Source organism: Neoarius graeffei, chromosome 7 (genome assembly GCF_027579695.1).
Source record: "Neoarius graeffei isolate fNeoGra1 chromosome 7, fNeoGra1.pri, whole genome shotgun sequence".
Taxonomy (NCBI): domain Eukaryota; kingdom Metazoa; phylum Chordata; class Actinopteri; order Siluriformes; family Ariidae; genus Neoarius; species Neoarius graeffei.
The window spans coordinates 76,460,688-76,712,023 of NC_083575.1; the positions used below are offsets into that span (position 1 = coordinate 76,460,688).

At 43.0% G+C, this 251,336-nt stretch overlaps 3 protein-coding genes across 5 annotated transcripts; all 3 read right to left on the minus strand.

Moving 5' to 3' along the window:
• Positions 1 to 45,543: 45,543 nt before the first annotated feature.
• LOC132889684 (serine protease HTRA3-like) lies at positions 45,544 to 82,860 on the minus strand. The gene is made up of 10 exons (XM_060926426.1): positions 82,268 to 82,860; positions 74,807 to 74,906; positions 68,821 to 69,043; positions 66,042 to 66,236; positions 65,915 to 65,947; positions 65,698 to 65,812; positions 65,450 to 65,509; positions 47,855 to 47,912; positions 46,382 to 46,477; positions 45,544 to 46,273 (listed from the first exon to the last, which is right to left on the minus strand). The coding sequence occupies exons 1-10, from the start codon at positions 82,722 to 82,724 to the stop codon at positions 46,105 to 46,107; spliced, it is 1,506 nt and encodes a 501-aa protein (XP_060782409.1). The 5' UTR covers positions 82,725 to 82,860; the 3' UTR covers positions 45,544 to 46,104.
• A 15,129-nt stretch (positions 82,861 to 97,989) lies between these two features.
• On the minus strand, positions 97,990 to 106,472 carry LOC132888773 (ras-related protein Rab-33B). Of its 2 annotated transcripts, none has more exons than XM_060924867.1 (2): positions 106,197 to 106,472; positions 97,990 to 98,839 (listed from the first exon to the last, which is right to left on the minus strand). In XM_060924867.1, the coding sequence occupies exons 1-2, from the start codon at positions 106,386 to 106,388 to the stop codon at positions 98,393 to 98,395; spliced, it is 639 nt and encodes a 212-aa protein (XP_060780850.1). In that variant the 5' UTR covers positions 106,389 to 106,472; the 3' UTR covers positions 97,990 to 98,392. The 2 variants fall into 2 exon arrangements, with proteins under 2 accessions (XP_060780850.1, XP_060780849.1); XM_060924866.1 differs by having other exon boundaries at positions 97,990 to 98,845.
• A 9,607-nt stretch (positions 106,473 to 116,079) lies between these two features.
• Positions 116,080 to 242,632, minus strand: naa15b (N-alpha-acetyltransferase 15, NatA auxiliary subunit b). 2 transcript variants are annotated; one of them, XM_060926427.1, is made up of 20 exons: positions 242,343 to 242,632; positions 181,129 to 181,213; positions 174,716 to 174,820; positions 174,180 to 174,337; positions 164,324 to 164,458; positions 154,921 to 155,074; positions 152,134 to 152,253; positions 151,949 to 152,044; positions 149,087 to 149,193; positions 145,084 to 145,156; positions 144,799 to 144,968; positions 141,133 to 141,285; positions 140,877 to 141,005; positions 137,839 to 138,052; positions 135,932 to 136,125; positions 135,638 to 135,746; positions 131,331 to 131,429; positions 131,087 to 131,230; positions 128,550 to 128,647; positions 116,080 to 118,204 (listed from the first exon to the last, which is right to left on the minus strand). In XM_060926427.1, the coding sequence occupies exons 1-20, from the start codon at positions 242,394 to 242,396 to the stop codon at positions 118,004 to 118,006; spliced, it is 2,598 nt and encodes an 865-aa protein (XP_060782410.1). In that variant the 5' UTR covers positions 242,397 to 242,632; the 3' UTR covers positions 116,080 to 118,003. The 2 variants fall into 2 exon arrangements, with proteins under 2 accessions (XP_060782410.1, XP_060782411.1); XM_060926428.1 differs by lacking the exons at positions 174,180 to 174,337; positions 174,716 to 174,820; positions 242,343 to 242,632 and having other exon boundaries at positions 181,129 to 181,214.
• Positions 242,633 to 251,336: the final 8,704 nt, after the last annotated feature.

Genomic DNA, 251,336 nt, shown 5'->3' on the forward strand with positions numbered 1-251,336 from the left:
TGTCCTGATCATCCTTCTGCCGGTCTTCATCGTCTGTCTCTTCCTCACCTTCTTTTCCTTCAGAACTTTCGCTGTCTTCATCTGTTGGTACAGCTGAGCGTGTATGTGAACCACGCTTGTCTGTGTTGTCTTCAATGTCCTGATCTTCATTCTGCCGGTCTTCATCCTCTGTCTCTTCCTCACCTTCTTTTCCTTCAGAACTTTTGCTGTCTTCATCTGCTGGTACAGCTGAGCGTGTATGTGAACCACGCTTGTCTGTGTTGTCTTCACTGTCCTGATCTTCATTCTGCCAGTCTTCATCCTCTGTCTCTTCCTCACCTTCTTTTCCTTCAGAACTTTCGCTGTCTTCATCTGCTGGTACAGCTGAGTGTGTATGTGAACCACAATAATCTGCAATACATCCTTACAGCCACGGGGTAAGTTGGCACATGCCATAGAATGTCAATGTAAATGAGTGTGCCAACTTGCCCCAAAATGACTGTGCCAACTTGCCCCGTGCACATCAGTACAGCACTCTTGACAAAAATAATGTTGGCCTGTTAACATCTGACACCACAGAATTCCAGTTTTAATATGAAATTATAGCTAGATCCTCCATCTATCAAATGCAATATTTTTTATTTCCCTATTCCTTAGTACTAGCTTTTTAGAGCTAATTTAGTGGAAGGTGTCGATTTTTAGTTTGGTCATCACAAAATCAAAAAAATTCTCTCACCTTAAGAGTTAATAACTTTGACTGCTCTGCATTAGATGGATTAACTGTACTCAAGCTAGGCATCGTTTTATTGTTGGAATTTTGATGCTGCCCCCTGTAATGGCCCAGAAAATCAGCCTGTGCCAACTTGCCCCTGTGCCAACAAGCCCCGGTCTCCCCTAGTTGATTACCGCTGCACATAAGCACATTTTAACGTTGAAAAGGAAATAAAGCCACAAACGTGAACAGAGACATTTCTTTCTCCGTCTTTCCCGCTTTTGCGCAGCGCGCAGACCTGATTTCATGGTTTAAAAAAACACGCACACGCTCGTTCTCTCTATTGATAACACAGAAGCTCTCATAACCGCTAAAGATGTTTTGTTTCTGATTTAAACGGCTTGGTCTTTGATAATTTTGGTAACTTGCAGATGGGACGGTGAGCCCAGAGTCAATAGCTCGACTAAGGTGGTTACATAGTCCGACTAACAATGGCATTATCAAGCAAGCATAGTCGATTCCCGCCGCTCGACTAAGGTGTTTGCATGGCCTTTAATACTCCGACCTTTGTCTTACTAAGGCAATAATTCGATTTTCTCGAATGCATGTAAACTACTGGACTACTGGTAGCTTACCTTCCAACGCTTCAGTGCGAACTCCCCGTCTGTCCTGCTGCCAAATCATCTTCAACCACCTTTGCTGTCTTTTGTTGTCGCTGTTAAACACAGCTAGTGTCACAGCAGACCACTGCTCTGGCAACACATCGTCACATAGTCTTTCAGAGATGAAACACTTGACAACGTTTTCTCTTCCTCCTGCCTGTTGCCAGACGTCAACATTTTTCTTTTTCTGCCCTTTCTTAAACCGCCCCATCATCCACTTTCTTTAACATGCTGCGCCATGTGCTCCTCTTCTGTGTGACAGGATGCCTACTTCTCACGAGCAGACTGCATGACTGTCGATCTCATAATCGCCCCGCCCTTCAATTATAGTTGGGATAGTGTGGAAGGTTGCGAACATTAACCAGCACGAAACACAGCGTGATTTTCGAGGCCTTATTTCTGTACCAAAAATAAGCAGCTGTATAATTGTGCCTTTTGTTCTTTATCAACTTTGAGTGTCCCTCTTTCCTCTTGCTAACCCTAACCGAAGACCCAGGCCTAACGCATGCAGCCTCTCTGCTGCCAGACTGGCATTTATTGGCGGGGATCGACCACAGAGTAGCCTACCTAGAAATCAGATCTATGATTTACAATCTCAAATACTTTGTATGTACGCAGGTTTACAACCTCAAATACTTTGCATGTCTTGTACATGTGAAGATTTGACAATTAAAGCCATTCCATTCCATGAAGTGAAGTGCTGCTCACGCTGTTTGTTGCAAACTCCTTACTAAAAGAAGAGAAACTGAACTTGACAATCTCAAGAGCAACTTGAGATTGTCAAAAAAAAATTTTTTTAAATGTCTTAAATGAGAACATGTCCAGGAAAAAGAGGGCGTCTGCTCACCCTTAATATACAGTTTATTGTTCTCAAAACATCCACTCCAAAATGTTCCAATGTTTCCTTCAAAACAATCATATGTTTTCTCTTTGTGTTCGGCAATGTACTTATATCTGGTTATTTCAGCTGGTGCTGCTTTTGCCTAAATCTGGTGCTGCGCATAGTGAAAGAAAGTGCACCTCAACAGTACAATAATGTGTTCCCTCTTTAAAGGAAAACAACACAACATTTCAAATTCATTATTTTCCAGTAGTCTACACATTTTTAAAAGTACATTCATTTGATTTTTTACATTAGTCCGCCATATAATTACCCTGTGGACACGTTTGAGCTTTCCTCTCTCATGGCTGTGACGTCAATGATCAAGATTTGAGCAGGCTATCTGTCCGCCATTGACATTGTACATTGTAGAAAAAAGAAAAACAAATACAATGTAAAATGTAAATGGCGGACAGATAACCTTCTCAAATTGTCTGTGTAGGCCTACATTGCATTTTGAGATTGTAGGCCTAATATGAAAATGTTTAATATTCTATAGGCTACTTAAAAAAAAAAACCTTTTGCAAGATTTTTGCACGCCTCGGAAGAGCTTGTTTTCGATCAGTGACTATGGTAATTGGCGGTTTCCTTCAATATGGGCGACCATTTAGACCCTGACAACATTACTGCTTACAACTTCCAGCCACGCTGGTCAGATTCCGCTGGCGCAGGGACGGAGGAGAGCGAAGAGGGGGGCACAGTGGCCAGGCCAGGGGAAGCTGCAAGTATCGCCCCGCCGGCCGATCCAAGCCTTCTAGACGCCCAGAGTGTCGCTGAGTGGGACGGCCGAGACGTTGAGACTGTGTGGTGGCAGTTTATAAAAGTAGCAGCTAGTGAGTGGATAAGCTAGAGAGCGTTTTTTTTTTTCTTTGTCATCTGACTCACAACTACACGGCATCAGTAGGCTACTACTTTGAGACTTTGCCACCGCGCTTGCAACAGTAGCACCAGCCAGCTTCCAGGAATAACACCGCGCTGAATCTCACAGGCACTCAGCATTATGTTCAACTAAACCATGCATCACGCCACAAACCAATTTTGTGTTCAATCACACCAGTCTGTGTCCGCTGCCACACAGCCTGCAAATACTCAAGCTTTTGTAGCCTGCGATCATCCTTTGGAAATCTGTGAAAACTTACACCTTTACACTTCAAACATCCATTGTAGTTTTTACAAACTACACACCCTGGCATGATGGCTGCTCACTAGAAACAGAAGCGTGCAATTTGGTGGGTTGGAAGCCTGCTCTGAGCTTCTTTATCACTTATCTTAATGGGCTCTAATCATACCAACTGGATCAATGACGTCAGAGCATTCTCAGAACCAATAATAATTTAAATATGGCGCTATGCAGCGCACAAAGTTCAAACGCGCCCACGGGGTTATTATATGGCGGACTTATGAAAAAAAATAATGAATACACTTTTTAATGTGTAGACTACTGGAAAATAATGCATTTGAAATTTTGTGGTGCTTTACTTTAAGGTTGCCGCAGGAAATGGTCATCGATCCAGGGGGCTGAAAAAAGTTTACGAACCACTGCTTTAAAGAACATATTGTAAAAACCACTTTTGGTGCAAGACATGCTAAAATGCAAGAATAAAAGCATTAAAAGGCTTTCCTTTTTTGACATGCATTGTAGTACTACTAGGCCTATAGCATAAGCGAAATTTGAGTTGTTCACCTGTACTGTGTAAGTATGTGTGATTGTGGGGCAGGGGATTGATGTGGGTGGCCTGAGCATGGGCTGTGTGTGAAGGGTAACATGGACTTTGCGTGGGGAGTCTATGGACTATGGGGGGGGCAGCCATAGAGCAGCATTAAGGTGGGGAATGCCGTCGTTGAAATTCTCTGTCCCCATTTTCAACCATGACTGACGAGTTCAGATCAGGCTCTTTATTGTTGACTGGTGTGCCTTAGTGGTCCTATTGTTACATGCTCTAGGGAGGCATGAACAATCAAAAACCAGGGTGGCGACACAAACCCAAAACGCAAGACGACGTACAGTGAAAAAGTGAAATTTATTTACAAAAGTGTTTAACAACAGGTGATAGAAAAACGGAATGCAAAAGTCCAACAGAGAGGGTGGCAGCCCCAGGAGCCAACCCTCCAACCGAGCCGACAGACGCGCAATGGCAAGGCGAGCGTGCAAAAACCCCAAAGCCGTCTCCTCTCTCTGGCAGGTGGAAGCACAGGTTTATATAGGCCTTCCTCAAGTGGAAACAGGTGAAGGAGAAGGAGCCAATACCAACCGCTACACCTGGGGAGAGAGAGAGAGAGACACACATGCAAGAGAGAGAAACATGCACACACAGACACAGGAGGCGTAACATGTAACACCCATGTAGCCGAAGCGTTCTGCAAGGTTTGGGGACCCAAAATAGGTTTCCCCATAGAAAAACAATGGTATTTTAATTTGATGAAGATATACATTGAAGAGGAACTAAATTCCAATCATTTGGGGTGTGTCCTATTGCGCCTGTATAGGTGATGCATGCTGCAAGGTTTGGGGTCCCAAGGTCACTTTATGTCAAAGCTATTGAAAAAAAAGTGTTTCCCCATTGAAAAACAATGGTATTTTAAATTGATGGAGATATATATTGAAGAGGAACTAAAATCCAATCATTTTGGGTGTGCTCTATTGCACCTGTATAGATGATGCATGCTGCAAGGTTTGGGGTCCCAAGGTCACTTTATGTCAAAGCTATTGAAAAAAAAGTGTTTCCCCATTGAAAAACAATGGTATTTTAAATTGATGGAGATATATATTGAAGAGGAACTAAAATCCAATCATTTTGGGTGTGCCCTATTGCACCTGTATAGATGATGCATGCTGCAAGGTTTGGGGTCCCAAGGTCTCAAAGCTATTGAAAAAAAATTGTTTCCCCATTGAAAAACAATGGTATTTTAAATTGATGGAGATATACATTGAAGAGGAACTAAAATCCAATCATTTTGGGTGTGCCCTATTGCACCTGTATAGATGATGCATGCTGCAAGGTTTGGGGTCCCAAGGTCACTTTATGTCAAAGCTATTGAAAAAAAAGTGTTTCCCCATTGAAAAACAATGGTATTTTAAATTGATGGAGATATACATTGAAGAGGAACTAAAATCCAATAATTTGGGGTGTGCCCTATTGCGCCTGTATAGGTGATGCATGCTGCAAAGTTTGGGGTCCCAAGGTCACTTTATGTCAAAGCTATTGAAAAAAGCTATTGAAAAAAAGTGTTTCCCCACTGAAAAACAATGGTATTTCACTGATATCTGAATATCCAACGAATATCCAACGAATATCCAACCTGAAACCAACTTCACCATGCACTCAGGCGACTGGAAGTCGATCAGTTGGAACAGGAGGCTGTGGAGAAAGAAAGACAAAGAGTTTCAACGCCAGAGAGAACAAGCGGAGCGTGAGTTCCTATTGGAAAAGCTTCGGTTAGAGTTGGCTGCAAGGCAGCCTAGCGCTCCGCTAGTTCCTCCTCCTGCTTCTCCTCCACACTCTGTTCAGTCGTCTCCTGTACGGCCTGTGCAGGTGACTTTACCTGCTGGTGGTTCTCAAGCTGCCGTTGTTTCTCCCCCTACTCTTCGACGTGATTTTGCTTTCGATGTAACCAGAAATATTCGAATGGTACCAACTTTTAGTGAAGCCGAAGTTGAAAAATATTTCGCACACTTTGAACGCGTTGCAACAACATTACAATGGCCTTCTGCTGTGTGGACATTGTTGCTGCAATGCGTGTTGACTGGAAAGGCTAAAGACGTTTATTCTGCTCTAACTGTTGATCAGAGTTCTGATTATGCGATTGTTAAAACTGCAATTTTGCGTGCCTACGAACTAGTTCCAGAGGCATATAGACAGAAATTTCGTGGCTTAAAAAAATTAGATAACTTGACGTTCGTGGAGTTTGCAAGAGAAAAGGAGAACTCGTTTAATCGCTAGTGTTCGTCCTTGCAAATCCAGACTAAAGATCAGCTTCGCGAGATGATTCTATTGGAGGAATTTAAAAACTGTGTCGGATTCAATCGCTACGTATATCAATGAAAGGAACGTTACAACTTTGGCACAGGCTGCTGTCTGTGCTGACGAATATACGTTGACACATAAGTCTGTTTTTAACTCCTCCCGTCGCGTTCAATCTCAGCCTTCTAGTCCGAAGCGAGTTTTTAGACGATCTGACAGTGGTAATGGAAATACTGCTAGTAAGATCTGGCCTACGACTGAAACGCGTGAGTGTTTCTATTGCCACGAGTCTGGCCATCTTATTGCAGTGTGTCCTGTGTTGCAAAAACGAAAACGGTCTTCACAGACGCAGAAAAAAAGCTGTGGCTTTGTGCGTGTCCAGAGTGCAGATGACGCTACCTCTTCTTTGTACGATCCGTTTATTTTAAAGGGATTGGTCTCTCTCACTGGTCGGGAGGGAGATCAGATCCCAATTAGAGTTTTGCAAGATACTGGTGCCGCCCAGTCTTTTATTTGTGACTCCGTGCTTCCTTTTTCTGACCTCACGTATTGTGGCTCCGATGTCTTGGTTCAGGGAATTGAGCTGGGAATTACGTCTGTTCCATTGCATAATGTGCATATTGTTCATGATTTAGTGTCGGGTCCTGTCAAAGTGGGCATCCGTTCCAAACTTCCTGTGAAGGATGTTGATTTTATTTTGGGGAATGATTTAGCGGGTAGGCGGCACGGTGGTGTAGTGGTTAGCGCTGTCGCCTCACAGCAAGAAGGTCCTGGGTTCGAGCCCCGGGGCCGGCGAGGGCCTTTCTGTGTGGAGTTTGCATGTTCTCCCCGTGTCCGCGTGGGTTTCCTCCGGGTGCTCCGGTTTCCCCCACAGTCCAAAGACATGCAGGTTAGGTTAACTGGTGACTCTAAATTGACCGTAGGTGTGAATGTGAGTGTGAATGGTTGTCTGTGTCTATATGTCAGCCCTGTGATGACCTGGCGACTTGTCCAGGGTGTACCCCGCCTTTCGCCCGTAGTCAGCTGGGATAGGCTCCAGCTTGCCTGCGACCCTGTAGAAGGATAAAGCGGCTAGAGATAATGAGATGAGATGATTTAGCGGGTGGGAAAGTGCTACTTCCTGAGGTGACCGCTAGTCCATCGATTCTGTCTGTGATTCTGATCAAAGCCTTGCTCAGGTGTTTCCAGCTTGTGTCGTTACTCGAGCTCAAGCTCGGAAATATGGTGAGGCTGTTGATCTGTCTGATACGTTCATGTCGGATGGTTTGCTTGAGTCTTCTTCCAGCAGCCAATCAGTTACTGTTGTGTCTGAGCCGCTCCCAACTCCTGTGGAGGGTGACTTGTCGCTCTCTGTGGATAAGGAGTTAATTAAGCTGGAGCAGACGAAAGACCCTAATTTGGCCAAGTGCCGGGATGCTGCTGTTAGCAAGAATGATTTGGATAGCATGTCTGTTGGTTTTTATTGGGAAGATGGTCTGCTAAAATGAAAGTGGAGTCCATCACATCTTGCAGACGGAGATTTTGATTCTGTCCACCAGTTAGTTGTTCCTGCAAAATATCGGTTACATGTGTTGACACTCGGACATGATCACGACTTTGCAGGCCATTTAGGTATAACAAAGACGTATAATCGTGTTTTGCGTTACTTCTTTTGGCCTGGTATGAAGGCTGATGTTGTTAAACATTGTCGCTCATGTTATAAGTGTCAGGTTGTTGGAAAACCTAATCAGTGCATTTCTCCAGCGCCACTTTGTCCAATTCCAGTTATTGGCGAACCTTTTGAACGGGTAATTTTAGATTGTGTTGGGCCCTTGCCCAAGACCAAGTCTGGGAACCGGTTTTTGTTAACCATAATGTGTGCTGCCACTCGGTATCCCGAGGCTTTCCCCTTGCGTTCGTTGAAGGCTAAGCCTATTGTAAAGGCCCTTCTGCGATTTTTCTCTGTTTGGTCTCCCAAAAGTAATTCAGACTGACCAAGGTTCTAATTTCCTCTCTCGTTTATTCAAACAGGTGCTGCATGAGCTGTTTATCAAGCACGCAGTATCTAGTGCGTATCATCCAGAGTCCCAGGGCGCGCTAGAAAGATTCCATCAAACTCTAAAGTCAATGCTGCGTACTTATTGCTTCGAATCTGAGAAAGAATGGGATGAGGGAGTTCCTTTGCTTTTGTTCGCTGTTTGTGAAACGACACAAGAATCTCTTGGTTTCAGTCCAGCAGACTTTGTGTTTGGTCATACAGTTCGCGGTCCTCTGAAACTGCTTAAAGAAAATTGGGAGTCGGGAGAGTCTAATAAGAAGTGTAACATTCTTGACTACGTGAGTTCATTTTGAGAACGACTGCACAGAGCTTGCGAGTGCGCTCGGGAGGCTTTGTCCTCGGCGCAGAGAAAAATGAAAACGCTTTGATCGCAAGGCTGTGCAGCGCTCTTTTGTAAAAGGGGATAAAGTGTTGGTTTTACTGTCCATGCTTGGTTTGTCACTGTCCGCCAAATTCTTTGGCCCTTATGAGATTGATTATGTGGTAAAAACGCCTGACAGAGGGCGGAAAACGCGTGTGTGTCACATCAATATGTTGAAACCCTATGTGACACGAGAAGGTGAGAGCAGTGATTCTCCGGTAACTGTTGCAACAGTGTCAGCAGTAGCGCCTCTTCCTCTGTCTGAAGAGGATGGCCTCAATTTCGGCGATGTGCCAGTGTTTTGCGCTCGCTTTAAAAATTCTGAGATTTTGAAAGACTTGCCTTCATTTTTGTCTTATTTGCCCGTGTCTTATGCAACTGACATGCAACGTCTTATTTTACAGTTTCCTGAGTTGTTCTCTGATGTGCCGTCCTTAACAAATGTGCTGAGCCATGACATCGATACGCAAGGCTATGCGCCGATTAAGCAACATCCGTATCGGGTAAATCCATCTAAACGTGCAATCATGAAGTCCGAAGTGGCTTATTTAGTTGAACATGGTTTAGCTCAGCCAAGTTTTAGTGCGTGGAGTTCGCCCTGTCTTTTAGTCCCAAAGCCGGATGGTACATATCGTTTTTGCATAGACTATAGGAAGGTTAATGCCATCACCAAGTCCAATTCATTTCCATTACCACGCATGGAAGACTGTGTTGATGGGGTGGGTTCGGCTTCGTTTGTTACCAAATTAGACCTTTTGAAGGGGTACTGGCAAGTACCGCTGACACCCAGAGCTGCTGAAATTTCTGCCTTTGTTACATCAGACAGTTTCCTGCAGTATTCTGTAATGGCGTTTGGTTTAAAGAATGCGCCCTCTACCTTCCAGTGTTTGATGAATAAAGTGCTTGCTGGAGTTTCTAATTGTGAAGCATATTTGGATGACGTCATCATTCATTCATCGTCATGGGTTGAACTTTTGGTGGTGGGGGTGTTGCGTATTACGCCTCGTGTTTGTATGTGTGCATGTTTCTCCTTTCTTGTGTGTCTTTCTCTCTCCTCAGGTGTAGCAGTTTGTGTTGGCTCCTCCTCCTTTCACCTGTTTCTACTTGAGGAAGGCCTATATAAACCGGTGCTTCTACCTGTTAGAGGGGAGAGAGGGTTTTGGGGTTTTTGCACGCTCGCCTTGCCACTTCGTGTCTGTTTGCTTGGTTGGAGGGTTGGCTCCTGGGGCTGCCATCCTCCTTGTTGGACTTTGCATTCTGTTTTTTTCTATTACCTTTTGTTAAGCATTCTTGTAAATAAATTTCACCTTTTTTTTTACCTCATGTTGTCTTGCGCTTTGGGTTTGTCACCACCCCTTTTTTGATTGTTCATGCCTCCCTAGAGCATGTAACAAAACTGCACACTGATTCTTGTGGTAGTTTCACAAACAAATACTGGTAAGCATCTAGCAAATTGCAAACAAAAAATACAAATGTGCAAATACAAAATGTTGACAAGATAAAAAAAATTGCAATATATAAAAATAGATGAAGTGTAAATCAAATATATAAGTATGGTGGAAAGTGTAGTTAGTGGTCAGTGTGCAAAGTAGTGAAAATATATGGGCAAAAAGATGGCTGGAGAATATGCTGTCACTGACTGTTTCAGGGGAAAGTAACTGGGAATTTTTGTGTATTTGTGCGCTCCAGATGGAAGCAACTGAAAAAGCGGGTGGCCTGGATGACTGCTGTCCTTGATGATCTTTTTTAGTCTTCTCAGGCAACATTCAAGGTAAATGTCCTGTGTAGAGAACATTCTCTGTAGGTCCATGAGGTCAACAGCAAAACATCTGCCACACCCAGCTGTAACACATCCACTGCGAATGCTCTCGATGTTGCCACAAAAAAAAGATTGTGAATGTCCAGGGACATTCCAAGGAAGTAGAGAAGTAAGCAATTCCAGGAAGTCTAAACTCTCTGCTTGGCTCTTCACCATTGTGTGGGTGTTTATGGATGCCAAGGAATTTTAAACTGAACACTTTACATTCTTGTTGTGTTGACATGAACAGTGGCGTGCTCTCCTGCAGGTTTCCATTTGTCGTCCACAATCAAGTCATTTGTTTTCTTTCCTTCCTCCTAGTTTGGATTGTGTTACTGTCTATTTGAAGTATGATTAATTTACAAAAGACGTGTGACACACCTGCTGCATCTCCCCAACACACATTGGGTGTATGGTATATCTACCCCAGCATGTGCACTGTGCATGCTGCTCTGGACCAATCAGGACTCAACAATAACACAGCAGACTGTGATCACTGAGTTTAGCAGCACAACAGTCTTAAAACACCACAGGTTACAGGAATATTTTTTTTATAGGGCACTGTGTAATAAATTATATAAGTAGGCTACATTCTGTTTAGCCTGTTAAATTTATCTAAGTAATTGTACTGTTCTACCAGTTTGGCGGTCAATACAGTTAATAGTACAACCCCAATTCCAAAAAGTTGGGATGCTATGTAAAATATAAATAAAAACAGAATGCGATGATTTGCAAACCATGGAAATCCTATATTTCATTGAAAATAGTACAAAAACAGCATATCGGATGTTGAAACTGGAAAAATTTATTGTTTGAAAAATATATGCTCACTTTGAATTTAATGCCAGCAACGTTTCAAAAAAGTTGGGACAGGGGCAACAACAGGCTGGAAAAGTTGTCTAATGTTTGAAAAACTAATTAGGTTAATTAGCATTTTTTCAGTTATCTAATTGATATCTTAGCAAGGAATACCACACCATTACTGAAGCTTAATTATCTCATCATGAAACAGAGGTTCTGGAAGAAGCGTAGAAAGCAAATGGCTGAAATAATGCAAATTAAAAATAAATATGCACTGCATGCTAGATTGAATATTCTGACATTGAGTGCCAACATTACACTCATCAGTGGATCATCAGTGTAAAAATGTTTCCTTCTTTGGAAATGAATGTTATAATCACATAGGCTTACTGATGGACCTACTTTTTTTTTTTTTGGGGGGGGGAGATATTTGACCATGTAAAGTTTCCACACTCTGTCCCCAGGTTGTAACTCGGGGTTTTTCACCCCAGTGACGATCAGTGTTTTCTTTGTGTCTTTGAGTGGCTTGGTCAATATGTTGGTGGGCAGCTTCCCGCACTTGCTTGCTTCTTTGAAACCATTCATTGACAGCCAGGAGGTTTGTAGGGGTGATGTTCCAAGGGAACAAGGTGGGCTGGAAGCCTAATACACATTTAAAGGGTGTCAGCTGGGTAGCAGAGTGTTGCAGGGAGTTCTGCGCATGGGAGGAAACATAATCTTCTTGATTATCTGAACAGAGGATATGAAGGAATGTGCTGATTTCTTGATTGGCCCACTCAACTTGGATGGGAGGATGGGAGGGGTTCACCAGTCTGTGAAAGACTGTGTGGGCAAACAGTGCACCAATTTAAAAATAACGTTCCTCAGTGTAAAATTGTGAAGAATTTGGGGATCACATCATCTATGGTACATAATATCATTAAAAGATTCAGAGAATTCTGAGAAATCTCTGTACACGAGGGACAAGGCCAAAAACTAATATTGGATGGCCGTGATCTTCGGGCCCTCAGGAAACACGGTGTTAAAAACAGACATGATTCTGTAGTGGACATCACTGTATGGGATCAGGAACACTTCTGAAAACCATTGTCTGTGAATACAGTTCATCACTGTGTCCACAAATGCAAGTTAAAACCAGATATAAACAATGTCCAAAACACTGCCGCCTTCTCTGGGCCTGAACTCATTTACAATGGATTGAGGTGAAGTGGAAAATTGTCCTGTGGTCTGATGAATCGAAATTTGAAATTATTTTTAGAAATAATGGACACCGCATCTTCCAAACTAAAGAGAAGAGGGAGCATCCCGCATGTTAGCACACAGTTCAAAAGCCAGCATCTGTGATGGTATGGGGGCATAAGTGCACATGACATGGGTAGCTAGCACATCTGGGAAGGCCCTGTTAATGCTTCATGATATACAGATTTTGGAGCAACTTGCTGCCATCCAGATGCTGTCTTTTTCAGGGAAGGCCTTGTTTATTTCAGTAAGACAATGCCAAACCACATTTTGCACATATTACAACTGCATGGCTCCATAGTAAAAGAGTCCAGGTGCTAAACTGGCCTACCTGCAATCCAGACCTGTCTCCCTTTGATAACATTTGGTGCAGCATGAAGCACAAAATACGACAAAGGAGACCCCTAGCTGCTGAGCAGCTGAAATTGTATATCAGGCAAGAATGGGACAACATTTCACTCACAAATCTAGAGCACTTAGTCTCAGTTCCCAACTGTTTACTGGATGTTGTTAAAAGTAGAGGTGATGCAGCACAGTGGTAAACATGGCCCTGTACCAACTTGTTTGAAATACATTGCTGGCATACATTTCAAAATGAACATATATTTTAAAAAATAAATAAAAATTAAAAAACAATAAAATTTCTCAGTTTCAACATTTGATATGTTGTCACTGTACTATTTTCAATGAAATATAGGAATTCCATGATTTGCAAATCATTGCATTCTGTTTTTATTTATGTTTTAATGAATGAATGAACCCTTTATCACTGTTGCCGGTGAAATTGACCATCAACCTGTCCTTACAGAGGGGGAACAGGACAGGAAGACAGGGATAAAAGAAAAGGAAACACAACATGAGGAGAGATGAGAAAAAAAGAACCCCCCCCCCACACACACACACACTATGCTCCTGTCAGGAGTACAGTGTGGGAACATTTAAAAAACTTTTGCACATAAGCACACAATAACACAAGTACACTTTAAACACGGGACTTGAGGGGGGGAAAGGAGGGGGCAATCAGGGGTGGGGGGTAAGGGGGGTGGGGTGGGGAGGAGGTAGAGGTAACCCAGCACAAGCAAGCAGCCGTCCGCTCCTGCAGCCATGAAGGCGCTGGTCATGCACCCGCTTGTTACAATGGGGGTGAAAATGGCGACCGCGGAAAGTTGGAGAAGGAATGCGAGGAATGCGAGAGCATCTCCCAGCAGTGACCTTCAGGGGGAAATGTTGCCTCAGCAACGGCCTTAACCGAGGCTGGTGCTGTCTCAGGGAGCTGAATGTCGATAAGATATAAATTGTTTGGTCTTTCCAGATGCAGTCTTTGCACGTCCACACCGCTCGTCCATATCTGTCCATTCCATCCATTCTGTTCAAATTGGTCTCCGAAAAAATTATTCCTTGCAAAGCCAAAAGCTTCTCCAAGATAACAACCATATTGTGGTTCAAGTTTTGAATATCCACAGTCTGAGTGCCGACAGCTTTGCCCACCACTTCAATCATATCGGGCAGCTTTGTGGGGCTTTGAACAGCTGTCACCGTTGTCTGATTTCCTCAATATACCAGGGCAATGCCTAATCCAATCAGCAAAAGTCCTGTAATCATGGTTCCGAATAGGTAGATATCTTCAATGTCCTCCACAGAAAGAATCGCCAGGCACACGACTCGCCACTGCTCCCACGCGTAACCAGCCGCAAACGTTCCGGCAGGACAGGCGGGTTCCCCCGAACCCAGGCAGAAAACTGTGTCAGTTTCGTTAGGAGACCAGTTTTACACCGTGTCCAAACTTTTTGGAATTGAGTTTTAGTAAGAATCTCACAGACCCATAGCTGCACAGTTTGTGAGCTTGTCTAGTTTATCACTTTTTCTCATCTCATCTCATTATCGCTAGCCGCTTTATCCTTCTACAGGGTCGCAGGCAAGCTGGAGCCTATCCCAGCTGACTACGGGCGAAAGGCGGGGTACACCCTAGACAAGTCGCCAGGTCATCATAGGGCTGACACATAGACACAGACAACCATTCACACTCACATTCACACCTACGGTCAATTTAGAGTCACCAGTTAACCTAATCTGCATGTCTTTGGACTGTGGGGGAAACCGGAGCACCCGGAGGAAACCCATGCGGACACGGGGAGAACATGCAAACTCCACACAGAAAGGCCCTCGCCGGCCACGGGGCTCGAACCCGGACCTTCTTGCTGTGAGGCGACAGCGCTAACCACTACACCATCGTGCCGCCATCACTTTTTCTTTTCTGTTCAATATGGAAAATAAACCCTGAGGGCTGTGGTTCATGAGTGTGGGTTTCTCATTTATTGATATATTTTCGACATATCATTATGATAATCATTGTAAAACAAGAACTTATCTTGATAATCCATTATGCTCATTTTTTTCAGTTATCTAATTGATATCTTAGCAAGGAATACCATACTGCATTACTGAAGCTTAATTATCTCATCATGAAACAGAGGTTCTGGAAGAAGCATAGAAAGCAAATGACTGAAATAATGCAAATTAAAAATAAATTTGCACTGCATGCTAGATTGAATATTCTGACATTGAGTGCCAACATTACACTCATCATCAGTGGATCATCAGTGTAAAAATTTTTCCTTCTTTAGAGATCAATGTTATAATCGCATAGGCTTACTGATGGACCTACTTTTTTTTTGGGGGGGGGGATATTTGACCATGTAAAGTTTCCATGTTCTGTCCCCAGGTTGTTACTCGGGGTTTTTCACCCCAATCAGTGTTTTCTTTGTGTCTTTGAGTGGCTTGGTCGATATGTTGGTGGGCAGCTTCCCGCACTTGCTTGCTTCTTTGAAACCATTCATTGACAGCCAGGAGGTCTGTAGGGGTGATGTTCCAAGGCAGGGGTCGGCAACCCGCGGCTCCGGAGCCGCATGCAGCTCTTTCATCCTTTATGCTGCGGCTCTGTGCGGCTTGGGGAAGTAAATTTTATAAGTATCCAATTAAAGTGCATTTTATTTTTGTTAGTTTGTTTTTTATTGTAGTTCTAAATTGGAACATTATTGTGATCTTGAAATATTAAAATAAAATTATATTTTTTTTGTCTCTCAATATATGCGTCACTCGCGGAAGCCGGTAGCCTGTATACCCGCCAAAATGCTGGGCATCTATCGAGACTTTCAACCCCAGGTAGGACATTTGTCAGTTCATGGACAGTAAGGGGAAAGACTGCACAGTGTTGCGGGACGAGAAATGAAACTTCCCCGGGACAAACTTGTTGGACTTACAACCGATGGAGCACCGGCAATGTGCAGTGAAAAAAGTGGGCTCATGGGAAGGATGCGAGTAAAGATGCAGGAGAACTGCACCGGTGAGTTGACAGCATATCACTGCCTCATACACCAAGAAACGCTGTGTTCTTTACAACAATGTTAGTAAACATCAGCCTCCCATCTGTTTTGAAAGGCTCTATTTTCTGAATCAACTTTTCTTTTCGCCATTGTCAAAGGCTAGCTTTACAGACAGTAACCATAGAGACAGTAACAGACGCTTGACTTGAATAACGCGGGAATGTTGGTGCGCTGCATTATGGGACATGCGGTTTGTGTGTTATCAGCGCATCATATCACCGTGCCATTAATAACGATAATGTAAAATGGTCTCGCGGGCCGGATATAATTGTTTGGCAGGCCTTAAATGGCCCGTGGGCCTTGAGTTTGACACATGGGCCTTAGAAGGACTTTGATGCAGCACATTCTATGTACTATCTACGTCCACTAGTCTACATCCAATCCAATCCATATTAAACACTTCTGTGACCCAATCAGAGATCGCGGGCATCACATGACACAGAGTGCAGTTAGTGAACGACGGCTAGTCAAGATGCCAAAGTGGGCAAAATACAAAAAAAAGTACAGAAAGGAGTGGGAAAACGACCCAGATTTAAAGTTATGGACAGTTTCATCGAATGACGGAGAGAAGGCACACTGCAAAGTTTGCAACACCGACATAAGAGCTCACCTCAAGGACTTGAAAGACCACGCTGCAACTAAAAAGCACAAGATGAGGTGCCAGCCAACGGTCAGAACTTTTACGGTGAGGTGAGCTAACACGACCGATATCTGTGATGACCAGAAACATCGTGAACTACGGATAGCAACATACGTTGCTTGCCACACCTCGATTAATGCTGTGGATGAGTTATCTGCAGGGGCGCTGCCAGAAATTTTGGGCCCCATGAAAGATTAGAATTTTGGGCCCTCCAACTTTGCCCACCCTCGTCACAATTGCACTATTGTCATTATTTGACTTTTGATAGCCCATGGACCTTGAGTTTGTGACTTTGTTATTACATTTTATGTATTAGCCAATGGTTGAAACCAATGGTTTAGAACGTGTGAACATTCGACACACGTAACCATGTCAAACACTTGACTGGTGTCCGTTATTAGTGTAACGGGTTTATTTTTTTCCACTTGCCATTGTGTGTAGTGGTGGGGAAATTCTGCACTGGCCCTTTAAGAGCGCAGGTAGTTATGGGAACGAGGCGCTGGCCTCTTTCAGTTTGGTTTGGAAATAAAGCGCCAATGCCACTGGACGTTTGCAGCCCGTCCTCAGCAGTGTATTTGTGTCTCATTTCTTCAGAATAAAAAGACTGGTGAACAACACAACGTCTGTTACATTAGCAACACTTTAATCACACAAGTAGTTCAGTTATTAAAATGGAAAAAATGTCACTGTACAAACTGTAAAAGTGTTCTCTTGATAGGCTAATCCAACCACGTTCATACTGTTCATTTACCATTCGCTAATATTTTGAACACACATGTGAGCGATAGCTACCTTTCTTTGGGAAAAACTGAGCCTGCCTCTCCGGTCCCTCTCAGCTTTCAGCTGCCTTTCTTTACGTTTTTGACAGCCACTCTTCATATTTAGCGATCATAGACTGTACGCACTCCACTGCTGGCTGGCTGGCTGCTGCACCGCGACACAGCAGCAAGTAGCGTTGCACTGATCAGCACACAGATTTAACGCATCGCGCTTCTACCAGAACTGGACCGTACCATTTCGCAAAAGGGGGAGGGTTAAATGACAATATGTTGAAGAACTCAAGAAATAGACAACCTTGTTCAATTAGCTCATTTTACCAGATGGAATATTGCATTGTTGTTATTTCAAAAGTCTTATTAAAATCATTAAAAGCATATTATCAGCCCCTTAAAGGGCCCCATGGCAGTGCTGGGCCCCTAGAATTGTTCTAACCTTTCCCCCCCTGGCGGCGCCCATGGTTATCTGACATACTGCAGGATGTCAGATAACTGTAAGACTAATATGAATGTGTGCAGTGTAGTGCAGAAACTGAACTCATAAACTAGTAAATAAGAATGACGCAATCCATTCTCCATTTTCTCTTCTCATGTTACATTCAACCATGCATCGTAGCCTAACTTTTTTTTAAATTGAAGTATATAAAACAGGTACAATCAAACAAATCCACAAAAATCAGGATAACAGATGAAGAAAATACATGGATGTAGACAAAAATAAATTAAGTAGAATAACTAGGCCTATTAAATTAATAAAACAAGCAGGATAAATAAAAATATAAATAAATAAAAGACAAATAAAAAATAAATAACCTCAGCAATGCAGATGTCAGATATGCATCGTAGCCTAACATAGCCTACATGATATTATGCGTGTGCGTCACCTACTGGTGCATGTAGGATTCAGAACACAGCAGATGATTGCAAAGTTATAATCTGATTCAACCATACGTAGCCGAGTACCAGACAGAAGATTTTTCACCTCCAGCACTGATGGTCTCATGTTGCCATTTAGAAGTTGTTTGCATTGCTGTTCGATTTACAAATAGTATACTGGTCTTTAGCTGCATATTTTTACTTTACAAGATAGGCATCAAGTACATTTTACATTTTGGGCGGTTTTAAGTGCATTTTGGCGGGTTTTGAACATATTTTGGGCTGGAAAACGTCAGCAGTATCTGGCAACACTGGCAGACACACACACACAGCTTATATTCAGATATTCAGTGATCTTTATTGGGTTTTTTCAATCATTTCCATGTGTTCACAATAAATATTGTTCGTCAGTACGTATGATTCATCATCTCATTATTATTACAGATGTATGGGTTGGGGTTGAGGGGGGCCTCCAAATTGTCCTTTGCCCAGAGCCTCAGATTTCCTAAAACCGCCCCTGCAGAGGAAAAATATAAAAAATATAAAAATAAATTAACTAATATTATGAGGATATGTAAGAAAGACTATTATAATAAATTAGTGGAGAAAAATAAAAACAATATTAAAGGTATATGGACTGTACTAAATGGTATTGTGAGAAATGGATCCAAAACTACAAATTACCCAGAGTACTACACTGAAAATGACAAGACCATAAAAAATATGGAGGATGTGGTGAATGGTTTTAACCAATTCTTTGTAAATGTGGGACCAAATTTAGCGGCAAAAATAAAGGAACCCGAGACAACACAATGTGGGGACATAGAAGATATGGGGGACAGAAATCCAAGTACAATTTTTCTAACTGCAACTGATGAGGAAGAAATTATCCAAATTGTAAGAAAATGTAAAAACAAAACCTCTACAGACTGGAATGATATAGACATGTTAACAGTAAAGGCAGTTATTGAGGGAATTGTGAAACCACTCACCTACATCTGCAATTTATCTTTTCAATCAGGTACGGTACATTTCCAGACAAAATGAAAATTGCAAAAGTGACACCATTTCACAAACTACAGGCCTGTTTCTTTACTCCCCCAATTCTCCAAAATACTCGAAAAACTTTTTTCAGATAGACTGGACAAATTCATTGAAAAACACAATCTCCTTACAGACAGTCAATATGGATTCAGAACGGACAGATCAACATCGATGGCACTAATGGAACTAATAGAGGAAATCACAAAATGTATAGATAATAAAAAAATAGCAATTGGAGTATTTGTGGACCTAAAAAAAGCATTCGATACCATTGATCATAGTATGTTATTAAGTAAACTAGAAAAGTGTGGGGTTAGGGGAGTTGGGTGGAGCTGGCTGTCGAGCTATCTAAGAAACAGGCAACAGTTTGTGCAGATAGGTGACCATAAATCTGATTTCATGAACATTACATGCGGGGTACCACAGGGGTCAATATTAGGTCCGAAATTATTCATATTATATATTAATGACATATGTAGAATTTTGCGAGTACTGAAATTTTTGTTTGCAGATGATACCAATATTTTTTGTTCCGGGGAGAATTTGCAGCGGACTTTAGAGACAATCACAACTGAAATAAATAAACTAAAACTATGGTTTGACAAAAATAAATTATCATTAAATCTAAGCAAAACAAAGATCATGTTGTTTGGGAGACACAAAATAGATTGTAATGTAGAATTGATAATAGACAATACTAAGATAGAAATGGTACAGGAAATTAAATTTCTTGGTGTGATTTTGGATCATAAAGTCTGCTGGAAACCTCACGTAGGATACGTACAAGCAAAACTGGCAAAGTGCTCGGCAGTTCTGTGGAAAACAAAACATATTCTTGATTGCAAATCTTTGTATACTCTATATTACTCATTATTTTTGCCATATCTGACTTACTGTGTTGAAGTCTGGGGAAACACCTACAAAACCACTCTGCAGCCGATATGTACAATACAGAAAAGAGCAATAAGGACAATAAACAAAACAGGATGCAGAGATCACACAAACCCACTATTCATAAAATCACACATGTTGAAATTTATGGATCTGGTCAAATTCAGAACAGCACAAATAATGTATAAAGCGAGAAATAATCTATTGCCAAAAAATATACAAGGAATGTTTAGTGAGAGAGAGGGGGGATATAATCTAAGGGGAGACCTAAATTTTAAAAAACCAAAGGTTTGAACAAATATGAAAAACGTGCGTATCGAGCTGTGGGGTGACTTTATGGAACAGACTGGAGACAGAAATAAAACAAAGTGCAAATATAAATCTGTTTAAAAAAAGGTACAAAAAATATTTTTAAACAAGTATATAGAAGAGGAAGTATGTTAATGAAAAATGATGAGGGATAAATAGAATAGGGTTGATTGTTATATTAGAACTAATTTAGTATATGGTATATATGGTATGTATTTATTTATGGAGATAGTTTATATATTCATATTTACAGGGATAGGTATGTAGTAGATATTTATTTTTGTAATTATATAGTTATGTAGATATTTATGAAGTGTATATATGTTATATAGTATATATATTTTTTGTAATTATATATTTATATAGATATTTGTGAAGTGTATATATGGAATGTAGTATGTGTTCATTTTGTAGATATTTATATAGATATTTAGGAAGTGTGTATATATATATATATATATATATATATATATATATATATATATATATATATATATATATGGTGTGAAGTATATATCTATTTTTGTAATTATATAGATATTCATGAAATGTATATATGGTATATAGGTATTTTTTTTTAGGTGTATTAATGAAGTTTGGATTTCGGGGTAGTTAAAAAGGGGTGGGAAATTTAAAAAAGTATTGTACTTCTTGCCACTCCTTTTTCGAACAATGTGCGGTGTATTGTAATGTCTGAGCTCTTTATGTATTTTATTTATTAATTTTTTTGTCACTTTCTCATGTTCTTTCTTTTGTATGTACAAATAGTTACATACATTTTTTTATACATGTTCGAAATAAATAAATTCATTCATTTATTCATTCATTGTGCAAGTTTACTACACTCGCTGAGAATGTGAAACATAGTTTCGTCCCTCTCGTTACACATTCTGCATTTTGTTGTTCCTACTTGTTTTTCTATGTTAACCTTCCTCCATCGTGTTGGTAGTGCCTGATCCTGTATCGCAGTAATGCGTCCTTCAGTTTCCTTTTTCATGTATCCGTTCTTGAGCCACTTGTAGGTCTTCTTCACATCATGTTTTTCTGTTAACTTAGGGTACTGCCCATGCAGCACTTTCTTTTTACATTCTTTTTCTCTCTTGTTCTTTTGCTTGTCCTTATATTCCTTCTTTGTGTCCTCTTTCATGAGTCTTCTCAGTAACCAGTTGTACCCTTTCTCTTCATCTTTGATGTAATCAGTGTAGGTGCAGTTGGTGTTAAGTGATCAATCTCATTAAATCAGTCTCATTAATTAATACCATTAATTTTGGTGCTTAATAATAAATTACCAAACAGCTAAATTATGGTATATTCCAAATTATTATGATCACTTACCGTATTACATAACTCATATGCACCTTGGAATTCTTTTGAGATTGGGCAACTTCCAAAAATATCGGTACAACAAATAAACACACAGTTTCAGTAATAATTGAATTTATTATAACAAAGATAAAAATGAATAATATCAGCTGAATACATTATATACAAATATGATATACTTGATGAGCGTGTGTGTGAACGTGTGTGCGTGTGTGTGTGTGAGTGTGTTGTGGCCACGTGTTTCTAAGTAAAACAAGAGAGTTAGCTTTGGTTGCTAATTAAGATGTGTTTGTGTGTGGGGGGGGGAGGGTGACGACCTCGTGGTCCCTTGAGACAATACAATTAGCCCTGGATGCTAATGAGACAAAAGAATTAGCCGTGTGTTGCTAGCTAAGCTAGCTTATAACACTACTAAATCCACTGAAATCTTGATGAGGTCAGAATATGTGTAATAATGAAATTAAAGTGTTAGAAAGGAATAAAGAGCATGCAAAAGCCTATCTGTTAACAATTGAGAAATCAAACAAAATAGAACAATCAATTCAACATCCTACTTGTTTACAGTGTACACAATTAAACCGTTCCTGAGTTTAAATTCACACTGCTTAATAAAGCTAATTCCTAAGACTAGTTTTTGCCCAAATGCCAGTCTCTTACTTCAGTATCTTGCTCCCAGTGCAAGATTATAGAGATGTTCCGAAACTTTTGGAGTCCACAGGAGCACGTGAGTCGCTTCTGTAGAAAGCAGAGAATTCTTGGTCCGACACTTCATAGTTCGTGGGAAGAAAGTCTCTAATCAAACAATGTGCACAGCACTTTAATTAGAAGGAATCCGGTCGCTTCTAACTATAAATGAACTGTTTTGGGTGGCAGTTCGTAACGTTACTATAATAGACAAACAAAACCGGTTGTAACTCGACTGAGTTAAAATTCGCGCGATTCTGGGGTCTACCGTGGCCAATGGTGAACCAAAAGAAAAGCGCTAAATTCTGTTCTTGATAGAAAGACGTCTTTATTGGGGTTGCTCTGACGAGCGGATCTCTTTGTGCCTTAGACGCTGGTCCAGACGAGAGAGAGCGAGCTGAGCATTTCCGGGTCACTTATAGAGTTGGGGTGGAAGTGACGTCATGGAGGATGTGACGTAGGTGATCCCGCCCAGCCATGACGTAGGTCAACGTGGAAGTGGTTGATGGGATTTGTAGTCCTTAGATGGGACGTGACTGTCGGCGAGAGAGTAAGAATGAAGTGTGCCTTAGTTACTCATGGCTTCATGGAGGATGTGACGTAGGTGATCCCGCCCAGGCGTGACGTAGGTCAACGCGGAAGTTGGTTGGTGGGATCTGTAGTTTTAAAAGGGACTGTGGTTGTACTTACATTCCCCCTTTTGGTCTCAGGGGTATGACAGAGTCGTAGCACTGAGAGCACAGTACTGTACAGTCCACATGTCCATAGTCCTTGAGGTGGCTTTGCTCTGTACAGTTCATGATGTCCTGTGAAAACTGTGTAAACTCATGAGTCCTAGTAAGACAGTTGGAGGCAGAGGCATTTGGGCATATAATCACTCTATAGGCATTTGGGCATATAATCACTATCTAACTAGGTCAGAATCACATCTATTAAAAAAATTGAACATTTAGCATGAAACATGTATACTTCATTTCCTACACATAAAAAACAAGAAAAGAGAAGAAATGAAGGAAAGAAAAGAAGTATTAGTGTTTGGGTTGGTAAACCTAATCTTCCGGAAAGGTGTTGGGTTGGTGAATGTAACTGGGAATGTCAGTGTACGCTTATGGGTGAGTGAGGTGTACAAGTTAGGTGGACAGGATGGACCTAACTATTGTCCCCCCCTTTGGAGTGAGGACTGTTCAAAAGGCTTGATTTGATTGTTATGGACCCATCGATATGAGGGCGTTTGATTAGGCCTGGATGTCCTAATGCAATACGCGACGGGGAACAGTTTTCCTACGATCGAAAGGTCCCTACCAATGTGGTAGGAACTTTTTTTTTTAAAAACTCCTACCGGCTTGGTAAAGTTAAAATATAGGACTTTGTCGCCTATTTGATATTCGTGATGGGAGGCTTTTTGGTCGTGGTAGGCCTTTTGTCCTTTTACGCTCGTTTCGATTTATTTGTTGAGGGGTCTGACCTCTTTTGTAACAGTTCTTTAATCTCAGCCAACTGGGCTTTCAAAGAGTCCAGCTCTGAGCGGAACTCACCAGGTTGGTCTGAGTCACTGTGTCGGTCACCTCTACCCCTACGTTTAGAGCTACGGTCGAAGCGCTCCTGCCATCTCTGGCCAGAGCGGGGATGACGGTCTTGCTGCCAACCGCCTTGTTCCCTACGACCCTTTTCACATGATGGGCGGTTGCCATAGTCACTGTGGACTTGCCTTCGGTCCCTCCTGGCCTTACCTTGCAGATTCTTCCACTCACCCTGGTGATGGCTCGGCAAGGGGCGGTTTGGACCAGGATTTCTCCAGGGGGGTCCCCCTTTTGGAGCTTCACCTCCTTCTAAGGCTAGCGGGGGCCCGTCTGCACTTTGGAGACTAAGGACTCTGGGTTCATCATTGTTTCTGTCTGTGGTTTTGACAATGGTTTCCCAGGTCATTTGGGCTAGTTGCCTAATTTCCCTCATCGAGTAAAAACCCTGTCGACACGTCAGTGTGGCTTGGGTGGAGGTTATGTAAGAAGAGGGATTTGAAGCCTCTATCTTCTTCCAAGCCTGGTGCACTACTACCCTGGAAATAGGCAGTACGTAGCCGTCTATAATATTTACGAGGCGCCTCAGACCGTTTTTGTTTGATTTGTATAGCACACAACGTTGCGGAGATTTCATCCATGTACGGCGCATATTCTTCCCTCATGTAATTGTGAAGTTTCGAATAACTATTGCGAACGTTTGGGGGTAGCGTCTCTAAAAAGGCACGAACGCTGCTACTGGAGGTCTTCCAGATCAGTTTAAGTTTCTCTCGCATTGTGGCTTTCGGTAGGTCCATCAGGCATCGGTCAAGTTCTCGTAAATAATCATTTACATTAGTTCTTTTATTGTCGGGATCGAATTGCTCGACATCTTTGGCAAGTAGGTCAATTTGCCATAAGCGAAGGGTTTGGTGCACGTCCTTGTGCAACCTCCTTGGCTCTCCTGAGTACTCACTATCTAAGCTACTCTGGTGTTGCTCCCGTTTCGCACTAGATTCATAGCCTGACTCATCCGAAGATGGATCAGGGATACTGTAGCACACTGACCTGGGTGTGCTATGGTTCTAGGCTCGGGATGAGCACAGTACGGCTCCACCCTGGCTAAACGACGACGGAGTCATGTAGCAAGTTGATGGAGTTTGGCGGGGTGTCTGGTCCTCGACCAGGTAATCTACGGTGTCCGGTTCGGACGCCTCTTCCTGCTCTGAGCTTCGGCGCATTGTTGGGGGTCTTTCACACCCCTCGTGCCCTTCTTGGGGGGTCTGCTCCTGGGCAGCCCTCTTGGCAGCCTTTTCGGCTTTCTCTAGCCTTTCGGTGCAATCATCAAGGGAGGTCTTCAAGAGCTCACACTCCCTATGTAAATCATTATTATCGGCTGCCAGCTCGGCATTGCTGGTGGTCAGCCTTTCAACCTCTCCGCGGAGGCGTCTGATTTCTGAATCAGTATTTTGGAAATATGACAGGAATAGCTTACCTAGTGTCTCTTGGACACTAATGGTTGTTCTTTTTGGATCTCTCATATGTTTGTCCAAGTTATCTATGTTGTTTTGGCATTCACTCTTACTCGTGTTCCTAATGTTTGCCTTTTCAGAAGCAGAGCAGTGAATGAGGTCTGTGATGACCTCAAGGAGAGACACGTCTTGAGCGTCGTCTTCAATTTCTGAGACACGAGGGGATGCCATTTTGCTTAGGTTGGATATTGGATAATTAATTAATCAGTGAGTTAATTAATTAATTAAGTAATTAATTAAATTAATTAATTTAATTAATTAATTAATTTTAACTACATAATTAATCAATCAACTGATAAAGTTTGTTTCATTTGAAAATGCTATCTCATCCTAAGTTATGAATAGGTTATTAGTATTTGTGATATGGTTATCACGCTACTGTTAACCGTTTAACACACCTGGGGATATACCTTGGCAACTGCTGAATTAAACTGATAGTTTATCTGTTGTTGCAACAATATTCAAGAAGTCAACACCAATCTCCTCACACGGGGCACCAATTTATGTAGGTGCAGTTGGTGTTAAGTGATCAATCTCATTAAATCAGTCTCATTGAATCAGTCTCATTAATTAATACCATTAATTTTGGTGCTTAATAATAAATTGCCAAACAGCTAAATTATGGTATATTCCAAATTATTATGATCACTTACCGTATTACATAACTCATATGCACCTTGGAATTCTTTTGAGATTGGGCGACTTCCAAAAATATTGGTACAACAAATAAACACACAGTTTCAGTAATAATTGAATTTATTATAACAAAGATAAAAATGAATAATATCAGCTGAATACATTATATACAAATATGATATACTTGATGAGCATGTGTGTGAACATGTGTGCGTGTGTCTCTGTGCGTGTGTGTGTGTGTGTGTGTGTGTGTGAGAGTGTGTTGTGGCCACATGTTTCTAAGTAAAACAAGAGAGTTAGCTTTGGTTGCTAACTGAGATGTGTTTGTGTGTGTGAGGCCTTGTGACCACGTGTTTCTAAGTAAAACAAGAGAGTTAGCTTTGGTTGCTAATTAAGATGTGTTTGTGTGGGGGGGAGGGTGACGACCTTGTGGTCCCTTGAGACAATACAATTAGCCCTGGATGCTAATGAGACAAAAGAATTAGCCGTGTGTTGCTAGCTAAGCTAGCTTATAACACTACTAAATCCACTGAAATCTTGATGAGGTCAGAATATGTGTAATAATGAAATTAAAGTGTTAGAAAGGAATAAAGAGCATGCAAAAGCCTATCTGTTAACAATTGAGAGATCAAACAAAATAGAACAATCAATTCAACACCCTATGTGTTTACAGTGTACACAATTAAACCGTTCCTAAGTTTAAATTCACACTGCTTAATAAAGCTAATTCTTAAGACTAGTTTTTGCCCAAATGCCAGTCTCTTACTTCAGTATCTTGCTCCCAGTGCAAGATTATAGAGATGTTCCGAAACTTTTGGAGTCCACAGGAGCACGTGAGTCGCTTCTGTAGAAAGCAAAGAATTCTTGGTCTGACGCTTCATAGTTCGTGGGAAGAAAGTCTCTGATCAAACAATGTGCACAGCGCTTTAATTAGAAGGAATCCGGTCGCTTCTAACTATAAATGAACTGTTTTGGGCGGCAGTTCGTAACGTTACTATAATAGACAAACAAAACCGGTTGTAACTCGACTGAGTTAAAATTCGTGCGATTCTGGGGTCTACCGTGGCCAATGGTGAACCAAAAGAAAAGCGCTAAATTCTGTTCTTGATAGAAAGACGTCTTTATTGGGGTTGCTCTGACGAGCGGATCTCTTTGTGCCTTAGATGCTGGTCCAGACGAGAGAGAGTGAGCTGAGCGTTTCCGGCTTACTTATAGAGTCAGGGTGGAAGTGACGTCATGGAGGACGTGACGTAGGTGATCCCGCCCAGCCGTGACGTAGGTCAATGCGGAAGTGGTTGATGGGATTTGTAGTCCTTAGATGGGACGTGACTGTTGGCGAGAGAGTAAGAATGAAGTGTGCCTTAGTTACTCATGGCTTCATGGAGGATGTGACGTAGGTGATCCCGCCCAGGCGTGATGTAGGTCAACGCAGAAGTTGGTTGGTGGGATCTGTAGTTTTAAAAGGGACTGTGGTTGTACTTACATCAGACCAGTGGCGGCTGGTGGGCTTTGAAATAGGGGAAGCTCAGTTTTAGGTCTACGTAATACAATTTTTCAGTTATTTGTCATGAGTCAATTTGTTATGTGGGTCTGTCTCAGAAACTGGTCTCTCATTTGGGACATTATGGTCAAAAAATAAATTTTCTAATTTTACTATTTTTTTTTTGCATTTACCTAACACTCAATGTTTCTTTTATCATGTTTAATAAGAATAAAGATAGCATCTTGCTTTATCTGGCCTCTGCTGTGGAATTTTTTTTTTATTACAATTCAAATGGGGCGGCACGGTGGTGTAGTGGTTAGCGCTGTCGCCTCACAGCAAGAAGGTCCGGGTTCGAGCCCCGGGGCCGGCGAAGGCCTTTCTGTGTGGAGTTTGCATGTTCTCCCCGTGTCCGCGTGGGTTTCCTCCGGGTGCTCCGGTTTCCCCCACAGTCCAAAGACATGCAGGTTAGGTTAACTGGTGACTCTAAATTTACCGTAGGTGTGAATGTGAGTGTGAATGGTTGTCTGTGTCTATGTGTCAGCCCTGTGATGACCTGGCGACTTGTCCAGGGTGTACCCCGCCTTTCGCCCGTAGTCAGCTGGGATAGGCTCCAGCTTGCCTGCGACCCTGTAGAACAGGATAAAGCGGCTAGAGATAATGAGATGAGATGAGACAATTCAAATGTTTTTGTAAAATTTTTTGAAAATATTGAATAAATTTCCTCTTTTTGATTGCTTGGGTTAAAAATGCCAAGTTATGATGACTGAATTGATTATTCACTTAAATATGAATAATACGATACTATTTTGGGTCTTGATATGGCAAAATAGGACACAATGGAAAAATCAAGAACGCACCGGAAAGATGAGAATAACGGCGCTGGTAAAAGAACAGCGACTGTACCAGCTGAAGGTCGCGCGGGTCTCTGCTGTGGCGCCCGAGTAACGGGACATCACTACCGCACCGGACGGAGCGCGAGGCGAGGGCGGGGCAATATGACTGGCCGTACTTTGCCATTATAGCAGATAGATACCAGCTGTTAGCAGCTAGCACTGCAGATCCCAATAAGGCTCAAGCTAGCCTACAACCACGTTGATTGAACTACAAATGAAATAAACGAGTGAATTCACAAATGATCAAACTGATAGAATGGATGAAAGTTAAAATTTATTTACAGAGTAATGTACAGAGACATCAATGAGAAGAAACGTTTATATGAAAAGAAATTCGGACAGCACTTTGGCACATGACTACACTTTCTTGACATCCGCTAGGGACTGACTGATCATGCGCTTACCGTGTTCCTCGCCGAAGTACAGCGACCACCCCCTCCTCATGTCTTTCAAACACCACCTCCAATAATCCTTTTTCAGCCCGGCTTCTTGGCCCTCCCAATGTCCCGTTTACCCCCAGAGATACCCAGCTTCCCTGGAAGTGACGATTTTGTCGATTTTAAAGGTCCCATGGCATGAAATTTTCACTTTCTGAGGTTTTTTAACATTAAAATGAGTTCCTCTGACCTTCTTAAGTCACCCCAGTGGCTAGAAATTTCATAATGTGTAAACCAAACTATGCCCAACATTTGAGAATGGCGCGTCAAAACGGCGCGTTGATAAGCTCTTCCCTTTACTACGTCAGCAAGGAAGATGATCCCCACGCCCCCCCTCTGGATTCCCACCCACTGTATGGATTGCCCACCCAGTTGTAGTGAGGATACCATAGAGGACACAACATGGCATCACCTAAGCGAGCGAAACATGGAAATTGAGCTGTACATGGATGTGACAACACAGAAAAGAGTCTGTTTTTACTGCCGACGGGAGAGCCCCTGAAGACGCAGTGGCTTAATTTTATTTACTTCAATAATACGCCGTCGAGTCTACCTAAGATGTTTGTTGGAAGCATTTTCCTGAGGAATGTTTCCACAACTTGGGACAGTACAGGGCAGGTTTTGCACATCAACTGTCACTGAAGCCTGGGTCCATACCAAGCATCCCTGCCGCATCAGCAACAAAACACCGAACAAGTAAGTGTATAACTGGTCGTTTTGCCGTGTTTTAAAATCGGTGCGTTAGCCTAGCAATGGCTACATTAGCTGTGCAGCTAACCTCTTCCTGCAGTTAGCCAGGTAATCTGTGCTACAAAACTAAAGAGCATGCAGCATGCTCTGTTAAACTGAGTTTAGTCTGGAAATTGACTGTAACTTATGAGCTTATGTTTGACTAGTCCCTAGTGCAATACAAGGTGCGCTGGGAAGCTGTGCAAAAATAGTTGAGTTTTACAAATGACTTCATGTAGATACATTTTGTATCCACCACGATAGGGATATGATGAAGTATGGTGGCTATTTATATCAGCATGTGAACATTTTGTCAAGCAAACTGGGATATAGCCTAAATCACTACCTTTGTGTAAACACAGACTTGGTTTGATCGCGAACTTTATAACGGGAAACATAACCAACTCAATAATTCCCATTTCCAGACATAACATTTCAAACTCACCATTCTGATACGTCCTGCTGAAGTCGGTGATTTACAGTTTGTTCAACTGCTTGCGCTTCTGCTTCGGGGTCGGACTCCGGGTCAAAAGCGAAAGCTTGGACTGTTGCTTGACCTGCCATTGCTACTGTTCACACACAGCTAGCATGGCCGCAGCTTGGTCAAGCCCCGCCTCCACCCTCTACCCTTCCCCGCCTCCTGCTTCTCATTAGCAAAACGACGCACTGGGAAAAGCACTGAAATGGGGCTTTCTCCCAGGAGGCTATATTTACGTGCCGAGGGTTCATTTCGAGAAAGACTGCGGATATAACATCCGGAAGCCTCCACGAGCCCGTTTAAAGCATCAACAAACCACCATGCCATGGGACCTTTAACCAATAACAACTAGCCGAAATTGGCTGTTCAGAGCCGTCTCGTAGACTGCAACAGATACCCGGCTGCCAGTCCATAGCAAACTGCAAGTTCGTCAGACATCACTCAAATAAGTTACAGGATGACATTGGGATAGTTATGAACGTAAATACAATCTTGGGCATATGTTATGCAAGTTATTGTTTTAATGAGAATTCAACGTCGTAGACGCCGCAGTTTGGGGAGAGAATTTTAGGGGAAGTTCGGCTTCCCTTGTTGTCTCTGAGAAATCACCCCTGCATCAGACAGTCCATGTTCTTCTGATCTAATTGTTTCCTCCACTGATTTCAGTCCTCTTCCATCTTCATTCCTCACTAAGTACAGCCTGGCCATGTTTGCTCTGGGGTGTAATGCTCTGTTCATTGCCATTATCTTTCCGGTTTTCCTGTCCATTACTTGTAGTTCTTCTTGGTTCCAGTCAAGAATTCCTCCAGAGTATGGTTAGTTTTTTCTTTTCTTTTTTTTTTAATCAGACATCTAGTTTTAGGTTTGTTTACCTGACATGTTTTGACGTACGTAACTGTCGTCTTCCTCAGAGTGTCACCGGATGTTGTTGGTGAAGCATCTTATCAGCTGATGTTTCCGAAGGCGTGACCTTCCTGTCTGGTTTGACTTCCTCCAGAGTATCTGAGTACAGCAACCGCCCATGTGTTTATCCCTTTGATTACATTACCATCATTAAGCTTAGATTTCAGTAGTAGTTTGACTCTTTGTATTCCTTTGTTACCAGTTCCTTCATCTCTTTCATTTTGATGTCATTAGTTTCTAGTACTCCTAGCCATTGTCTCCAAGGTCTTTCATCATCTGTCCATCAGGTAACACTATTCCATCATCCTCCACCTTTTTTCCTCTTTTCATAACTAGCGTTGCACATTTCATCAACTCAAATCACTTTCTAATGCCCTCTGTGTATATCCTAACTGTCTGCACTAGGGATTCAAGACCATCTTTACTCTTTCTGCATAGTTTCAAGTCATCCATACATAGTAAGTGGTTTATCTTACCACACTGATTTCTTATCAGATTGTATCCTTGCTTAGCTTCCCTCAGCAACACAGACAGTGGGCAGATGATGAATAGCAGGGGCGAAAGTGAGTCTCCTTGGAATATACCTCGCTGTATATCCAGAGTGGCTAATTGTTGGCTTGCAGACTCCAAAGTTGTCTTCTATTTTCCCATACTAGCTCTCAGCAGTTTCATAACCCCTTCTGCAACACCAGCCACTCTCATCGTTTCCATAATCCATGAATGTGGTACTAAGTCATATGCTTTCTGGTAGTCTATCCATCCCATGGCAAGATTAGTTTTCCGTTGTTTACAGTCTTTCAGTATCACTTTATCTAGCATCAGGTGGTCTTTGGTTCCTCTGTATCTTCTTCTACCTCCTTTCGGCTCTTCTCCTATAAGCTCACTGGTCTCCAGGTGTCTGTATATTTCATCAGATATCATTGATGTCAGTAATTTCCATACTATGGGTCTATAGTTTCCTGGCACTGCTCCCTTTGCTGGGTATTTATGGATCAATATCATCCTCCCTGATGTCATCCAGTCTGGTGTGTACGCAGTCTCCAGGCATTCATTCAGATATTGTACCAGCTTGTTGTGAACGTTGGTCAGGTGTTTGATCCAGAACCCTTGTACAGCATCAGGGCCTGGTGCTTTCCAATATGGTAGTTTCATTAGTGCATTCCTCAGTTTCTGGTTTTTGTTAATTCTTCTTGCTTCTCAGTTCTTGTCAATTTCTGCTCTACTCTCCTAATCCATGGTGTGTCCTTATCATGTTCAGATGCTTGTCCCCAAATGTCCATCCAGAATTTATTGATCTCCTCTTTGTCTGGTATCTCATTATTTCCCTTTCCGTTGTTTTGTAGATCTTCATAAAATCTTTTCTGGTTGTTTTCAAATAGTCTGTTCTGCTTGCACTGCTTCACTCTATCTTCATATCTCTTGAATTTACCTGTTGTTGCTGTCAGTCACTGTTTAAGTTCCTCAATCACCTGCTGGTATCCTTTGCATTTGATGTCTAATTTTGCTTCAATCTTCCTTCTCATTCTATCATTATAGTTTCTTTTCTTTACCTCCTCTAATCTACACTGTAAAAAATAGAATTACGCTTTGTTCAAGTAATTCCATATTCACAATTGAATGGACAAGAAAATATGAATAATTATTAACGAACAGAAAAATCCACATCAAACTGATAGGGTGCACCTCAATGATGTGTAAATATACAGTAGTGAATAATCTGAATTGAAAATACATAATTGCCACAGGTGTTTATTCAGCGCATGCTCTTAATGACCAAGACACAGGGTTTCCTCTCCCAAATGCAAGGGCTGGGCAATGTGGTTCTCTCTCCGGTTGAAGTTCATGTTGTCATGGCTCAGGTGGATAAGGTGCCATACCATAAATCCGGGGACCCGGGTTTGATTCTGTAATTTCCCTCTCTCTCCTGCTCATTTCCTGTCTCTACACTGTCCTATCCAAATAAAGGTGAAAAAAGCCCCAAAAAATATCTAAAAAAAAATTGTGATAACCTCAATTGCCTTTTTGTACTACTGTGAATGCCACTGTTCAGCAAAAAGAGAAATCTATGTTGGCAGAATGAGGAATTGAAAATTGACTTAATTAAGAATTCTTAATAAAGATAAGTGTTATCATAGTTTGGATTATCATGGGCACATCATTGGCAAAACATAAAATTCTTAATGCAGACGGTTGCCTTGAAATTTAAAGTATTCTCAACTATTCTTTTTTTACAGTGTACTCAGGTCTCTCTGGTATTCTTCCACTTTCCCCATGAATCTTATTTTCCAAGCTGGTTCTTTATATTCTTTCCTTTCTTTCACAAATTTCTGTGTGGCTAGAGCTGCACTTGAGTAGAATGTATCATTCAGTTCAGTGATGGTTCTTATTGGTATGTACTCCATTATGTCATTGATCTTCTGTACTTCTTCCAATAACTTCCACTTGTCCACATGCCTGATGTTGGGTAGCTTTTCCCTGATCTCTTGCAGCCTGTCTCTGGTTGTCTTGATTCTCTCTACAATCTCCCTTATCTTGTTTGAGAGATGATCCACATTCCTGATGTTGTAATTACTCTCAAATGTCGGTTCCAGCTCTCCAAAACAATCTCTTCTCTCAGTTGTTGGGGATCTCAAATTGGTCATAGTCACAGCAGTTTCACCTAGAGCCTCAGGTGTAACCACACTCCTGTCTTCCTCCTCTCCCATGTCTCTTGCTGTTTCTCTTTTCTTGATCTCATTAAGCTCCTCTGTTGTAAACCACTTCTTGTTGATTATTGTCCATGCTTGCATAGCTAATCTGCTTTTAGTGAGGGTGAATCCGCCTCTATCTTCCCAAATCTTAGCCATCCTCTGCATGTAACCTCTGTTTGCAGGTTTGCTGCAGTAAAAACATTCCATTATCTTGATATTATCTTGCCTCATAAACTTCATAAGTTGACTCGGTGGTCTTGTGTTCTGGCCAGTAGTAGGTTGACGACCAGTCCCTGCCTGGTTTGCCACAGGGGACCTGCCAGGCGAAGTAGATTCAGCATTGCTTCCTCTCCTATTCATGCCGTTAACTTGTATTCTTCTATTGTTTCTATTCATCATGTAGAGTGGTACATTTTCTGTCAGGATTGTCTTCCTTAGCTGCTGGCCCTGACCCAGGCCTAACCTGCGCACCTACAGGGTTCATGGTCCAGTTAAGTGTCGGGCACCAAGCCGATATTAGTGGATCCCGGTTTAGGTCATCTACTACTGGTGCTATATTATTATTATTATTATTATTATTATTATTATTATTAAATTTGTTTATTTGCTCTGAGTTGCATTCTTCTGTATGCTCACTGATCTACCCTCATTTTCAAATGTGCATTTTCAAATATCGGCAGTTTAAGAGAAAAAAAATGACATAACTTTAAAGTAAGACATGTTGAGAACAGACTCTACAGTGTCACATCTCTGAAGTAAGCAGCAACATTAGGAGCCTGATTCAAGGACTCCATCTAGTGATGAACTCCCAAAGCAAAGATTTAAAAATATATTCACATGATGGTGTACATTCAATGATTATAAACAATATAGAAACAAAATAATTTTTCTTCTCCATCTTCACTGTGCAAATCTGACAGTCATGTGTGTATTTATTTCCATTAGGCACAGTACAAAAAATGAATAGTTTAATCTTTTTTAAAAAATGGATAATTTTTATTACTTTTGCACTCATTGTATGTTGCACTGTCTAACAGCATCTGCTAAATGCCATGTAATGTAATGACTTAATAATAAAAACCCAAGCATCATAAATCAAAGACATCACTAGATTTAGAAAGGGATTTATTGGTCATATATCCCAGCCCCGGGCGGCATAGTGGTGTAGTGGTTAGCACTGTCACCTCACAGCAAGAAGGTCCGGGTTCGAGCCCCGTGGCCGGCAAGGGCCTTTCTGTGTGGAGTTTGCATGTTCTCCCCGTGTCCGCGTGGGTTTCCTCTGGGTGCTCCGGTTCCCCCACAGTCCAAAGACATGCAGGTTAGGTTAACTGGTGACTCTAAATTGACCGTAGGTGTGAATGTGAGTGTGAATGGTTGTCTGTGTCTATGTGTCAGCCCTGTGATGACCTGGCGACTTGTCCAGGGTGTACCCCGCCTTTCACCCGTAGTCAGCTGGGATAGGCTCCAGCTTGCCTGCGACCCTGTAGAACAGGATAAAGCGGCTAGAGATAATGAGATGAGATATCCCAGCCCCATAATTAATTAATTAATGAGTAGCTATCTAGCTAGTTTGATGATAATAATAATAATAATGGGGCAATCAATATGGGATTGCACTACATCCTGCAACACCTTGACTCTGCAGGGATGTATGCCAGGATCCTGTTCGTGGACTTCAGTTTGAAGTTCAACACCATCATTCCAGACATCCTCCACACCAAGCTTACCCAGCTCACTGTGCCCTCCTCCACCTGTCAGTGGATTATAAACTTCCTGACTGACAGGAAGCATCACATCCAGTACCTGGACTATCAGCACTGGTGCCCCCCAGGGGTGTGGGCTCTCCCCACTGCTATTCTCCCTTTACACCAACGACTGCACCTCAAGAGACCCGTCTGTTAAACTCTTGAAATTTGCAGACAACACAACGGTCATCGGCCTCATCCGAGACGGTGACGAGTCTGCATGCAGACGGGAGGTTGAACGGCTGGTCTGTTGGTGCGGTCAGAACAATCTGGAGCTGAACATGCTCAAAACTGTGGAGATGACAGTGGACTTTAGGAGGAGCCCCCCCCCACCCTGCTGCCCATCACCATCACCAACAACACTGTGACGGTTGTTGAAACCTTCAGGTTTCTGGGCTCCACAATCTCCCGGGACCTGAAGTGAGAGACCAACACAGTCATCATCAAAAAGGCTCAGCAGAGGTTGTTCTTTCTGTGCCAGCTCAGGAAGCTCAATCTGTCTAAGGAGCTGCTGACACAATTTTACTCTGCCATCATTCAGTCTGTTCTCTGCTCTTCCATCACTGTTTGGTTTGGATCGGTCACCAAACAGGACAAGAGCAGACTGCAATGGACAATAAGGTCTGCAGAGAAAATTATTGGTGTCAGCCTGCCCTCCACCCAAGACCTCTACCTGTCCAGAGTCAGGAAACAGGCAGGTAACATCTCTACAGACCCATCACACCCTGGTCACAAATTGTTTAAACTTCTCCCCTCTAGGAGATGCTACAGATCACTGTATGCAAAAACAACCAGACACAAGAACAGTTTTTTCCCTCAGGCTGTCTCTGTGATGAACAGCTAAAACCAGACTCAAATATCAGTAACATCAGCTGTGAAATATCTGCACACTCATACCGTCATTCTGTGCACACTATGTATTTATATTTATATTTACTAAGTCATCCTTGCACTATGCACCATTTTGCACCAAAAGATTCTACATGTACATAGCTTTTTTGTTTGTTTTTTGTCTATGCTTTTTTTTATCTGTTTGTACTAAGAGAGCTAAGTGAAACCGGAGTCAAATTCCTCGTGTGTGTTCACATACCTGGCAATAAAAGTGATTCTGATTCTGATATTCAAATATCAATCTGGGTTCAGGCCATTCCATTCTTGTGAAACAACTTTGACTGAGCTTGTTGATCACTTGCTGATGAACATGGGCAATGATATTATGAATGGACTGACACTAATTGATTATAGGAAAGCCTTTGATCTGGTTGACCATGATGTCCTACTAAAAAAGCTGGAGGTGTACGGATTCTCAGCTGCATCAGTGCATTGGTTTTAGTCATACTTAGAGGGGCGATGACAGAAAGTCTGTGTCCAAGGCAAGCTATCAAGTTCTTTGCCAGTAACATTGGCCGTACCCCAGGGGTTGATACTAAGACCATTTCTGTTCATAGTTTTCATCAACAATTGTCCGCTACATGCGATGACGACCAGTATGTACATATATGCTGATGATACCACACAGTTTGCAGCAGGTCACAGTGTTGACGAAATTAAATCATCCCTGGAAGGAGAGCTTGCTCTCATCAAGAAGTGAGCAGATAACAACAAAATGGTGTTAAACGCAGATAAGACCAAGAGTATGCTAGTTTGCAGCGGGCCAAAACACCGAAAACTGGATAGTAACAATATTTCCCTACAAGTTTCAACTGCAGGTAGTCCAATTGAAACTGTCAAAAGTACTAAGCTACTTGGCCTTCACCTCAATGATGCATTATCATGGTCCATACATGTCGAAAAGACAAGCGCTAAAGTTTCAAAGCGACTGGGCTTGCTGATGAGGACTAGAAAGTTTTTGACAAGGCAAGCATGACTAGCATACTTCAATGCAGTTATACAACCGGTAATGGACTATGGGGCAACTATTTGAGGAGATTCAGCAGCAGCAAATGGAAACATCATGTTACTCTTGCAGAAACATGCGGCTCGTGTTATAATGGATGCCAATTGGGATGTGCACTCAAAAGAGCTATTTAAGAAACTAAACATTATTCCTTTTCAGGAGAGAGTAAAACGAGCGAAAGCAAAGCTGGTGTTTAAAGCTTTAAATGGGCAGTGTCCCTCTTACATAAGAGATAAATTTAAGCTCTTTTACCAAATTCATACAAAGGAAATCCAAAATTCGGCACTCAATTTGATTCTTCCAAAGTTTAAACAAGGATTTGGTTAGCGAACTTTTGCATTTAGCTCCGCTAAAACCTGAAACAGTCTTCCCCATGACCTTAAATTATGCAAATGTTTGGTGCGTTTTGCAGAAGATTAACTAGTTTTAGTATTTCAGAAAATTAGTATTTTATAACTCTACTTATATTTATACTCTAGTTAGGTTTTTTGTACTTTCTTTTAGTTTGTTTGGTTTATTTAGATTTTGATGAGGGCTGCATGTAGATTATCTTTAGATATTAAGTGTTACCCTCAATAAATAAAGAAAAAAAAACTAGTCTGGCTGATGGCTTTCCTGACCTCCTGCAAGGTTGGAGGGAGGTCAAGTCTGTCTACCATGGGTCTCCACAGTATCCGGTTCAGGGCTTCTGTGCTGACCATGGATGGTCTGTTGAGAACAGTGCTGAAGTTTTCCCTCCACCTCTCATTGATAGCGCTTCTTTCTTTCAACAGTGTCCCATTGGCTGACAGCAGTGGAGTCATGCTAGGTTTACATGGCCCATACACTGCCTTGATGAAGTTAAAGAACATCTTGGAGTTCTTAGTATCAGCATAATGCTGGACTTCATCTGCCTTCTTGCTCCACCACTCATCCTGCATGCAGCGCGCACCTTGAGCCTAGTTCTGAAGTTGCTTGAAGCGGTCCCTTTTTGAGGTGGAGAACATGTCATTCTGCCATGCTGTAAAGGCCTTTTGTTTTTCTTTGAGAAGCTGTGAGATGGCTTCATCATTCCCATCAAACCAGTCCTAATGCACTCTCTTTTTTTGGTCCAAGCATCAGCAGGGCTGCCTCCTTCACTGCTGTTTTGAATTTATCCCACTTCTGTGTCACACTCCCAGAAAGGGGTCTGTAGGAGCTCAGTCTGTCATCCAGACTGGTTGTGAATTGTTTGCGCAGGTCCAAATGCTTCAGTTTCTCCGTGTTGAAAGATGGCCTGACAGGCTTGGACTTCTTCTGACAGTTGGGGATGATATGCAACATGATCTAACCAGACAGTGGTTGGTCCAGCACTCAGCTCCTCACATGGCTCTGGTTACTCTCCAGTCTTTGATGTCATGGCTGCAGCAAATCACATAATCAAGTAGATGCCACTGCTTGGACCTTGGGTCCATCCAAGTTGTTTTATACTTGTCTGCTTGTCTGAAGAGGATGTTGGTAATGGTTAGTTCATTTTCAGCACAGAGGCTTAGAAGCAGGAGACCATTGGCATGCATTTTCCCTGTACCATGCAGGCTGAGCACATCTTTGCAGTTTCTGTAGTCAGTGCCAACTCTAGCATTAAAGTCACCCAACAAGATGAGTTTGTCTTCAGCGGGGGTATCCTTCCCAAAGTGATCAAGATCCTCATAGAAAGCTTCCTTTGCTTCATTGCTGCTGGTCAGGGTGGGAGTGTAGGCACTGATGACTGTAACATGATGTGTGGAGTTAAGGGGGAATTGCAGTTTCATCAGGCTTTCATTGATGGAGACAGGAGGTATGGTAACTGGTTGCGAAGTGTTGTTTTAATGGCAAGTCCCACTCCATGAATTCTATCCTCATTCTGGGCCTTGCATTTCCAGAAGAAGGTGTAGCTGCCCTTGGGTTCAGCAACAGATCCTTCCCCTGCAAGCCTGGTTTTATTCAGTGTGGCAATATCTACTCTGTATCGAACCAGTTCTCTTGCTAGAAGGGCTGTTCTCCTCTCTGGTCTTGCAGAGGTTGCCTGTCCATCACTGTACAGACGTTCCATGCACAAAAGATCATAGTTTTTTTTTGTAGGTTTCCTTATTATTTGTTGATTTTGACCACTGTGTTGGTAGAACTGCCAGCCACAGCTAGCCAATTGGGGTAGGGACGAGCAATGTTTGAGACACCTTTTCTAATCTCTTCCCTCCTGTGATGGTGAGTAATGTTACCCTAAATAGGCTGGTCAGTCACCTGGGAGAAGACCAAACTCCTCTGTCATCCTGGGGTCAGAGATAAGAGAGCAGCTATTGTCACCAGGCCACCTGCAGGGTTAAGACTACAACTCCCAGTGGTCACCTCCACCTGTTGCTTCACCCCTTCCCCATCACCACAGGGCTTTGAAGATAGCAGAGCATGAGAGATGAGAGATTGCACATAGAAAACTTGTGCAGGAAGTGATTATAGTGGGAAAGTTGATGCACAGGGGCAGTCTCACTCTCTTACCCTAGGAAGTCAGGTTCTGGTGGTATGAAAGAGCTGTTATGACCAGAGACTTCTTCAGCTGCAGTAGATGACCACGACACCCGTAGTATCTTGCTGTGCCCTAAGTGCTCCACAACGCTATGCCTGGGGTGTGGCCACTGCACATGCTACAGCTTCATGGAGCCACAGGTGAGAGCTGAGTGCCAGGTAGGATCCAAAGCAGGATGAGCTACAGTACCCTTGAAAGGGTATGGCAAGCCCCTGCTGCAGAGTTACTCTCCCTCCCAGTTACCCCATACACCCCACATGGAAGAAGAATCTTCTTAACTACACAAAATTTCAGGCATATCTCATCACCCTAAGCATATGTCAATGCCCTAATAGAAGATAGGAAATAATCCTAGATTCTCATTTAATACCATAACAAAGTTAACTAGGAAATAGACCAAATCTGAAGCACAAATATAGATTGAATCTAGTAGCGGTTGATCTTGTTATGCCTCCGCCACCTTAAGGTGCAGGAGGCATTATGTTTTTGGGTTGTCCGTCTGTCCGTCCGTGCGTGCATGCATCCGTCCTGAAACCTTGTGAACACGATATCTCAAAGGCTAATGAAAGGAATTTCACCAAACTTTCACCATTTGTGCACTTTGGGACAAACATGAACTGATTAGATTTTGAGGTTAAAAGGTCTAAGGTCAAGGTCACTGTGAGGTCAAATGTCTGTCCGAAAACCTTGTGAACACAATATCTCCAAGACAAATGAAAGGAATTTCACCAAACTTTCACTATTTGTGCATTTGGGGACAAACATGAACTGATTAGATTTTGAGGTTAAAGGGTCACAGGTCAAGATTACTGTGAGCTCAAATGGCCATCCCCAAACTTTGTGAACACCATATCTCAAAGACTGATGAAAGGAATTTCACCAAACTTTCACCATTTGTGTACTTTGGGACAAAGATGAAATGATTAGATTTTGAGATCAAAAGGTCTAAGGTCAAGGTCACTGTGAGGTCAAATGTCTGTCCGAAAACCTTGTGAACACAATATCTCCAAGACAAATGAAAGGAATTTCACCAAACTTTCACTATTTGTGCATTTGGGGACAAACATGAACTGATTAGATTTTGAGGTTAAAGGGTCACAGGTCAAGATTACTGTGAGCTCAAATGGCCATCCCCAAACTTTGTGAACACCATATCTCAAAGACTGATGAAAGGAATTTCACCAAACTTTCACCATTTGTGTACTTTGGGACAAAGATGAAATGATTAGATTTTGAGATCAAAAGGTCTAAGGTCAAGGTCACTGTGAGGTCAAATGTCTGTCTGAAAACATTGTGAACACAATATCTCCAAGGCAAATGAAAGGAATTTCACCAAACTTTCACCATTTGTGCACTTTGGGACAAACATGAACTGATTAGATTTTGAGGTTAAAAGGTCACAGGTCAAGATTACTGTGAGGTCAAATGTCCATCCCCAAATCACAACTTAATAAGGCGTGTAGTCTACCAGGCGGAGGCATCCCCATTGGCGTCGAGGTCTATCTAGTTATGACAAAATTGAAAATATTAGACAGAAAATTGAGAGTATTAACTTGAGGTGAGACAAATTGTTAATTCTGTTGAGAAGAATATAATTAACACAAGTAGAGTGATCAGATCCAATCTAACAGACTAATGTCACTGATTTCCTCTCAAAATAATCAACTTGTGCACTGGAACCCTTACATACACAGTTTCTTAAACAAATGAATAGCAATCAAATCAGAAGCAATCAAATCTCTATTAATAATAATCAACACTTTTCTTAGCATGGCTATGTACTTAAAACCTTTAAACTAGCAGTTATTAAAACACTGATTACAACCTTGACTCTTGTCAGCTACACATATTCAAAAATTATACTCAAGGTTTCTGAGAAATTGCGACCCACCCCCTCAAAAACACACATCAAAATATTGCCCATTATGATTACATTACACACATTGAGCAGATGCTCTTATTCAGAGCAACATACCCAGAGCAACCTGGGGGTTATGTGCACTTCAGCCAGTCCTGCTGGTCTAGGGAATCAAGCCAGCAACCTTTTAGTCTCAAAGCTGCTTCTCTTACCATTAGGCTATGGGTTCCCCAGATTATTGTCTATCATAATTAATAAAATAAAACAATGTGAAAATAAATTTTGCAACAGTCATGATTTTTCTTCATTTAAGTTTTGTGTGAAATATTGAATAAATTAATATATATTGAATATATGAACCCAGTATCATGAAGCAAATAAAATATGGTGGAAGTTCTGTGATGTTTTGGGGCTGTTTTTCCTCCAAAGGAAACCTTGTTAGGGTACATGGCATAATGGACTCCATGAAATACCAGGACATTTTAAATTAAAATCTGACTGCCTCTGCCAGGAAACTAAAACTGGGTCATCATTGAATCTTGTGGCAGGACAATGATCTGAAGCATATGTCCAAATCAACACAAAAATGGTTCACTGACCACAGAATCAAGTTTCTGCCATGGCCATCTCAGTCCTTTGACCTGAACCCCATTGAAAACCTGTGGGCTGAGCTGAAGAGACTACACAAGAGAGGGCCAAGGACCCTGGATGATCTGGAGAGATTGTGTAAAGAGGAATGGTCTCAGATGCCCTGCTCTGTATTCTCCAAACTTATAAAATGTTATAGGAGATGACTCGGTGCTGTTTTACTTTCCACATATTTCTTGATGAGGGGTTTGTTTTTCTCTGAATAAATTTATTTCAATTAAAGGTTTGATTTTTCTCATTTTTGTCAGTGTGAGATGAAGCTACTTCACCAAAAGGTGGATATTTTTCTAACCCTTTTTACTAATCTTTACAAGGGGTGCCAATAATAATAGAGGGCACTGTACCTGCTTATTCTGTCACTTCTGGTGTCACTAAGGGGCGCCATACACCACACAGTCATGTAAAGTATTGCCTAGTGCACTCTTCATTTAACTTCAGACTTAGCCTGCAGTTCACTCTAAAAGAAAAACCTTATGATAACAAATTGCTTATGAGCATTTATAACTTTTACATTATCAAGAGTGGAAATGTATGTAAGGAGACAGTAAAAATATGTGAAATCAAGGCACTTTGGAAAGTAAGAACAATAATGCTGCTAAATAGGTCCAATATATCATCTGACTTGTGAGAAGGTTTCAGTGTAAGACTGAAAGCCAAAGAGAAAAGTGAACATTTTCACTAACAGCTACCACAAATAGCAATCTCATCTCATTATCTGTAGCCGCTTTATCCTGTTCTACAGGGTCGCAGGCAAGCTGGAGCCTATCCCAGCTGACTACGGGCGAAAGGCGGGGTACACCCTGGACAAGTCACCAGGTCATCACAGAGCTGACACATACCATAGACACAGACAACCATTCACACTCACAGTCAATTTAGAGTCACCAGTTAACCTAACCTGCATGTCTTTGGGGGAAACCGGAGCACCCGGAGGAAACCCACGCGGACACGGGGAGAACATGCGAACTCCGCACAGAAAGGCCCTCGCCGGCCACGGGGCTCGAACCCGTACCTTCTTGCTGTGAGGCAACAGCGCTAACCATTACACCACCGTGCCACCCCCAGACCATTACTGTGATTTTAAAAAAAGAATGGTGTGACAGCAACCCAACCTCAAACAAATCTTCTAATAATTCTAGCATTCGTATGAAGTTGTTGAAGTTTAGACAACTTAAATTGTAAGAAAAGTAAACACTGCTAAACATCCATGTAACAAGTCATAACTTTAGATATTTTCACTCACAGCTCCATGGTCTCCTGTCCACAGGGTTCTCCAGTCTCCTCCCACTGTCCAAAAACATACAGGGGCTGATTATTTAAGAGTAATTGCCCCTTGAATCTGAATGTGAATGGTGCTCTGAGACGGATCTCATCACCTCCCATCCCTGCTCACAGTCTCCATATTACTAATGACACTCATTTGGTTGCAATCACACTGTTCCTCTTAAATAGTCCAGACTATCAGGGTTACTTTCTGAAGTTTCACTCCAGCACTGTCTGTGGTGAGTCCAAGCTTTAGCAATCTGCCTGATTTGATTAGTGTCTTGATCATTGCCTGCTTCAGTTTTGTTTTTTTTTTATTTAGTGTTGCCTTGTTTGTGCCATTTGCCTGTCTCATGTTTCTGAGTATTGCCTAGAACTTTTGTTTGTTTATTTCAGTGGTTTTAATAAATCCAGTACTAATCCATCCATCTGTCTGCTTCATAACATAGAAACCTTCCAAATTTCGTATTTATTATGGCAAACAGACAAAATATGATGTTGTACTTATGTGAAATAAGCAATCCTCTTTAGCCCGTCTTAGTAGATCAGCTTGTTCTAGTTTGCAGCTGTTTTTACCCACACAAGCCTTTATTAAATCAGGGCATCTGCCTTTTGCAGTATGTCTAAGTATGTGGAGCAAATTGAGTATTTCTCTCAAATATTTTGACTCAGCTCCTCCCAGCATAGCTCAGCTGGTTTGAGGTTGTGTGGCGAAGCAGGCTCTTACAGACTGCTCTCCTTTCTCTCCAAGTTTTAAGATGTGTTTGTTCTCAATGAAAATCAAACATTACTCTAAAAATATCAGGGTAAAATGGGGAAGTTGTACCAAAACCTTTGACAATCAGAACTGTAGTTGATTTAGTTGCTTACTCTCATACATGTCAACCTATATGGAATGTCCGTATTTTATACGGATTTGATTCAGTATACGGGCGTACAAATAAAGTTATACGGATTCTTTAAAAAAAACTTCAATATTTACGGTATTTAGAGCTATAATCAATTCCCACGATGATAAAAGAGCGCATAACATTTACAAACGTACTGTACACCACAGAAAGCACAAACAGCCAGTAAAGAGTCTTATGAAATCGCGCGTTATCTTGTGGTAGCGAGACTTCGTTCCACTTTTGATCATGCGCAGACCGCATTGCGAGAATCCCGCCAACCTGGAAGTAACATTTTGTTTGAAAAGCGTATTTCCACCTGAGCGACTTTCAATAGCGACTGAAAAGATTCTGAATGGGCACTCCGGCAAGATCAACACAGACACTTGCTGTAACATGCAGCCTCGTGAGGTATTGGTGCGGAGTGCTAAAAAAAAGCTGTCATGGAGTACAATTCAGAACATTAGAGTGACACTGTGTTTTTGTCAAACATTGGAGCTTTGTATTCATTCTGAAGGTTTATTGTTATTAATATTGAATAAAAAGTAACTTGGATATATCATTGTTAATTATCATTCAAATTTTAGGTAAATTATTTTAATTTGCATCTTATAAGGATTTTATAAGGGAAATACGGATTTTGGAGGTTGGTTATACAGGTTTGATTGACCAAAGGTTGACATGTACTCTGTTTAGGAAGGTGATAAAAGATTAAATTAGAAGCCACATATTATCAACATCAAAATCAGATCACTTGAATCTAGGATAATATTAAAGCTGTTCACCAAATTTCATCAAAATATGTTCACTACTTTTTAAGTTACGTTGGGAACAGACAAAAGCATTCTGAATCTGCATACATATCTGGATCCTGGATCCACATACATATCTGGATTTGGATCAAAATCTAGCCAATTGTGCCTTGGCCTATGGCCCACCTTTCCTCGAAATTTCATCAAAAAAACAGAGGCAAAAACATAACCTCCTCCAACAAAGTTGGTGGAGGTAATAATACATACAATACAAAGCAATATTTATTCTAGTTTTATTTGTAGTATAAAACATGTAAAAAAAAAAAAAACACATGCTAGTGTACAGTATATAGAAAGACCTGCTTGGAATGGTGTAATAAACAGCGCATAAATATTGAACACTACAGTGCTCAATACATATATGAGCACTACAGTGCTCAAGATATGTTCTTGGCTACAGTGTATGTAGCCAAGAAGATATCTCAGCTAGTTAGTTAAAAATATGTAGTGTATTTTGTAAGTTATGTCAAATAACATTTTCAGGTAGTTTGTAGTGGATACAGTGAGGGGACTAGGATTTAAAGGTGGATATTTGGCTCCAGTGACTGTATGACTGTATGTAAAATCTGAATATAAAATAATGCAAAGTCTGAGTTTTCGGTTAAGCTCAGAGACACTTATAAAATCCTAGTCATCATTTCCATTGTACCAATGTTCTCTGGTCATTGATATATGGCATATCTTAACTGCACTTTGTAATATTGAAAACTTTACAGTGAGTGTTCAGTTGTTCATATGTAGCCTCCATCTTCCCATCTATACAAAAAACAGTCACACTTTAAATTTCATTAAACCCTAACGTCATCGAAATCCACACCAGTTTTCCAGCAAGCTTGTATTTTTACTGCATGAGGACATGTGGTTCAATGTTGAATAGTAGACTATTGTTGCCACGATTAATTTCCAAAAGAAGTGGCATGTCTCCATGAAGCGCCAACTGTATATCTTCAGTGCTCACCAACGGACGGCCATTTAGTTTCACAATGACATCACCTGCTTCAAGTCCACCCCTGAATACAGAAACCGAGGACAACTATATGAGAGTCTTCTCACAGTTTGGTTAATTCTGATTTTAAAAAGAAATCCTAATTGCTGTTTAAAACTTGTTTGGGACATACTTTTGTGCAGGGGAATCTGGAATGACCTCATGAATGAGAATCCCATTGCTGATATATGGGAAATGTGGATCATGCTGTTTCATCTCTTTAACAAGGCTAAATATAAAAAAAGAAGAAGAAAAATAAGTACACAGAGAATTTCTCAATATATAAAATAATACTTTATTATTTAAAATTACAGCATTTGGCAGATACCCTTAAGGTATAATTACTTCTGTTAGTGACTAACAGAAGTAATTATACATTTATTTACGTTTATTCATATGAATTCCAACAAAATAACCCTGTATCTATCAAAATATCCGTGCATTTTGTGCGAATTGAAATGGAGGTTGCAATTTTCACTTGGCCTTTGTAATGTAAGCATTTAAGCTGTACACATCCAGTATGCATTATATAATGAATAAAACACTCCATGTAGTGCTGTCAGAGGGAAACCATCAGGGCTTTCTAGGCCTTCAGAGAAGGCCCAAACATCAGCATTTCAAATGTTATATTTATTTCATTCTTTCATTGCTTTCATTCTTTCATAATTTCATTATAATTATTCTCTTCTAATTCAGCCTCATTTTCTATGAAATTTGCTTCAGAAATGAAAGGGGTACTGTCCTGAAAACATTAAAATTAAAACATTAAAATCCAATGAGGTTTTTTTGTTTGTTATTTTTAGGCTGAGAAGAGTTTCGAGCTGGCTCACTCACTGGTTCGGACTTCATTGATGGGACAGAAGGCCATGGCAGTGTATGTTTATGTAGGAAGTGACAGATGAATTAACCAATCAGATTGTGATTTATAGTGGGAGGGACCAAAAATGTATCACTCTATGCCTTCTCAAAGGCCAACACAAGCTTAACAGTGAGTCGGCGCCGTCAGCGCAACAGTGAAGTCACCTTCCAGCCTGTGTAGCGTTCATCAGTAGTGTTAGCGAATGCTAATAAAGCGGTCAAGCCAGTGCTATTGAGAACAAGTAGCACAGGCTAACAAGAAAATAAGATTCTGTCTCCAGACTCTTCTTCCACGCACACTCAGTACAGTATTTTTCACTCAGACTTAAGTATTAATTTCCCTATGTAATTTAGTTAGTTACTTTTAAAATCATCATCGACAGCTACACACAACGGAGCAACCTGGCAGCCTGCTGCTAATCCCTTGCAAAATATTTTGCCCTGTTGCTTTTTTTGGTGTGTCTGGCTAAGTTCTGGCTGAGCTGAAGTCCCAGCTGTAATAGTAACTGTTCACCAATGATTGCTGTTATAGGAAAATAATCAATGATGGAATAGTGAGGTGGTCCAACATGAAGTTACCATGGAGTTACCATTACTACACCAAGGTTGATTTTCCTATTTTTCCAACAATTACATTATTTGTGTTAATTAAAGAACAATTTTAATCCGTTTACAGGTCTACACCTTCTAACCAATCAGATTCAATAACTCAAGAGCAAATTCAACCATGACTAGTAGATTTACTTACTCCTTTGTGAGGGTGATCATTCTGATTCCAAGAAATCTTTTCTTTGTGCCTTTAAAATCTGAAATCAAGGTAATTAATCATCATAGTTAGTAATGTTACAAAAAAAAAAAAACCCAGCAAAACACTGGGAAGGTGCATCCTAGACAATAGAGTAAATCCAAATTGATTAAGACTGACTGTGAAAGAGATCTTGAAAAAATGTTTCCTAATGTTGAGGATTCAAAATACTTATGTGTATATATACTGTCAGTCCTGCGTGCTGTGGCACGTGCACCTGAAGGCATGCCCTGGGCTGTGTGCGTGTTGAGTGGACTCCAGCACGCACGCCATTAATGATGCGCACCTGAACTCAATTAAGGAGCTATGTGCATCTATTTAAGACTGTGCTGATGCACCATCTTTGTGAAGTATTATGATACATCAGTGCACATTACCGAGCCTTTCTACCCATGTTTCTGATTTCCTGTTTCCTGATTCCTGTGCCTGTTTCTTGTTCCCATTCTCGCTTTGCCTTTGATATCCTGTTTGTGTTTCACCCGACCCTTTGCTTGTTTCACATTTTTGATCTAGCCTGCCATTTTGGACTGTTTGCCTGTGTGTGTATTTGTGCACTGCAAATAAACATCACTGTTATTATTATAACTGCTTCTGCACTTGCGTCTGCCTACCTCGTACCTGACAAAATACTTCGCCATACAATGGATGCAGTGGAAGTAATACTGTTTGCCATACCATGAATTTACCAGGTTCCTATATCTCATCCCCTCGCCTCATATTTCCAGCAGCGTTTTGTAATGGGCCTCCCGGTGATGTACTATGGAATCTATCACCCTAGGGGATTCAGCCTGCAATGTAATCTATTCTATGAGGCCTTTGAAGAACCCAAGCCAGAACCGATCTGGGTGAGCCTCATGCTCACCTGGACAGCTGGATGAGCCTGTCGATGGGTGGAGTACCTGATCCAAGTTGAGCACCCATACCTTCGGAGTTCACAGACTTTCTTAGCCATGCTCCAGTTTATTTTTGAATCTTTGGAAAAGGAGGAATCCCATGAAATTTTTGCGGAGGGTGATCACTCCAGTGGCTGACGCAGTGGAGGAGGCTGTCACTCCAGAACTCCCACCAGTTGCTGACGCAGCGGAGGAGGACGTCGCTCCAGAGCTCCCTCCAGTGGCCGATGTAGAGACAGCAGAGGAGGCTGTTGTTCCTGAGCCCCTCCTAGAGGCTCTCTCTCCAGAACTGGTTTCTCAGCCAGAACCAGCACCTGAATCAATTTCTGAACCAGACTCTGTATCAGAACCCATGCCTGAACCAGAGCCAGCATCTGTTCCAGCACCAGCGGCAGTGTCAGCACAAGTGTTTGTTCCAGTGCCAGCATCTGTTCCAGCGCCAGCATCTGTTCCTGTTCCAGTGCCAGCATCTGTTCCAGTGCCAGCACCAGTGTCTACTCCAAAACCAGTGCCAGAATCAGAGCCAGCGCCAGTGTCTGCTCCAGAACCAGTGCCAGAGCCAGCATCAGAGCCTGTGCCAGTGTCTACTCCAGAACCTATGCCAGCAGCAGTGTTGGACTCAGCTCCAGCGCCAGAGCCAGCGTCAGAGCCTGTGTCAGTGCCGACTCCAGAGCCAGTGCCTGGGTCAGCCAGAGCATCAAAGCCTATGCCAGAGTCAGCGCCTGCGCCAGCTTCAGTACCAATGCCAGAGTCAAGGCCAGTGCCAGAACCTGAGGCTGTTCCAGAACCTATGTCGGAGGACGTCGGAGCGATCTCTGCCTCCGCTGGTTATGAAGGCGTCATCATCCCACCGCCGCCCAGTTATGAAGACGTCGTTGTCCCGCCGCCGCCCAGTTACGAAGGTGTCGTTGTCCCGCCGCCGCCCAGTGATGAAGACGTCATTGTCCTGCCGCCCAGCCAGGACCATAGCAATGCGCTGACAAAGCTTGAGCCCATGCCTGAGTCCTGTCTAGAGTTCTCACTAGAGCCAGAGCTCAAATCCAGCCCAGAGCTTGAGTCCACTTTCAGTCCTGGATCCAAACCAAGTCCAGGACCCAAGTCAAGTCCTGAGTCTGAGCATGATTCCAACCCAGAGCCCAGGTCAAGTCCTGAGCTCAAGCCCACTCCTAGTCAGGAGTCCAAGTCTTATCCTGAGCCTGAGCCCGAACCCCCACCGGAGCCAAGTATGATGGATTTTCGCTCCCAGAGGGAACTCTTTGTGTGTGTGTGTGTGTGGGGGGGGGGGGGGGGGGGGGGTCCTGTCAGTCCTGCGTGCTGCGGCACATGCACCTAAAGGCATGCCCCAGGCAGCGTGCATGTTGAGGGACTCCAGCACGCGCACCATTAACGTTGCGCACCTGAACTCAATTAAGGAGCTATGTGCACCTATTTATGGACTGTGCTGATGCATCACCTTTGCGAAGTATTACAATACGTCAGTACGCATTACCAAACCTTTCTACCCATGTTTCTGATTTCCTGTTTCCTGATTCCTGTGCCTGTTTCTAGTTCCCATTCTTGCTTTGCCTTTGATATCCTGTTTGCGCCTCGCCCGACCCTTTGCTTGTTTCACGTTTTTTATCTAGCTTTCCGTTTTGGACTGTCTGCCTGTGTGTGTATTTGTGCACTGTAAATAAACATCACTGTTATTATTATAACTGCTTCTGCACTTGCGTCTGCCTACCTCGTACCTGACATATACAGACTACCACTAATAAATTGCAAAATTGTTTTTTTCTCATCAAATCTCATTATCTCTAGCCGCTTTATCCTTCTACAGGGTCGCAGGCAAGCTGGAGCCTATCCCAGCTGACTACGGGCGAAAGGCGGGGTACACCCTGGACAAGTCGCCAGGTCATCACAGGGCTGACACATAGACACAGACAACCATTCACACTCACATTCACACCTACAGTCAATTTAGAGTCACCAGTTAACCTAACCTGCATGTCTTTGGACTGTGGGGGAAACCGGAGCACCCGGAGGAAACCCACGCGGACACGGGGAGAACATGCAAACTCCACACAGAAAGGCCCTCGCCGGCCACGGGGCTCGAACCCGGACCTTCTTGCTGTGAGGCGACAGTGCTAACCACTACACCACCGTGCCGCCAAAATTGTTTTTTTAATGGCATAAAAAAGTTTAACAATGTAATTTGAAATAAGTGTTGGTAACTCGCCAGCGCCCCCTATAACGATCCCACAATTTCCTTGCGCGCTCCACCCGGATGTGACGTGAAGTGGAACTGCTTTAACTGTATCGAGAGCGCCTCGATTCGCTCTCTCATGTTCTGACTACTGGAGTGGTCGGACGGACTGTAGGCACGCTCGCCTACAGTGTTGAGACTAACCGCTATTGTCTGAGAACAGCCTGTTCAAATTAGTTTCGGCCGAACTTTTGAACGACCCGCTAAGTTTCAGCGATATAGTGGTTTCGATTCTAAACCTTTGCAAAGTTTAACTACAGTTAAGTAGTTTTCCACGCTAAGAGGCATTTGCGGACAGCTTCGCTCCTCTCAGCCTTTTTCTCGTCGACGCATCACCGGAGGTTTCTCCTGAAGCACCGTGGGCCAGCTAGGCCTTCATCTCCCTGCTTCGTTAGCCGCGGTTGGACGCAACGCGCCGCTAACCTCCTCTCCTCGGACTGCGACCCTCAGCGCGGACATCGGAGAAAGAACTTCCATCGCATTGAGTAGGCACTTGGGCAAATTTTTAATTTGTAGCTTATTCAGATGGTTGTTAGGGTCATGTTTAAGCTTTGAGCTATTTAGCATACCCGCTCAGACACGGAAGGTGTTTGTTTGTTTTTATTGTTTGTTTGTTTGTTTTTATTGTTTGTTTTGGTTCTGTTTTTTTTCTTTGAACTTGTTAGACAGGGTATCTTGCATGATATCTTTCCTTAACTCCATTGCTAGCTTCCCTATCTGATTAGCAGCGCAGCGACAAGTTTGTTATTTTAAGCTCCGAGGCTAGACCGCTACAAGGCCTAGTTCTCTCCATCCAACACATATACACACTCTCTCACACTCTTTCTCTCTCTCTCTCTCTCGCGTTGAGTTCTTTGCCTAGATAGTCTGTTGGAAATTGTTGTTAAGTGCAGTGTTTGGATCCAGCTGTAGCGTGGTCAGATTCTCCTTAGCAACTTATTGCTAGCTGGTAGGCTTGTGTTCTCGACTAGGCCTGCAGGCGCCATTTTTCCGACGCCATTTTGATACCTTCCTCATTGAGTTACCTGTGATACGACACCTAGGCACTGACCGCCATTTTGTTTAAGCATTGCCAGAGTGGCTAGCATTAGCATCTGCCCACAGATACCTACACAAAGCACACATTAGCCACAGAGCTAATCCTTTGTTCTATTTAGCTAACATTCCTTTGTTTTAGCTAACATTCCTTTGTTTTAGCTAACGACAAGCTAGGTCACACACACACACACACACACACGCATCGGCTTGCCCTAGCCTCACACACACGCACACACAAGGGATTCTTTTCTTTTCTTTTTTTTCCTTCTCTCTTTCTCTCTCTCTTTCCCTCAAATTTATAGTCCAGGTGTAATTGTTCCATTGTTTTGTCTTGTTATTACCTTTGCTGACATTGAATGTATTTTGAGTTTATTATTATTAGTGAGTAGTAGACAAATAAAAGCTAATAAAATTGAATTGCATTTTACTTGTTCCTGTTGTTTATTCACAAGGTCAACTATTTAGAACTCCTTTTTCCTTCAGAATTTAGCTTTTGTATACAACTGGGTTTCCCATCTAATACAGAGCTACCATTAATCTTGAGTGTAACCATTCACGGTGAGTATTAAGATTAATAATTTAAGATTTTATGAGACTGATCTTTATTTATAAATTGATTAATTTAATTATCAATTATTACATAATTTATAATTTAATTAATCCCAATTCAACCTACATTAAAGTGGTGCCCCGTGTGAGGCATAGTTTAATGACCTTGTGAATTTCTCAACAATAACTTGTAAACTGCTGTATACCCAAAATCAACTGCCAAGGTATAACACAGATGACTTTAATGGTGAATCATTAACAGTGTGTTAATCACAGAACTGAAATTCAGCTGCCAACCACAGTTAGCTGATAAACTGGTTTAATTGATTAGTACATTAGAGTAATATCTAATCCAAGTACTTAATTAATATTATTAATAATAATAATCATTATTGTTAACTAATTATTAATTGAGCTAATTAATACAAGTGAAACATTAGTGAAAACAAAGTAGCTAAGAAACCACATCAATTATTTAGCAACTTGGATTGAATTAAATTCTAACCTAATCAACCCCTAGTATTAATTTCCTTTAAGTTAATTAATACATTTCGAACAAAATGTCGCGTTCCCCATCAAGGGAGTCAGAAGGGCCCCTCCTCTCTCTCTTCGACGTTGTAGGCGATTTAGGCCAAGTCCCGGAGGACAGGAGAAATTACTTCTGTGATCTGGACCAAAAGGCTCGCTTTGATGAAATACACATAGCCGTTAGGGAACTTAAGGAGCGTACTATGACTCTCCCAGAAGGGCTACCCAAATTGTTCATGATCTACTATAAGGAAATGGAACATGTGTGTATGACCCTCGAACAAGAGAAAAGAACACTAAAACGACAACTGGCCGAAGCTCAAAGGAGAGCAGAAAGCGCGGAGAGTAGCCTCGTGGGCCTGAGAGCCACACAAGATGAACTAAAGCGCGAAATAGAATACCTCAGAGAAGAAGTGACGCAAGCACGTCGCTCAGATGAGGGATCGGCCAAACCCTCCCAAGAACAGAGTTCCGCTCTGGAGGAGGAAGAACCTGAGCTTAGAACGGTAGATCAGACACCGCACTCAAGCTCAACTCGCGTGAAAGTCGCACGATCGCCACCTCGTGGCGCTGGGAGTTTTTACTTTACTCCCCACTACACCCCCTCGCGCTTCAATATCGCTGCAGCCTCTAGCCCGCAGAAAACGCCGCGCTACGTACCCTCAGACTCCTCTGACGGAGAGGCCGCCTCCAAGCCGAAACGCAGACATAGGCGATATGAGAGCAGCTCAAATAGCGAAGACAGCGAGGACCCCTACGGGTCAAAATCAAAACGCCTCGTCGCAGAACGCAAAACTAGGATCCGCCAAATCGACGTCCTTGCGAAAGACATAGAGCGTTTTGAGCCGGAAAATCATAGACACCGAAGCGTTAATGATTATTTCCGGGAAATCGAGCGTAGCCTCCTGGACCTGCCAGAGGCTACGTCGCATGAAAAGGCCAGACTAGTCTGGAAAACTTTAGGTAGCGGCGTACGAGCATTCGTTGAGACCTTACCGCAGTCAGTCCTCGACAACTACAAGAAGATACGCAAGTACTTGAAAGAGGAATACTCGTTGTACGAGGACGAGACTGCTGCGACGATGGGTGCCATTCTGATCAGACAGAAACGAAGCGAACACCCTCGCGAGTACTACCGTCGGCTCCGTGCAGCGTACTTTCAGGGCAGAAGCGAGCCTGGGCTAGAGGAAGATCGCAACTTCAAGTCCCTCTTCCTCCATAACCTTCACCCGTGCATCCGTAACCAAGTAACACTCGCGTGTCGCCAGCGCCCCCATACTATGAGAGAAATGCGTCGCACCGCACAACTAACGTGGGAGACGTTCGTCCGACCCACAGACCGCCACGAGGACGATCCCAGAGTCCTCAGCCTATATGAGCAGGAAGATCAGTCCTTAGGCCTAGAAGGGGGTGAAGCCCCAAACCGCGGGCCCCCTTGGGCGAACCCAAACCCCGGCCACCAGACGTCGAGTCAACCCAAAGGTAACTGGAAAGTTCGACAAGCTGGAGCCAAGGGGGAACAGGGCCCCAACGCCAAAGGGCAAGGTAACCGCAAACCTGGCAGTCACGGCCCTAAATCTCAGAATAGCGGACAGTCAAGGCCCCATCGCAACTCCTCTCGAAGGGAGCGGAGCCCTAAGCTAGCTACCGCTAAACAAGCCAACCAAGAGCCACTTGGGATGGCAGAACTGAGGGCTGAATTAGCACGGATTAAACAAGCCAACCAAGAGCCGCTTGGGATGGCAGAATTGAGGACCGAATTAGCACGAGTTAAACAACTGCTGAGCAATAAGAACAGGAAGGGTAAGCCGAGCAAGGACAGGGACGAACCGTCAGCATGACTAGGCCGGGACCCATCCCCACCACCACCACGTGTCTACCTCGTGGGGTGGGGAAAGGACCCCTGCCCAATAGGCAGCGATGAGTTGAAACCACCCCCTCCGTTAGTGAAGCCTGACCCGCAGGATGCACCCCTGACGCAGTTTCTTGGAGATTTGGTTAGGAAAGGCAACGCCAAGCGTATCTATACCCCAGTTGTGGTAGAAGGCAACGTTTCCCTCCAAGCTCTCTTAGATACCGGGTCAGAAATCACCCTGATGTGTTCCAAAGTCTTCGCAGAGGTTTCTGATGCGCGGCGCGCGCAAGGTAGACCCATCAGAACCGAACGTTGTGACGTCGACTTGGTTAGCTTCACCCAGAATCAAGCCCCAGTAACAACCATTGCATGGTTAGAACTCACCTTCCAGGGCATGTCCATCACTCACCCCACTTACATCTGCTCTGTTGGTGTAGAACCGTTCCTCATTGGCCAAGACCTACTAGATAGGCTAGCGCCCCTCATTGACTGTCGTCGTGGGCAACTGTGGGCCCAGGTCGCGTCCCCACAGACCCCAGATCCTCGTCGTCACGATCGAGCCTGTTGCGATGAAGTTAGGGTGGAGGCTACTCCACCGATAGCTGAGTCAGGGCAGGTCCCCGAGAACCTCGAGACCACTCCGCTCCACCCTGAGCCGAGTCAAGACGCACAAAACTCAACCGACACTCCTCTCAACCGCAACGCGCTTGATGGCCACCCGTCTTTCCTTTGCTTTCTTGGCGAATCTGCCCCAACCAGGTACTACCCCTGGATATCTGGCAACATTATTGTCAACGGCGTCACGGCACCTGGCGTCAGGTTAGCGCTTTGGTCAGAGAAGTCAGCCATCAGCCAAACGTGGTTCGACATAGTGCGTCAGAGCACTCCTTCCCCTGTCTTTGTGCAGAAGAGCCACCGGCTACTGTCAGCCGAACAACCCCAGAGCCCCATCAAAGCCACAGGCGTCTGCGCCGTGTCGCTCGCCATCGGTCAGAGAGAATTCCTTCATTTCTTGAGTGTCGTCCCCGGACTTCCTGACCCACTGGTCATTGGGGCAGACATCTTGGTCAGACTGGGAGCCCAACTGGACCTAGTCAACCGGGTCATCTGGACCCAAGCCGACGCTGCTAAGCACCCGTTCCAAGCTGACCCGGAACAAATGCGGTCAGGACAAACGATTCCCCAAGCCTGCCATGTCACTAGCGAATTTGACATTGTCATTCCCGCTAGGACTGCTGGTTCCCCTCTTAAGCTGGTCATCATGAAAGACCAACAGTTTCGTAGCCCCCAGGCGTTCTTCCAGCCTCTCAGATTCTTCATGGAGCTCGATTTAGCCGTGTGTGGGACTCCGCTGCTTGAAGTGAGTCATCGTTCCGCTTACCTCCTGGTTCAAAACTCCACGCGGGACGCCATCACGATCCCCGCCCGTCGGCCTTTAGGCCTTCTGATAGACCAGGCATTCCATGACTTTGAACTCACCATTCCAGTCATTGGTGAGCTGCCAACGCCGGACACTCATTCCGATCCAGTGGAACCTCCCTGGATCACTCTTCCTTTCCACATGATCCGCATCGAACCTCACATCATGCTTTGCGACGAGCGCATAGTCATGACCAAAACTGACACCCCGAAACACATGCTGGTGTACGCTCTTGCCACGCAATCGAGCAACGACACCCCTGCAACTGAGGTCGTCGATTCAGCTCTAGGTGAACCGTACCCAGGCTTCGAACGAGAAGTTCAACAACAGCTGGTGAAAGCTGACAGCCTGACCACGGACACCCAGAGACGACAGCTCCGTGAACTGTTCTACGACTTCAAGGCGATCTGGGCGCGAGATTCTAATGACTGCGGAGTCACGGACATCCACACCGTCCGAATCCCAACAGATCCGAACGCTCCACCGACGTTCGTGCGGCAATACAAAATCCCGTTAGCCGCATACGACTCAATACAAGAAACACTGGACACACTGCTGGAAAAGCAGATCATTCGTGAGTGTAACTCGACTTACAACTCCCCCTTATGGCCAGTGCTGAAACCGAACGGCAAGTGGCGTCTCACCATTGACTATAGGCAGCTGAACAAGCAAGTGCCCTTGTCAAGATGGCCCATGATCCATCTGGATCAAGAACTTGCCAAGGTGAAGGGTGCAAAGTTCTTCTCCACCGCCGACGTGGCGAGTGGATTCTGGACCATGCGCGTGGATCCAGCTGACCAGCACAAGCTGGCCTTTTCCTTTGGGAACCGCCAGCTAACTTTCAACCGATGTCCGTTCGGCTACGCGAACTCCCCCGCTGAATTCAACATCTTCTTGCATAAGGCAATGAGCGATGCCGCAGCTCGTGGCAACTTGATCTATGTCGATGACATCCTCATTAGGTCACAGACTTTTGATGCACACCTCGAAGAGATACGCCATGTTCTGTCCCAGCTGTCCAGAGCAGGAGCGAAGCTCTCTGTCACCAAAGGGCAGTGGTGTCGCACCAAAGTTGAATACGTTGGACTGTGCGTCGGGCCAGATGGCATTGAACCCCAGTCAGGGAGGGTGCGGGCTATCCAAGATATCAAAGCCCCATCCAACGTACCCGAACTCAGGAGCTTCTTAGGGGTCTGCAACTACTCCCGACAGTTCATCGAGGACTACGCGGAGATAGCACGACCGCTCACCGAGCTCCTCCGGAAGGATAAACCCTTCCAGTGGAGTGAGCCTCAAGAACTCGCGTTCAAGAGCATGAAGCAGAAGCTCTGCTCTGCTCCCTGCCTCGCGTATCCCGACAAAGACAAACCGTTCTTCTTGGAGGCTAGTTTCTCCACCCACTGCCTGAGCGCTGCACTGTCACAGCAGCATGACAAAGATCGCCGTGTCGTAGCATACGCCAGTCGGCCCCTCAGTGCTGTGGAGTTGAAATTTTCAGACTGCGAAAAAGCCCTGCTGGCCACGGTCTGGGCCGTTGAACACTTTCGCAGTTACATTGGTGGCCAGAAGGCGATGATAGAGACCAATCATCAACCGGTCTCGTTCTTGAACAGCCAGAGGCTGAGAGAGGGAAGAGTTTCGAACAGTCGCATCGCAGCTTGGATGATGGCACTACAGGGCTACGACGTCGAGGTGAAGTACGCCCAGAACCACAAGATGGCGCTTGGCCGAGGCCTGGCGGAATGCCAGCATTGCGACTGCGAGAATAGTCCGGATCAAACCGAACTAACAACCGTACCTGCTCTCCCCTCCGACCACCACTACTATGACGAGAACGTCTGCAAAGACCTCCCCACCGCTTACATAGATGGATGCTCATTCCATCATGAACGCAAAGTCCAAGCCGGTGTCGGTATCGTATGGGCGAACGGCCCTATACAAGGGAAATACCAACATCGACTCGGGGCTAAGACTAGCCAATATGCGGAGGTAGCAGCCGTGCTCATCGTCCTGCAACAAGCTGCCCGTGAGAACATCAAGCGGTTAGTCCTCTGCTCTGATTCAAATTATGCCAGGCATAGCTTCGTCTCACACTTTCCCTCGTGGAAGGTGCAGGACATGAAAAATGCAAGGGGCAAGGAAGTGAAACACTCCGAACTCTTCCTAGCATGCGATCGACTCGTAACCGAACAGGGAATGTGCGTCTATTGGAAGAAGGTGAAGGGACATTCTCAAGTCCCAGGACCTGACAAAGTCGGTAACGATGAGGCAGATGGCCTCGCCAAAGCGGGAGCCGTAGACGGCCCCCTTTGGGAATTCCAGCCGCCATGGCTTCCCGAGACGCCACGCCATGACGTAACCGCGATTACTCGCCGACAGGCTAGAGCAGGTCAAACTGACGCAGTACCCCAAGCAGGAACAGTGCAACTCGGCCGACTGCCCCAGGATGCCGACCTGGTGTCTATGCAGGAAAGGGATCCCGTGATCCACCAAATCCGTAAGTTCCTTGCGGACCCCGTGGCGTCCCCAATTTCCCCACAAGAGTTGCAACAGTCCCGAGACTTAAATCACCTTCACAATCTCAAAAACGGCTTAAAACTCGAGAAAGGACTCCTGGTGTACACACCACGCAACCAGGGACCTCCCCGGTGGGTCGTGCCCACAGATCATAGGGGGGTCATGTTTCAGTACGCTCACGACAGCCCGTGCGGGGGCCATAGGAACGCTCAGGCGACCTACCAGACACTCCAACAGATTGTCTATTGGCCCTTCATGATTCAGGACGTTACTGAGTATGTCAAAGGGTGCTTGATTTGCTGCCAATTCCGACCAGCCCAACCGTTGAACCGCGCCCCACTGCAAAGCAAAGGCATCTCATTCCCCTGGTCTAATCTCCAGATAGACTGGGTTGGACCAGTGCCGAAATCGGCTCGAGGTAATAAGTACCTCCTGACCGTCACTTGCGCGTTCACGAAGTGGGTGGAATGCTTGCCCGCCCCAAACGAAACCGCAGAGACCACCGCTCTCCTTCTTATGAACCATGTGTTCAGCCGTTGGGGCTTGCCCCTATCCATTGATTCCGACCGAGGTACTCATTTCACCGCAGAGGTCATGAGAGTGTTGTGGGAGATGCTCGGAGTCGAGGCAAAATTCCACATCGCGTATCATCCTCAGTCTTCCGGTCAGGTCGAACGCGCCAACCAAACCATCGTGAGCATGCTTCGCAAGTATGTGAGTCACCATGGCAAAGATTGGGACATCAAACTCCCTCTGGTGCTGATGGCCATTCGGTCCACTCCTCACCGCACCACCGGAGTCACCCCGTTCGAAATGATGACTGGCCGTGAAATGGTTCTTCCCTTACACCTCCTCTACCGACCAGAGGACCTAAGCGTTGCCACTGCGTACACCGCACACCAGTACGTCACCGACTTGCAACGCCACTTGCAGGCCACATTTGCGTGGGCCCAGGAACACCTCGAAAAGAGTGCAAAAGGACAGAAAGCTTACTACGACAGAAAGGCGACACACCGTGAGTACGAAGTAGGCGACAGAGTCCTATACTTCAATTTCACCAAACTGGTAGGAGTAGCCAGGAAATTCTTACCCCGTTGGTCCGGCCCTTTCGAAATCGTCGGTAAACTGTCCCCCGTCGCCTACCGCATCAAAACTTCGAAGCCCAGCCAGGCGCCTTCGTATAGATGGGTCCATAGCAACCAAATAAAGCTTTTTGAGCAGTCCACACTCCATAGGGGGGTGGACAAACAATAAGTTATAGCCTGCCCAACTTAGTTGCATGCCTCTCAATCCATAAGCGTGCATCTATAAGTAACCACCCTCGTTATCACTCAAATCGGAATAACAAACTCCTGTATGTTGCAGAATGGCCCCTCTCTGGATCCTCGGCATCTTCCTAGTCCTGCAGACCACATTGGCCGGTAACATAGTGGAACCAGGTCCGCCGAGTGGCATTGTTCTCCAAGATGCCCCAGGACTGCTCCTCACCAATTGCCGCGTCCATACCCAGCGCGTGTACACCCGCCTCGATCCTTGGGACGTGTACCGTAAGCATTTTAGATCGCCCACACAAACAAACCTCGAAACCGGGCCTGACTCCGAGATTGGGTCCAACATCGAACACGCCAAGCGTACCACAGTTCACATGCTCGAACAGTTACAGAAGTTCATAGTCACTGAGGAGGAACTCAGCGGCAAAACACGCCCTAAACGGTTCCTCGGAGGACTACTTACTGCTGCATCCGCCATTGGCTCTCTGTTCTCAATGGGCCTCTCTGCCGTTAACACCGTTAGCCTAACCGCGGTCAAACGAGAAATGAACATTCTTAAGGAAGAAATGCCAGAAATCCAGGGTAGACTACTAACTCAACAGGAGGAGCTGCAGGGCCTAGGCAAAACCCTGCAGGGAACCATACTAACCGTTAACATGCATTCTACATTAATCAAGAACACAGTACATGCCGTAGACAGGCTAGCGACAATCATGAGAAGCGAAGTCAAGTACGTCCGAGTAATCCGAGACCTAATGCAGGACCTGATGAGAGAAGTAAGTAGCTCTCTCAGCACCCTGAGTGGAGGTAAAATCCCACCATATTTGATACCCCTCAGCATGGTTGACAGCATACTCCGATCTACTACCACGACTAACGTTTACTCATCACAGATTCATCTGGCTTATAGTCTTGGCAGTGCTATCCCCATTTTTGTGAACCCTCAAAACCTAGAAATAGGCTTCATCCTCAATCTCCCTGTTATTGAACGGCAAAACATATACAGAATCAAATCTGTCCTTAATGTAGGTTTCTGGAACAACGACGTACACGTACGTTTGCAGACACCTTCCACCATAGCCTATCACGATGACAACCCCTCTATCTACCTCGTCCCTAATTTAGACATGTGCACCTCTACCAAAGATATCCACTGGGTCTGCCCCAGCAATCCCTTTATCCGAGACACCACAGACCGTCTCTGTGGATTGACAAAAGTCCCCGAGCAGAAGTGTGCAGGCAAATTGTCTATTAAAGATGAAGGAATAGGAACTAGAGTAGAAAGAGCTGGTAATCGGTGGCTAATCAACACTCCCCAAACTGAGATTCTGGTATCATATGATCAACATAACACTGCCACTAGAATGAAGATCCCTAACGAAACCTCTCTCCTAAGTGTCCCACTAGGAGCCACTGTTCACGTGGGTGACATCACCCTCCATCACCTTAGCGCTGACCAGTATGAGACCGAGATAGAAATGCCCGATGCCTTCCCAGGTCACGAACTTGAGATAAACTCCACCCTCCAAGCACAACTACTGCTGGAAGGGACCAAAACCGTGCAATTCGATCTTAAGCCCACTGGCATCGCTACCACTTTCTTGAATAACCGCGCAAACCCTTCGTCCGATCAAGGATCTTTAATAAGCCGAATTGCGCTGGGATTTCTAGCTAGCGGTTGGGTTATCACAGTCTTCATAGCCATCACTCTACACAGGTACATACTGACACTACACCGCAAACTGGACAAAACGATCTACGCACCTGAGAAATTAGATCGTGGCATTGTCCGATTCTCCATCAGGCCTAAGGCCTCCACTAACTTTCTTGAAGAGTAGGCTTGCTAACACGCTAACTAACCCCTCTTTTCCATTTTCCTTTATGGAGTTTTGATTATTTTTGTTTGCTGTGTGAAATATTGTATGTAGAAGGTAGTTAAGTAGCCATAGTGTAATTGTTTTCATGTCCAAGTGCCTATGCTTTCATGCCCAAGTGCCTATGCATCTTATGGACTGTATGAAATGAATTGAACTGTTGAACTGTGTCTGAAAGACTTTTCACAGAAAGGACCCTTGGAACTACCTCATTGTGGAACTACCTCATTGTGGATTACTAGGGACCGTGGGCCGCAGACTAAACACCATGTGCCCATAGGGTATCACTCCTTTCAGCGCCTATGGCCAAGGGGGGAATGTTGGTAACTCGCCAGCGCCCCCTATAACGATCCCACAATTTCCTTGCGCGCTCCACCCGGATGTGACGTGAAGTGGAACTGCTTTAACTGTATCGAGAGCGCCTCGATTCGCTCTCTCATGTTCTGACTACTGGAGTGGTCGGACGGACTGTAGGCACGCTCGCCTACAGTGTTGAGACTAACCGCTATTGTCTGAGAACAGCCTGTTCAAATTAGTTTCGGCCGAACTTTTGAACGACCCGCTAAGTTTCAGCGATATAGTGGTTTCGATTCTAAACCTTTGCAAAGTTTAACTACAGTTAAGTAGTTTTCCACGCTAAGAGGCATTTGCGGACAGCTTCGCTCCTCTCAGCCTTTTTCTCGTCGACGCATCACCGGAGGTTTCTCCTGAAGCACCGTGGGCCAGCTAGGCCTTCATCTCCCTGCTTCGTTAGCCGCGGTTGGACGCAACGCGCCGCTAACCTCCTCTCCTCGGACTGCGACCCTCAGCGCGGACATCGGAGAAAGAACTTCCATCGCATTGAGTAGGCACTTGGGCAAATTTTTAATTTGTAGCTTATTCAGATGGTTGTTAGGGTCATGTTTAAGCTTTGAGCTATTTAGCATACCCGCTCAGACACGGAAGGTGTTTGTTTGTTTTTATTGTTTGTTTGTTTGTTTTTATTGTTTGTTTTGGTTCTGTTTTTTTTCTTTGAACTTGTTAGACAGGGTATCTTGCATGATATCTTTCCTTAACTCCATTGCTAGCTTCCCTATCTGATTAGCAGCGCAGCGACAAGTTTGTTATTTTAAGCTCCGAGGCTAGACCGCTACAAGGCCTAGTTCTCTCCATCCAACACATATACACACTCTCTCACACTCTTTCTCTCTCTCTCTCTCTCGCGTTGAGTTCTTTGCCTAGATAGTCTGTTGGAAATTGTTGTTAAGTGCAGTGTTTGGATCCAGCTGTAGCGTGGTCAGATTCTCCTTAGCAACTTATTGCTAGCTGGTAGGCTTGTGTTCTCGACTAGGCCTGCAGGCGCCATTTTTCCGACGCCATTTTGATACCTTCCTCATTGAGTTACCTGTGATACGACACCTAGGCACTGACCGCCATTTTGTTTAAGCATTGCCAGAGTGGCTAGCATTAGCATCTGCCCACAGATACCTACACAAAGCACACATTAGCCACAGAGCTAATCCTTTGTTCTATTTAGCTAACATTCCTTTGTTTTAGCTAACATTCCTTTGTTTTAGCTAACGACAAGCTAGGTCACACACACACACACACACACACGCATCGGCTTGCCCTAGCCTCACACACACGCACACACAAGGGATTCTTTTCTTTTCTTTTTTTTCCTTCTCTCTTTCTCTCTCTCTTTCCCTCAAATTTATAGTCCAGGTGTAATTGTTCCATTGTTTTGTCTTGTTATTACCTTTGCTGACATTGAATGTATTTTGAGTTTATTATTATTAGTGAGTAGTAGACAAATAAAAGCTAATAAAATTGAATTGCATTTTACTTGTTCCTGTTGTTTATTCACAAGGTCAACTATTTAGAACTCCTTTTTCCTTCAGAATTTAGCTTTTGTATACAACTGGGTTTCCCATCTAATACAGAGCTACCATTAATCTTGAGTGTAACCATTCACGGTGAGTATTAAGATTAATAATTTAAGATTTTATGAGACTGATCTTTATTTATAAATTGATTAATTTAATTATCAATTATTACATAATTTATAATTTAATTAATCCCAATTCAACCTACATAAGTATGTAAAGATGTAGTGATGATCAGAAATGTTTTGGATGCAGCAAACATCTATTCATCATTAGCTACAGAATAATAATTTTGTATCTCCAGTGCAAAACTACAGAAGCAAATGTCAGATACTGAACACGTTCGTCTTTATTTGGGGTAAGTGAAAAACTGTGTAAATTTGATTCTTCAATGAACAAAGTACATAAGACATCTGGAAATTGAAATTTTTTTTTTCTTTAAGTGATGTTCCACTTTTTCAAATAATATGGTGCTAATGATCGATTGGTGTGATATCGTCTGAACTCACTTACTCACCCTGACGCCTGTAGATCAATTGGTCTGTCAGTTGCCAGTCTCCTGCAAAGCTGTCTGCGTCTACACTGAGTATCCACCGCAGACTTGCTAGGCCTGTCGCGGGTTTGCCAGACAAGCAACCATTCACACTCACATGGGCAATTTAGAGTTGCCAGTTAACCTAATCCGCAGGTCTTTGTACCGTGGGAGGAAACCCACACAGGCCTGGAGAGATCAAGCAAACTCCACACAGTAAATAAAGGCCCCTGTCGGCTTTAAGATTCAAATCCGGAACCTTCTTGTTGTGAGGCGACAGTGATAACCACTGCACCACTGTGATTATTTTTCTATAACAGTACAGTCTGAAGTGCGGTGTCCCTCTTATACCAGTGATAAGAGGAAACAGCAATGTGCCAACATTTCAATTATTAATATATTACTGAATGACCCATCATACTTTTTGATTGTTTGTAATTACATTTGTGAAACAAGATAATTCCTGTTATCACATTATCGCAACAGTCTTTCACACATTTTCTACGTTTTGTAAAAAAGGAACCTCCTGCTGAAATCCATCCATCCATTATCTGTAACCACTTATCCTGTGCAGGGTCACAGATAAGCTGGAGTCTATCCCAGCTGACTATGGGCAAGAGACAAGGTACACCCTGAACAAGTCGCCAGGTCATCGCAGGGCTGACACAGAGACACAAACAATCATTCACACTCATACCTACGGTCAATTTAGAGCCACCAATTAGCCTAACCTGCATGTCTTTGGACTGTGGGGGAAACCGGAGCACCCGGAGGAAACCCACACAGACACAGAAAGAACCTGCAAACTCCATACAGAAAGGCCCTCGTCAGCCGCTGGGCTCGAAACCAGGACCTTCTTGCTGTGAGGTGACAGTGCTAACCACTACACCACCGTGCCACCCTGCTGAAATACATTTAAAAGGAAATAAAATATATAGTATAAATTCTCACCTGAGTCAGACACCACAGGCTGAGATGGCATGTACTGCAGCCTAACTAGTTTGTGTTTATCTGAAACAGAAAACTGATAATTGATATCAAAGTCTTCATAGAAAATCTGACTGAACTGAATAATTCAGTTCAGTCAGATTTTGTAACAAAGACCAATTGACCAACAAAATTGGTTTGTAACAAAGACCAATTGCACCGCCTCGTCTCAGAGACTAATTACTTTCAGTGCAGTTTGGCAAAGCTCTTACCTTTGTACTGCTTATCATAAGCTTCACCAAGAAATTGGTTAATACGATCTGATGGAATGGCAAAGGAGATCCCAGCTGTCACCTTCAGTGTGTTTATCCCAATAACCTCACCATCCTGCAGTTAAACAAAGACTTAAATGTCATAGAACATCACTTTTGTAATGAGAGCGAACTAAACTCCTGTTGAAAGGAACATCGATACATGGCTAATACTTACAAGGTTAACGAGTGGGCCACCTGAGTTTCCATACTACTCAAAAGAGTGGTACAGGAGAAACACAATGTTAAAAATAGCAAATATTTAGCTGCTGACATTAGAGATGGCATTTGGACTGAAGTCTCACATTGATGATGGCATCAGTCTGAATGTAGTCCATGTCCGAGTCCCGGATGCCAAGCTCCTTGCCATCTCTCTGTGCTGTGCTCACAATGCCTGTAGTCACGGTGTTCTGCAGAGCAAACGGGCTGCCGATGGCCACCACAAACTCACCCGGGCGTAGATCAGCTGAGTGGCCCAGAGGAAGAACTGGAAGCTTTTTCTGATACATAAAAATAAACATACAAAAAATGAAACATGTTCTGTATATGGTTGTACATGGCTGACACAGACTGTGTCATTATATTTATAGCACTATAATTACAAATCTCATCTCATCTCATCTCATCTCATTATCTCTAGCCGCTTTATCCTTCTACAGGGTCGCAGGCAAGCTGGAGCCTATCCCAACTGACTACGGGTGAAAGGCGGGGTACACCCTGGACAAGTCGCCAGGTCATCACAGGGCTGACACATAGACAACCATTCACACTCACACCTACAGTCAATTTTAGAGTCACCAGTTAACCTAACCTGCATGTCTTTGGACTGTGGGGGAAACCGGAGCACCCGGAGGAAACCCACGCGGACACGGGGAGAACATGCAAACTCCACACAGAAAGGCCCTCGCCGGCCCCGGGGCTCGAACCCAGGACCTTCTTGCTGTGAGGTGACAGCGCTAACCACTACACCACCGTGCCGCCCATAATTACAAATATTTCTTATAATTTGCTATATTTTTCTTTGTTTTAGCAATACTAGTAAAGACATGGCTTTTTCGGCTTCCAAAGACAGTTCATGAAATTCAAATCACAATTTATTATGCATAAACACTTCAACAACTTATTCCACTTTTGCTTCTGTGTCTCTTCACATAAATTAGATCTTAAAGGATAAATAATTTTTTTTAATTCCTCTTTAGTATAATGGTCTGCACTTCTGAAAAAATGAGAAGTTAAGAAATAAAATGGATCATTCTGACCCAAACATAGTGTAAGGGTTAAAACTGAGAAATCAGAGTAAGAAAAAGAAACAAAGAAAGAGAATTTCAACTGTAAACAACAAGAAGGCTATGAGACAGAAATATGAGGCGAAATGATGATGAAAACAGAAATAAACTCTCTGTGAGGTCTGCTAACACTCTTAAGTAAGAACACTCTCTGACACCACTGCTTTTCTTATCCCGGACTTTCACACAGCCTATCTTTTCCATCTCCGATAATATAAACCAAACATTCAGTTCAGTTTCCAGTCAGACTGGTCACTTTCAAGTGTTTATTTCTAAAATTCCCATACTAGCACTGTATCAAGCCACTATTAGCATGTCTATGTAGCCTAGATGAATTGGGGAGTGAGACATAAACCAGCGCTTGAGTATGAGAGGTGAGCTCACAGAGCCAGCTGTGGTGTATATGTGAGAATTCCCATCAGTAGTGCTGATAATAGCCAAGTAATCCACAGTGTATGTGGAAAGTTAATTAACACCCATAAATGTCTCAAGGGAAAAGACTAATCTGTGCCAGGAAACCTTACAGCCTCATAAAAGCCTTTTTAGGTAATGTGCATTTCTGGTTCACCTAGGCACCCTGGATTTGCTTAGCTTAGCATTATGTAGTGTGACTGTAGTGATATTGTGATTTTCAGCTATTCTATGGTCATAATGAGTGCATTTCTTAGAGAGAGTCATATTTTGTGGTGTGAATTAGGGTCATGAAGATATCAGTATGTCTGTATAGTCCGACCATGACATACCTGGCATACTGTATATTAATGGCATGGTTTAGATCCATCCATCCATCCATCCATTATCTGTAACCACTTATCCTATGCAGGGTCCTGGGCAAACTGGAGTCTATCCCAGCTGACTATGGGCGAGAGGCCGGGTATACCCTGGACAAGTCGCCAGGTTATCGCAGGGCTGACACAGAGACAAATAACCATTCACACCTACGGTCAATTTAGAGCCACCAATTAACCTAACCCGCATGTCTCTGGACTGTGGGGGAAACCGGAGCACCCGGAGGAAACCCACACAGACACGAGAAGAACATGCAAACTACACACAGAAAGGCCCCCGTCGACCACTGGGCTCAAACCCAGAACCTTCTTGCTGTAAGGTGACAGTGCTAACCACTACACCATCGTGCCGTCTTTATGGCTCAGATGTTAATGTAAAATTATTTTTATACATGAAACAAATAGGCTAGTCTCGTTTTAAAAAACAAACTAGAAAACTAATTCTTCCTAATATTCTTTTAAAGAGGGAGGCATGGTGGTGTAGTGGTTAGTGCTGTCACCTCACAGCAAGAAGTTCCGGGTTCGAGCCCCGTGGCCGGTGAGGGCCTTTCTGTGTGGAGTTTGCATGGTGTCCACGTGGGGGTGCTCCGGTTTCCCCCACAGTCCAAAGACATGCAGGTTGCGTTAACTGGTGACTCTAAATTGACCGTAGGTGTGAATGGTTGTCTGTGTCTATGTGTCAGCCCTGTGATGACCTGGCGACTTGTCCAGGGTGTACCCTGCCTTTCACCCGTAGTCAGCTGGGATAGGCTCCAGCTTGCCTGCGACCCTGTAGAACAGGATTAAGCGGCTAGAGATAATGAGATGAGATGAGATTCTTTTAAAGAGCATTAATGCCAAATTAACGCCAGTGAAGTACAATATATGTCTATTTTCATGCCTCTCGCTAGATGCTGTTTAAAACATTTGACTTGATTGATTACAACAATGTATTTTGGCAACTAGTCAGTCAAAAGCTTTGTCCATCCATAGGTTCATTTGATCACTACTCTAAATCCAGCTTCTCTTACCCTTGGGTTGACTTTGATGGTTGCGATGTCAGACTTCTTGTCAATGTCGGTTATGGAGGCTTCGTACGTTTTGCCATCACGAAGCTGCACCCGAAGCTGCTGTCGGCCCGCTGTAGTGGCGCTGCTGCTCACCACATGAGCGTTGGTTACGATTACACCAGATTCTGTCACGATGAACCCTGAACCGCTGGATAATGGTACGTGTTGACCAAACAGTGGATGGCTAGACACAAGCATTGAAGAAGTGGCTGCATTTGTACAATGTAATTTATAACCATGTTACATTTTAGCATGAAGGTAAGGGAAGATATGCTTTTATTCTATCCACATTCACTGGATATGAGCAATCGCGCGCTGTGATTGGCTACTGTACTACTAGGCTATCAGCTCACATACCGTGAGTAGAGAAAAACAAAATGGCGGCGCGTGTTGCTGAACCAGCTGAGGATGAAATAAAAACTCTCCTTGAAAACAAAACCCCAAAAAATACAAAAAAGCAACAAAATATGGAATGAAAGTATTTGATGGTAAGAATGTATCTTTTTTATTTTTCAAGAATTATTATTATAGCATTTTTCACAAATTGTTCCTGTGATTTCACCAGGTTTGTTAACCGGAAAAGATTTTGTCAGACGTTTTGTATAAAGTTTTTATTTATCAAATTTGAAAAAAATAAAAATAAAAATGCTCTGTTTCTCAAAATACAATGAATGTGGATAGAATAAAACAGTTATTCCACTCAAACTCATCATATATGGCTCATAGCTAACTCGGTGCTATGCACCTCATCGGCTATCAACTCATGTACGACTCGATTTCATGGAATAATTGTTAATTATACTACACTATTGCTGAATTCACAAATCCGATTGTTCAGAAAGTGTTGATTAGTTTTCTATGACAGCAGTTCTGACAGCAGTGCTGGCTGTTATTCAAATCACAGGTTTATATGAATGCACTTATTCTAATACTTTATATTTTCCATAATAACAAATCATTCAAAGAGACTCGTTGGTCCACATAATCTAAGAATATTATAAGGGATTAAAAATGTGTTATTTAACAACAAAAATTACTTTTTGTTTAAGCACAAGGCAATTAAAGGATTTCGTAACCACAGAAGTCATACTGTACAGCTTGGACTTCAAAACAACCCCTGCACATACTTCTTAAATTTGTCTATCTTTCAAACTTGTATATTTTAGGTTATTCTTATTTTTTATTCTATGTAATAACTACTTTTGTCTATTTTCAAATTCTTTTACTTAAACTGTTCAAGTACCAACCACCAAAGCAAATTCCTTGTATGTGAGAACGGACTTGGCAATAAACTCAATTCTGATTCTGACTTATTTGTTGAAAGTTTTCTGCAATGAGAGTTCCAACATTTATGGGGAAAAAGTCTCCTGTTTTCGCGTTTTGTAATTGTAACTGAGGTAAGGCGGTAACTGTTAAGCTTTTTGTTATGGGAAGTCTTCAGGACTTTCCACTTAGCAGTTTCTGGTAACATGACAAGTTGCATTTTTCTTCCTCTGTCTTATTAACTTCATGAACATGTGAGAGGATGTCTGTTTTTAGCTGCTATTATGAAAGTGGTAATGTAAACTGACTTGTGGATGTTCAACAACACTAAATGTAATAAACTGATCAAAAGGTGCATCATTTTTTTAAAGAATAAAATTTTAATCATTGGCAAATTGCTGTGGTACAACCCTGATTCTAAAAAAGTTGGGACAAAGTACAAATTGTAAATAAAAACGGAATGCAATGATGTGGAAGTTTCTAAATTCCATATTTTATTCAGAATAGAACATAGATGACATATCAAATGTTTAAACTGAGAAAATGTATCATTTAAAGAGAAAAATTAGGTGATTTTAAATTTCATGACAACAACACATCTCAAATAAGTTGGGACAAGGCCATGTTTACCACTGTGAGACATCCCCTTTTCTCTTTATAACAGTCTGTAAACATCTGGGGACTGAGGAGACAAGTTGCTCAAGTTTAGGAATAGGAATGTTAACCCATTCTTGTCTAATGCAGGATTCTAGTTGCTCAACTGTCTTAGGTCTTTTTTGTTGTATCTTCCGTTTTATGATGCGCCAAATTTTTTCTATGGGTGAAAGATCTGGACTGCAGGCTGGCCAGTTCAGTACCCGGACCCTTCTTCTACGCAGCCATGATGCTGTAATTGATGCAGTATGTGGTTTGGCATTGTCATGTTGGAAAATGCAAGGTCTTCCCTGAAAGAGACGTCGTCTGGATGGGAGCATATGTTGCTCTAGAACCTGGATATACCTTTCAGCATTGATGGTGTCTTTCCAGATGTGTAAGCTGCCCATGCCACACGCACTAATGCAACCCCATACCATCAGAGATGCAGGCTTCTGAACTGAGCGCTGATAACAACTAGGGTCGTCCTTCTCCTCTTTAGTCCAAATGACACAGCGTCCCTGATTTCCATAAAGAACTTCAAATTTTGATTTGTCTGACCACAGAACAGTTTTCCACTTTGCCACAGTCCATTTTAAATGAGCCTTGACCCAGAGAAGACGTCTGCGCTTCTGGATCATGTTTAGATACGGCTTCTTCTTTGAACTATAAAGTTTTAGCTGGCAACGGCGGATGGCACGGTGAATTGTGTTCACAGATAATGTTCTCTGGAAATATTCCTGAGCTCATTTTGTGATTTCCAATACAGAAGCATGCCTGTATGTGATGCAGTGCCGTCTAAGGGCCCGAAGATCACGGGCACCCAGTATGGTTTTCCGGCCTTGACCCTTACGCACAGAGATTCTTCCAGATTCTCTGAATCTTTTGATGATATTATGCACTGTAGATGATGATATGTTCAAACTCCTTGCAATTTTACACTGTCGAACTCCTTTCTGATATTGCTCCACTATTTGTCGGCGCAGAATTAGGGGGATTGGTGATCCTCTTCCCATCTTTACTTCTGAGAGCCGCTGCCACTCCAAGACGCTCTTTTTATACCCAGTCATGTTAATGACCTATTGCCAATTGACCTAATGAGTTGCAATTTGGTCCTCCAGCTGTTCCTTTTTTGTACCTTTAACTTTTCCAGCCTCTTATTGCCCCTGTCCCAACTTTTTTGAGATGTGTTGCTGTCATGAAATTTCAAATGAGCCAATATTTGGCATGAAATTTCAAAATGTCTCACTTTCGACATTTGATATGTTGTCTATGTTCTATTGTGAATAAAATATCAGTTTTTGAGATTTGTAAATTATTGCATTCCGTTTTTATTTACAATTTGTACTTTGTCCAAACTTTTTTGGAATCAGGGTTGTATATAAGATCAATAAAACATGGCATGAGCGTACCATTAGAGGAAAAGAATCAACCAATTGTTGATTATTTTCCTGTAACAGCATGTCCAGTCATTGCTTAATAATAATAATATGTTGTTTGTGGCAAAATGGCTGTAATTATATGACAAATAAGGTATTATAAAATGAAAGTCAATATTATATTGTTCGTCAAAAAGATAGTTCAGTGAGACATCATTGTATGTATCCAAGTAGTTAACCAAACCAAGAGGGTTAGTATAAGTTGTCATTGTGAGACATAAATAATACTGACCTACTTGAAAACAATACAGGAATTTCGATGCTGTTTCAGCTTTTCATCTAAACTGTCTCAGAGCAACAATAATGTGAAATTAAACACACAACTCTAAGCTGTATCATCACAAGTCACCTTGTTCTATTTATACTTTTCATGCTTGGCTATCTTTCACATATTTCACATACCTTATTGCTATAATAGTTGTTTTGCTCAACCATCAAACCAAACTGGAACCACAACTGGAAACCAAACCACCAGCTGTTTTCAAGAGAACAACGCCTCAACAATTTTCCCAACAGGCTGGATTCATTATTTAGACAAGTAATATAAAGTAAGGCAGGGGAACAGACGGGTTCTGAACAGGTCTGGGTCTGTATGGATGCAGCAACTTATTTTATAGCTGATTGGTAAGAAGGTGTTGATTAATTTTCTACGTAACAGCAGCTCTGACATTAGTCCTGGCTTTAATTTAAATCACAGGTTTATATTATTGCACACATTCTAATATGGTATTGTTTCTATAGTAAAAACTCCTTCACAGGGACTAGTTCACATTTATTGAAGGAGTCTCCAGTGTTCGCATTTTGTAAGTTTTCCACCACAGGAAAGGCTTTAGGATAGAAGATTTCTGGTTTCTGAGTAACATACAGTGGTGCTTGAAAGTTTGTGAACCCTTTAGAATTTTCTGTATTTCTGCATAAATATGACCTAAAACATCATCAGATTTTCACACAAGTCCTAAAAGTAGATAAAGAGAACCCAGTTAAACAAATGAGACAAAAATATTATACTTGGTCATTCATTTATTGAGGAAAATGATCCAATATTACATATCTGTGAGTGGCAAAAGTATGTGAACCTCTAGGATTAGCAGTTAGTTTAAAGGTGAAATTAGAGTCAGATGTTTTCAATCAATGGGATGATGATCAAGTGTGAGTGGGCACCCTGTTTTATTTAAAGAACAGGGATCTATCAAAGTCTGATCATCACAACACATGTTTGTGGAAGTGTATCATGGCATGAACAAAGGAGATTTCTGAGGACCTCAGAAAAAGCGTTGTTGATGTTCATCAGGCTGGAAAAGGTTACAAAACCATCTCTAAAGAGTTTAGACTCCACCAATCCACAGTCAGACAGATTGTGTACAAATGGAGGAAATTCAAGACCATTGTTACCCTCCCAAGGAGTGGTCGACCAACAAAGATCACTCCAAGAGCAAGGTGTGTAATAGTCAGTGAGGTCACAAAGGACCCCAGGGTAACTTCTAAGCAACTGAAGGCTTCGCTCACGTTGGCTAATGTTAATGTTCATGAGTCCACCATCAGAAGAACACTGAACAACAATGGTGTGCATGGCAGGGTTGCTAGGAGAACGCCACTGCTCTCCAAAAAGAACATTGCTGCTCGTCTGCAGTTTGCTAAAGATCACGTGGACAAGCCAGAAGGCTATTCGAAAAATATTTTGTGGATGGATGAGACCAAAATAGAACTTTTTGGTTTAAATGAGAAGCGTTATGTTTGGAGAAAGGAAAACACTGCATTCCAGCATAAGAACCTTATCCCATCTGTGAAACATGGTGGTGGTAGTATCATGGTTCGGGCCTGTTTTGCTGCATCTGGGCCAGGACGGCTTGCCATCATTGATGGAATAATGAATTCTGAATTATACCAGCGAATTGTAAAGGAAAATGTCAGGACATCTGTCCATGAACTGAATCTCAAGAGGTGGGTCATGCAGCAAGACAACGACCCTAAGCACACAAGTTGTTCTACCAAAGAATGGTTAAAGAAGAATAAAGTTAATGTTTTGGAATGGCCAAGTCAAAGTCCCGACCTTAATCCAATCAAAATGTTGTGGAAGGACCTGAAGCAAGCAGTTCATGTGAGGAAACCCACCAACACCCCAGAGCTGAAGCTGTTCTGTACGGAGGAATGGGCTAAAATTCCTCCAAGCCGGTGTGCAGGACTGATCAACAGTTACCGGAAATATTTAGTTGCAGTCATTGCTGCACAAGGGGGTCACACCAGATACTGAAAGCAAAGGTTCACATACTTTTGCCACTCACAGATATGTAATATTGGATCATTTTCCTCAATAAATAAATGACCAAGTATAATATTTTTGTCTCATTTGTTTAACTGGGTTCTCTTTATCTACTTTTAGGACTTGTGTGAAAATCTGATGATGTTTTAGGTCATATTTATGCAGAAATATAGAAAATTCTGAAGGGTTCACAAACTTTCAAGCACCACTGTAACTTGCTTTTTTTACTTCAAAAGTGTAGTATGAACTTCAAAAGAAAGAAAAAGAGGCTGGTGAGAAAGCAACTGTTATAGCTGCTATAGCATAAGTCATAGACGAAGCATGAAGCAACATGCACAGAGGTTGTAATTACCTGAGGAAGAGCTCGATATGGACCACAGCAGGGGCGATTTTTTCCACAACATCAGCGATGAAGTTAAACTTGTACCTGGGGCTGTTGTGGTGTGTGGGACCTATACTAGCAGAAAGAATTTTGGATGTTAATGATATAAATCAGTCACTAATGATAGCAATATTAAAACTTTGTCTCTCTCTCTCTCTCTATTAATGTCATATCAAATCCCACAGATATTACAGTCATCTGTGGTTTCACAAGAACATAACTGGCCAAGCTCTCTGGTTGGGAGAGATGATATTGCTCACTTCCCTGTCAGTTAGGGTGACACTAACAAATCATGGGCATGTGTATGTGGAAGAGGGCAGTTAACACATTCCTTTAATTGTGTTCAGTTGCCCTATGATGTACAAAAACATGGGCAGCAGTATGAAAAGCTGTAGTGGCTGACTGCATGTGTCCTGGAGGAAGCATGTGCTATCCCTAACCCTCTCTGGTTAGTAGCTATCATGTGATGAGGGAAGAACTACTAGTCACAATGAGCAAATAGAGAGAGAATGAAATAAAAAATAATAATAAAAAGCTAAATATAACACCAAATGATAAGGATATTCTGAACCGATCATTTTAGTATATTTCTAAAATACGTATCAAATACATTGCTAAATCAATTTTTATTTTTATCCCATATATAAATTTATTACATAGACACACGTTTTACTGAGAAATACGCCACTTGTATTTTTCATAAGAACTACATACTTTCCAATATCCTCACTAGTGAGGATATCGATGAATTGTTTTGATTAACTTGCGTCGTTTGTTTGTGAATGTGTCTATATAATAAAAAGTAAATTACACATTGGCTTGAAGATATGAAGTTTATCTTTTTGGGCTGAAAAACTTGTATTTTTCAAATGAAATACACCGCGGACCTGAGTGACATATTTAAATAATATTGGCTGGCACTGAGTGGTATCTCAGATATATTCCATTCAGCTAGCATGATACTGAACGAGTCAAAGACGAGTAGCTGAATGAAATATATCTGATATGCCACGAAAAAAAGCCAGCCAATATTATTATTATTATTATTATGGGGTGGCACGGTGGTGTAGTGGTTAGCGATGTCGCCTCACAGCAAGAAGGTCCGGGTTCGAGCCCCGTGGCCGGCGAGGGCCTTTCTGTGCAGAGTTTGCATGTTCTCCCCGTGTCCGCGTGGGTTTCCTCCGGGTGCTCCGGTTTCCCCCACAGTCCAAAGACATGCAGGTTAGGTTAACTGGTGACTCTAAATTGACCGTAGGTGTGAATGTGAGTGTGAATGGTTGTCTGTGTCTATGTGTCAGCCCTGTGATGACCTGGCGACTTGTCCAGGGTGTACCCCGCCTTTCGCCCGTAGTCAGCTGGGATAGGCTCCAGCTTGCCTGCGACCCTGTAGAACAGGATAAAGCGGCTAGAGATAATGAGATGAGCTATTCAGAGATTATTATTATAGATACTCTCTTCATATCAGCATTCTTGAAGATCAACGCTAGCTTACCCGCAAGTTAGTGTTGTTAGCATGGCAGTGAAGTCACCTTCCAGCCGGTGTAGAGTTCATCAGCACAGCAGTGAAGTGACCTACAGCCGTTGTAGCGTTCATCAGTAGTACAAGCTAACAACTGAGAAACACACAGTTGTTTGTACACACGTTTTTGTACACACAGGCGACTTCTCGTCGCAAGCATATTGTGAATTTTGGATGCAAGTTTCCCCTCTCGGGTAGCTGCGTGTGCGCATTATCCGCAACCAGTGGGTGATTTGGGGAGGGGGATACCAGTCATGTGGAAATCATGTGACTGCTTCACAGGTGGGGATTGGCTTAGCCTTTGGAGATGATCGTGTCGATATAGTAAAGACATGCACTCTGCAACAAGTCAATGACTGGCGACTTTTTGTCGCAGAATATCAAGCATGTTTGATACCTGCAATCTGTCGCAAGAAACAAAAAAAATCGCTGTTGCAAATATCCGCACACGAAGCAATTTTTTGCTTGCCTCAAAAAGCTGCACAACCAAGCGACGGAAAATCGCCCATGTGTGCCGGGCTTAAGATTTCTATCCCAAGACAGCTACACACAACGGAGTGACCTGGCAGCCAAAATTCTCTCAAAATCTTCCACTTTTCACAAAGCAAACCTGTCGGCCATGTTTGTTTACAAACTGTCACAGTCACTCGCTAGCACGGAAGTTTTGCATCTCCGACATGTTCCTTTTCCAGTTTTTCGATGTCTGTTGGTATGTTTTTCTCTTGTTAATATGCATGAATAATATATAATGAAGTTTTGGTAGCCTTTCGGGTATTCAGCGCGTCTTCGGTTTCAGTTTTTAGTTTATTTATTTAGTGCTTTATTATAGCATAGCTAATCCTAGCAGTAACGTTGAATTAGCCTGGTCTTCTCTGTTTCCCTGCCGACAAAGAAATGATTCTGCGCATGTGCAGCAGAAAAGTTTTGTCACTGGATATTCACATGAGCTCTGACGTGTGACATCATGTTGTCTTGACAACGTGCAATACCGTAACAATACTGCACGCTCATTCTCCATTGGGGAGAGTGGTGTAATATACAGAGGATAAGTGATATGATAACAATATTGCATGCTATCAATAAACCTGATAGAAGGGAAGAGAATACATGTTTTTATTCCATGGAAAAAGTGGCCCGTATGTACAATAATTCCTGATATTTCACTCCGATGATGTCACTCCCAGTGTTTTCCTGCTGACTGGACATGCTTTGTCAAAATGTCGAAGCGGTTCAAAATTAAAATTCTTCTGATTAACCTGCGTAATTTTTTGTGAATGTGTCCATATATAATAAAAAGAATATTACAGGGTGGCATGAAATATATTTACTGTATCTGTTATACTCGGATTGTCAAATTGAGTAACCTTTTAATAGTTACGGCAACGTTTAAAATGTTTAACACATTTGTCCAATGGGTTAATCATCCATTATTTACTGGACATACATATTTTTAATCTCCAAAACAAGCTTTTCCCCAGCCAATTAATATAATATTCTATTCAACTCATCAGCAAGTACTGCTGATCAGTAAGTTTTTGTTCCAAGATCATGTAGTCTATATGAGCAGTAAAAACCTCTCATCTCACCTCATTATCTCTAGCCGCTTTATCCTGTTCTACAGGGTCGCAGGCAAGCTGGAGCCTATCCCAGCTGACTACGGGCGAAAGGCGGGGTACACCCTGGACAAGTCGCCAGGTCATCACAGGGCTGACACATAGACACAGACAACCATTCACACTCACATTCACACCTACGGTCAATTTAGAGTCACCAGTTAACCTAACCTGCATGTCTTTGGACTGTGGGGGAAACCGGAGCACCCGGAGGAAACCCACGCGGACACGGGGAGAACATGCAAACTCCACACAGAAAGGCCCTCGCCGGCCACGGGGCTCAAACCCGGACCTTCTTGCTGTGAGGCGACAGCGCTAACCGCTACACCACCGTGCCGCCCGCAGTAAAAATGTTAGAGAAAAAAAATACAGTGATGTTTTAGACACTGAAGATGATTTTCTGCGGTGCATGTTGATTCATTTGCACTGCTAAAGAATAGTGTGGTGCAGAAAGTATGAAACTATCGGCTTGTAGGTTCAGTATGCTTTCATATTTGCCAAATTTTGACAAAAAATGTTGACTTTTATGGGTGCTTTTGGAGATTTTCACTAGGTTACATGGTTAAACGTATATTATATTTCATTTGATTACAACCCCGATTCCAAAAAAGTTGGGACAAAGTACAAATTGTAAATAAAAACGGAATGCAATAATTTACAAATCTCAAAAACTGATATTGTATTCACAATAGAACATAGACAACATATCAAATGTCGAAAGTGAGACATTTTGAAATTTCATGCCAAATATTGGCTCATTTGAAATTTCATGACAGCAACACATCTCAAAAAAATTGGGACAGGGCAATAAGAGGCTGGAAAAGTTAAAGGTACAAAAAAGGAACAGCTGGAGGACCAAATTGCAACTCATTAGGTCAATTGGCAATAGGTCATTAACATGACAGGGTATAAAAAGAGCATCTTGGAGTGGCAGCGGCTCTCAGAAGTAAAGATGGGAAGAGGATCACCAATCCCCCTAATTCTGCACCGACAAATAGTGGAGCAATATCAGAAAGGAGTTTGACAGTGTAAAATTGCAAAGAGTTTGAACATATCATCATCTACAGTGCATAATATCATCAAAAGATTCAGAGAATCTGGAAGAATCTCTGTGCGCAAGGGTCAAGGCCGGAAAACCATACTGGGTGCCCGTGATCTTCGGGCCCTTAGATGGCACTGCATCACATACAGGCATGCTTCTGTATTGAAAATCACAAAATGAGCTCAGGAATATTTCCAGAGAACATTATCTGTGAACACAATTCACCGTGCCATCTGCCGTTGCCAGCTAAAACACTATAGTTCAAAGAAGAAGCCGTACCTAAACACGATCCAGAAGCGCAGACGTCTTCTTTGGGCCAAGACTCATTTAAAATGGACTGTGGCAAAGTGGAAAACTGTTCTGTGGTCAGATGAATCAAAATTTGAAGTTCTTTATGGAAATAAGGGACGCCGTGTCATTCGGACTAAAGAGGAGAAGGACGACCCAAGTTATCAGCGCTCAGGTCAGAAGCCTGCATCTCTGATGGTATGGGGTTGCATTAGTGCGTGTGGCATGGGCAGCTTACACATCTGGAAAGACACCATCAATGCTGAAAGGTATATCCAGGTTCTAGAGCAACATATGCTCCCATCCAGACGACGTCTCTTTCAGGGAAGACCTTGCATTTTCCAACATGACAATGCCAAACCACATACTGCATCAATTACAGCATCATGGCTGCATAGAAGAAGGGTCCGGGTACTGAACTGGCCAGCCTGCAGTCCAGATCTTTCACCCATAGAAAACATTTGGCGCATCATAAAACGGAAGATACGACAAAAAAGACCTAAGACAGTTGAGCAACTAGAATCCTACATTAGACAAGAATGGGTTAACATTCCTATCCCTAAACTTGAGCAACTTGTCTCCTCAGTCTCCAGATGTTTACAGACTGTTGTAAAGAGAAAAGGGGATGCCTCACAGTGGTAAATATGGCCTTGTCCCAACTTTTTTGAGATGTGTTGTTGTCATGAAATTTAAAATCACCTAATTTTTCTCTTTAAATTATAAATTTTCTCAGTTTAAACATTTGATATGTCATCTATGTTCTATTCTGAATAAAATATGGAATTTTGAAACTTCCACATCATTGCATTCCATTTTTATTTACAAGTCACAACTTTTTTGGAATCGGGGTTGTATATCCCTGTCCAGACATTTGATTAAGTGCAGTGTAAAATGCTTCTGGCTGATTTCATGACGATGTTTGAATTTTGAACCTTTGGAAGTTGGATACTGTAATTTAACTGTCAAAAAAAAAAAACCTGAAAATGCAAGATCTTTTCATGCGAATGTGACATTTTATTCTGTTCCATACTTTTTTTTTTTAAACTTTAAGATACATTTAGTGAGAAAATAATATTACAGGCATTTGGCAGATGCTCTTATCCAGAGCGGCATATAATGTACCCAGAGGAGCCTGGGGAGCAGTTAGGGGTTAGGTGCCTTGCTCAAGGGCACGTCAGCCATTCCTGCTAGTCCAGGGAATTGAACCAGGGACCTTTTGGTCCCAACCTAACTATTTGGCCTTGGCATTCCCACTTATCCCCAATGATGGATTTTCTTTGGTGACTAGCAAAGTACTATTTTCTTTGGGGCTGCGCCCCTCCAAAATCGTACTATGCCAGTCACCTCAGAGAATCCATAATTTCAACCACAGCCTCTCAGTAGGGTGCATCAGTTGCCCCCTAAAAATGAAAAGTTCCTCCAATCATGATGCATTTTTGTTTTTATATTCCTTTTGGTAAGAAAACACACTGGGTGAAATATTTTGACAAAATTCAAAAGTTTAATGGTGGCACCAGGAGCTCAAAGTTATGGAAAAAGCTGCTATTTTATGACTTTTATGACAAAATTTCCATCACTTTTCATGAAACATTATGGCACCTTATAGAGTATACCAAATATCTTAGATACACATTTTTAGCATATATTCTAAATATATTAATCAAGCACAGTTTGAGTTTTAGTTGTTCATTGAATCATTGTTCAACTACTTTTAAACAATACAAATGTATTATGAATCACATTAATGCTTCTCGATCCCTCGCAAAGGTTCTTAACATGATCTCTGGGTCACAAGAAATCAATAAATGGAGTCCAACATTGTGACTCAAACCTTACGCGAAAACATAAAATGAGCGTTTTTTGGCAAAAAATAAAAAATGAACCTCATGGTGCCACCATTAGACTTTTGAATATGGTCAAAAAATGTTACAGGATGTCTTTACTGGTGAAAAGGAACACCCAAACAAAAATGCATCAGATTTTATGAAAGTGAGGGCAACTGATGCACCCTACCTCTCAGTGCATGGTATATTTGATTACTATCTATAGCTATCTAAGTAGACATTTAGCTATCTGAAGATGTAGCTATCTAAACATACAATAAACAACATAAATGACAGGTGCAAAGTGGGAATTTTTCAGTTGTGTACAAGAGAATGCAGTTCAGTTTGAAGGGTTCAAGTTTTTCCAGGATATTACAACAAGACATTCATTCATTCATTATTGGATGGATGGATGGATGGCATGAAGAAATGAGCATTTTTTTTAACATACACTCTAAAAAATAAAGGTGCTTCAGTGGTTCCTCAAATCTCTGGATGGTTCCATGGAGAGTCAAAACTCTGTGATGAACCATTACATTATGCGAAAGGTTCTTCACATTGGAAATGGTTCTTCAGAGCCTGGCATTCTCTTACCATTTGCTGGTCAGTGCACATAGGCTATGTTTACACAAATCTGTCTTCACTGCTCAAACAAATGGTTTAAATGGTTCTTTAAAGAACTGTTGCATGAACGGTTCTTCGAAGCCCTGAAAAAGGTTCTTCTATGGCATCGCCCTGAAGAACCGGTACTAGCCCCATTATTTTTTAGAGTGTAGTTACTCTACAGTGGCCAGATTTGGTCTCCTAGTCAATGCCAAACCAGCTTCACTGGGAGACCAAATTTTAAACCAAGTTATGTCTTATCATTTAGTTCAATCAGTTGCAATTAATTAACCAAGTACCATGCAAGTATACATTTAACAAGGAAAACTTGGCACTGCATTAACTATGTTGATATTATGCTGGCTGAAACGAGGATTCGTAATGCGGCAATTTGCATCACAGAATACGCCGCAGCGGTGCAGCCGCATGGACTCTGGGGCCTGCGATTGTATTGCCCAGACCAGTTGGTCTCCTCGTGGAAAATCCTTTAAAGAATGCTCTGATTTGCACCGGGTGTAGTGCTGTTACCCTGCAGCGCCCTACCTGGAGGTGCAGATGCGCACCGATCTTTGTGCGCGCGCGTGACCGGAGCGTTCCCCCGCTGCCGCGCCCTGCGACTGGCCGCCTCCAGCCTGCACGGGTTCTCATACGTCTTCCCATCGCTGCCGCACACCGGGTGACCGCTCTTACACCGGCAAACCCCTTTAGAGGATCTCTTTCCCCCGGAGCGCACGCACTCGAACCCAGTGGCGCAGGGCAGATCGCGCTTACGCCCGCAGGTCGCACCCTCCTCCCCCGCAGCACACACCGCGCAGCAGCCGCACCGGTCCAGCACGCGCCCGTCCTGGCACGCAGCACGCGGCACCGGGCACTTGGTCATATCGCACTTAGCCGGACAGGGCGCGCGCGACACGGGCCCTGCGACGGCATGCGCGAAAAGCGCGCACACGGCGAAAAGCAGCACGCGCATCGTCCGGTTAGACCAGTGAACTGAGGGCATGCGGTGAGGAGTCCGTGGAGAAATCACATCCCCTCAGATCAGCGCGCGCACAATCACCGGTGCCAGTGGGAGTCATGACTGAAGCTGAATCATCTTCACACAGGAGTCATGATCACAGTTATGGATGGAGAAAAGAAGCTGAGTTCTTACTTCTCCTTTTCAAACGCTCACCTGTTCAATTTGTGAGAAGTCTCTCTCTCTCTCTCTCACACACACACACACACACACACACACACACACACACACACAGCTACACCACCTACTATCCGTTAGAGGAGACCGGGGATGGTTGTACCAAAGGCCCCGTTGTAACAGCATCACTTTCACCAGTCCTTGACTTGCAAGACAATTTTGTGTTTTCTACGGAGCCATAGAGGGGACATGGTGAATAAAAAAATAACAAAGCGTGGGAACGACTTATAATGCGCGAGCACGAGTTATAACCCGTGCGCACACTTTGCGTTAAGGCGTGCGCTCGGGTAGTTAAAAGTGAGGGGACGAGTTACAAATCGTTCCCTCGCTTTCATTAAGGCGTGTGCACGAGATATTAATACGTGCGCTCGAGTTATAAAGGCGTGCGCACGGGTTATTAAAAAGTGAGGGAACGTCTTAAAACGCGTTCCCTCGGTTTATATCCAAGGCATGGGAATGATACTAGACGCTATTTTATTCTATTTTAATATTGGACTCAGATACACAGAAATCCTCGATGCACTTGCTTTATTATAAGTCTGAGACACCTCAAGAGAGTTCTGAGAGAGAATGGGCTTCGCCGGGAGGTGTCTCAGACTTATAATAAAGCCATGTTGGGATGCAAGTGCATCGAGGATTTCTGTGTATCTGAGTCCAATATTAAAATAGAATAAAATAGCGTCTAGTATTTCCAGAGCTAGCATGGTGAGCTACAGCCTGTGTGTACGTGTGTGTAGGCAACGAGATCAATGAAAGCAAGGATATTGTGGGAATATTTTAATAAGTCGAGGGAATGACATAGGATATCATTCCCACGCCTTGGATATAAACCGAGGGAACGCGTTTTAAGACGTTCCCTCACTTTTTAATAACCCGTGCGCACGCCTTTATAACTTGAGCGCACGTATTAATATCTCATGCACACGCCTTAATGAAAGCGAGGGAACGATTTGTAACTCGTCCCCTCACTTTTAACTACCCGAGCGCACGCCTTAACGCAAAGCGTACGCACGGGTTATACAGTAACTCGTGCGCGCGCATTAATATCTCGTGCACACGCCTTATAAGTCGTTCCCACGCTTTATTTTTTTATTCACCATGTCCCTTCTACGGCTCGCTAGTTTTCCATGAAAAGTCACTTTTTTTATTTACCATCATAAGTTGTAAAATGAATAGAAAATATAGTCAAGACATTTTTCTGGCCATTTTGAGCATTTAATCGACCCCACAAATGTGATGCTCCAGAAACTCAATCTGCTCAAAGGAAGGTCAGTTTTATAGCTTCTCTAAAGAGCTCAACTGTTTTCAGCTGTGCTAACATGATTGTACAAGGGTTTTCTAATCATCCATTAGCCTTCTGAGGCAATGAGCAAACACATTGTACCATTAGAACACTGGAGTGAGAGTTGCTGGAAATGGGCCTCTATACACCTATGGAGATATTGCACCAAAAACCAGACATTTGCAGCTAGAATAGTCATTTACCACATTAGCAATGTATAGAGTGGATTTCTGATGAGTTTAAAGTGATCTTCATTGAAAAGAACAGTGCTTTTCTTTCAAAAATAAGGACATTTCAAAGTGACCCCAAACTTTTGAACGGTAGTGTACGAATGCGGGGTCAAGTGACATTCCATACAAAACGCAGTCACGCGTGCGCAACTCTCTTTGTTTTTCCACTGCTTTAAGCATTCTTTTAACTATGCCATATCCTTGTGCTGGGTGGCAGAGGCGATTCTAGAGTCTGTTGTGGCCCCAAGCAAAAATTTCCAGGGGGCCCTTCTGACCAGTGTCCATCACCAATATGTTATAAATAATCTGACACCAAAGAAAAATGTATGAAACCAAAGTTTTTTTAAATTCCAAATGTGAAAATACAATGGTAAAGAACAATAAAAACAATAAAAAACAAATAAATAAGCCCTCGGGCCCCGACTCTCGGGGGGCTCCTGGGCCAGGGGGGCCCAAGCAGTTGCCTGCCTTGCCTGTTCACAAGCTGCGCATCTGCTGGGCGGCACGGTGGTGTCATGGTTAGCACTGTTGCCTCACAGCAAGAAGGTCCGGGTTCAAGCCCAGTGGCCAGCAAGGGCCTTTCTGTGTGGAGTTTGCATGTTCTCCTCGTGTCTGCGTGGGTTTCCTCCGGGTGCTCCGGTTTCCCCCACAGTCCAAAGACATGCAGGTTAGGTTAATTGGTGGCTCTAAATTGACCGTAGGTGTGAATGTGAGTGTGAATGGTTGTTTGTCTCTGTGTCGGCCCTGCGATGACCTGGCGACTTGTCCAGGGTGTACCCCGCCTCTCGCCCATAGTCAGCTGGGATAGGCTCCAGCTTGCCTGTGACTTTTAGAACAGGATAAAGCGGCTAGAGATAATGAGATGAGATGGGATATCTTTGTGCTGTATATGCTTGTAGTCACAACAGTACTCGAGACTGTGGCACGTTCCAATTTTTTTAGAATTCCATCCGTGATTCGGAAAGAGGGTGAGGAAACTCTGAGGCTTAGTGCGCAGAGAAGACGAGCACGGCTGAACAACATCGGCAGGGCTGATCTAAGAGAGGCTAAAACCAAAACAGCTCGTGTTTGCAGTAATCATTTTATCTCAGGTGAGATTCAAAAGCATTCTCAGTAATATCCTGGAAGAATTTTATTTCGTGTTGCTAGAATTTGGTTATAAAATGAGCGTTCTCTTGTTGTGGTTCACTTGGTCATTGTTATAATTTGAACACGTGTATCACCATTTCACTTCGAGGGGCACCAGCAAAATTATACGATAGAAACAATTCAGACTGGGCACCCACTCAGAAAACGGGCTATGTTTTGTCCAAGGTCGGACTTGATTCTTTGGCAGCCAAACCAGATAGAACGCGATATCTGGGTACTCGATGGTCAGTAGAAGCATCTTATCTTCAGAAAAGTCTGACTTTTTTTATAATACGTGTCAAAACCACACATACCTATCTTCTCTTTGTATCGAATCTTTGCTCGACCATTCAAATCATGGTAATACTCAGAAAATGCAGCATTATTTACAGACACGCTTTCAACGGCTGGCGTCCTAGTTGCTTGTATATCCATCATCATGGCGGACGCTCAGGACGTAGCACATTTTGATCACGTGGTTGGAAGTCATCTATAGAAGGGATAACGTCAGAGTCATGTGATCAATTTCATGTATAACCACACCTTCCCTGACCTTGCATGTGAATTTGTATGGCTGTGTGAAGAAGTGTACAGATTTTACAGCCAAAACACTAATTTTCAGGTAAGAAAGTAAATTTTTGGACCAAGTCTATATTTTGGTTAGTACTGATACTGTAGGAAGTTGAATTAAGTAGCTTGTATTAGATTAAAGACTAGGTTCTTAGGTCCTTCACATAGATTAAATGTGAGGCATTTAATCTACGTGAAGGAGGTCAAGTATCTCAGGGTCTTGTTCACAAGTGATGTTAAAATGGAGCGTGAGACGGACAGGTGGATTGGGGTGGTGTCAGCAGTAATACAGCCATTGTACTGGTCCATTGTGGTGAAGAGGGAGCTAAGCTGGAAGGCAAAGCTTTCAATTTACCAGTCCCTCTACGTTCCAACCCTCAGCTATGGTCATGAGCTTTGGGTAGTGACTGAAAGGATGAGATCATGGATACAAGCGGCTGAAATGAGCTTTCTCCATAGGGTGGCTGGGCTCACCCTTAGAGATAGGGTGAGGAGCTCCGACATCCGGAGGGATCTCAGAGTCAAGCTGCTGCTCCTTCATGTCGAAAGGAGTCAGCTGAGGTGGTTCATGCATCTGATTAGGATGCCTCCTGAATGCCTTCCTTTGGAGGTTTTCTAGGCACATCCAACTGGGAGGAGACCTCAGAGTAGACCCATAACACGCTGGAGAGATTATATATCTTATCTGGCCTGGGAGCACCTTGGGATTCCCCAGGAGGAACTGGAAAGCATTGCTGGGGGGAGGGACACCTGGAATACCCCGCTGAGCCTGCTGCCACCATGACCCAACTTTGAATAAGCGGAAGAAAATGGATGGATGGATTTAATCTATGCTAATTTCAAACCACCACAGTGGTACAGCTAAATAAACAATGACTGACGGGGTGGGGATGATTGTAACACCTCATAATTAAGTGTGACAACCATTCCCGTAATTACAACTCACATAGATGCACATAGTGTGCATGGAGCCCTTTGGAAATTCTAAACCCAAAGAAAAGTGGATCAGATGTGTAAATTGCAAGTTCTGGGTCAATGAAAACTGCACCCCTGGTAGACCTACATACATCTGTCACCACTGTGACTCTGATTAGATGGATAACACACGCAGATACACACACTCAAGTTCATGTTTTATCATTTAAAAGAAAAACACAGTCTGCATGTTTGTTGGTTTATTAATAGCCAAAAGTCTTCATGGAATTTTACGTTGATTATGATGAGCTACACTGAACAAAAATATAAACGCAGCACCTAAAGATTTTATTTATTTTGTACATCCGATACTGATTTTTTTTCCTGCCCACATCAAATGATAGTATAGCATACCAGTAAACATTTTTTGAAAAAAAAAAAAAAATGTCCCTCTACTCAAGTTCTGAGCAGTGCCCAGACTTGAGATAATCCATGATCCAGTCGGGTGTGACCATTGCAGACAAAAATTTCACTGAGTAATGCATGTCATGACCATCCTTTATGTGGGGCCAATAAAAGGCCACCCTAAAATGACAAAAATGTTCAAATGTCAAGATGCCACAGATGACCAGAATCAACCGGGAACGAGCCATTGGCATGCTGCAGGCTGGAATGTCCATCAGAGCTGTAGGGCGTCAATTGGGGGTGCTATTCCATGATAGTCCGCCTCCGACGACGATTTCAGCAGCATGGCACCACAGACAACATGCCACATGCACACAGGCCACGTGTCACCACTCCAGCACAAGACCGGCATATCCGTCTGACCCACCTGCGTGATCGGTGCCGGACTGCAACACGGACCGCAGATGAGACCATGGGGAGACACAATCGCAGGGTCAGCAGTCAAACTGTGAGAAACCGACTCAGGGAAGCTGGCCTCCATGCACGTAGACCTCATCGAGGATTGGACCTGACTGCTGGGCGACAACGTTCTCATCTGGACTGGGCTCAGACACATAGAAAATAAAAATGAAAATGAATTTCTATCTGAACATTTGTATTTCATAAAATATGGACCGCTGCATTTATATTTTTGTTCAGTGTACATCTGACCCCCTGCTGAAGGTTTCCGTTCGTATGTGTTATGTGTTCCATTCATGTGTCCACAGGTATTATCAGAAGTTCTTTAAGAAAGCTCTTCTATTGCAATACACACCACTGGCGCTGTTCTTCATTTAGCCATCAGTGATGAGTTCCTTTTGTTCTTAGTGAACCACAGGAAGATGCTAAAGTGTTGGTGTGACCGGTGTGGTTTTGCATTGTGAGATGAACTCTGTTTATTGTGAGCCTGGCATCAAGAATAAAAAGGAAAAAGCACCTCCGTGTAAATAGTGCTGCCTGCTCCAGCTCCTGTCCTACAGGAGAATTATAGAAAAGGGGCAGTGCACAGCATGTGTAATAAAATATTTTACGATTCAACCATATATTCAACAAAACATACCTGACAAAATGAACAAAAAGCACAAAGCACCTCCACGTAAATAGTGCTGCCTGCTCCAGCCCCTATACAAATAATAAAATAAAAGTGTTGGCAAACCGTAAGTTAATTTTAAGCGCGCAACATTTAACACTTAAAAATAATAGCTTTAAATACAATGATGCAGACCTATGAATAACGATAGGTAGGGACAGACATAATGTTGGGACCAAAAATACATACAGTGGTGCTTGAAAGTTTGTGAACCCTTTAGAATTTTCTATATTTCTGCATAAATATGACCTAAAACATCATCAGATTTTCACACAAGTCCTAAAAGTAGATAAAGAGAACCCAGTTAAACAAATGAGACAAAAATATTATACTTGGTCATTTATTTATTGAGGAAAATGATCCAATATTACATTATCTGTGAGTGGCAAAAGTATGTGAACCTCTAGGATTAGCAGTTAATTTGAAGGTGAAATTAGAGTCAAGTGTTTTCAATCAATGGGATGACAATCAGGTGTGAGTGGGCACCCCATTTTATTTAAAGAACAGGGATCTATCAAAGTCTGATCTTCACAACACTTTTGTGGAAGTGGATCATGGCACGAACAAAGGAGATTTCTGAGGACCTGAGAAAAAGCATTGTTGATGCTCATCAGGCTGGAAAACATTATAAAACTATCTCTGAAGAGTTTGGACTACACCAATCCACAGTCAGACAGATTGTGTACAAATGGAGGAAATTCAAGACCATTGTTACCCTCCCAAGGAGTGGTCGACCAACAAAGATCACTCCAAGAGCAAGGTGTGTAATAGTCGGCGAGGTCACAAAGGACCCCAGGGTAACTTCTAAGCAACTGAAGGCCTCTCTCACATTAGCTAATGTTAATGTTCATGAGTTCACCATCAGGAGAACACTGAACAACAATGGTGTGCATGGCAGGGTTGCAAGGAGAAAGCCACTGCTCTCCAAAAAGAACATTGCTGCTCATCTGCAGTTTGCTAAAGATCATGTGGACAAGCCAGAAGGCTACTGGAAAAATGTTTTGTGGATGAAGGAGACCAAAATAGAACTTTTTGGTTTAAATGAGAAGCGTTATGTTTGGAGAAAGGAAAACACTGCATTCCAGCATAAGAACCTTATCCCATCTGTGAAACATGGTGGTGGTAGTATCATGGTTTGCACCTGCTTTGCTGCATCTGGGCCAGGATGGCTTGCCATCATTGATGGAACAATGAATTCTAAATTATACCAGCGAATTCTAAAGGAAAATGTCAGGACATCTGTCCATGAACTGAATCTCAAGAGAAGGTGAGTCATGCAGCAAGACAACGACCCTAAGCACACAAGTCATTATCCCAAAGAATGGTTAAAGAAGAATAAAGTTAATGTTTTGGAATGGCCAAGTCAAAGTCCTGACCTTAATCCAATCGCAATGTTGTGGAAGGACCTGAAGCGAGTAGTTCATGTGAGGAAACCCACCAACATCCCAGAGTTGAAGCTGTTCTGTATGGAGGAATGGGCTAAAATTCCTCCAAGCCGGTGTGCAGGACTGATCAACAGTTACCAGAAACGTTTAGTTGCAGTTATTGCTGCACAAGGGGGTCACACCAGATACTGAAAGCAAAGGTTCACATACTTTTGCCACTCACAGATATGTAATATTGGATCATTTTCCTCAATAAATAAATGACCAAGTATAATATTTTTGTCTCATTTGTTTAACTGGGTTCTCTTTATCTACTTTTAGGACTTGTGTGAAAATCTGATGATGCTTTAGGTCATATTTATGCAGAAATATAGAAAATTCTTAATGGTTCACAAACTTTCAAGCACCACTGTAAAATAAACAAGGAGAAACACTAAGATGGGTTATGATTGTTGACTGAATGAACAATGACTCACCTCTCCAACAAGAGAATTATATAAAAGGGGCAGAGATGAGGACACAGAGGGCATTTGTATGGGGGGGAAAAACACCAAAGAAGAAGAAATTAAAGAGGAGGGGCTTTGAACTATACACACACAGTCTACACATGGGATCTGGAGGCATTTTCCTGTCAGGCAGTGAGTGTAGCTAATATTTTGTGTAATTATAAACGCAGAGGTTGACCTGGTTACATTGGCACATGCACAATAAACTTATATAGTGGTGTGAAAAAAAAAAAAGTGTTGGCCTCCTTCCTGATTTCAAACAAATTTGAAATATTAGACAAAGATAACACAAGTAAAACACAAAATGCAGTTTTTAAATGAAGGTTTTTATTATTAAGGGAAAAAAATCCAAACCTACATGACCCTGTGTGAAAAAGTGATTGCCCCCTAAACCGAATAACTGGTTGGGCCACCCTTAGCAGCAATAACTGCAATCGAGCGTTTGCGATAACTGGCAAGGAGTCTTTTACAGCGCTGTGGAGGAATTTTGACCCACTCATCTTTGCAGAATTATTGTAATTCAGCAACACTGGAGGGTTTTCGAGCACGAACCGCCTTTTTAAGGTCATGCCACAGCATCTCAATCGGATTCAGGTCAAGGCCCAATCCCAATTCTAATTTCTACCCCTACCCCTCCCCCTTCCCCTTGGCCCTTCCCCTTGAAACTGAGCTACAAGGGATAGGGCTTGAAATTCAACCCCTATGTATTGGGATAGCCCTTCAACAATCGCATACGTCATCGCGTACCTCCGTCAGCGTTTACGTTAGCAAAACGCGACCAAATGCGTCATTGGCTGCGACCAGCCGCTACAGTCAGAGCCAGAACCAGAAATCTCTGCTGGCAGGGTGTGATTTGTTAACTAACACCACTGAATGGGATATCTTTGGCGCTTCGTGCACCACATCCGACAGAATGAGGTGTCAGAACACTCATGTAAACAATAAAAGCGAGAATAACAGAACAAAACGTACGCAGTCAAGCAACCGAAAACAATACTCACTCCCAAAGCTTTTTAGCAGCAGCTTGGATTTCAGAAATCGCTGCTCATTCTCAGCTCGAAAGCGAATCAAGCGGCGTGTTTCCTCTGGATAACAACTTAAAACACGTAAATAATGGAGAAAATACATTTATGACAATCTTTCGCCACGGGAACCGCCATCTTTCTGAAATCCACATGAAATCTCGCTGAAATCCGCATGGCATTGTGGGAAATCACTCAAACCCCTTCGTTCGGAGTCAGCTCCAGGAAAATCTCCGTTTGGAGGGGTACAGAAGCCCTACCCCTTCCCCTACCCCTCCGCGTTAACTGGGATTGGGATACCCCTACCCCTTCACGTGAACACGCAAAATGGAGGGGAAGGGCCAAGGGGTTGGTCCAAGGGGTGAAATGGGATTCGGCCCAATACTTTAACTAGGCCACTCCAAAGTCTACATTTTGTTTTTCTTAAGCCATTCAGGTGGACTTGCTGGTGTGTTTTGGATCATTGCCCTGCTGCAGAACCCAAGTGCGCTTCAGCTTGAGGTCACGAACAGATGGCCGGACATTCTCCTTCAGGATTTTTGGGTGGACAGCAGAATTCATGGTTCCATTTACCACAGCAAGTCTTCCAGGTCCTGAAGCAGCAAAACAGCCCCAGACCATCACACTACCATCACCATATTTTACTGTTGGTATGATGTTCCTTTTCTGAAATGCTGTATTACTTTTACGCCAGATGTAATGGGATATACACCTTCCAAAACGTTAAACTTTTGTCTTGTCAGGCCACAGAATATTTTCCCAAAAGTCTTGGGGATAATCAAGATGTTTTCTGGCAAAACTGAGACGAGCCTTTGCTCAGCAATGGTTTTCATCTTGGAACTCTGCCATTCAGGCCATTTTTGCCCAGTCTCTTTCTTATGGTGGAGTCATGAACACTGACCTTAACTGAGGCAAGTGAGGCCTGCAGTTCTTTGGATGCTGTCAGGGGGTCTTTTGTGACCTCCTGGATGAGTCGTCGCTGTGCTCTTGGGGTAATTTTGGTCGGCTGGCCACTCATGGGAAGGTTCACCACTGTTCCATGTTGTCACCATTAGTGGATAATGGCTCTCACTATGGTTCGCTGGAGTCCCAAAACTTTAGAAATGGCTTTATAACCTTTTCCAGACTGATAGATCTCAATTACTTTGTTTCTCATTTGTTCCTGAATTTCTTTGGATCGCAGCATGATGTCTAGCTTTTGAGGATCTTTTGGTCTACTTCACTTTGTCAGGCAGGTCCTATTTAAGTGATTTCTTGATTGAGAACAGGTGTGGCAGTAATCAGGCCTGGGTGTGGCTAGAGAAATTGAACTCAGCTTTCCAAAGATGTGATAAACCATAGTTAATTTATGTTTTAATGGGGGGGGCAATCACTTTTTCACACAGGGTCATGAAGGTTTGGATTTTTTTTCCCTTAACAATAAAAACCTTCATTTAAAAACTACATTTTGTGTTTACGTGTGTTATCTTTGTCTAATATTTAAATTTGCTTGATGATCTGAAACATTTAAGTGTGACAAACATGCAAAAAAAAAATTCAGGAAGGGGGCAAACACTTTCACACCACTGTAGATGCATATTTTGTGATGTAGTTTCGATTTTTAATTCTTCAATTTTACTGTTACAATTTATCCCAGGTTGTGTTACAGCATACCCTGGTAGTGGGGTAGGTTGTAACAATGGCACTCCTTGCATTTGACATCAAATGATGAATTCTGTGATATAATTGGAAAAGTTGAAAACATTTCTATTTATAGTAAACAAATGAGGGTACTTTGCGTCAAAATTTGAGCGCTCCATCACAAACATTCTCCAAGTTATAGGTGCTAAGACAAAAAGTGCTACATCCTTCCCCGGTCTCCCCTACTCATTAACTGAAGGGTTTTAAGTTACTCCTAAATGCATCAAAGTAAATAAAATAAAAAATAAATAAATAAAAATCTATATTCAGTAAAGAATTGTTTGTTGTGTTTCTAACAACAAGAAATAATTTCTTAAAATGGTGAATCTGGTTTGATCCCTAGTTCAGGTCACTGTCTGCATGGAGTTTTCCATGTTCCTATTATTACTGTGTGGGTTTTCTCTGGGTTCTCCAACTTCCTCTAAAAAAACCACGCTGGTGATTATAAATTGAGAATGGTGAACCTATGAATGTGTGCACACCAGAACCGTTCATAATCACCTGATTTTGCTCCAAAAATCTAGTGTGAATACAACTTAGTGCTTTGCTCTTTCACCATCCCGGTCTCTGGCCACAGCAGTGTGTTGAATCTAACACTAAGCTGAAATGTGTGTGTAATTTCCAGTAAACTCGTATAACCATGATCTCAGTGAACGTGAGAAGCATTCACAGGAAGTCACATCATACAACAAAATGATACACACACACACTTTTGCTGTGTTCACACACAGACACACAATGCAGCAGCTTGAACTGAAATTGCACACAGAAATAAAAGCTTATTTATTTTTTGTTTATTAAAGAAGCTATAACATGATAGGGAACTGGATTTAAAATGAAATGCCGACCATGAGGTTAAGGTCTCTAGGACGTCAGTTTTGGGCTATGACTGAGTAAGAAATATCAGAATAAATTTGTCAGAGACTGAGACAAAACAGTCTGTGTCCTAAAATAAACAGTCTGGTATATTAATAGCAAGAACGCTGTCAGAAACGGGAACAGTAGGAGTCCATTTCCGTCCACCAAGATCAAATTTACACTATTGTACCCCCTCGGGCTCATTATTGGACATCAAGGTAACCATGTGTACCTTTCTAGAGCCAAAATCCCTGGGTTTATTTATACAGATACAATACCGCGCAAACGTTTTAGGCAGACTATTACTTTTTCATACAGACTTTGTTATAGATTTCTATTTTACGGTATGACTTCTACATTATCAGGTCAGTACAAAAACATTTTAGAGCTCCAAACATTCATTCTCATCTCATCTCATCATCTCTAGCCGCTTTATCCTGTTCTACAGGGTCGCAGGCAAGCTGGAGCCTATCCCAGCTGACTACGGGCGAAAGGCGGGGTACACCCTGGACAAGTCGCCAGGTCATCACAGGGCTGACACATAGACACAGACAACCATTCACACTCACATTCACACCTACGGTCAATTTAGAGTCACCAGTTAACCTAACCTGCATGTCTTTGGACTGTGAGGGAAACCGGAGCACCCGGAGGAAACCCACGCGGACACGGGGAGAACATGCAAACTCCACACAGAAAGGCCCTCGCCGGCCACGGGGCTCGAACCCAGGACCTTCTTGCTGTGAGGCGACAGTGCTAACCACTACACCACCGTGCCGCCCACGTTCATTTTTCAGCAAATTTGTATCTGAGCAGGATATTACATAAGAGAGCATTTTCAGATTAAAAAAGAAAACATAATGAAGGCTGCTGGGTTTTGGGGCAAAATGAAGAAGCGAGTGTGACGGTCAAAGTGTCCAGAAGAACTGTGGCTGGTTCTGTAAGATGCTCAGTAAAACCTACAGCTCATTTCCGCATAAAACTGCACTCACTGTACCTGAGACTACCATTTTTTTTTAAAGCAAAGGACCGTCTCACACCAAATACAGACTTTGTGTCATTTATTATGGCTTACTGCTGTTTATAGGGTTTGGGGTTTTTTTTGTTAACGTTGAAACATTTTCATTATTTTTAAGCCATTTTTGGTCAACAGCATTTCTTTACATGTGCCTAAGACTTTTGCACAAGACTGTATATTCCCAAGCATTACATAAAGGGTACAGTAATCTACTTTATTTTCTGAGAGTGAAAATACATTGTTGAACAACAGCCTGGTACATCAATACCGTGACAATACTGAGTTTAGCAGATCAGTGATGCTACATGATGTGTCCACCACAATAGCATGATCAGTAGATATCTGGCATTTATTTATTTGATTAATGCAGATCACAACAATGATTTAGCCAAAAATAAAATCCACACAATGTTCAAATCAATCAATCAGCCAAGATATTTTTTTGACCTACATTTGTGCTGAAAAAGCCAATTCAGGGTTCCCGCTGATGCTCGTCGTTAGCAAACATAATCCATCAGTGACAAAGAGAAAATTACTAGCAGTCGCCACAGTGACAAAAGTATTTGTCATCTTTATCATCATAAATCATCTTATATAGAAATCCCTCCATTTGCCGAAATCCAACCCCAGTGAAGAGACGGCAGGAAGCCAGAGTGTAAACAATGAACACGTGCTTGTGACCAGTTAAAAAAAAAAAAATCAAAAATCGACTATACATGACCAAATGATCACCAAGCTTTTGACCAATCACAGTGCATCTTAATCAGCCTGGTGTGGTGGTGTAATTGTCTCTGCGTGAACCAAACAATGGTGTAGTCCAAGCTGACAAAGTTTTTTGGACGGGCTTCTTCAAGCACTGAAGATGATTTAAGGGCTGAAACAGGCACGGGGGAGGCACACTCAGAGCCCCGACCGTCCCCCAGCGCATCGAATAGTGTCAGTAATTACTAAACGCCAAAGTAATTTGTAAAATTACTTAGTAATTAAAACTAAAGTGTCAGTGTAAAAAAAAAAAAGCCAAAATGAAAGTGCTGTCAGCCAGCAAGAGACTGAAGGGAGCTATGTTTTGGGCGGCGTGGCATGTTGAGTTCCCGTGGTGAACATACGATGAAAACCACGGTATCATTCTGTGTTCGGTCCGTAAATCCATGGGAAAATCGAATCCCTTCCTTGTTGGTTGTTCCAAGACTCTTCTTGACTCTGTTCAATTGTAAATCAACTCCAGTGTTGAAGTAAAGGCTAAAGGGAGTCCTAATACCTCTTTTTAATAATTCCATGCTAAAATAACCTTCAGTACGCTCAAACTAAAGAGGTTTATTTTAGCCTGATGGTGCACAGGCTGCCCAAAATCAAGTCTTTCTGATTAGAGGCTGGAGTGGAACCCAAATTTTATATGTAATGGAGAGGCCTAGCTATATCTGTACAAATATCTGAACTGTGCCAGTTTGGTTGGTATAAACCTGTATTAAGTCCACTTTGATATATGTCGGTAACTGAGAAAAAAATGCAGACCAAATGAAGAAAAAATATAACGTGACGAATACTTCTTTGACTTGATTTACAAGAAAAAAAAAGTGGAGAATATTTTTCAGAACCCAGGGGGAACGCTGCCAATTCACCGAAAGAGAAATACTGACTTTATCTAGGTGAGCTTTCCTATCTACAGACACATGTACTGTCCATGCCAACATACATTCTTTTAAAAGTACAAATACGGCTAACATTTTTCAGACACGATAGCAGTGGTGCATTTTTAAACGGATACCAAAAAGTCCTTCTGAAAGCGGCTTTAAACCAGCAGCAGTTTGCACAAAACCTGAACTGACTTCAATAAATTTGACCGACCCTGTACAAGTTCGACCAATCGTGTTCATTCAACTAAAGGTGAAGGTTGGAATGAATGCAATAAAAGCATTACACAGTGCCACGTGAGCAACCAGTTCCCTCCTGTGTTAATGAACATGGCTTTTCTTTGTCCTGAGAGCTTCGCATGCACCCACCCACATGACATTATTTTGCTGGGTCCAATGGGATCCGGGTCCTGATGCACGTCTAAAACTCTAGCAAACCTCAAACCATTATAGATGTACTGGCTGATTTGGGATGAAGGAAAATCTGGGATAAATTTCATCTCTGGCCAAACTCTATGGAATCAATTTTGTGCCAAAATGTTCATACAATACTTTTGAAATAAACAAAAACAACAAATCAAAATACAAAAAAAGTCAATTTTTTTAGACTGGCAAACAAATTATTCGTGTAATTGTGGAAAATATCAGTCTATTACTCTTCAGAACCCTTTTATTTTTGTTCCACGTCTTTCTCAGTTTTGTTTGACGTAATTTATTTTGGCTGCGATTCCAGCTTTCTCGTTTGCGCTCCCTGACTTTTTGCTGGCAGTTTTGGCACAAACTTCACGTGTGGGTGGGCTGTCCAGGAATGCATTCCCATTGGCTAACTTGTGCTTGACTGACAGCTCCGCTCAGCCATTCCCTACTCGGATTCTGGCGGACTGTTTGACGAGTGACCGATCCATTGACGGTAAACAAGGATCGAGTGGACTTCAGTGGCGACTATGAGATTGAATTAATTCAACAAAGTGTAAATTCAATCTCATAGAATCCGAGTAGGGAATGGCTGAGCGTAGCTGTCAGTCAAACACAAGTTAGCCAATGGGAATGCATTCCTGGACAGCCCACCCACACGTCAAGTTTGTGCCAAAACTGCAAGCAAAAAGTCCGGGAGCGCAAACGAGAAAGCTGGAATCGCAACCAAAATAAATTACGTCAAACAAAACTGAGAAAGACGCGGAACAAAAATAAAAGGTTTCTGAAGAGTAATAGACTGATATTTTGCACGATTACACGAATAATTTGTTTGCCGGTCTAAAAAAATTGACTTTTTTTTGTCGTTTTTGTTTGATATTTCAAAAGTATTGTATGAACATTTTGGCACAAAATTGATTCCATAAAACTCCAACACCGATTAAAAGGTTTGAGCCAAGGATAAAGGTTATTTTATATTGTTAAAAGACATGATTTGTATCAGTTTGACGAAAGTCTTTTGAATGGCACGCTGAAAAGACAGAAATGCAATATACAAGAGGCTTCTGTGATGTAATATATTTGTGCAAATTGCAAAGGAAGTCAGTTCAACTACACGGCTCTTGCTGCCAAGGGCAAGCGCAATTCTCTTTCCTCTGATGAAATGCAGGTGTTCTGCACTTCAGAGTCTTGATGAGAAATCAGCAAGGATGTGTCAAAAACAGTCCTGGAGTACAGGGGAAGTCTGGAATAAAAGACTGCCAGAGGCTGCCAGTATGTCCTCGTTTCACCCGTCATCCCTCCATCAGCAGTTGCAGGTCCATTTCTTCTTTTTCTCTTCCTCGGCATTGGCTTTTGGAGCAAGTTTAAAACTCTTGACTGCCTCTGCTCGTTTCCCTCTCTGCTTGTTGATCTGCTGTACCAGTTTGCTGAAGATGGCATCCACTTGCTCTCTGCTGCCACCTTTAGCTGAATAGAGGTAGAAGGGCATTGAGTGGACCTCAGCTAAGTGCTGTGCTTGCTCAATGGTTGAGGCCACGCTCAAGGTCACCAAGTCGGCCTTGTTTGCCACGAGCACGCGGGGTACATCTGGTCCAAGCAAGTGCTGCTGACATTCCGCCATCCAGAGGGGCAGACTGCGGAACGAGGCCACATTAGTGACGTCGTAGACAAAGACGACAGCGTGTACGTTGCGGTAGTAGTGCTGTACCATGCTCTTCCGAAAACGCTCCTGACCTGCCGTGTCCCACAACTGCACCTGGACAGAGATGAAAAAGCAAAAAGACATGGAGTTTACCATCTTGTGGAACTTTATAATTTAAAAAACTTAAATGGAAAGACCAGAAATGGCCACGGATACTCATCTCATCTCATTATCTCTAGCCGCTTTATCCTGTTCTACAGGGTCGCAGGCAAGCTGGAGCCTATCCCAGCTGACTACGGGGGAAAGGCGGGGTACACCCTGGACAAGTCGCCAGGTTATCACAGGGCTGACACATAGACACAGACAACCATTCACACTCACATTCACACCTACGGTCAATTTAGAGTGGCCAAGTTTACATTAGACCGTATCTGTCTCGTTTTCTTCGCGGATGCACTGTCCGTTTACATTAAAACGCCTGGAAATGCCGGGAAACGGGAATCTGCCAGGGTCCACGTATTCAATCCAGATCGTGTCAGCTCCGGTGCTGTGTAAACATTGAGAATACGCGGATACGCTGTGCTGAGCTCTAGCTGGCGTCTCATTGGACAACGTCACTGTGACATCCACCTTCCTGATTCGCTGGCGTTGGTCATGTGACGCGACTGCTGAAAAACGGCGCAGACTTCCGCCTTGTATCACCTTTCATTAAAGAGTATAAAAGTATGAAAATACTGCAAATACTGATGCAAATACTGCCCATTGTGTAGTTATGATTGTCTTTAGGCTTGCCATCCTTCCACTTGCAAGTAGTAAGTGATATGCGCTGGGATCACACACACAGCGGCTCAGTCCCGAATTACTGCTCGTGCACTACACTCGCGTGCTCTGTGAGCTGCGCAGGGCCGGAGTGCGCACCCTCCAGAGGGCACTCGCTGTTCAGGGCGGAGTGATTTGGAGCGCAGGGTGCCTGCGGAGCAGAGCGTATCCGTGTATTGGCGTTGCTGTGTGCACGCAAATCGTGTATTGGTGTTGCTGTGTGCACACTAATCGTTTTAAAAACGTTAATCTGATGATCCGCTGATACGGTCTAATGTAAACCCCACCTTAGAGTCACCAGTTAATCTAACCTGCATGTCTTTGGACTGTGGGGGAAACCGGAGCACCCAGAGGAAACCCACGCGGACACGGAAAGAACATGCAAACTCCACACAGAAAGGCCCTCGCCGGCCACGGGGATCGAACCCGGACCTTCTTGCTGTGAGGCGACAGCGCTAACCACTACACCACCAGGCCACGGATACTAATAAGGAGAAAATGTGATGGAAAAAGTTTTGTTTTTTTAAATAAATGAGTGGGTGTGTGTCCCAGTCTCTTAATAACTGTGGTCTTTTGTTTTCATCTGACTATTTAAACTGTAAACAGACAGACCGTACTGCAGTCTTATCAACCACCAGTTCTGCTTGAACACATAAGGTCTCTGTGTGTGTGTGTGTGTGTGTGTGTGTGTGTGTGTGTGTGTGTGTGTGTGTAGCTGCGATAAACAAAAAGACACATTGTTGGATTAAGGGGAAGACTTTTTCAGCTTTTCCATTTAAGGGAAGAGTTTTCATGTATGTATGTAGCAACAGGCAGCTTCTCAAAAAGTAATTTCATTTCCTTTTTTCTGTAGGCCACAAAAGCCCCTTTATTAACATCAACAATTGTCTGTAACGACCTGTTTAAAAGTCCAGGGAAAGACACACCACGTGCTGGATTCTCCCCAAAAATCACAGCTCTACAAACATTGCCTCTTATATCATATTAGAGATATTCGGAACAAGAAATAAAATTGTTGGATCCGCAAATTTATCCATTCGTCTACAGAATATATTCTCCACTCCTTATTTGTATTTTTTGCTTAGCATTTTTTATTCCTCATATTTCACAAATTCTTTAATTGTATTATCTCATATCATCTCTAGCCGCTTTATCCTGTTCTACAGGGTCGCAGGCAAGCTGGAGCCTATCCCAGCTGACTACGGGTGAAAGGCGGGGTACACCCTGGACAAGTCGCCAGGTCATCACAGCGCTGACACATAGACACAGACAACCATTCACACTCACATTCACACCTACGGTCAATTTAGAGTCACCAGTTAACCTAACCTGCATGTCTTTGGACTGTGGGGGAAACCGGAGCACCCGGAGGAAACCCACGCGGACACGGGGAGAACATGCAAACTCCGCACAGAAAGGCCCTCGCCGGCCCCAGGGCTCGAACCCGGACCTTCTTGCTGTGAGGCGACAGCGCTAACCACTACACCACCGTGCCGCCCCTCACTGTACCTGAGACTACTATTTTTTTTAAAGCGAAAGGTCGTCTCACACCAAATATTGACTTTGTTTCATTTATTATGCCTCACTGCTGTTCATATTTTTTTAATGTTGAAACATTTCATTTCATCATTTTTAAACCATTTTCGGTCAACATGTGCCCAAGACTTTTGCACAGTACCACTATAAATATATATACACACATACATACACATTATATAGTGCTGAGCATAAATGAGTGCACCCCCTTTGAAAAGTAACATTTTAAACAATATCTCAATGAACACAAACAATTTCCAAAATGTTGACAAGACAAAGTTTAATATAACATCTGTTTAACTTATAACGGGAAAGTAAGATTAATAATATAAACTTAGATTACACATTTTTCAGTTTTACTCAAATTAGGGTGGTGCAAAAATGAGTACACCCCACAACAAAAACTGTCATCTAGTACTTTGTATGGCCTCCATGATTTTTAATGACGGCACCAAGTCTTCTAGGCATGGAATGAACAAGTTGGCGACATTTTGCAACATCAATCTTTTTCCATTCTTCAACAATGACCTCTTTTAGTGACTGGATGCTGGATGGAGAGTGATGCTCAACTTGTCTCTTCAGAATTCCCCAAAGAAAATAATTTCTTTCCACCACAAAGGTGAAGGCTACAAGAAGATCAGCAAAGCTTTACTTATCAGTCAGAATACTGTAGCAAAAATGGTACAAAAATTTAAGAAAGCTGGAACTGCAACCATCTCACAGAGACGTCCAGGTCGTCCACGGAAGTTAACACCTCGACAGGAGCGTCTTCTGACGAGAAGGGTTGAAGAAAATCGGCATGCAAGTTCACTGCAGTTATCTAAAGAAGTAGAAAGCCAAACTGGGGTGACTATTTCCCGTGACACAATACGGCGTACGCTGCAGAGGAATGGCATGCATGGATGCCGTCCACGAAAGAAGCCTCTCCTAAAGCCCAGGCACAAAAAAGCCCACCTAGAGTTTGCCAGGGCCCATGCTGACAAAGATGAAGACTACTGGGACTCTATACTCTGGAGTGATGAGACCAAGATAAATGTTTTTGGAACTGATGGCTTCAAAACTGTATGGCGTCGCAAAGGTGAGGAATGCAAAGAAAAATGCCTGGTGCCTACAGTGAAACATGGTGGTGGCAGTGTCCTTATGTGGGGCTGCGTGAGTGCTGCTGGTGTCGAGGAGCTGCATTTCATTGCTGGCATCATGAATTCACAGATGTATTGCTCTATACTGAAAGAGAAGATGCTACCATCACTCCGTGCCCTTGGTCGTCGTGCACTTTTCCAACATGACTAAACACACATCTAAGGCCACTGTCGGATTTCTGAAGAAGAACAGGGTGAAAGTGATTCAGTGGCCGAGTACGTCTCCTGATCTGAACCCAATCGAACACCTATGGGGAATTCTGAAGAGACAAGCTGAGCATCACTCTCCATCCAGCATCCAGTCACTAAAGAGATCGTTGTTGAAGAATGGAAAAAGATTGATGTTGCAAAATGTCGCCAACTTGTTCATTCCATGCCTAGAAGACTTGGTGCTGTCATTAAAAATCATGGAGGCCATACAAAGTACTAGATGACAGTTTTTGTTGTGGGGTGTACTCATTTTTGCACCACCCTAATTTGAGTAAAACTGAAAAATGTGTAATCTAAGTTAATATTATTAATCTTGCTTTCCCGTTATAAGTTAAACAGATGTTATATTAAACTTTGTCTTGTCAACATTTTGGAAATTGTTTGTGTTCATTGAGATATTGTTTAAAATGTTACTTTTCAAAGGGGGTGCACTCATTTAAGCTGAGCACTGTAGAACAGGATAAAGCGGCTAGAGATAATGAGATAATAGATATATACACACACGCATTTTATCTCATCTCATTATCTCGAGCCGCTTTATCCTGTTCTACAGGGTCGCAGGCAAGCTGGAGCCTATCCCAGCTGACTACGGGCGAAAGGCGGGGTACACCCTGGACAAGTCGCCAGGTCATCACAGGGCTGACACATAGACACAGACAACCATTCACACCCACATTCACACCTACGGTCAATTTAGAGTCACCAGTTAACCTAACCTGCATGTCTTTGGACTGTGGGGGAAACCGGAGCACCCGGAGGAAACCCACACGGACACGGGGAGAACATGCAAACTCCACACAGAAAGGCCCTCGCCGGCCACGGGGCTCGAACCCGGACCTTCTTGCTGTGAGGCGACAGCGCTAACCACTTCTCCCCTCTGGGAGACGCTACAGAACAGTTTTTTTTCTCTCAGGCTGTCTCTGTGATGAGCAGCTAAAACTGGACTCAATCAGTAACATCAGCTGTGAAATATCTGCACACTCTGTATATTTATATTTACTAAGTTATCCTTGCACTATGCACCATTTTGCACCAAAAGATTCTACATGTACATAGATTTTTTTTTTTTTATCTGTTTGTACTAAGAGAGCCAAGTGAAACCGGAGTCAAATTCCTCGTGTGTTCACATACCTGGCAATAAAAGTGATTCTGATATACATGTGTGTGATATATATCACACACACACACACACACACGGGCTGTTTTACAATCAGGGTACAAAGTTTGTGTCACAGGGATCCAAAATTCAAATTGATTCAAACTGGTTCTTGTACCAGTTTTTAAGTGAAGGACAAGTTAAAGAACAGATTTCAGGTAATTTGACATGTGTGTATGGTAGTTTTGTGTAATCTGCTATAAGATAAAGAAGATTAAGTGTAGCTTTAAGCAGGGCTGGGAGAAACAAATGAAGTGATTCTCGGAGAGGACTTTTTTTTTGGACAATTCAGAATCCACTACTTCCATAGTGCTTTTAAATATAAGGCTGTAAGCTTTGTGTTAGTTGTCTCTAATATTTATGTCCCAATATCTTGACCACATTTTAGGATGAAAATAATCATTTTAGATATGTTATTTTATATTGAAAAATTAGCTGTCTCGGAGAGGACATTTTTTTGACACAATTACATACTAATTTGATTAAAATAGTCTGAAAACTTACTGGCATTCAACATTAAAACTTAACTGTTTCTAATGATATGGAACCAAATATGTTTTATGGTATAAAGAATGATTTAAGTGCATCCCTTTTGGAGCTACCTGTGGTCAAAAAAGCACTTTTTCTAAATGACACGAGTAATTTTGCTAAATATGACACATATTGCCATACATTCACCAAAAATAACATTATCACCACATTTTTTTTTGCATGGTAAATAGAGCGATCACAGGGCTACAATAAACAACCAAGTTTATTTAGTCAAGCCTTTTGATATTGAAGATAATAAGTGTTAAATGTGATTTTTAGCTTGCGTACCCTGATTGTAAAACAACCCATATATGAGTGATTCCACGCTTATGGGTACTGAAATGGCGACATGAACTTATTTTTAAAAATTCACCTAAAACCATTTCTTTTTTTTTACCATCAGGTCACAAAACATGTAATCTTTAATGAATGATATGTTAAAAGATAACTTTAATTTTCTGAGATGTAATAAAAACATATTTATATGCCAAAGTCAAGCCTATGAGTTCCAAAATGATGTCTGTTCCATTACTTCTGTTACGATTGTCCATCTCGCGTCTGTTACAAATTAATTACAATCTAGCTCTATACCATGTTAATCTTATTGAAAGAATGTGTATGTTTATTCTACTACACATGTTTATTAATTATATTTGCTAAAACATCACCTTCCTATGTTTCAAAAAGTAATTCTACATTGTTAAAATTGAGAATATACATGTCCACAACACTTCTGTTACGTTCTGACTTTGGCATATAAATATGTTTTTATTACATCTCAGAAAATTAAAGTTATCTTTTAACATATCATTCATTAAAGATTACATGTTTTGTGACCTGATGGTAAAAAAAAAGAAATGGTTTTAGGTGAATTTTTAAAAATAAGTTCATGTCCCCATTTCAGTACCCATAAGCGTGGAATCACCTCATATATATATATATATATATATATATATATATATATATATATATATATATATATATACACACACACACACACACACGTACTACCATTCAAAAGTTTGGGGTCACTTTGAAATGTCCTTATTTTTGAAAGAAAAGCACCACCGTGCCGCCCACCGTGACACCACCGTGCCGCCCAGCAGATGCGCAGCTTGTGAACAGGCAAGGCAGGCAACTGCTTGGGCCCTCCTGGCCCAGGGGCCCCCCGAGAGTCGGGGCCCGAGGGCTTATTTATTTGTTTTTTATTGTTTTTATTGTTCTTTGCCATTGTATTTTCACATTTGGAATTTAAAAAAACTTTGGTTTCATACATTTTTCTTTGGTGTCAGATTATTTATAACATATTGGTGATGGACACTGGTCAGAAGGGCCCCCTGGAAATTTTTGCTTGGGGCCACAACAGACTCTAGAATCGCCTCTGCCGCCCAGCACAAAGATATGGCATAGTTAAAAGAATGCTTAAAGCAGTGGAAAAACAAAGAGAGTTGCGCACGCGTGACTGCGTTTTGTATGGAATGTCACTTGACCCCGCATTCGTACACTACCGTTCAAAAGTTTGGGGTCACTTTGAAATGTCCTTATTTTTGAAAGAAAAGCACTGTTCTTTTCAATGAAGATCACTTTAAACTCATCAGAAATCCACTCTATACATTGCTAATGTGGTAAATGACTATTCTAGCTGCAAATGTCTGGTTTTTGGTGCAATATCTCCATAGGTGTATAGAGGCCCATTTCCAGCAACTCTCACTCCAGTGTTCTAATGGTACAATGTGTTTGCTCATTGCCTCAGAAGGCTAATGGATGATTAGAAAACCCTTGTACAATCATGTTAGCACAGCTGAAAACAGTTGAGCTCTTTAGAGAAGCTATAAAACTGACCTTCCTTTGAGCAGATTGAGTTTCTGGAGCATCACATTTGTGGGGTCGATTAAATGCTCAAAATGGCCAGAAAAATGTCTTGACTATATTTTCTATTCATTTTACAACTTATGGTGGTAAATAAAAGCGTGACTTTTCATGGAAAAACACAAAATTGTCTGGGTGACCCCAAACTTTTGAACGGTAGTGTATACACACACACACACACACACACTCTCCTGTGCTCCTTCACCTTGATCTTCTCGCCCCCCACGTGCAGCAGTCTCTCCCGGAAGTCCACGCCGATGGTGGAGTCGGTTTTCTCGGGAAAGTGTCCGGTGCAGTACAGCTGAGTCAGACTCGTCTTTCCCACACCGGCGTCTCCGAGCACGATTATTTTACAGGTGCGGCGTACAACCGGGACCCAAAACTCGCAGGAGTCCATCTTCACTGCGGCCCCTCACTCGACTCAGCACACTTTAATAACAAACCCGGCTCCGCCCACCAGCGCGAGCCCTCACTGCTCCAGCTCTCGCGCTGTCGGTGGAACTGACCCGGGAGCGAACGAGATAACCAACTCTCGCGAGAGTTGCTCCAATGAAGTCACACAGCCTGTGATTGTAATGAGAAAGTACCTGATAATAATGTCATACATTAAGGCATCCAGTCACTAAAAGAGGTCGTTGTTGAAGAATGGAAAAAGATTGATGTTGCAAAATGTCGGCAACTTCTTCATTCCATGCCTAGAAGACTTGGTGCCGTCATTAAAAATCATGGAGGCCATACAAAGTACTAGATGGAGTAGTTTTTCATCTCATCTCATTATCTCTAGCCGCTTTATCCTGTTCTACAGGGTCGCAGGCAAGCTGGAGCCTATCCCAGCTGACTATGGGCGAAAGGCGGGGTACACCCTGGACAAGTCGCCAGGTCATCACAGGGCTGACACATAGACACAGACAACCATTCACACTCACATACGGTCAATTTAGAGTCACCAGTTAACCTAACCTGCATGTCTTTGGACTGTGGGGGAAACCGGAGCAAACCCACGCAGACAACATGCAAACTCCGCACAGAAAGGCCCTCGTTGGCCACAGGGCTCAAACACGGACCTTCTTGCTGTGAGGCGACAGCGCTAACCACTACACCACCGTGCCACCCAAGTTAAACAGATCTCATCTCATTATCTCTAGCCGCTTTATCCTGTTCTACAGGGTCGCAGGCAAGCTGGAGCCTATCCCAGCTGACTACGGGCGAAAGGCGGGGTACACCCTGAACAAGTCGCCAGGTCATCATAGACACAGACAACCATTCACACTCACATACGGTCAATTTAGAGTCACCAGTTAACCTAACCTGCATGTCTTTGGACTGTGGGGGAAACCGGAGCAAACCCACGCAGACAACATGCAAACTCCGCACAGAAAGGCCCTCGTTGGCCACAGGGCTCAAACCCGGACCTTCTTGCTGTGAGGCGACAGCGCTAACCACTACACCACCGTGCCGCCCAAGTTAAACAGATCTCATCTCATTATCTCTAGCCGCTTTATCCTGTTCTACAGGGTCGCAGGCAAGCTGGAGCCTATCCCAGCTGACTACGGGCGAAAGGCGGGGTACACCCTGGACAAGTCGCCAGGTCATCACAGGGCTGACACATAGACACAGACAACCATTCACACCTACGGTCAATTTAGAGTCACCAGTTAACCTAACCTGCATGTCTTTGGACTGTGGGGGAAACCGGAGCAAACCCACACGGACAACATGCAAACTCCACACAAAAAGGCCCTCGTCGGCCACGGGGCTCAAACCCGGACCTTCTTGCTGTGAGGCGACAGCGCTAACCACACCACCATGCCGCCCAAGTTAAACAGATGTTATATTAAACTTTGTCTTATCAACATTTTGGAAATTGTTTGTGTTCATTGAGATATTGTTTAAAATGTTACTTTTCAAAGGAGGTGTACTTATTTACCCTGAACACTGTATTAGAAAGGCTCACTCACAACCCACTGTGCGTGCTACTATGGGCGGTCTACAGTAAAAAATTTGGCAAAACTATGCTTGAGACTTGTGCGACGCTTGCACGTGTTCAGCGCCGTGGAGACGTTTGGTCCTGCACATGGAAATTCTACGGATCTTGCAAAAAAATCAAGAACGCATACACGACATACAGGACCCGTACTCCTTTTGTACGCCTGAACCAAGTCAGCAGCGCGGCTAGTAGGGGCTTTGTGATGACACTAAGACGCACAAGTGACGCACGGTCATTGTACGAGTGACGTGCCTCAGAAGTATTAGCAGGCATGAAAACGGGTCAGGGGTGAAAAAGGTGAGAAGGGTGCGCGAGTGGTGACGTGGCCTCTGGTGTTGTTTTATTTTGTTTGGGGGGTCCTCCCCCAGAATAAATATTATAGCATCCTTACTAAGTATACTGTATTGACATTTGCACAAGGACATACAGTACAAATACATGTAGTTATAGTGAAATTATGCCCTGGAAAAAAATGCGAATAATAGAACGAAGAAAGTGGAGAACACACAAGGAATAGTGATCATTTTTTCCTTTTATTTGCCTGAACCACCAGTGTCTCCATGGCCCGCTTTCGCCGAGTTGCCACATGTTTCAGCCTTGCCCGCTTCTCTCCTTCAGCAGTCTGTTTCTTGGCCTGCTGAGCACTGCAAGTTGCTTGAGAGCCATACTTGCTCTGCTGCTTTTCCTCCTTGTTCACCCTCTGCTGGTGTTTGTATGTGGCTGCTGCAGAGTTAATGTTCTTGCACAATGTTCTGTCCACTTCCCCAAACTTCACGTCCTCCCTTCTAAAGAGCTGCATAGCTGTCTTCCCCCTGGACATCAGCGTGTACTTGACCGTCTGTATTGCATTAAATGTTTCCACATTCATGTTGCCACTCCTTTGATCAGTTACATCATTCATCAGACTAAATGAGGACTCGACTCTAGGTCCATGAAAGATGGAGAGGCAACACTTAACCAGTGCACCCAGGGAGGGGTACTTGTCTGGTTTGTCGAAGACATGACCCCACCACTCCACGATGCTCTCTCCCTCCTTAAAGCTGGGGATGGTCAGGTCAACACTGAACTGCACAAGTTCCCTCTGGATATCCTGGTCTGCTGGCAAGAGGTGCCCCAGCATACCACTCAGCCTGCCGAGATATGGAAGTACCTGCAGCTTTCAGTTCTTTTTAAATCAAGGCTGAATACTTTCTTCTTTGCTGCTGTCTTTTATTAAATCAAATTTGAGACTTTTAATTTGATTTCTTTCAGCACAGACAGCACTACAAAATGGCGTCTCCACTATACAGTGCCCTATATAGTGAGTAGGGAGCAATTTCGGACACAGGGATTGTCAAAAGACGCGCGCGCCCTCTTTCGAATGCTGACGTAATCAAGCCGGAGGTTTTGTTTGTTTTGATGGCAAATCAGGAAAGTTTGAAAAAAGTAGGAAATTCAGTCCGATGACTCAATCCAGCTTCCAGCGGTCTGGTCTGCACTCTGACTGATGTGTGCACGCTCTGGCCAGCAGGAGAAGAGGCGCGAAATGATGCTGCTTGCCCTTCGCAGCGAGATGTACTCGTCGCTATGGCGTCAATATCAAAGCAAGAGGAGGCGCAAACCGGCACGAACTGCGAAGCGACCTCCTTGCCCTTTGGGTCAATATCAACCCCCCCACACACACACCAATTTTTTTTTCTCATCGGATCTACACGATTCACGTAGGTCACCCATTTTGGTTTCAAAACGGCGAATTTCGCCGAAAGGTGAGGGATTTTCATGCATGATTAGACAAGTATTCCACACTTGCTATTTGTGTGGCCCCCAAGACAGAAGTGCCTCTCACTTTCTACCCCTATGTGTGGCGTGCACGCAGCACACGCGACCCGCATGCAACACGAGGGGCAAGACTCTGGGTATATATATTAGGGAGGAACCAAGGAACCGATCATGTAACGTGTAGCATTGTAGAAGGGAAGATGATGACTGTCGCCATACCGCTGTAACGACTGAGGGAGTTGGACCCTTATAGGCAGATGATAGAAGCTGAGGAGCAGCACGAAGCAATATTGTTCTTCAGCCGAAAGACAGATGCAGAATGCTGCAGACACGCTGGTTTTATACCCACTCCTGGCCTGCATCACACGCAAGTCATGAGTGATCGTCACGTGCTAATGACATGCGTCACACATGCTTCACAAGTGCGGCCTGTACTCCTAGCGCAGGAAACTGGTAAAATGCAAGTCACACGCACTCACTGAACACATACTGACCACGTGCATCAGACATACGGTTTCCACAGGCTAATGGCGCAATTTTTCCCCACACCTCAAGGAAGTCAGGTGTGCAACCTGTATTGACAAGCACTTTGCCCGTACTCCTCCCTCAAACTTTCCCCCGGGTTCACCGCGACCCTGCAGCATGGCTGCGAGCTACCAAACCCTGCGTGTCCAAAACACTTACGGCGGGTTGTGAGTGAGGCTTTAGGTGAAGACAGAACAGTTGTAGTTCCCTAAAGCACTGTATTCTATACAAATGGCTCTTTATATATTTTTGTTCGTACTCCAGAGAAATGAAGAATCAGTTCCTTATGAATTTTTTTTCCATCCTGATGCCCTATATGAGGCTGTCTGCATCTATCGAGAGCATATGCACTTAATCTACTGCCGGCTTGCTAGGCCTGTCGCAGCTTCACAACCATTCTCACCTACCATCAATTTAGAGCCACCAATTAGCCTAACCTGCATGGTTTTGGGGGAAACCGGAGCACCCGGATGAAACCTATGCAGACACAAGGAGAACATGCAAACTCCACACGGAAAGGCCCCCGTCGGCCACTGGGCTCAAACCCAGAACCTTCTTGCTGTGAGGCAACAGTGCGAACCACTACACCACCGTGCCGCCCTCCTTATGAATAAGTTCCTTATGGTGGTGTATTTGAGGCAATCCTGGAAACACTATGTGACGCAGGAACACACCCTGAATCAAACACCAATGCCATCACACATTCACTCACAACCAATCCATCAACCTACCAGCATGTTTTATAGGAAATGGGAGGAAACTGGAGAACCCAGAGAAACCAAGACAGACACAAGGAGAGCAGATACAGAAACTCCACACAGACAGTAACCCAAGCTCCTAATCAAACTGGAAACATGAGACCGTGAGGCAGCGATGGAAAGTGATTGGTGGTGGGTTCTATCTACAGCTTTAAACGTTTTGACTCTTTTCACTGGTAGCAAATGAATAATAACCCACTGTTGGCCCATATACGCTATAGACAGTCTCCGAGCACATTTAAAATGGATTTCAGACGATCATTGGTTGCATTTGGACTGTTGCCTGAAATCGCAAATACCATTACAACTTTAAAATGTGCATGATATCCCACATTTGGTCCACAATACACTTGCCATTGTCAGAACTGGCATAAGAGCTCAAGCTTAACCAAATTTGCACTCTTAGAAATGAATATACCAAACTGTACTTCTCCTTGACACTGGAGTGGTACCAACAAGGGTACATCTTTTTTATCTTTAAATCGCTTTCATCTGAAAACAGTAACATACTGTACCTTCAAAAAGTTTAAAACAAGTTAAGGTTAAGACTGAGAGCAAGCTTCCTTTTCAGCAATTTATTTTGAATGAAAGCTAAAGAAACCAAGCTCACCTTATATGAAAAAAATATATATATATGGGGCGGCACGGTGGTGTAGTGGTTAGCGCTGTCCCCTCACAGCAAGAAGGTCCGGGTTTGAGCCCCGTGACCGGCGAGGGCCTTTCTGTGTGGAGTTTGCATGTTCTCCCCGTGTCCGCGTGGGTTTCCTCCGGGTGCTCCGGTTTCCCCCACAGTCCAAAGACATGCAGGTTAGGTTAACTGGTGACTCTAAATTGACCGTAGGTGTGAATGTGAGTGTGAATGGTTGTGTGTGTCTATGTGTCAGCCCTGTGATGACCTGGCGACTTGTCCAGGGTGTACCCCGCCTCGCCCATAGTCAGCTGGGATAGGCTCCAGCTTGCCTGCAACCCTGTAGAACAGGATAAAGCGGCTAGAGATAATGAGATATTTTCCACAAACAAATTTTCAGCCAACATTGTCAGCTGCGTCACCACCATTTTAGCTATCACTAGCTAACTTATCTACATTACATTACAGGCATTTAGCAGACACTCTTATCCAGAGCGACGTACAACATACCCAGAGCAGCCTGGGGAGCAGTTGGGGTAGGTGCCTTGCTCAATGGCACCTCAGCCATTCCTCCTGATCCAGGGAATCAAACCGATGACCTTTTGGTCCCAAAGCTGCTTCTCTAACCATTAGGCCATGGCTTCCTCCATGCAGAGTAGCAGAGTGTCACAAGGAGTTCTGCACATATTCAGCCCATGGGAGGAAACATGACATTGTCTGGGCAGGAGATATGAAGGAATGTGCCGATTTCTTGATTGGCCCGCTCAACTAGGCCACTGGCTTGGGGATGACAGCCTGATGTGAGGCTCACGGTGATGCCCAGCTTATCCATGAAGGCCTTCCAGACTTGGTAGGTGAACTGGACACCCCAGTCACTGAGTATGTCCTATGTCTAGTGTCAGATTCCCAGTCAACTTTAACCAAATCACCAACTTGTAGTTAACGGTTCAGTAATTGTCTACTGTGTAAAATCTAATCAATAAGAAGCCTGTATTTGTCTTATATACATTACAGCACAGTGAAATTCTATTCTTTGGATATCCAAGCTTGTTAGGAAGTTGGGGTCAGGGCCCAACAGTGGTAGTTTGGTGATGCTGGGGCTTGAACCCCCAAGCAATTAGTAACCAAGAGCCTTAACTGTCAAGTCACCATTGCCCCAAACAAAGTTGTTACAACACATCTTTTATGAAAGGCAAGCCTATAAAACACTAAAACTTCCTCCGTTATTATTCTATGGGCTAACTTCATTACTGCCATGTTAGCTCACACGAGAGATGGGCATTGAAACTGGGATCTGGCAGGAATCACCAAAAGGTCAGAGGAGAGAGTGCTTTTTTTCTCTCACGCGGGAAGAACCAGGCTGTCAGATAGGAAACTTACAAGACAAAGCAAAACAGCAGGTTACTTGCAAGGCATGCATTATGCATTTACTGCGTTCATTCATTCAGCTTTTCTAATTACTTTATTGTGATCAAGGTCACTGTAGTTTAAATTATTAATTTGTTTAAGGAATAGAACCAACCCAATTGATGAGAAACAAAAATAATGACTGCAGGACTGGTCAAACTTTTATTTAAAAAAAAAACAAAACAGAAAAACACAAAACTACCTCGAGCTCACACTACTGGAACTTGGGCTGTGGTGCTGCAGCTAGATGTTCCTTGATAAATGTTCTCAGTGGCATCTACACCCTATACAGTGTTAGAAATAGGGGTACAGGAGGAGTCCATTTCTGTCCCCCAAGGTACAATCTACACTAATGTACCCCCTAGGGGTCATTATTGGACCTCAGGGTAACCACGTATACCTTTTCAGGGTCAAAAAAAGTACGTTTCCAATCAGTATATACAGTTATGTTCAAAATAATAGCAGTCCCTCAACAGGAGCAAGATAAATCACTGTTTTTGTTAAAATTTCAACCTTTACACCACAAGCAAGTTTCTGGAGGGTATAGTAAAGGTATAGAAAACCAACAGACCCAACAGGCCTGCCGTGCATGCTACTGATTCTGTGAAATTGAATGATTAGCTGAAAGGGGTGTGTTCAAAAAAAAAATAGCAGTGGTGAGTTCAATTAGGGAGGGCATTGATTTTGTGAAAAAAAAAAAAAAAAGGTGTTAACAGGTGGGTCCTTATTTAAGGATCAAGGCAACTGACATTGCATATGCTGGCTGTCCTGCATTGGTCCTGAAAAACCAAGTAAAATGGGTCGTTCAAGACACTGTTCTGATGAAGAGCGGCTTTTAATCAAGAAATGGATAAAAGAGGGGAAAACCTACAAAGAAGTGCAGAAACTTATAGACTGTTCAGCTAAAATGATAGCAAACGCTTTAAAATGGCAGCCAAAACCAGAAAGACGAGGAAGAAAAAGAAAAACAACTTCTCGAATGGATCAGAGAATAACCAAACTGGCAAAGGCTCAGCCAATGATCAGCTCCAGGAGGATCAAAGATCATCTAAACTTGCCTGTGAGTACTGGTACAATCAGACGACGTCTATGTGAAGCCAATCTACCAGCAAGAAGCCCCCGCAAAGTCCCATTGTTAAAGAAAAGACGTGCTGAAGCGGCTACAATTTGCCAAAGAACACATTGACTGGCCTGAAAAGAAATGGCGTAATATTTTGTGGACAGATGAAAGAAAGATTGTTCTTTTTGGGTCTAAGGGTCACAGACAGTTTGTCAGACGTCCTGCAAACACAGAATTCAAGCCACAGTACACAGTGAAGACTTAAGCATGGTGGTGCAAGCATCATGATATGGGGATGTTTTTCATACTACGGTGTTGGTCCTATTTACCGCATACCAGGGATCATGGATCAGTTTGAGTACATCAGGATACTGGAAGAAGTCATGTTGCCATATGCTGAAGAGGAAATGCCTTTGAAGTGGGTGTTTCAACAAGACAGACAATGACCCCAAACACACCAGCAAGCGAGCGAAATCATGGTTCCAGACAAACAGCATCCAACTAATGGAGTGGCCAGCACAATCCCCGGACCTCAATCCCATAGAAAACTTGTGGGCTGACATAAAAAATGCTGTTCATGAGGCAAAAGCAAGAAATGCAGAGGACTTGTGGAACGTAGTACAATTGACCTGGGCTGCAATACCTGTTGACCGTTGCCAGAAGTTGGTCGACTCCATGCACCACAGATGCGAAGCAGTTATCAGAAACCATGGTTACGCAACAAAATATTAGTTTAGGATACTCAGCAAAGTTGAATTTTCAAGAATTTCTTAGTTTGTATGGTACATTTTTGAGTTTCCAAAGAAAGATGTCAACACTGCTATTTTTTTGAACATTACATTTCTTGACTTTCTGTGAAATATTATGAAATGTAATTACTTTTTCCAATTTTCTTGCTTTGAAATAGAATGTGCAGTATGCCCAATGCATTTGTGTTCATTAAAGTACAATTTATTTGAAGAATTTTGACATTTACTCGCCTTTTTAAAGACACTGCTATTATTTTGGGCACAACTGTACCTGGTTCCTTAGAGGATACTGCCCCAGTGACGAGCCATTGTACCTTTAGGAATACAATGATGTACTTTGTTTTCTGAGAGCATACGGTGCCCGAGGATTCTCCAACACACATATTTCAACTCCGGAAAGGCTGATAATGAGCCAATTAGATGAATCGTGTGTGGTGTTCCAGATCACACAGCAAGTTGGCTTGCGAATTAACTCCCCCCCCCCAAAAAAAAAATGTTGGTTCAGTTTGAATTTAAAATAAAACGCTTTGGTATTTGTACTGACATTTACACTGATTAAATGTTTGCTGCATTTTAATAATTTTCAGTTTAATAAGTACTAAAGCTGTGAAGATTAAACTGCGCTTAAAATCCCCCCCAAAGCACATGGGCTCAACATCATTCCCATGTGGCCACACACAGCTGTTCCCAACCCACTGGACTCTTGATGTCAAGGATTTAAAGGCACAAAGTTTAGACACCTCACAGATTTGAGACCATTTATTGTATTGCTTTTTCAGGACCCCTCCTATGACCAGGGGACAGGTGTGGACAACTGAAAAATGGACATGCTTAAGGATATGCTAAATCAAAAACAAGCAGTCTGGTGTTGGATGGGACAGTCTTGGAGAAATGTTACCAAAAAAAAAAAAAAAAAAAAATCAAGATTACAGACTTAAAACGTTAAGTTGCGATAGATCCAAAAAAGAGCTCATCTTTGCTTCATGGCCTGATGCTGAAGCATATGGTCGATTCAGTGCTCCTCCTGGATTTATTATAGCTGTAATGGTTTTAGATTCAGAGAAAGTTTTACGTAGTACGTCTCATGTCCCGAACGAACGTTCATTTCATAACGCCAATTATTCATTTTTGATGGTATCCATGTAAGAACCGCGATACTAAAAATGTATCCTCGCTCATCTGACTACACACTGAAAATACATAGACTAGTACCAAATTTATGGTTTTTCCATTCGCTGTGTCGTTTTATTACAAAAAAATTCATTATCATACAACAAACTCATCATTCCACATTGAAAATGAAGTAGGGGCAAAACAGTGTGTTAAAGGAATACTCCAGTACCGTTCGTGTGTGTGATTATCACAGACAAGAATTTCAATCAGTTTCTCTGAACCTCACTTGTAATGAAAAGACTAGGAGCAGCTGCTGAATTATATTAAACGCCTTCATGAATTCTTCAGTCAAATTAATATATACGTTAAAGCTCAAATTTTGTACAATTGTCCAAATTCTAGCTTTATTTGTAGAAATTGTAGTACACGTGGCTAGATGTTCCCACAACCCCACATAAATGGTTTTGACCACACTAATTACACAAAACCTTCAGGAAAAAAAAAAAAAAAAAAGCAAGCAAAATGACATCATATTGCTCCAATGTTGGAAATAATTTCTTGTCTGTCAAGTGTAAAAGTGCTCGTTTTGAATGAACTTTTCTCAGGTCACATAGCAAACACTGGTCAGTGGATGAGAGCGCTAATTATTTATATCCATCTATCTCTCAAATGTGTACAAAGCAACCAGAAGAAAGCAGCACGGCAAAATTCTGGTGTGTAGCTACTTAATAATAAGCAGCTCCTCCATTAATTTTAATGACCGAAGAAACTACAGTCCTGCGTACTTGGTTGTTGGCTCATGAATTCACAAGTCAAAAAGTGTAGAAAAGGGGGCACAAAGTAACTGCTGCATCCTTTCGCCCCTTCCGTGAATGGTCTTCATCAACGGGTGAATTTTATACGTTTTGTCCAAATGCTGCTTTAGTTGGAGAGGGGTATATAGTTTTTCCACGAGGAAGATCCAAGATCACAAACGCTATGGCTAAACTATAAATACTGGCACCTCTGAATTACTGATGGAATTTAACAACTGCCCATAGACTTGAGTTTAGAGTCAACAGGTTTTCCATTCTGCAGAGAAAAACGCCAAAATTCTTGTCCATGGTAATCGAAGATGCTCTACTGATGCGGTAGATGGGTTGAAAATGCTGGAATATCCCTTTAAGGAGAGTGATCAAAAGCAAGAGAAGAGAGCAGATTTACCTTTAAGATTTCACAAGGTTGCTGATTACGCTCTATCACCACTGCTGTTCTAACTGCGTTAAATGAATAAAAGGGAGCACTTGCTGAGTGAGACTCTGATTTTGAGGTCTGAGAAACCACCTTCAAATTAGCTCCCCTTAGTCAAACCTAAGTGATGGTGAAATATAAAAAGATGACACGAGTCTCCTCAGCATTAATTAAAAAAAAAAAAAATTTAAAAATTAAAAAAAAGGAAAAAAAAAAAGCAGCATACTCAGACTCCGCCCCCTTGGTTATAACCCAGCCCCTCGTCACTCTCATTCTTTATTACAACAGACTCCTCAGTGCCATTTCACACCAACACAAAACCAACTCCGCGCTCCAAAACTCGTTTTATGCCGTTTTTATTTTTCATATAAATTACTCTTTAAAACAGAGGCGAAAGATGGGTTTGAGTGAGCTCGGGTGGTTGACTATGGGATTTGCCTTTTGTTTTTGCACAGTTAATTAACCCACATTTTGTAGCTCGCTGCCTTCAGACACAGTTCACAACATGGCGTTTTTGCGTGTCGTCTAGTTTTCAGTTAGAGAGTAGTCATCAGCAAGGTTAAAAAAGTAAAATGGCCATTTTATTTCTTCCTCCTCCTTTTCTCCTCCCCCCCCTCCCCTCTTGTCCTCCTCTCTGCAGACGCCCTCGTCGCCTCTCGGTCCTGATCCCGATTTCAGGGGATGGAGAGGACGTGGGAAGTTCAGCAACAGGTCATCTTGGGTGTTTGAAAAATGGCGCCATCACCCCTCCTTCTACTACGCCCCCTCCTCCCTTAGCCCCACCCCCTTTCAGGTGTTCACATGTCATTGGCTAGCTCCTCGGTTTCCGTGGAGAGGTCCCCGTTCACGGCGATCTTCGTGTTTTCCTCGTAGCCGGGAGGCATGAAGGCCAGCGTGTACGGGTAGATCTTGTGACACTCGGCCCGGTATGACTCGGCCGTCTCCGTGGCGTCGCCGAGGTTGCCGTCGCGCAGGCTCTCCAACACCTCTGTGCAGATCTATGCAGGAAGAGAAAAGCATGCCTGGATTATTCAGGGTCTGTTATGATTCCTGAGGCCCATTATTTGACATTTGCAACAAACGCTACGTTCACACTGCAAGGCTTAATGCTCAATTCCGATTTTTTTGTGAAATCCGATTTTTTTGTGAGGTCGTTCACATTAACAAATATATGCGACTTGTATGTGATCCTCAGTATGAACGAAAAGCGACCTAAAAGTGTTCCGCATGCGCATTGCAGGATACGACGACGTCACACGCAGTGAGCATGGCCAGTGTTTACGGAAGTAAAACCGCCCGGTTGCGGTATGACCCATCCAATCTAGCTTGAATAGCTGCATCCCCCCAAATGGAAATCAGCTCCCTAACCTCTGCGTCCTTCCATTGAGAAGATTCAGAACCTTCACAGCCCGAAGCGTCCCTCGCATTGATGTCATGCGCAGGGGCGCAGATACGTTTTTTGAACTGGGGGGGGACAAAAAACTGGGGGGGGGACAAAGCTGCCAGCAAACCAACCCCAACCCCGATATGCCTGTCAAACTTGTTGTGGGTTACCATAGCAACCAAGCTCGAGCTTGCAACCTGTGCAGTCTGCGCAGCTCAACCAACCGAATATCAGTCTTTGTTTTATGCGAGTTGTTGCAACTATGTATACACTGCTGTGCACCTCAATAAACCGAATGGTAATTAGTCTTTTGATTTTTCCGTGAGGTTTGCCTTATGCAAAGAAAGACAGCATAGACGTTTTTTCCTCCCTATAAGTGGGGGGGGGACCGAACGAGATTATGCCCGTGATTATGCGCCATGTTGTAACTTTTTTTTTTTGAGAGACCCGCCGCCTACTTCAGCGCAGAATAGTGACGTTTGTGGCTTGTTGATGACGTGCAAGTCGGATGAATGCTACCTGGCGGTTCAGACTGAAGTTGCATATGAAAAGAGCGGATAGGAATCGGAATTAGGACCACATATCCAAACGGCCTGGGTCGGATTTGAAAAAAATCGGATCTGTGTCGTTCATATTGTCAATAAAAGATCGGATACAGGTCACATATGGGCGAAAAGATCGGATTTGAGTCACTTCAGCCTGCAGTGTGAACGCAGCCAAAAACTCCGTCAAACTGGAGCTCATTCCAGTCAGTTCCACTTGATAAGCAATACATGAACCTCTGACACTTAACACGTTTCAGCATTCAAATTTCAATCACAATAGTGCTGTTTGATGCACAAGTGAAAAAACTACTACTACCAACAACAACGCGAGATCATATTCAGATTCCTCCCCACACACACACACTAAATCAAAAGCCTGCCAGAGTGTTGCCAAAAAAAAAAAGCAGAATTACAAAACAAACTGACATTCTTGGTGGCTTGATAATTTGAGAAGTTCTGTGTGCATGTCTGTACATTTAGAGGAAATGTGTAACGCCTGGTTTTGGAGCAATTTTGGGATTACAAAAAGGTCACATACAACGCACTCAGTCATAAGACTGAACACAGAATCTGTTTATATGCAAGTAACTACGGGGATTTTGACTTGTGAGTCAAGTGAACCAACCCTGAACTTTCCCTGACGAGAAAACAACTGCATTCGATCACTATTCAGATGGAAATTGAATGGAAAATAAACTTCTGAATAACCAGATATACACAATACAACATTATTCAGAGAATTATTAAAATCATCCTAACATGTACCTGAAGTTGACGTGTGTGTAAAGCAAAGGTTACTGGATGGGGGAGGGGGAATAATCAGGGTTCAAGCTAAAAACAATCACATTTTGGCAAAATTAAGGTCGCAGATTATGTACTAATACGACATGATTCAGTAATGACAAAAGAACGAGGATTATCAGCCCTTTTAATAAATCCATACGCTGTATGTAAAGCCTGACTGACCAATCATTGTTGTTCCCAGTGACCGAATCACTGATCACCACCTCACAACATCTTCATTCTTCATTTTGAACCCTCACTAGGGTGGTCCCGAAACGTATGGGAAAAAAAAATTTTTTACCAAAACATTCCGACCACCCTACCATTTTTTTTTTTTTACATAGGCTAAAAGGCGGCGACAAGCAAAATTTTAGAAAAATTGGTTAATATTTAGATGCCACACAAGGTTGTAAATCAGGTTAAGCCATTAACATTAGCTGGTGCGTAGACTGTTGCAGAGATGATCTCAAACCCCCAAAAAGTCACAGTTCTAGAGGGAATATGCCACTTCTAGGAAAAAGAAGAGGCAGGAAGAGTTTATAGACTGATAGAAGGTTAACTTTCATGCACTAAGGGGTTCTTAAACAATGAGCACTGATCGTAATATGCTGATGAAGTTGTGAATGTTTTTCTTTCTATGTTTTTCAGATGGCTAGCAACAGTAATACAAGTAGCACCAGTGGTGCAAAGCACAACACCAGAAAGGACAATTATGTTTGGTTAATTGGTCCCACTTCCAAGGAACTGTCTGGGAGAAAGCTTCCTTCTGCTAGGGAAGTCCTTAGTGTGTTCTTTTATCTCCACAAGATACCAGAATACCGAAGGGTTTAGAAAATCACAGACAAGTAATAGCTATTGTTACTTTGAACACAGGAAGTTATATTACTGTATTGTTTGTATTAATATGTATTGTTATTAATTTGTATTGGGGTGGCACGGTGGTGTAGTGGTTAGCGCTGTCGCCTCACAGCAAGAAGGTCCAGGTTCGAGCCCCGTGGCCGGCGAGGGCCTTTGTGTGCGGAGTTTGCATGTTCTCCCCGTGTCCGCGTGGGTTTCCTCCGGGTGCTCCGGTTTCCCCCACAGTCCAAAGACATGCAGGTTAGGTTAACTGGTGACTCTAAATTGAGCGTAGGTGTGAATGTGAGTGTGAATGGTTGTCTGTGTCTATGTGTCAGCCCTGTGATGACCTGGCGACTTGTCCAGGGTGTACCCCGCCTTTCACCCGTAGTCAGCTGGGATAGGCTCCAGCTTGCCTGCGACCCTGTAGAACAGGATAAAGCGGCTAGAGATAATGAGATGAGATTAATTTGTATTAATAAACGTGTTAATTTTGACACATTCATTTTTTTTTCCCCTTGTTTCCGTTTCAGGTTGAGAGTACGTCGTGCGCGTTCTGGCTGCCGCTTCTCACCAGAGCTTTTTCTTTTTTTAAAATTTATTTTTCTACAGTAAGCCCTCAGTATTCGCGGGGGTTAGGGAACGAACATGGCCGCGAATAAGCCAAAATCGCGAATACGTGTAAACCCCCCCCCGTAGTGACGAGCCACTGCCGCAAAAGTCTTCCCTTCCTTTAGCATATCGAGAAGTCCTACCTTCTCCTGCAGCGTCATTACCTTCTTCTGGCGCTTAGGTTCCTTGGCAGGAGCCTGAGAAGATGCAGAGCGTTTAGGAGCCATTGTAGGGCATAAAAATTATTAAAAAATACCAAGAACGCACAACACATGAACAAGTCTGAACTACGGGAACCGCGAGACTGTACTGTACAATGCGCTCATTCGTATCAGCCAATGAGCAGCAGCCCGCCATTCAAACTTCAGCCAATAGCGAGCGAGCATTCGGCTCCTAGAATGTAGCAGTGCGTAAACGTTTGCAGTGTGTAAACGTTCGATATGTTCGCTGCAAATGACCGCGAATCGCTGAGATTTCCGTGAATGTATAGGAGATATGTTCTATATAAAATCCCGCGAATATGTGAATTCGCGAATACTGAACCACGAATAGGCGGGGGTCTACTGTATTTTTTTGTGTGTGTGTTTGTGTAGTTTGATGTTTGAGTGTTTTGTCCGCCGGTTGTGGTGTAGCTCCGGACCTAGGTTTTGGGCGTCGGTTCCCTCCAGGCCTTGGTTTGCTGTGGGTGATGCCTGTGCTCCCAGCTGTGGACTGCAGTGAGCTCGTTGCTCATTTTACATCGTGGTTGTCCAGCGCTCTGCGCTTTAACGCTTGGCGTGATGTTCCGAGCGATGTTGCTTGATGGTGTCGCGGCGGCTGTGCAGGCGGTTTGGGACATACCAGCGCTCTGCATGGCAGAGCTTCTCTGCTCGCTTTGTGGATCCATGGCATGGTGTTCGAGCGATGTTGCTAGCGGCGGCGCAGCGGCGGTGCTGGAGATGTGGGACTTGTTTTCGTGCGCCTTTTGGTGGGACTGTGGCTGCTACACCACGGGAATTACATCCTGACCTACTTGGTGGACTTTTTATTTATATTTATTTATTTTTTTTCTTTCTTTGTCTCTAATTGTAAAGTGTCCTTGGGTTTTTTGAAAGGCGCTATATAAATTTAACTTATTATTATTATAATATGAAACAGTTAATAAGCCACATTATTTTAGATTGTGTCTTGAGTGAAAACTTTAATGGCTTTGTGGCACCTCGAAACATTGTTCAATCTTAACCAAATTTCGCACAATAACTTCTTTTAGGCAATGTAAAAAAAAGGTAAGGTGGTCGTAATAAAATCCTAAAAAAAAAAAAATTTTGGGACCACCCTAACCCTCACCTTGGAGATCATGTTTGCAAATAATAAAAGTAAGTCTGTTTCCTTCACAACTACTCCCCATCGCTGCATCATTCTGTCTGCACTTTTGTAAACGTGTAAAATTTACTATGACCAAAGATGGTTTCTTTTTATAAGAAGTAAACAGGCGACACGGTGGTGTAGTGGTTAGAGCCCAGCAGCTGACGGGGACGTTCCTGTGTAGAGTTTGCATGTTCTCCCAGCGTCTGTGTGGGTTTCCTCCCCCCCGTCGCAGTTCAAAGACATGTGGTTAGGTTAACATGGGACGGCCTTAGGCTGAAGTGCCCTTGAGCAAGGCATCGAACCCACAACTGCTCCCCGGGTGCTACAGCATGGCTGCCCACTGGTCTGGGCATGTGCGTACACACTCATTGCTTCAGTTGGGTTAAATGCAGAGAGGAATTTCACAAGTGTACATGTGATGAATAAAGTTGTTGTTCTAAAATATTTAAAACTTATGTTCCAAGAGAAAATCTTCCTTCATCCCAATTTGTAATTTGATATGCCAATGATCTAATGAATAAATTGAGACAAATTAGTCCATGACATCAGCTCTTGGCTTTGAGTGTGATTTTGCTGCCATCACTTGAACAGAGTTGGCAACAGTGGTGCAATTATTACACAACAGTAACTGTGCTCAAAGCTGAGAGAAAGCAGGCAGTATGTATGTAACAACAGACTGCACGATAATAAACCACAATACAAATTTATTACCACGCAGATGGTGCAATAACGTACAATAGTAGGAATACATGTGATTTCACGTTAGGTGGACGTACCATAACACCGCTCTAATGCTGCGAAAACAAAACCGATCTAAATACAGGACAGAGCTGCTGTCCGATAAACTGTACAAACAGATTTAACAAGAAATCGGAGTGCTCTTTACAGAAGCTAAAGAAAGGAGAAAAATGGAGGTAGTGGAAATGCTTAAGAAAAGGCCCATTTGTTATGTTTTAATAAAAGGAATATTTTAATTAATAGGCTATTTTATTTTTTTCGCGGTCCAAATCCTGCGCTCTGATTGGCTGGCGAGCGGGTCCGTATCCTACGGTACGGACCCCAGTTACTGTTACAGTTACTCTGGCGACTCGCTCGTTCACAACAAAAACAAACATGGTAGCATTTTTTGTCAACATTTATCTTTTTCTTTTTTATAAGATTGTCAAAAATCTTATAAATTTTTGCCAGCATTTCTCAGGAGAACAGCATTAATTTTACAGCATAGACAGCAATAACGACAGTGTTCATAGCGAAAGCGAGTTTTACTACCCTGAGGAAGAAGAGAAATTCAGGAGAAAGCTAAAACCTGTAACTTGCTAACGCCGAGCAAAAACATGGCTGAATGACTCCTATTTCTATAACCAGGGAACTACATAGGCGGCAAAATGTAGTTTTTTTTTCTGCCATGGAAGTGCACTTGTATAACGAGGAGGAAGCAATTTGCATTACAGCCGTGAATGAGGATTCAAAATGGCGGCTCGGCTCCGTTTTCCCTTTCGGGCGCTCTCATTTTCTGTTCGAATTTGGTAAAGAAACTAGACAGAACTCGACGCCAATGGTGTCGATGAGGATGCTTCCGCCCGGTAGACTACACGCCTTATTAAGTTGTGATTTGGGGATGGACTTTTGACCTCACAGTAATCGTGACCTGGTGAAATTACTTGTATCAGCCTTGGAGATATTGTGTTCACAAGGTTTTCGGACAGACATTTGACCTCACAGTGACCTTGACCTTAGACCTTTTGATCTCAAAATCTAATCAGTTTATCTTTGTCCCCAAATCCACAAATGGTGAAAGTTTGGTGAAATTCCTTTCATTTGCCTTTGAGATATCGCGTTCACAAGGTTTCGGGACGGACGCATGGACAACCTGAAAACATAATGCCTCCTGCACCTTATGGTGGTGGAGGCATAAAAAATATATTATTTACCAGCTTAAGGTCGGTCCGTATGGTGAAATACCGTGACCTCGGCCTTGAATACTGACCTCGGCCCAGACGGCCTCGCTCAGTACTTTCAAGACCTCGGTCACAGTATTTCATGATACGGACCTCCCAGCTGGTAAACAACATATATATTTGACTCAAACATTTACAAATGTGGATAATTATTGCTGGTTAATAAAATTAAAAATATTTAAATATTCTTTTTGTTAAATAACGCTGATGAAGCATAGAAAAAATGTTGCATTGTGTTAAAAAATTAAAAAACATTTTTTTTTTCTTCATAAACTGTGTGAAAATTGAATTGCGAACCCAATTTGTGAATTGGGTGAATCATTACCTTCGTTGAATGAAGCAGATTATTTTGTATTTTAATGCAGCCTTAAACATAAAAGTATTCAAGAGACACAAAAAAAATGAATAAAAAATAAAAATAAAAAGCCCTTTCAATAGAAGGTCATCCCAAAAACCATTTCAGTATTTAAAAAAAAAAAAACCGGGCCTCTCAAACTAGACACATGTTAAAGTGGAATGCTGTTACAGCACATTAAAGTAATCTACTGCCGAGTTAGTTTTACTACCTTTTCTCTCTCTACACCCTCATCTCATTATCTCTTTTTAGTGCAAATGCGTTTGGTTTTTCGAAAAACACATTTTAACTTATACTGTAGGTATACTTATTGCTGTCAGTGTAAATTAGGGCTGTGCTCGTTTGCCATCAGTTGCTCATGATATCGTACCATATATATCGCGATATATCGAGTTAAACGATGTCTTGAATGTATTGTAAGCAGAGGGCGCGAATACGTTTGGCGCCAAAATTATTCAATCAATGAGTCTCGAGACGAGGTCATGGAGACATGGGGGACGTAATTAGCGGCTTGCAGCGTCTGTAGCAGGGGCGATTTCTCAGAGACAACAAAGGAAGCCGAACTTCCCCTAAAATTCTCTCTCCACAAACTGCGGCGTCTACGACGTTGAATTCTCATTAAAACAATAACTTGCATAACATAATATATGCCCAAGATTGTATTTACGTTCATAACTATCCCTATGTCATCCTGTAACTTATTTGAGTGATGTCTGACGAACTTGCAGTTCGCTACGAGAATCACCTTTGCTGGCAGCCGGGTATCCGTTGCAGTCTATGAGAGGGATCTGAACAGCCAATTTCGGCTAGTTGTTATTGGTTAAAATCGACAAAATCGTCACTTCCAGGGAAGCCGGGTATCTCTGGGGGTAAACGGGACATTGGGCGGGCCAAGAAGCCGGGCTGATAAAGGATTATTGGAGGTGGTGTTTGAAAGACATGAGGAGGGCGGTCGCTGTACTTCGGCGTCGGCGAGGAGCACGGTAAGCATGATCAGTCAGTCCCGAGCGGATGTCGAGAAAGTGTAGTTGTGTGCCAAAGTGCTGTCCGACTTTCTTTTCATATAAACGTTTCTTCTCATTGATGTCTCTGTACATTACTCTGTAAATAAATGTAAATATTACTTGTTGTGCTCCGTTAACTTTCATCCATTCTATCAGTTTGATCATTCGTGAATTCACTCGTTTATTTCATTTGTAGTTCAATCAACGTGGTTGTAGGCTAGCTCGAGCCTTATTGGGATCTGCAGTGCTAGCTGTGCATCATATAATGTTCATGAATCTGAAGTGTGTATATTGTTCAGTAATGTTAAGAGAATGGTGGGCTCTGTGTTATAGGTTATACCTGGGTATAATATTCAAGGTTCTGTGTGTTGCATAGCCTACCTGGTTATGAATTTCCAGACTGTGTTGCAGAAGATGTTCAAGGATGTGTTGCACAGCTGGGTGTTGTGTTAAAGACTCTGTGTTGCATATCAGGGTATGATGTTCAAGGCTCTTCGTTGAATAGCCAGTGATTTTTGGATGTTTGATATTTTTGATTAAGGATATGAGGCACTAGCCTGGCAAGCCAGACTATAGAGATCTTGCAGTCACGTGACCGGAAAGTACACAACCGCCATCTTGTCGGTCAAAAACACCGCTGAATACTGCTGCATTCGTGTACAGAATGGATCAATTTCAACCGACAGACTACACGGCTCATTTTTCTAATGAACAGATAACTAGATATATGTCTAAAATAAACGATCTACAGATTTGTGACCCTTATGGCTTTCCGGACGGAGTTTTCACGACCGGATTTTGAACTACCAGCGGAATACCTGGACGTGTATAATTACCTCATTAACTTTCCCTCGCTGTTCAGTGGTGAAGCACTGCGTGCTTATAAATCTCTGGACAGTTATCTTTACAGAAATTCAGGATTTGTCAGCGACTCAGATGTGGCATCTTGTAAACAAGAATCCTCATTGGACGGGTAAGTCACTGAAGTATTGAGTATAGCACTGACCAGCCGATTATAGAATAGAATAAGGTAATTCCAAATCATCCGTCTTGTTTACATGGATCTGGCGTTGGAGAGGTAGAGGCTTAGCAGTGGAGATTTGAGTAGCTGTTTTCTGAGCTTAGTCAACAGGCCGGCTCTGCAGCCTCGCTTTTGCTTCCGTTCCTGGCGCCGCCTCCTTCGCTTTGCTTCCGATAGCAATCCACGGAGACCCCGCTGGTCTCGCTATCTCGTCCGGAATGTTTTTTTTTTTCTCGTCCGGAATGTTGTGCATGCGATGGAAATCGCTACAAACCGTCATTTTCTGCTGGAAACCAATGTCCAGTAAGTCCATACGGTTGTAGTGGATATTGAAGTCCGGTACAGACGAACAACATGCAAAAATACACACAAAAAACATAAAAAACGTGCACAGGTAGGGAGAGCTTGTAGCCGCAGCCGTTGTAGTAGAATTGTATATAGTAGGGTTTTCCAGAAGAAAAGGTAGAAGTAAAAGCAGAAGTAGAAGGCGGAATATGGCGTTTGACCGACAAGATGGCGTCTGTCACAATCTGGATCGGCTGTGACATCACATGCAAGTGCTCCATAACATGAAATGTACAAGCAAAAATACTTTCTGCCACTAGGTGGGGTTGTCTAGTTCACTATGCTAATGGGGCACACCTTTCTATGCTTTGATATCCGGCCTACAGGTTTTACGATGAATGCGTAAAATGGGCTTCCCCTGTTTTAAAAACCAGCAGCCGCCACTGGTCTGTAGCAGAGCGCATTGAAGCAGAGCGCCTAATTTCTAGTGCGCATGCCCTGAGTAACTGGAAGCGCCATTTGTAAATAAAAACGTTTTTGGTTGGAACAGGTTGCAAGCATGAATTTCCGTCGATTTCTGGCATGAAACATGCTTTAAATCAAGTGAAAGTAGATGACTACCTACTACAGAACCGGGAGATATGCATGAAAATGTGTCTTATATGTGATTTTCGATTTTCAAGTGAGTAAACGATATCGTATCGTACCCCCGAAAATCGTGCATTGTCGAGTATCGTGAGCTGTGAGCACAGCCCTAGTGTAAATGTGTTGTTCTTACTAATGATCATGATTATTTAGTCATAATTATATGAAATATATAGTCAGGATAATCCAAAAGCAGATGTTCTAGCAGAATATTCGGGACAATCGTTTTTCAGTTCAGGTCTGACAACACACAGTTTCAGAATGGTTCTGAGACAGTTCTTTAAAAAAATTAAATAAACTAGAACTGAGTAAACTCACGATAGAAAACCCCGCTTACAAGCCTGCAACTGTGTAAAGTTCCATCAAAATCCATCAAACTGTTTAGAAGTAGTTGTGCTTACAAGACACATGGACGGACAGACAGGGTGAGTCCTATACACGCCCTTCAAACTTTATTATATCCCCTGCAAAGAAAGTTAATCTGGAGCCCTGAAATTTTCCTCAGCCATCTTATCTGTAAATTCAGCACTACGGCTGGATGGAAGCCCCGTAACTAACTGCAATTACCTGAATGTTTCTGTTATTAAGCGATTCGTCCAGGGCTGCAGCAAGCTCCACTGCCTTCTTCTGTGTCGAAGGGTCCAAGTAGAACATGCTTCTGGCAGCTTCAAGAAAAATGGGGGATGAATGAATAAATAGACCGGACATGCAGAGAAACAGAGGTCAGTACTACATATTAGCGGAGCTCCTGCACAGGCCTTGAGCGGAGCACCATACCTAAGAAAAACAGCTAATGATGGGTATCGAAGTGAATTTTGAACGTTGACCAAGGTGAAGGTCAATTCCTTGCTCCGTCCTTCCGTGTCTACCTCGATTCTGATTGGAGAGTGATTGCTCCAGTACAAAAGCCTTCATGACGGTAATGTGAAATCCGCTCTATTTTCTAAAGTTTTAAGTCTGAGCCCAGCAGGACGAGCAGTGGTGCGATCCATAGGGCTGGGATTTTCCCTAGTTGTTGGGATGCTCGCTCGCACCCCTAACTGAGGATACTATATGATACAGTGAACATACTGGTATTGATTACAAAAGCCTGAAAAATTAACTGTTAAGTGCATTAGAGAGCGACAAACGTGCTCCTATAAAAAAATTCAAATAAAATAACACCACGTCCGAGTAAAAGTAAATGCATATCTATTAACTTTAAATAACTGTATTCAAATACACTGGTGTAATATAGTTAGAATTACAATACAACCCCGATTCCAAAAAAGTTGGGACAAAGTACAAATTGTAAATAAAAACAGAATGCAAATAATTTACAAATCTCAAAAACTGATATTGTATTCACAATAGAACATAGACAACATATCAAATGTCGAAAGTGAGACATTTTTAAATTTCATGCCAAATATTGGCTCATTTGAAATTTCATGACAGCAATACATCTCAAAAAAGTTGGGACAGGGGCAATAAGAGGCTGGAAAAGTTAAAGGTACAAAAAAGGAACAGCTGGAGGACCAAATTGCAACTCATTAGGTCAACTGGCAATAGGTCATTAACATGACTGGGTATAAAAAGAGCATCTTGGAGTGGCAGTGGCTCTCAGAAGTAAAGATGGAAAGAGGATCACCAATCCCCCTAATTCTGCGCCGACAAATAGTGGAGCAATATCAGAAAGGAGTTCGACAGTGTAAAATTACAAAGAGTTTGAACATATCATCTACAGTGCATAATATCATCAAAAGATTCAGAGAATCTGGAAGAATCTCTGTGCGTAAGGGTCAAGGCCGGAAATCCATACTGGGTGCCCGTGATCTTCGGGCCCTTAGACGGCACTGCATCACATACAGGCATGCTTCTGTATTGGAAATCACAAAATGGGCTCAGGAATATTTCCAGAGAACATTATCTGTGAACACAATTCACCGTGCCATCCGCCGTTGGCAGCTAAAACTCTATAGTTCAAAGAAGAAGCCGTATCTAAACATGATCCAGAAGCGCAGACGTCTTCTCTGGGCCAAGGCTCATTTAAAATGGAGTGTGGCAAAGTGGAAAACTGTTCTGTGGTCAGACGAATCAAAATTTGGAGTTCTTTATGGAAATCAGGGACGCCGTGTCATTCAGAGTAAAGACGAAAAGGACGACCCAAGTTATCAGCACTCAGTTCAGAAGCATCTCTGATGGTATGGGGTTGCATTAGTGTGTGGGGCATGGGCAGCTTGCACATCTGGAAAGACACCATCAATGCTGAAAGGTATATCCAGGTTCTAGAGCAACATATGCTCCCATCCAGACGGCGTCTCTTTCAGGGAAGGCCTTGCATTTTCCAACATGACAATGCCAAACCACATACTGCATCAATTACAGCATCATGGCTGTGTAGAAGAAGGGTCCGGGTACTGAAGTGGCCAGCCTGCAGTCCAGATCTTTCACCCATAGAAAACATTTGGCGCATCATAAAACGGAAGATACGACAAAAAAAGACCTAAGATAGTTGAGCAACTAGAATCCTACATTAGACAAGAATGGGTTAACATTCCTATCCCTAAACTTGAGCAACTTGTCTCCTCAGTCCCCAGACGTTTACAGACTGTTGTAAAGAGAAAAGGGGATATCTCACAGTGGTAAACATGGCCTTGTCCCAACTTTGAGATGTGCTGTTGTCATGAAATTTAAAAATCACCTAATTTTTCTCTTTAAATGATACATTTTCTCAGTTTAAACATTCGATATGTCATCTATGTTCTATTCTGAATAAAATATGGAATTTTGAAACTTCCACATCATTGCATTCCGTTTTTATTTACAATTTGTACTTTGTCCCAACTTTTTGGGAATCGGGGTTGTATCTGTAGTCAATATAATTAATTGATAACATGTTTTAATTTTTATCCAACAAGTTTCTCTTGTATTTTTCTGTTCCTTACTTACTGTGACATCACATCGAAGCTAGTAATCAAATTCACGGCCGCACACTGAGGTGTGATGAATGAGGGCTAAAAATTGGGAGCTCCGCTTTTAGACAGTGCCTAAATCTATATATTACACATTATGTTCAGCGTGTGTATGTAAATTTGAACCGGAGTTTGCGAACATTTATGCACCTGCTAATCGGTGAGGGATTGAGTTCGAGTGCTTGCTGAGGAAGGCCTGGTTGAAGCTCTTGGCATTGCTGTCACCGAACAACCGAGAGATTTCCTGCTTGACGACTGTGCGGACTGGATCTGCCACGTCTTTAGCCTCCGATACTGTCAATAAAAGAGACGATAACATGACAACGAGAACTAGATGAAAGCAAAGGGAGACCAAAACGAGTGCGTTATAACGTGCCAGCATTAATGGTTTTACCTCTTTTGAAGAAGCGCACTAGACACTGGTGGAGCCAGGGGTGATCTGGGTCTATAGCATAAGCCCTCTTCACTGACTGCAGCATTAACAAGAACTTGTCTGAAAAACAAACAAACAGCAGATGCAAACATCAAAATCATCTCCGGTGATGCAATAAACATGGAAGGAAAGGAAATGCGTCTTCATCTAAAAATTTGTTTTAAAGCCGACTACAGTCTGGGCAGCCCGGTTTTATCTGTTCCACGTTTATCAGAGCATTTTTTAAGGATTTTCCACTAGGAGACCAACTGGTCTGGGCAATACAATCGCAGGCCCCAGAGTCCATGCGGCTGCACCGCTGCAGCATATTCTGTGATGCAAATTGCCGCATTACGAATCCTCGTTTCAGCCAGCATAATATCAACATAGTTAATGCAGTGCCAAGTTTTCCTTGTTAAATGTATACTTACATGGTACTTGGTTAATTAATTGCAACTGATTGAACCAAATGATAAGACATAACTTGGTTTAAAATTTGGTCTCCCAGTGAAGCTGGTTTGGCATTGACTAGGAGACCAAATCTGGCCACTGGGAGACCATTTGGTTTCCCAGTAACTATGTTAAAAAATGCTCTGATGTCACACACATCACATCACATTATCTCTAGCCGCTTTATCCTTCTACAGGGTCGCAGGCAAGCTGGAGCCTATCCCAGCTGACTACGGGCGAAAGGCAGGGTACACCCTGGACAAGTCGCCAGGTCATCACAGGGCTGACACATAGACACAGACAACCATTCACACTCACATTCACACCTACGGTCAATTTAGAGTCACCAGTTAACCTAACCTGCATGTCTTTGGACTGTGGGGGAAACCGGAGGAAACCCACGCGGACACGGGGAGAACATGCAAACTCCGCACAGAAAGGCCCTCGCCGGCCCCGGGGCTCGAACCCAGGACCTTCTTGCTGTGAGGCGACAGCGCTAACCACTACACCACCGTGCCGCCATGCTCTGATGTTTACAAGTCAAATCAAGAGATCAACCATAAATGATCGGGTGGTGCGAGAGGCTAAAGGCGTAATCTTCTGATCTAAATTCAGACTGATCCAAGAGACAAAATGATTTATTATTGGTTTCTTTTACACCAGTCATCCTGTACATATATTGACAAAATGAATGAATGGATAAGTGTGTAAGTGAACGACGGAAAGAATGAGGGATAGAATTGCACAAGTGATGCCCCTTTTCCACCAAAGCAGTTCCAGGGCTGGTTCGGGGCCAGTGCTTAGTTTGGAACCAGGTTTTCTGTTTCCACTGACAAAGAACTGGCTCTGGGGCCAGAAAAACCGGTTCCAGGCTAGCACCAACTCTCTGCTGGGCCAGAGGAAAGAACCGCTTACGTCAGCGGGGGGGCGGAGTTGTTAAGACCAACAACAATAACAAGACCGCGAAAGATCGCCATTTTTAAGCGACGAGAAGCAGCAGCTGTACAAACGCAAAGTCAGCCATTATTATTGTTGTTGTTGTTGCCGCTGCTGCTTCTTCCGTGTTGTTTTTGCTTTGACATTCGTGCCAAGGTTTATGTAAACGTAGCACCGTAACTGACGTATACAGCGACGTAATGACGTGGCTCCGCTTAGCACCGCGAGCTATGGAAAAGCAAACTGGTTCTCAGCTGGCTCGCAAGTTGAACGAGTTGTGAACCAGCACCAGCCCCGAACCAGCCCTGGAACTGATTTGGTGGAAAAGGGGTATATGTCAGGTGCATGAAGCAGAGATGCCTACCCCAAATTTTGAATTTCAGTATTCTTGAAAACATTTTTCAGTATTTTGGAATGACTTTCAGTAACATTAATTTATGCGCATTTCCATTATAAAGAGGTATATATACCAATATATTTAACATTTAAATTATTAAAAAGAACTGTTTTGTGTGAATTGAATAAACAAAACGCGAGCAGCCATCTCAACTGAATTTCCACTCAACAAATTTCTAGAGCATACAATATCTCACATTTTTCTAAATACAATAGTGTTCCCTGTTTGCAGACATTACGGTTGACTACCAATCATTGGTATTGAATGTAACTCCTCAAAAGTATTATATTATATTGCCTGGCAAAATGTTCTACCTGTTAACGGATTCTAATAAAATAAATTCTTATTTCATGCCAAAGAGAGTCCGACATTGTTATCTTAATGTCCCAATATATAAATACTTCAGCATAATGCTTCAGAAGAGACACTGAATAAAATGACATTTATAATTGTATTTAAAACAGTGGAATGATCAATTTTTTGCCACAATCCCAACAGCACTAATCATAAAATTCTGTTTTTGATCACACTACATGTACCTTTGCACTTGCAACACTGAAAAGACTCTGAATTAAAGAAGTACAGCCAGTGTTTGATATTTCAGTGAATAAAATTCATACATGTAAAAAGAAACTGAATTCGTTTAACTCACATTTCATGGCACTAATTGGCAAGTTCAACTCCAAGCATAGGTCAACCATCACCGCTTCAGCACGTGTCACGTTCCGTGTCTTTTCATCCACAGATTTCGTAAAAAACGGCTGGATACCCTCAGGTTTACTTTCCGCCTGACTCGCCATTTCAGCATACTCCATATGTTTTTTTGTAGTTGACATGCCGCCTGCAGTCATCGCGACCACCATGAGTGATGTTAATGTCAGTTCTACACAGTTTGCAGTGCGCGTATCCATTCCCCTTTTGACTGGGTGTAATGCACTAGCCTGGGCCCGCCCATCCTAAGCGTGACGCAACACGAGGGCCTGTTGCGAGCTTAGTCTGGCCAGGCAAGCTATCTACAGCTCTTCCAAGCTCCCGAAAAATCGGGAACCAATCAACTCTGAGCATCTCCAACGGCTCTGGGTAGAGGCGTGTTCAAGGTACTGATGTAGTAGAACTGCGACCGGAAGCCATAGATTGTTTACAGAATCTATGCCGGAAGCGCTTCATTCACACTTCCGCATCTATTACGCATAGATGCTGTATTGAAAGCATTCAACGGGAAGTTCTCATTGAAAACGGAGCAAAGAGCAGCCCTGGAGGTATTTATTGAAAGGAAGGACGTTTTCACCTTGCTCCCGACCGGCTTCGGTAAGAGTTTAATCTGCCAGTTAGCCCCGTCGCGTCGCATACGTCAGATGAAAGAGTGATGTGATTGGTTTAAGCTTCGTCACAGCCTTTTCTGGCTTCGACCAGTAGCAAACTGAGGCATTTCAGGGAGGCGGGTCAACCACGGGCTCTGGGAAACGGTTGGGCTTAATATCTTGGCCAGACCAATAGCTCGGAGAGCTTTGAAGTCGCGTTAGCCAGGCTAGTAATGCACGGCCATTCTACCGTATCGAAAATAGCGCGAACAAATGTGCGGAATCTGCGCATGTCACACACAGCATGTGTGGTTGTCGTAAAAATAAATAGCCTAGCCATGAATCGCGCATGGACTGAAAAAGTCACTTGGACATTTAAAAACAACTCACTGGAATTTTTAAAGACTTTATAATAATTCCGTACAGAATAACACTCATCTCATTATCTGTAGCCGCTTTATCCTGTTCTACAGGGTCGCAGGCAAGCTGGAGCCTATCCCAGCTGACTACGGGCGAAAGGCGGGGTACACCCTGGACAAGTCGCCAGGTCATCACAGGGCTGACACATAGACACAGACAACCATTCACACTCACATTCACACCTACGGTCAATTTAGAGTCACCAGTTAACCTAACCTGCATGTCTTTGGGCTGTGGGGGAAACCGGAGCACCCGGAGGAAACCCACGCGGACACGGGGAGAACATGCAAACTCCATACAGAAAGGCCCTCGCCGGCCACGGGGCTCGAACCCGGACCTTCTTGCTGTGAGGCGACAGCGCTAACCACTACACCACCGTGCCGCCCCTCAGAATAACACTGTTTGCCGTAACATCGTATTTACGTAACTTTTCCGTACAAAATACAGCCAATCCGTACTAGTAGGCATCTCTGATCAAGGACTAATATAAACCATACAAGTTCCAATCTAATGTAATGCAAGTTGTGTTTTATCAATTTATGTAGGGAAGCCATGGCTTAATAGTTAGAGAAGTAGCTTTGAGACCAAAAGGTCACTGGTTTGATTCCCTGGACCAGCAGGAATGGCTGAAGTGCCTTTGAGCAAGGCACCTAACCCCCAACTGCTCCCCAGGCTGCTCTGGGTACGTTGTATGTCGCTCTGGATAAGAGTGTCTGCTAAATGCCATTAATGTAACGTAATATAATCTACAGTCTGTTGAGCGTTGTAACATTGTTTCACTCTACCTTTTCTGAAGTAGATCTCAAAGGCCAGGAGGTGAGTCTCAATTTTGTTCTTTACCAGGTTTTTTAAAGGAATCAGGAACTTCACAGCCTCATCTAATGGGTTTTCCACCTGGACAGAGAAAGCAAGAGCAGATGCATGTTCAGTTCACATTAAAAAAAAAAAAATTCCAAGTTCCTCTTTGGCTCATTTTTAAATAAAAAAAAAAAAAAAAACCTCTTGCACATACAGGCACTCGAGATTTTCAGGTCCACATCCTATTCTCTCTTTAAACTGCAACACACACACACGCCCACCTTAGCCAGCTTTTCTGGTATAAGTTCCTCTTTGGGGCCGCCGATCTCTTCGTCATCATCCTCTTTCTTCTTCTTCTGGTTCTTGAGCTGCTTCTCTTTTTCAGCATTCTTCTTCTCTTCCTCCAGCTGAGCTTTCTTCTGTGCTCGTCGCTGCTTGTTCCGCAGCTTCTTCAGCTCTTTGTCCGAAAGGTTCCCTATGAGAACACACAGAAAGCAAGCTCTGTATTAACTCGTTACAATGTGTGTTGCAATTACATGCAAGCCCTCGGGATAATGTCTGTCTGTGTTGTTTCCAAAAGCAGCCTAAACCTGCTTATCATCATTTCAGCCTCCACTGTCACAAGCTGAAGTGTTCTAGGTATGTATTATCATCGCTCCTGTGGAGGACGGCCCCATGTGGACAGTTGAAAGTCACACCTGGAGGACGCTCTGGACTCTTACAGTAATGCTTTTATGGCTGAGGACTACAGTTGACTTGCTAACTTTAGGACTGCAGTTATCATGAACAGTTTTGCACTCAAGTTTCCATCAATGAAGAGTTTATAACATCAACGAAACTGACTTCATGTTAAAACTGTTAATATTATAGTCAGGCTGTCTGTTGTTGCCCAAATGAGGATGGGTTCCCTTTTGAGTCTGGTTCCTCTCGAGGTTTCTTCCTCATGTCGTCTGAGGGAGTTTTTCCTCGCCACCGTCGCCACAGGCTTTGCATTGGGGATAGATTAGGGATAAAATTAGCTCATGTTTTAAGTCGTTCAAATTCTGTAAAGCTGCTTTGCGACAATGCTTATTGTTAAAAGCGCTATAGACCCCTTTCACTGACGTCACCCGAAACCGGAAGTAAACAGACCCTGCGCCATTTTGGAAGACCAACAAACTCGTGATTGGGGGAAATAACGGCAGCGGTATGTGAACCCACGAGAATAAAGTGGAGTGGCAAACGACTTAAACAAATCTGAGCTGTTTTATTTATGATTTATTGGCCCAACAGTAGACTTGAAAGAAACCTGTGTGAGACTTGGCAAAAAACTGTGGATGTAATGGATAAGTCTGTGCATGATCTGCGGACACTTTGATGTAAGCAAACGCAAGAAATTCAGATTTAAAACAGGCTAAAGTGGCCCAAGTTGATAACTGTATGAGGAGCAAGCCTCCCAGACTCCTACAATTTAATAATAATAATAATTTAGGATGGTTTGGGGCTTGCTCGCTGCTGCCAGGTTGGTTGTTGAGTAGCCTGACTGTTTTTTTTTTTTTTTCTTGCGTGTGGTATCATTGTTGACGCGAGGTTGTTTTTTGAACATGCCAATGCGGACACGATTTCCCCTGATGAGTGATGACTAGACGTGATGCGTGTGTGGAGTCCACGTGATATGTGCGTAAAATAGGCTTCTCATGTGTTTGGAGAGCCGCGCTCCGAGACAAGCGCAAGCACACACACCCCCAAGGGAAAAAAGGGACCCCCCGAAAATATCGGCATAGTTCGAACACTGAGTGTAGGCACTGGGTGTAAACAACAAATAGTTTACAATGTCTGGGTAGCAAACAGATGGCAGAATTGGTGTCCGGTCCTCCTTATGTTTCCATTCTCCCTTGCCCCGAGTCTTATCATATGGGTCAAACCCATCAATCACAGCCAGTTTCTCCACATACCGTGCCCTTTCTGCAGCTGGTAATGTACTCACATAACCAGAATTATCAGCCATCGTGTCACTTTACTCTCGCTCGTACTTTGTTTTATATTGTGAGTGCATGTACTTGGTCTTCCAATATGGCGCCTAACAAAATCTCGCGGCGCGGTGACGTCATGTGAAAGGGGTCTATACAAATAAACTTGACTGGACTATTATCAGCATTAGCCTGCCTGTGTTTTCTGTGCCCAAAAACGTTCGAGTGTGTCTTGTTACCGGTATCAGCCTGGAGCTCCTTGTTGTCGTCGGTGAGAGGGTTATCATGCAGGTTGAGGTAGATTTGGATGGCGGTGCTTGCAGCTTTGTAGTAGAAGGGGTGCATGCGCAGAACGTCCTCCAGCTTTAATAGGTCTACATATGAGCGCAGCGTCATCTTCCGCATGCAGTACGTATGGAAGTCAAACTGATCGTCCGTTATTTCCACAAAGTGCTACAGCAGCAAAGATGGGCAAACATTATCATCATCATCATCATCAGGTGCAGATATCATCATAAATAATGAACCTAACAGCATTAATGAGCTAGAACGTGTCTAAACTTGCAGTTGTGTCAATGTGCTTTGTGTACCTGCACTGACTTACCCCACGTTTACATAATCAAGGAAATGACAAGCCACCGCTTTTCATTTCAAATTCACAACACGGCCGCCATGCCAACATTTGCTTAAATTTTATGCAAATCCATCACATCAGTAAAATCCAAATTGGCAGCACAAAATTACACAGTAGACAGAACTTCAAGGTGCAGGTCGTAATGTTTAAAAGCATTCCCATGGAACGCATCTCACTTTTTTCTTCAATTCAGGTTTGTGATCACTTTTTTTTTCTTTCCTGCCCAGAAATTAGTTTCAGCTCCGCCTCTTCATTAAAAGGCAACTCATGAGGCATAATTCTAATAAAAGGACTGGGATCAGTTGGAAGAGAAGAGAAAGGTTCGTCAAGCTATTTTTCATGACGGCGCACACTGACAATTCACAATAGTAGTGGTCACTACATATACAACCGTTCAAAAGTTTGGGGTCACCCAGACCATTTTGTGTTTTCCATGAAAAGTCACACTTTTATTTACCACCATAAGTTGTGAAATGAATAGAAAATATAGTCAAGACATTTTTCTGGCCATTTTGAGCATTTAATCGACCCCACAAATGTGATGCTCCAGAAACTCAGACCCCGTCCACACGTAGCCGGGTATCTGCTAAATCCAAGATATTTTTCTACGTTTTGGCCTGTCATCCACATGAAAACACATCAAAACCGAATATTTAAAAAAACTCCGGGCAAAGTGAAGATTTTTGAAAACTCCGTGTATGCCTTTTCGTGTAGACAGAGATAACCGGAGTTTTGCGTTTTAGAACGTCACAATCTGCGCCAAAAAAATGACAACAAATCTGCCCTGACGTCAAACGTGTGCGACCTTTGTTTACTGCAGAAGCCAGATTGAGCATGGACAAAGAGTAATGGATCGGAGTAGTGCCTTGAAAGCGTTAATTATTGTGCAGGTGCTATTCTGATGTGATTAGGGGGTAGGATTTGGGGAAATTATGCCATCTACAGGTTTGGAATGCTTATGAATGTGATTTGAAAACGCAGATGTTTGGTTATGTGTGGAAGGGATTTTTTTCGAAGACGAGGTGGTGTGGATAAAATTTTTATAAACGGAGAGGGGGGAAATGTTCGGTTTTAAAAATACCCGGCTACGTGTGTACATGACCTCAATCTGCTCAAAGGAAGGTCAGTTTTATAGCTTCTCTAAAGAGCTAAACTGTTTTCAGCTGCGCTAACATGATTGTACAAGGGTTTTCTAATCATCCATTAGCCTTCTGAGGCAATGAGCAAACACATTGTACCATTAGAACACTGGAGTGAGAGTTGCTGGAAATGGGCCTCTATACACCTATGGAGATATTGCACCAAAAACCAGACATTTGCAGCTAGAATAGTCATTTACCACATTAGCAATGTATAGAGATCTTGCAGTCACGTGACCGGAAAGTACACAACCGCCATCGTGTCGGTCAAAAACACCGCTGAATACTGCTGCACTCGTGTACAGAATGGATCAATTTCAACCGACGGACTACACGGCTCATTTTTCTAATGAACAGATAACTAGATATATGTCTAAAATAAACGATCTACAGATTTGTGACCCTTATGGCTTTCCGGACGGAGTTTTCACGACCGGATTTTGAACTGCCAGCGGAATACCCGGACGTGTATGATTACCTCATCAACTTTCCCTCGCTGTTCAGTGGTGAAGCACTGCGTGCCTATAACTCGCTGGACAGTTATCTTTACAGAAATTCAGGATTTGTCAGCGACTCAGATGTGGCATCTTGTAAGCAAGAAAATGATCCTCACTGGATGGGTAAGTCACTTAAGTATTGAGTATAGCACTGACCAGCCGATTATAGAATAAGGTAATTCCAAATCATCTGTGTTGTTTACATGGATCTGGCGTTGGAGAGGTAGAGGCTTGAGTAGCTGTTTTCTGAGCTTAGTCAACAGGCCGGCTCTGCCTGTAGCCTCGCTTTTGCTTCGGCTCCCGGCGCTGCCTCCTTCGCTTTGCTTCCGATAACAATCCACGGAGACCCCGCTGGTCTCGCAATCTGGTCTCGTCTGGAATGTTTTTTTTTTTCTCGTCCGGAATGTTGTGCATGCGATGGAAATCGCTACAAACTGTCATTTTCTGCTGGAAACCAATGTCCAGTAAGTCCATACGGTTGTAGTGGATATTGAAGTCCGGTACAGACGAACAACACGCAAAAATACACACAAAAAACATAAAAACCGTGCACAGGTAGGGAGAGCTTGTAGCCGCAGCCGTTGTAGTAGAATTGTATATAGTCGGGTTTTCCAGAAGAAAAGGTAGAAGTAAAAGCAGAAGTAGAACCAGAAGTAGAAGTAGAAGGCGGAATATGGCGTTTGACCGACACGATGGCGTCCGTCACAATCTGGATCGGCTGTGACGTCACATGCAAGATCTCTATAGAGTGGATTTCTGATTAGTTTAAAGTGATCTTCATTGAAAAGAACAGTGCTTTTCTTTCAGAAATAAGGACATTTCAAAGTGACCCCAAACTTTTGAACGGTAGTGTAGCTGCAAGAAATCCACGACATTTCACTTGCTAGTGTGAGGGAGTACAAGTGAAACAGCTAAAGTATGAAAACGGTTGGCTAATTAAAAACAGACTGTTAATAAAAAACGCATGGTTCCTAAAGGAGCATGAAGAAACACAGGAACTCACTCACCCTCTCGATCTCGTGGCATTTTTTGAGTGCATCTCCATACTTCTTCATAGATTTATATGCCAGTGCACACTCTGTCTGAAACCACATACACTGCATCTCGTTCAGATTCTCTACCGCCGACGCTCCTTCCTGCAAAAGAAAGAGGGAATGAGAGAGGGGACCGATAAATGCTACGTATATTTTCAAATCACGCACAATACATATTAAAATTATTATCATTAAAAAAACATTTCAGACGGAGCCGTTTTTTTCTTACCCGTGTGAACTTTGAGCACATCTCCTCTGCTTCTTTGACCAGGCCTGCTTTCAGCAAGTACTTGGCACATTTGGAATTAATGAAGCGGTCAGCAGTGTCCAGAGCCTGAGCCTCATCCATCCAGCGGGCTGCTTCCCGGATGTTCCCAGCATGCTATGGGTGGAAGTGACCCAAAACGTGAGAGGTCTTGGAATAAGATGATGCTTTGACACTTTAGGCTCATATATGAGGAATCAAGCATGCAAATGGATAACGAGCTGCAATGTAATCTGGTTTATTCACAAGTATGAGTAGCACGCTGTGTGAGCACAATCGCTATCAGGAGCGTTAAAATGTAAATAACTTTTCTAGAATTTCACCAAAACTCATTGAATTTTCAGCATTGTAAGAGAACTCCCTAAAGTATTATTCAGCAAAACCCCAGAATGATGGCACAAATCTAGAATTTTTAACAGAATTTTAGTTCTTAAAATTTAACGCAATTATGGACGTCACGCGTAACATTTACACCCGTGAAGAATCACTTTGAATGCTGTTTTGAAAGTTTTGATCAAATATTCTCTATAATAAAAAAAATGCTTAAATATTAAACACACAGTCTTTTAATGTATCAAAAAGTAATTTTGATAAAGCAAGGAAATTCAGAAGAAAATTTGTTTTTTCTTTTGCTTGTTGTGCGCGTCACGCTACCAAAATCTAACTAACCCCTTTACGAACAATTCCAACTTTCATGGACTTGTAGCGTGAATAAACCTTTCAAAAAATATATAATACTTCTCACCCAGTAAATTAGAATCCTGGTGATTTATATCCTCGTAGCTTCAGTAGATCTAGAGATTTAGTAAATCCCAAACGCTGTGAAACACGCCAGCCATCTATGATGAGAAGTGCTGCTGTAGTTGAGAAACTCTCATTTCTCCCACTTCCAGCCAACTCCGTGACCCATACCAAAATAACCATGTCACGCTCATCACTTAAGGATGATTTATGCCAAGTTTCACGGAAAAATACAGCGAAATAAACTTGCTAGAAGCATTTTTCAAAATCCCAAACATTATGAAACATTTCTTGTAGGGTTTCAGGTTACAAATTTCGAGAATAGAGAAATTGCGGCGCAAAAGTTTGCCACTAAACTCGCGAAAATACTCCATCCTAGCGAGTTTCACAACCGAACTAGGCTACGTGACAGTCCGTGACCACCCAGGAATGTTCTAGAAGGTACGCTTCTAGGCACGTGCGATCGAGAAAGACGCCACGTGAGTAGTAAAGGTAGTATTTCCACTGTCTTATGACGTTTTTGCTTGTTTTAGCACGATAAACAATGCATTATGGGTAATCATTAGAATGCTGATTTCAAGGTTAAAATGGGTAAAAACAACTAATTTATATTAGATATTGTAAAAATTGTGCCTAATAGTCATTTCAGTACATAAAATCAAAACCTGAATTTTTTATTTTTTCCCCTATGTTACACCATTGCGCATCTATAGCATGCTACTCATCACGCTATAATGTTTACATTACTAAATCATGTCATATTCCATAAATCCTCCTCCTTTCCCCCCCTCAGATTAAACTACGACAAATGTATTTACAGTTTTTACGCAACATCAACTTAAAAGGAGATACGCAGAACCGTGGCCTCACCTTTTTGTTCGTACATGCCTTGAGACCTCGAGAATAGCCTAGGAATAGTTTTAAGTGTTAACAATAAATCTAATATAGTAATGTTTACAATTAAAATGATTCATATAGGTAGCGGCCTGAACGAATGACCTTGACATCTGTGACATCACCACAGGAAGTCTATCGATCTCATCGCCATTTCCGCTATATTTAAAAAAAAAAAAAAAAAAAAAAAAAGAGCTGACTGCAACTCCGAGCTTCCATTTTGAGCTAATCTATCACCATGCCATGTAGATGTGTTGCTGGCCGGTGCAGCAACATGACAGAAGGTGGATTTACATTACATTCATGGCCCAAGAATGCTCAAACTGCAAAGATCTGGACGCGTTTTGCGAGAAGTTCACGGGCACATTGGGTGCCTACGAAGTGGTCTCTTCTCTGCTCTGCACATTTTATTGAGGACTCGTACGAGACCTCTGATCTGTTGAGGAGCGTTGGCTATAAGCCCGTATAGGCCATTTGCAGGAATTGGTCATGTGTCAATTTTCCTCATAGCAACAAGCCCATGAATTTCTTTCGGCGGCGACCAACTTGAGTCCAAAAAACTCTTTCACGGCCAATGATTCGCTTTAACTTACGACAGAAGTTAAAACCACAAACTTTTCCCAAGTACACACGAAAATTCGGGTCAAAAAAAAAAAAACAGTAGAAAAGGTAAAAACAGCTATAATAGAAATGGATTGCTTCGCATCGCAACTCTTATGGTTGTCAAGGAATATCAAGTTAGCTTGCCCACGACGGGCTTGTTGCTATGGGGAAAATTGGCATGTGACCAATTCCTGCAAATGGCCTATTGAAAGAGGGTGCAGTACCAACAATTAAAGGACAAGAAAAGGAAAGCACGTTCAGTCGCACCAGTTCTCCTGGAGCGCGAGCCGAGGGTTGTTGGTAAAACCCAGGACGGAACGGGACATGTTATCGCTCAGGCAGTGACCTCCCCGCGGTTGTTGCTAAAACCGGTGATGTCCTGTCCCGGGTTTTAGTAGTTGCCTGAGCCAAACAGTAATGACAGAGTACTCAGTATGGAGAAAGGCTGATAGGCCAAAAACAAAATGGCGCAGAACTGTAGAGAAGAAGAGGGAGGAAGCAGGCTGGAGGTCGTGGGAGGTGGTCAGGGTCCTTGCAAAGGACAAGGTTAACTGGAGGAAGAGTGTGGAGGCCTTATGTGCAACTTAGCATGAAGAGGCGAGGTAACTCAGTATGGAGAAAATGGAGAACGAGTGGACCAGCCGTCTGATTTCTCCACTGGATATGCTTGCCTCAGCAGCAATATCTCGCCCTGACGTGGAAGAAGCGAATGAACGGAGAACTGAATGAACAATTGCAAGTCAGATCGTTTCAAAACAAATCAGCCTTCAAGAAGAGAGAACACGGACGGGTAAGCTCCGACTCTCATTTGGATTAAAAAAAAAAACTTGTTTACCTGCATTTAAATTAATACATATAACTTGTGTGTTTAAGTTAGCGGTATAAGATTATTTAATTTGCTTCAGAATGTGATTGTCTCAGTTCATCTGATTATTTAATGAGCCTTTTATGTTTTATCAGTGAAAATGCATGCATGTACATGTATGTTGCATAAGTTATAACACCCATCCTGTTTTAATGAGAGTCAACCCACAATCAGTGAAGTCAAATCAGTCTTAGTTGAGCAAGTCGGTAACGCTATTTCTTACTTTCACCATAAATTTTTATTTATATGACTTTGGTCTGTAGCTGTAAAAGGCCTCGGCCTTAAAACCAGTTCCCGCTGTGACGTCACGCACTCAAGGCTGGCTGGCTCAGCTCGGCAGCTCGAACGCCAACTTTGTGGTCGATTTTAACTCTCAAAAATATATTTTTAATTCACATTTATGCAGCATACAAGAGTCAAGGATGGAGATACTACCCACTCAGATTTATTTAAAAATAAAGGTTCTGCGTATCTCCTTTAAGAATTGTTCACATCAATACGAGTACAGAAAGCGTGCATGGGTGAACCTTATATATCTTGGCTTTGACTAGGAAGAGCTCGATGAGCGTTGGCGTGCTCTCTATTGCGGCGTTGATGTACTCTAGTGCAAGCGTCTGCTGCCCAATCTGATCGTAGTGCTGTGCCAGGAAGTACTGCACCCAGAGTAACGTGGTGGGCGGCTCCTCCTTTCCATCATCTGAATGATGACAAAAATCACCCGATCAGACACCAGGAAACGTGCACAGTAGCCAATCAGGAAACTGATTCAGTATGTTGTAATGATGTTGTGTTTTAGGTTTTGTTAAACTTACCATTTTGATTGAACATTCGGCAGCTGTTTAAAGACGTTTCAAAACCTACTACTAATTCTTCAATTATTGCCACCTGTAAATAAAGGGAATAAAATACATTTCAGACTAAAAAAAAAAAAAAAATCATTTAAACTGCTTCCCTTTTACCACCATGATCTTTGCTACAGTCTAAACATGACTGGACAGATGAAATAAATGAACTGTGATCATCAGGCTGCATAATTTCTTAGATGCAATTGTGTTGTTTAAACAGCAGAGAGCGCAATAACACAGAATAACAGGAATGCATGCAACTTCACCCTAGGGAGATGCAACAACTTATGGGCCTTTTCCACTACCCTTTTTCAGCTCACTTCAGCCCAACACGGCTCGTGTTTCGACTACCTCAGAGCAGCACGACTGAGCTCACTTCAGCCTTACTCAGCACCCAAAACTCGCACGGTTTTGGAGTGGGGCTGAAGTGAGCTCAACCAAGCCGAGTGAGGCTGGGGGCGTGAGGAGACACTCCCCTGTGCACTGATTGGTGAGGAGGAGTGTCCTCACATGCCCACACACGCCCCGCGAGCACGCTGGGATCTGTAAACACCGTAAACCCGGAAGAAGAAGAATTACGACAAAGAAGAAGATGGAAGACTAACCCGACTCCGTGTCCTCCATGTTTATTGTTTACTATCCGGGTCGTGAGACTACCGCTTAAAAAGGTCACTGATGTCACTGTTTGCGCCACCTAACGACATCATGTGACGTCCACCCACTTTCGCTAACTCCACCCAATGTGTCCACCCACTTCCAGCCAGCACAGTTCAGCGCGGTTGTAGTCGAAATGCAACCCCAACAGCCCCACTCAGCACCGCACGGCTCAGCCCAACTCAGCCGTGTTGGTAGTGGAAAAGCCCCATAATTCCACAAAACACACACACCTAAAATGAGAAAGAGCAGCTCTGTCATCGACTGTACAAAGATTTAACAAGAAGCTAATCGGCGCTCCTTTTACAGACTGCTGAAAGCTAAAGAAAAGAGAAGCAAACGAAGGTGGTTCAAATGTTCATAAAAGTTTGAGAAAGGGCCTAATAACTTTTTTCATTTTTAATAAAAGGAATATTTTTAGTGAATAGGTTATTATATTTTACTCCAACCTTTTAGCCTAGTAAACTAGACCCACCAAACTAGCGGCCAAAAATATTTTTGCCTAGCGAGTGGGTCTAGCCTTGCACCATATAAACAAAAACACCCCGGGCATCAAATCGTGCCCGCCAATCACAACGCAAGGTTTTTGTTTGGATTCTTTGGGCGAGCTTTTGCAGGAGTGACGACAAGGCTGCGCGACGCTGGAGAAAGCACAGCAGGAAAGATGGCTACGGCTAGTGAACAGCGCGCGTTTGACTCCGCTTTGGAATCAGTTTTAGAAGAATTAGACTTGCAGTTTTCGTTGAAACATGAGCAGGAAGAGGCTCTCCGCTCATTCCTTTTCAAGAAGGACGTTTTCGCTGTTTTGCCGACCAGCTATGGCAAAGGTCTGATCTACCAGCTGGCTCCGCTCGTAGCCAAAAGGATGGGCTAGTTTGTGCAGTACGAAGAATTAATAAACAGCTTTGAAACATTACTTTTTGATTGCTTCTTATTTTCCCGTTATTTTAAATTTAAGGGAAATTATTTCACCAAACACCACTAAATAAAAACTCTCAAAAACAGTTTAAGCAAACCCTTGAAAAACACTTGGGGGAAAAAAAAAATGAGTATGTTAAGTATGTGGTACAGACTCCAAACTTGTGGTCATTATCTCCAAACTTCTTAATATCTAGAACCTGTTTATTAATTAATACACATTTTGAAAAATTATTTATTTCAAGGCCTCCCCCACTGCTTTCTGTCGCTCTGACTACGTCACAGTCACTGTTGCGCTGATTGGTCAGAGCGTTGGCCTATACGCACAGAGACAGTTTGAAAGACAGCGGTTTGTTCCTCCCACCCCCGTCGGAAATGTCTACGGATCGAGGCCAGACTAAATATTCACATTTAGTCTGGCTTGCCAGGCTAGCAACCTTTACAAATATGGGTAACTTGCTGTTGGTTAAGAAAATTAAACTGTTAACAAAAAGAATATACAAAGTTGATAAAGAATCAGAAAAATGGTGCTTTTTTTTTTTTTTAAAAAAGAGTGTCATTCAATTTTCTTTTCAAAAACATCATGGGACAACTGAATCATGAACCCGATATTGTGAACTGGGTGAAAATGTTACATGCCTCGTGACTTGTTAACATTATGTGAGCCATCGATCACAACGCCAGTCTTTATTTGATTAGCATATTAACCTTTTCAATCCATCTGCAAAAGTACAGAAATTACAGCAATAAAATTACACAAAAGTTAACAAAATCAGTAGCACAAGTGCCTAGGACAAGCAGATTTCCTGTCTAGGCGGAAATGTTTTTTTTAAATTTGTAGTTGCTTGGCAGACAAGTAGATTTAACCGGCGGGGGGACGACACCCCTCTTCGACTTTTACATTTTCATTTCGTATGCATGATTAAGTTTTGCAGCAGAGTGTTCCAAATCCTGCCACCTGCTGCACTTGTTCAATTAATTAGCATGCATGATATAAACTGTTCTTTACAAAAATCAGGAACGTGCCAGTATGTAGAAATGTAGTAAATCCGGGCAAAATAAAGTTGAACCCAAAGCATTCGTCTAACTCTTCTCAGTGGGCAACATGCAGTCACCTCATAATTAACCAGAGCGTCAGCAACGCAGTTCCTCACACAGCCGTATCATGAGAAACCAGACTCGTTCATAAAGAACAACTTGGCTAATTATAAGAATAATTAGAACAACTCGACCTTCAAAACAACATGGATGCAAACGGCGCGGCTTTTGGCGGATGCCGCCCTTTTTCACGGCTGTCTGGGGGACTTGTGTGAATCGTGCAGATCCGATGAGGTTTTTTTTTTTTTGGTGGGGAGGCCGTTGGAGTGTGATTATAATTTCATCAAAGTAAATTCTGTATTAAAATTACTAAATAAGCAAATGCCGTTACAGTCCATGAAACATAGGAAGTATGAGAAGAAAACAGTAAATCAGAAAGCTGCGCACGTAAAGCCAATTGGCTGCGCACCATTATCTGCTGCTGGCTGCACTTCACTGCACGCGCAAGGATTTCCGTCAGTCCAACGTAAGTTATGCAAGTTACGTAATTGGCTTTACGTGCGCAGTTTTCTGATTTACTGTTTTCTTCTCATACTTATACTTCCTATGTTTCATGGACTGTAACAGCATTTGCTTTAGTAATTTTAATACAGAATTTACTTTGATGAAATTATAATCAGACACTCCAACGCCCCCCCCCCCAAAAAAAAAAACAAACTAATCGGATCTGCACGATTCACACAAGTCCCCCAGACAGCCGTGAAAAAGGTGGCGTCCGCCAAAAGGCGCGCCGTTTGCATCCATGAAACAATAAATCAAAAACCACTGAAAACCGAGGGAGGATTAGCAATTTTCCTGAAAGTTCATTAAATCGGTCTAATTAGCAACTTAATGAGAAATCATAAAACCAGGGAGTGACTTTTGTGCAGATTGATTAGATCTTCCAAACAAAATCCATTGAAAACTCAGGGAGGAGTAGCAATTTTTGTGAATTGTGAACGGACGCTGCATGATGGCAATAGCTCATCGCCCTACAGTCAGTGAGCAAAACAGTGATCGAAAATAAAGCCAATATCCAGACTCAAACATGTGTGCATTTTATTTCATTTATTTATACATTAATGTACTTAACTCGCAACCTTGCCATGCGTTGTTGCATTACGTTCTAAAACCTCATGGTATACAAAGCATGATGTGGTTGAATGAAATTTGAGTTCGGAATCTTTTCCATGCCTCCTCCTCACAGACTTTCAGCACCTTCAGCTGTCTGCACTTCTCTCAAGTTTCCCAGGATCCAGGCATCCTGTCAAACGGCTGAAGAAAACTACAAGCACTTTGAATGTGTGGAACATTTTCTCACCTTGTCTTTGTCTTGGTACAGGGGTTTGAGTGTTGTGAAGACTGGAGGACAGCCTTTGCTAAAGTTCATTCTTAAATACTTATCCAGACACTCCCGAAACTTCTCACCTAAATTAAAAAAAAAAAAAAATTTTTTACAGTGGGGCAATAAAGTATTTCGTCACCAATGGAGCACTTGCATGTGACATCACAGCCGATCCAGATTGTGACAGACGCCATCTTGTCGGTCAAACGCCATATTCCGCCTTCTACTTCTGCTTTTACTTCTACCTTTTCTTCTGGAAAACCCTACTATATACAATTCTACTACAACGGCTGCGGCTACAAGCTCTCCCTACCTGTGCACGGTTATGTTTTTTGTGTGTATTTTTGCGTGTTGTTCGTCTGTACCGGACTTCAATATCCACTACAACCGTATGGACTTACTGGACATTGGTTTCCAGCAGAAAATGACGGTTTGTAGCGATTTCCATCGCATGCACAACATTCCGGATGAGAAAAAAAAAAAAAAAACATTCCGGACGAGATAGCGAGACCAGCGGGGTCTCCGTGGATTGTTATCGGAAGCAAAGCGAAGGAGGCGGCGCCGGGAGCGGAAGCAAAAGCGAGGCTGCAGAGCGGCCTGTTGACTAAGCTCAGAAAACAGCCACTCAAATCTCCACTGCCAAGCCTCTACCTCTCCAACGCCAGATTCATGTAAACAACACGGACGATTTGGAATTACCTTATTCTATTCTATAATCGGCTGGTCAGTGCTATACTCAATACTTAAGTGACTTACCCATCCAATGAGGATTCTTGTTTACAAGATGCCACATCTGAGTCGCTGACGAATCCTGAATTTCTGTAGAGATAACTGTCCAGAGATTTATAAGCACGCAGTGCTTCACCACTGAACAGCGAGGGAAAGTTAATGAGGTAATCATACACGTCCGGGTATTCCGCTGGCAGTTCAATATCCGGTCGTGAAAACTCCGTCCGGAAAGCCGTAAGGGTCACAAATCTGTAGATTGTTTATTTTAGACATATATCTAGTTATCTGTTCATTAGAAAAATGAGCCGTGTAGTCCGTCGGTTGAAATTGATCCATCCTGTACACGAGTGCAGCAGTATTCAGCGGTGTTTTTGACCGACAAGATAGCGGTTGTGTACTTTCCGGTCACGTGACTGCAAGATCTCTATTGTGCAAGTTCTCCCACTTAAAAAGATGAGAGAGGCCTGTAATTTTCATCATAGGTACACTTCAACTAAGAGACAGAATGAGAAAAAAAAATCCAGAAAATCACATTGTCTGAATTTTAAAGAATTTATTTGCAAATTATGGTGGAAAATAAATATTTGGTCGATAACAAAAGTTAATCTCAATACTTTGTTATATACCCTTTGTTGGCAATGACAGAGGTCAAACGTTTTCTGTAAGTCTTCACAAGGTTTTCACACACTGTTGCTGGTATTTTGGCCCATTCCTCCATGCAGATCTCCTCTAGAGCAGTGATGTTTTGGGGCTGTGGGCAACACGGACTTTCAACTCCCTCCAAAGATTTTCTATGGGGTTGAGATCTGGAGACTGGCTAGGCCACTCCAGGACCTTGAAATGCTTCTTACGAAGCCACTCCTTCGTTGCCCGGGTGGTGTGTTTGGGATCATTGTCATGCTGAAAGACCCAGCCACGTTTCATCTTCAATACCCTTGCTGATGGAAGGAGGTTTTTACTCAAAATCTCAATACATCGCCCCATTCATTCTTTCCTTTACACGGATCAGTCGTCCTGGTCCCTTTGCAGAAAAACAGCCCCAAAGCATGATGTTTCCACCCCCATGCTTCACAGTAGGTATGGTGTTCTTTGGATGCAACTCAGCATTCTTTCTCCTCCAAACACGACAAGTTGAGTTTTTACCAAAAAGTTCTATTTTGGTTTCATCTGACCATATGACATTCTCTCAATCCTCTTCTGGATCATCCAAATGCTCTCTAGCAAACTTCAGACAGGCCTGGACATGTACTGGCTTAAGCAGGGGGACACGTCTGGCACTGCAGGATTTGAGTCCCTGGCGGCGTAGTGTGTTACTGATGGTAGCCTTTGTTACTTTGCTCCCAGCTCTCTGTAGGTCATTCACTAGGTCCCCCCGTGTGGTTCTGGGATTTTTGCTCACCGTTCTTGTGATCATTTTGACCCCACGGGGTGAGATCTTGCATGGAGCCCCAGATCGAGGGAGATTATCAGTGGTCTTGTACGTCTTCCATTTTCTAGTAATTGCTCCCACAGTTGATTTCTTCACACCAAGCTGCTTACCTATTGCAGATTCAGTCTTCCCAGCCTGCTGCAGGTCTACAATTTTGTTTCTGGTGTCCTTTGACAGCTCTTTGGTCTTGGCCATAGTGGAGTTTGGAGTGTGACTGTTTGAGGTTGTGGACAGGTGTCTTTTATACTGATAACGAGTTCAAACAGGTGCCATTAATACAGGTAACGAGTGGAGGACAGAGGAGCCTCTTAGAGAAGTTGTTACAGGTCTGTGAGAGCCAGAAATCTTGCTTGTTTGTAGGTGACCAAATACTTATTTTACCGAGGAATTTACCAATTAATTCATTAAAAATCCTACAATGTGATTTCCTGGATTCTTTCCCCCCATTCTGTCTCTCATAGTTGAAGTGTACCTATGATGAAAATTACAGGCCTCTCTCATCTTTCTAAGTGGGAGAACTTGTACAATTGGTGGCTGACTAAATACTTTTTTGCCCCACTGTATTTCCCCCATGTTCTCAGCAGCAAATGGAATCCTGGGTGATTTTTTTCAGACAACTTGAGGCGAAAAATAAAATGCACACAACAGCAGCAGAATGTTTTACAGCTGGCGTTATTTACCAGACAGGAAGTTGAGCGGTAGCCTGCGAGGCACCAAGCCTTTCGGGAACTTCACCCAGGCCTCCTCATAGATTTTCAGCTTCTCCTCTGTCGTGGCTATAACACACACACACAGAGTTGAGACACAGGCTGTATGCTCAGTTTTCAGCATGCTTCTTATTTATCACTGTATGAAATGTAAGTACCAGGTTTGAGGGCTTTTTCCAGGCCATGGTAATAAGACCAGTTCTCGGGGTTTCTCTCTTGTAGTCTTTTGTAGACGTCTCCTGCCTCCTCGAAGCGGCCCAGGCTCAGCAGCAGCTCCCCTACACACACACACAATTACAGAGTGCTAATACATGTTCTTGCTTTTCCTCTAATTGCATCATTTTACAGATCCAGTAAGCAAACAGAGACAGTCAAGGTGGATCAAGGGACAAAACGGTCATCTGAATACCCACACCACTGCTCATACACAGGAGCAATAAAAGTGAATCAACTCATTGGGATCGAAATGCAATAAAACAAATTTATTTTCTCTCAGAACAGAGAAGCAGGATTACTCTTTCTCTGCATTTCAACCAGTCTGTAATCAATGTTAACACCCTGCCCCCAACTCAAACTGTTGCTCTCAGCATTTACTGACGAGGGGCAAACCACTGCTTCACACAATCATCAGCAACCAGAGGAGCCTGTTCAGTCAGTGCGTTTACATGCACATAGAGAAAATCGAATTTCTGCCGTAGCTCGTCTGAAATCGAAGCTCTAAATGGCACGTAAACACCTTAGCTAGGCTGAAATTGAATCGAACTTGATTTCTCGCAATCGAGCTACACGACCTAGATTATGCGATTTTTGCCGAGCTACTTAGTGCATGTAAACCCTATCGAGCCACGCAGTCCAGCTACTTACTTCAGCACTGCCCCTTCCGGAAGTGAAAAGTGACGAGACCACAAGCGGGAAACACAACAGCCTCGGTCGAAAAAAAAAAAACACAGCCTCGGTCGGCATGACACTTCACTTTAGCCGCCCACTTTATTAGGAACACTTCTGTTCGTACATACAAACTACAAACACTCTTCTTAGAGTTTAGAGTTTATTTTATTTTTAAAAGGGACAGTGCACAAATTAAACATTATCCTTGTGGTAAGGACAGATGTCTGTCCCAGGTTATAGCAGTACATGCTAATTTCTGCCCGTAGTCACTTCGTTTATACTCTTGAATAGCTCTTCTTCATGACAACCGGAAGTGTACCAACACGATGGGGCGTGTAGCGCCACCTGTGGCTCGGGTGCACAATGCACCTCATAACAATAGCTCGATTTAAACACTGTGCATGTAGGATTGGATTTCTCTGGCACCCCTGCTGGGACCCTTTGCTCGATTACTGACAGTAGCTCGATTTGGATGTGCATGTAAACGTAGTGACTGACAGAATGCTCCTTCCCAAGTGCAGGACTAACAGACTTAAAAACTCCTTTGCTCCTCACGCCATCAGACTGTACAACTCCTCTCTGGGGGGAGGAGGGGTAACAGGAGGACAGAGGACGGGAAGGAGCAGTAGCCTAGGCCTGACAAAAAGCAATACTGGACAACGTGCAATATAAAACGTGCAATACTTCTTCCGTTGGTCCTCCCCATATCTTATTCTTTTTTATATTTGTACACTACCGTTCAAAAGTTTGGGGTCACCCAGACAATTTTGTGTTTTCCATGAACAGTCACACTTTTATTTACCACCCTAAGTTGTAAAATGAGTAGAAAATATAGTCGAGACATTTTTCTGGCCATTTTGAGCATTTAATCGACCCCACAAATGTGATGCTCCAAAAACTCAATCTGCTCAAAGGAAGGTCAGTTTTATAGCTTCTCTAAAGAGCTCAACTGTTTTCAGCTGTGCTAACATGATTGTACAAGGGTTTTCTAATCATCCATTAGCCTTCTGAGGCAATGAGCAAACACATTGTACCATTAGAACACTGGAGTGAGAGTTGCTGGAAATGGGCCTCTATACACCTATGGAGATATTGCACCAAAAACCACACATTTATGCTGTGTTCACACTTATACCGGTACGAAAGTGGTATAACTGTATCGATACAAAGTATACCGGTACAGTTTAGTGCGTCTGTCCACACTAGCGAGAAATGTTTGCGGTTTTCTTTCACGGTAGTTGAAATGCGTGTGCGCGAAATGTTTCCGTGGTTACCGAGTAACTTCCTTCCGAGAATATATGGCGGATGAAACAACGTGTGTGTGCTTTTTGTTGTCAATGTACAGTCTGTATTTCTGGTGGTCATTTATTCAGTCGAATCGTATAAAACGCGCGCGGCAGTTGAGAAAGAAACAAACGAATCTCCGTTCTTCACTATTTTATTCAGCGAAGACATCGATTGAGGTGTGTGACTTTGCGCATGCGCATTATATTTGTATCGATACAGAGCCGCTTCATCTGTCCACACTACAGCGAAGCGCTACAGTACCGATACTGTACCGGTACGAAACCCATACATTTGTGGGTTTCGTACCGATACAGTTATACCGCTACAGTACCGGTATAGTTACTTGTGTGGACAGGTGTTGCGGTACGAAAGTAGTTTCATATCGGTACAAAATCCCTAGTGTGGACAGGGTATTAGTAGAATTTAGCTAGAATAGTCATTTACCACATTAGCAATGTATAGAGTGGATTTCTGATTAGTTTAAAGTGATCTTCATTGAAAAGAACAGTGCTTTTCTTTCAAAAATAAGGACATTTCAAAGTGACCCCAAACTTTTGAACGGTAGTGTACATGCAAATACCTAATTTAATTTATCGACAAGTTTTTTTTCTCCATTTCTATTCTCTGTTTATCCTGTAATGATGCTACTGGAATTTTAATTTCCCTGAGGGAACCCGCCCAAAGGGATCAATCAAGTTCTATCTAATCTAATAGCAGGGAAAACAGTGAGGATGAAGATGGAGACTGAATCTGAAAATGCGTGTATGAACCTCTCGTCTCTTCCACAGCCAGCTTGTCACAGATCTGTTTCTCATAGGTAGTGAGGTGCTCCAGAGCCTCTTTGAGGAGTCCAGCCTCTCTCAGCACCTGATTCTGATACAGGAGCAGCTCACTGTACTCATAATCCACTTTATCTGGAGAAGTCTGCATGCGCACACACAGAGAGAAGAAAACAGTGTTTCAAAAAAATTTGATATCATTTCACAATCTAATAACTTGGCCAATTCTCGTTCAACTGACCTCAAATTTTAACAGCATGTGTAGAAACAGGTCAAAATTTTGTTTAATGTTTTTATCTTTTTAGGTATAGAAATGCCATTCACTGGAAAAGAAAAGGCATTTTCTGGTATAGAGTGCCGTGTGGGGCGGCACGGTGGTGTAGTGGTTAGCGCTGTCGCCTCACAGCAAGAAGGTCCGGGTTCGAGCCCCGTGGCCGGCGAGGGCCTTTCTGTGCGGAGTTTGCATGTTCTCCCCGTGTCCGTTTGGGTTTCCTCCGGGTGCTCCGGTTTCCCCCGAAGACATGCAGGTTAGGTTAACTGGTGACTCTAAATTGAGCGTAGGTGTGAATGTGAGTGTGAATGGTTGTCTGTGTCTATGTGTCAGCCCTGTGATGACCTGGCGACTTGTCCAGGGTGTACCCCACCTTTCGCCCGTAGTCAGCTGGGATAGGCTCCAGCTTGCCTGCGACCCTGTAGAACAGGATAAAGCGGCTAGAGATAATGAGATGAGATGTGCCGTGTCTCAGGCGCCACGCGTATTGAAAATTTGTGAAATCGTTCATGGAATCTACATACCTTTGAATTTCTCATTCAAATTTTGAGGAATAAATCGTCCATTGCTCAACATTAAAGGTCATAAGCAAGGGTCGGAGGTGAAACATAGAATATCAACTTTACTATCTAGAAGAACAACCCAAAAAGCGAATTCAATCTTCCTGGTGTCTAATTTGCACCCTAAAATTGAATAAAAACGGTTAAAATATAGACCCCTTCGCAGGAAACGTTATTCATACGTAAGAGGAAATTGCGCGGGCAGCCTGGACCCAAAAAAGTCTCAGGGACGGTAGAGACAAGAAGAAATATTTGGAAGAAATGCCTAGTTGTTGTGTTGTCGGGTGTCAGAATCGTAGCAGTGATGGGGTTAAAATGTACAGAATTCCAGCAGGATCTCACCCATTCCAAAAAAATCGCCGACGTCTATGGCTACAAGCCATCAAACGTGCAGACTGGGATGAAAGCACTATGCACGGGTTTGCAGCGCCCACTTCATCACAGGTAAGATCAGGCTATTTATTAAATCTTTTTTATTCTTTCTCGTCTTCGTTTATTGATGTAGCAAAATACTTTGGTAACGTTTGTCTGATTAGCTGCATCATAGTTACACAATGTAATGAATATTGTTAGGCCCTGGTCACACCGCCCGAACTTTGCTGGAGCGTTCCTTGAACGGTAGGGAGGGGGGGCCGAATTTCGACAACGCTCGTCACCACGCACAAAATGGGAAAAAAATCGAAAACACGGGTGTTGGCTTAGCGGTGCACCGCTGAAGCCGGCGTTGCTTTAGCGTTGGTTTAGCGGTGACGCGAGCGTTGGTATAGCAGCGTTCTGCGCATGCGTGCTTTGGCTCGGTGGGGGTATAAAGTTGGTTTAGCACCAATCATAGCAAGTCTCTCAGCATCCATGGTGATACAGTTTTACTGTAACTTTGAGCAAATTCGATATAGATGAGGTCTGAACTCAACGGCAGCTCGATTCCAAATGAGCTCCTGGTCCATTTCTCCCCGTATTTATAGCCAAATTCTGGTCCCGCTCTGACACCTCTATACCAACGCCAAACCAAAGTTCATCGCCGCCATGGATAGCTGCTTCAACGCCCGACACCGTTCCAGCAACCCCGTGTCCGCTCGTAAAACGCTTACAACCGCTCCACCGAAGTTTGTGCAACGTTTAATCGCCGCCCGGGCAACGCTGGCGAAGCAGCGGTGGTCCAGCGTTCAAGATTTCTGCGTTGGCCTAGCGGACCCAAGCGTCCACGAACTTGCGTCTAGTGGTGCCAAACTTTGACTGGGCGCTGGTGGAGCGGGGGTGAACTTCGCCGGGGCGGAAAATTGCCCCCTCCTCACCGCTCGCAATATTTTGTGCAGCTCAAAACTTTCGGAGCGGTAGGAGGGCCCCTCGAGAAACATCAGCAGTGGCCGAGCGTATACGGCGTTGCTTTAACGGGGGTCAACTTTTGTTAAACGGTGGTGAACGGTTACGAGCGGTGATGAATTTTTTTCACCGCTCCAGGAATGCTTCAGCAAAGTTTGGGCGGTGTGACCGGGGCCTTAGCATGTTAACTTAGCTTTGCATGCAATTTTGTTTGTAGGAGAGGTCTCGCCTGACTCAAGCAGTCCAGATTTTGTGCCATCATAACAATCATATGCGTCTAAAGACTTGTAGGCACGAAGTTTTTCGTGGGTGTACACTGAAGTCTTGTCAATAAGGTACGAGTATATATCTGGCCGTTGTATACCAGGGAACTTACTAACATCGTCCGTCCACTCTTTAATTAAATACGGATCCGGTAGGCGATGTCCACTTGTTAGAGTTAACTTATTTATGTAGCATTCTCGATCTTGTAACGACAATTGTTTGGCATAATCTGACAGCTCATAATGCCGGTCTACGGGCAGCGCCATTGTTTCTGGGTCCAGGCTGCGCGCGCATCCTAGCAACGGTCGGTTTGTTTACAAACATGCGAAGGGGTCTATACTGGTTTGCCCAATTTCCAAAGGTTTGTTTACATCTCACTTAAGCTAGCCACACACTACGCCGATTTTCAGCGTACCGAGCCAACTGAAGTCGCGAGTCAGGCGTAAAGACTAGTTTTCGATGGTACCGACTCATCTCACAGCCGATTCGAAAAACTAATCGGGAGCCAGACTGATCGGCGAGAGTCGCTAGCATTAGCCAATCATATCTTTTGCATATAACACGTGACATCATTAAACACAATTTCTAGCGCGAGAAATACGTGTTGGTAGCACCTAATGCAGGTATATACTGTAATTCCATAGACTGAAGCTTTATCCATAGACACAGTGGGCTGGAAAGCCACTCTGCTCAAGTTGTGTGGCTGAATTCCAAATCGCTTTAACTCCCCTATACAAGTGCACTATTTAAGGCTGGAAATAATAGCTCATGCAGCCTAGATAGTGCGCTACATATTCCATGTTGTGTCATTTGTAATTCAGCCTGTAGCATCTTCAAGTGTTGGATTTAACAGTAACTATATCCAATAGCCAATCACAAAGCTATTAAGTTGTCACGTGATATTTAGCGGAATGTTTATGATGCTTAGTTCGCATAATCTCGTTTGGTGTCGCTTCAATCGCGACTGCACTCGTCAACAGTCGTGAGTTAGTCGGGGATATGTGCGTGCCCTGTCGGGAGTCGGCTCTGAAATGGGTCGGTTCGGTACCGCGTGGATCGGCGTAGTGTGCGGCTAGCTTTATGCGCACTTTCACCGCCAGGGGACCGTCGTCGTGACCGCATTTAAGCCAAACGGACCGGGAGCAGCTCTGTGTTTACTTGTGAACCGAGCACACGTGTACGGACCTTGGTTCTGAGAGGTTGTGTAAAATGTCTGATAGCGATTTTGAAGTAGGAACTCTCCAAATTAAATATTGAGAGGTGAAACCATACATGTATGAACCTATGGCCGTTGCGAAGCAGTTGGTGAACGTGGCTCACTGGTTTGACCGTGCGGCCTCGGAATCGGACAGCGACTCGGCCGACTCTGATCGCGGTGACCCCGGACCTCAACAAGACTCACGCCCAAACGATTTATCCTGGTAGTTACAGTGGTGGGCAAAAGTTTACATACCCCAACAGAATGTTTTGTTTCTTGGCTATTTCTAAAAGAAACTGAATGATAATACACAAAAACCTTTATTTCACTTGTGGTTAATGGTTGGCTGAAGCCATTTATTGTCAAGAAAATGTTAACTCTTTTTAAACCATTATGACAACAAAAAAAACTACACAAATGACCCTGATCAAAAGTTTACATACCCCAATTCTTAATACAGTGTATTTCCCCCTTTAACATCAATAACAGCTTGAAGTCTTTTGTGATGGTTGTCAATGAGTCTCTTTATCTTTTCAGATGGTAAAGCTGCCCATTCTTCTTGGCAAAAAGCCTCCAGTTCCTGTAAAGTCTGGGGCTGTCTTGCATGGACTGCACGTTTGAGGTCTCCCCAGAGTGGCTCAATAATGTTGAGGTCAGGAGACTGAGATGGCCACTCTAAGACCTTCACTTTATGCTGTTGTAGCCACTGACAAGTTGATTTGGCCTTGTGTTTTGGATCATTGTCGTGCTGGAATGTCCAAGTTCGTCCTACAGTATGTGCAGCTTCTGGGCTGAGGCGCGTAGATTTTCCTCCAGTATTTTTTGATAAGTGACTGCATTCATCCTGCCATCAACTCTTACCAAATTTCCAGTGCCTTTGTAGTTCACACATCCCCAAAACATCAGAGATCCACCACCATGTTTCACTGTGGGAATGGTGTACTTTTCATCATAGGCCTTGTTGATTCGTCGCCAGATGTAGCATTTAGTGTTGTGCCCAAAAAGTTCAATTTTGGTCTCATCACTCCACACAACTTTTTGCCAGAAGGTTTGGGGTGTGTCTCTGTGCAGTCTGGCATATCGTAGACGGGCTTCTTTGTGGCATTTGCGTAGAAGGGGCTTTCTTCTGGCAACTCTCCCATGCAGCCCATTTCTTCTCAAGAGTCTCCTAATTGTACTCTTTGAAACATCCACATCAACTTGTTTCAGAGAATCTCGAAGTTCACCAGATGTTATTTGGGGCTTCTTTACATCACACACAATTCTTCTAGCAGTGGTGGGTGAAATTTTTCTTGGTCTACCTGAACGGGCTTTGGTGTCTACAGAGCCCCTGACTTTCCACTTCTTGATTATTGTTTGAACAGTGCTGACTGACATTTTTAATTGCTTTGATATTTTCTTATATCCCTTCCCTGATTTATAAAGTTCAACTACCTTTTCACGCAGGTCCTTTGACAATTCCTTTGATTTTCCCATGGCTCAATCTCAAAGATGACGCGCAGCACTGGATGAGGGATAAAAGGTTCTCTCAAAAGTCCAGCAATTTACTGACTTATTTTCACCCACTAATTAGAAGAAAACAGATCACAGGTGAAGGTAGTCGCCTTTAATTGCCATTCAGTCCTGTTTATGTCAAATTGTGTACAGGTTTTCAGGCCAATTCACAGGGGTATGTAAACTTTTGATCAGGGTCATTTAGGTAGTTTTTGTTGTTTTCATGGTTTTCAAAGAGTAAACGCAGTAATGAATGCAATAAATAGCTTCAGCCAACCATTAACCACAAGTGAAATAAAGGTTTTTGTGTATTATCATTCAATTTCTCTTAGAAATGGGCAAGAAACGAAACATTCTGTTGGGGTATGTAAACTTTTGCCCAACACTGTATGATAAATTCCTACTTTCGTCGTAATACTAAATAAGAGCCCTTTTGAAGAATTAAACCGCCCTCCCTAGTGGATATAGGGAACTATTACTGGACAGTGCGCCGGTAGGCCACATTAGCCTGCCATCCGCGGCATTACACTATTTATAGCCGACTCTAAGCGAGGAAATATCCCTTTGTCTCATTTCCACAATGATTGTACAGGATCCCTCAGGATTCTTGTGGGATTGTGGCTTCACGCGCACAATCCACTCTCTCCGCCTCATCTCTTTCAGAAAAAGCCAACCCACTCGCTCCGCCTCTTCTGGAAAAAGCCAACCCACTCGCTCCACCTCTTCTCCTCTCTCAGAAAAAGGTTTAAACTTCTTCCTGAACCCGTCCCGTAGTTACAGTTCACTACACAACAAGGCATGGTTTTTCTTTGGAAATTCCCGAACGCACGTCTGCACTCAAGCTGAACGGCAATGCAAGTAAACGGAAGTGGACTCAACTCGAGCAGTTTGTCTTGAATGACGTCGCGCGCCGAGTGGTCACGAAAATCGAACAGAAATTCGCCGCGATCCACACAAACTTATTTTAATTATTACTTATTAACAATACTTCTTGGGACTAGAAGAAAAATCACAGAGGGTTTAACATATAAAGTTTCAAAATGTGCATAAACTGAAAACCGTTGCCTAGGACCTTTAAAGGAATACTCCGGAGTGAAATGCTTTTTAGGTCTATTTTCGCATTATTGGGAGTGCATACGTTGAGTTGCTACCACAATCACGTCAATCGGATGCGTCTCGTCTCGTCTTCTTCCGCTTATCCGGGGCCGGGTCGCGGAGGCAGCAGTCTAAGCATGGAAGCCCAAACTTCCCTTTCCCCAGACACCTCGGCCAGCTCCTCGGGAAGAACACCGAGGCGTTCCCAGGCCAGCCGAGAGACATAGTCCCTCCAGCGTGTCCTGGGTCTTCCCCGGGGCCTCCTCCCGGGGGGACATGCCTGGAACACCTCCCCAGGGAGGCGTCCAGGAGGCATCCGAAAAAGATGCCCGAGCCACCTCAGCTGGTTCCTCTCCATGTGGAGGAGCAGCGGCTCTACTCCGAGCTCCTCCCGAGTGACTGTGCTTCTCACCCTATCTCTAAGGGAGCGCCCAGCCACCCTGCGAAGGAAACTCATTTCAGCCGCTTGTATCCGCGATCTTGTTCTTTCTGTCATTACCCAAAGCTCATTCACCAAAAACCCCCTATGGAGAAAAAATCCAGGACCGTGACGTCGCCCGGTAGGACGCAGCCGGGGCCCCACCCTGGAGCCAGGCCCGGGGTTGGGGCTCGTATGCGAGCGCTTGGTGGCCGGGCCTTTGCCCATGGGGCCCGGCCGGGCTCAGCCCGAAGAGGTGACGTGGGCCCGACCTCCTGTGGGTTCACCACCCACAGAGGTAGCAGTAGGGGTTTGGTGCAATGTGGATTGGGTGGCAGTCGAAGGCAGGGGCCTCGACGACCTGATCCCCGGACACAGCGGCTGGCTGTTGGGACATGGAATGTCAATCGGATGCGTTTTGAGAAAATTCGTTTTTTGTGATTTCAACCGGAAAGCGCTAGCACGGCAGTGCGCGGGGCATGTCTTTTTGCAGATACAAAACGCTAGTTTTAAAACCATTGCAAAGCTCAAAACAACATGACAGTTCTGTGGAAGTGAGTAGAGGGTTCCTACAAACAAAACGAAGTGTCCCGAGCTCTGTAAGTGCATGGACAGTGTGTGTAGAAGAGTAAATATAAAGCCAGTGACCCTTACCTGCAGTTGGGCTTCCTCAGACGCCATCTTCATGGGACAGTCCGTAAAAGTCGAGTGCCGAGCCCATCCCGCTAGTGCATTTCCATCCCGCTGCACTTGGCACCCGACTTTTACAGACTGTCCCCTGAACATGGCATCTGAGGAAGCCCAACTGCAGGTAAGGGTCACTGGCTTTATATTTACTCTTCTACACACACTGTCCGTGCACTTACAGAGCCAGCGACACTTCGTTTTGTTTGTAGGAACCCTCTACTCACTTCCACAGAACTGTCATGTTGTTTTGAGCTTTGCAATGGTTTTAAAACTAGCGTTTTGTATCGGCAAAAAGACATGCCCCGCGCACTGCCGTGCTAGCGCTTTCCGGTTGAAATCACAAGAAACGAATTTTCTCAAAACGCATCCGATTGACGTGATTGTGGTAGCAACTCAACGTATGCACTCCCAATAATGTGAAAATACACCTAAAAAGCATTTCATTCCGAAGTATTCCTTTAAGCCTGTTCAGTTTCATTTGCCTAGACGATGTAGTTTCTGGGATATTTACATCTCAAATATCTTTTTAAATACTCTGCATCAAGGCTTTGAACCGGTTCAAGGAACGAAAACGAAAACCGGGAACTTTTTCTATTTCACATGGAACAGAAACGAAACCAGAAACTTTATTATGTTCCGGAACAGAAACGCTTATTAAAAATAATGGTAACCGGTTAATACCGGTTTTTATTTCGTTCCTCAAAGTTTCCGTAGCCTACAAATAAAAAGTCATTCTTCTCCTGCGCAAGTTTCTATGACCCGCTGGGGTTCACTTCCTGTGTGACGTTCGCTGACTGAATGGAGAGAGCGGGAAGGTGGACTACTATCACGTCTCCCCATCTTAAATAAGAGGTAAATATTGCAGTCTATCGTCATTCAAAAACGTCAATTTCAAACACGATATCAATATATTTGTCCACGTTAATGAGAGGCTCGCGAACATTAAATGACGTTAACCTCTGTTAGCCTATCAATGCATAGGGCCTGACTTGCCTTTGGTAACACACTAAACGAATTATCTTTCATTTTTGGCACTTTTTCTGTTTGTGTAGATGGGAAGACATACTGAGAATCCAAATCGCCAACATTTGAAATAATAATTGTTTTGAATTATTTCTTGTCTTATTTAATGAAGGTTGTAATAGAATTAGCCTACATTTGGCTTAAGCTGGACGAGACAGAGACATAATTTTATAGCCATTTGTTAAACAGCTGACAGGGAACGTAATTAACCATTCCGGGAACGAAATTTTTTTGTTCTAACCGGTTCGGGAACGTCTATTTAATGGTGGAACCCAAAACCGGAAACGTTTAAAATTCCGTTTCTGTTCGGAATGAACCAATAGGAAAAAAATTCTGGTTCAAAGCCCTGCTCTGCATGTTAATACATGTTGAATGCAATTTATTTTTTATATACACTAAGACTACTACATGGCTGTAGTACAAAGGCTACTATCTTTGTGGTTAGATAAAGGAGGGGAAAAATGCAAGCCAATTTGGCAAGAAATTCTTTGAGTCATGATGGATAATACATTCATAAGCCAAATTGAATGCATAAGGGGAAGAAAAAAAAAAAAAAAAAACTTGACAAAACACTTCTAATTCAAAAGTCTTTTTTTTTTATATATATAAACCTGCATCTTTTTTTTTTAAGAAAAACAGAAGTTGAATGGTTTTCTTTTAAAAAAAAAAAGTGAGAGCATATACACACACACACACACACACACACCACATTTATTTTTTGAATGCTACTTCAGCTCAGTACGTTGCTACAGACCAGCACACAGCTTCCTGTGAAAACCGAGATGTATGCTGGGACAAAGTCAGGAAATGGGAGCGCCTGAGAGCAAGCGCTGTGCTGCCAGGCAACTCGCCACAGTGGCGTACACGTTATAGAGCAGACGCCATTGTATTCGACCACATTCCTGATGTTTATCAGTAATATTCCTCTGTTCAGGCCTCTATTCAAACCACCCAATCGAATCACTGATCAGTATCATTTAACAATCTGATAAATCACCACCACAAACTCGAAAGCTCCCCTGCTGCATCTACTGAAATCTTGCTGTTTGTTTTGTACCATTTACCTGCTGTGTTTTCCGAAACTCTTCAATAATCTTGGCAGCCATCTCGTAGTCCTCCAGTAGGTGGTATGCAATGGCATAACCAATCCAGGATGCCCGCTGGGCAGGTCGTAACTGCAGCAGCTGGTACCGGGTCTCCTACACACACACACCCAAAAAAAATTAAAAATAAATAAATTATTTAAAAAAGCTCTTCGGTTTCCAGTGGTGACTATTCATACAAGAGTGGTGAAGGTGCAAAAGTCTTGTAATGTGGATGATGTAGACAGCAACAATGACTTGGGAGCTCTTCCGACATGGGCTGCATTCGCACAAAGTCGAGGTCATAATTTCATTTGACATTAACCCTTTCAGTGTAGGAATCAACAAAAGTGGACATAAGGGGCTGCAGGCAGACATCAGCAAAAGTCCAACTTCTAGAGGTAAAGTGCTTCGAGCAACAGTGGTCGTCCACAAATGCCACAAAATATTGTGAATCTTGATACAATCACTAGAGGACGCATGCAGCAATGACCCACCTGAATTCTGGTGTACTGCATGGCATGTGGTGATTGTTGGCAGCGTGGTAAACATAAAATATAATTAGCATGGTGCCATCGAGTAATGATTTGGGGGGGGGGGGGGGGGGGGGGGGGTATTCTGCTGCGGACATGTTGCGCTTTATTGTCTGTGCTGAATCTGGTCCATCAGACACTAACATGAAAGGGATGATGTGAAAAGTGAAAAAACTGGTGAAGCAGTGTAGAAATTATTGAAATTTGGGGGGGGGGGGACCACCTTCATGCATGTTGTATTACTAGGTGGTTGTGAATGCAAAATAAAAGGTTTCAGTTTTAAAAATTTTTTTATTTTTGGCCAAAAATATTCAGCACTGGGTCCAAAAGTTGAAACTCAATTTAGCATAGAAAGAGTTAAACTGGAAGCAAGTTACAGCTGTTCTCGGCAGGAAATTAAAGAGTGGTGGGTTTGTTTGTTTTTTAAAAACAACCTTGGCTGCTAATGGGTGCCAAAAGTTTTGAGAACCCAGCCCCTGCCTAACATCACAAATCCTAAAATAAATGACTGACGATTTCTGTGACCAAGTTACATGTTATGGGAGAACAAGAATACACTTAAATCTGAGCCAACCCAAAACAATAAATAGATTTCGTACAGGAGAATTTTAAACAAACAAACATCGCTGGTCTTTTTCCAATCTTTCACCGTCCTGGTTGAGCCATCCTGTGCTCACTGTGGCCTCAGAGTCCTGTCCAAGGCTGATCGGCGTGAAACCCACTGCGGTTTTAGCCTGTTCGGATGAAGCCTACCTGGCTCAAAATTTGGCAAATTGTGCGTTTTTAGATGTTTTTCTGCCCACCAGGGCTGTAAAAAGTGATCATTTGTATTACAATCAGGGTTTCTGCAGGCTTGAACAAGTTCAATTTAAGACTTTTAAAGACCTTTTTAAGACCATAACAGGTTAAATTTAAGACTTAAGCCGCACAAAAAAAAAAAAAAAAAGAAAATTGGGAGAGCCTGAATTACTTTCAAAATAACAAAATTTATCATCATTCACCAATGAACTCATTACATCCCAAGGGTGCGCGCTTGCATTAATGAGGAACTAAGTTGCAGTGGAGCCAAAGACATCCCGCAAATCACTTGAGGATGAGGCATTCGATTCCGTACGGTTTGTGTGTTCTAACGCTACTGTTTGCACAGAGTTCGCTGATACACTGTCTGGAGATGTGCTTGGACCTGACAACGGTGAACAAAATTGAGTGATGGCATGCGATTGTTGCAGACTTTTATGGGCAGCCTGGTGCTTCTCCGCTTTCGTGTGCGATGACGGTGCCTTTACACCCAGGGTGCTGAGTTTGAGTAGCCTGGCTAACACGACTTCAAAGCTCTCCGAGCATTTGGTCTGGCCAAGATATTAAGCCCAACCGTTTCCCAAAGCACGTGGTTGACCCGCCTCCCTGAAATGCCTCAGTTTGCTACTGGTCGAAGCCAGAAAAGGCTGTGACGAAGCTTAAACCAATCACATCACTCTTTCATCTGACGTATGCGACGCGACGGGGCTAACTGGCAGATTAAACTCTTACCGAAGCCGGTCGGGAGCAAGGCGAAAACGTCCTTCCTTTCAATAAATACCTCCAGGGCTGCTCTTTGCTCCGTTTTCAATGAGAACTTCCCGTTGAATGCTTTCAATACAGCATCTATGCGTAATAGATGCGGAAGCGTGAATGAAGCGCTTCCGGGATAGGTTCTGTAAACAATCTATGGCTTCCGGTCGCAGTTCTACTACGTCAATGCCTTGAACACGCCTCTACCCAGGGCCGTTGGAGATGCTCAAAGTTGATTGGTTCCCGATTTTTCGGGAGCTTGGAAGAGCTGTAGATAGCTTGCCTGGCCTCTGCATGCTCTTGCGACAAGGCTTTCGCAGACAGCTTTTCGCAGACAGTTGTAATTTATCGTTGAGCGGGGAGTAATAGGCGTGCGCGATGTTATTCACCGCTACAACACAAGGGGGCGCGAAGTCGCGAAATCGCTAGGAGTAGTTGGTGGGTGTGGTTAGTCGAGTGTTTATCCTCCGGTTACTTATAATGACTAGAACTGGAGTCGTATAGATGTACGCGCTTCCTCACTTCCTCGATCAACCGCTCTTCGTGCTGCTCCATCTTCGCTCGTGTTTTTAAAAATGGCGGTCGTGAAAACAAACCAAACCGGGAAAGTAGGGAAGCGGAAGTGCGTGTACAGCGGATGTAGAGTGGACCAATCAGAGCCCTCTTGTCTGCGACGCTGTCTGCGAGGCTTCTGCGGTGGTCACAATTTTGGGGAGGTGCGCGCAGAGCATCTGTGAAGGTGGGGGGGGCTACGCAGATGGTATCTGCGGCGCCGTCTGCGAGGACTGCGTTGTCAGCATAAATTGGCCTTAAGCTCGCAACAGGCCCTCGTGTTGCGTCACGCTTAGGATGGGCGGGCCCAGGCTAGAGTTTGAGTGTTCTTTTGCACAATGTGCAGTACGCCTCAAACGGATTGTTTGGTACACGTTTTAACCAGTCTACGAAATCATTGCGTTCAAGCCAGCAGTCGTTAAACTTGCATTTGCCCATTTTGCTACAAACCGTGACAATCCCCCTCGCTTCTTTTAGGCTCTACTGTCTAAGGTGGGGTTTACATTAGACCATATCAGCGGATCATCAGATTAACGTTTTTAAAACGATTAGTGTGCACACAGCAACACCAATACACGATTTGCGTGCACACAGCAACACCAATACACGGATACGCTCGGCTCCGCAGGCATCCTGCGCTCCAAATCACTCCGCCCTGAACAGCGAGTGCCCTCTGGAGGGTGCGCACTCTGGCCCTGTGCAGCTCACACAGCGCGCGAGTGAAGCACACGAGCAGTGATTCGGGACTGAGCCGCTGTGTGTGTGATCCCAGCGCATATCACTTACCACTTGCAAGTGGAAGGATGGCAAGCCTAAAGACAATCATAACTACACAATGGGCAGTATTTGCATCAGTATTTGCAGTATTTTCATACTTTTATACTCTTTAATGAAAGGTGATACAAGGCGGAAGTCCGCGCCGTTTTTCAGCAGTCGCGTCACATGACCAACGCCAGCGAATCAGGAAGGTGGATGTCACAGTGACGTTGTCCAATGAGACGCCAGCTAGAGCTCAGCACAGCGTATCCGCGTATTCTCAATGTTTACACAGCACCGGATCAGACACGATCTGGATTGAATACGTGGACCCTGGCGGATTCCCGTTTCCCGGCGTTTCCAGGCGGTTTAATGTAAACGGACAGTGCATCCGCGAAGAAAACAAAACAGATACGGTCTAATGTAAACTTGGCCTAAATGTGCACGTGCCATGCCCTGTGCATCACCATGCCAACCGGGCTAGATGCCGGATTCCACTGTGTCTCATTTGTAGTTTGCAGCGTAGCCTATATGACTAATTATGAATATCACCAACGCATTTAACAAAAAAATGGACATAAGGATTTAAGAATTCACAAAATTACAATTAAGACCTACCGTACAATGCAAAATATGCTCGTATTTTAGACTTTTTAAGGCCTTAAATTAGGATTATCAAATTTTAGACTTTTTAAGACTTAAGACTCCGCGGAAACCCTGTACAATAGCCTTCCGATCAGTCTGGCTTTTCTTTTTTGACCTTTCTCTTTAACAAGGGATGTCTGCTCCTGTAGAACTGATACTCACTGGATGTTTTGGGTTGTTGGGTTTTTTTTTTTGCACCTTTTCAAAAACTCAAGTTCTTGACTTGTATTTGCATGATTTTAATAATTTTAATTAAATGAGCAGGGGTACAGGTGGTACATATTTAAATAGCTGGTGTGTGTGTGTGTGTGTGTGTGTGTGTGTGTGTGTGTGTGTATATATATATATATAGACTTACACTGAAAGCAAGTTTCAGTATTAAGGGAACAGGGCTGGGGAAAATTATTTTCTTTTCTTGGATTAGGTTTAAGGTTTATTACTTTGCAATTTCATTTTATGACTGAAAGTCTGAAGGCAGGTGGTGTATGACTTGTTCTCTGACAACACCGACATGTAACAAGAGTGCTCCGAGAGCACAATATCCCCCGCTGGCAACTACGCCATAACTCTGGTAAAATGCAACTGAATTGAACGAAATTGCAATATCCGACATATAACAAAGAATCCTGTCGAGTTTTGCAACATTCCTCCAAAAATTCAGAGGAGCTGATTTCAGAAGGTGAGTACCCTTCCTGGGACAGACGGACGGACATCGCCAGGACATAATCCCCCTTCAAGCCCTTCGGCCAGCGGGGGATAAAAATTATGAGGGGAGTTGATTTCAGAAAGCAAGCACACCTTGATGAAATTGCCAAAGTACAAGTTTGTTAATAATCAAGAGCATAACTCTGGTAAAATCTGCCCAAATTATATGAAATTTCAATATGCGTTTAACTGTCATATAACAAAACCTTCTGCCAAGTTTGATGAAATTCCTCCACAAACTGTGCAAGGAGTTGATTCCAGAAGGCAAGCACACTTTCATGAAATTGCAAAAGTACCAGTGATTTAATCAAGGGTCAAAACTGGTCAAATTTTCACAAACGAAATTAAATCGCAATACGCGTATTCAGGGCTGTGAAAATAGAAATGACAAAATCCGAGGAAACAATTTCAGCAGGGGGTCTGGGGGGAGCAGCCCCCCAGGAGCTGAACAGATTTTGTGTATATTGATAGATTTGAAGCATCTCCTGAAAGCAAATATTTTCTCAACCATGCCATTTAATTTGAACTGTTTTTTATTATTATTATTATTATAAATTGAATATATAAATGTGAACAAGATGGTCTACCTGGTAATCTATAGTTCGACAGCTTCAATTTCACCAATTCCGCATGTTTTTTTTCCTTCAACATGGTCAACCAAACGCGTTCTTCCACCAGAACCGTACTTCACATCCTGATGGCACAAGATGCAGTAAGCTTTCCCCGGTTCTTTTATCTTCCGTATGTGCTCATTCATTACCGACTTTAAACTCCAGCCATCGCCAATTCCATGGATTTTTGATGCCGTTTTCCTTGTCAAATGTTTTTGACATGGTCGGTCTCACCGTCCTCCCTCTGAACGATGTCCCTCCGTGACACGGACATACCGCGAAATTCTCCTTTTCAAAACCGTTGATATCGAAAGCGTGTTTAAAGAGCACAAGATTCGTGCCGTGGTTTGTAAGCATGGCGCAAATGCCGTAAACCGGTCTGTCATTGTCGCAAAAAAAAAAAAAAAAAAAACCTACCCCCCATTTTTATTGCAAAATTAGATCTCATCTCATCTCTAGCCTCTTTATCCTGTTCTACAGGGTCGCAGGCAAGCTGGAGCCTATCCCAGCTGACTACGGGCGAAAGGTGGGGTACACCCTGGACAAGTCGCCAGGTCATCACAGGGCTGACACATCGACACAGACAACCATTCACACTCACATTCACACCTACGCTCAATTTAGAGTCACCAGTTAACCTAACCTGCATGTCTTTGGACTGTGGGGGAAACCGGAGCACCCGGAGGAAACCCACGCGGACACGGGGAGAACATGCAAACTCCGCACAGAAAGGCCCTCGCCGGCCACGGGGCTCGAACCCGGACCTTCTTGCTGTGAGGCGACAGCGCTAACCACTACACCACCGTGCTGCCTGCAAAATTAGATGATTTACTAAAATTATATTTTTGGCGGCTAAATTCGCGGAATTCCGCGTATTTTTCACAGCCCTGCGTATTACCGTCACATAACAATGCCTTTTGCCAAGCTTTGAGAAATTCGTCCAAAAAATCGTGCGAGGAGTTGATGTCCGAAGGCGAGCACACCTTCATGAAACTGTCAAAGTACAAGGTTGTTAATCAACGGCCACAACTCTGGTAAAATGCGACCGAATTGAACAAAACGCGTACTATTGACATACAACAAGGCCTTTTCCAAGTTTCGTGAAATTCCTCCAAAATTTGTGAGAGGAGTTGATTTCAGAAGGAAAACTCATGAAATTGTCAAATTATAAATTTTGTTAATCAAGGGCTGTAACTCTGGTAAAATGTGATCAAATTTAACAAAATTACAATATGCGTATTACTGACATACAAGAAAGAATCTTGCCAGGTTTCGTGAAATTTCTCCAAAAATTGAGAGAGGAATTGATTTCAGAAGGTGAGCACCCTTCCCGGGACAGACAGCCATCGCCACGACATAATCCCCCTTCGGGCCTTTCAGCCAGCAGGGGATAAAAACTAAGCACTAGTTGTGCTATTTCAATGGGTGCTTGACCCTCTACAGTATGTAGATTAAACCTAGTGCATTTAGCGCTTTACGCTTCATATATTCTGTGTAAACAGGTTCTGCTTTATAGCTTAAAGCTCTGTAATGATGCTCCGCACCTGTATCTCTCTCTCTCTCTCTCGCATCTATAAAGGTTTTTAGTAGGGGTGGGACATTAACGCGTTAATTAATTTCAAACAAATTAATTCGTTAAAAATATTAACGCATTTTATCGCAGTTTGCATGCCAAACAACCTGGAACCGTCGTTAGTGCACCGTGTTATGGTGCGACAAATATACTGACGCACACAGTTCCAGTTACAGCAATGGAGCTTGAAAGCGCGCCGGGTCTGATGGACGGTAAATTTATATTCAAAAAACGACCCGATGGAACTGTTGATAAAACCACAGTTTATTGCGAACTGTGCAGAAAGGAGTTTGCTTATCACAGAAGCTCGTCAACTTTACGGTACCATTTAAATGTCACCGCGATTACTGAAACAGCTGCAGTTCAAGGTAGCAATTCTGGTCAGCAGTGCAAACTCGAAGAAACGGCTGGATTCCAGAAGAAAATGAGCAGGGCAACGTCGGAAAATTTAACGAACACGCTGGCCAAGTGGATCGCCCTGGACTGCAGACCGCTATCGGTGGTAGAAGACAAGCGTCTACGAGATGTATTGCAGACTGTGGTGTGTGATAGCCGAGTAAACTAGACCCACCCGCCTAGCGGCCAAAAATATATTTGCCTACGAGTGGGTCTAGCCTCGGACCATATCAACAACACACCCCGGGCATCAAATCGTGCCCGCCAATCACAACGCAAGGTTTTTGTTTGGATTCTTTGGGCGGGCTTTTGCAGGAGTGACGACAAAGCTGCGCGACGCTGGAGAAAGCACAGCAGGAAAGATGGCTACGGCTAGTGAACAGCGCGCGTTTGACTCCGCTTTGGAATCAGTTTTAGAAGAATTAGACTTGGAGTTTTGTTGAAACATGAGCAGGAAGAGGCTCTCCGCTCATTCCTTTTCAAGAAGGACGTTTTCGCTGTCACATTTAGTCTGGCTTGCCAGGCTACTCCCCCACTGCTTTCTGTCGCTCTGACTACGTGACAGTCACTGTTGCGCTGATTGGTCAGAGCGTCGGCCTATACGCACAGACAGTTTAAAAGACAACAGGTTGTTCCTCCCACACCCTTCGGAAATGTCTACGAACGAGACCAGACTAAATATTCACATTTAGTCTGGCTTGCCAGGCTAGGCGTGTGATCCAGAAGGTAACAACTAAAATGGTTAGTAAAATGGCACTGAAACTTTAGTCTCTTCAATTTTGGACAGGGACCATGCCTTTGTTTACTATTTTGAAATGAAATACAATTTGTTTTTTCCAAGACACTTTTTAAAGCCACTTAAACCTTAAGGCCAATTTATGCTGAGAACGCAGTCCTCGCAGACGGCGCCGCAGATAGCGTCTGCGTAGCCCCCCCCCACCTTCGCAGACGCTCTGCGCGCACCTCCCAAAAATTGTGACCACCGCAGAAGCCTCGCAGACAGCGTCACAGACAAGAGGGCTCTGATTGGTCCACTCTACATCCGCTGTACACGCACTTCCGCTTCCCTACTTTCCCGGTTTGGTTTGTTTTCACGACCGCCATTTTTAAAAACACGAGCGAAGATGGAGCAGCACGAAGAGCGGTTGTTCGAGGAAGTGAGTACATCTATACGACTCCAGTTCTAGTCATTATAAGTAACCGGAGGATAAACACTCCACTAACCACACCCACCAACTACTCCTAGCGATTTCGCGACTTCGCGCCCCCTTGCGTTGTGCCGGTGAATAACATCACGCACGCCTATTACTCCCCGTTCAACAATAAATTACAACTGTCTGCGAAAAGCTGTCTGCGAAAGCCTTGTCGCAAGAGCATGCAGAGGCCTTTAGTCTCTTCAATTTTGGACAGGGACCATACCTTTGTTTACTATTTTGAAATGAAATGCAATTTGTTTTTTCCAAGACACTTTTTAAAGCCACTTAAACCTTAAGGCCAATTTATGCTGACAACGCAGTCCTCGCAGATGGTGTCGCAGACAGTGTCTGCGTAGCCCCCCCCACCTTCGCAGACGCTCTGCACGCACCTCGCAAAAATTGTGACCACCGCAGAAGCCTCGCAGACAGCGTCACAGACAAGAGGGCTCTGATTGGTCCACTCTACATCCGCTGTACACGCACTTCCGCTTCCCTACTTTCCCGGTTTGTTTTGTTTTCACGACCGCCATTTTTAAAAACACGAGCGAAGATGGAGCAGCACGAAGAGCGGTTGTTCGAGGAAGTGAGGAAGCGCGTACATCTATACGACTCCAGTTCTAGTCATAAGTAACCGGAGGATAAACACTCCACTAACCACACCCACCAACTACTCCTAGCGATTTCGCGACTTCGCGCCCCCTTGCGTTGTAGCGGTGAATAACATCGCGCACGCCTATTACTCCCTGCTCAACGATAAATTACAACTGTCTGCGAAAAGCTATCTGCGAAAGCCTTGTCGCAAGAGCATGCAGAGGCCTTTAGTCTCTTCAATTTTGGACAGGGACCTTACCGTTGTTTACTATTGCAAAATGAAATGCAATTTATTGTTTACAGCCATTAAATGAGCTTGAATCTAAAAATCATGTCTGTGTATTATTTGAACTCTTCACATATTATTTAGTTACATAAAATAAATGTTGAGTTTGGGGCAAATACGGTAGTGCGGTTAATTGAGATTAATCAATCTTAATTAATTACAAAGCCTGTAATTAATTAGATTTTTTTTTAAAATCTAGTCCCATCCCTAGTTTTTAGTCTTCCAGGTGATTTTAAATTGCCTAGTATGAGGATGAGGCACCTAGACTTACCTGGGTTACCTGAAATCCCTTTTGCCAAACCATCTTCCGAGAAAAGATTTAGAACATTTCATTTTTACGCATACTTTAAAACACATAAAATAAATTCTGGTTCATGCCATCTTCAACGACCTGACGTACCATTATAAAACTCTCACTCACTCACTCACACACACTCCCCTACCCTGTAGCCCTCTAGGTCCCTCATTTGGATCTGCAGCAGAGAAAGATCTCTCAGGATCTGCAGGTTGTCTTTGTCCCATTTCAGAGCGTTCCTATAGCACTTAATGGCCTCGTCGTACTTTTTATCCGAGCGCTGAAGCAAACCGTACACGTGCCAGCCTGGAGAAGTGTTAAGGCAAACGTAAATATGACTGAGAAGCCTCTTTATTCATCAACCTGCCTCTTAATGAGGCTCGACTTACACTCATCTATCAACTAACCCCTGAAAATAAACCACACAGGCCTGTATTTAACCGCACTAAAATTAGAAACACTTAGTGCTGACTCCTCAGCCTGTACACAGGGGACAAATATAATAGCGTGTGTGTGCGCGCACTAGCGGAGTCAGTACAGGCTGCGATCAGGCTCAGGGCAGAAATTTTGGCCCATGTCCATCCTTCTCAGCAGCATCCGTATCAGGCTTCTTTCTCACCATCACCCGTCAATTTTATCATCTGTGCACGATGGAAAATGTGCCTCTGCTTGTATTAAGGATACAGACATGGCTCTTGAGGTCGTTTCTTAACCCTCGACGGACAAGTTCGTATGCCTCTTCTTTCTTCCCCAAGCAGTTGAGTGTCAGCCCCTTCATCGCCAACGTCTCTGCAAAAAGAGTCACACATGAGAATTTCTCTTCTTTTCAAGCAAATCTCTCACACTTCAGAATATATGGTGAACAGACAGTTAAACAAGGCCCCGAGTTAAAATCCTGGAGCTGTCAGAGAGCCACTGATCCCTCAGCTGAACAGCTCTGGATTCTGCCTCAGGCCAAAGTCACTTTGAATAAAAGTAACTGCCAAATCCATGAATGATTAAATCTCCCGGTGGCACAACTGTAACACTATATTCACACTAGCAAGCAAGAAAACGACAGAAAACACTCATTTTATACGGATGTGTGCAACAGAGCTACAATTTCAACGAGCATGATAGAATTCAATGCAAATTAGGTATGGCATGCAGAGACTCATTGTTGGCGCGCCCGCGTCTAAGACGCACCATTTCGAATAATGAACGCGTTGTCGAGAGGGGCAGGGGCCAATATGGACGCGAGCATTTTATACCCTATTTGGAACGTTTCGTGGCGTATTACTTGACTTCATGGTTTCAATATCGAAAATCTTGCACAAATATGCAAGTTCCAACATAATTATCTGGATATTCAACAGATTTCAGCATCGGATGAATTTGTTTTGACCGCCGCCATATTGAATATACGTCGGACCCGTTTGTGTATTTACGCCATCCCGTTTGTAGCGTCCCAAGCGAGTAAAACCTGATCCAAGTCTTTCGCTAGGTGGCGTCTTATGGTCTATGTACGAATATTCGAAAGAGACAAGAAAACATGGATAAGAAAAAAAAAAAGAACAAATGCATCCATTTTGTCATTCTTCGGCAGAAAGAGAGTACATTCACCTGAAAAAACTGATACCCCTGATACCCAAGCTAATTAGTCATACTAGATTTACAACAACTACTACTACAACAGCAACCACTACTATTACCACTACCACTGGTGACTACTACTACTATAGACCTACAGCAAACTGAAAACAAGTTAATAAAATAAATTAATGAAATTAGAAGTAGAGATGGTTAGAGACGAGCAGAATTAGACCGTCACAGCATGCAAAAAACAAACCCATTCTTGTGCTATAATTTACAAGGAGGAGATTATATAGATGTCATATATAGTGGCCTGTGGTTGAATTCCAAAATATTGCCACTGATTAAACAATATCTCGATATATTTGGCTGAAGCATTGATTTTTGTCATCTACATTGCTTCATATGGCTTCTAATCAGGGCTTTGAACCAGAATTTTTTTCCTATTGGTTCGTTCCGAACAGAAACAGAATTTTAACGTTTCCGGTTTTGGGTTCCACCATTAAATAGACGTTCCCGAACCGGTTAGAACAAAAAAATTTCGTTCCCGGAACGGTTAATTACGTTCCCTGTCAGCTGTTTAACAAATGGCTATAAAATTATGTCTCTGTCTCATCCAGCTTAAGCCAAATGTAGGCTAATTCTATTACAACCTTCATTAAATAAGACAAGAAATAATTCAAAACAATTATTATTTCAAATGTTGGCGATTTGGATTCTCAGTACGTCTTCCCATCTACACAAACAGAAAAAGTGCCAAAAATGAAAGAGAATTCGTTTAGTGTGTTACCAAAGGCGAGTCAGGCCCTATGCATTGATAGACTAACAGAGGTTAACGTCATTTAATGTTCGCGAGCCTCTCATTAACGTGGACAAATATATTGATATCGTGTTTGAAATTGACATTTTTGAATGACGATAGACTGCAATATTTACCTCTTATTTAAGATGTGGAGACGTGATAGTAGTCCACCTTCCCGCTCTCTCCATTCAGTAAGCGAACGTCACACAGGAAGTGAACCCCAGCGGGTTATAGAAACTTGCGCAGGAGAAGAATGACTATTTGTAGGCTACGGAAACTTTGAGGAACGAAATAAAAACCGGTATTAACCGGTTACCATTATTTTTAATAAGCGTTTCTGTTCCGGAACATAAAAAATAAAGTTTCTGGTTTCGTTTCTGTTCCATGTGAAATAGAAAAAGTTCCCGGTTTTCGTTTTTGTTCCTTGAACCGGTTCAAAGCCCTGCTTCTAATACCAAAAAAAAAAACAGAACTGAGAAGAGAAAAAAAAAAAACAGCCCCTGGGCCGCCCCAGCTGTTCACTGGGCTTGCTTCGCTCACTAGGTTCGCTTCAACTGAAGGATAATCACTGGGCCCCCCATTGTAGAAATGGGCCCCTGTTTTTTCCCCAAGAGGGGCCCTGTGGGCCCCTTGACCTGCAAAACAATGAGTCTCTGGGCATGACACATGACAATTGAATGGACCAATCCTGTGGCACGACATCTCTTCAGCTGCTCGTTCACAACTATTTCCTACCCATGTTAGTTCCTATTTACCATTTAACATGCACAAAGAGGAAAAAAAAAAGAATTACAACCATGGTTTCACTGTACCCCGTCTTATATGACTCATGAATTGTCTACAGAGGCATTAAGAAGAAAGCTTTGAAGGAAGTCTCAGATCATTTGTGCACACTCTGGTGAACATGCGTAGCAAGTAGCTCATTTTGCTAATCTACTAATCCACAGTCAGACCCTCCAGGATTTCGCCATGTTGCGATTTGCAACTTCAACGCAAATTCAACCAATCCCTGCGAATTCAGGGCGGTGTTGCAATTATATCCAATCACTGCAACTTTCCCGCAAATTTGACCAATCGTTGGCGTCGTCTTGAGGTGACGTCGACAAACTACCTTCCGCCTTACTTCCGTGTATACGTTCAAGAGAAGCAGCATGTGCGAGTCAGTGTTTCTGTAGGCTTAAATTCTGTTACTGAAAGTGTTATGTTTACAGTGAAGCACTGTGTGCACTTTACATTATTTTTTTTACTTAATACAAGAAATTAATGGATGCCAACATTTTTGCCAAAATGGTATTTTATTTTCCATTGTTTAGGCAGCTTCAGCATCATACTGTGAGATTCTGCTCAAATTGTTTTTTTTCTTCTATGAAGCCTGAGCCATTTATTTTATTAGTTTATAATTATTGTTTAATTTAGTCTTCAGGAGAGACTGCCTGCACACAGTACTAGTATCAATAGTTTTTTTTTCTTACATGAAAGCTGAGGCATTTATATTATATTTGAAGGTAACTTCATGTTGTGCTGTGAGGTTCTATGCACTTTAACTTTTGAACCAACAGGAGCATTTGGATAAGTAAAGCCTATTTTTCTGCATTTCTGTAGTCCTGGTAATCTTTTATATTGGTAAAGTTGTTTATAGGACCATTTTTCAGTGTCTGTTTTTTTAATCAATAGTTTTTCAGTAATAACTTAATATTTAACATATCATTCAATTTTCATCACAAAAAGAGAAAATCGCAACAATTTCTCGCAACTTTCACTTCCTCCCGCAATGTAATCGCAACAGAAACCTAAAAAACACTGCAACTTTCATCGCAATTTTTTGGAAAAAACCCCGCAACATCAGACATTTTGGGTCCCATCTGCATCTCATCATTGGTGAGGAGTGTGCTCCCATCACCCAATCAAGCATCCAGCCAGAGCAGGTCATGATATTTTTTTAACCATATTAACATGCCATTGTTGTGTGTTATGCCTTATGTCGAGACTCTCGTCTCTGCGAGCCTACCACACAGATTTAATACTTGTCATTTTTAGGGCATACCTAACATGTTTTCTTTCTCTCTCTCTTCTCCCCCCAAATCTGTCCCTCTGAGTTACATGTTGGTCCTGGGATTGAGATGCTGGCCTCTTCTGCCCCTCGGACCTGCTTGATCCATCCTGGTGCCCTGTGTCTGGTCGGAGTTTTATCGCATCGCTCCTGTGGAGGACGGCCCCATGTGGACAGTTGAAAGTCACACCTGGAGGACGCTCTGGACTCTTACAGTAATGCTTTTATGGCTGAGGACTACAGTTGACTTGCTAACTTTAGGACTGCAGTTATCATGAACAGTTTTGCACTCAAGTTTCCATCAATGAAGAGTTTATAACATCAACGAAACTGTCTTCATGTTAAAACTGTTAATGTTATAGTCAGGCTGTCTGTTGTTGCCCAAATGAGGATGGGTTCCCTTTTGAGTCGGGTTCCTCTCGAGGTTTCTTCCTCATGTCGTCTGAGGGAGTTTTTCCTTGCCACCGTCGCCACAGGCGCCACAGGCTTGCTCATTGGGGATAGATTAGGGACAAAATTAGCTCAAGTTTTAAGTCGTTCAAATTCTGTAAAGCTGCTTTGCGACAATGTTTATTGTTAAAAGCGCTATACAAATAAACTTGACTTGACATTTTAGCCCGCAACAATCACAAAAAAAACCCGCGAAATCCTGGGGGGACTGCATAGTACATGACTACGGTAGCGGACAACATTCGGACAAGGAAAACTACAAGCCGCGTGAATGACTTGCCGTTTGCTAGTTATTAACAGGTAGGAAAAAAGGTACCTGATACACAACTATAATATTCGTTGTGTAATACTAATACTAGCTTTAACGCCACTGAAACTGAACACAAGTTCTCTTTCTTTAGATAACCAAGATGAGCCGTGAGCACACGACTGCACTGATGAACAAGGATCAGAACAATAATGGACATATAATGAACAGTGAAGCCGCCATTACTGTCTCCAGTGCTCAGTGTTGGTAACTTGCCAGCGCCCCCTATAACGATCCCACAATTCCTTGCGCGCTCCACCCGGATGTGACGTAAAGTGGAACTGCTTTAACTGTATCGAGAGCACCTCGATTCATCCTCTCGTGTTCTGGCTACTGGAGTGGTCGGACGGACTGTTGGCACACTCGCCTACAGTGTTGAGACTAACCGCTATTGTCTGAGAACAGCCTGTTCAAATTAGTTTCGGCCGAACTTTTGAACGACCCGCTAGGTTTCAGCGATATAGTGGTTTTGATTCTAAACCTTTGCAAAGTTTAACTACAGTTAAGTAGTTTTCCACGCTAAGAGGCATTTGCGGACAGCTTCGCTCCTCTCAGCCTTTTTCTCGTCGATGCATCACCGGAGGTTTCTCCCGAAGCACCGTGGGCCAACTAGGCCTCCATCTCCCTGCTTCGTTAGCCACGGTTGGACGCAACTCGCCGCTAACCTCCTCTCCTCGGACCGCGACCCTCAGAGTAGACATCGGAGAACGAACTTCCATCGCATTGAGTAGGCACTTGGGCAAATTTTAATTTGTAGCTCATTCAGATGGTCGTTAGGGTCATGTTTAAGCTTTGAGCTGTTTAGCATACCCGCTCAGACACGGAAGGTGTTTGTTTTTTTATTGTTTGTTTTGGTTCTGTTTTTTTCTTTGAACTTGTTAGACAGGGTATCTTGCATGATATCTTTCCTTAACTCCATTGCTAGCTTCCCTATCTGATTAGCAGCGCAGCGACAAGTTTGTTATTTTAAGCTCCGAGGCTGGACCGCTACAAGGCCTAGCTCTCTCCATCCAACACCTATTACACACACACACTCTCTCTCTCTTTCTCTCTCTCTCGCGTTGAGTTCTTTGCCTAGATAGTCTGTTGGAAATTGTTAAGTACAGTGTTTGGATCCAGCTGTAACGTGGTCAGATTCTCCTTAGCAACTTATTGCTAGCTACCTCAGGGTGATACGCTAGCTGGTAGGCTTGTGTTCTCGACTAGGCCTGCAGGCGCCATATTTCCCGACGCCATTTTGGTACCTCCCTCAATGAGTTACCTGTGATACGACACCTAGGCACTGACCGCCATTTTGTTTAAGCATTGCCAGAGTGGCTAGTCGTTAGCATCTGCCCACAGATACATACACACCTACACACGCACGCATCGGCTTGCCCTAGTCTCTCTCTCTCACACACACACGCACACACAAGGGATTCTCTTTTCCTATCTCTCTCTCTCTCTCTCTCTTTCCCCCAAATTTATGGTCCAGGTGTAATTGTTCCATTGTCGTCTTGTTATTACCTTTGCCCGACATTGAATGTATTTTGTGAGATTATTATTAGTGAGCAGTAGACAAATAAAAGCTAATCAAACTGAATTACATTTTACTTGTTCCTGTTGTTTATTCACAAGGTCAACTATTTAGAACTCCTTTTTCCTTCAAAATTTAGCTTTTGTATACAACTGGGTTTCCCATCTAATGCAGAGCTACCATTAATCTTGAATGGAACCATTCACGGCGAGTATTAAAATTAACAATTTAAGATTTTATGAGACTGATCTTTATTTATAAATTGATTAATTCAATTATCAATTATTACATAATTTATAATTTAATTAATCCCAATTCCACCTACATCAGTGTAGTCACAATGCACGCAAATTCACTCCTGATGTAAACGACATGGTGTGTGTACGCACATGTGTCTTACCTCCATGCTCAGAAAACTTGGGGTTGGACAAAATCTGCTTGCAGAACTTCAGCCCATTTCTGTACTGCTTGTGCTCATAGCATCTCTACAAAGAAAGAAATAGAGTGGTTACGTTGGGGGGAGAAAAAGGAAAAAAAATATTTTAAAAAATCTTGAGACGTCCAGGGAACATGACGCAGCCGAAACCTGAATGTCACGTCAAAAATAGAAACATTTAGACAAAACAAGAGGTTATAAAACATGAGCTGAATGAAATGCCACCTGAATTTGCTGATCCGTCTCCTTTTGTTTGCTCGGTTGTCATGGCTTGTAATCTGCCAGCGTACATTACGCACAATCTTTATGCACAAGCAGCAATCTGTAAGGGTCAAAACACCCTTTGCAAATACAGCACCAGTCAAAAGTTTGGACACACCCAATTATTTTTATTAATTAAAAGGCGCTTCATGTTTGAAAGTAATGATGGATGTTGTTTCTCTTTACAGGGCTCTACATTAACTTTTGAAACCACTTGTCCGAATGTGAAGTTGACTTGTCCGAAGAAATATTTGAGAAAAAAAACAACTATTTGTAACCAAACAATCTTTATTGCATTTGTTTCCGAATTCACAACATGTGCAGAATATCCATGAATCAAAAGTAATCAATACTTGATATACTGAGGCAAAAGTTCAAAAATATAGTAAAACAGACTGATTGATACCATAATTCACCAATTATTACGCTCAAGTTCAGAAGCAATATATCCCAATAGAATAGAAATTATGAACATAAAATTTTAAGAACAAAATAACTATACTATTAGGGTGTTCACACGGCACATATTTGCATCGATGCTGCACCGATGTATTTTGTTGCGATATATCTTACACCGGTGTAAATTTCGCGCAGCGTTCACACTTCACAACCCTGCTTACTAGACAGAAGCGTGTTAGCACCGGTGCAGCCTCACTTGCGGTCACGCGGCAGTTTCTGCGACCGTGCAATAGTAGCAAAAACTTTATTACTATCATTTCCTTTGATAGTAATAAAGTTTTGATATTTCCTTTTATTACTATCATTTCCGATAGTAATAATGCGGAAATGAAATATGTGCATGCGTGAAAATGTACTTCCTTTTCCCGGTTGTCATGGCATCACCAAGTGCCGGGAAAACAACGTGGATGAAGACACCAGTGTTGCCAGATATTGCTGACGTTTTCCATCCCAAAATATGTTCAAATCCGCCAAAATGCACTTAAAACTGCCAAATCTGGCAACACTGGAAGACACGCAGTTCTGTTGTTGTTGATATTCGCCATTTTGGAAGCGCAAAATACCAGGATGCAAATTATGCAATACCCTTATGTAATCAACTCTCCTGACGCGTAGCGAGTCTACCCCTGTAGCGTTCAGACGTCCCATTTTATATCGGTGCTGCCCCGCAAACTAGTATTTACTCCGGAGTAAATTTCTTAAACCACCTCCCGAGCAGGGTTAGATTTGCACCGGTTTAAGCAGCTTTCAGGAGCTACGCCGGTATAACTTTGTACCGTGTGAACGCTCTACCGGGGCAGCCCCGGTGCTACACCGGAGTAAAAGTTGCCGTGTGAACACCCCTTATGAGATCCAGAAACACTAACCATTATATATACACAGATCAGTACTCTGCAGTTCAGTAACAAATATCACAAAAACTAACATTACCATAAAATTTATGACTTGATGAGATATCACTAGTTTGGACAAGAGAAACAAATAACAACAACGCTACAAATAAACTAACACAAAAAAAAAAAATCTATTCACTGCAGAAAAAAATTGGACTCCAATCAATCAATTTATTTATGAGAAATTGAAAAACAGAAAATTAAATTATATACATTTTCATTTTTAAATTATTAACTTTGAATATATATATCCTGTACTGATTAATAATTGCTGTCCAATTATTCAGTGTGGCTCCTGTATGGTATTTAATGGTCAAAAAAAAAGATAATTTCAAATAATACATAATTATATCTAAATTATAGAGCCCTATGTTTCAAATCCCTAAACTCCCATTACTAATTAGTTAATTAATACAGCCGGTAACCTAATTAGCAGCCATTTGACAGCTTGGTATTTCATAGATAACTTTCCCCAGTCCTACCTCACTCCCTGTCAATCCACACGCACGCAGGCGCACATTCCAAGCCCAGCGCACCCCGCCACACACGCTCGGCTATATAATGAACACCATCAACAACAATTCAAAGATTTGGAAATTACCACATAACGCAAATATACAGTTGAATAATGATCCCGCCAACAGAAACGTCAACAAATCCACGTGTATGACACGATTAAAACCAATCATAAACAGGCTTTCATCTAAACTGGGGAACAGGGGTGCTGCGCCCTCTTACTCTCGGCATGCGCCCCCTTACTGAAATGCCGATTGAACCCCAAGTCACACTTAGGCCATGCACTTATATGCTACTGCACAACATGCAATCTTTCTCAAAATGATCTTTTCTCTGTGAAAACATCCCAGCAACACCACGTGACAATGTGTCTGATCATCAAATACATTATAATCACTCCAAAAATATTCCAATCAGAGTAGATACACCGTCAGACGGTGCAAAAACGATCCGAACTGGCGTTTTCCAGACTGAGGCGCCATGTTGTTTACTTGTCGCGGCTGCTCGTGCGAGATTTGACATGGGTTACATACAAGGTCAGCTGACTTGTAGAGCGAGATTTTGAGATTGAATGACCTTTCACCCACCGGCGCGGGAGCTTTTGACAGAAGTAATTCGCGAGTTGTTTTTGTTGACACTTGGGCATTTAAAGATGTCATCCCGCGGCACGAAACGGAAGAAAGCCAAAGACTGTCTGGGGCAGAAGATGATTACGTCTTTCTTTTTCAATGTTGACAGACAATTTGTTACAATTTCCCTCTCAGACAGTCTCAGAATGTCCCATTGTAGCCTCAATTTTTCAAAGGCTTCGTGCGGGCGGGGGGGGGGGGGGGCAACCGGCACCATCCCCCCACCGTCGCTTCGCTCCCTCGCCATGGTGAGCGCCCTCATACTAAATTTTTCTAGAAAAAACCCTGATAAACGACCGTTTACTTTTCAGTTCAAACACACGAAGCGGTATTGGCCGGTTTCGCAAGTGGAATATTGTGCATGCGCACATCGCTCTCTCCAAATAGAAACATCCGGCGATTCATCAAAACAATATGTTGAGTGAGATGCTTCGGAAATCATGTGAATAAACTGATAAATTTGATATGTAACCCGAACATCGGCGTATTTTGGCACTTGTCCGATCGGACAAGTAACTGAGATGATGAACTTGTCCGACAAAGTATCACTTGTCCCGGACAAGCGTTAATGCCGAGCCCTGCTTTACTTAGTTGAGCGGTTTTTGATGACATAAGGATTAGTACAGTTGTGGAATAGGCCCATTTACTGCATGATCTCAAACACATTAAGAAATTGCACAAATTAACTTTTGACAAGACACACCTGTTAATTGAAAAACGTTCCAGGTGACTACTTCATGAAGCTGGTTAAGATAACGCCAATAGCGTGCAAAGTGTCGAGATAAATGGTGGGTACTTTCAAGAGTCTAAAATATGAAGCATTTTGTTTTTACGACATAATTCCATCTCATCTCATTATCTCTAGCCGCTTTATCCTGTTCTACAGGGTCGCAGGCAAGCTGGAGCCTATCCCAGCTGACTACGGGCGAAAGGCGGGGTACACCCTGGACAAGTCGCCAGGTCATCACAGGGCTGACACATAGACACAGACAACCATTCACACTCACATTCACACCTACGGTCAATTTAGAGTCACCAGTTAACCTAACCTGCATGTCTTTGGACTGTGGGGGAAACCGGAGCACCCGGAGGAAACCCACGCGGACACGGGGAGAACATGCAAACTCCACACAGAAAGGCCCTCGCCGGCCACGGGGCTCGAACCCGGACCTTCTTGCTGTGAGACGACAGCACTAACCACTACACCACCGTGCCACCCACATAATTCCATATACATGTTATTTCATAGTTGTGATGTCTTCAGTATTGGTCTACAATGTAGAACAGTCAAATGACAGAAAAACCTATGAATGACTGGGTGTACAAACTTTTGTCTGGTCCTGTAGAACCACTAGTGGTTGGTTCTTTTTCAGTGGGGCAAAGAACTTGGACACACCTGGAAGGTCAGGGCTGGGATCGAGCATATTCATTGACTGCTCCATTCCCCTTCTCATCCCTGGGTCGCTCATGTTGATGAGCTTTGGGAGAAGAAGAATGATCAAAAGGGAAACCGCCATCATGAGAACCACAGGGTTCATGAAGAAATCGGACCAACCCCGTGTGTCTCGTTTTGTAAAGTACGAATACTGTCCTGTACATCTCATCTGAACAGGGTAAGGCAACTGCATTACCTCAGATGTCTGGATGTAACGGACTCTTCTGGCACGCATTTTGCCTGTTGCAGTAATGTCAACTCTGACAGGCTCGAACCTGGACACAATGTGCAGCGCATAAGATCCGGACGGCACATTCCCCCCCAATCTGTCCCTCAGTCCTGGGATCGAGATGCTGACCTCTTCTGCTCCTCAAACCTGCCTGATCCATCCTGGTGCCCCGTGTCTGGTTGGAGTCTCATCTAGGGCTGCGTACCGGTACTGTATCGTGAAAATCGATTCGGTACAGGTCCAAAATACCGGATCATGAAGTACCGGTACTGTACCGATATAAATTTACACCAAGTATATGCTCATTTTGTGACTGAAAATGCGTAAATCCTACCACAAAGACGAAAATTTAGCACTGGAAAAGACGTAAAATGCCGCGCTGGAACTTGAAATCAGAGCGTTCTTTGATTTGAGATCCTCTCGCCACAGTCTCACGAGACATTGCGAGAGCTTGGCTGATCCAGCGTTCTGATTGGTCAAAAAGACTCAAAAGCAGGTCAGCCATTTTTCCTTTGCTGGCATTGGCGGTCTTTGTTGCTTTGTGTAATTTTGCCGCGTACTCCAAGTTAAAGGCCGCGGACTGCGTGTAGTCTGTAGTACTCTAGTGTAGTCACTTCTCGCTGTGAGACAACTTAGGACTTTTTGTCCCAAGTTAACTAAGTGTGAGAGTGAGAGGGTGACTGAGAAGTGAGGTAGGAAACCTAGTTATGTTCGGTTTTCTTTGAATAAAGATACTGACAAGTTGTCAACAGTTTATTAAATGTTTCTGTCGTTATTGAAGAAGTTGAGAAGAATTTGTCAAATTGTTCAGGTACAGGTCCGGACCTGTACCTAAACCTCTGTACCGGGACCTGTACCTGATGTTACGTTTAGGTACGCAGCCCTAGTCTCATCTCATCGCATCGCTCCTGTGGAGGACGGCCCCATGTGGACAGTTGGGGGTCGCGCCCGGAAGACGCTCTGGACTCTTGCAGTGGTGTTTTTGTGGCTGGGGACTGCAGTTGACTTGCTGACTTTAGGACTGCGGTTGTCATGAACGGTTTTGCGCTCGGGTTTCCGTCGGTGGGAGGTTTATAGCATCAACGAAACGGTCTTCATGTTAAAACTGTTAATATTATAGTCAGGCTGTCTGTTGTTGCCCAAATGAGGATGGGTTCCCTTTTGAGTCGGGTTCCTCTCGAGGTTTCTTCCTCATGTCGTCTGAGGGAGTTTTTCCTCGCCACCGTCGCCACAGGCTTGCTCATTGGGGATAGATTAGGGATAAAATTAGCTCATGTTTTAAGTCGTTCAAATTCTGTAAAGCTGCTTTGCGACAATGTTTATTGTTAAAAGCGCTATACAAATAAACTTGACTTGGTTGTCCATCTAATGCAAGGCCGCACTGACTAAGCAATTTTTGGCCTGATTTTACAGTCACAGAAACAGGAGAGGGAAAAAGAAAAAAGAAAAAAAAAAAAAAACCTGTTCTTGAACTAAAATCTGTTCTTCGAAGGCATTACGCAACACGCTTACTGTCAGCCAACAAAACAACTCTGGCAAGAGCCAATTTTTTTTTTTTTTATTAAAATCTTAGAAAGTGCTCCCTGCTATGAGACTCAAGGCCAATTTATGCTGACAACCCAGTCCTCGCAGATAGCGTCGCAGACAGTGTCTGCGTAGCCCCCCCCACCTTCGCAAACGCTCTGCGCGCACCTCCCAAAAATTGTGACCACCGCAGAAGCCTCGCAGACAGCGTCGCAGACAAGAGGGCTCTGATTGGTCCACTCTACATCCGCTGTACACGCACTTCCGCTTCCCTACTTTCCCAGTTTGGTTTGTTTTCACGACCGCCATTTTTAAAAACACGAGCGAAGATGGAGCAGCACGAAGAGCGGTTGATCGAGGAAGTGAGGAAGTGCGTACATCTATACGACTCCAGTTCTAGTCATTATAAGTAACCGGAGGATAAACACTCCACTAACCACACCCACCAACTACTCCTAGCGATTTCGCGACTTCGCGCCCCCTTGCGTTGTAGCGGTGAATAACATCGCGCACGCCTATTACTCCCCGCTCAACGATAAATTACAACTGTCTGCGAAAAGCTGTCTGCGAAAGCCTTGTCGCAAGAGCATGCAGAGGCCTTAAGGCCCACTTTACACGGGGACGGTCTGAAACAAAAACGCAAAAGTCCGTTTTCGTTCTCACTACACGACCGTTTTCAAGGAGGAAATCTGCGTCTATACGGTGACGCATAAATGTGTGGCATTCAATTGGATGTGCATGCCAGGTGGCTAGGTGGCGCTGTGAAATACCTCCACTACGTCTGCACGCATGCGCAACGTCTTCCGTCTTGTCTGATCTGCACATCTGCGCCGCGAAAACTTTGACTACTCTGGCTATGGTAAGTAAGGAAGTAAGTAAAAAAGTAAGAGCATGCTATACCCGCCTCTGTTCATTAACGGTATATGTGCAGATTCGGTATAGATGTTCGAAGGACTCCTGGACGTTTATTAAAGCTGCCAGAGCAGCTTGAAGGTCCGTTGGATCGATGTAATCAGACATGCTCTTACTTTTTTACTTCCCGGGCTGGCATGTACAGTATATGACACATGCATGACGTAAACGCGTACCCGACGTGAGCAGATCCGAGCAGAGTTTCGCGTATTGGGTAGTTTAGACGGATATGCAACGGGGGCTGTTTTTAACTTATCCACTCTGGAAGGCGTTTTCAATTTTTCCCGTTTTTCAGCCTCGGAAACGCCGTCCCCGTGTAGACGAAAGGCACTTCCGATAAAATATTTAGTCGTTTTTACCCGACAGCGTCCTCGTGTAAACGGGCCCTAAACTCAAGATAAATATAACAGTCTGCATGTTTACTGATTTAAAGCAAATACTAATTTCTACAGTATAATGCACATTTACAAGTGAAAAGGTGCTGCTTTGTTTATTGCTGATCCTGTGAGCAGCTACGTTAAATGAAACCTTCCCGACTTTCCCAGTTTTTCGTTTGGGTTTCCTCGTTTCGTCTTCAACCGAACATAGCAAATGCTCCAACTTGGTGAGTGAAATAAAGTCGCGAGATTCAGATAAGAATCATGGAAAGGGCTTGATATTTTTATGATGGCACTGTCAAAGTAGTAAAATATGAGAAATACTAGCATGACTTCAGAATTATTTAGCCTGGTTGGTTCAGATGAATATGGTAACGTAGGTTACTGATTCAATTCAGTGTAGAAGAAGAAATGGAGAGTAACACTACGTTCAGACTGCGACCTGAAACGACCCATATCCGATTTGTTGTGAAATCCGATTTTTTTGTTAGGCCGTTCACATTACCAATTATATGAGACTTGTATGCGATCTCCAATATGAACGGAAAACGACCCAAAAGTGTCCCGCATGCGCAAATTGACACGTAATAAGCACATCTACGTAATACGTAAACAAAAAAAAAAAAAGCACACTCATGTTTAATGATTTCTTTTTTGTTTGTTTAATTATCTGGTTAGTGTTAAAGTGTGAGGTCTCGTGTGTGTTTTTGTTTCTGAACTGAAATGAAAACGTGTAGCCTGGTAACGAGGGTTGACTCCTAAATGTCTCTCTAATTTCTATACAAGTGTTACATGTACTATACATGTTACTAGGAAGTAATGGATTTTTCAACTCTATTGGCCCTTTTCCACTACCCTTTTTCAGCTCACTTCAGCCCGACACGGCTCGCGTTTCGACTACCAAAAACCAGCACGACTCAGCTCGCTTCAGCCCTGCTTAGCCCCTAAAACTCGCACCGTTTTGGAGTGGGGCTGAAGCGAGCCAAGCCGTGCCGAGTGAGGCTGGGGGCGTGAGCAGACACTCCCCTGTGCACTGATTGGTGAGGAGGAGTGTCCTCACATGCCCACACACGCCCCGCGAGCGCGCTGGGATCTGTAAACACCGCAAACCCGGAAGGAGAAGAATTACGAATTACGAGAATTTCTGAAGCCTTATGCGCCTCGCCTCATCTATACGCTCTTGCCAGTATCTGTCCGCGTTGTCGGTGACAACAAGCCACAGCACCAAGACCAGCAACACTAACGACTCCATGTCCTCCATGTTTATTGTTTACTATTCGGGTCGTGAGACTACCGCTTAAAAGCTCACTGATGTCACTGTTTGCGCTGCTTAACGACATCACCTGACGTCCACCCACTTTCGCTAACTCCACCCAATGTGTCCACCCACTTCCAGCCAGCACGGTTCAGCGCGGTTGTAGTCGAAATCCAACTCCAACAGCCCCGCTCAGCTCGACTCAGCACGGCACGGCTCAGCCCGACTCAGCACGGCACGGCTCAGCCCGACTCAGCCGCGTTTGTAGTGGAAAAGCGGCATATATAGACCCCTTTCACTGACGTCACCTGAAACCAGAAGTAAACAGACCCTGCGCCATTTTGGAAGACCAACAAACTCGTGATAAGGGGATAATAACGGCAGCGGTATGTGAACCCACGAGAATAAAGTGGAGTAGCAAACGACTTAAACAAATCTGAGCTGTTTTATTTAGGATTTATTGGCCCAACAGTAGACTTGAAAGAAACCTGTGTGAGACTTGGCAAAAAACTGTGGATATAACGGATAAGTCTGTGCATGATCTGCGGACACTTTGAGGTAAGCAAACGCAAGAAATTCAGATTTAAAACATGCTAAAGTGGCCCAAGTTGATAACTGTATGAGGAGCAAGCCTCCCAGACTCCTACAATTTAATAATAATAATAATAATAATAATAATAATAATAATAATTTAGGATGGTTTGGGGCTTGCTCGCTGCTGCCAGGTTGGTTGTTGAGTAGCCTGACTGTTTTTTTTTTTCTTGCGTGTGGTATCATTGTTGACGCGAGGTTGGTTTTTGAACATGCCAATGCAGACACGATTTCCCCTGATGAGTGATGACTTCAGAAGCGATGCGTGTGTGGAGTCCGCGTGATGTGTGCGTAAGATAGGCTTCTCATGTGTTTGGAGATCCGCGCTCCGAGACAAGCGCAAGCACACACACCCCCAAGGGAAAAAAGGGACCCCCTGAAAATATCGGCATATTTCGAACACTGAGTGTAGGCACTGGGTGTAAACAACAAATAGTTTACAATGTCTGGGTAGCAAACAGATGGCAGAATTGGTGTCCGGTCCTCCTTATGTTTCCATTCTCCCTTGCCCCGAGTCTTATCATATGGGTCAAACCCATCAATCACAGCCAGTTTCTCCACATACCGTGCCCTTTCTGCAGCTGGTAATGTACTCACATAACCCGAATTATCAGCCATCGTGTCACTTTACTCTCGCTCGTACTTTGTTTTATATTGTGAGTGCATGTACTTGGTCTTCCAATATGGCGCCTAACAAAATCTCGCGGCGCGGTGACGTCATGTGAAAGGGGTCTATAGTGCACTCGAGCTTCAGTAGGCAGTCATTTGGGATACGGCCGCTGTATTACCAAACTTAATTCAGGCTTAATAATTTGCAAATATTTATTTCATCATATTAATAAACTTCTTCTGCATTTTTATAAATATTTATTTAGAGATTGTTTATAGCCAGCTGAATTCTGCAACTTCTCTCAGCGCTGGCTCAAGGTGCAGAAACACCAGTGCAGTTTGCTATGGAGATGAGGAGAGACCTGGCGATGTGGTTTTTGTGGCGGCGGCGGAACTCACACAATAATCTGATTAATGTGGGCAGCAGACTAATGAGACCGAAGGTGTCAAATTACTGGAAATTTCCAGAACAATCTTATAATCTTGTAATACAGGATGGTTTAAGTTATAAATCAGTTATAGAAACTGTTTTATTTAATCAGGCTAACAGATCAACATCCAGGTCCCTACCAAATCCACTATTAGCTTGATCAATTCTATATAAAAGTCTATTTAAATTCTGAAAACTGTATAAATGTTGTTGTTTTCCACCAAAGAGGCGGGATTAGCCAACACAGAATAGTGACGTTTGTCTCTTGTTGATGACGTGTAGGTCGCATGAATGTGACCTGTCCGGTCAGACTGCAGTCGCATGTGAAAATATCGGATATGCATCGGATTTAGGACCACATATCCAAGCGGCCTGGGTCGCATGTGAAAAAAATCGGATCTGTGTCGTTCAGATTGTCAATAACAAATCGGATACAGGTCGCATATGGGCAAAAAAATCGGATATGGGTCGTTTCAGGGTGCAGTCTGAACGTAGTCTTAGAAATCCATATAATACAGACAAATCTTACAATTTCAGTGTTACTTAAAAGCGCCATTCTTCTTCATTGACTGTTGAGGACTCGTGACTTGACTTGAGCACTGATGACTTGGACTAATGCATGAAAGGGGAACTGAAGTGATTTTTAAACTTGCTTTATTTCTTAATTAACGTTATTCAATTACGTTTTCGGTTTTAGTAACCTTAAATCGTGACTCATTAGCAACTAACTGCAATTAAATATTATACTTATTGGCCTATTCGGTTTTTAGCCGTGTTGAACTTAGTTTGTTTGGTCCACGGCAGGCGTCGCTTATCCACGCGATCTTCACGAGACTTGTGCGAGACTTCGAAGCGTGAAGTGTCAGCGCCGCCATTTTGAAACCTGTTTTCCCAAATGAAACATTGCACAAAAAAAAAAAAGAGTTTAAATGACAATTACTGCCTACTTTTTTCAAACTTTCCTGATTGCTGTCAAAACAAACAGAACTTCCGGCTTGATTACGTCAGCATTCGAAAGAGGGCGCGCGCGTCTTTTGACAACATTCAAAACTCCTTTAACTGCATTCTGACTCGTAAATTGGAGACGAGGACTCTGCTTTTTTCTTTATTTTTTTGGTAACATACCATAATAATTTGGCACAAGATATTTATATATGAGTGATTCCATGCTTATGGGTACTGAAATGGGGACATGAACTTATTCACCTAAAACCATTTCTTTTTTTACCATCAGGTCACAAAACATGTAATCTTTAATGAATGATATGTTAAAAGATAACTTTAATTTTCTGAGATGTAATAAAAACATATTTATATGCCAAAGTCAAGCCTATGAGTTCCAAAATGATGTCTGTTACATTACTTCTGTTACGATTGTCCATCTCGCGTCTGTTACAAATTAATTACAATCTAGCTCTATACCATGTTAATCTTATTGAAAGAATGTGTATGTTTATTCTACTACACATGTTTATTAATTATATTTGCTAAAACATCACCTTCCTATGTTTCAAAAAGTAATTCTACATTGTTAAAATTGAGAATATATATGTCCACAACACTTCTGCTACATTCTGACTTTGGCATATAAATATGTTTTTATTACATCTCAGAAAATTAAAGTTATCTTTTAACATATCATTCATTAAAGATTACATGTTTTGTGACCTGATGGTAAAAAAAGAAATGGTTTTAGGTGAATTTTTAAAAATAAGTTCATGTCCCCATTTCAGTACCCATAAGCGTGGAATCACTCATATACATTAATTTTGTATTAATTTCATGCAAGAGCGTCACGCGTGCATCAGATAGACTCCTGGACGCATTCTGGACAGCGCGCGTGCCGAGCGGACTCTCGCGCACACCGTAAACGACTCACACCTGCACAGGATTAAGACGCAATCAGCACACCAATATAATAACAATGAAACTTACTTTGCGAAGTATTGAGCTGTGTTGCTGGCACGTTACGGAGACTTATTTCCTTGTTTGGTTTCCTGAGCCCCGATTTCCTGTTTCTCGTCTTTGATTCTGCAAAGTCCACAATGGCCTGTTTGTGCCTCGCTCGACCTATTGCCTGTTTCACCGTTTTACGATTACACCCCTTTTATCTTGCCAAATGACACAGCTCGTTACCCTGAGATGGATTTTTTTTTTTAAAGCACAATCAGCAATTTGAGGAAAACCTGGACGTTATCATCACAGGTAAGCATGGTGGAAAGATCATGGACATGTTTTTACTGATCAAATTCACCGATACTTCATGATCTCCTTGTCGAAACCTACTTTGTTTCTTACTTTTTCATTTGACAGTCGCCATTTTGTATCTAAACGCACGTTTGAGAAGTCACGCGAGGTGTTGATAATAGTGATCACTTTCACCGGTGTCCACCATTATCGACACCCTGTGGAATTAAGTGACATTTACAACTGTTATGGATCCATCTTTGTGTAACATTGTTGAAGTAGATAAAGTACTTTAAAAAAAAAAAAAAAATTACAAGTGCTGCAATTTATAACTTTTTTTTTTTTCTGATCCATAACAATATGGAATGTTTATAGATTTGGAATCCTACTACAATAAATAGAATTAGACAAGAATTAAATTCCTAGCATATAAAAAAAAAAAATTTTTTACATGCTTGAAATATTGATTTTTCGATTCCATTCGGCAAATTTGTTTGCAGTTTGTTATAAATATTTTCATGTGGTTATAATGTCAATTTCCTGTTGACGTTTATTAGTAAACTACAAAACTAGAAATTAATACAACCCCGATTCCAAAAAAGTTGGGACAAAGTACAAATTATAAATAAAAACAAAATGCAATAATTTACAAATATCAAACTGATATTGTATTCACAATAGAACATAAACAACATATCAAATGTCGTAAGTGAGACATTTTGAAATTTCATACCAAATATTGGCTCATTTGAAATTTCATGACAGCAACACATCTCAAAAAAGTTGGGACAGGGGCAATAAGAGGCTGGAAAAGTTAAAGGTACAAAAAAGGAACAGCTGGAGGACCAAATTGCAACTCATTAGGTCAACTGGCAATAGGTCATTAACATGACTGGGTATAAAAAGAGCATCTTGGAGTGGCAGCGGCTCTCAGAAGTAAAGATGGGAAGAGGATCACCAATCCCCCTAATTCTGCACCGACAAATAGTGGAGCAATATCAGAAAGGAGTTCGACAGTGTAAAATTACGAAGAGTTTGAACATATCATCTACAGTGCATAATATCATCAAAAGATTCAGAGAATCTGGAAGAATCTCTGTGCGTAAGGGTCAAGGCCGGAAAACCATACTGGGTGCCCGTGATCTTCGGGCCCTTAGACGGCACTGCATCACATACAGGCATGCTTCTGTATTGGCAATCACAAAATGGGCTCAGGAATATTTCCAGAGAACATTATCTGTGAACACAATTCACCGTGTCATCCGCCGTTGCCAGCTAAAACTCTATAGTTCAAAGAAGAAGCCGTATCTAAACACGATCCAGAAGCGCAAACGTCTTCTCTGGGCCAAGGCTCATTTAAAATGGACTGTGGCAAAGTGGAAAACTGTTCTGTGGTCAGACGAATCAAAATTTGAAGTTCTTTATGGAAATCAGGAACGCCGTGTCATTCGGACTAAAGAGGAGAAGGACGACCCGAGTTATCAGCGCTCAGTTCAGAAGCCTGCATCTCTGATGGTATGGGGTTGCATTAGTGCGTGTGGCATGGGCAGCTTACACATCTGGAAAGACACCATCAATGCTGAAAGGTATATCCAGGTTCTAGAGCAACATATGCTCCCATCCAGACGACGTCTCTTTCAGGGAAGACCTTGCATTTTCCAACATGACAATGCCAAACCACATACTGCATCAATTACAGCATCATGGCTGCGTAGAAGAAGGGTCCGGGTACTGAACTGGCCAGCCTGCAGTCCAGATCTTTCACCCATAGAAAACATTTGGCGCATCATAAAACGGAAGATACGACAAAAAAGACCTAAGACAGTTGAGCAACTAGAATCCTACATTAGACAAGAATGGGTTAACATTCCTATCCCTAAACTTGAGCAACTTGTCTCCTCAGTCCCCAGACGTTTACAGACTGTTGTAAAGAGAAAAGGGGATGTCTCACAGTGGGAAACATGGCCTTGTCCCAACTTTGAGATGTGGTGTTGTCATGAAATTTAAAAAAAATCACCTAATTTTTCTCTTTAAATGATAAATTTTCTCAGTTTAAACATTTGATATGTCATCTGTGTTCTATTCTGAATAAAATACGGAATTTTGAAACTTCCACATCATTGCATTCCGTTTTTATTTACAATTTGTACTTGGTCCCAACTTTTTTGGAATCAGGGATGTACAAACAACGAATGATTAACAAAACGTGATGTACGAAAATACTTAGGAAGTGGGTAGAAAGTGAAAGACAAAGATTCCGACAGAAACATTCAGCTCGTTTGTTTACAAACATTAGAATTACTTCCTTATTTACGTAAAGCACCGACAGCCATGTATTTATATAAAGGATAATTTGTACTAAATAAGTCTATGTAAAACAAATTTTAAACAAAAACTCTTTTAACTTAATACCACATACTGATTTTTAATATTTTTTTTATAAGTAATCATCTGGGTGTCGATAACTGCGGACAAAGGTGTCAATAATTGTGCAACAGTGTCATGTGATCTGATACACCAAGTAATCGCAAATCAACTCATTTTTCCCCAGTGGAAGTGTGAGTAATTATTCATACACAATTTACATACTGAAAGCCTTTTCTACTTTTGCAGTGGCCAAAAGATTGTTAAGGTGTCGATAATTCTAGCCACCGCTCTAGTAGTATCCTATTTTACTTTATTATAATGCTAAAGTGCATATTCTGGACCAATTTCGTTTTTTTTTTTTTCAAGAAATTATGTCCCTTTACACACTCATCCAGAAGGGTAATTTTGCACAAGGCCATCTGTCTACAGCAGAAAAAATAAAATAAAACGCGTCTGGAAAAATCCCAAGGGAGTCTGGAGCCAGATTCGTGACGTTATCTGCGGAAGCACCAGCAGGCTGCGCGAGCTTTGCACGGTTTCAGTGCACAGCCTGTGTAGACCAAGCGCTCCCATTTCTCTCTCATTGTCCGGTCTTTTGGGAAACGATGAGTACTAATCCCATCAAGATTGGTGTTGCTACACCCTCCTACGATACATCTGTTAACCATTTTAATAATTACGCGATAACGAAGAAATTTGCAGAAAACCACCAGGTCGTTTTCTCAAACAAACCAGCGCTGACGTAGGATTCAGAGGGAGGCGTCCCGCACGCGACGTCACGAAAATCAATGTTTGCCGGGAAATCCAAATGCCAAGTTTTTTCAGAGGCGGACCAATTCGCCTCAAATGGCTTGATTTCAACTGAATTTTTCTGGTATTGTGCAAGGTAAAAAAAAATTGCACAAAATGTAACAGATATTTGACCAAAGTTTAATATAAAATAGGAGAATTACATTGATCTCGCTCCTGAATTTGCCTGTGATATGCACTTGAACACTTTTACCTCCCACCATAAGGCACTTTGAGCTGAATTTCAAGGCAAGTCATAATTAACCCATTATCATTATTATAAATGTGGTTCATAAGGGTGAAATGCTGAACCATGATGTGGTTTATATCAAATGGTTAAATCAAACAGTTTAAACAAGAAAGGTCACCAATGGAAAGTGTGTAAACTTCGACCATAACACTTTCTTGGAACAAAGATAACTTAAAATACATTTCCGCCAAGTACTGGCACTTTCTTTTTTTAATCAGTAACCTGCATTTCACTACAGAATCCCATTCCAGAGGAACACGGCTTGAACCCAAGAGACCTCCGAGAGGAAGAAAAAATAAAATAAAACAAAACATTAGGTTTAGGGCGGCACGGTGGTGTAGTGGTTAGCACTGTCGCCTCACAGCAAGAAGGTCCTGGGTTCGAGCCCCGGGGCCGGCGGGGGCCTTTCTGTGTGGAGTTTGCATGTTCTCCCCGTGTCCGCGTGGGTTTCCTCCGGGTGCTCCGGTTTCCCCCACAGTCCAAAGACATGCAGGTTAGGTTAACTGGTGACTCTAAATTGAGCGTAGGTGTGAATGTGGGTGTGAATGGTTGTCTGTGTCTATGTGTCAGCCCTGTGATGACCTGGCGACTTGTCCAGGGTGTACCCCGCCTTTCGCCCGTAGTCAGCTGGGATAGGCTCCAGCTTGCCTGCGACCCTGTAGAAGGATAAAGCGGCTAGAGATAATGAGATGAGATGAGACATTAGGTTTAACTTTCTGCATTTCCCCTGAATTTACTGGCTTGGGGGGGGGGGGGGGGTTTGCTGGATGAGAATGTCACCTGCAGGACCCGTCCCCATGGCATACTAAAAAGTTAACATACTAGCCATTAGCATGTTAGCTGTCAACATATTAGCCTTGAGCTGTGTTCACATATATACTAGGGCTGGGTATCACCAGATACCTCACGATACGATACTATGGCGATATTTTGCCCACGATAACGATAATATCACGGTACAGCGATTCTGCGATAATCAATATATTGCAAGAAATTTCAACCACATCATGATATCTGTGTCAGTGAAGAAAATCAGAATTTATTGACCACTGTAAAATTACATTTCACATACATAACTAAACACTCTTGCCAGACATATATGTGTCTCTATTCCACTGCTGGCAAAACCAAGAGTTGCTTCACTACAACATACAGAAAATTCCCATTTCTGTGCTAGTATTCTCAACTTTTCTGTAAGCATGGACACATCAGTGCTGCTTAACAAGCAGAATCAAATTGTTTTATGAAAACTTAAAACTTGCACTGCAGACTGCACATACGTTTCAGTGCTAACACTAATATCAATTTGTTCTTTGTAAACTTGAGAACATATACCGGAGAACATTTAACTTGTGCTTATTTTGCAGGAACAACGCACTGTCTGAAACACATTGAAAAGTGCAGTGGGCATCTTAATTGGAGCATCTTAATTTAATTGGAGCGAAACAGGTTTTGCAAAGTGCATTCTCCTTGTCCGGCTCACTGGTTTTTTTTTCTCCTTTCCTTTGGAATCCAAAGTGCCTCCAAACATCTGCCTTAAAGTTCGGCGGCGTCTCTTGGTTTACGTTAACAGCCATGCTTGCCTGTTTTTTTCCCTCACTGCAACCACCGGGGAAAAAAAGAGAAGACGAAGAGTGCCTTGCAGTGAGGGAGCGGCACAGCGACACCTCGCGGAGCAGAGGTGCGGAAGTCGTACTGGATTTACAACCCGTCTGAAACATGATTTTATTATTTGAAAAAAATATCGATATTCAAATTGAGTATCGATATTGAATCGGGAGACAAAGTATCGCGATATATCGCCGTATCGATATTTTTGCACACCCCTAATATATACCGGTACGAAAGTGGTATAACTGTATCGATACAAAGTACACCGGTACAGTTTAGTGCATCTGTCCACACTAGCGAGAAATGTTTGCGGTTTTCTTTCACGGTAGTTGAAATGCGCGTGCGCGAAATGTTCCCGTGGTTACCGAGTAACTTCCTTCCGAGAATATGGCGGATGAAACAACGTGTGTGTGCTTTTTGTTGTCAGTGTACAGTCTGTATTTCTGGTGGTCATTTATTCAGTCGAATCGTATAAAACGCGCGCGGCAGTTGAGAAAGAAACAAAGAAAACGAATCTCCGTTCTTCACTATTTTATTCAGCGAAGACATCGATTGAGGTGTGTGACTTTGCGCATGCGCATTATATTTGTATCGATACAGAGCCGCTTCATCTGTCCACACTACAGCGAAGCGCTACAGTACCGATACAGTTATACCGCGACAGTACCGGTATAGTTGCTAGTGTGGACAGGTGTTGCGGTACGAAAGTAATATCGTATCGGTACAAAATCCCTAGTGTGGACAGGGTATTAAAGTGTTAGAGTTTTAACAAATAGCATGTTAATCATTAGCATGTTAGAATGTTAGCTGTTAACATGTTATCTATTAGAATGTTAGCATTAACATGTTAACATGCTAGCTTTTAACATGTTAGTATGCTAACCGTTAGCATGCTAGCATGATAGCTGTTCTGCTACAGCTCAGCAAGCACACTTGGCATTTTCTCTGCGGAAATGCAGTCTAGTTCTAATTGTTACTTTTACCCAAATGACAGCTGGCAATACGTTGTTCCTTTGCACTTTTTGTTTATCTGGGTACTAATCTTTGAGAAACTGGATTGGCAGAATGTTGCCTGTGGGGAAGAAAAAAAAAAAAAAAAGTCTTTTTATTACCCTGTTTGTATCTTATTGTTTTTGTTGTGAGTGGTTTTGTTTGTTTGTTTTATTTCTTTAGGTTATTTCTATATTTTTTACGTTCCACTGTTGAATTGAACAAGTTGACTTAAAGTTGACTCTTCTTTGAAAGGGTGTATTTGCATGATCATTATTTTACTAGTGGCATAAAACTGTCTTGAAAAGACGTCAACAATAATATCGTTTATCGCAATCATTTCTGAGACAATATATCGTCCAACAAAATTGATCATCGTGACAGGCCTACTCATGGTGGCCGCACTACTAAGACACTTCATTCTGGATTTCATTTTATCACCCATCTGTACCACACAGCGTTTCCGCTAGAAAAAAATTCAGCCGGTCCAAGTGACCGGCGGAGGTTTCACCTTCCGGACATTTTGATAACATGCCGGTCAAATATTCCATCGTTCCTAATTAGCCTAGTGCAGAAAAATTGGAAGTAGACTAGTAGCTTAAAGAATGACAATTAGACCGTATAAAAATAATGCAACATGTTTATTGGCCTTACTTTCAAATAATCCCATGAACACTCGTTGTGCAAACGACCCCATGCGTTATTCGCACGAGGTGCCCGAGTTATTTTTAAGAAACACATCATTAATGATGAACCAGTAATCATCCTTCCCCATATCAAACAAATCAGGAAAAAATACAGGTTCTTCCTTGTGGTTTAATAAACTAATCCCCCTTCCCCACATCAAACAAATGAGACTAAATAACGGCCTAATAATAACACCGTGTCTTGACGTGCACCTGAATGGTGCAGGTTAAATTGTCAAATAGTAGGCTAACTATCAAATTATTCATAACACTGCCTCGTATAATTGAACTCCTACTTTTTACGCTGTTTGGCAGTGTTGAAGTTGGCAGCTGCCGATATGAAATCGAAACTTTGCAGTCAGCGCTCGAAACTAACGGTGTCCCGACATCCCGGGGACCATAAAAAATGTCATCGGGACACAAAATTATCATATCTGGGACAATCCCGGGACAATGGAAAAAAATAGATCTAGAAAAAAAGTTCTACATTAATATTATTTACAAAGCCCTAACACATACATACACATTCACCTAATTTGTCAATTTTAAAACGTTAACAGCAAAAAATACATATTAGCTACACTTTCGATGCACCTGCATCCGTAGGCTACAGAGCAGCGCATTCTGTTCTAGAATCTTCGGCCGGAGTCCGCATTATATGGACTTGGAATGGAATTGCTACCGCACACGCTGCGCCGACTCTTGCCAGAACAAAAATGCTTAAGTGGTTGAAGCGGGCCGACCGCGGGGAAGAAACTGAAAGCCCAGACATAACGTCTCCGGGACCTTCAGGATCCAAAGTGTCCTCACCTGGTCTGCAGGCAACGCTAGCAACTGAATGAACTTAATGAACACTGTTAGACACGTTATAAAATACAACAGGAATGATGTGGATGATATTGACGGAAGATACCGTTCAACAGAATAAGTGAGTTTTCTTGGTGTCTTTCTAGTTCAGAAAGTTTCGTCAGTCAGCAGCACAACTAGGCTAGGACCTGGCACTATGCTGATGTTGCTAACATTTGCACCCACGTTTCGGCAGCGAAAGTTCATAAAATGGATAACGGAAAGTTCATAAAAATGGATAACGGTAATGGATAACGGAAAGTTCATAAAAATGGATAACGGTAATGGTGAAAATTATAAGTTGGCCTTATAAGTGCCAACAGATATTCAAGGTATAAGTAGATGAAATGAACATAAAAGGGGTCTTATTTTCAGCTAAAGTGTACTGCAGATGTAGGGAGTTGAAACATTTTCTGAATGAGCTCGTTGGCCCCTTTAAATAAACGGGTATCTATTCATACAGTGAGATCGCCAAAGTTTAATAAACTGAAAATGCAATAACTGTAATTTTGAAGTAGATGATGTATAGGACATGTGTCGCTTGTGTCTTGTGACTTATTGTAAAAATGATATAAAGGGTTCAAAATCGCATAGTTACAAATATAATAGTAACTTCATATGATAATATTAACCACTGGTTATTTCAGAGAGGAAAAAAAATGGGGACACTATTGCTTCCATTCGGGACAATACAACACAGAATTCGGGACCACTGGGGGACACAAAGAAAAAAAGTTAATTTCGAGCCCTGTTTGCAGTGTCTCTCCACAACTGGCGATGCGCACAAGTCGCGTAACCTTGTTCTCCGAGAGGCGACTTCGCTGCTTCGTCTTGATCCGATTCTGCAGCGAAAACCCCCTCTCTGCAGGAACACTCGAGACAGGGATCACACAGGCTATTTTGGCGAGCTTGGCCCACTCTGGAAATATTTCGTTGAAATCCCGTATGAGGACTTCACAGGCTGTGGCGAATTGCAATCCTCCACAGCCATATTTTTACGCAGATTACGCTGTAGAATCTTTGCTGCAAACCAACGCTGGTCGGCCAATCACACATGTTCCTTCCGATGTGTTATTAGGTTAAATTATTTTAGTTTAGTTTTGTGTTACTACATTAGACCTAAATGGTAGTATTATTCTGAAATCCAAATTGTGTTAGAGAGACGGGATTATTAGTCAATTTCAATCGGACAATTTGACCGGTGAGATTTCATTTTCTCGGACATTTTTTTTTTTTTTTCCGGCCAAAGTCCGGTTATTCCCGGACAACGGAATGTGTGGTACCACAGCCTCTCAAACCTTCCTGCTCGATTCTGCAATTCGCTCACCTCTCCACTTTCTACATGCTGCTCCTGCTCCCTGCCTACCACCTGGCACAGCTGTCCCTGCTGAGTTACACACACACACGAAATTATTTCCAAATAAAAATACTTTCATGAATCAAAGTGTTATAGTGTAGTGATTTAGCAGGGCTTTCCCTAAAGCGCGGATACGTGACGCTCTGCCGCACTGTGTCTTCAGCGCCGCGCTGTCACCTGCACACCAAAAAATAAATAAAATGTTGCCAGGCAAAACAAACCTCGCCCGGTAGCGCTTATGATAAATATGAAGAAAGATATCGCGGAAAAAAAAAAAGGTACCCTTTGGGTCCATGTGGCTACTGCTTATAAATAAAATAGTTTCCTGACCCCATGTCCCAGGGCTCGAAATTAACTTTTTTTCTTTGTGTCCCCCAGTGGTCCCGAATTCTGTGTTGTATTGTCCCGAATGGAAGCAATAGTGTCCCCATTTTTTTTCCTCTCTGAAATAACCAGTGGTTAATATTATCATATGAAGTTACTATTATATTTAACTATGCGATTTTGAACCCTTTATATCATTTTTACAATAAGTCACAAGACACAAGCGACACATGTCCTATACATCATCTACTTCAAAATTACAGTTATTGCATTTTCAGTTTATTAAACTTTGGCGATCTCACTGTATGAATAGATACCCGTTTATTTAAAGGGGCCAACGAGCTCATTCAGAAAATGTTTCAACTCCCTACATCTGCAGTACACTTTAGTTGAAAATAAGACCCCTTTTATGTTCATTTCATCTACTTATACCTTGAATATCTGTTGGCACTTATAAGGCCAACTTATCATTTTCACCATTACCGTTATCCATTTTTATGAACTTTCCGTTATCCATTTTTATGAACTTTCCGTTATCCATTACCGTTATCCATTTTTATGAACTTTCCGTTATCCATTTTTATGAACTTTCGCTGCCGAAACGTGGGTGCAAATGTTAGCAACATCAGCATAGTGCCAGGTCCTAGCCTAGTTGTGCTGCTGACTGACTAAACTTTCTGAACTAGAAAGACACCAAGAAAACTCACTTATTCTGTTGAACGGTATCTTCCGTCAATATCATCCGCATCATTCCTGTTGTATTTTATAACGTGTCTAACAGTGTTCATTAAGTTCATTCAGTTGCTAGCGTTGCCTGCAGACCAGGCGAGGACACTTTGGATCCTGAAGGTCCCGGAGACGTTATGTCTGGGTTTTCAGTTTCTTCCCCGCGGTCGGTCCGCTTCAACCACTTAAGCATTTTTGTTCTGGCAAGAGTCGGCGCAGCGTGTGCGGTAGCAATTCCATTCCAAGTCCATATAATGCGGACTCCGGCCGAAGATTCTCGAACAGAATGCGCTGCTCTGTAGCCTACGGATGCAGGTGCATCGAAAGTGTAGCTACTATGTATTTTTCGCTGTTAACGTTTTAAAATTAAAATTGACAAATTAGGTGAATGTCTACGTATGAGTTACGGCTTTGTAAATAATATTAATGTAGAACTTTTTTTCTAGAGCTATTTTTTTCCATTGTCCCGGGATTGTCCCAGATATGATAATTTTGTGTCCCGATGACATTTTTTATGGTCCCCGGGACACCGTTAGTTTCGAGCGCTGCCATGTCCATACAGTAAATACAGCATATATATTTACTCTATGAGGCAGTAGCCACAAAAATGAACAATTTAAAAAATCAACAGTAGTAAAATATACCAAGTGTCTGTACTTTATATTATTCTACTCTGACCTCTTACAGTTTTCGAAACTGAAACCTCCCAACCGAGGCTGACATACACACGCTGTCACCAAGACCCAAACTCTTATTTCCCGGAAATGGCCCGGCACTTGAGCTCAGTGGAACGCACTTTCCCTCTGTAATCAGCATAAACGTGTCTGAAAGCGATTTCTTTAGTCTCGTCCATTTATTTTTAACGGTGAACCGAATCGTATACACTCACCGGCCGTTTTAATCGGAACACGAGTATGCGTAGTGCACAATCATCACACTTACATTCTTACAGCACGAGGACGTAGTGGCTCGTGCCTGTATATGATCAACCCATGCATCTGCTACTGGATCCACAGCTTCCTTCACAACAGGCAACAGAGGGTGAAAATCAGCAACAGCATATCTTCCCCTCTGTCCCTCAGTACAGGCGCTCCACAAGGTTGCGTTCTTTCTCCATGGCTTTTCTCCCTTTATACCAGGGCTTTGAACCAGTTCAAGGAACGAAAACGAAAACCGGGAACTTTTTCTATTTCACATGGAACAGAAACGAAACCAGAAACTTTATTATTTATGTTCTGGAACAGAAACGCTTATTAAAAATAATGGTAACCGGTTAATACCGGTTTTTATTTCGTTCCTCAAAGTTTCCGTAGCCTACAAATAAAGTCATTCTTCTCCTGCGCAAGTTTCTATGATCCGCTGGGGTTCACTTCCTGTGTGACGTTCGCTGACTGAATGGAGAGAGCGGGAAGGTGGACTACTATCACGTCTCCATTACTGAGTGTCTGAGCAAAGAAGAGCCTGAACGATGCAACCTCCCTATTGGCTGTTTGTAAAAATGTATCAGTTGTTGCCCTTCCCACGGGAATCATCGCGGGCTCGAGAGACGAGACCTGACGAGTTAGTTCGTTTGTAGCAGAACAAAATGTCTGGACACAAATCGTGTTTTCAGAAAAGGAAAGAAAATAAACGGAGGGTCGAAAATACAAAAAAGGAGGCAGAAAATGCAAAACGAGTTTTAAGGTAGGACAAATGGTTACTAACTTTTTAAGGCAGCCCGCCGTGGCTGCAGGCTTTCAGTTGTCATTGAATGGTTACTTTTCTGAGGCAGCCCGCCGTGGCTGCCTGCAGGCTTATTTATTATAGCCCATTTAGTTAAAATAGTTTATATAAAATGTTTATAGTTATAGTTATGTGATGGTTGTCCTGATTTAGACTGTTTTTTTTGGGGGGGGGGGGGGGGGGGTTGCGCGATGTTGCACCCGGGTCCAGATTAGGGCAGAACCGGCCCTGGCTACATTTCAGGTCTAGTTTGTTTTATGTATGTATGTACTTGCATAGATGTGTACTTGGTCTTCCAATATGGCGCCTAACAAAATCTCGCGGCGCGGTGACGTCATGCGGTAGCCCTCTATAGTAGACCCCGAAGTCGCCGCCAGGCACCGCTAAAACCGCCATTTAGAATTTGAGCCGCCGCCTAATAAAATTTGGCTGAGCCACTAAGAATTGTGTACATCAAATAATGGGTTTATCCACATCATGAGCTACAAGAAAAGTGACACAAACATGATCAACTGTACACACTAGTAGTAACACAATAGAGACGTATAGGCATACACTGTAGAGATTTAGAACTGATCTCACAGCACAGAGAGCCACCACAAGCTTGCCGTTGTGACTACCTGTCTGGCTTCCCGCCCCTCACACCGTTACCACGATACACTGGGGAACCCGGGAACCCACCCAGAGCATCAATCGACTCCGATATCGACGAGATGGCTGCATTCTTTGCCGCTGCTGAGGGAAAGTGTAAAGGTATTTTTTTTGTTTGTTTCACATACTTCGAGATTGATAAAAAAAAAAAAAAGTACTCCACCACTATTCTTTCATCATAGTAAGATAGCTGCCAGTCCTTCACTGGTCATTGCTAGTGAGAGTAGATAGCTAGATGCCTTCCTCGAACAATCCAGATTAGCTTATTATTAGCATTGAACTACAATCTTGCTAGATTTATATTTACAATGAAGTAAGAGACCAGGGGACCTGTGGTAATTTGCTATTTATTCCCCCCATTTGTTTGATCCGTTCGCCCGGATATATGCCACACAGTGACGTCCAGTATCAGCCATTTGTAGCCATAAACATTTTGGTGGCTGCAGCAGCCATTAAGGTTTTGGCTGAGTCAGCTAGCCAGCCAATAATTTCATCAGCCAGCCATTATCCTGAAAACAAACGGCTTCGGGGTCTACTCTATAGGGCCTGACTCGCCTTTGGTAACACACTAAACGAATTCTCTTTCATTTTTGGCACTTTTTCTGTTTGTGTAGATGGGAAGACATACTGAGAATCCAAATCGCCAACATTTGAAATAATAATTGTTTTGAATTATTTCTTGTCTTATTTAATGAAGGTTGTAATAGAATTAGCCTACATTTGGCTTAAGCTGGACGAGACAGAGACATAATTTTATAGCCATTTGTTAAACAGCTGACAGGGAACGTAATTAACCGTTCCGGGAACGAATTTTTTTTGTTCTAACCGGTTCGGGAACGTCTATTTAATGGTGGAACCCAAAACCGGAAACGTTAAAATTCCGTTTCTGTTCGGAACGAACCAATAGGAAAAAAATTCTGGTTCAAAGCCCTGCTTTATACTAACCAGCTCAAAACACACCATAGATCTGTCAACATGTACAAATATGCAGACAATACAACCATCACAGGATTGATTCATCACCAACAACCAAGAATCTGAATACCGTGCACAGATCAACCAAGCAGTGACCTGGTGCACAGACCATAGCCTACTACTTAAAGGCGTCGTGCGGTAATTTCAGCAATCAGGCTATATCATGTGTCAAAATGTCGGGTTTGGTGGGTTATTCAAGCCCCTCGGTTTCCCGCGATCTCAGTGCCACGATGCGCCCGCTACAAGCATTTAAAGTTGACGCGCACAGCCAAATTTAGGCAGCCAGCCGTTAACTAGGTCAACTTATGTGTGACGTCATACCAGTAACCTCCCTTGGGTGATGCTGGCCTGTCGCCATGTTTTCTCTATAGCGTGCGTCTACCAGAGTTGTTTACATTGCGGATTTTGTGGATTTATTCAGTTTGTGGATAGTTTTGAACACTCAAAACACTATGAAATGATGTACCGTATTTTCTGGACTATAGAGTGCACCTGTATATAAGCCGCATCCGCTCTATTTTTAAAAAAAAAATTTTTTAAAAGATATACAAGCCGCACCGGGCTATAAGCCGCAGATATCTATGTTGAAAAATTAGATATTTACTGCATGTACAGAATGATTTTGTACTGTAAATGTACATGTATGTACCTGAACAGATTATTTCCGAACAGTGCCTTTTAACACGGCAGCAACTTTGCTGATTAAAACGGAACAGAACCAAGAGAAAATAACCGGTATTTATTTACCTTCATTTCTCCTGTGTTTGAAACCACAAGTCACTTTAATCATCTTCGCTGGATTTGAAAATAATTACCAGTTAGTAATTTGTCGTGCGTGTTCTATCTGCTAAAGATCTGCTAATTCTTCTTTGCATTGATTTTTCGTCTATCTTATTTTTGATTCTACTTCCGGTTAGAGCGCCCCTAGCGGTGGAAGAAAAATCCACAGAATAGCCGCACCTTTGTATAAGCCGCATGGTTCAAAACCTAGGAAAAAAGTAGCGGCTTATAGTCCAGAAAATACGGTACTCATATTCTGTGATACAACTGCACCTGGAAAACATGCGTTAAAAATAAATTGTGTTTGTTTATAATGTCTGCTTTCCAGCTTCCCAAGCCACCTTTACTAGCTTTTTAAAAACATTTTCACAAAACTCCAATTAAACCTCCATGATCTTGCAATATTATGTACAACACCCCATGTCGCTTTTAATAGGTCTAAGATCATCATGGGAGAGCAAAATAGATCTATAGGATAGAAACCAAAAGGCCAAATTTGGACTTGTGTCCAAATTTTACAGTGATTTATGCCACAGAGCTGCCTTTAACTAATAATTATCACTTATTACTGACGATTGTACGTTTACTAAACAATACAAAGCTCAATACTCCCAGCCTATAACATACTGAATATCAAGTTAAAATCAACCGCAATAAAAGGAAAATGATGAAAACTGGAATATCAAGGGGTCTACTGTATCAGAAGGCCCACTGCATTTCGCCAGATCACAAGCTGTCAAGTTGCTAGAATTAAATCTTTCTAGCTATACTTTCACCCCCTACAGCTGTCAGTATTACACATAATCAGATTAATCAAACAGCATTCTAATTCAAGTGAAAATGGTCTTTAAAAATACACACAAGTAGTGATTTAGTCAGAGAAACCAACCAAAACAAGTCTTCAAGTCGCCGGTCTTCTTCATTCTCGTCTTCGTTTCTGTTGTCGTCAGAACTGTCCTCATTTTCTTCTGAAGATGAGCGCTCAGGTTCAAATCTGTAAGGCTGGATACCACCAGGACATTCAGCTGTCAAAATCTCTACTTGTGGGCCATTTTCTTCTTCTGTATCGGTAAAATCGAAGCTAATTTCCTCAGCATCGCTCCTATTTTCTGGTGCGTCCGCCGTTGCAACTGCACCGAGTGGTTACTGGTATGACGTCACGCAGCTGTTCCATTGACCGAGAGGGGGCGCTGTGAATGCGGGAAATTTCAAGTGATGGGCATGACCAAATAAGGACCGATTACAACCGCGGGAAGCTTTTGAAAAATCGACGGTCAATTTATTTCGAATCTCGAAAGCATTCTGGTGCAGAATAAGGCGACTTTTATCGCCACTGCGTGACGCCTTTAACACATCAAAAACAAAAGAGCTCATTGTCGACTTTAGACGCCAGCCATCTCCCAAAACTCCTGTGTACGTTCAAGGTGAACCCATCTCCATCACTGACTCATTCAAACTCCTCGGCACTCATATCAGCAATGATCTCAAATGGAAAATAAATGCAGACCATATCTATAAAAAAGCTCAGCAAAGACTCCTCCACCTCCGACAGCTCAAGAAATTCAGAGTGAAACCTCATCTCCTGGTCCGTTTCTACACAGCCATTGTTGAAAGCATTCTCACCTCATCCATCGCAGTCTGGTTCAGTAGTCTTGACACACTCTCCCGGAAGAAATTGCAGCGCATAATCAATGGAGCCTCAAAAATCATTGGCTCTCCCCTTCCATCCTTGGAATCACTACATTACAAAAGAACAGTATGCAGAGCCCACAAAATCGTCTCAGACCCCACTCACCCTGCACACTATGCATTTCAGCTTCTGCCCTCTGGAAGGCGCTACAGGTCAATTGCCACCACAACAACACGCTTCAAAAAGTTTTATATCCCTACTGCCATACAACTTCTGAACTCTTGCAGATAAACATTGATCATGGACTGAAAATTGTTTGGTGTTGGAATTGTCTGTGTCTATCTGTATGTATATACAGTGGTGCTTGAAAGTTTGTGAACCCTTTAGAATTTTCTATATTTCTGCATAAATATGACCTAAAACATCATCAGATTTTCACACAAGTCCTAAAAGTAGATAAAGAGAACCCAGCTAAACAAACGAGACAAAATTATTATACTTGGTCATTTATTTATTGAGGAAAATGATCCAATATTATATATCTGTGAGTGGCAAAAGTATGTGAACCTCGAAGATTAGCAGTTCATTTGAAGGTGAAATTAGAGTCAGGTGTTTTCAATCAATGGGATGACAATCAGGTGTGAGTGGGCATCCTGTTTTATTTAAAGAACAGGGATCTATCAAAGTCTGATCTTCACAACACATGTTTGTGGAAGTGTATCATGACACGAACAAAGGAGATTTCTGAGGACCTCAGAAAAAGCGCTGTTGATGCTCATCAGGCTGGAAAAGGTTACAAAACCATCTCTAAAGAGTTTGGACTCCACCAATCCACAGTCAGACAGACTGTGTACAAATGGAGGAAATTCAAGACCATTGTTACCCTCCCCAGGAGTGGTCGACCAACAAAGATCACTCTAAGAGCAAGGCGTGCAATAGTCAGTGAGGTCACAAAGGACCCCAGGGTAACTTCTAAGCAACTGAAGGCCTCCCTCACATTGGCGAATGTTAATGTTGATGAGTCCATCATCAGGAGAACACTGAACAACAATGGTGTGCATGGCAGGGTTGCAAGGAGAAAGCCACTGCTCTCAAAAAAGAACATTGCTGCTCATCTGCAGTTTGCTAAAGATCACGTGGACAAGCCAGAAGGCTATTGGAAAAATGTTTTGTGGATGGATGAGACCAAAATAGAACTTTTGCTTTAAATGAGAAGCGTTATGTTTGGAGAAAGGAAAACACTGCATTCCAGCATAAGAACCTTATCCCATCTGTGAAACATGGTGGTGGTAGTATCATGGTTTGGGCCTGTTTTGCTGCATCTGGGCCAGGACGGCTTGCCATCATTGATGGAGCAATGAATTCTAAATTATACCAGCAAACTCTAAAGGAAAATGTCAGGACATCTGTCCATGAACTGAATCTCAAGAGAAGGTGGGTCATGCAGCAAGACAACGACCCTAAGCACACAAGTCGTTCTACCAAAGAATGGTTAAAGAAGAATAAAGTTAATGTTTTGGAATGGCCAAGTCAAAGTCCTGACCTTAATCCAATCAAAATGTTGTGGAAGGACCTGAAGCGAGCAGTTCATGTGAAGAAACCCACCAACATCCCAGAGTTGAAGCTGTTCTGTATGGAGGAATGGGCTAAAATTCCTCCAAGCCGGTGTGCAGGACTGATCAACAGTTACTGGAAACGTTTAGTTGCAGTTATTGCTGCACAAGGGGGTCACACCAGATACTGAAAGCAAAGGTTCACATACTTTTGCCACTCACAGATATGTAATATTGGATCATTTTCCTCAATAAATAAATGACCGAGTATAATATTTTTGTCTCATTTGTTTGACTGGGTTCTCTTTATCTACTTTTAGGACTTGTGTGAAAATCTGATCATGTTTTAGGTCATATTTATGCAGAAATATAGAAAATTCTAAAGGGTTCACAAACTTTCAAGCACCACTGTATGTGTCTTATATATGTTTTAGTTTGTGTCCCTGGTCTTTATGTTATATGTTGGAACCTGTACCATGCCGTACTGAAAATAAATTCCACCTGCTTGCAGTGTGGTCATTAAAGAATCATTCATTCATGAGGTAGGAGACAACAAGAACGATTTTGACCTTTTTGGTGACCTTGACTGGATGACCCTCAAAATGTTGGAGGTTCTATTTGAGACCAATGCTCATCTATCCTGAAAGTTTCATGAAGACTGATCCAGCTGTTTTCCCGTAATATCGTGAACAAAAAAATAAAGAAAAAAGAAAACCCGACCTTGCCCACTTATTCCGTTGCGGGCGAGGTAATAAATACCATAAATTGAAAAATGCAGAGTACTTTCCACACTTAAATATCTCCTGTTACCCTCTGAAAATCAGTAATAGCTATAGAAATACGAAGATAATGTAATATATAGGTCTAGACTATCCTGGTACTCAACCCAGACGTGAAAATCAAGGGTTTCGCTGTGTGCACCGACTGCCATTCGCAGCCATACCTAAAACCACATTCTATGCGCTGGTCACTAGATGGCGCTGTTACATGACTTGACTGATTCTGTTCCTGGCATCCTGGAACTGGAAAATGAAGAGGCTTGCTACGAAGTGTTTTCATTTCAAATCTAATTTTGCCCCTTGCATATTTGACAAAGCTAATTTAATAATGTTGAATTGTGCGTGAATCAGCTCTAGATGCCACCATAATGCACCATCTGAAGTCTCTAATTTCAAAATTTTCCAGAGGAGTTTGCCCCCAGACCCCCCCGGCTGCCTTCAGGGCCCTCCTGGCTGGACCAGCCCTTATGGGCTAGGCTCCGCATGAGTAGCACCACTCTTTTTTTTATGCCTCCGCCACCGTAAGTTGCAGGAGGCATTATGTTTTCGGGTTGTCCGTCTGTCCGTCCCGAAACCTTGTGAACGCGGTATCTCAAAGGCTAATGAAAGGAATTTCACCAAACTTTCACCATTTGTGCATTTGGGGACAAACATGAACTGATTAGATTTTGAGGTCAAAAGCATAGCTGCCAACATTCCGAAATTGTAAATAGTAATACAAGGTTGGGTACTGAGTCTTGGGGGGGGGGCGAAGCCCCCCGCCGCCAAAGCTTTCTAGCAAAACTACCCTGAAAAATCACACAAACAAAATAGTTTGACAAAATTTATTCTACAAACTAAACTATCATCTTACATTAATTTGCAAAGTTCTTTTCAACAACAATGTATGAAAATAGTCAGTGAATCAGGCAAAAACTTCAAACAATGCAATTGGCACATATAACTTTTGACAGAGTACACATTAGAGAAATAGACTAGCGCTTACTCAGTCAACAGGTGATGTTATTGCACCACATAAATGTCTCACCGACATGGAGCACAAAACGCGTAGTGATCGCCCTTACTTGACTAATGGCCCTTTTCCACTACCCTTTTTCAGCTCACTTCAGCCCGACACGGCTCGCGTTTCGACTACCTCAGAGCACCACGACTCAGCTCGCTTCAGCCCTGCTCAGCACCTAAAACTCGCACGGTTTTGGAGTGGGGCTGAAGCGAGCCAAACCGAGCTGAGTGAGGCTACGGGCGTGAGCAGACACTCCCCTGTGCACTGATTGGTGAGGAGGAGTGTCCTCACATGCTCACACACGCCCCGCGAGCACGCTGGGATCTGTAAACACCGCAAACCCGGAAGAAGAAGAATTACGAATTACGAGAATTTCTGAAGCCTTATGCACCTCGCCTCATCTATACGCTCTTGCCAGTATCTGTTGGCGTTGTCGGTGACAACAAGGCACAGCACCAAGACCAGCAACACTAACGACTCCATGTCCTCCATGTTTATTGTTTACTATCCGGGTCGTGAGACTACCGCTTAAAAGATCACTGATGTCACTGTTTGCGCCGCTTAACCACATCACGTGACGTCCACCCACTTTCGCTAACTCCACCCAATGTGTCCACCCACTTCCAGCCAGCACGGTTCAGCGCGGTGGTAGTCGAAATGCAACTCCAACAGCCCCACTCAGCTTGACTCAGCACGGCACAGCTCAGCCCGACTCAGCCGCGTTTGTAGTGGAAAAGCGGCATTAGAAATGAAGGGAAACTCCTCTCGGTACGAGTCCTTGAAGCGCTGGCCCTTCCCCTTCGCCATGCTTTCTTTAGAGATTAGTACTACGCTACATCTTCATAACAAAAGCTTGAAACGCCATGCTTTGTTCAGAAACTTTGTGAACAAAGGCCAGACAATAGCGTGCCATGGATGATCTAATAGCATCATTGACTGGCTGAGAGAACAACCAATAGCCAATGAAATTTGGCGTAGCATCTGCCGCTTGGAACGAAGCGGTGTCTTATCAAATACGAATCCCACCGGTGATAGACTTTGAAAATGACCCATGAAAATTGGCAAAATCGTATTTTATTGTAATAAATTCGTATTTTCGTAATCAAAACGACAAATCGTAATAAATATGATTTATTTGTAGTAGTTGGCAGCTATGGTCTAAGGTCAAGGTCACTGTGAGGTCAAATGTCTGTCCGAGAACCTTGTGAACACAATATCTCCAAGGCAGATGAAAAGAATTTCACCAAACTTGCACCATTTGTGCATTTGGGGACAAAGATAAATGGATTAGATTTTGAGATCAAAAGGTCTAAGGTCAAGGTCACTGTGAGGTCAAATGTCTGTCCGAAAACCTTGTGAACACAGTATCTCCAAAGCTGCTACAAGTAATTTCATCAGGTCAAGATTACTGTGAGGTCAGATGTCCATCCCCAAATCACAACTTAATAAGGCGTGTAGTCTACCGGGCGAAGGCATCCCCATCGACGCCGTTGGCATCGAGTTCTATCTAGTTCCCCCCCAGAGAAAGCTCTGTTTAGAGATTAAAGGTCTGATGACACGTTTTTGACATCTTTGGCGATGTTTTATAACATAAAAAATATTTCCCGATGATCCATATATTAATTCACGAAGGCGCCTGTTTTACAAGTTATGATAAAAAAACGCGGCTATTTGGGCAAATTTGACGGGGCTGCAGCACCCAGGAGACGAAAGAGGAGGAGGAGCTATATGACCTCAGCGAAAGAATCTTCCTCCTAACTTACCAGTTTGTTGTTGATGCGACAGGTGTTCAGTTTGTCATTATTAGTATTATTATTATACATTATATATATATATTAGTTATTATGCCTTCGCGTTGTGTTGCCGGCTTTTGCTCCAAAACCCACAAGGATGGGGTAAGTTTATTCAAGTTTCCCAGAGATCCCGAGCTGCATGCGAAGTGGGTGAAGCAAGTCAGGCGCACTCGTGACAAGTGGGAGCCCTCACCAACATCCATCCTGTGCTCTGAACACTTCGATTTGGATTGTTTTGACACCCTTCCCAGCTTAAAAGAATCTCTTGGGTGTTCAGTTCAGCACAAACGTGTGTTACTACCATCAGCAGTGCCTACAGTATTCCGGAGGGGGTCTACTAGTAGCTATGCCGGATCCAGCAGTCGCCTGGGACAAGGCGACTCCTCCAAAGACAGTCCTCCTGTCAGAACATGTGTTGAGAAACGACATAAGATAAAGGTACGTAGAGCTATAGAGTGCTCCAACATGATGCTAAAAATAGGAACACTGCGGTCTGCGCGGCCATCTTGGAAGTGACTCGCTCCAGAGCGCTCAGAGTACACATCATAGAGTACACATTCATGATAATCATAAATGTAATCATAAAGTCGGCGTGATATCAGTCATGTATTTGCTTGTAAAAGCTTGCGGCTTTCATGTAACTGCCGCCTAGCAACGAGAGGCAAAGGGTAAAGAGGGTAGGCTATCATAGATTCTATTCGGAAGAGATCAACACATGATTGCTTAAAAATTAGGTATTTTAACAATTTGCATCTGTTTTGTGATTATCGTGACACTTGTGTGTTCTATAGAACTGTATGTCTTATCAGAACATCGAGGATCTTCCACCGGAGGCTTTAGCAAGTACTCGTAGCAACACTACACTTTACCCTTTGCCATGCGTTGTTAGGGAACGGTAGCAAGTACCCTGATGACCGACCTCAAGAATATGTAGAAAAAATTTAGAAATTATACTTTCCAAAAGTCACTTGAGCTTAGTGTATTGCATTTCCATTTATATTGTAGGTTCTTGCTGTTTTTGTGGAGTATGACGCAGCTGCTGAATCAGAAGCTGCAGAGTTTTTATGTACTAGTTGTGAACATTCACATTATTATCAATCTCATTTATTTAAAATCAGATAAAATCATGCCATCATGATCACTGCTTAAAGTACCAGTATTTGGTTGTTCTTTTGTTCAGAGGAAGAGCTAGCACTAGAGAGTTCACCGGCGTTTTCAGGCTTTCGTCTAAACGGGGGAACAGGGGCGCTGCGCCCTCTTACTCTCGGCGTGCGCCCCCTTACCGACTCCGTGAAAACATCCCAGCAACACTACGGGACAATGTGTCTGATCATCAAATACGTTATAATTGCTCCAAAAATATTCCAATCATAGTAGATACACCGCCAGACGGTGCAAAAACAATCCAAACTGGCGTTTTCCAGACTGAGGCACCATGTTGTTTAGTTGTTTACTTGTCGCGGCTGCTCTCGCGAGATTTGACATGGGTTACATACAAGGTCAGCTGACTTGTAGAGCGAGATTTCTCGAGACTGAATGACCTTTCACCCACCGGGGCAGGAGCTTTTGACAGAAGTAGTTCGCGAGTTGTTTTTGTTGACACTTGGGCATTTAAAGACGTCATCCCGCGGCACGAAACGGAAGAAAGCCAAAGACTGTCTGGGGCAGAAGAAGATTACTTCTTTCTTTTTCAATGTTGACAGACAATTTGTTACAATTTCCCTCTCCGATAGCTTCAGAATGTCCCATTGGAGCATTTTTCAAAGGCTTTGCACGGCGGGGAGAGACAACCGGCACCATCATCCCCCCCCGCTTCGCTCCCTCGCCATGGTGAGCGCCCTCATACTAAATTTTTCTAGAAAAAACCCTGGTTTTCATGCGCCATTTCCATTGAGTAGAACAGCCAGTGAACCGCAGCGTGTTCTTCCGCTGACGTCGCAGCATGGCCGCGAGCCACGGACCCAGTTTTCTTGCGCTGTGCAATTAAAAGTTGGATATTCGCGTAACAACAGCTTCTTTTCACGTAATTATAACAAAAATCGAACATGTTTGCTATGTTGTATAGTTTATTTAAGAAATTGCATAGAGTCATGTTTGTGTCATCAGCCCTTTAAAATGGCATATGAACCATTTAGAGTTCTAATCCATTGATAATTCTCATTAGAAAGTCAGAGAGCTTCTTTCTGCAGTTTTCCCGTCACCTCTCCACTGTCTATCGCTACTCTGATTTGTGTTGAGTGAAGAACAGTAATAGACTGACTGTACTTGTTTGAAATAACATTTTTTTTTACGTCATTTTCTATGGCTAGCTAACTTGATGTTTACAAAGTGATATCATATTCCAACATCATCTCACTATGAATATTCATAACATTAGCTAACTTAGAGTGTGCCTGAAGACAGACACTTTATTAAAAAAAAATAATTAAAAAAAATTATTGTATATCATGTGTCCTCCATCTTTTGCTACTCGTTGGTTCTGACATTGCTAACTATTGTTTGAATTGTTTGAGCGCACGAGAGGACAGCACAGCGGATGGAAAACCGGCAGCTTGAGCAGTGGATGTTTCTGCATGGTCCTAGTGCCTGCACCCTCAGCTGTTTTTGAACAGGCACTCTTTCCACATGGTCCTAGTGCCTGTATGCCCTTTTTTTAGGACCTCCCCCCATCACCATCAGTATAACGGAAGGGGAAATACTCATCTGGTCATTATGCAGAGTACAGGTACAAAGCCAATAAAAGCTCCTAAGAAGCTCCTAAGATGGTAAACTGGTTATGTCTGGAACCTTCTCTGCAAGGAAAACCCTAGAACCTTCAAGCCCTTAAAATGACAAGCCCAAAACGACTTCAGGTCATTTTTCGAATACACATCTGGGAAATTCAGCCCTGTTAAACTCCCCGTAGAGCGTTCATGCTGAACTGAGTGACAAAGTAACCCAGAATATGACAGCTAAAGCCCTGCAGGCGTCTCTTGTACTTGACGGAGTATTTTTTTTTTAAATAGTTTTGCCATAGTGAGATGATTTTTATATATAATTAAATTTTTAAATTACACACACATACATGCACGCGCGCACACATTATGGCTGGGAAACCACTACAGCTTGCGCCAATTACAGTGGGCCCCATTGTACTTAACCTGCATGTCTTTAGACTGTAGGGGAAACCAGAGCACCCAGAGGAAACCCATGCAGACACGGGAAGAACACGTAAACTCCAGACAGAAAGGCCCTCGTCAGCTGCTGGGCAAGAACCCAGAACCTTCTTGCTGTGAGGTGACAGTGCGAACCACTACACCACCGTGCCGCCCCAATGTATGTGCATGGATGTACACAAATTAAAAATCAAACATGAGTACTGTTCTTAAAAAGCAACCACAGAAGAAATCTCCGCTCTCCAAAAAAAAAACAGTGCTGTCGTTCACGTTCCACAATGTTTCTATAGCCATGCACGTGTGAGATATAGCCTACTTTGTTTGGGTGGAGAAAAAAAACGACTAAACACCGAGTATGTTTACAGGTACAAAATCTGATCACTGAAAAATTCATAAGGCCAAAAAAATATATATATGTTTCCGGTAACATGATAAAAATAAAGGTCAGTAGGTAGGAAAAAGTTTTTTTTTTCTTTTTTTTTTTTTTTTGTTCGAAAAAATTAACACAAGTAAACATCTTACAAAATAGTATTTTGGCACAGAATCCTTTATACCACACATAATAAAATAAAAAAGTGTTTTAAATCTTTAAATGAATAAAAAAAAAAAAAAAATCGCGAGAGTTCAAGTTATGATCTACGGAAGCGTATTGCTGCCACACACAAAAAAATGGCTTAGAATCAAGTAATTACGTGAAAAGATATTGTTAAAGTTATCACGTTATTACAATACCGTATTTTCTGGACTATAAGCCGCTACTTTTTTCCTAGGTTTTGAACCATGCGGCTTATACAAAGGTGCGGCTATTCTGTGGATTTTTCTTCCACCGCTAGGGGCGCTCTAACCGGAAGTAGAATCAAAAATAAGATAGACGAAAAATCAATGCCAAGAAGAATTAGCAGATCTTTAGCAGATAGAACACGCACGACAAATTACTAACTGGTAATTATTTTCAAATCCAGCGAAGATGATTAAAGTGACTTGTGGTTTCAAACACAGGAGAAATGAAGGTAAATAAATACCGGTTATTTTCTCTTGGTTCTGTTCCGTTTTAATCAGCAAAGTTGCTGCCGTGTTAAAAGGCACTGTTCGGAAAGAAATTGTTCAGGTACATACATGTACATTTACAGTACAAAATCGTTCTGTACATGCAGTAAATATCTAATTTTTCAACATAGATATCTGCGGCTTATAGCCCGGTGCGGCTTGTATAGCTTTTTTTAAATTTTTTTTAAAAAAATAGAGCGGATGCGGCTTATATACAGGTGCGCTCTATAGTCCAGAAAATACGGTATATTTATCATGTAATAACACATCACGTAATTTCATGATACGAAATTATCACGTTATTTCATGATATTTTCATGTAATAACGTGAAAACACCTTATCAAGAAACAACGTGAAAATACCGTCCTAGGCTAGGCTACTTCCATTAAAAGCAGACGGCCTAGCCTAGCCTACTGTAGAACTTGGGTCGAGCAAAAACACAGAGCAAAAACATGGCTGAATCCTGAATGACTCCTATTTGTATAAATAGGGGACTACATAGGCGGCAAAATGTAGTGTTTTTCCCTGCCATGGAAGTGCACTTGTATACTGAAGAGGAAGCAATTTGCATTACAGCCTTGAATGAGGATTCAAAATGGCGCCTCGGCTCAGTTTTGCCTTCCTCCTTCAGTATACAAGTGCGCTTCCATGTTTATGCAGGAGGGCTGATAGAAGTGGCGAAACATTTTACTTTTTATCGTTTCTTTCACAACTTGAATGCATTGAAACAAAAAATGACAAACTAACACCGCTTACACTAAAATATCGAGGGAAATTTGTAATAAAAACTTTACGGTCGGCAATTTCGACGCGGAAATTCTCGATCGGTCGGGTTACCGGAAAGACACTTTTTTTTTTTTTTTGGCCTAATGAGTAACGGGGGCAAGAAAAAAAAAATAAAAATCAGGGTATACACAAAGCAGCAGACCTGCAAGCCAATAAACAATTTAAATAGGTGTGTTTTAAATATATTTACTCTGGATTATGTATAACCGCAAACTACACATGCCTCTATATAACCTGATTACTGTAGTAAAAATTCACCACATAAACTGTGTTAAAGCTGTTTCAAGTAAATGTCATCATTTTCAAGACCTGCTTAAATAAATGGTCAAAAATCAGCAAGGAATCTTATTACTACGAATGTATAAGTTCTTTCACAGGAAAGCATGAAGCTTCAAGGTCCCTTTGACTGTTCAAACTGCTTAAGTGCTGCAAGTGTGTTGGTTAAATAAGACTTGGTGAAGGTCGGGGTCATTTTTTTTTTTTTTTAAGCAGACAGAAATCCACAAACCAGCCAAGAGCTCCAACAGCGAAGAGTTTCCCACAGCGACATGAAGCTGTCATAATGCATGTTAAAGTAATAGTAATGTTACATACTGTTTAAATCAGGGATGTGCTGATCCCACTATTTAATACAACACGATACCAGATACAAGGGGTGTAAAGGTGCCGTGCTTGAAGCGTCATCACAATGAGTTATCGCTTCAATCGGACAAACACAACTACAAAAAGAAACAGACTTGGTCTTAAAGACTGTAAAAAGATTGTCAGAATAATACAACATGTTATTTACCAGCTGGGAGGCCCGTATCGTGAAATTCCGTGACCGAAGTCTTGAAAGTACTGACCGAGGCCAGTATTCAAAACCATAAGGAATGAGCCTTAGGGGCTGTTTTACAATCAGGGTACAAAGTTTGTGTCACAGGGGTCCAAAATTCAAATTGATTCAAACTGGTTCTCGTACCAGTTTTCAAGTGAAGGACAAGTTAAAGAACAGATTTCAGGTCATTTTTTGACATGTGTGTATGGTAGTTTTGTGTAATCTGCTATAAGATAAAGAAGATTAAGTGTACAGTGGTGCTTGAAAGTTTGTGAACCCTTTAGAATTTTCTATATTTCCGCATAAATATGACCTAAAACAACATCAGATTTTCACACAAGTCCTAAAAGTAGATAAAATGAACCCAGTTAAACAAATGAGACAAAAATATTATACTTGGTCATTTATTTATTGAGGAAAATTATCCAAATATTGCATATCTGTGAGTGGCAAAAGTATGTGAACCTCTAGGATTAGCAGTTAATTTGAAGGTGAAATTAGAGTCTGGTGTTTTCAATCAATGGGATGACAATCAGGTGTGAGTGGGCACCCTGTTTTATTTAAAGAACAGGGATCTATCAAAGTCTGATCTTCACAACACGTTTGTGGAAGTGTATCATGGCACGAACAAAGGAGATTTCTGACGACCTCAGAAAAAGTGCTGTTGATGCTCATCAGGCTGGAAAAGGTTACAAAACCATCTCTAAAGAGTTTGGACTCCACCAATCCACAGTCAGACAGATTGTGTACAAATGGAGGAAATTCAAGACCATTGTTACCCTCCCCAGGAGTGGTCGACCAACAAAGATCACTCCAAGAGCAAGGCGTGTAATAGTCGGTGAGGTCACAAAGGGCCCCAGGGTAACTTCTAAGCAACTGAAGGCCTCTCTCACATTGTCTAATGTTAATGTTCATGAGTCCACCATCAGGAGAACACTGAACAACAATGGTGTGCATGGCAGGGTTGCAAGGAGAAAGCCACTGCTCTCCAAAAAGAACATTGCTGCTCGTCTGCAGTTTGCTAAAGATCACGTGGACAAGCCAAAAGGCTATTGGAAAAATGTTTTGTGGACGGATGAGACCAAAATAGAACTTTTTGGTTTAAATGAGAAGCGTTATGTTTGGAGAAAGGAAAACACTGCATTCCAGCATAAGAGCCTTATCCCATCTGTGAAACATGGTGGTGGTAGTATCATGGTTTAGGCCTGTTTTGCTGCATCTGGGCCAGGACGGCTTGCCATCATTGATGGAACAGTGAATTCTGAATTATACCAGCGAATTCTAAAGGAAAATGTCAGGACATCTGTCCATGAACTGAATCTCAAGAGAAGGTGGGTCATGCAGCAAGACAACGACCCTAAGCACACAAGTCGTTCTACCAAAGAATGGTTAAAGAAGAATAAAGTGAATGTTTTGGAATGGCCAAGTCAAAGTCCTGACCTTAATCCAATCAAAATGTTGTGGAAGGACCTGAAGCGAGCAGTTCATGTGAAGAAACCCACGAACACCCCAGAGTTGAAGCTGTTCTGTACGGAGGAATGGGCTAAAATTCCTCCAAGCCGGTGTGCAGGACTGATCAACAGTTACCGGAAACGTTTAGTTGCAGTTATTGCTGCACAAGGGGGTCACACCAGATACTGAAAGCAAAGGTTCACATACTTTTGCCACTCACAGATATGTAATATTGGATCATTTTCCTCAATAAATAAATGACCAAGTATAATATTTTTGTCTCATTTGTTTAAGTGGGTTCTCTTTATCTACTTGTAGGACTTATGTGAAAATCTGATGTTGTTTTAGGTCATATTTATGCAGAAATATTGAAAATTCTAAAGGGTTCACAAACTTTCAAGCACCACTGTAGCTTTAAGCAGGGCTGGGAGAAACAAATGAAGTGATTCTCGGAGAGGACTTTTTTTTTTGACAATTCAGAATCCACTACTTCCAAAGTGCTTTTAAATATAAGGCTGTAAGCTTTGTGTTAGTTGTCTCTAATATTTATGTCCCAATATCTTGACCACATTTTAGGATGAAAATAATAATTTTAGATATGTTATTTTATATTGAAAAATTAGCTGTCTCGGAGAGGACTTTTTTTTTGACACAATTACATACTAATTTGATCAAAATAGTCTGAAAACTTACTGGCATTCAACATTAAAACTTAACCATGTTTCTAATGATATGGAACCAAATATGTGTTTTATGGTATAAAGAATGATGTAAGTGCATCCCTTTTGGAGCTACCTGTGGTAAAAAAAGCACTTTTTCTAAATGACACGAGTAATTTTGCTAAATATGACATTATTGCCATACATACACCAAAAACGTTATCACCAAATTTGTTTTTGCATGGTAAATAGAGCGATCACAGGGCTACAATAAACAACCAAGTTTATTTAGTCAAGCCTTTTAATATTGAAGATAATAAGTGTTAAATGTGATTTTTAGCTTGCGTACCCTGATTGTAAAACAACCCTTATGGAACTTCAGGGTTTTATCTATAGCACTCGTTTTTATGGTAAAATTCGAATCACACCTCCTTATTCATGCTCCTATATCTCAAAAACTAACAAAGATGTAAGGCTGACATTTTTTCCCCACACCGTTTATTGGGACTAAATGACATTAATCTTCGAAAGCATGAAGCAAATCCAAAACGGCCACGCAGGAACATTTTCTGAAATCTAGTATATTGATAGCCTAGTAAACTAGACCCACCCGCCTAGCGGCCAAAAATATTTTTGCCTAGCGAGTGGCTCTAGCCTCGCACCATATAAACAAAAACACCCCGGGCATCAAATCGTGCCCGCCAATCACAACGCAAGGTTTTTGTTTGGATTCTTTGGGCGGGCTTTTGCAGGAGTGACGACAAAGCTGCACGACGCTGGAGAAAGCGCAACAGGAAAGATGGCTACGGCGAGTGAACAGCGCGCGTTTGACTCCGCTTTGGAATCAGTTTTAGAAGAATTAGACTTGGAGTTTTCGTTGAAACATGAGCAGGAAGAGGCTCTCCGCTCATTCCTTTTCAAGAAGGACGTTTTCGCTGTTTTGCCGACCGGCTATGGCAAAAGTCTGATCTACCAGCTGGCTCCGCTCGTAGCCAAAAGGATGGGGCTAGTTTGTGCAGGACGAAGAATTAATAAACAGCTTTGAAACATTACTTTTTGATTGTTTCTTATTTTCCCGTTATTTTAAATTTAAGGGAAATTATTTCACCAAACACCACTAAATAAAAACTCTCAAAAACAGTTTAAGCAAACCCTTGAAAAACACTTGGAAAAAAAAATATATATGAGTGTATGTGGTACAGACTCCAAACTTGTGGTCATTATCTCCAAACTTCTTAATATCTAGAACCTGTTTATTAATTAATACGCATTTTGAAAAATTATTTATTTCAAGGCCTCCCCCACTGCTTTCTGTCACTCTTACTACGTCACAGTCACTGTTGCGCTGATTGGTCAGAGCGTTGGCCTATACGCACAGAGACAGTTTGAAAGACAGCGGTTTGTTCCTCCCACCCCCGTCGGAAATGTCTACGGATCGAGGCCAGACTAAATATTCACATTTAGTCTGGCTTGCCAGGCTAGAGAATTGAGGCAGATTTACCCGAATATATCACAATCTTTGAAGACAGTTCTATGAAATGCAATATGCATCATGATTTAAAAAGCTTTGCTCACAAACTGCCAGAAAGAAAGAAAGAAAAAAAAAGCTAAACACACTGAACGTAGCGATGTATAAACTTGATTACAGTGTGATATTTATTTTTACCCCTTTTCCCATCGACAGGGAACATTTGGTTCTGGTTCACGCACCAAATTTTAACCATTCAGAGCATTTCGACCGAAAATAAATGGATTCAGAACCTGGAAAGTCAGTTCCCAGCTGGAACCAAAATATAGCTGGTTTTCTCCCCAGAGCAAACTATGATGACATCAGTGGGCGTGTCATTAGTTTGGAGAGGAAGTCGAGCACACAACAGGAAAGGAAACATCTCCAGAAGGAGGGGGGAAAAATTTAAAATTACAGGTACCCTATGGGTCCATGTGGCTACTGCTTATAAATAAAACTGTTTTCTGATCCCATGTCCATATCGTAAACATAGCAGATATACGTGTTATCAGTGATACTCGCCTCATCTCTTGCAAGCATCACCAAGCTGTGAGCAGCATCAGGGCTTGGAGTATTTTGGTTACCAATTTTTTTTCCTGTGTTTCATTCAAAAAAGACAGTGCTGTGATCTAGATCTATTTTCAAGACGGTACGAAAGCACTTGCTCATGAATTGTCTTTGAAGCATTATTTGGTACAAATGAGCATATTTTGTTTCACAAGTGTAGTGTAAAGACTCTAAAATAAACTAAAGCGAAGCGCACAAGTCTGATATTGGCTTTTCAATATACAGTCGTCGTCGTCGTCTTCTTTTTTTTTTAAGATTTTTTTGGGGGCTTTTTGCACCTTTATTGGATAGGACAGTATAGAGACAGGAAATGAGCGGGAGAGAGAGAGACGGGAAGGGATCGGGAAATGACCTCGGGCCGGAATCGAACCCGGGTCGCCCGCATTCATGGTATGGCGCCTTAACCACCTGAGCCACGACTCCCCGTCGTCGTCGTCTTCTTCTGGCTGCTCCCGATTAGGGGTCGCCACAGTGGATCTTTCGTCTCCATTGCTCCCTGTCTTCCGCATACTTCTCTATCACACCTGCCACTTTCGTGTCCTCTCTCACCACATCCATGGATCTCCTCTTTGGCCTTCCTCGTTTTCGTGGGCCTGGCAGCTCCATCCTTCCAACATGCTCTGCATCTCTTCTCAGGATGTGCTAGAGCTGGGCGATAAATCGATTTTATCGATTAATTTGAATTTACTAAGGACGATGTGTTTTTATGAAAATCAGTTTTCTCTCAGTTTTACCTTCCGCCACCGACGCGCCCCTCTGCGCATGTGCAGAACGGATCAGGCAGCAGGGACGGATCGGGCACTGACACTATAGCCCTCCTCCCGCGTGCTGCACACAAACAACATGGCAGCGATTGGGGGAAAGCCGCAACTTGTGCCCAAGAAAGGAGTAGCTTCCTCCGTGATCTGGAATTGGTTCAGTTTTGCGGCGTCGGACGCAGACCAAACAAGTCCTCATTGTAAGGCGTGTTTGAAAACAGTTGCTTCCAAAGGAAGCAGCACGACGAATTTATTCCAACCCCTTAAACAGAAGCCTGCAGCGGAGTGGGAGAAGTGCTGCTCCCAGCGGAATGAACACAGCCGCAGCACGAGCGCACCATCCACTGTAAAGCAAGCAACCGTCCCGGACACATTTTCGAACTGTGTGCCTGATAAGAATGGCGTGCAGTGGAAGGCCATCAAAGATGCTATTGCGATGTTCTCATCTGAGCAATTCCAGCGTTATGGACGTGACACTTGAACTCAAAATGGCAACAAATGACCCAGTGCATGTTTTATTGTCTCCCAGTATTTAAACAGGTGTTGCATATTTTAAGGCTGTACCATACTGGAGAAGTGATAGAACAAGAACAATTCCCAGAGTACATCTAGGGCATGCCAGAAAACGCCAATAAAAGATGCGTTATGGATGTGACAGAAAAAGTATCACTTTTCTTGGGTGACTGTACATTTTTATCAAACTCTGTGAAATTGTAAACCTAATGTCGAAATGGAGATATCCATTTGATAGAGGGGTCCAAGGTAAATATTAAAAAAATCTTTGTTTAAAATATTTTGTATTTCATGCAGAGTTTCGGAAGGAAAAGTCAGCGTTATGGATGTGACGAAATTCCGTTATGGATGTGACGCGTCTGAAATAGACATGGCATATGTTTAGAAAATCAGCAATTTAACCACCATAACCCTTTGAAAAACTCTCTAAATATCAGCTAAAACTATCAAAGTTCTTAAATAATATTTAGGATGGCTATTGTTTTGCTGTTTTGTGGATTTTAGCATACATTTCTGTGGCAATAATATAGAGTTGTACATGATCAAAGTTGATTTTAGCTTGGGTTTTACATTATAAGAAAGAAAGACTGACAGTGACATATTAGGTTGGTTACAAATTGGTTCAGCTTGTTCACATCTGTAAAATACAGGCCTAGGTGAGATCTCTGGGAGTGGTTTTGATGTATTACATGCTGCTTTATTTTTGCATGGTGAGGTTGACATTTACATGGAATTGCCCAGATACAAGCTTGTTTTTTGGCTTCTTTTTGGTTTCTGGTTGCACTTTAACTCCAAAGTGGAAATTTAAGTAAAAACAAAAAGGTAAAACTTGTTTTGAACCATTTCTTTGTCACCTGTAGTTTGATTTTTAGCGGGCGGGGGGGGATGATTCGATTAAAATCGAAAATCGGATTTTTTGTGAATCCGATATAGGCCATATCGCCCAGCTCTAGGATGTGCCCATACCATCTCAGTCTCATCTCTCTTAGCTTAATTCCCCAAGCTCTCTACATGTGCTGTCCCTCTGATATGCTTGTTCCTTATCCTGTCCAACCTTATCATTCCCATCGCAAACCTTAACATCCTCAACTCCACCACCTCCATCTCTGCCTCCTGTCTCTTCGTTAAGGGTACGGTCTCCCATCCATACATCACAGCTGGTCTCACTACTGTCTTATACATCTTCCCTTTCACTTTTGCTGAGACTTTCCACAAAAGCTGTGATAATCAAAACGTAAATTTTCTTAAAATAAACACCACTTACTTGATATCGAATCAGTAGCCTTGGCGAACCATGAGGTGAATTTTATTCATCTTTTTATCTACCGATTATCTTCCGATACTACCAAGTTATAACGAAGTTTCTCTTACTTTGTTTCTGCTCCTGACTGGTTCCAAAGTTTATCAAGAAGCAGAATGGGTAATCGAACTTGATCAGGATAAGTGCTGATTGGTTACGAAGTTTCGCTATTACACTCATTCTTACAACATAATGATATTGTGGCTTCGCCACTCGTTCTTGTGTACCTTTGATAACGCGAAATCACAATTCGCCATTCTGGTGATTGTAATGCTTGTGTGTATGCGCAGTGCGCCATTGTTACACTCATTCTTACAACACAATGACATCGTGACTACTGCCTCGCTTCGCCTCTATCAAGCAGTAGCCACAAACTAGATAGAACTCAACGCCAACGGCGTCGATGGGGATGCCTCTGCCAAGTAGACTACACGCCTTAAGTTGCGATTTGGGGATGGACATTTGACCTCACAGTAATCTTGACTTGTGACCTTTTAACCTCAAAATCTAAATCAGTTCACGTTTGGCCCAAAGCGCACAAATGGTGAAAGTTTGGTGAAACTTCATTCATCTGCCTTGGAGATATTGTGTTCACAAGGTTTTCGGACAGACATTTGACCTCACAGTGACCTTGACCTTAGACCTTTTGATCTCAAAATCTACGTTTGTCCCAAAGTGCACAAATGGTGAAAGTTTGGTGAAATTCCTTTCATTAGTCCTTGAGATATGGTGTTCACAAAGTTTGGGGATGGACATTTGACCTCACATGCCCCTTTTCCACCAAAGCAGTTCCAGGGCTGGTTCGGGGCCAGTGCTTAGTTTGGAACCGGGTTTTCTGTTTCCACTGAACAAAGAACTGGCTCTGAGGCCAGAAAAACCGGTTCCAGGCTAACACCAACTCTCTGCTGGGCCAGAGGAAAGAACTGCTTACATCAGCGGGGGGGCGGAGTTGTTAAGACCAACAACAATAACAAGACCGCGAAAGATCGCCATTTTTAAGCGATGAGAAGCAGCAGCTGTACAAACGCGAAGTCATCCATTATTATTGTTGTTGTTGCTGCTGCTTCTTCTCCGTGTTGTTGTTGCTTCGATGTTCGCGCCAAGGTTTATGCAAATGCAGCGACGTAACTGATGTATACAGCGACGTAACAGACGTGGCTCCCCTTAGCACCGCGAGCTATGGAAAAGCAAACTGGTTCTCAGCTGACTCGCAAGTTGAACGAGTTATGAACCGGCACCGGCCCCGAACCAGCCCTGGAACTGATTTGGTGGAAAAGGGGTAACAGTAATCTTGACCTGTGACCTTTTAACCTCAAAATCTAATCAGTTCATGTTTGGCCCAAAGCGCACAAATGGTGAAAGTTTGGTGAAATTCCTTTCATTAGCATTTGAGATACTGTGTTCACAAGGTTTCGGGACGGACGCACGGACAACCCGAAAACATAACGCCTCCTGCACCTTAAGGTGGCGGAGGCATAAAAATGGACCAAAAACAAATCCGCAATAACAGAACAAAAGCTCGGAGGCAATCAATGCGTGCTGCCATCTTACTACTACCGTTTACTCCCATTGTACAACACCCTCCGTTCATGATGCATCCTTGATTACATTGGCTCCACTTAAAACTTATGAAAATGTGGGCTGGTTCACTAGCTGGCACCAAAGTTCAAAAAATCCTGAACGGACCGGTTCAAGAGGCCATTCCCTGTTGATCTAAAAGGGGTCATTGTGAGAAAATCTGGCTCCTTATCAAACAATTTTTGGAATGCTGCTAATAACAGTTCATACGTGGTATTAGCATCAGTCTCAAGTGATCCAATCAGATTTTATACATCATTTCCACTGGAGGGACGCTGTCATGCATTACTGTACATCATCTGCTGCATTTACTTTCATCTTGCAAGTCATATTTCATGTCCATGTACAGACTCATCATGCCGTCTCTGCTAATGAAACTTATAAACGAACGAGAGAACCTGTGAAAAATCCAGATACTTTACCATTCCAGATCTTTATCCGTTACAATAGCAGTTGAGAACTTGACCATTCAGGGGTGGGTTTCCCAAAAGCCTCTTAAGGCTAAAGGCCAATTTATGCTGACAACCCAGTCCTCACAGACGGCGCCGCAGACAGTGTCTGCGTAGCCCCCCCCCCCCACCTTCGCAGACGCTCTGCGCGCACCTCCCAAAAATTGCGACCACCGCAGAAGCCTCGCAGAGCGCGTCACAGACAAGAGGGCTCTGATTGGTCCACTCTACATCCGCTGTACACGCACTTCCGCTTCCCTACTTTCCCGGTTTGGTTTGTTTTCACGACCGCCATTTTTAAAAACACGAGCGAAGATGGAGCAGCACGAAGAGCGGTTGATCGAGGAAGTGAGGAAGTACGTACATCGATACGACTCCAGTTCTAGTCATTATAAGTAACCGGAGGATAAACACTCCACTAACCACACCCACCAACTACTCCTAGCGATTTCGCGACTTCGCGCCCCCTTGCGTTGTGGCGGTGAATAACATCGCGCACGCCTATTACTCCCCGCTCAACGATAAATTACAACTGTCTACGAAAAGCTATCTGCGAAAGCCTTGTCGCAAGAGCATGCAGAGGCCCTAAGAGAATCTTAACGAGGAGTGTGCGTTCTCATTGTAATCCTCACTCTACCATTTAACGATGACCTTTGTGCTACGATGCTTTTGGGAAACTCACCCCAGCTTGATTTCCAAACAGTCTCGCAATGATATCCTCCGGTTAGGCCAAGAAAAAATTGTTTGTTTCCTATTACATCTTGAAAAAAATAGGGTAGGTAGGTAGGTCTTTTTATTTTATTTTTTTTTTTTATCACACAAAATACCGGGTAGGTAGTTTTTTTTTTTTTTAAATAAATTTTAGGTGTGGGACAAACAGTGGCACATAGTGGGGAAGTGTCATTCTGTGACTCAACCATCCAGAACCAGGCCTTAAGAAAACCAGTGAAGCTTGTGGAATACAGGATTCGGAGCCCATGGATTTTATATGGAGTGCTCGGACGCTTAAACATAACTACAAATGTTGAACCTTAACTTTATTAGGAACACTATGTTGTGAACTTGTATGTTTAATATTAATACAAAGAACATCGTGATATCGATACCGCCGTTAGCCTGGGCGCTGTGTGTATACTGTTTGCATGACTCGTCCAGCGGAGGATGATAATGTTCGTAGAGTTCCTTTACAGTTGAAAACTTATAAAATGAACTTATTGTCTTACAATATTCCGTGTGGTCGCAACCGATCACGGTAATCGAGAACACTTCGTTGGCCACCATGATGCCTAGCGTTGTGTACAACACAAGCCGGAGTTTCCCGGAAAGAGGTCATGACGTCAGATTGAGGCCGTGAGAAATCAATGAGTGTTTCTTGTCCGATATATGCATTTTAGAATTAGTCACTTGTCAGATCGACAATATTATGCAAATCGTAATGCAGATATTTTTTTTTTTTCAAAATTTATTGTTGGTCGGCGAAAATACTTTTTTTTTTTTTTTTAAAACATCTAACAAAAAAGTCTAGGGTCGGGGCATTTTTTAAACGGTCGGTCGGGTAACCGGAAACAAACAATTATTTTTTCTTGGCCTGACTTATAATGACTAGAACTGGAGTGGTATAGATGTACGCACTTCCTCACTTCCTCGATCTTCTTCATGCTGCTCCACCTTCGCTCGTGTTTTTAAAAATGGCGGTCGTGAAAACAAAACAAACCGGGAAAGCAGGGAAGCGGAAGTGCACGTACAGCGGATGTAGAGTGGACCAATCAGAACCCTCTTGTCTGCGGTGGTCACAATTTTTGGGAGGTGCGCACAGAGCGTCTGCAAAGGGGGGGTGGGCTTCGCAGACGCCATCTGCGAGGACTGGGTTGTCAGCATAAATTGGCCTTAACTAAGAGCAGGTGAGACTGGTCAGAAAACCTTTTCAGGAGCAGGTATGAATAAGGGTTTTTTTTGTTTAGTTTTTTTATGTAATCCTGGCTCAGGTCAGATCTCCGAGCTCCAAGTTTGTCCTATTATGCAACGGGAAATGGCACTCAATCAGCGTTCAGATAGCGAGTATCCGCACCATGCTGTACTACACAGTGAGGTAAAAGAGTGACAAGTCAATGTTATTTAACACGCACACACTTCAACCAAGGGGGTTTTTACAAAAAGCTTCAAAGCAGGTATGCGACTCTGCCTTTTCCATTTACACCACTATCAGAGCAGGAGCTGATACTCAACCCTCAACCGATACTGACATCCTGACAGCAGCAGAAGTGACTCTTGAAGACCGTTCGTTGCAGAGTTATGGAAAACACCAGAAGCATGATGGCAACAGGCCTGAAGACAAGTCGTGTCCTGTGTTCATGTGAAAAACAAACATCTACACCACAGCACACACACCAGTGGACTGGAGCGTGGGGGGGGAATCAAACATGATCCAATACCATTCCAGTGTTGAAGATCGGCATCAACCCTGATGCATCCAGGTGGGGGAAAAGGCAAAAATAAACCTTTCTAGATTTCTTATCAGCAATCAATAAAAATACATTTATCGATCTATCTATTTCTCCTAATAAACTAAAACAGATGCAATAAACAGGACTGTGCAAAAGTCTTCCCCCGTGTCCAAAATCACTCACTCGTGGGGGCGTCGTGGCTCGGGTGGATAAGGCGCCATACCATAAATTCGGGGACCCGGGTTCGATTCCGGCCCGAGGTCATTTCCCGATCCCTCCCCGTCTCTCTCTCCCGCTCATTTCCTGTCTCTACACTGTCCTGTCCAATGGGGTTGAAAAAAAGCCCAAAAAATATCTTTAAAAAAAAAAAATCACTCACTCGTTCCTTACTCCCTATATAGGGAATTACTATATAGAGGACTATACAACGAGCTCACTGGTAAAATGAAAAAACGTTTTCGGACACTACTCCGCCGCCCCGTTATTTACATCATTATTGTCGTACAATTAAAACGTGCCAGATCAGTCGGCTGGTGGGTTTTCAAAATAATAAATCCATGCATGTATTTTTGTAATAAATCCATATTACACTGAGCGCATTTCCCACATTAAATCAATCAATCAGTACAAAGTACTTTGTGTCTGCTACATCTTTCAGTTCTTCTAAATCAAGGCTGAAGACTTTTCTTGCTGCTGCCTTTTATTAAACCAAATTTGAGGCTTTTGATTAATTCCTCGCTCTCCACTGTAAGTTTTAGTCTTGTATTTTACCCGTCATTCTATTTTAGCTTATTTTCTATTCTCTTAACATTTTTAATTGTACTTGAATGTCCATTTATAATATGTTTCTTCCTCGGTCATTCACCCCAACACTTTTTTTTCCCCCCAGCATGACTGCTATGCACGATGGGATATATTGCTTGGTTAGTGACCACCGGTTGTTCACTACTTTTCATGATGCATTGTAGGACACTGATACCCCTTTTCCACCAAATCAGTTCCAGGGCTGGTTCACAACTCGTTCAACTTGCGAGCCAGCTGAGAACCAGTTTGCTTTTCCATAGCTCGCGGTGCTAAGGGAAGCCACGTCATTACGTCGCTGTATGTCAGTTACGTCGCTACGTTTGCATAAACCTTGGCGCGAATATCGAAGCAAAAACGACACGGAAGAAGCAGCAGCAGCAACAACAATAATAATAATAATAATGGATGACTTCGCGTTTGTACAGCTGCTGCTTCTCGTCGCTTAAAAACGGCAATCTTTCGCGGTCTTGTTATTGTTGTTGGTCTTAACAACTCTGCCCCCCCGCTGATGTAAGCAGTTCTTTCCTCTGGCCCAGCAGAGAGTTGGTGCTAGCCTGGAACCGGTTTTTCTGGCCCCAGAGCCAGTTCTTTGGCAGTGGAAACAGAAAACCCGGTTCCAAACTAAGCACTGGCCCCGAACCAGCCCTGGAACTGCTTTGGTGGAAAAGGGGCATATGAGTGCACTCTACAGGGTGTAATAATCCTCACTATACATTCGGACAACCGCGAGTTGGCCTAGTGGTTAGCCTGTCAGCCTTTCGATCAGGAGATTGCGAGTTCTACTCGCAGTCGGGTCATACCAAAGACCATCAGAAAAATGGTACCTACTGCCATCTGGCAAGGCACGCTGCAATACAGATGCGAGTGGGGAGTCAAACTCTCGCGATTACCAGAGGACTAGCCTCCCCCGTAACCCTAGCTATGTAATAAGCGAGAGGCCGAGGGCTACGGAAACGGAGATCGGCGCCGCCCTATGCGCCACATGGCGTGGGAAGGACTTGGATTTTTGATTTGATACGATACATTCGGACAGCACTACAAAATGGTGAATTCACTACAGTATATAGTGAGTGATTTCGGACACAGGGTTAAGCCTCTTATTGATTAGAGATTTCTATTTGATGACTTATACTTTATCCAGGGTTCCCACACCTTCTTAAACATCAAATTCAAGGACTTTTCAGGGACGTTCAAGGCCCAATTCCATCAAATTCAAGAACCCAACAACATTGTTTGAGACACGGATCAAGGTTAATGACTGTTACAACACAAAGAATTTTTACCTCCGCCAAGGAGGCTATGTTTTCGGTAGCGGTGGTTTGTTTGTTTGCTTGCAACATTACGGAAAAAAAAGTTATGAACGGATTGCTCTGAAATTTTTTCTAAAGGTGTGACTGGGCACAAGTAACAATCCATTAAATTTTGGTGGTGATCCGGATCACTGTCGGGATCCCGGAATTTTTGAAAGGATTCTTGGCGGAGGTCTGCGCTCTCCGAGTGCTTTTCTAGTTATAATTAGAACTAGCAGTCAACAATTACAAAGAGAGAGACTTGAACGTGTGAAGACTTATCAATTATACGGTTAGTGTTGGCAGACGATGTGGTCTCTTGCCTTCTTTAACACAGCACAGCAAAACAATGTGCAAGTTGAGTGATAAAGAAAGGAGACTTATGAGCTGAAGAGCGAAGTAACTGCTCATTTATTTCATTAGCACCAGCTTCACAACACAAAACACATTTTTCATGAAAATGACCAAATGAAGAGACATAAATGCCACCTGCCTCAAGAAAATGCGATGGTCACCGTCATGTGCGTGCATGAGTGATCGAAGTCAAACGATGCAGGTTAAACAGTGGCAAGAAAGCTAACGTTAAGTGAAGTTTGTGATGCAACTCCATACCGTCATGCTTAACAAAGGTTTGCGCAAGTTAATCCCGAGCCCATGTGGTTACATCAGCTAATGATGCTTGTCGAAGGGTCTTCCATTTCTATTTTTGCATTAAATAAATAAATTTAAGGACTTTCAATGACCCACGTCTATTTACGCATTTTCAAAAACTTTCAAGTCCTTGAATCCCCCCCCACCTCAAATTCTCAAGGACCTGTGGGAACCGTGATTATCGAGTCAGAACACAAGCATTTTAGATTTCCAAAAATATTTGCATAGCAGCCCTCGGAGTCTGAAATGAGTCATGTCTGGGGGCCTAAATCTCATTAATTTGCTCGTTGTTGCACAACGTCGCGGTAAGCATAGATGCAGCACCATCGTGCACCATTTTCTAGCACAAAATTAAACAGACCCCTTGGGTTTTTGGTGCAAAATGAAGAAGCGAGTGAGACTAATGCCGCTTTTCCACTACCAACACGGCTGAGTCGAGCTGAGCGGGGCTGTTGGAGTTGCATTTCGACTACAACCGCGCTGAACCGTGCTGGCTGGAAGTGGGTGGACGTCACATGATGTCGTTAGGCGGCGCAAACAGTGACATCAGTGATCTTTTAAGCGGTAGTCTCACGACCCGGATAGTAAACAATAAACATGGAGTCGTTAGTGTTGCTGGTCTTGGTGCTGTAGCTTGTTGTCACTGACAACGCCAACAGATACTGGCAAGAGCGTATAGATGAGGCGAGGCGCATAAGGCTCCAGAAATTCTCATAATTCGTAATTATTCTTCTTCCGGGTTTACGGTGTTTACAGATCCCAGCGTGCTCGCGGGGCGTGTGGGCGTGTGAGGACACTCCTCCTCACCAATCAGTGCACAGGGGAGTGTCTCCTCACGCCCCTAGCCCCACTCGGCTCGGCTCGCTTCAGCCCCACTCCAAAACCGTGCGAGTTTTGGGTGCTAAGCAGGGCTGAAGCGAGCTGAGTCGTGCTGCTCTGAGGTAGTCGAAACGCGAGCCGTGTCGGGCTGAAGTGAGCTGAAGCGAGCTGAAAAAGGGTAGTGGAAAAGGGCCAAAAGTGTCTAGAAGAACTGTAGCTAGTTCTGTAAGATGCTCAGTAAAACCTACAGCTCATTTCTGCATAAACTGCACTCACTGTACCTGAGACTAGGCCTAATTACTATTTATTTTACTTCTTTTTTAGCGCAGGGTCACCACACCAAATACTGACTTTCATTTCTTACCATTTACTGCTCTTTAAATGGAGAAACATTTAATTTCATTGTTTTTGAAGGTATTTTTAGATGCATCCAAGACCTTTGCTCAATACTGCATATAAAGCAGCATTTCTCAACCAGCGGGCCACAAATTCCCCCCCCCCCCCCCCCCAAGTTAGTTTTTTTTACTCGGACTAGGGAACAATTGCCGGGTTGCATCCGACATCACATCCGCCTCATTAAGCTACGGTCTCAAGGCCAATTTATGCTGACAACCCAGTCCTCGCAGATAGCGTCACAGACAGTGTCTGCGTAGCCCCCCCCACCTTCGCAGACGCTCTGTGCGCACCTCCCAAAAATTGCGACCACCGCAGAAGCCTCGCAGACAGCGTCGCAGACAAGAGGGCTCTGATTGGTCCACTCTACATCCGCTGTACACGCACTTCCGCTTCCCTACTTTCCTGGTTTGGTTTGTTTTCACGACCGCCATTTTTAAAAACACGAGCGAAGATGGAGCAGCACGAAGAGCGGTTGATCGAGGAAGTGAGGAAGAAGTGCGTACATCTATACAACTCCAGTTCTAGTCATTATAAGTAACCGGAGGATAAACACTCCACTAACCACACCCACCAACTACTCCTAGCGATTTCGCGCCCCCTTGCATTGTGGCGGTGAATAACATCGCGCACGCCTATTACTCCCCACTCAACGATAAATTACAACTGTCTGCGAAAAGCTATCTGCAAAAGCCTTGTCGCAAGAGCATGCAGAGGCCTTCACTCCAGCTCGCGATGGGTTATCGATGAAAATTAGGCATTTTGGTGGCGATATACACATGAGCTAAAAGTTGTGGTCACACAGTAGGTGAACACTTGACTGTCACGCCTTTGCTTGCTCGAGTCTGGCACAGCTCGACCGGCCATGCACACTCAGAGCGCGTTGTGCGTGTTCTTGGGACCCAGCCGTTAGAGGAAACACGGGATACTGAGCACAATCAGCATGCACACATACGGACACTTTTCACAGAGGCTTTGTGAAGTATCATCATCATCACGTTTGTTTCTAGCCATGTTTATCACGCTGTTTAAATACTCTGCTTTGTGTTTTGCTTTTGTAAATATCACACTGCTAATAAACACTCTTCCAGATCCATCTACCGGCATCTATCTTGTAGTGTCCTGATCCCCTGATCTTTAACCCAGCCACATGTAAAAAGTTGTACTCCTCCAGGTTTTCATCCGTTTGTCCGTGTAGAACGATATCTGCAGCACCAGGTAGTCTGAGATGTCGGGGAACTCAACAGATGGATAAATTTTCCGAACTAGTAAAAAAAAAAAAAATCCTTTGTTAGCATGTAAGGATCTAATCCCAGTGAGTGGTTTCTATATCCACGTCTTGGTTTTAATAACTTGCTTGTTTGCTGAACACAAACATGGCAATAAGTTTTTGTGTTAATGGACCAGACTCCACTTTTGGATCATTTGACTGAGAATGCCCTGCGTGCATGGTTTTATGTTCGCTTCCGGAACATCCATACAATTTTAATTACAACACAACTAAAAAAAAAAAAAAAAAAAAAAAAGAGTTTGTTTTCATTGCACTTATTTAATTCCTGGGCTCCCATCTGTAACACTGCATCCCATTAACTTCAACGTGCTGACTTTAGGACCACGGTCGACGTGAACGGTTTTGCGCTCGGGTTTCCGTCAGTGGGGGGTTTATAGCATCAACGAAGCTGACTTTACGTTAGGACTGTTAATGTTATAGTTATGTTGTCTGTTGTTGCCCAAATGAGGATGGGTCCCCTTTTGAGTCTGGTTCCTCTCGAGGTTTCTTCCTCATGTCGTCTGAGGGAGTTTTTCCTTGCCACCGTCACCACAGGCATCGGTGGCATTGGGGATAGATTAGGGATAAAATTAGCTCATGTTTTAAGTCGTTCAAATTCTGTAAAGCTGCTTTGCGATGATGTTTATTGTTAAAAGTGCTATACAAGTAAACTTGACTTGACATTAATACACTTTACAGTAAATTATTAGATTCAAATAGAAGAGCCAACATTTCATTCATTTCATTCCGCTTATCCAGGGCCGGGTCGCGGAGGCAGCAGTCTGAGCATGGAAGCCCAAACTTCCCTCTCCCCAGACACCTCGGTCAGCTCCTCGGGAAGAACACCAAGGCGTTCCCAGGCCAGCCGAGAGACATAGTCCCTCCAACGTGTCCTGGGTCTTCCCCGGTGCCTCCTCCCAGGAGGACATGCCTGGAACACTTCCCCAGGGAGGCATCCGAAAGAGATGCCCGAGCCACCTCAGCTGATTCCTCTCGATGTGGAGGAGCAGCGGCTCTACTCCGAGCTCCTCCCGTGTGACTGTGCTTCTCACCCTCTCTCTAATGCCCCTTTTCCACCAAAGCAGTTCCAGGGCTGGTTCGGAGCCAGTGCTGGTGTTGGTTCACAACTCGTTCAACTTGCGAGCCAGCTGAGAACCAGTTTGCTTTTCCATAGCTTGCGGGGCTAAGCGGAGCCATGTCATTACGTCGCTGCATACGTCATTACGTCACTGTATACGTCAGTTACGTCGCTACGTTTGCATAAACCTTGGCGCAAATATCAAAGCAAAAACAACACGGAAGAAGCAGCAGCGGCAACAACAACAACAATAATAATGGATGACTTCGCGTTTGTACAGCTGCTGCTTCTCGTCGCTTAAAAATGGCGATCTTTTGTGGTCTTGTTATTGTCGTTGGTCTTAACAACTCCGCCCCCCCGCTGACGTAAGCGGTTCTTTCCTCTGGCCCAGCAGAGAGTTGGTGCTAGCCTGGAACCGGTTTTTCTGGCCCCAGAGCCAGTTCTTTGTCAGTGGAAACAGAAAAGCCGGTTCCAAACTAAGCACTGGCCCCGAACCAGCCCTGGAACTGCTTTGGTGGAAAAGGGGCATGTTTCCACTGACAAAGAACTGGCTCTGGGGCCAGAAAAACCGGTTCCAGGCTAGCACCAACTCTCTGCTGGGCCAGAGGAAAGAAGCGCTTACATCAGCGGGGGGGGGGGGGGGGGGGGGGGGGGAGTTGTTAAGACCAACAACAATAGCAAGACCGCGAAAGATCACCATTTTTAAGGGACGAGAAGCAGCAGCTGTACAAACGCGAAGTCAGCCATTATTGTTGTTGTTGCTGCTGCTTCTTCTCCGTGTTGTTGTTGCTTCGATGTTCGCGCCAAGGTTTATGCAAACGCAGCGACGTAACTGACGTATACAGCGACGTAACTGACGTGGCTCCCCTTAGCACCGCGAGCTATGGAAAAGCAAACTGGTTCTCAGCTGGCTCGCAAGTTGAACGAGTTGTGAACCAACACCAGCACTGACCCCGAACCAGCCCTGGAACTGATTTGGTGGAAAAGGGGCATCAGGGAGCACCCAGCCACCCTGCAAAGGAAACTCATTTCAGCCGCTTGTATCCACGATCTTGTTCTTCCGGTCATTATCCAAAGCTCATGACCATAGGTGAGTTTCGGAACGTAGATCGAGCGGTAAATCGAGAGCTTCGTCTTTTGGCTCAGCTCCTTCTTCACCACGACGGACCAGTAAAGCAACCACATCATTGCGGAGGCCGCACCGATCCACCTGTCGATCTCATAGAAGAGCCAAAATAATTGGGGATATTTTTTTTTTTACGGGCCTCGACTGGTTACAAGTACGAATAATGGTGCGTTCATGTGCTATGGGAATTATGGTAAATACCAAACGCCAACATGGAAAGCACACATGAACGCCCCCTCTTGTGGTATTTTCCACTGGGCAACTCGTAGAAAATTTTGATACACGAGTTGCCAAGACGGCACGGTGGTGTAGTGGTTAGCGCTGTCGCCTCACAGCAAGAAGGTCCTGGGTTCGAGCCCCGGGGCCGGCGAGGGCCTTTCTGTGCGGAGTTTGCATGTTCTCCCCGTGTCTGCGTGGGTTTCCTCCGGGTGCTCCGGTTTCCCCCACAGTCCAAAGACATGCAGGTTAGGTTAACTGGTGACTCTAAATTGACCGTAGGTGTGAATGTGAGTGTGAATGGTTGTCTGTGTCTATTGCCGCTTTTCCACTACAAACGCGGCTGAGCCGTGCCGTGCTGAGTCGAGCTGAGTCGGGCTGAGCGGGGCTGTTGGAGTTGCATTTCGACTACAACCGCGCTGAACCGTGCTGGCTGGAAGTGGGTGGACACATTGGGTGGAGTTAGCGAAAGTGGGTGGACGTCACGTGATGTCGTTAAGCAGCGCAAACAGTGACATCAGTGACAGTGGCGGAACAAGTCAGAGCCGGGCCGGGGGCGGGGCAAATGACCGGGCCCTTTATTAAAGCTTATCATAACATCATTTTAGGCTACAAAATGTCCGCAACTGCGGTGTTTACCAATTTCAACACTACCGGGTGCAACTATGTTATTTAGTACATCAAGTCCTTCAAACGAACATGTAACTCAGAAACAAAAAACATTAGGATACTGTACATGGCTCATAATAAAACATCAATAGCCTATACTGCGCACATTATTTGAAGGGCATACGAATGAGCGCTCAGAGGTTGCAACGCTGACAGGAAGAGTCAGAAATAAAAGGAGGGCGGTGCAAACCTCACTGAATGCACTGTGTTTACCAATTTCAACACTACGGGGTGCAACTATGTTATTTTGTACATTAAGTCCTTCAAACGAACATGTAACTCAGAAACAAAAAAACATTAGGCGACATACTGTACATGGCTCATAATAAAACATCAATAGCCTACTGCGCGCATTATTTGAAGGGCATACGACGAGCCTTGCGCTCCGCGAACTCGTCCACGATGCTCTGACTGATTCAGTGAGCTTTTAAGCGGTAGTCTCACGACCCGAATAGTAAACAATAAACATGGAGGACATGGAGTCGTTAGTGTGGCTGGTCTTGGTGCTGTGGCTTGTTGTCACCGACAACGCGGACAGATACTGGCAAGAGCGTATAGATGAGGCGAGGCGCATAAGGCTTCAGAAATTCTCGTAATTCGTAATTCTCCTTCTTCCGGGTTTGCGGTGTTTACAGATCCCAGCGCGCTCGCGGGGCGTGTGTGGGCATGTGAGGACACTCCTCCTCACCAATCAGTGCACAGGGGAGTGTCTGCTCACGCCCCCAACCTCACTCGGCACGGCTTGGCTCGCTTCAGCCCCACTCCAAAACCGTGCGAGTTTTAGGGGCTAAGCAGGGCTGAAACGAGCTAAGTCGTGCTGGTTTTTGGTAGTCGAAACGCGAGCCGTGTCGGGCTGAAGCCAGCTGAAGTGAGCTGAAAAAGGGTAGTGGAAAAGGGCCGTATGTGTCAGCCCTGTGATGACCTGGCGACTTGTCCAGGGTGTACCCCGCCTTTCACCCGTAGTCAGCTGGGATAGGCTCCAGCTTGCCTGCGACCCTGTAGAACAGGATAAAGCGGCTACAGATAATGAGATGAGATGAGTTGCCAAGATGAGATGAACTTTAACCTTTTCAACACGGCGGCGAGCGGTACAAGACTAGCTTATGAACCAAGAAAGAAGTGGTTTTCACCTACGGAAAGCTGACTCTCACCTTTTAAACGAGTCATGTTATGGATATTATATGTATATTATAGCCTAATACAAAATATTCTGTGGCTGTCCAAAGAACGCCAACAATGATCTAGATACTACCGGTAGCTACTCTCATTGTGGCTACAACCAAATTTCCAAAAACTGCGTGGCATTCAATGTGTTAAGAAAATCTCGACTTGTCATGATCAGGAAATATTCAGCATTATTTACCTTTTGATAACTCATATTCCTGCTGCAGCTGATGAACAAGGCAATCTATCACTGTTTTAGCCAAATAACAGGCCTGATTCTGAATCTGGTCCACCATCTTTAATTTGTCAACAACAACAAAAGCATGTGAACACAACACACTGGTAAATACCACTTCCCAACTGGAAAACATCATCCTCCCATAGCACATGAACGCAGCATGAGTGGGTCTTAAAGTAGAAAAGGCTGAGAACCCCTGGATATAAAAGTTGACTTCAGGCTGATTAGTACAACGATACAATGTCTTCCTGCTCTCTGTCACACTAACCAGTGTCAAGCAAAGAAGAACTTTCTCTACAATGCAACAAGTACTTAAATAACTAAATACTTTAGTGGAAAAAAAAAAAACACACAAATATAAATATTGACCAGCCATGAACATCCCTGAGCAAGTTAGCTGTATTGTCCATGTGTCTGTCAGACCGGGGGGCACAAACTTATGTCAAACATAACTTGGAAGCTAAACATGCAACTTCTTTGATTAAAATAAACTAAAATAATACCTTTCTGAAAAGAAAGTTATGGTTATAAACACACACACACACACACACAGCTCGTGTAAAAGGTTAGCTAACTAACTCCAAAAGTCGTTACTAGCAGGCCTTCTTTAGCATAGAGCTAATGCTAGCGAGCTAATTCGTGTAATAATAATAATAAGCAGCCATGGGATATAAAACGAACTAAAAATCACACGCAAACACCAATAAAATGAGAAATACACGAGGATAATACACTAAGCTGCAAGTGGAAACGATTTGAAGTTAGTGTTTAGGGACACAGACGAGACATTATGGCCAAAAACCCGTCAGTGACTTATGCTAACATTTAACTAGCATATTAGCTAACTTGGTGGCTAACTAGCTAGCGAGAACTCACACTCTCTCTCTCTCTACAGCACGTATTATTAGCTGCAAAAAAATAAATAAATGTTTATGGTGGGGAAAAAATATCCTGCAGGAGTCGGTATTTATTTTAGTTTAGACGCTAATTAAGACTCGTCTTGCTAGCTAAGCTGAGATTGCTAACGAAAGCTAGCATAGATAAGAAACTTGAATCGTGTCCATGTTAAAAGGCTGCGATAAAGACAAAGAGATGTGGGCTTTTAGGATAGAATTAAAGTAGATAGAGAGATAAATAAATCTGTAGACTTTTTTTTTGGCACCAGACTAGGCCACAAACACGTCGAGCTTTGCATGTTTGCTAATTTATCTAGCTTCAGAGCTAACCTCCATTTGACAGCACATTGTACCGGGAACATCGAGCAGAACCGAGCTGCACACTTGACTCACCAGAATTCTCTTGAAGAGAGCGTTTTCCTTCGGCGGTAAGGTTACAGTCGGCATCGCTGAACAGTATTTCCTTCAGGTTTTTCAGCACATGTGAAATGAGTGTCGGGCTCGGAAGCTAGTCGTGTCTCCCTGATCGAGTTTTGCCCCCCCTTACTCAGCTTGGCTCTGTTGCCCTTTTCGGACACCCCTCCACCCCTCTCACGTGGTGAAAGAAAAGCCCCTTCTTTCCCAAAATGGCCGATCGAGCTGCTGCTTCTCCTCCGGGTCAAGTTGCAAGTTGACAGCTCTGTGTCTCTGGGCTGCACTTCTACTCCACTGCCTGCAGGGGGCGCACTGACTGACTGACAGACTGACTGACTGGCAGAACACGAGGGTAAAATCCGCCCTGAACGCCCTGCATCTATTGTAAAATGAGCAAAAGGAGAAAGACTGTATGATATTTTAAAACTTCTTCTTCGGATCTTTCGTCTCCGTTGCTCCCTGTCTTCCGCATCCTTCTCGACCACGCCTGCCACTTTCGTGTCCTCTCTCACCACATCCATGGATCTTCTCTTTGGCCTTCCTCGTTTTCGTGGGCCTGGAAGCTCCATCCTTCCAACATGCTCTGCATCTCTTCTCAGGATGTGCCCAAACTAGGGCTGCGTACCTAAATGTAACATCAGGTACCGGTACAGAGGTTTAGGTACAGGTACCTGTACCCAGGGGCACCGCCAGAAATTTTGGGCCCCATGAAAGATTTTGGGCCCCCCAACTTTGCCCACCCTCGTCACAATTGCACTATTATCATTATTTGACTTTTGATAGCCCATGGACCTTGAGTTTGTGACTTTGTTATTACATTTTATGTATTAACCTACCAGGGACTAGCCCTTACGAAAATCTACCATGGTTTACTCTGGTTTTACCATGGTTTTATGCAGTAACCATGGTTATACTATGGTTTTTATGTAGTAACCATGATTCTACCATGGTATCTCATGGTTATTCTAAGTACTATGAACCAACCATAGTATTACTATGGTTCATCCATGGTAGTAACCATGGTTCTACTATGGTATTTCATGGTGATTCTAAGTACTATGAACCAACCATAGCATTACTGTGGTTTATCCATAGTACTGCAGTAGCTGTGGTAGCATCATAGTTGTATGTGTGATAGGTCATAGTAACTACGAAATTAGTTTAAAAAGGGATAGTATGGTTTTTAAACGGATGCGCTAACTGTAGTATTACCATGCTTTCGTCCAACAGTCAATGCTGTAGAGAAGGATCTCGATTAACAGCCCAGATACATTAACATTTACCATAGTGAAACCATGGTTAAACCATAGTCATGAACCATGGTTACCCAAAAAACCATGAAAACCATGCATAACTATAAACCATGGTAAAACCATGGTTAGTTTTCATAGTAAAACCATGGTTAATTTTCGTAAGGGAAAACTGGTCAGTGACTAATTCTGGTGCATTTACAATCACAAATTAAAATTCAAGATTTTGCCACATGCCTTCTTGTGCTAGGACAATTGGTAGTGAAATGTGTGATGTGACACGTTCTAAACCAATGGTTTAGAACGTGTGAACATTCCACACACGTAACCATGTCAAACACTTGACTGGTGTCCGTTATTAGCAACACTTTAATCGAGCAAACTGTATATGGCGCTCGCTCATTAAAAACTTCAATCCTAAAGCATTTATGGGTTGTATTGCTGCTTACCTCCTTCTCCAAAGGGGGGTTCAGTGGTTTGGTAGGGCGGAGGTCCCCCTGAGGCTGAATCTGTGCATATTTAGGGCACCCCATTAGTTATGAAACTGGTTATTAGCACTAGTTATTAGCACCAGCATAACGTAATATTTCATCTTGTTTATCACACAAGTCAGTTCAGTTATTAAAATGGAAAAAATGCCACTGTACAAACTGTAAAAGTGTTCTCTTGATAGGCTAATCCAACCACGTTCATACTGTTCATTTACCATTCGCTAATATTTTGAACACACATGTAAGCGATAGCTACCTTTCTTTGGGAAAAACTGAGTGACCAGTTGTCTGCCTCTCCGGTCCCTCTCAGCTTTCAGCTGCCTTTCTTTACGTTTTTGACAGCCACTCTTCATATTTAGCGATCATAGACTGTACGCACTCCACTGCTGCCTGGCTGGCTGCTGCACCGCGACACAGCAGCAAGTAGCGTTGCACTGATCAGCACACAGATTTAACGCATCGCGCTTCTACCAGAACTGGACCGTACCATTTCGCAAAAGGGGGAGGGTTAAATGACAATATGTTGAAGAACTCAAGAAATAGACAACCTTGTTCAATTAGCTCATTTTACCAGATGGAATATTGCATTGTTGTTATTTCAAAAGTCTTATTAAAATCATTAAAAGCATATTATCAGCCCCTTAAAGGGCCCCATGGCAGTGCTGGGCCCCTAGAATTGTTCTAACCTTTCCCCCCCTGGCGGCGCCCATGCCTGTACCTGAACAATTTGACAAATTAACATGTGTTCTTCTGAACTTCTTCAATAATGACAGAAACATTAATAAACTGTTGACAACTTGTCAGTATCTTTATTCAGAGAAAACTGAACATAACTAGGTTTCCTACCTCACTTCTCAGTCACCCTCTCAGTCTCACACTTATGCCCCTTTTCCACCAAATCAGTTCCAGGGCTGGTTCGGGGTCAGTGCTGGTGCTGGTTCACAACTCGTTCAACTTGCGAGCCAGCTGAGAACCAGTTTGCTTTTCCATAGCTCGCGGTGCTAAGGGGAGCCACGTCATTACGTCGCTGTATACGTCAGTTACATCGCTGTATATGTCAGTTACGTCGCTGCGTTTGCATAAACTTTGGCGCGAACATCGAAGCAACAACAGAAGAAGAAGCAGCAACAACAACAATAATGGATGACTTCACGTTTGTACAGCTGCTGCTTCTCGTCGCTTAAAAATGTTGACCTTTCGCGGTCTTGCTATTGTTGTCAGTCTTAACAACTCCCCCCCCGACGTAAGCAATTCTTTCCTCTGGCCCAGCAGAGAGTTGGTGCTCGCCTGGAACAGGTTTTTCTGGCCCCAGAGCCAGTTCTTTGTCAGTGGAAACAGAAAACCCGGTTCCAAACTAAGCACTGGCCCCGAACCAGCCCTGGAACTGCTTTGGTGGAAAAGGGGCATTAGTTAACTTGGGACAAAAAGTCATAAGTTGTCTCACAGTGAGAAGTGACTACACTAGAGTGCTACAGACTACGCGCAGTCCGCGGCCTTTAACTTAGAGTACGCGGCAAAATTACACAAAGCAACAAAGACCGCCAATGCCAGCAAAGGAAAAATGGCTGACCTGCTTTTGAGTCTTTTTGACCAATCAGAACGCTGGATCAGTCAAGCTCTCGCAATGTCTCGTGAGACTGTGGCGAGAGGATCTCAAATCAAAGATGGCTCTGATTTCAAGTTCGGCATTTTACATCTTTTCCAGTGCTAAATTTTCGTCTTTGTGGTAGGATTTACGCATCTTCAGTCACAAAATAAGCATATACTTGGTGTAAATTTATATCAGTACAGTACCGGTACTTCATGATCCGGTATTTTGGACCTGTACCGAATCGATTTTCATGGTACAGTACCGGTACACAGTACCGGTACGCAGCCCTAGCCCAAACCATCTCAATCTCATCTCTCTTAAGCCTAGGTCACAACCGGACGTACGATTTTTTGGCCGTGCGATTTTTGGCGTTTCCCACATCGCTGTATTTTTTTTGTTCGTGGAGAAAGACGCACGTTGGCTGTAAGTTTGTCTTGCAACCTGAAAAAAACATAAGCGCCCGTACAGTTTGTTTGACATGACAAAGAACTTCTGCGGCCAGTCTGCGGCTCGAAAATCAGCACGTCACACGCGCGACCTCCATGTGTTTCTTGCACGTAGACCGGCCGTAAGAGCATGTACGGCCGGTTGTGACCTAGGCTTTAGGAATTAATCCCAATTTCTCTACATGTGATGTGCTCGTTCCTTATCCTGTCCAACCTTGTCACTCCCATCGCAAACCTTAGAAAGAAAGAAAGCACAACTTTATTCATCATCACTTGTGAAATTCCTCTCTGCATTTAACCCATCTGAAGCAGTGAACACACACACATACCCAGAGCAGTGGGCAGCCATGCTAGCAGCGCCTGGGAGTTCGGTGCCTCGCTCAAGGGCACCTCAGCCCAAGGCCGTCCCATATTAACCTAACCGCATGTCTTTGGACTGTAGGAGAAACTGGAACACCTGGAGGAAACCCACGCAGACACGGGAAAAACATGCAAACTCCACACAGAAAGGCTCTTGCTGGCCGCTGGGCTCGAACCCAGGACCTTCTTGCTGTGAGGCGACCGTGCTAACCACTACACCACCATGCTGGCCAACAGTCTCAACTCCACCATCTCCAACTTTGCCTCCTGTCTCTCCAATCCATACATCACAGCTGGTCTCACTACTGTCTTATACAGCTTACCTTTCACTTTTGCTGGGACTTTCCTATCACAAATGACTCCCGAAATCCTTCTCCAACTGCTCCACCCTGCCTGCACTTTCTTTCTCACCTCATGATCGCAGCCCCCATTTTTCTGCACAGTTGACCCCAGGTACTTGAATTCACCAACTTTCTTTACATCTACTCCTTGCATCTTCACTACACTCTCATCCTCATTCTCATATTGTACGATATTTTAAAAACATCTCATCTCATCTCATTATCTGTAGCCGCTTTATCCTGTTCTACAGGGTCGCAGGCAAGCTGGAGCCTATCCCAGCTGACTACGGGCGAAAGGCGGGGTACACCCTGGACAAGTCGCCAGGTCATCACAGGGCTGACACAGAGACACAGACAACCATTCACACTCACATTCACACCTACGGTCAATTTAGAGTCACCAGTTAACCTAACCTGCATGTCTTTGGACTGTTGGGGAAACCGGAGCACCCGGAGGAAACCCACGTGGACACGGGGAGAACATGCAAACTCCGCACAGAAAGGCCCTCGCCGGCCACGGGGCTCGAACCCGGACCTTCTTGCTGTGAGGGGACAGCGCTAACCACTACACCACCGTGCCGCCCTGGCGCTCATAGTGAAAACAAGAAATAACAGTCTGATTTAAGATTTTCTGCAATCTTTTGAGATTATGTCTGCAATCACTAAATATTGGGGATACTTTGACCATTGAAATGTTCATCTGGTTTCTAAAAGGTATTTTTTTAATCAAACTGCTATTTCATGTCATTTGCAGTACCTCACTTCCAGCAACTCTTTAATTCCAGTTTTTGTAGACAGCTCATCATGACTATCACTGTAAACCCAGATATCAAATGTACTTTTAAAAATTAATTAAAATGCACTTAAAAATATAAGTTTGATGACATTACTGGGAAATACTAAGTATTGTCAACTTATTTGTGGAAATAGTCGTTTAGATGAATACATTTAAGTTGAATGGATTAAATTCATAAGTTTTGTTTATGACCACACCTCTTTTTCTTTAGACTGCGTCAACTGGCCTCTACCCAGAGGTGGGCAGTAACGAAGTACATTTACTATACTGTACTTAAGTACAGTTTTGGAGTAGCCTATTTGTACTTTACTTGAGTTTATTTCTTAAAAAATACTTTAACTTTCACTTCACTACATCTGAATGACAAATAACATACTTTTCACTTCACTACATTTCTGTTAAGGCTCTCATTACTCGTTACTTTTCTCAGATATCAGGCACACGCACACACACTTAAGTATGACCATTAAGGTGTATTTCACGTCACTCCAGTATATTTAAGAATATATATATTTAAGAATATATTTCAGTATATTTATTTCGTGGCTCAGCTGGCTAAGGCACCATACCATAAATCCGGGGACCCGGGTTCGATTCCGACCCAAGGTCATTTCCCGATCCCTCCCCGTCTTTCTCTCCCACTCATTTCCTGTCTCTCTACACTGTCCTATCCAGAAAAAAAACAACAACCCGAATAGTAAACAATAAACATGGAGTCGTTAGTGTTGCTGGTCTTGGTTCTGTGGCTTGTTGACAACGCCAACAGATACTGGCAAGAGCGTATATATGAGGCGAGGCGCATAAGGCTTCAGAAATTCTTGTAATTCTTCTTCTTCCGGGTTTACGGTGTGTTTTGCTTCGATACAAGTGTTGCCTCAACCAAATGTTCCAAGTTTAGTTCAACCCAAACGGACACTCAGAGTCCTAAAAAGAATGTTGCGGCAACAACAGCAGAGAGGTTGTTTTTAGACCTTTTGTTTTGTGCAAAATGGTAAAATAAAAATGCAATTTTGATATTTTAATTTCCTGTTGTTTTTCTTCTACTTTTCTAGCTAATTGGTTACAGAGATGGAAGTTAAACATAAAGATAACATAACTAGAACAACAACAATGGTTTTCCCTTTTAAAGGTGTTAAAAGGTTAGGTGCCTTGCTCAAGGGCATTCAGCTATGGATTTTTCTTGCTGATCCAGGGAATTGAACCAGCGACCGTTTGGGCCCACGGGTCCATCTCTAACCTTTATCCCATGACTTCCCCAGCTAAATTTGCCCTCTAGTTTTGCTAACTAGTTTTCTTGGTAATATTTACCAACTATAGTTTTGTGTTCTGTGGTGTAGTGGTTAGCGCTGTCGCCTCACAGCAAGAAGGTCCTGGGTTCGAGCCCCGGGGCCGGCGAGGGCCTTTCTGTGTGGAGTTTGCATGTTGTCCGCGTGGGTTTCCTCCGGGTGCTCCGGTTTCCCCCACAGTCCAAAGACATGCAGGTTAGGTTAACTGGTGACTCTAAATTGAGCGTAGGTGTGAATGTGAGTGTGAATGGTTGTCTGTGTCTGTGTGTCAGCCCTGTGATGACCTGGCGACTTGTCCAGGGTGTACCCCGCCTTTCGCCCGTAGTCAGCTGGGATAGGCTCCAGCTTGCCTGCGACCCTGTAGAAGGATAAAGCGGCTAGAGACGATGAGATGAGGTGTTAAAAGGACTAGGGAAGACAGTAATGTTGTAAGTGGTTTCGAGTTCAGTCAACTTGGAATTTAGTGAATGTAACTTAATATTTTATGTGTAATAACTATATATAACAGTTGATCTTACAGAAGATTTTTAGTTTGATCAACTTGCGATTTAGTACATTTAACTTAAAATTTTACATACAATAACTATATATAACAGTTGATCTTACAGAAGATTGTAAGTTTAAGGTACTCAATTCAATCATTAAATATAGCTGCAAGCAGCAATGAGGGGGCCAAGCAGGCTATGAGCCTAGTCGTCAGGCTCGCAGAATGCATTTGGGCCAGACAGATGGTCACGAGCACACACAAGAAGTTTCATGTCGATATACCATCGTTTGACTGAGATACAAGGTCATTTGTTGTTCGGCGGCTTCATCATCAAATTCGATTGACTGTGATGGCTGAAATTACTTCAAGTGTACTTGGTGTGTATGTGTGTGTGTGTGTGTGTGTGTGCTAGAAGACTGCTGACATATGAGCTCAATGACATATGAGCCAAAATATATTTTGTATAGTTATAGCGCCCCCTAATGGCCAATGTGCACCAAATTTGGTAGGAGAGCTTGCGGAGGGGTGGGGCATAATCCCACCAAGGGTGGTTAAGAAATGTCAAAGGGCTGCCGAGATATGAGCTCACATCCTGTTTGACATCTTCGCAGCTGAGTTTCATTGGCTGCTGCGGCCAAACAGTTTAAAAATTTCAAAAGACTGAGGATAAATTTTGTGCGGCTTGGTGCAATGATGCTATCAACCAAGTCTGGGCAAATTTGGTCAAAAATTGAGGGAGGAGTAGCAATTTACATGATTTTAACAAATTTCAAAATGGCGGAAAATCTACCAGGTGCAATATGACGAGATAGGATAGGTTGGATTCGGTTTGACCGATGGATTCCAGCAATACTAAGATTTTGACAATCAGCCGTACGGTTCAAAAGTAACAAGCAGAAATGTACTTCCAACTTTGTCCTGTTGGTGGCGCTAGAGAGTTTGAGGCGGTGAGTTGAAATTTGCTGACAAGAACCTTGAGCGAGCCTAGAATCAGTGTGCCAAATTTCTCAACCTCTCGTCTGACGGTTCTATGGGTTGCCATAGAATTTCATTGATTTTAACAAAATTCAAAATGGCGGAAAATCCTCAATGCTGAATATGACGTGATAGGGTGCGATGGATTCGGCTTGAACCAAGGATTCCAGAGATCGTGGAATTTTGTTTTTAGCCCAAACGCATCATGAGATATGAGCCAAAATTCATTTTTGCTAGTTATAGCGCCCCCTAGCGGCCAAGTTGGTCCACGTTTTTTGGGGACCTTTCTGGTGGTGTCTGTCATAATGCCACCAAGTTTCGTTAAGATCTGCCAAAGGCCGGCCGAGATGTGAGCACACATCCTCTTTCGCGTCTGTGCAGCCAAATTTGATTGGCTGCCACAGCCAAACGCTTATGAAATTCGAAAATCCGTGTAAGATTCTTGTGCAGTTTCCTCCACCGTTGCTATGGACCAAATTTGGGAGAAAATGGTCAAAAACTGAGGGAGGAGTAGCATTTTAATTGATTTTCACATAATTCAAAATGGCGGAAAATCTACCAGGTGCAATATGACGAAACAGGGCGCGTTGGATTCATTTTGACCCAAGCATTCCAGAGATACTAAGCTTTTGACGATCAGACGTATGGTTCAAAAGTAACAACCAGAAATGTACCTGCGAATTTGACCTGTTGGTGGCGCTAGAGAGTTTGAGGTGGTGAGTTGAAATTTGGTCACAAGACCCTTGAGGGTGCCTAGAATCAGTCTGCCAAATTTGAAAACCTCTAGTCATACGGTTCTATGGGTTGCCATCGAATTTCTTTGATTTTAACAAAATTCAAAATGGCGGAAAATCCTCAAGTCAGAATATGACGGCATAGGGTGCGATGCATTCGTCTTGACCCATGGATTCCAGAGATAGTGGAATTTTGTTTCTACCCAAAACGCATCA

What these genes read in the sequence shown, in the direction of transcription:
- LOC132889684 (XM_060926426.1), bottom strand. Translation starts at nt 82,724, where the DNA reads ATGCCCTCAGTTCACTGGTCTAACCGGACGATGCGCGTGCTGCTTTTC. An exon ending in AGACTGATGCCATCATCAAT is followed by an intron (nt 65,948 to 66,041) that starts GTGAGACTTCAG and finishes TCTTTTGAGTAG; the next exon opens with TATGGAAACTCAGGTGGCCC. An exon ending in TTATGATAAGCAGTACAAAG is followed by an intron (nt 65,510 to 65,697) that starts GTAAGAGCTTTG and finishes TTTCTGTTTCAG; the next exon opens with ATAAACACAAACTAGTTAGG.
- LOC132888773 (XM_060924866.1), bottom strand. Translation starts at nt 106,388, where the DNA reads ATGGACTCCTGCGAGTTTTGGGTCCCGGTTGTACGCCGCACCTGTAAA. An exon ending in TGGGGGGCGAGAAGATCAAG is followed by an intron (nt 98,846 to 106,196) that starts GTGAAGGAGCAC and finishes ATCTCTGTCCAG; the next exon opens with GTGCAGTTGTGGGACACGGC.
- naa15b (XM_060926427.1), bottom strand. Translation starts at nt 242,396, where the DNA reads ATGCCGACTGTAACCTTACCGCCGAAGGAAAACGCTCTCTTCAAGAGA. An exon ending in AGTTTCGGAAAACACAGCAG is followed by an intron (nt 155,075 to 164,323) that starts GTAAATGGTACA and finishes GTGCGCATGCAG; the next exon opens with ACTTCTCCAGATAAAGTGGA. An exon ending in GGAAAAAGCCCTCAAACCTG is followed by an intron (nt 152,045 to 152,133) that starts GTACTTACATTT and finishes TGTGTGTTATAG; the next exon opens with CCACGACAGAGGAGAAGCTG.